Here is a 288,358-nt window from a genome sequence, read left to right as displayed (position 1 = left end):
AATAAATATAAAGTATATATTTTGCCGTATATCTATTTTTAATGCACCTACTTTTTTCTTTGTGTCCCTCTCTTTGTCACTTTTTGCTGATTTGTGAATAAAATCATCATTTAGCTACTATCCCCTAGCCATCAATCGTCCAATCATCGTTTCTTCTATTAATCATCAATTTTTTTTCAGTGCCTCGGGTGGAATTCAAAATAAGGAATCAAAACATCCATGCTAATCCATTGCGGATTTAATTTGGTAAGTGATTTGGGTATATTTCTCGGAGTTTGAGAGTTCCACCGATTACCCGATCGTCCCATATTCAGGAAAATTGCAATTTGGACTAAAAAAATGAATCTCCAAGTCTATGGCAGTCAGTAACTGTTATAAACAATGAAAAAACATCACCATTTTTTTTTCTCAGTGAAACAAACATGTAACAATAATTAGCTCCCCTTTTCAATCAAGCATGATTAGAATAAATTGTTTAATTGTACTCTGGCCTCCTTATAGGTGGTGTAACACCCCTATACTATCCAGCAGCCATAAAAATAAACTCATATCTCAGCCAACCATTTGTATTTTAGTTCTTGCTTTCTATTCTAAGAAATGGATATCAATGTAAACCTTCTAAAGACTTTATACATGCAAACAATTGTAGAAGAATTCTAGCTGCATGGATTTACGCTGATCTGTGTTCTGCAATGTACCAAATAAAATGATGAGTGTATTTTCCTCTCGAGTGTGAGTTAATGCAGTTCATGGGAACAATTATTATATCACTGAGGCATTGCTAGTTCCAATGGCATTGACTAGATTGTATCATATGGGGAAAAGCCGAAATACACTGCACGAATGTATTTATTTTTCTAAAGGATTCTCTGTATCATTTAAAATGGCTTAGAAGTTTCATTAAGGTCGGCAGAAAAGTCAGAGCAAAGCCTTTTTATTTCAAAAGTTTCTGTAAAGTCTGGTCGATTCAGCTTAAGAAAAAAAATGGTGCAGGGGCAGACATCCTGACTTTAGGTGTCTCTGAAGAAGGGGGAATTAAAGACAACCTGAAAGGGCAGCAACATCATGTGTTAAGAGCCCAGGTATGGATTTATTCCTGCCTCACTCTATCAAAGAGAGAATTTTCAACCTCTGTAGATATAATCAATCGGCTGAAATATACAGAAATGGTGCTGTTCAATAAAAAATATATAATGCATAGAAATGCAGGTTAAAAAAACAAAGTGTTATAAATTCGAGTAGCAGATTTTCAAGCCAAATGCTTAGGAGGTAAGGGCATTTGTTTGAAAAAAAAAACAATCAATTATGGACATATATGTTATTTATAAGCTTGCATTAAAATTATAATATAAGCTTTTAATTGAATATAAAGTAAAAAAAATATATTGGGTACTCAAACTCCATAACATAAATACTTGGATTATCTCCTAAATGCAATCTACAAATTGGGTGGGACACTGTAGGTCTCCAGCAAAATAAAGATGACTGTGACATGCTCACAAATGACGAAAGAAAAAAATATATATTTTTTTTTTTAAATTAAAAAAGAACACATTTTTTATGAAAATAGCCTGATCTAAAAACCCTCAACTAGTTTCCAGCTCAGCAGTTTTGAATTTAACAAAATAAAATTTAGTGAATGACACCGCGGTTTACACAATTTGCTATTTATTCTCAGTCAGATTGTCCAAAATGCACCCTGTGCCCTTCTCAATAAATAAATAATTATTCTGACCGTCTTTTAGCATCGTTAGACTGCAGGCCGGAAATTAAGAAAGCAACCCCCTTACTCTGGCATTACCTAATCTTCAATGGGATTTTTTTGTACTGCTAACAGATCTGCCTTGGGAAAGAATAACATGTTAGAAGTATCACGAATTCCATTAGTCTAAAGTTGTGATTGTTGAAGTAGGTGTAAGGAAGTGTTAATATTATTTTTATTATTATTATTATTATTATTATTATTATTTATATAGCGCCAAATAATTACAATATTATGAGAAAATTACACAGTGACACAGGAACAATAGGTAGATGAGGACCCTGCTCAAACGAGTCTACAGTCTAGATGAGGTGGGGTACAAATACACAACAGGGCATCAAGGGTGACAGCCACCAAACAAGGTGGAAACGTAGCAGTAGCAGAGCTGGAGGTGAGAGTGGGTTATGGCTCTTTAGTTAAGCAAGAGACAGAGTTGGGTAATTATAGATTACCTGTACTACCTCTGGGATAGATCTCTTGCTCTCCAAATAGGCAAAATATGTGGTTGAAAGATAACTCATTACAATTATGCTATTAGCAACCTTGGTGTGTATAATTAATGGGAAATATAGTTAACAAATGTCTGAGGTGTCAAAATTCACCATTAGCTTGTGGGTGGGGAACTATTTGAATTTATGAAATGGGTCAACCTTATTGTGGCCGCTATCTTTTTTTCCTGTAATGTTTTTTTTCTTCTGGTTTTCTTTTCTTTATACCCCATCTACGCTAATGCTTATACTTCCCTACTTGACACTTTTTTTTTAACTTAATTTATATTTATTATCCTTCAAATTATCTTAGCACGGCCATTTTGTTCTCCTCTGGCATCGTGGCTGCTGTTTGCTTTTCTGTAGGAATGATTTGATCAATTTGATTGGTAACTGAAACAGAACCTTGCTATACACAAGGACAAGTAGTCCCTACCATTCCTTATGTATTTTATGAAAGCTAGAGTGTTCCGAAAAAAATATAAAGAAATTCAGACACAGGGACAAGGCACCTCTCAAATTATTCAGGGTCCTGGTCAAGTAAGCAATCACAATACCCATTTGAATTGGGAATCCAAGCCCACCTGTCTTGGATAATATCCAGTTATCTGTTGCCTATAGTTTGCATCGTACCTCCAATCAAACATATGCTTATTAAATAGTATCCTACTGGACATGGGGTGTAGGAATAAGTAAAACCCCAGAAGAACTTCCTCCTTATTAATTGGAACCCAAAGGACACACTGAATTTTTTTTTTCAAATATATATATATTTTTTTTAATTCTTTATTTTTGTTGTGCTTGTTGTGTACAGGCAGCCTGCATTGCCACGACAGCGAGTGCAGGCGTTCCATCATACATAATATAACATTAACATGGCAAATACGTTACATGCACCTTTTGGTATTAATGTCAGTAAACTTTAGAAAAGTTGTATATTAGTTAGCAGTACAGTAAAACAGGTTAGCTCAAACAAGGCTAAGAATGGCTCACGGACCAGTTTGTGTGTACCAAAGGTTGTGCGTCCTTGGGATAATATGCGGAGCGGTTTCAGAGGCCTGCATAGTAGCAGTGTATGGCCAACCTGCCTATCATCTCATATGTACTCGCGTTGGACATGGTAGGTCTATAGGGTTTCTCTGTAAACGCTATATGAAACAGTAACCATTCAACTTAGCTAAACTATAACTATAACGAATGCCCATCTCAGAGGATTATCAGTGGGGTCTTATGTTATCTCGGGGCAGTGAATGCTATGAGCCTCCTGTGATCATCTATTGTGGGACAGCAGCGTGTGCGATTAAGGCACAGGAGGCGGAACACCCCTTTAAACTTATTACTAAGTGCTGAGGTCAAAGTTAGGGGTGGGGGGGTAGACAGAAAGGGGTACGTATACCCCTGAGCCAGCGGGTAGGGGTTTGGTGATACTTGTCTCCAGGGACAGCTATCTGCCTGCGCTTTGTGCATGCTTAAGTACTAAGTCAAGAGGGAAACAGTGCAGTACAATGAAACAGTACAGTATAAAAAACAGTGCTGCATGCGGTGCGTGGCTGTGTAGGACAGTCAGGTCGTCTCGATGGCGGCTGCTTTGTTCCATTGGGTAGCCGGTATAAAAGGGCAGATAGTGTCCAAGTCCTATGTTGGTGGCTTTGGCTTAGGTGCTGGTGGATGCGTCCCCGTCTCCACGGGGGGGGAGTCCCAGTTGTTGTGGAACGGAGCCCAATTCGGATATGTCGGCAACTCTAAGAGTCCCAGTCTCGTGAGGTATCATAAGGCTCCGTGGTGCTCCCCATCTGTAGGGTCTTTTATGGTGTATCAACACTGTGGTAAGTGGTCTCATGGATCTTCGCCATGTCATTTTCTGAGTAGAATAATAAAGAGTGTCCCTCAAATTGATAAGGAGTGGTGTTGCGGACCGCTGATAGGAAGGCCTGTTTGTCTGGGCCGTGCTGAAAATGCACTATTACATCCTTGCTGTGTTGCTGGGAGCTCGCCTGCGGTTGCGGTAATCTGTAGCATCCCTCCAGTAACATGGCTTTAGCTTGTTTTGGCGCGAATAGGCTGGATATTAGCCTTCTGAAGAGATGGGGGATTTCTGCATTTGTAACACTGTCAGCCAGGCCCCTTACTTAGGTCCTGGAATGTCCAATATGGTGATATCACTATCCAGCAGGTGGTAATCGGAGAAGGAGTTGTTTTTCAGCTCCAACTCCCAACCAGCCAAAACCAAATAAGCACAAGATGTGGAAACACTGAGAATGTTCCCCCAGCCCACGTGTTTCATAAGATGACCTGGATCAATATTCTTGGTGTGATTTAACCACAATACATCATGTGGATAGTGCTGTGACTGCAGTTTATTGAACGCCCCATATATCCCATATCTTCGTCACCCCGCTAAGCCATTTTCCTTCCGTTTGAGAGATAATTCAGAGTTTGTTTAGCTGTAGTCTGTTAATAGCTAGTTTTGAAAATGTATGGTACATGTCAGGTAGATGTGAGTCCAAATTCTTCAAATTATGTTGGATACATCTGATGTGCAAATTCATCCTAGAGAAAAAAAACTGCTGTTGTTTTAATAAAATTTATTTAATTTTGCTAAATATATATATATAAAGATTAGAATGTAATAGATATCAAGTGCTAGAGCTTTTGTTTAATAATATTATTTATCTGTCTGTCTGTCTGTCTATCTATCTATCTGTCTGTCTGTCTGTCTATCTATCTGTCTGTCTGTCTGTCTGTCTGTCTGTCTATCTATCTATCTGTCTGTCTATCTATCTATCTATCTATGTATCTATCTGTCTATCTATCTCAGTTTAATATCTGAGTGAAAACACACGTACATTTATCATAAGTGCCTTTGACTTTAAATTTTACTCCTATTAGACTTTGTCATATATTAAAGATGTCTCTTTTATATTTAACACATTACCTTAGAGGAAGAATAAAATGTATAATTGTTAGTACAGTGACTGCTATTTTAAATATTCAGTGTATCCCATGTGAGCAGCTGCAGGAGGTTTAATCCCATTAGCTACAGTTACAGAACCTTGCTGGTGTCATCTCTCTTTGTCAGACTGTCATTGCTCTGCAAGATAAATGTTACCAAGATGTATCAAAGTAAAGAGCATAGCATCACTTGGGCCCGATTTGGCAACGCAGCAACCTTTCTGTGTGATCGCATGAAGGGAAAAGGGAGGACCCATTTATATCAAGCAGATGACACATGACAGAAGATGACTTAATCAACAAAAACGAGGGATAATGACAGATTATTCCCATCATGAAAAGGAGCAATTTATTACTACCCCTATTACCACTATGTTAAATATAAAGACATGAATTTTAATGATACTGCATTCCAGCTTAGGTTTTTCCGCATACCTCTCGAATATCTTGAATTTCTCAGCACAGTCTTTATATTATGGCCCTGTACTCTGTGAGCTTTGAATCTAAATACATACCACATTTTTAGTTATATACATTTATTGTACTGTGGTCTGTCTCCATGTGATATGGGACAAGACGAATCATAAAAGAGCACTCTGCTCACTTTGAAAACATGGTGAAATGAAGACAAACACTCTGCAGACAGTGTAAGCTCTTTTGGACAGACTAAGAGCTATCTGCCCTTCACAGCTAGCAATAAGTTTAACCTTGTGACTAAGACTTGTGACCGAGTGTGCCAAAAAACCCAATCTGGTTTAGTGATATATCGGCATGTTATGGTATAAACGTGTTAGGTCAACCGATGGTATGCCTTATTTAGCATTAGTAGTTTTTATTTACAAAGGAAATGCATGATGTCCATAGAATTTTAAGAACCAAGATGTGAAGAAACTCATTATTTTTGGTCTTTTAAGGGTTAAGTAGACCAAGACAACACAAGCTTGCTTCCCACAAAAGATGCTAATGTACTAGATTATTCAATTTAATTCAGTGATTTCAGTATATTGGATTCTGGGCAGCTAGACATTTATAGTCTTAAAAATTGCCACTTAAATAATCAGTCACTAAAGTAATCATGATGCTTTCTGCATTATACAAATTCAAACATTGTGTGTATAGAAACATAGAAAATTATTACAAATCATATCAATACAGATATTTTGACTCACATTTGTCCACGTATGCCAATAAATATCAGATACTTGTCAGAGTCTAATGGAATTGATTCATGAAATCAGTGAATGTCATGTAAAGCTATCTTTGCATTACACTGAACGATTTCTGTAAAATGATGATTAATCAGTTATGAAAAAATCATTCACATTTGTATGACATAGCAGTGACTGGACTCTCTTATAAGCACTTGCAATAAATGATAATCTGAAATGAAAATTATTATATTAATTTACAGGCAAGTTCGAAAGGTATAGAAAATATGATAGCATTTCCCTTTAACAATAGTAGTATTTAACCCATAAAGAATCCACTATTAATTCAATTTCTGAATAGTGAACATTTTAGCGTCTTCTGAACTGATACAATTCTGAATTAAAAAATGTTGGTTTTAAAAAATTTTGGTCACATTTTTTATGTTTCGATTCAAAATTACAATTGGGTTAAACATTTTTTAGATCTATGGCAGAAATGCATCTGCCATATGTTCGTGGAGGGGCCTGCTGGCTAGCCTCCTGCCCAAAGACTATGGGCCCTGCAAAAATCCTGTTAAAAGACTGTGTTCGTGCCATTTCCCCATGCTGTTCAGGGACCGAGCAGACGCATGAACTATGGACCACCCGGGAGCTTGTTAAGCCCTATCCTCACCTCATAACGATTCTAACCGCAGTGTTCTAATTGTTATTCTGGGTGGCTGCAATTTGTATGAATGACCAGGAGGTCGCGGCCATCTTGTTCGCATGAACACAGGCAATGGTGTTTGGTCGTCGAGTTCATGGAACTAAAATCAGACACTGAAACTCCCGAACACCGCTGGATTTCCATCATTGCCTGCGTTCGGTTCTGTAGATCCTAGAAGAACACTATTCAGTGGAATCGTTCGTCTGGATGAGGGGAACAAGCTCCACGGTTCAAATATAGACTACGTTCGTTAATTTTTTCGTTTTTATATTACCGAAGTTAAATGACCGCTAGCACTGATTTCATGGAACTGTTTTTGGCATAGGACCTTGTGTGCAGTCGGTCAAATAATTGACTTCCATAAAAAAAACCAAACCCCTAAAACGATCTGGGGGATTTTTGGATATGTTGGTCCCCCAGATCAGGGCTATCAGGGGATGTGACTTTGGTGGGGTTTTTATGTGTTTTTGGGGTACTTTTGAGATGTTTGTAAATTGTATGTTTTTTGTACCGGAGAGATAATTTAATTATAGGTTTGCTTCTCAGATAATTATCTCTCAGCCACAAAGGGTCATGGGAGGGATTTCCCTGTATTCTTGTATTGGAAACCGAAGCAGTGTTTATGGTACTCGGTGAGCACTAGGAAGCATGATTGGCGGAGGTACCTAGTCAGTGTGCCAGGTGGTCCGCCACAAGATCTACCTATGAATTGCCAGGGAAAACTTAAATTAAGTGAAACAAGTGCTTATGCTATCCCTTTAAAACAAAAAAAAACAACTTTCAAACTGTTAATAGTGATTCAAAGTTGGTGTTTCTTGGTGGTGGCAAATAAACTTGTGCATGGCAGACATTGGTTAAAATTAGATTTCAAATTCTGAGATTCATAAGGACACTGCATTGGTTACAATTCTACTGAATTTCAATTCTGACCAATCCAAAACTCCAAATCAACTATTAATTGCCATTTTTTTTATTATTAAAGAGGCAATCTAAGTATCATGTAAAAAGATAAAAGGTAAAAGCGCACACACAAAAACCAGAAAAATGTTACCTGTAATATATACAATTGTGGTAACCAAAAGTAAATGTTCCTGGTATATACTTGAACAAGGCGTATACACTGATACGTGTTACCTATAAACATATAATGAAACAGCAAAACATAGTGTGATCTTGTCAGGGTATTTATATCGGCAGACATTTTGTGCTATGATAGAAATACAAAGTGTATGTTCTGAAGTCATTGCTAAACAGACCAGACTCCATTTTGTATCTTCACGTTAACAAAGAGACACAACATTTCTATCCTTTCTGTTACACTAACCTTAGCTTGAGCCTAAAACTTGCCAAGCTGAATGGAATGTGTATATAAACAAACCAAATAGATAAGACATTGAGAATGGGGGTAGACAGACTGTCTAATTGCAAATGGAATATAATAAATTCTATTCCCAGACTTAGGTGACAGAGGAGATTAAATAATTAAATTTTACTTTCGATATTGTACAACGTCCCATTATAGTTTAAGGTGAAACTTAGTTCACAAACTATCAATTTTAGGAATTACAGCAGAATTTGCAGACGCATAGTCTGGACAAAACTGAGAAAGACCCTGTGATCTGACAGATAAAATAAGTTATTGGCTACATAAAGATAACGTAAATGACGTCAAAAATAGCCACCAGGAAAAGTTAACTCTTTCCTGGATAGGTATGTGTAGTGGAACAAGGCTGCCATCTAGAGTCCAAATATTAAAATGATTACCTAGAAGGCAACCACACCCCACATTTGTGATTGGCTATCACTTAGAGGAATTTCCCCTTTAAAAAGTTAAGACAAAGGAGAGAGTCGAAAATTCAAAGATTGAAGAGAGAGACATTACAACACTCTCGGGAGATTCAGGGAGATTCAGAGAGATCCAGGCAGAATCGGGCGATCAGAGTAACCAAGAAAATCAAGACACTCCATGCAGAGAAAGAGACCCATGACACTTAGCTACCTGAGAACGTCTGATGAGAAAATATCTACTTAACTGGTAAATATACAGGCATTTAATTAATTAATTTAAATTAATTAAAATTAATAGCATGATATATGACTGGATAAATCATGTTTGATTTCATATTTAGAAATCTTAATTATTAAAGAATATATATATGGTTATAGCATCCCATCTGCAGCTGGGATCAATATAATCATTAATGTATTTATGTGATTAACACATTTATCCAGCTGTATTGATTGGCTCTAAAATAAGATAAAATATCTGTTTAGGCAAATTAATAAAATATCAGCTAATATAACATAGTAGATTTCTCTCATTGGATAAAATCAAGGAAATGGTTGATGACGGGTTAAATGTTATTTTAATTAAAATTACATAGGAGTAGATCTTAACTACTTAGGAGGTCTAGCCAGCACTGCAAGGGTTATTTCTAACTGCTAGCTCAGTTCTATTGCCCTACACTGTAGCTCTGTGTGTGAAACATCACATTCCTTCTGTAAAGAAAGTCGTAAATTGTCTTGACAGCGTGTAGATTCAATGCTGTATTAACCAGGAAGTAAATTGCCACTTTGTATTGCATACCATTTTTATACTGCATATTCATTGATTATTACCATATTGTATTGCATATTGTTATACTCGAATTCCATTGATTATTATCATGCATGTTACTCATCATTATTAATTTAAATTGTTAAAAATAAAATTATATTTTTATAACAATTTGTGATTTTAATTACCGGTATATGGTTTTACATTTCATTTAACACGATAACGATTAGGGATCTGAGAATTGAAATAGTGGGCAATTTCTCATCTGTTTACATTATTATCCCATAAATATCCCCACAATCTGTATACAATATAATAAAAGTGAATGTTGAAGAGCTGAAACCACTCACAATTTTTTGAGCCTGTTAAAAGTTGGCTCAGAACTTATACAGCATGGACATAGGTGAAATTTTCTTTTGGATAGACTCTCTGGGCTTTCAGGAATCAGGGGTTTGGAGTAGAAAAAGCAATTCTTCCCTTGGATAGATCCTCTGATAATTATTCAATCTCATATAGTGAGATATAGGGTCAGGAACCACTATATGAGATTGAGTAGCCACTTCCTGGGAACCTGGAATACTTCAATCCCAGTTGCAGAGGCTTGACTGGGATCTCCCTGGAGCTTTTACATCTTACCAGGCTGCAGTTCTCCTTTCAGGCCGGTATCGTCCCCTCTGCCTATTACTCTGCATCACTCCTTCCAGGCAATTATCATCCCTTCTGTAGCTTTCCATCCAGGCAGGTATGCACCTCTGCCTGCAATGTGATAGCTCTTATTTTTATAAGACATTTGCAGCTCTCAGGCCTAGCTCTCTTTTTGATTTGACCCTGGGCTACAGGAATTGTGCAGCCAGCAAACAGGGCTGAAGACACTGTTAATGGGATCCCTACAAATCCACACAGGACACACAGTTCTAAAAGGAACTAACATCCTCATCTTTATTTTTTTCTGGAGACTAGTTCATATGCTGATTCCATAGAACTTATGGTGACAACTCAATAACAAAAACAAATAATCAAACCATATTAGAAAACATACAGGAATGTATAATAACTTAATGACATATCTATAAAGAGCCCGGGAAGACCATAATTAACACAAAATATCTCTCCTGCCTGCAGAATACACAATATGCAAATCTACCTGAATATGCAAATTAACACATAGCTAAGATAGTGCATATATAGCTGTTGCTTCCAACAGATGGCTCTATACAGGCTCCATAGCCAAATACACCTAGTTGTGTGACTAAAATATAAGAACAAATCAGGAACCTATGTAAAGTATCCTTCTGCTCCCAGTGATGGTGACTAATGTCACAATATGTATTTAGTTAATGTCTACTGTCCTTTGATCATCCCATAAATTACTATAAAAGTAGACTAAATTATTTTTAAAGTTTAGTCGTTTTTGCACACCTGTCATTACCTTCCTTCATACCATTCTGTGAATTGAGTCCTGAAAATTTACTTTAAAGACAAACTGCATTCATAATGATGCTCAGTCAGTGTGAAGGTTGACTGAGTATCATGGGAAATGTAGTTTGGAAACCTCTGCAGTGGTCGGATCAGTCGTTATCTGGCCAGTTGATTTGTTTATTTATTTTAAATCTTGCATTACAGACTGCTCCTTTAAAAGCTTATGGGATGCTATGTACATCGATACTACATTATTCTGCAGTAATGAGATTTCAGAAGATTGATGTGTATAAAAACTGACGTACAGATTGTGTGCCCGGCTCAAATATGTATCCAATTCAGGCATGGAACCTAACTTTCAAATTGAGATTTCTGTTGGTGATTGCAAGAGTCATGGAAGAAGTATTACATTTTAATACCTCTAGTAGAATCTTCTTTCATACATACATCTTCTCTGATTGACACAAGAAAAAATAATCATTCTATGGGAAGAAATGTTGTTTTACATCCCCCAATGGCCTTTAGTTTATGAAAGTCATCCATTTTATTCTTCTTGGAGATATTAAAGATTTTGCAAACACAAGATAAAAGGAACAGAGGAAAAAAAGGATAAAGTGCCAAATAATACTTTTTTTAACTCAGCTGTCGCTGGGGAAACTGAAGCTTTGATTTAATTTTTTTTTAGTTAAACTTTTCAAAAATGTAATATTTTTGGATATGCTTTAAAAATGATTTTTTTATTCTCTCGAAATGTTAAAATATCCAAAAATATATAATCTATAAAAAATATGTCAATACAGAAAATAATATCAAAATATTAAAATATTTTTTTAAAATATGAAATAATTTGAGAAGCATATCCAAAAATATTAAGAGTTATTTAATAAAGTGAAAATTCACAGTGAATTTCAAATTTATGGACAGTGAAGCTGAGAGCTGACCTGACAGCAAAGCAGTCCGCCTATTTTGACCTTAAATGTAAAACTCGCTTTGAATATACTCTGAATTCTCACTTTATATTTAATAACCCTGTAAATCAAGGTCTAAGTTAGGCTTATGGGCATTCTGCTGACCGGGTGAGATAGATGGGAATTGCATGAAAAACAGTTACAGTCCAGAAAGGATCAACACAAATGAACAATTATGAGAATTGGCCTTTTATCCTTTTTATACACTTCAAGTTGGAGTTTATTAACACTCTTTAATGCGTTATATGGTGCATTAAAAAAGAGTTCTGCTACAGTCAGTGTGGACAGTACAATCTCAATCTCAGGATATACAGTGGTCAGCAATAGCAATATTTCTCTGGTTTTAGGACAAAATGTGAAAATATTACCGAGAAAATTCCACTGGTACAATTTGTAAAATAACATCTCCTCTTGCATAGTCACTGTTTATATAGGTGTTGTAATCAATTGTAAATAGTTCCTGACGTTGATTAAAGGTCTCCATTAGCTTCCTGTGATTAGTTCCTGGTAGTGACATCACACTGGTCAATAGGGGTCCGGTATTAACACACATCTGTGGCCATTATATAGTTTAATATCTCACTAGCTAGTGTTGCCCAGAAATTATGACATGCTATGATAGGTTCAGGCATCCTCTGGGCTTTCAAATTGAAAGAGATCCTATAGTACCAGACAGGGCCATCTTTAATAATGATAGGACCCTGGGCAAGCATTTCTTTGGGCCCCCTGGACCATGCCTCCCCCACCCCCCACTTCCTGGCATGCAAACACGGCGTCCACCCCAACACAGTGACAGAACTAAAGTAGAAAGAGCCCTGGTGCAATAATTTTATTGGGCCCCCCAATTGCAAGGTTGGACAAAAGGTAGAACCCTATTTGTCGTGCAACTCCTACAATGCTTTGACAGCTGGGGCTCTACCAATTTCCCATGTTTGCAGGGTTGTATTTAGCACTGAGCCGTGTTTGTGTGTTTGAATATAAGCATGTGTTTGTATGGAGTATGTTTGTGTGAATGCGTTTGTATGTGGTGTTGAAGTTTAAATGCAAATGTGCATTTATGTGTAGTGTTGGATTGTGAATGTAGGGGTTTGTTTATATATAATTTTGGTGTTTAACACAGAGGTGTTTTTGTATGTAGTGTTGACATTTCAATGCAGGAGTGTGTTTTGTATGTATGGAGGGGTGTATTTGTATTTAATGTTGGTGCTCAGATGCACAGGTACACACACTGACACATGCAGATACACAGATACAAACACTGACTACATACAGATAAACACACAGATACACACACTGACAACATAAAGGTACACAGACACATACAGATAAACAGGCACATACACTGACAGACATACTGACACACACAGGCACATACACTGGTAGACATGCTGATGCACACTGACAGACATACTGACACACACAGGCACATACACTGGTAGACATGCTGATGCACACTGACAGACATACTGACACACACACACACACACATACACACAGGCACATATACAGACATACTGACACACACACACAGGCACATACACTGACATATGGACACACATACATTGGCACATATACTGACAGACATACTGACACACAGACACATACACTGATCAACATACTGACACACCCACACACACGGATCATGAGCCATTCCAAGGGACATACACTGATAGACATATTGACACACACATACACTGACAGAAATACTGACACACACCCAGACATACTGGCACACACAAAGACATACTGACACATAGATACATACACTGTCAGACATACTGACACATACACAAATATACTGACACACACAGACATACTGACACACACACACACAGATATAGTGACAGACACACACATACAGACATACTGACACACAGACAGACATACTAACACACACACACACACACTTAGACATATTAACACACACACACAGAGACATACTAACACACACACAGAGAGACATGCTAACACACACACACAGGCATACTGACACACACACAGATATAGTGACAGACACACACACACACAGACATACTGACACACACACAGATATACTGACACACACAGACATACTGACACACACACAGATATAGTGACAGACACACACACACAGACATACAAACACACACACACACACACACACACACACACACACACACAGATATAGTGACAGACACACACACACAGACATACAAACACACACACACACACACACACACACACAGAGACATACTAACAAACACACACACAGACATACTAACACACACACACACACACACACACACACACACACACATAGACATACTAACACACACACAGAGACATACTAACACACACACACACAGACATACTGACACACACACAGATATAGTGACAGACACACACACAGACATACTGACACACACACAGATATACTGACACACACAGACATATTGACACACACACACACATATATAGTGACAGACACACACATACCGACATACTGACACACACACACACAGACATACTAACACACAAACACACAGAGACATACTAACACACACACACAGACATACTAACACACACACACAGAGAGAGACATACTAACACACACACACAGACATACTGACACACGCACACAGATATAGTGACAGACACACACACAGACATACTGACACACACACACAGATATAATGACACACACAGACATACTGACACACACACAGATATAGTGACAGACACACACATACAGACATACTGACACACACACATACATTCTAACACACACACACTTAGACATACTAACACACACAGAGACATACTAACACACACACACAGGCATACTGACACACACACAGATATAGTGACAGACGCACACACAGACATACTGACACACACACACAGATATACTGACACACACACACAGACATACTGACACAAACACAGACATACTGGAACACACACATGCACACAGACATACTGGTACACACACACACACACACACACACACACACACACAGGCATACTGACAGACACACACATACATGCTAGCACACACACACACACACACACACACACACACATACTAACAGACCTTTTTAAGCCCACCCTCTAGTTTTCTATCTTTTCCTTGAGGGTTGCTTCCCTGAGGTCCAGTGTGGTGCCTGAGGCTTATGGGAGTGAGAAGCCTCCATTCTCACTGCCACTGCTGCTGCCTTCTCCCTCCCATGCAACTCCTCCTGCCCCCTCCTATGCAGCTTCTGTCTTTATGGGAGAAGTGACTTGCAGATGTCACTTCCTCGCATACTGCCGAAAAGCAATGGGCCCGGTGGCGCTGTTAAAGGGCCACAGCGCCCCAACCGGGCCCCTGCTGATACAAGCCCACTGGGTAGCCCTAAGTGTTTAGAGGACGGGGAAAAATATTGTTGAGAGCAGCAGGAGTAACTGGGCCCGGTGCAGCTGCCCCATTTGCCCTGCGTTAAAGATGACATTGGTGCCAGGAAACCAAAGTCGTTTTCCTGGCACTATAGGTTTACCTCCCTTGCGCCCTGCCTCCTGCGGTGCTGAAGGAGTTAAAACCCCTTCAGTCACTTACCTGAATCCAATGCCGATGACCCTCGGCCCTCGGTCAGGCTCCTCTGTGGTAACTTGTCTTACTTGCATGGTAATTTGTCTTCCTTTCAGAATCTCCCTAAACAAAGAAACAGGTCTAGGTAGGAGGGCTAAGAATCTTTCCTTCCCTCCCACAATTGCTAAAGGAAGTGATGCATGATCAGGATGTGATGTAAAACACATCATCTCAACTAAGGGTACATAACATATTGCCAGGCAGGAAATCTGTCTTTTGCTTCCTTTTCTTCCTTGGTGGATGTGATGTTGAACTTGCAGCAGTGAGCCATTACTAGATCTGAAGGCCTAACTGTGGGTGAGATCAAATGTGTGGGGAAGGGGATTACTATATATATAAAAAGAGAGAGAGAAAAGGAGAGAGAGATTAATAAAGGTTGTTGCTTCGTTGGTCTGGGCTGTGTGTTTGTGATAAATTTATAGTATTGTGTTGTTGCCTTCTAATAAATACCTTTTAATGTAGAGGAACCTTGTTTAATATATATCTTAATTTGGTAATACACCATATCCTCCCCCGCCAAAGTTAGTCGCCAGGGTAGACCTAATGTGCATATTTGGCAATGGCTGTGCTGGCATTAGGATTTCCCCACAGGAAAGCATTAATCAATTCTTTCCTATGAGGAAAATCTCATGCTGGAGGTCCTCATGCAGAGCGTGAGGTTGTTCAGGGTCAGATTCCGGAAGCCATCTAGTGGCTGTCTGGTAGACAGCCACTGAGGGCAGACTTAGAGCTGCAATATAAACATTGGAGTTCTCTGGAACTGTAATGTTTTACATTGCAGCACTAGGTGCAAATGGGACACAGCACCCAGACCACTTCAATGAGCGGAAGCTGAAGTGGTCTGGGTGCCTACCGTGTCCCTTTAAAGCCAGATAAGTGGAACTGAAAGCATAGCTTACTTAAGAGAATTTTTCTAGTTCAGCTACTTTCTTCAATCACTCGGTCTCTGTGACTCTGTCCTCTCATGGTTTTCCTCCTATCTCTCCCAACGCTCATTCAGCGTCTCCTTTTCTAATGATACCTCCACCGTTCGTCCTGTCTCAGTTGGAGTCCCTCAAGGCTCTGTCCTTGGTCCCCTTCTATTTTCTCTTTACACTGCCTCTCTTGGCAAGCTTATTACCTCTTTTGGATTCAAACACGACCTGTACGCTGATGACACCCAGATATATCTCTCCTCCCCAGACCTCTCCCCTGATGTCCTGCAACGTGTCACCTCTTGCCTTTCTTCTATCTCTGATTGGATGTCCTCCCGCTTTCTGAAACTGAATCTTTCCAAAACAGAACTTCTTGTCTTTCCTCCTCCTAATATTAATCCTCCTCTCTCGCTCTCCCTTCAGATTGGTGGTACCCATATCAGCCCATCCTTACAAGCATGTTGTGTTGGTGTTACTTTTGACTCTGGCCTCACCTTTGAGCCTCACATCCGGTCTGTTGTCAAATCATGCCAAATCCACCTCAAAAACATCACCCGCATCCGCCATTTTTTTACACAAGATGCTACTAAAGAGCTTGTCCATGCTCTAGTAATCTCTCGCATGGACTATTGTAACTCTCTCCTAATTGGTCTTCCCAATAGCCGTATTGCCCCGCTACAGTCTGTAATGAATGCTGCCGCCAGACTGATTTTCCTCTCTAGTCGGTCCTCTCACACCTCACCCCTCTGTCAGTCCTTACATTGGCTTCCTGTATCCTATAGGAGTCAATTCAAAGTGCTAACGCATACCTATAAAGCATTGAATAATCTTAGCCCCTCTTATGTCTCCTCACAGATCCATAGGTATGCCCCTTCCCGATCTCTCCGCTTTGCCCATGACCTTCTTCTGTCCGCTGCTCGTATCCATATGGCCAACTCGCGCTTGCAGGACTTTTCGCGGGCGGCTCCCATCCTATGGAATAGCCTGCCTACCGCCATCATACTCTCGTCTTCAATCATTTAAGAAATGCCTTAAAACTCATTTCTTTAGGAAAGCTTATGGCCTCCCAGACTAACCTCTACCTCACATACCTGCCTCTTGCTCTCCCCTAAATGGCCGCACTCTACTCTCTCCTCCAGCTCTGCTCCACTCCCACCTAATTTGACTTCTATTCCCTGTCCTAATGTTTTATACCCCACCTCCTATAGACTGTAAGCTTGTTTGAGCAGGGCCCTCTTCAACCCTTCGTTTCTTTGGGTTTTCTTGTAATTGTCCTATTTATAGTCAAATCCCCCCTCTAATAATATTGTAATGTGCTACGGAATCTGTTGGCGCTATATAAATCGCAACAATAATAAGTATAATAATACTTTATCCTCAAATTTGAAACTCGCTTTGGATTCAATTCGAATTCTTTAAATCAAGGCCCAAGTTAGGCGCCAAGGTCTTTATTGCATTCTGCTGACCGTGTAAGATAGAGGAGAATTGGAATCTACAACAGCTAATTTTCAAAAAGGAAGAACACAATCTAGCAGAGTTTTAAAGTTACTCAAATTATCATTTCTGAGTATTGGCCTTTCATCATGTACACTTAAAGCTAGAGTTTATTCACACATTTTAAAGAGTATAATGCATTTTAAAAAGTATGCTGTTATGTCACTCACCGCCAGGGGAACGAAGCCGCCATTTAGTGAATAATCCCCTTTCTCCAGAAATGCAGTTTTAATCCAGCCGATGTAACGAGTATATACCCCTACATGCAGGATCCAGCCAAACAGAAGACAGCACAGAGGAGAGATACGTCTACCGGACCTTAGAGTGGCCGGACTCGACGTAATAGGAGAAGTACAGAGTCAGGAACGATCCGAGGTCAAGGGCACAAAGAGACAGCGTAAACGAGAACTAGCCGGGGTCTGGTACACAGGAATCAGCAAGCCGGCAAACAGTACAGACAAGGAGAGAGCGAAAACGAAGTCAGAATACAAAGCCAAGGTCAAATACGGAGAAACACAACTGAACACAACAAGCACTAAAGGGAACTGTAGCAGAAACCACGATAGGGCAACGAACTAAGGGAAAAGGTAAGTATAAGTAGCCTTAAAACTAATGTGATTGGCTCCTGTCACTTCCACACCCCCAAAAGGTAAGTGTATGGGTTGATTGGCATGACAGGAGCCAATGGGAGCCTTTTTGCAATTTAGGCTCCCACTGTCTCTTTAAGAGCGCGCCCGAGACTCGCGGCACGCTCTTAGATGCAGGCGGGACATGTGACCGCAACTCGCGGTCACTGCCCGTCTTCCTGTTAAGAGAGTCGGATGAGCCGCGCGCGGCTCGTGCAGCCGCAGGACCGCGCGCGGCTTGAAGAGAGGACCGCGGCCGGCCCCCGGATAAGGTAAGTAACGCTACAGTACCCCCCCCCGAGGACACGCCCTCCGGGCGGGCAGGACCAGGCCTGGCAGGAAAACGCGAATGGAAAGAGCGCACAAGGCGGGGAGCATGAACAGCCTCCGCAGAAATCCAACTGCGCTCCTCAGGCCCATAACCCTTCCAATGTACCAAGTACTGAAGCCGACCCCTAAGGAAACGAGAGTAAATAACAGCAGACACTTCGAACTCCTCATGACCCTCCACAGAGACAGGAGGGGGAGGGGGAGTAAGCCGGTTAAAGCGGTTGCGTACATAAGGCTTCAACAACGAGGTGTGAAAGACATTAGGTATACGCAGGTTCTTAGGCAGACCCAAGGCATAAGAAACGGGATTAACCTTATGTATAATGCTATAAGGACCAATAAAGCGGGGAGCCAATTTCATAGAAGGCATCCGGAGGCGAATATTCCATGTGGAAAGCAAAACCCTGTCCCCCACAACATAGGAAGGAGCCGCTCTGCGATGCTTGTCAGCCTGAGCCTTCTGGCGAGCAGCAGAGTCCACCAAAGAACGCTGAACCTGTTACCAAGTATTACGCAAACCAGCCAAATGCTCATCCAGAACAGGCATGCCCTGTGAGGAGAATGCAGCCAGAAGAACAACGGGATGCTGGCCATAGACAACGTAAAAAGGGCTTTTGCCGGAAGAATCATGAGTGGCGTTATTCCGAGCAAATTCAGCCCAAGGAAGCAGGTCAGACCAATTGTCCTGATGGTGAGACACAAAACAACTGAGGTACTGCTCCAGAGACTGGTTAGCACGTTCAGCAGCTCCATTAGACTGGGGATGGTAAGCGGAAGAAAATGAGAGAGAAATACCCATTTCCGAACAAAAGGCTTTCCAGAACCTGGAAATAAATTGGCTACCCCTATCGGATACAATAGATACGGGAATACCATGTAACCGAAATACTTCTCTAGCGAAGATAAGAGCCAGTTCCTTGGAAGTGGGCAACTTGCGAAGAGACACAAAGTGAGCCATTTTGGAAAACCGATCTACTATCATTAGGACGACTGTGTTACCATTCGAAGGGGGTAATTCAACAATAAAATCCATTGATAGATTAGACCAAGGTCTCTCGGGAACGGGTAACGGATGCAACAGCCCACAAGGAACTCTACGAGAGGATTTCATACAAGCACAAGTAGTACAAGCACTTTTATAGTCATTAACGTCCTTACGTAAGGTATCCCACCAGAAATACCGAGAAACGGCTGACACCGTTTTGGAAATACCAGGATGTCCAGCGGTCTTAGTATCATGATACAGTGACAGAATATCCCGTCTCTCGGGAACGTCAACGAACAATTTATCATTAGGCCTCTCGCTAGGTGCCATGCTTTGTTTCGCTTGTATGGCCTGCAAGAGGGACGAGGAAATAGACAATATAGTAGTTGCTATTATCCTGTCTGGGGGAATGACAGGAGTGACATCAATCTCCTGTTTGTCAATAGTCTCAAACTGTCTGGACAGAGCGTCCGCTTTAGTGTTCCGATCACCTGGCCTATAGGTGATTATATCATTAAAATGAGACAAGAACAGTGACCACCTAGCCTGCCTTGAAGACAATCTTTTAGCTTCGCTAAGGTAGGATAGGTTCTTATGATCCGTAAATATGAGGATAGGATCCTTAGTGCCCTCTAACAAATGTCTCCATTCTTTGAGTGCTAAAATGATAGCAAGGAGTTCGCGATTACCCACATCATAATTCCTTTCTGCTTTGGACATTTGTTTAGAAAAGAAGCCACAAGGATGCAATGGCTTGTCAGGAGACTCTCTTTGGGATAAGACAGCACCTACCCCTATATCGGAAGCATCAACCTCAAGTATATATGGCAATGAGGGGACAGGATGCTGTAAAATAGGTGCAGAGGCGAACGTAGTCTTAAGAAAGTCAAAAGCCTGAAGTGCCTCGGTAGACCAGGCACGTGTATTGCCATCCTTTTTAGTCATACGAGTAATAGGTGCTACTATAGACAAAAAACCTTTGATAAAACGTCTATAATAATTAGAGAAACCCAGAAAACGCTGGATGGCTTTCAGACCTTGCGGCAGAGGCCATTCTATGACCGCAGCGAGCTTCTGGGGATCCATCCGAAAACCTTTAGCGGAAATCAAATACCCTAAAAACTGGACCTCGGATTGGTCGAATAGACATTTTTCTAGTTTGCAATAAAGACCATTAGCAAGAAGGGTCTTCAGAACTGTCGTAACATGTCTGTGGTGAGTGTGTAAGTCTGTAGAATATATTAAAATGTCATCCAAGTACACAATAACAAATGAGTGAATAAAGTCCCTTAAGACATCATTAACAAATTCTTGGAATACTGCTGGGGCATTGCAAAGCCCAAATGGCATGACGGTATACTCATAATGACCTGACCTAGTGTTAAAGGCTGTCTTCCATTCGTGGTCCTTTTTTATACGTATCAAATTGTATGCTCCTCTAAGATCTAATTTGGTGAATACCGTAGCATGTTTGAGCCTGTCAAACAATTCTGTTATTAATGGTATAGGGTAAGCATTTTTGATGGTGATTTTATTAAGACCTCTATAATCAATGCAAGGTCTTAAATCACCTTCTTTCTTTGATACAAAGAAGAACCCCGCTCCAGCCGGAGAAGAGGATCTCCTAATAAATCCCTTATCTAATGATTCTTTAATGTACTCCTCCATGACACGGTTTTCTTGAACCGATAGAGGGTACACCCTGCCCTTGGGAGGTATGGTGCCAGGCAACAAGTCAATAGCACAATCGTAGGGTCTGTGAGGCGGTAATTTGTCAGCCTCTCTTTTATCAAAGACAGTCTTTAAAGATAAATATTGAGAGGGTATAGCCGTAGACAAAGGAGGAACAGTAGGAACGTTAATAGAATTCACAGGCGTGACTTCAATAGTACATGACTCATGGCAGGCTTCACTCCATGATTTTATCTGCCCTGTCTCCCAGTCAAAAATGGGATTGTGGGCACGTAACCATGGATACCCTAACACCAACTGTGAAGAGGGGGAGGTGATGACCTGGAACCGAATGGTTTCATAGTGTAGAACCCCTGTGTACATGTGTAGCGGTGCAGTCTCGTGAGTAACAACTGGAGATATCAATGGTCTACCATCTATGGCCTCAACGGCCAAGGGTATCTCCTTCTCCCTGATGGGAATATTGTTTTTCTTTACAAAACCAGAGTCTATAAAATTCTCAGCTGCCCCAGAGTCAACCAGGGCGTATATATTTTCAACTATACAACTCTCTCCCATATGTAAAGAAACAGGGAGAAGCAGTCTGTTAGGAGGCAATGTAGGAGACTTAGAAATCACACCCAAGGCCAGTCCCCTATAAGGTCTTAGGTGCGAGAGTTTTCCGGGAGCAAAGGACACTCCTTTACCATATGGTCTCTCCTACCACAATATAGGCAGAGTCCCTCCCTTCTCCTATGTAATTTTTCATTATCAGAGAGTTTGGCAACCCCTAATTGCATGGGTTCCTCTTCAGATACTTTTACACTCTCCGGTGTATTAACTCTGGGGTGAATAGGTGTAACAAAACGTCTATTCCTGTTCTTGGTATAGAGCCTGTCACGAATCCTATTATCTATATCGATGAGGTAGTCAATAAGGTCTTCTAAGGCAACAGGAAGCTCCTTAGCTGCTACCTCATCCAATACAGAGTCTGATAAGCCTTCCATGAAGGCGGTAGTTAACCCATTGTTGGTCCAATCTACCTGTGAGGCAAGGGTACGAAACTGTATAGCGTAATCAGCCACAGACCTAGAACCCTGTTTAACCCTCATTAATGCTCTCGCGGCATTTTTAGACCTTTTCATAGTGTCAAAAGTTCTGCGAAAAGCTGTAAGGAAACTGTGAAAGTCATGCACCATAGGTCCATTAGCCTCCCAAATAGGGTTTGCCCATTCAAGTGCTTTGTCGGTAAGTTGGTGCATAAAGAACCCAACTTTAGACCTCTCTGTGGGAAATGAACGTGGATACATCTCAAAATGAAACTCTATTTGGTTAATGAACCCTCTGCATGTCTTAGGATCCCCTCCATACCTAGGAGGAGGCGTTAAATGGGCCGTAGCATTAGGCACCGTCGATACTTCAGGAAGCAGGGGTGTAGGAGGGTTAGGTGCGGTTGCTGGAATGGTTCTAGCTAAGAGCGTCTGGAGAGCCTGAGCTATCTGATCCATACGGTGATCCTGCTCTACAAATCTAGCCTCATGGGACGCCATCTGTTGAGCTAAATCTGCGGGGTCCATGGCCCTATCGTAATGTAACGAGTATACACCCCTACACGCAGGATCCAGCCAAACAGAAGACAGCACAGAGGAGAGATACGTCTACCGGACCTTAGAGTGGCCGGACTCGACGTAATAGGAGAAGTACAGAGTCAGGAACGATCCGAGGTCAAGGGCACAAAGAGACAGCGTAAACGAGAACTAGCCGGGGTCTGGTACACAGGAATCAGCAAGCCGGCAAACAGTACAGACAAGGAGAGAGCGAAAACGAAGTCAGAATACAAAGCCAAGGTCAAATAAGGAGAAACACAACTGAACACAACAAGCACTAAAGGGAACTGTAGCAGAAACCACGATAGGGCAAAGAAACTAAGGGAAAAGGTAAGTATAAGTAGCCTTAAAACTAATGTGATTGGCTCCTGTCACTTCCACACCCCCAAAAGGTAAGTGTATGGGTTGATTGGCATGACAGGAGCCAATGGGAGCCTTTTTGCAATTTAGGCTCCCACTGTCTCTTTAAGAGCGCGCCCGAGACTCGCGGCACGCTCTTAGCTGCAGGCGGGACATGTGACCGCAACTCGCGGTCACTGCCCGTCTTCCTGTTAAGAGAGTCGGATGAGCCGCGTGCGGCTCGTGCAGCCGCAGGACCGCGCGCGGCTTGAAGAGAGGACCGCGGCCGTCCCCCGGATAAGGTAAGTAACGCTACAGCCGATCGTCAAACTCCCGAACGGAGCATACGAACGCGGCAACTCCCGATTAGCAATTCAGTCGAAATCCTTTCACCGCTAGAAATAACGAAAAGTACTGTCCCAATAATAAATCCCTCCACAAACGAGACCAAGCTCCGTCTTGAAGGTCAAACAGGAATGTGTTTAATTGGGGCTACCTGCCCGGTATTTATGCGGGTCTCCACAAGGTGGACACTCCCCTAGGGGACCTTGTGGAAGACTGTACAATATATTGGACAGTAGCCAATCGCAGTGGCTTCAACATAAGCCCTTCCCATCTTACCCATAAATCCTTCTTCTCTATCCCGGAGATAATTAGGAAGAAACCTAATTATCTCCCAGGATAGAGACAATCGCCATTTTAAAATACAGTGGGAAAAATACAATAAAATACATAACTTAAGAAATACCGAATGCATATGGTTCTTGTAACATATCCCCAGATAGCCTGGATCTGAGTGCATATTTCTACCGAATAGCGCTCAGATCCGATGTACCTAGTTCAATTGCCATGGAGTCAAAGTCTTTCACAAGTCCTTCGGTATACGAATGACTCCATGGGACGGCTACCTGGGTAAAGTCCATACGAATGATAGAAACTCCCGAACTGACCGGTGTTCGTACGCCTCGACGAAATAGAAAGCGGGCGGCAGCTTCCAGCGGTGTTCGGCAGATAAAGTATCCGTTTTTAGTTCCATAGGATTTGCACCAAACACCGCTGATTCTCCTCGTGTCCCAAAATGGCCGCCGCCTCATGGTCGGCATACGAATGACGACCACCCGTACGAATGGAATGGAGAGGTTTCTGCGGTTAACTGCAACGTTCTAATTGAGGCCAATAGGTTAACTAGCAGCACACTCCTCTCCTGGGTGGCCGTCCGTTTGGTAGTTTCAATCGGTACTTGGGGAAACACACGAACAGGGGCATACGGACAGGAAATCCAACGAAATGAAGGCAAACAGACGAACCAGCAATATAAGTCTATACAGATGGATCTGTCACATATGCAATTACAGAAGAAGCATTAAAAATGCCCCAGTCCTGTCTATGAACAATAGTCTCATATTCTCTTTTTCCTTTCGTTTCTTAAAAGAGAAATTCTGTCCCGCATTGTCTTATATATATATTTTTTATATATAAATCTTATTTATTTTATTATTTTACATATATCCTTTTACATTTAGTTTACAAATTCTTTGTATTTTAGTAACAATAATTATACAAACACTGTATCAATCCTTCATCTCGACAAGAAAATAAATAAATAACTTTAAAAAAAAAAAAAAATCACCGTACAATACATAATATACACCTTAGATGTCATCCAGGGGGTTTAACTGTCTAATTTGTGACTTAAATTCTCTTACCTGAAGAATGTAGTTTTATACTTGTTTAACTTCTAAGCAGCAAATGATTATATTACACAAATTCAGATGCCCGTATTGCAAACTGTAAACCAACTTGCCCATATTTTATCATACATCGTGTTCCTAAGTTTATCGCCTTTGATAAAATATATTTCGGACGCAGTTTGAAAGTGTATTTGTGTCTTTATTTCTGCCCATAATGGTATCTCTATTTTTTCCAGTATCTAGCAGTATTTTAATGCAAATATATTTAGTGTACTTATTCATTGCTGGGAAATCTATATGTAATAAGAATGTTTAAGGCCTCAACTCAAAGTTTTGATTTAGTATAAACACAAGTAATTTCGATATCTTATTTTTGATATAGACAAGTTTGTCACACTCCTATCATATATGAATTAACGTGCCTTCCTTTTGATGGCGTCTCCAGCATAGTCAATGTCCCACATTATCTTAATGGCAAGCTGGTGAAACCTGTAGCTGTTCTATGAGCCCCTCAAGCAAGATGAATGATGACAATGTCACTTCAGATTTCTTTTACGTCCAGAAAACTTTCAACTATTAAAAAAAACTGAAATAATTCATAAACCAGGTGCTGTCACACATTTTGAAGCTTAAACTATTTCTAAGCTGTCCCCATTTTACCCGAAAACTGATGACAGCTGCAAAACAAATCCAATTTGAGGTATTTCAGCACTGTACAAAATATAATGCTGACGTGTTTTAAAAGCATGTATGAAAAATTTAACAATAAGAGCTTAAAGTCAAGAATGCAGGCAACTATTTCAATGAAACCCATCTCAGCTTGCAGTTTGAACAAATGTGAGATATGGCACCATTGTTTGACGGGATACGCAGGCTGACCCTTAAGAGCCCATTACTTCTACAACACTTGCAAAATCCTATACTGGCAAAATTTCAGCTGCATGAACTTTAAAGGGACAATAAAACATATTCAGATAAGTGCTGATAACTGAAATGTAATGAAGGTGGTCCACAGGAATCCCGCAGTGGAAAAGCAAGACAAGGGGACATATTGCTTGCTCCCCCTTGCTTAAAATTGATCCAGGGAGCCCACAGTTAAATGATTAAAATAATGCATGCCTTACGTAGCTTTTTATTTTGTTTTTAATAATTCATTATTGATGCAATTCTGGGCCCATGTTTAGTATTTTCATTCCCAAGCAAATCGTTTATTGAGTTGATATCCTCCACAATTCTTCTCCGGAATTACTTAATAGTTCTCCAATTTTGAAAATTAAGGAACATTAACAACTTTGAATGAGATTATAAATGGTATGTAAATACATCATCAAATATATACTCATATAATTGCAGATTATATGTGATCTTCATCTTTTCGAAAACCATCAGTATTATTTTATACGCTCTTCTCTTTCATTTTATAACAATGAAAATCACTGCGTGAGTCACTACATGAACTCCGGAATTGTAGACAATATATCTCATATTTGTTTATCTACTTCATTCTCACAATATTTGTATCAGATGTATATGTTAGCTATTACATGATTTGCAAACTAAACAAACCTGGTCTGTTCTATTAACTGACATGAGTAGGTGTGTACCCTATTATGGCCTTGATTTAAGTTTTCCAAATGATTCAATACTGTTGAAAAAAAAATTCAAAGATTTATTTACAAAATTTCTCATAGACATTAAATTTGTCTTTTATAGATAAATCATTTGGAAAGTTTTCCAACAATATCGAATAATTTGGAAATTTTATTAAATTGTTTATTAACTCGAGGCCTGGGCCAGTGGTAGGCAACCATTGGCACTAGAGATGTCGCGAACATAAAATTTTCCGTTCGCGAATGGCGAACGAGAATTTCCGCAAATGTTCGCGAACGGGCGAACAGGGCGAGCCGCCATAGACTTCAATGGGCAGGCGAATTTTAAAACCCACAGGGACTCTTTCTGGCCACAATAGTGATGGAAAAGTAGTTTCAAGGGGACTAACACCTGGACTGTGGCATGCCAGAGGGTGATCCATGGCAAAACTCCCATGGAAAATTACATAGTTGATGCAGAGTCTGGTTTTAATCCATAAAGGGCATAAATCACCTAACATTCCTAAATTGTTTGGAATAACGTGCTTTAAAACATCAGGTATGATGTTGTATCGATCAGGTAGTGTAAGGGTTACGCCCGCTTCACAGTGACAGACCAAATTCCCCGTTTAACGCACCGCAAACACCGCAAACTGTTATCAGAGGCAGACACACCAAAAAAATTCCACACTGCTGAGCTCTGCAATGACAGCATTCTGCTGGTGGCAACAGCATGCGTTGATTGGCGTGCTGTCTGGCTGACCCCGGGTGCCGATGCATGCTGTCTGACTGTGCCACTAGCACCTTGCGACGACCTCCCCTTGCTTCCAACTCATCTCCTCCTCCTCTCTGTCTCCCCATCTGAACTTTCCTCCTGTTCTTTTTCTCTTCTAGCGGGCACCCACGTGACATCCACGGACGCATCGTCATCATCAACCGCTTCACTTGTATCTGACAACTCAGCAAAGGAAGCAGCAGCGGGTACAACATCATCATCATCACACCGTACGTCCATGTGTGTAATGCTGCCTGACTGAGACATATCCCTGTTATCTACATCCTCTGGCAATAATGGTTGCGCATCACTCATTTCTTCCAACTGATGTGTAAATAATTCCTCTGACAGATCAAGTGAAGTGGCTGTGGTGCTAGTGTTGGTGGTGGCGGCAGGCGGGCGAGTGGTAACTTGAGAGGTGCCCGAAGCTAAGCTGGAGGAGGATGGTGCGTCAAGTTTCCGAGCGGAAGCTGTAGAAGATTGGGTGTCCTGTGTTAGCCAGTCAACTATGTCCTCAGAACTTTTCGAGTTCAGGGTACGTGGCCTCTGAACACTGGGCATTATTCTAGGGCCAAAGGGAATCACAGCACCACGACCACGACGGCCCCTGTGGGGTGGCCTGCCTCTGCCTGTCATTTTTTTTTCGATTAGTGGTACTGTGCGTGCAAGCTTCTGTGACAACAGATATGAGTGGCACTGTGCACTGGCAGAAGTTGGCAGAGTAGACGCTGTAGGCCTGACACACACGCTTGCAGACAACTAACAGCTATTCAATCTATCACAGTCAAAATCTTATTTTTTGTTTTAAATGTACACTACTGTTACTCCGTATATGAGTTGCACTGGTGTGACACTGTGCCCTGGCAGGCCCTGAAACACACACGTGTGAAGGAAACTGACTGCTATTATTTCACAGTCAAATTTCTAGTTTTTTTTTTTTAATGTACACTACTGTTACACCAGATATGAGTTGCACTGGTGTGACACTGTGCCCTGGCAGGCCCTGAAACGCACACGTGTGAAGGAAACTGACTGCTATTATATTACAGTCAAAAAAGTTTTTGTTTTTTTTAAATGCAAGCTATTGTGACACCAGATATGAGTGTTGGCACTGGGCAAGTGGGCACAGTATACGCTGAGAGCCTGACACACACGCTGGCAGGCAGGCAACTGCAATTAGATTACACAGAAAAAAAAAAGCAGACTGATGTTCTAGCCCTAAAAAGGGCTTTTTGGGGTGCTGTCCTTACAGCAGAGATCAGATGAGTCCTTCAGGACTGTAGTGGACACTGAATACACTAGCCTAGCTATCGATTTCCCTATTAAATCAGCAGCAGCTACACTGTCCCTCCTCTCACTAAGAATGCAGCTTCCGGGGGGCGGGGCCTAGCTGTCATGGAGTAAAGACGCACTTCATGTGAGTTCCCTCAATATCTCACTTTAAGCAGCTATCAACAAGCGAATTTCACCCCAGAAGGGGATGACCCAGCAATGTTGCTCCTACCTGACCGACCCGACATGCTTAATAGTGGTCAGCAACTCAACAGAGTCTTACTTACCTCCGCGTGACAAGTGTGGCCTGGTGCTCACCGGGCGGGAGAGGCGGCCGATCTCGCAATCCTGGGATGCCCAGGAGCAGCTACTTCCCGGCAGGAGCTCCGTTCCCCCCCCCCCTTTGGACCGGTGGGGGTTATCCCGGTCGACCCCTGAGAGGCTGTCTGGAGCTAATGGACGCACAGAGCACAGCCACCCAGGCTGACATACTCATCTGCGGCTCTCCCAATATGGCGGCAGCTGTGTGTCCCCCTGGTACCAGCAAAGCATGACAGGATATTGAGTTGAAGCTGGACAGACTCTTTAATCAAAATCAATCAATTTAATCAATTTAATCAAAGAGCTCCACCACAGCCCCAACAAGCTCCACCACAGCTAAGCTAAGCAGTCCCCATTAAAATCCACCAACGCAAAAGGCGTCAAAGACGGGACCGGAGGCACAAACAGAAATGCAGAGCCTGTCCCATGTCAAGCACTCGCCTCCACCTTAAGCCACCACAATCCCGCACCGGACGTGAAGCACCACCGGGACAGATTCGACCACCCGACAAAACAAGTTTCCACCACCTCAAGCCGCGAACCCGGCACTCAGCCAGAGACTTGCCTTTGTTGTTCCAGGTATCAGGGACTCCAAGGGTCTGCACCTGGCGCCCAGAAGGGATCGGATGAGCACAAGCAGTAAACAGCAGCCTGCCAAGCATGTCCCACTATAGCCGATCCTCCACACCATGCCTTTGATCACATGAACTGCTCTCTGCACATTAACTAATCGTAAAGTAGCAAGCGTTTAAACATGTCATTATTTAACCTCCTAAAGAGTTTATTGTCGTAGTTCCTTACATGCCTTTACCTTAACCGTTCATGTATTATGTTATTCACTAGTCTCATCTCATGGGGCGACTCGCACTTGATTTATAACTAGTGGTGGAGCTGCTGACATAAATACACAGTTGATAATGTGCAAGCTACACCCTAAACATGACAGCCATCTTTCACAACAATGTACTGCTATATACTCATACCCTCAGTGCAACTAGCCATGATATACGCACGTTCAGGCTAGCATGCTCAAATATAACACACTTCTGTCTAAAAAAAAAAGGAGGTGGGAGGGTCTGGGAGGGAGGGTCTGCTGCTGATTGGCTGGAATGTGTCTGCTGACTGTGAGGTACAGGGTCAAAGTTTACTCAATGATGACGAATAGGGGGCGGACCGAACATTGCATATGTTCGCCGTCCGTGGCGAACGCGAACAAGCTGTGTTCGCCAGGAACTATTCGTCAGCGAACTATTTGGGACATCTCTAATTGGCACTCTAGATGTTGTGTACTACATGTCCCATAATGCTCTTGCTACATCACAGAAGATGTAGTCCACAACATCTGGAGTGTTGAAGGTTGCCTATTCCACCAATGGTCCATCAAAGCCTACATTCTCATTTCCCATATTATGCTTCAAAAGCTATTATGGGGAGTTTACAAATGCTGGAGGAAGTTAATGTATAAAATGGACCCAGAAGCTGTTTTTAACCGTAGTGATGATGATGTTCAAATACCTACCCACAAGTCTTTGCTGCAGCCTCCTGCTTGCATACAGAAGAGAAGATTGTAAGCTTGTTTGAGCAGGGTCCTCTTCAACCTATCGTTCCTGTAAGTTTTCTTGTATTTGTTCTATTTATAGTTAATTCCCCCCCCCCCCCCCTCCACCACCCTCACGCTATGGAATTTGTTGGAGCTATATAAATGGCAATAATAATGATAATAATAATAATAATAACTGTTGAGAAAACAGCTCAGCTCCCTGTTGTGTATATATAATAGAAATGTTCATCTGTCACTATTAGACCACAAGTTTACATTTAAAAAAAAACTATATGACACATGTAGTGCCCCAAGCAGTTAAAAAACAAAATATTGAAAAAAATATTAGAATTTCTGATTAGCAATGAATGCCTAGATACTTTTCTTGTGAAAAAATAATAATAAAAGCAATGATATATTGTACCCAATGAGAACATATCATGTTCGAAAAATGAAAAGAAATTGATGGCCGACTCATATCTCATCAGCAAAGTTTATAGCATCTTGTAAATCATGCAGAATACCTAATTCTGCATTGTACCTTTTGCATGATTAGTAAAGGATTTATATTCTACCTCCTATGGACATTTTTCAGAACTTGTTTAAATAACCACAGTCCATCATTAATTTAAAATCATTGGTAAATTTTATGGTGTGATGGACACACTAAGATAATAGTGATGGGATCGACAGGTATATATATACTTTATTTGTTTGAGATACAAATACAGTTAAATACATATGATAAAAACATAATTTAAGATAATGAGTATTTGTGCTTTACATTATTTACTATTCTTAAAAATTAAAAAGACAACAAAGCATAGGAATGAAAAACTGTTTAACACCCCCCACCCTCCAATAAATTAAAAAAAAAGATAAAACTTAACTCTGTTCCAGTGCCAAGGCCAAGTTCCCCCATCAGCTCATTCTTCCTTCCTGACATCACTCCAATTCATTCAAAGGTGACAGATGTCAGGCAGGTCAGGCTGAGGGGAGAACATGGGTGGCACAGGAAGGAACCATGCCACCATTGGACGCCCATCAACAGCCTGCTGTTCTTGCTGATGTCTGATTTCCAATCTGCACAGAATGCACATTTGCCACTCATTCTCTGGACTTGTTGATGACACCTGAATGCTGTGGTGAAGGTGAAGTTACACCACCGACGGCAGCGGGATTAAACTCTGTACGTATTGTTTTGCATAGTGAAATGCCGTACATACAGTCTCCACGCATGATAACAACTGGTCATGGTGCTTGGAGTAATGCTTTAAAGTGAACAACTGCAAAATAATTGTAAAGGTAAGTTAGAGGCAGATAGTCATGTCTAGTAGGCATTAACTATGTATAAGTTGTAAAGAGCTAAATGTTAAATCCATATGTAAAGACACATGTATAAAAGTTTTGCAACCAAATGTTAAGATTTGCATGGATATTTACTCTTCGAGACAAAATTCCATTCAAGCTTAATTCTGCAATGCAACGGGGAGTCCAGACCTCAACCCATTTGAAATGTGCTGGCGGGACCTTAAGAGAGTTGTGCATTAACTAATGACAGCAAACCTCAATGAACTGAAGCAATGCTGTAAAGAAGGGTGGGCCAAAATTCCTCCTCAATGATGTGAGAGACTGATAAAGTCATACATAAGATGATTACTTTAAGTAGGTGGATCTACACACTATTAAAACAAAGGATGCAGTTAGTTTTTCATACATGGCTTCTCTGTTTTGGCTTTATTTTTGTTAAGTAAATCAAGACACTGTGTAATAGGTCATATTGTTGATCTGAGGATGTATTTACCCAATTTTAAGACCAGCTAAGGAACAGATGATTGTCATCCTGATATGTAAAACCATATAATTCAAAGAGGGTGTGCTTTCTTTTTACCATGACTGTACACACTGAAACACACATACACAATGTGACGGACCCAACCTCGCCACTGTGAACTGGAGAAGCCTGGTTACTAGCTTCCTTCCCTGCGACTATGGCCCTGGGCTGTATTAACCCTGTAAGAAGTGTATTTGGGCACAATGGATGTTTGTATGCTGTTCCTGGCCCTTTAAATACTTGGAAGCAGTGTTCCAACTTTTAAACTGGCACTTCGAATGCAGTCGAAGTGCCGAAGTCGTCAAAATCGTCGAAGTGGCCGCCATTCGACAAACGAACACGTGGCGGCCATTTTAACTTATTCTAACGCGGTCAGCAGTGTGTGCAGCCAAATCTATGGAACTGTTTGTGGCTGCCCAAATGCACGAACACCACTGACTCGTACCTTCTTCGACACCGCGGCTGGAGACTAAGTCCCGTTCGAAGATTCAAATGCCCGTTCGAATGGGTCGTTTTCACGGTGTAAAATAGACCGACCGCACAGCCCAAATCTATGGAACTGTTTTGGGCATGAAAATGTGCTTGCGGTCGGTCAAAAGTGACTTATACTTATCTCCCGAACGGCTGAACGGATTCGAATATTTTTGGGTATGTTTGTATTTGGAATGTGCTGATTAATAATATGTAACTTTTTATTAATATTGGATGTATGGTTTTAGAGTTATGAAAGTTGGGTAAAATGTATGTTTAAATTGTGCGGATAATTGTGCTACCTCTCAGGCTAAGGGGAGGGAATCTGTGGGATGTAACCATTGTGTGATTGGGTAATGTATAATTGTATGTGGGCGTCTCCCTTGCAGGGGAGAATTGCATAAAAGCAGAGTGTGTGTAATTAAAGGAGAGTTCTACTTTACCCTCAATTTGGAGTGCCGTCTCTTATTGGGGGAATCTGCTACAAGGGATTGCTATGCTTGTCACATTCGCTTGCCAAATCACTGTAAGCTCTTGGAATAGCTGGTTCCTGTTTTGCTCTCTGGAGGAGTCCACAGTGGTTATGGTGTCTGCTGCAGTGCTTGGAGTCCTCAGGAAGCGCTAGGAGCATCCTTCAACGGAGGTATCCAGTCGGGAAGCCAGGTGATCCGTTACACACATGTATTCATATACCCTCAGATATACACACTGAGACACACATATACACAGTTATACAGCCTGAAACACACAGATACACAGATATATACGTACACACAACATACATATTTTATGCACCTTCCTACTTCCATACCTTAGACTTCCCTGGGGTGGAGCTGCCTGAAGTGGAGCTGCCTGAAGCTTTAAGCAGATTGCTGCTGAATTTGGAAGTGACTGGACTTAATAGGTGGCCTAGGGATGTCTCCTCTCTCTGTCTCCTCTCTGATGTGTGGCACCCTATCTGAAATGTGATCACTTCCTCCTAGCTCAGCATGGGCTCACAGGGGAAACAGCCAAACTGACAGAGGCTTACAGGGGAAACAGCCACACTGACAGTGGCCTATTCCTGTGCCTGACGAGGCATATCATGAGCGATGTCCATCAGACAGCCTATAGTAAGGGCTACCCACTAGGCCTCTTAAGATTGTGGGCCCCAGGGCAGTTGCACTGTCTGTTTACCACAGGGTAGGAAAGTCTCTTCACCACAGCTCTACTCTGCCTTCCAGACATCATTACTAAGGAGAATATCCAGGGCCAATCCAGTGCTTCTCAGAGCGACCCATTGGGTCCTACTGCACATGCATGGTATTTGCCATGCTTTGCTTGGAATCCATTGTTTCTCTATGAGCAAATCTCACTTTCGCTTTGATCAAGCCCTCAAATCGAGTAATGAAGAACGTCTAGCAACTGTCTGACATCTAGGAGGGTGCAAATTGTGACATTTATAAAAAGGCTTTCTCTTAAAATCTGCACGTTTTCTTAAATGACAAAGGGGACAGCTAGTTTACACATAAAGCTCTTCAACAGGCTTTAGCCTTAAAATTTTTTAAGGTTTTGTGACAGAAATATTACCCAGAGTATACTGATTTCTTCAATTTTCCTCCATGACACATGAAATTCTATTTTTGTATCTATATTTAATGAACATTTGGTTATTTTTATGTGTTGAAGATGAAGAATCTTTTAAGTAATGAATATTTTATCCTGCACAGACTTTTTTTCCGTTAATTTCAATGAGTTGTTAATCATCTTGAACAAATACCGCTTTTATCTAACCATGAAATGTAAGCAGAAAATGTTTTTTGCTTTTTTTTTTAGAAACGAGTAGTTACTCAAATCTGCCTATTATGCGTAATATGAATATTTAAGATGCGTTGTTGAATATTAATGTCTGTGTGCGCAATTTGTTATTATCATTGGTATGTTAACCGTTTATAGTCTCAGCCTATCGAGAATGCGTTCAACTGTATCTTATGCAAAGATTTGTCAGATTACAAGGAAAGATAGTCACACTATTCATTTAAGATTACATGCCTGAGACACTTTTGATCTTGTTCTTTGGCTCCAGCTGTTTTGTGCTTTGAAATAAATAATTTTTTTGGAAATCACTTTTTTAATTTACATAGAAACATAGAATGTGATGGCAGATAAGAACAATTCGGCCCATCTAGTCTGCCCAATTTTCTAAATACTCTCATTAGTTCCAGGCCTTATGTTATAGTTAGGATAGCCTGATGCCTATCCCACGCATGCTTAAACTCCTTTACTGTGTTAACCTCTACCACTTCAGATGGAAGGCTATTCCATGCTTCCACTACCCTCTCAGTAAAGCAATACTTCCTGATCTTATTTTTAAACCTTTGCTCCTCTAATTTAAGACTACGCCCTCTTGGTGTGGTAGTTTTTCTTCTTTTAACTAGTGTCTCCTCCTTTACTGTGTTGATTCCCTTTATGTATTTAAATGTTTCTATCATATCCCCCCCTGTCTCGTCTTTCCTCCAAGCTATACATGTTAAGTTCCTTTAACCTTTCCTTGTAAGTTTTATCCTGCAATCCATGAACCTGTTTAGTAGCCCTTCTCTGAACTCTCTCTAAGGTATCAATATCCTTCTGAAGATACGGTCTCCAGTTCTGCGTACAATACTCACCGTTGTTCTGTACAATGGCATGAGCACTTCCCTCTTGACATATGCATAGTTGCGGTATAAAAAACAAACAAAAACCAAGGATATTCAGACACCTTATATTTAGGAAAATTATCACAGCTTTATAATAAATAAAACATAAATGATTAAAGGTCATTGTCAACATATTTAACATAACATCTCAGGCCCAACTCTTTTAACAATTCAACCCTGACAATGACCCCCATATACAAACAATATTAACATATATTAACATATAAATAACATCTAACCACTTAAACCATTGCCACCGAGGGCATGATTTACTGTGTTCCCTCATGTAGGGGTATACAAAGATACACCCTACACATACCAGGTTTGGAGCTAACGACAAGTTCTAACCAACCAAAATCTATCCAAACCTAACAGTTCTTAGCGAACTAAACTATGTTACATCTGGACAAACAACCTACACACCAACTTGTTTATCCATCCCCCGCCGCCGTGACCAAATGGATCCAGAACCCACTTAAAAGGAGGGAGGGTGGGACAAAACAGATAAGTGAGGATTAATTAAGATGACTCTTGATCTAAAATGGCTGCTATATGTGCTCCCATAATCCAAAAATCCCACTCCCACTTTCTATAGCCAAACCTCCATATTAACACCTCATATGCCTGTCTCCTAGCCATGTCAAGGCCCATTCCACTTAGCTGCGCTGCTCCATGGGTTACATTCTACTGCTAATATCTCTTTCTATACAACCAAGCATTCTGCTAGCATTTCCTGCTGCTCTATTACATTGTCTGCCTACCTTTAAGTAATCAGAAATAATCACCCCTAAATCCCTTTCCTCAGATGTTGAGGTTAGGAGGACTCTATCAAATATTCTGTACTCTGCCCTTGAGTTTTTACGTCCAAGATGCATTAAGATGCATTTCCACAGCTCTGACCATTTTTCTAATTCACCTAAATCATTTGCCATATGGGTTATCCCTCCTGGAACATCAACCCTGTTACATATCTTAGTATCATCAGCAAAAAGACACACCTTACCATCAAGGCCTTCTGCAATATCACTAATAAAAATATTAAAGAGAATGGGTCCAAGTACAGATCCCTGAGGTACCCCGCTGGTGACAAGCCCATGCTCAAAATATAGTCCATTGACTACAACCCTCTGTTGCCTGTCACTCAGCCACTGCCTTACCCATTCAACAATATTGGAATCCGAACTTAAAGATTGCAGTTTATTGATAAGCCTTCTATGTGCAACAGTGTCAAAAGCCTTACTGAAATCTAGGTAAGCAATGTCTACTGCACCACTCTGATCTATTATTTTAGTTACCCAATCAAAAAAATCAATAACACACAGAAGGGATTCTATTTGCAATTTCATATTTATATATCTTTATAGCAATCATATGCTTATGTACAGAGGAGTAAGGGGGAATTGTCCACTCTCTCTAATTAAGGATTCTTCATGATCCTGACAACTGCTTTATACATCAAATCTATATATATATATATATATATATATATATATATATATATATATATATATATATTGCCCAACAGGTTTAGTCACTCTCAGAAGATTGTTTATTACTGGCAATGTAATGTGGGGGTTGGTAGATACATAGGGATTTTTTTTTTTTTATAAACCTAAAGGGAAACTATAGTGCTAGGAAAACAAAGTTATTTTCCAAGCACTATATTGACATTTAGTGTCCCTTCCCTCGTTGTCGTCCCCTCCATGGTGCTGAATGAGTTAACAATCTCCTCCATCAGCTGCGATCGCATTAGGACTTCAACCATAAGAAAGCATTGTATAATGCGTTCCTATGGGGTTTTGCGTGATGCTAGATGTCCACATGCTCCAAGTACCAAAACCACTACAGCCCACTCTAAGGTCTATGGTGCAAAGTGTACATTTGCACTGTTCCAGTGTAATGTGTCAAACTGTTTTAGAGCAATTTGAAAACATATTTTGGTCCTTTGGGCTCCCATTATGCCTCCGGTCTTTTATGGCACGAGAAGCTTGATTTCTCTGTGCAGCTATTTGTGAATCATGGTCTTGCTCAGTTTATGCTATGTGACCATGGTTGGTCAGGCTGTAGTGATTATGGTGCTGGCAATGTTCCTTTATTGTGTATTCTTTTCACAAGACATGATCTGATTTGAGTTATAGTCTTGTATGTTTGGAATACTTGTCATTTTTGAGCTACATAAATGTTAAATCATTGAACCTATTTTCCCTAATTAAAGACTCGGATCTCAGAACATTCTAGTCATTTAAAATATATATGCAGTGTCTTTATTTCAGAGACAATTAACATTTTCAAACCAATTCTCTCCTGTTGACATGTTTTCTTTAGAGAGAGACTTCCAACATTTTAACCGAATTCTGATTTGCTAAGTGAAGAAAACCATTGCAATTTAAATGAGAGATGGAACATGGAGAGGGGAAAAGGGCCATGCAAATTGCTGAAAAAATGACAAATATATTGGCCTAATAATTCTATATTTGTCCCCAATGCATAATTAAGTCAGATTCCTGGGATCTTTGGGGAGAATATACAATGGCATTAGCATTGCTAACATTGTATGTTGTTACATTGCATGAATTCCTGGCTGTCTATTCTAGCAACGAGGTTCATTGTAAAGGCACAAGCCAACCATTAGCTATATATTCTCATTATATGGAGACAAGATATTCCGAGCCCTGTTAACTCATTGCTGCCTTACTGATAATATTAATAGGGCAGAATTTCCTATTAGGCAGAGTAGGCACCCGCCTACAGGTGCTTGTCCACTGGGGGCGCCTGTTTACAGCACTAAATGTGTGTTTTTGAGCAGTGCTGTTCCAGCTCCTCCAGTGTTTGCGTGTGAGGCATAGGAAAACCTTTAATGATGTAAAATATTTGTGGAGGTTTTCTTCTTTAATACGCTGAAGTCTTTTTTTTTTGTACCATGGAGCAGCCGAGCAACAGAACATCATTTGGGAGCTGGGAGGGAGGAACACTTATACTGTGTTCCATGCATCCATCTTGTAAGTGCAAATAAGTAATTCCATACTTTATTTGTCAAAGCAGCATTGCACTATGTGTATACTTTATTTTATAGATATTGAGCTGTAACCCCATCCTTGTGCATTTTATTTTAAAGTGGAAATACTAAAGGGAACAGTGCCCGGGCTAACTGTAACAGTCCTCTATTGCAAATATTTAAGCTAATGTTTTTTAGAGGGGAGAAGATATATTAGCTGCCATGTTGTATTTTCATATAAAAGCAGTGTTATATCAACAACATCCTAATTATAACATAATGGTATCTGAATAATAGAAACACTTAAATACATAAAGTGAATCAACACAGTAAAGGTGGAGACTATATTTAAAAGAAGAAAAACTACCACAACAAGAGGACATAGTCTTAAATTAGAGGGGAAAAGATTTAAAAATAATACCAGGAGGTATTGCTTTACTGAGGGTAGTGGGTGCATGGAATAGCCTCCCAGCTGAAGTGGTAGAGGTTAACACAGAGAAAGAGTTTAAGCATGCGTGGGATAGGCATAAGGCTATCCTAACTATAAGATAAGGCCAGGGACTAATAAAAGTATTTAGAAAATTGGGCAGACTAGATGGGCTGAATGGTTCTTATCTGCCGTCACATTCTATGTTTCTATGAATGGCAATAGACTTTCCCTCCAGTAGGGGGCAAAAAAGACACCATTGTGAATATGGTTTTCATGGGGGATTTTGGTTAGGTTTATTGTTGTAGGGTAATCGTGGTTGGTATCATTAGGGTGACTTAAAGGAACACCATAACATTAGTAATACAAACCTATATTACAAACGCCATAGAGCCCTAGTTCCTATTCAGATTAGAAAGACCTCCAACTGCAATAAATATAGCTTTAAAAAAAAGCTTTTGCTTAACATTTTTACAGCATCGCAATTCCATCTGTGCCGCTGCCCATTCTGCCTCCCGCATCATCATCCTGCTTTCTAAGCGAAGGTCCAATCCAATGCTCCTAATAGAGGAGGGGGACGTAACATACAGTAGATGTGTGTTAAGTGCAGTGCACATCAAATCAAATGCTTCTAATAGTAAATTATTGAATTCCATTTTTTTTATTGTGAGCTGCATTTGGTCACATGACCGTGTTTCACTTAGTTGTTTTATAGGAAGCGCCTCTAGTGGCCGTCAGTATGACAGCCACCAGAAGTGTGTTTAGCCTTTCAAGGTAAACATTGCAGTTTCTACAAGACAGAAATCTCTCAGCTGTTTGTAAATGGTTAAATTAATAAACATAGAATTTTGGGCAATTTTAACAGCTAGCCAAACAGCAGTGATAAATAAGGAATTTGCCATTTTGAATTTCCTTAGCACAAACTGTCCATGGAAATCGCCAAATCTGCACTTTAAGAGACCTCACAGATTATTGATGCCCCCATTAGCTAATGATTGATATTCCTTACATTTACAGCATAGTTCTACAGCAGTCTTATACTCTAGGTGTATAAACAACACCTATATTTCTTAATGGTCTCTTATTAACAAATTACCTCCCACAGTTGTCTAAATAACTTTATTTATGTTTGTACAGAGAGAGTCTCATATTGGTGAACAGTCTGTCACTAAATATCACTTCATAATTGCTACAGAATTGGATAAAATGGCAGTAGAGACTATGCAAAAGGTCTCACAGAGGAAAGACATTTCTTCACTTATTTATTTATGCCAATTAAATTATTTAAATTTTTCAGAGTGGAAAACATTCAAAGCAAGTTCCTGATTTTTACTGTAAGCATATAATCTTCTAGGTTTCCGTATAATCTTCTAGGTTTATCCATTATACAGGTGTTGTGTGTTTATTGGGCAATGGATAGGGTTTGTGGGTCTGCAGTCATGTGTATACTAAACTAAAACTTTTAGGGTAAATGATAATATGGGGTGGATATTGTCGTACCTGACCTGTAGGATAAAACAAGGTGCCTCCACAAAGGTGGCATTTCACTAAAAATAATGGCTTTGGTTTAATATTTTTGGATATGTTTTTCATTTTTTTTAATTAATTCTTTATTTTTGCACAGTTTATCAACAGATGTTACATCATCATGTACGCATCATGTACGCATCATGTACGCATTTCCAAATAGGAAATGTCAACATAGGAGTATACTGGTATACTGGTAATTGTGCATTACATAGGAGAATAAAGGAAAGTCAACTGAGGTTTTTTCACTAGGTATTATAGCTTAAATCAACAGAGTGCCTCAATATCACTTGTGTGTTACGAAACAATATATCTATTAGAGAGACCAGTAAGGTGTAACAGACTATAAATTATACCTTGCAATAATCCTGACCAGTGAAATACAGACTGAATAACTGTAGGGGGGGGTATAAAGGAGACAGGTAGAATACTATTGTTTGGTGGTTAATTGGATTTAGAGATAGAAAAGGAAAATAAAAATGTCGGCAATAAAACAGAAAAACAAAAGCCATAAAGCTTCCTTCCAAGTGTTGGCGTCAGGTCATTGCAACAACATGTGGGTCGTCACTGGCTCTGCTTGGGATGAACGGTGGGACTGAGGATGGATCCTAGCGATGTGGAAGTGCTGTAGCTGGTGCTCTCCTCAGAGAATCCAATGGTAAGCCCAGGGATCTCAGCATGGCTTCTGCATGTGAGAGATGCTACATGAGTGGGAACCATGACAAAACCACTTTGACAAAAAATCTAAACTTTATTGTTATTATATGCCTGTCTGTTATGTTATCATGCACTTTGATGTTGATAACATCTTTTATGCCAACGCAAACTCTCTGAGTAAACATTCCACGTTCTATGCCTACACTACAAACTGCTATCTCAATTTGGATGTGAAATTGCTTACAACCATGTAAATATACTCCTTTGTAATTGTATCTCGTACTAGAAGCCAGCTTGATGTTACTGATAACATGCATTTGGAATAGAGTATTATCTCCATGCATGTTGCTAGAAATATATCACAAAGGTGTAATATTTTTAAAGGGGCTCCATACACCACCCTAAATGCATGTTAACAGTAATATGTATCAAAGATATAATATTTTAAGGGGTTCCATACACTGTAATAAATCAGTATAGCCTCCTACACAAACTATTTTGCATTTACATTCTCTCATTTCATAATCTGAAATGGTTTTATAGTTAGTGCACAAGCTACAATATTTCCTTAACCTGTTCACACCTCAGAGATGTGGTGTCAATTCAGCCGTTCACCATCTCACTTAAGTTTGACTGAATGTTGGGTTGGGTAATAATAACACATAAAGCCCAGTTCATTTTCGAAATCCAACAAAATTAATCTTTACTGGTGAAATCATTTCATGCTATTATTATACAATTTTAACTTTAAATTAATTAATTACATAGGCCCATCAAGGTATTTGCATTATCTGCCCTTTGCAGAAAAAATGCACTTTTATTTATATTTACAATAGTAAAATATAGTATATATACTGTAAATAATTATGCTTTACTAATTGTTTTCAAATATTTATTCAAATGTAATATTTTATAAACATCTCTTGGTTGTAGGTATAATGTTTCTATAGTCATTCTTTTTGGAAATGTTCTACCTTTGTCTTAAGTTTTTTCCATGCAATAGAAATATATAAAGTATTGGGTAACATCTGTAGGTGATCCGTATTCTTGGACAACACTGTCCGCACAAACAGTGAGAGCCTCATTAGGTTTATAGAATGGAATCCTGGAGAAACTTCTAAAAGTGGACCAATGAGTAGGAACATTCAGATGGTTCCATGACGACTACATTACTTTTCCACTTTCTACTCTGCAATCGGTATTCCTGCAATTTGTCCCTTGATGCATTTTTCACATTGTGATTGTTTATATTTGTCTTATAAAGTTATACAGAGCTCTTTTTTCCTTTTCTAGATTGTGCTAGCTTAATAGTTGAATTCATTGACTGTTTATGGCAGGACATAATGACACAAAGAAAGTGATTTATTGCCGCCTTATAAATGTGTACGGATTAAATGATATACGATCATAATCATTGACTTTATGTGTCCCTCTCTCTACCTAATATACAGTATTCTCATTAAAAGGAGTGCAACAATTAAAAAGACAATTTAAATAACCCTTTCTTTGGTAGAATATTTCCTGGAACCCTTAGAACCCTCAAAACTAAATTAAATAATACTCCGCAGTTTTTGATAATAGGAAGATTAGTTGTTTTTATTAAATCTCATCCAGTATTAAATGGAAAATATTGTGAAACATTGAATACATGATTCAATTTAAGTTCTTAAAAATGAAAACATTATTTTATTTTTCAAATACCCTTAAATAACCAAACACATTTTCTGCTGTATTTGTACTGGTAACCCATAAAACACAGTGGAATTTGCATTAAAGAAACACAATAGGGTGATTAAAACAAACATGTATTCCTAACCCTGTAGTGTTAAAAACACCATCTAGCCCCCTGATGCCCCTTACCGCCCTAAATATAGTTAAATCTTACCTTTATTTCAGTTTGCTGCTGCTGGCTCTTCCGCTGATCTGCCTGCTTGTTTGACATCATCAGAAGTGGAGATCTGAGCCAATCACAATGCTTTCCCATAGGGGTAAAAATGTTAACGAGGCAGATCAGGGGCAGAGCCAGCGCAAGCCAAACATAACCTTGGCCAATCAGCATCTCCTCATAGAAATGCATTGAATCAATGCATCTCTATGAGGAAAGTTCAACTTCTCCATGCAGAGGGTAGAGACACTGAATGTCAGTGCTGCCAGGAAGCACCTCTAGTAGCCATCTGAGGAGTGGCCAGTGAAGGTATCCCTGGGCTGTAATGCAAACACTGCCTTTTCTCTAAAAAAAACAGTGTTTTACTGCAAAATGCCTGAAGGGACTGATTATACTGACCAGAACAAATACAATAAGCTGTAGTTGTTCTGATGACTATAGTGTCCCTTTAAGTCCAATGCACTTATAAGGCTTTGGTACTCAAAAGCAGGGGCGTACCTAGAGCTCTTGGCACCCGGGCGGATCCTGTGTTTGGTAATTTAATCTGCATTCACTATCGAATATTGATCATTCCAAATAAACAAATGGCTGATTTGCATAGAAGAATTGCTTCCATCATGCAATTTGCGACTCATTTGAGTCAGTCATTTGGCAATTTGGTAGTCCATTATTCGGACCAACTTCCCGAATCGACCTAGATTTTGCCCCCCCAAAAAATAATAATTTGCAAGTCTAATTAACATTACTGTACCTACCTGTAAATGCTAATTGTTACCTTCCAGGAATTATAAACAGCTGGCTTCTGATCTTTGGCATTGACTTACCCCTATATTTAACAAATATGAATTTGTAAGTTGTGAAAAAAATTACAGTTAGAAATCTACATTTTTTACCACAAAACTGGGTGACATCTTAGCTCTCTGTCAATCATCCTTATATACTCTGTCCTCACCTTTACACTGACAGTGACTCCTGAATTAAGATGTAATTTGCTAAATCTTTAATATAAATTTAAAATAAACAGAACATCTTGTGAAAAAAGGTTAAAACAAATTATAAGTGATTTTCAATGTTCTATTTCATGCTGTAAATCTCCCTATAACTCTATAACCCTGAAAACTCGTCAGAACTTATGTATATATCATGCATATCTACTTAGCATAGAGTGTTTGCATTTTATCTTGGGATTCTGGGTAAGGATGTGCAAACGAGGATCACAGTCTCTCTGCATGATTAAAGTGATCCCGAAGCATTCAATAAAGTTAAGACAACTTTTTCTCAGTCACCTGGCAAAAACCCAGCCATCTTTTTTTGTTTATGTCAAGACAAGGATCTGAGAGGGTCAAAACTGTTACCAGGTCATTGTATAGTGACTGAATAAAAGGCACATCAAATTAATTGAATGCTTCAGAAACATTTACTGCAGTGCTGGAGGTGGAGATCATGAAGGATAAAACCATGGACTGTCATATAAGTTTTACATATGCAAAAAGGTCAATCCAGGTATAAAATAGATACTAGACTTTGAGAATCATTCCATTCTGAACTGCAAGTCATCCGAATTTGAGCGGATCGGTTGTTAGGCAGAATTTCAAATTTCCAAAACGAAATATACACGAATCAGAAATTAACCTAATATTACAATATGCATTCTGTTTTGGTTGATTTAAAATGCTGTTTGCTGCGCCTACTGCTAGTAGTCATTTCCACATAACACCAACTATGAATCACTTTATTAACAGTTTTTCTTTTAGTTAAAGGAACCGTATAAGCACCTTTTTTAACTTAAATTTTCGAGCAGCTAAAAATGTGATCAGAATTCCCAAAGATTTTTGCTCAAAACATTTTTTTTGTTTTGGTTGCAATTCTTCAGATCCAAAAACATTTACATTTTCAGCTGAATCGGGTTGGTCAAGCTAAAATGTGTCACTTTGCACAAATTTAATGGATACAGAGTCTAGCACTAAGTATTGCGAGTGTGGCATACCCTGCCCAGAAACCCTAAAAGAAGTTAAACAAATGCATATCCTGCCCAGAATCCTTAGCTGAAGTTAAATCAATGCATATCCTGTCCATAGTCCTTAGCTGAAGTTAAACTAATGCATATCCTGCCCAGAACCCTAGAAGAAGTTAAACCAATGCATACCCTGCCCATAATCCCTGGCTGAAGTTAAACCAATGCATATCCTGCCCAGAATCCTTAGCTAAAGTTAAACCAATGCATATCCAGCCCAGAATCCTTAGCTAAAGTTAAACCAATGCATATCCTGCCCAGAATCCTTAGCTGAAGTTAAACTAATGCATATCCTGCCCTGTTTTACTGGCTGAAGTTAAACCAATGCATATCCTGCCCAGAATCCCTAGCTGAAGTTAAACCAATGCATATCCTGCCCAGAATCCATAGCTGAAGTTAAACCAATGCATATCCTGCCCAGAATAGCTGAAGTTAAACCACTGCATATCCTGTTAAACTAATGCATATTCTGCCCAGAATCCTTAGCTGAAAATAAACCAATGCATATCCTGCCCAGAATCCTTAGCTAAAGTTAAACCAATCCATATCCTGCCCAGAATCACTAGCTGAAGTTAAACCAATCCATATCCTGCACAGAATCACTAGCTGAAGTTAAACCAATGCATATCCTGCCCAGAATCCCTAGCTGAAGTTAAACCAATGCATATCCTGCCCAGAATCCATAGCTGAAGTTAAACCAATGCATATCCTGCCCAGAATAGCTGAAGTTAAACCACTGCATATCCTGTTAAACTAATGCATATTCTGCCCAGAATCCTTAGCTGAAAATAAACCAATGCATATCCTGCCCAGAATCCTTAGCTGAAGTTAAACCAATCCATATCCTGCACAGAATCACTAGCTGAAGTTAAACCAATGCATATGCTGCCCAGAATCACTATCTGAAGTTAAACCAATCCATATCCTGCACAGAATCACTAGCTGAAGTTAAACCAATGCATACCATGCCCAGAATCCTTAGCTGAAAATAAACCAATGCATATCCTGCCCAGAATCTTTAGCTGAAGTTAAACCAATCCATATCCTGCCCAGAATCACTAGCTGAAGTTAAACCAATCCATATCCTGCCCAGAATCACTAGCTGAAGTTAAACCAATACATATCCTGCACAGAATCACTAGCTGAAGTTAAACCAATACATATCCTGCACAGAATCACTAGCTGAAGTTAAACCAATGCATATGCTGCCCAGAATCACTAGCTGAAGTTAAACCAATCCATATCCTGCACATAATCACTAGCTGAAGTTAAACCAATGCATATGCTGCCCAGAATCACTATCTGAAGTTAAACCAATCCATATCCTGCACAGAATCACTAGCTGAAGTTAAACCAATCCATATCCTGCACAGAATCACTAGCTGAAGTTAAACCAAACCATATCCTGCACAGAATCACTAGCTGAAGTTAAACCAATGCATATGCTGCCCAGACTCACTATCTGAAGTTAAACCAATCCATATCCTGCACAGAATCACTAGCTGAAGTTAAACCAATGCATACCCTGCCCAGAATCCTTAGCTGAAGTTAAACCAATGCATATCCTGCACATAATCACTAGCTGAAGTTAAACCAATCCATATCCTGCACAGAATCACTAGCTGAAGTTAAACCAATGCATACCCTGCCCAGAATCCTTAGCTAAAGTTAAACCAATGCATATCCTGCACATAATCACTAGCTGAAGTTAAACCAATCCATATCCTGCACAGAATCACTAGCTGAAGTTAAACCAATGCATACCCTGCCCAGAATCCTTACCTGAAGTTAAACCAATGCATATCCTGCACATAATCACTAGCTGAAGTTAAACCAATCCATATCCTGCACAGAATCACTAGCTGAAGTTAAACCAATGCATACCCTGCCCAGAATCCTTAGCTGAAGTTAAAGCAATGCATACCCTGCCCAGAATCCTTAGCTGAAGTTAAAGCAATGCATATCCTGCCCAGAATCCTTAGCTGAAGTTAAACCAATGCATACTGAGGAAATCTTTGGTAAATCATTAAATCTGACTATTCTACAATGTTTCTCAGTGCTCCACTGTTCATACTGTACTCTACCTCTTATTTTACATTTTTACTTTCTATGACTAAGATTGTAAATCACATGCCTAAATGTTGCTGGTTTTATCCCATAAATTCTGAAACAAATTGCTAAAAGCTCTGCCACCTTCCATAATAGTAAATTCCCCAGGCTCTAAATGTCTTCCATTTTGTCTTTTTAATTTCTGAATTGTCTAGCAATTAAAAGAAAACTATGAACTTTCCTTCACAGGCCGAAAAAGTAGAAAATGGAATCCCTATAGACATTCTTGTCTTTCTATCAGCTTTCTCAATATTCCTGTATCCAATAAACTCTACAATAGAAATTCAAGAGTGTGTCTCGGCTCTAAAACACTTATATGTTCTGAGTCTCTCAGGAATACATTAATGATTGTATTTTACAAGGTTCTTTAAAAACATGGATGTGCTGCAGCAAATCTCACCAGTGCTTATAAAATCAGGACAAAGTTTGTAATGCCTAAAAACATAATAAAATATTAAGGAAAAAAATACAACTAAAAGGGGAAAGTGTGGCAAGGCAGTTTAGTCAATGTGTTGTTTAAATAATGCCATTGATTCATTTTCTGGCACTTACAAAAATAAAATGAAGCATTTTAAAACAGAGCCGTAGACATGCACATAATATTTTGACAGAGGAGTGGCAGGTTTATGAAATGCTCTTCTCCCAACACCTAGGTTCTATCTGAGTAAGCTTTAGAAATTGGAGCTCTTGGTTGTAATGTTAAATCAACCACTTTCTGGTCTCAGTGGACATCCTTAGAGCAGATACACACACTCACACACAATCAAATGCACACATTGGCACATACATACACACCGATACAGACATACTGACATATACACACTCAGATACACATACTAGCACATACACACACACCTTGACACATGCACACACTCAGATACACACACCTTGACACACAGATACACACACTGTCACATACACACACTCAGATACACACAGTGACACATACACAAACCTTGACACACAGAGACACGCACTGAGATACATATACTGGCACATACACACACTCAGATGCACACAGTGACACATACGCACACCTTGACACACAAATACACACATACTCAGATACACACAGTGACACATACACATACACACACTTGCACCCACAGATGCACAAACTGGCACATACACACACACAGACACACACAATGACACATACACACAGCTACACACACTGTCATATACACAATGACACACACATATACACATTGGCACATGAAAACACACTGATACACAATGGCACATACACACACACACATGGGCATACACACAAAGTGACACATACACACTGGCACATACACACACACAATCTGACATACATCAGAGTCACCCTCCGGTTAGCTTACCATGTGGTCCTGGTGATGTTGACCGAGGCTGATGGGAGTTAGCTGCTGCATGCTCACTCCAGCCTCTCCTCTGCCATGCATGCTGCTCTCTTTCTGAGCTGCTGCCTCCATTCCCCTCCTCCTACAGAGGTACTGCACGGCAGCAAGTCTGTGAAGCTGGAAGGAAGTACTGTCACTTCCTCCCATGCGGCCAATACCACAGGGACCCGGTCGTGCTCATAAAGAGCTGCGGCACCCGACTGGGCCCCTGTTAAGCGATCAAATCACCTCGGCCATTTTGTTTGGCAAAATTACGGTGGAACCCCATTTGTGTTCACCAATTGGGATTGGGAAACCCTGCTGTAAATGATTGAGTCACAGTTGGTGCTAAGTGGCAATGGCTGCAAACAGCAGGCACTGAAACCCAAAATCTAAATTCCAAATCAACTGAAATGGCTCATTAACTGTGCTATTCAGTTTATTCAGAATTTTGGATACATTTATTTTGCAATTTGAAAACTCAGTATCCACTGAAATTCAGACAAATTTTGATTCAGACTGAACCTTATCTCCAAATATAGTGTCACATGTATGTTTTGCACTCACTCTGATTTTTGCTGGGTCAGTTCATAGAAAACACAGAGTTATTTCCTTGCTTCTTTTACTTTCTCTAAAGGGACACGCCAGACCCCTAAAGCAGATTAGCAGGCTGAAATACTTTACGTGTGAAGAGTGTGTCCTGTATTTGATTTTGCCAAAAGTGCAGATTTCAAGGGAAATTGGCCCTTTTATAAATAAACCTGGCCACACTCCCCTGGCTGGCTGTCAATCAGACAACAAGCCATGTTACTTCCTGGTTGTTTAGCTCAGTGGAACTAAACTCTAGAGGCAGCAATTACGCAGAACACCTGCCTTGCAAAGACTTCCCATTGTTAGAAGGGAGGCTTGCAAAGGTTTCAGACAAGAGATTTGCAAGTTGTTTTTAGATATACACCAAATTAAAAAAGAAAATAATAGTTAAATGCATGCATGATTTTCATTGGAGATATATGTATATTCTAAATATTTTTTTATTATTATTATTTCGGCAGTGGAGAGTCTTTGTAGTGATTTTTTTTGTCTATTCATGGAAATATCGTTTAGTATGCTCAAATATTTAAGATATTTTATACTCTTGTTTTTAATAATTGTAATATTTTCAGAAATAAAGAATTTGAAAAACATATATATATATATATATATATATATATATATATATATATATATATATATATATATATATATATATATATGGAAATATTAACAATTAAAATATTATATATTAATAGAATTCAAAGCACAAAAACAAAGAGTAAATTATCGACTGACGTCACATCACTGTGCCATTTCACAGAGCATAGGAAATTAGATTCTGAAATCTATTAAGATTTTTATTTAATTAATCTGTTTCTTTTTTGCATCTAATTATTCTGGAAGCAGGTGAGCTTCTGTAAATGAGATAGTCCTATTTGGCAGCTTATTATCAAATAAACGGAGAGATTTAACTAGCTCAACATCAATTAAACATTTTGCACAAGTTGGTTAATTTGGGGCACGACCAAGTAAAACAACAGTTAATTAATTAGCATTTTCAAACTGGGCAACAATTAACAGTTTGATAGTTAAAATTAATTAATATGTTAAATAAGCAGAACATTCATTTTAAAAGCACAATCATAATTATAAAGCAAGCAGAACACGGACAGAGATTTCTAATCTGTTTTTATCTTTGTCTGTCTGCCTGTGTCATTTATTATTTTTCTTTCAAAGGGGACTCAAATATGCCATATGTCATATTTTAATGGATCAAAAACCAAATTCCTAAATTTTGTGCCACATATCTGAAATGGCAAAAATCTCCCACTTAGCCTGTTACGTTGGTATTTTAATGTGAATTTTGCAATTGAGTTTTCTATTCACAGCTTAAAATATATTTTTCCTTTGAATGGAAAAAGTGATGGAAAAATAGCCAATCTGCTAAATTTCTCCAACTCAGCTTTTTTACTCTTTTTTTACCATATATTTTTTATTCAGTTTTCAAACAATCCGATTTTTTTAGTAAATAACCCCTATTAGTGCTTGGTGTATAAACCACAATCAATGGATTGCATGAAATCAGACGTAAAATTTCTTGCAGGGTTGAAAATGTATAGTGAATTTATTATTGAAGTCAAAACAACCAAATTCTAAAAAGTTTGTCATATGCACCATATTTTTCCTGGACTCTAATCATACTGCATGATGATGGGTAACAAGGATAATACTGTTTTGTAGCATGCAGCATTCATATGCTTCAGAATAATAAAAGTTACAAGACAGTTCCGTTTTAGAGCTATGCTTGATGTTTTCACTGATTTCTGTCATGCAGTGTCTGAATGCAGCAGGGGAGCACATTTCATGCCCTGACCAACAGGATGATCGATAATGCATACCAAGTAAAACATATTGGCGGTTAAGTATTAAAAATGTTGCCTTAAATTTTAGGCTGTTTTTGCAGCTTTTCCTGTTTGTGCCTATTTATTATCACCAATTTGCTCCGAAATATTCCTTATGGCATTTTACTCTTCTATTTTAGTTTTTTTTTTTTCAATTCACAAATGTGTCGCTCTCAATCTATAAAAAAAAAGAAAAGAAAAAAAGGTGCTAAAGCCTTCGTAAGCCCTTCATGCAAAGAGAGATCTCATGTTTAAACTTCCTTTATTGAACATTCTGTTTAATTCAGAATTTCTCAACTCCTGCTCTGTTAATAGACGTCTAGAGCCTGCAGGAACATCATATGTGTGATTAACATTCTATTTACAGAGCAAGAGATAAAAACTGCTAAAGCATCTTAACACCTGATTGAAAATAAACAATTTTTTCATGCAGGCTGGGTGGGGTGTTTCTAGTGCTACATAAACAGAAACAAATGTGATTGAACTCTTAAATGGCAGAGAATTGAGCAGTGAGACTGCAGGGGCATGATTATATACAAAAACTGCTTCATTAAGCTAAAGTTGTTTTGATGCTTATAGTATCCCTTTAACCCCTTCAGGACCGCTGACGGTTCAGGACCGTCAGCGGTAAAACGTGCGTTTGGACCGCTGACGGTCCTGAACCGTCATAACGGTCTGGGGCTACTTACCTGATCGCCATCGGTCCCACGGCGGTGATCAGCTCTCCTCCCGGTCCAGGGGGGTTGCCTGTCTGCCCGGGCAGTCTCCCCTCGGCAGATCAAGACCCCACGGCCACGTGATCACTCGATCACATGACCGCAATAGGGGTCCATGTGTCTGCCTGCAGGGGGACTGTCTGTGCTGACAGGCAGTCTCCCTGCAAGTGGAAAATCATAAGATAAAGTGAAATAAAATCAATCAGTGTAAAAAAAAATAATACTATGTGTATATATATATGATATATATACATGTATTATATCTATATATACCTATATATAATATATGTATATATATCATATATATATAATGTCATACTAAGTGTATTTTTATATTTATATATACGTATATTAATATAAAAATACACTTATATTTAAATTACACACGAATATATATAATAATGATATATATGGTATATATATATATATATTATTATAAAATACAAATAATATGTTAATAAAAATAAATAACGAAAAATAAAAATAATTTTTAATAATTAAAAAAAAAACTATATATATATATATGCAATTTTATTCTAACAGTATTTTGATATTGATATATATATATTTATATCAAAATACACTTAGAATGTAATGATATATATATCTATGTATAAATAAATAAATAAAAATAATACGAAATATACATATGTCCACATACATAATTACATAAATAATTTCATAAATATACACGTAGACGTCAAATATATAAATATGTATAAAATTCTATGTGCGTATTTATGTAATATTTTTACCTAATTAAGTAATTTTAATGATTGCAATTTTAGGGACCTGCCTGCCAACCCAGGCCGAAAGTCCAGATAATTTAATTTGCTAGCACTGTGTTTAACCCTGTAACTTTCTATGACACCCTAAATCTTGTACATGGGGGTACTGTTTTACTCGGGAGACTTCGCTGAACACAAATATTAGTGTTTCAAAACAGTAAAACATATCACAGCGATGATATTGTTAGTGAAAGTGAAGTTTTTTGCATTTTTCACACACAAACAGCTCTTTCACTGAGGATATTATTGCTGTGATATATTTTACTGTTCTGATACACTAATATTTGTGTTCAGCGAAGTCTCCTGAGTATAACAGTACCCCACATGTAGAGGTTTTATAGTGTTTGTGAAAGTTACAGGGTCAAATATAAGGCTTGATTTTACTTTTTTTTTTTTATTGAAATTTGTCAGATTGGTTAGGTTGCCTTTGAGAGCGTATGGTAGCCAAGGAATGAGAATTAGCCCCATGATGGTATACCATTTGCAAAAGAAGACAACCCAAGGTATTGCAAATGGGGTATGTTCAGCCTTTTTTAGTAGCCACTTAGTCACAAACACCGGCCAAAGTTAGCGTTTTTTGCATTTTTAACACACAAACAAATATAAATGCTAACTTTGGCCAGTGTTTGTGACTAGGTGGCTACTAAAAAAGACTGGACATACCCCATTTTGAATACCCTGGGTTGTCTAATTTAAAAAAATATGTACATGTTAGGTGTGTTTCGGGGATTTATGACAGATAACGGTGTTACAATGTCACTATTGATACATTTAAAATATATATATATTGAAACAGCAATTTCCTACTTGTATTTATAGGCCTATAACTTGCAAAAAAAAGCAATAAAGCATGTAAACACTGGGTGTTTTTAAACTCGGGACAACATTTTGAATCTATTTAGCAGTTTTTTTCATTAGCTTTTGTAGATAAGTAAGAGATTTTTCAAGTAAAAGTCCAATAACATGTTTTTTTTTTTATTTTTCACCATATTTTATTATTTTTTTAAAATACAATATATGACATAATACAAATAATGGTATGTAAAGAAAGCCCTTCTTGTCGTGAAAAAAAAATATATAACTTGTATGGGAACCGTAAATGAGAGAGCGGAAAATTACAGCTAAACACAAACACCACAAAAGTGTTAAAACTGCTCTGGTCCTTAACGTACAAACATCGCAAAAACAGGCTGGTCCTTAAAGGGGTTAAATATTTTTCTCACACGCATTTATAACACAGCCCACATGTTTGAAAACACAGATTTGCAATTTGCTAGCACGATCTACAATGATTGGTCTGTCCTTGACTATAATGTCAAATATAGTATAGATTGTATATGAAATTGAAGTGTAGTTCGCAAATGCATTGCTGACTGGTGCACACATATGCATTGATGCATGTAATCTTTCCATGCCCTGAATGACATGTTCTATGGAATTCTCCTTGAGGTGCTGAGATTCAGCAAATCGAAGCACATGCAGGATTGCTATGACTGAGGAGTGGAGGAAATGCAAAGTAAAGCAACTATATGTTTGTTTGTTTTTTATTTTGTTTTTGTACTGAAAAAAAAATAAAGCCACATATTAAAGAGATTGATAGGAGAGGGAATAATTCCAATTTATCTTTATATATATTTATATATATATATATATATATATATATATATATATATATATTTGACTAAATTTAGCAAAACAGATCGTGCAAAGAAAAACCTACTTTTATTATTATTGTTATTATTGTTATGTATTTTTTTTTTTATTTAGTCTTATACGTACCTCTATAGATAGCTGATCTGACGGCAGTAAGCATATTGAGGAAAATATACGTACATTTCCCAGTAGGGCAGTCTAGCAGTTGCAGCATGATGGGAGTAGATGGGAGAATGGAGAAGGTGGACTTGTCTGGGGTCGATCGTAATGAATATTCACATGTATTGCATTATGTATTAAATGTTCAGTAGCAGATGGTGAATCACTGTAAAAAATGTAATCATAAGCAGTTATGGGCCAATGACAGTCAAAACAAACTGCTCTGATCTCATTCCAAAATTGAATGTTCTATCTTTTTAACAAATGCTGGCAATGTCCTGGAGAAGGAAGTTCTGTAATGGCTTCAGTTTTGTGAATGGTTGACAAAGACCCTTTGCATCAATATTGACGGAGAATCTCGCCATTATCCGCACCAGCACTCACATGCCTGCTAACTCATGCCAGTTTACCGTCAGTTCGGACTCTACTTGCTCCAATCCCATGTCTCTTTATGAAACCGAGTTGTCCATGCAGACCCTCCTGTATCAGTCCTGCAAACCTTTCAGCATCTCAGGAATGAGGCAAGCTAATTACAACTCTTTTAGGACTTTTTTAAACCTCTCCATGCTTTCTTGCCTTTGCCCAGTAGTGGTTCACTTTGTGGTGATCCGAGAGTGTGTTTATTACTTTTTATTCTGATTTCCGATTTAATGACTTTGGCTCGTTTTGACTACTCTACCTTCTGTAATCCCTTTGACTTTGCTATTTTGCTTTATTGGAATATAACGTTAAGCCAGGCCACATCTAAGGATCAGTAATACAGATTTAACCGTCCTATCTATCCTATCTTGTTAGATTTGACTTAGCTCTGGGTGTTATGCAACATCCTATCTTGACAAGTTTAAAATCCCAGATTTGATTTTTTTTTTGCACAATATTTTAATAATGTCACTTTCTTCATCTCTATTTAGTAAATAGGTACCTACAAATCCTATTTTATGTCTAGCAAATTTCATGAACAAACCTCTGAGATAAGTCCCTACTGGTGGTACAAAATATAAGAAAATAAAAATATATTTTTTTATTTTACTAATTTAATTTTTTGTCTCCAGTAGATAAATGTTGTTGTTGATTGGTATTTGATAAAACTATAGAAAATATCCCAAAAAGTATTTTTAGGTGAACTGAAAATGTAAGTCCTGTTCAAGGTGAAGCTGACTTTTTCTCCTCTTGAGATTGGAGAAAAAAAAAAAAGATTTTTGAGCGAGAAAACTCAAAGCTGTGGACTTTATTTACAAATCCTTTCCTATTAGCATATAAAAGTGTTTATAGATTGATTCAACCTGTTGACAGGAATAGAAATTGCTTCACTCTAAGCAGGATTTATGGAATTTGAGAGCTCTGGATACATTTCTTCTTCCCACTCGGAAAGAGGAAAACGGACAGATATGATAATGGACTCGATAATCTGTCAGATAGAGGAGATCACACTAGGACCTTTCTCAAAGAAAATCTGTTCCCCCAGAGATTAGCTCAACTCTCCTAAATGTACTCAAAAGATTTGTCTCTTAAATAAATGCTTAAAAAAAAGAAACTGTTTTCCAATCTATTACAGAAAGACAGTTTAATGGTGATGAAATTGGAGATCTTTGTTTTGTTTTATAACGTTTGGTAAATAGGTTCACTTTTTTTTAACTTCTTTTTTTTTAAACTAACAATTATGTCTATTTAAAATATATATATATTCTGTGTATGTCCTGGTCTGTCCAACATTAGTTGGAGTTACACTCTTGAATAAAAGTTACTGTTTGTAGCAGATAAAATATAAATGACTTTACTGAGATGGTAGTGGGTGCATGGAATAGCATTCCAGCTGAAGTGGTAGAGGTTAACACAAGGAGGGAGTTTAAGCATGCGTGGGATAGGCATAAGGCTGTCCTAGCTATAAGATAAGGCCAGGGACTAATGAAAGTATTTAGAAAACTGGGCAGACTAGATGGGCCAAATGGTTCTTATCTGCCGTCACATTCTATGTTTCTATGTTTCTAAATGTTGCCCTCTTTTAATAATGACATGGAAAAAAAGTGCTTCGAAAACTAGTGTACATAATTGTAAACCGTATATTAAGGGTACAATAGTGCTATCTCAGGGTTCTGGAGAAATCCACCCCTTTCGCTTTTTTTTATCCAGTTCCAACTTGTAGTTGGCTGACAACTTGTCTAATGACAAGTAATGTCTTAGTTGTTCAAATTCTACACTTATTGAGATAAGAGCAAAAAAAACAGTAAAACAGGAACACTGCTGTCTGTAGAATACTAATTAAAAGGAACAACTCTGACCAGAGGGAGAAAAATTAACCAGTGGGGAAAAAAAACAAATTTATTATAAACTTAAAATCGGTGACAACTTTGCAATGGAGCATTTATTATCATATTCTAGAATGTGCACAAAGTCATTTTTTTTTTTAATGTAGGTCCTCCTTACGTATCTAGTTAGATTTGCAATCCCAAAAAAAAATGTTTACCTCGGATGGATAAAAAGGACTTGATATTCATCAACAAAACTGTTTACTGTTTATATTTCTTGTAGAAAAAAAATAAAAACCAACCGAAAAAGAATTTGGAACGGAAGTAGTCTTGTTCATAGACATTGTGTGACTTGCCAACCCAGTAGACAACACAAACGTAGTATTCATTTAGATGTAATGTCACAATAACTGCTGGGACCTTGAAATATAAACAGTATTACTCATCTTCACCTCCTGTAATCACAAATTCAATTGCCAGCTAATTAATTAGCAAACACTAAAACGCCAGAAGTCATTATGCTGCTCAAATTTAGTGCGTCGGCAGAGATATATTTTGCTGTCTGAGCCCTTGGGAAATAGAATGCACTGTATATCCCACTACTGTGAATTATTTGGCCAGATGAATATTAGGTATATGTCATATGCTAATATGGAACCCTGCAGTGAACATTTTTTTATTAATAATAAAAATAATATTTTTTTATTCTATTCTATGTTATTGTTTATTTTTAAGTAGGCAATGGATTTTTCATAAAGACTGAGAGGCAATTTGTTAAAAAAGCAAATGTTTAATTTATATCATGGGAATAAATTGGGTCTCTTATGCATATTGTGACTTGTAATGTGTTAATAATTGAATCTCTGCACTGTACTTGCCAAGTGGTAAGCAAAAGCGTAGATTAGCAGATATTATAAAAATAGTTATTACCTCTGGGTCCGGCTCCTGCCACAAGCTGTCTGCACAGATGTTCCTTGCCCACATGCATCTCGCATGCCCTCTTTTTCCCTTTGTCCCAGAATGCTCTGCTCTTCAACCACATGTTAGGAGCTCATGGACTGAGATGCACACATACATAGAATTTTCAAGTAGATAGCTCGCGAGTAGAGTCTAAACTAGAACATTATTATAGTTATAATATTTTCCAGTCTATAAATATGCTAGCCATTTGGTAAGTACAGGATGTCGATAACTGAGGCTCTGTCATAAGAATATATGAAAAAGCAAGGCAACAAGAAAGCACATTTAATGGCATTATAATTGCATTAGTTTAACATTCACTGCCAAAATGTAAATTCACCAACATAATGGTTTCATAATTTATAGTAGTGATTGCCCACGTCACGATCTTCTTTATTCTTAACACATATCAGACAAGGAAAAAGATCTAGATGTACAATTACGGTGTACCTAAAACCAGCAGACATATGTAATACAGCAAGTAAACAGAAAAAAAAATAATAACCCACTAATCCAAATTATTCAGATTTGAGAATCCATTAATCACCTCTCTCATTGTTAAAAGGACACTACACTGCTCAATACAAAAAAAAAAAAAAAAAATCACTGCATGCATTTAACTGTGCATTTTAACATTAGGGATATATTTAAAAACAGCTTGCAAACCTACAGTTCTCTTTTCTGCAACCTTTGCAAGCCCTCCTCTTCCAACCCCACCCAAACTTTATGTGGCTGTCCAATCACAGACATCCAAATGCAGCTCAATGAAATGTCTTTGCAAGGCAGATGCTCTGAGCAATTGCTGCCCTTTGAGTTTAGCTCAACAGAACTAATCAAACCCGGAAGTAACATTACCTGTTGTCTGCTTGAATGCCAAGGGGTGTAACCAGGTTAATTTATAAAAGTGCCAATTTCTACTGGATTCTGCACTGTTTATAAAATGAAAAAATAGGACACTCTCTTCATACATAGTGATGTCCCGGACGGTTCGCCGGCGAATAGTTCCTGGCAAACATAGCGTGTTCGCGTCCGCGGCGGCCTGCAAACATATGCGGTGTTCGGTCCGCCCCCTATTCGTCATCATTGAGTAAACTTTGACCCTGTACCTCCTGGACAGCATCCATTTAAGATTCATTCGGAAGCTGCATGCATTCATTTTTTTTTTTTCAATGTATTATTATTTTTTTTATTTTTTTTCAGTGCATATAAATGTTACAAGCAGATACTCCCCCCAGACACTCTGTGTTACTGCAGATACTCCATCCAGACACTATGTGTTACTGCAGATACTCCCTCCAGACACTATGTGTTACTGCAGATACTCCCTCCAGACACTCTGTGTTACTGCAGATACTCCCCCCAGACACTCTGTGTTACTGCAGATACTCCCCCCAGACACTCTGTGTTACTGCAGATACTCCCCCCAGACACTCTGTGTTACTGCAGATACTCCCTACAGACACCCTGTGTTACTGCAGATACTCCCTCCAGACACCCTGTGGTACTGCAGATACTCCCTCCAGACACTCTGTATTACTGCAGATACTCCCCCCAGACACTGACACAGAGCAGAATAGGGACTGTTCCTCCTACATAGGGTCACTTGGCAGATATGGATTGACACCTATCCTAAGGATCCCTGATACACACTGACACAGAGCCAAATAGGGACTGTTCCCCCTACATAGGGTCACTTGTCAGATATGGATTGACACCTATCCTAAGGTTCCCTTATACACACTGACACAGAGCAGAATAGGGACTGTTCCCCCTACATAGGGTCACTTGGCAGATATGGATTGACACCTATCCTAAGGATTCCTGATACACACTGACACAGAGCAGAATAGGGACTGTTCCCCCTACATAGGGTCACTTGGCAGATATGGATTGACAACTATCCTAAGGATCCCTGATACACACTGACACAGATCAGAATAGGGACTGTTCACCCTACATAGGGTCACTTGGCAGATATGGATTGACACCTGTCCTCAGGGACCCTGATACACACTGGGGGGGACCTACTGTCCTCCCCCCCACCCCCACCCCCACCCCTGCGAGGTGGGTGGGGGCCATAAAAATAATGAGGGGGGCCCTACTGTCCTCCCCCCTGGCCCCCACCCCTGCGCGGTGGGTGGGGGCCATGAAAATAATGAAGGGGGGGACCTACTGTCCTCCCCCCGGCCCCCACCCCTGCGCGATGGGTGGGGGCCATGAAAATAATGAGGGGGGGACCTACTGTCCTCCCCCTGGCCCCCACTCCTGCGCGGTGGGTGGGGGCCATAAAAATAATGAGGGGGGACCTACTGTCCCCCCTCAAAAATAATGAGGCTGGGGCCCTACGCGGTGGGGCCATAAATCACAATGGGGGGACCTACTGTCCTACCCCTCGCCCCCACCCCTGCGCGGTGGGTGGGGGCCATAAAAATAATGAGGGGGGGACCTACTGTCCTCCCCCCGGCCCCCACCCCTGCGCGATGGGTGGGGGCCATGAAAATAATGAGGGGGGGGACCTACTGTCCTCCCCCCGGCCCCCACTCCTGCGCGGTGGGTGGGGGCCATAAAAATAATGAGGGGGGACCTACTGTCCTCTCCCCCTGGCCCCCACCCCTGAGCGGTGGGTGGGGGCCTTAAAAAAAACAATAAGGGGGGAACCTACTGTCCCCCCCAGCCCCCACCCCTGAGTGGTGGGTGGGGGTCCTAAATAAAAATCACCCCCAATCAAAGGTGACTAGGGGTCCCCAAGCCCCTAGTCACCCACCCTCCACCCCAAAAGAAGTTACCCCCTACCTACCCCCCTACCTTGCCCACCAATCACAGTGCTCTGTGTCATTTTACACAGCGTGGAAAAGTTCTTTGGAATTTTCCCACGCTGTGTAAAATGACAAAGAGCACTCTGATTGGTTAGATTCCAAGCCCACCAATCAGAGTGCTCTTTGTCATTTTACACAGCATGGGAAAATTCCAAAGAACTTTCCCACGCTGTGTAAAATGACACAGAGCACTCTGATTGGTTAGATTCCAAGCCCACCAATCACAGTGCTCTGTGTCATTTTACACAGCATGGGAAATTTCTTTGGAATTTTCCCACGCTGTGTAAAATGACAAAGAGCACTCTGATTGGGGTGCTTGGAATCTAACCAATCAGAGTGCTCTGTGTCATTTTACACAGCGTCGGAAAGTTCTTTAAGTTGATGGGGGTGGCAGGCCACTTCACAAAGGGTTAATTTAACCAAAATTCATGTTTTAGGAAATCACTAGATTTTGGTTGGAGTAACCTTTCAACGAAATCAGAACTTTTTGTAAATTTTTCATGTAATCCAAAAACAAATGCACACATATATCGAGTGCATGATGAAATGTACAATTTAATAAATTATATCACAGGAGAAAAAAAAAATTATCTATCCTCTTACAATGTAGCAAACATTATCCAATGAATGATCAATAAGAAATATTGCAGATGTGCTTGTTAAAGGGAAACTATGGGATAGGAATACAAAATTGTATTTGTAGTGTATAGTGCCCCTTTTGCTTGCACCCGCCCCCTGTAGAGCAGAAAAAGTAAAAATCCCTTTTTTTACCTACCTGAAACCAACACCGATGGTCCCTCGGTGCTGGGTCAGGCTCCACTTTTTGGGACCTAATGCGCATGCGCAGTGAGTGCCGCGATCGCATTGGACATAGGAAACCATTGAGGCTTTAGCAGGCACTAGATGTGGCGTTAACCCTGCGATGTAATTATTGCAGTTTTTCAACAACTGCAATAATTACCATTGCAGGGTTAAACTGACAGGGACAGTGCACCCAGACCACTTCAATGAACTGAAGCTGTTTGGGTGCCTAAAGTGTCCCTTTAAATAAAAATGGGAGTTATTCACTAAAGTGAGAATTGAGGAGATAGAATAAAGAACTTGCAAACGTGCTGTTGAAATAAGTAAGTAGGGACATAAACTTTTCTATCAAGGAAAAACTAAACTGAGTCCTTTCTGTCCAGCACTTGTTTTTGCTATAATTAATAGCAGCATTAAGACTTTGTTCAAGTAAATTCGGGCACCCCCCTCCCCTTCCTGTCAAGGCCGCACTTCTTGCTTAAGATTAAGATTAATATGCACTTTCATTGACAGACATACATTGACACAGCCACTCACTGACATGCACACACTATCAGATACACATACAGTGAAATACATTCACTGACAGACACACACACATTCACTGACGGACACACTCACATAGACACGCATACTAACAGACACATTCACTGACAGACTTACACTGACAGACAAACACACATTTACTGACAGACACATACTGACAGACACACACACACATTCACTGACGGACACACTCCGACAGACACACACATTCACTGGCGGACACACTCTGACAGACATATGCATATTAACAGACACATTCACTGACAGACTTACACTGACAGACACACACACTCAGACAAACACATTCACTGATAGACACCTTGATACTGACACACTCACACACATTGTCTCACAAATTATATGTTATTTATTTTAATATAAATCCATCCAGCCTCCCTACCTTTAGGAGAGCTGGAGTGGATTCTTCCCTGGGGTCTAATGGGGCTGATGTCCTTGGGGTCCAATGGGACTGCTGCTGGCTGGGCTGGTTTCTGTGCTGCTAGGTGGGCTGGCTCCTGTGCTGCTGGGTGGGCTGGCTCCTGTGCTGCTGGGCAGACAGGCGGACGTTCAATGCAGGCGTCGAGGGAGCTGTAATACTCCTATTCAGCTCCCTCACGCGCCGCTTAGTGATGCCGGGAGCCGGAGTGACATCATATTCTGGCTCCCAGCATCACTGCTCAAGGGACAGTGCTTCCTCGCTGCCCGCCTCCATAGTAAGCAGCTGCCTGCCTCAGGGGGCCTAAAGTGGCCAGCTCTTGTACTCCCCATAAAATGAGGCTAACAGGGCATCTACCTAGGCATTTGGGGGGCAGCAGTTTTTGCCGCCCCCCTGAAAGTGCCGCCCAAGGCAAATGCCTTGTTAGCCTCAGGCTAGATATAGCACTAGAGCCACCATTGCCACTCAGTAGCCTCTGAACTGACATTCAAGGTCTGCTGATAATGTAACTATTAGTCCTGGATATTGAATCTGGAACTTCGTCCGAAAATAAACTAATTTTCAGGACGGCTGAATTTTGGCCAAATGATGGTTCAGCTCATCTGAAAAAATAAATACAGGAACAACAAAAAGGTACGAAAATGGGCCAATCAGTGTACTGCAAAATATACAAATATAGATTTTTTTTTTTTACTTCTCCTTCTGTTTATACTTCTATTGGTCACTTTTTACTTGATCTATGAATCAAATCAATATTTAGTGGTTGACCCTTGGCCATATATAATCTTTTTTTCCCATCAATCATCTCTTTTTTTGACTCCACGGGTGGACTTCTGAATTAATAATCAAAGTGAATATTCCTATGAATTTTCTGTTTTGTTTGGTTTGAGATTCGGTTGTTTTTTTGGCTCAGAGTTCGGGAAATGTACATGGTCATCCGATTGGCTTTAATTTGATCAATTTGCATTTATGAAAGAAACAAATCTACAAGTAAACTGGGAAGGGAATATGATTACATAAATAGCAAAGCAAAATGCATACGTTAGGCGCAATAAAAAAGTATAATATATATAAAAAACATATTATACGGTAGTTATTGAAAAGAGGATGAAATTGGGATTATATAGATGGTAGTGGTGAGACACAATTCATGTTACCACTGTGAAGTATTTAAGTAATACCTGATACGCTGGTTTAAAAAAAAAATTGGGCTTTTAAAGATTTTTAGCTTCCTGTGATGTGAGAAATATTCATAATCTGGTGATATTTTACGGATGAATAAGTATAGTGGAGGAGGAATGATAATGAGTTTTAGTTTTAGTGATGTTACATTATCTGTGAGTTATTAAGCAGAAGTAACACTATTGTGGTAGAGAATGCAGCCAAATGACTTGCACAGTAACATGAATTAGCGAACTCCATTATTACAGACTCTCTAGATAATTACAGTAAATTATCAAATCATTTTGGGTCACACTTAAAAATATTCACTAACAATAACTATATTATTTTTCAATTATATCATTATACAATTGGAATGTGTAAAAACTAAACTGTGTGCAGTAGAAATGCAAATATACACAAACATATACACGCATGCATATACATAAACACACAAGTATGGAATGGGGTACTTACAGAGTTTGTCTAAGTGGAATGGGTAAACAAAGTCTTGTTTGGTTGTCTGCATGTCTGTCTTTCTGATTGCCTCTGCAACCATGAGGCTGAAAGTCTTCGGGACCCTGAAATGGCATTTAGTCCCACATATATAATTCACCATTATGTATCTTTCATAGTGAATGATTTTTAGGATTAGAATTAGTGTTAGGATTAGGTGTACTAGATAGGCCGAATGGTTCTTACCTGCCGTCACATTCGTGTAGAATGTGTAGATATAGGGTGAGGGTTAATGTTAGCATTAGGATCAAATATAGGGTGATGGTTGTCACCCAATATCAGAAGAACAAAGAATCATGTAAAAGGGCTATTCAGTGTGTTGTAAAATATAATTTTAATAAAATATAATTATTGATTATGATAATACTATAAAAATATATATTTTTAAAATAGTAATAATAATATTATGTATATATTTTTCAGTACACTAATATGACATGTTTTCTACAATTTTGTTTGCAGATCAACAGGGAAAAATAACCAATATAATTTGGTTTGCAATAGAGTAAAAAAAAAAAAAAAACAGCAGAATTTTTTTTATTTTTTTATTAATGCACCTTTTTTTCCTCTACTGCTCACCTCTCACTTGATCTTTGAATAAAATCAAAATTTTCCCTAGTCATCAATCATTTTTTTTACCCACCAATCATCATTTTTGGTGCCACATGCAGACTGTAGAATAATGACCCTGGGCTGAACAAGCTCGGGTGAGCCATAATTCAGTAATTAAGCAGAACACCCAATTGCCCAATTGTCCAAATTGCAGTTCAGGGCAAAACAAATCTCCACATCTAGTGTTAGTGTCGGGCTCAAATATAGCATGAGTGTTAGTGTTAGCATTAGGGTAAGACATAGGTTACAAATTGTTAGTTTTTATATTAGGATTAGGTATAGGAAAGTTAGTGTTAGTGTAAGGGTTAGTGTTGGGATTTTTTTTAGTTAGTCCCTGGCATTATCTTATAGTTAGTTAGGATAGCCTTATGCCTATCCCACGCATGCTTAAACTCCTTTACTGTGTTAACCTCTACCACTTCAGCTGGAAGGCTATTCCATGCATCCACTACCCTATAGAAACATAGAATGTGACGGCAGATAAGAACCATTCGGCCCATCTAGTCTGCCCAGTTTTCTAAATACTTTAATTAGTCCCTGGCATTATCTTATAGTTAGGTGAGAGTTAATGAGAGTATTAGGATCATACAGGGTGAGAGGTAATGTTAGGATCACTTATAGGGTGATGGTTAGTGTTAGCATTGTAGGCATTAGGATTATATATAGGGTGTGAGTAAGTGTAAGTATAAGGATCAGATATGGGTTAAAATTAATGTTAGGATCAGAAATAGGGTGAGGGTTAGTGTAAGTATTTAGATCAGATATAGGGTGTGAGTAAGTGTAAGTATAAGGATCAGATATGGTTTAGAATTAATGTTAGGATCAGACATAGGGTGAGGGTTAGTGTTAGTATTTAGATCAGATATAGGGTGTGAGTAAGTGTAAGTATAAGGATCAGATATGGGTTAAAATTAATGTTAGGATCAGAAATAGGGTGAGGGTTAGTGTAAGTATTTAGATCAGATATAGGGTGTGAGTAAGTGTAAGTATAAGGATCAGATATGGTTTAGAATTAATGTTAGGATCAGACATAGGGTGAGGGTTAGTGTTAGTATTTAGATCAGATATAGGGTGTGAGTAAGTGTAAGTATAAGGATCAGATATGGTTTAGAATTAATGTTAGGATCAGACATAGGGTGAGGGTTAGTGTTAGTATTTAGATCAGATATAGGGTGTGAGTAAGTGTAAGTATAAGGATCAGATATGGTTTAGAATTAATGTTAGGATCAGACATAGGGTGAGGGTTATTGTTAGTATTTAGATCAGATATAGGGTATGAGTAAGTGTAAGTATAAGGATCAGATATGGGTTAAAATTAATGTTAGGATCAGAAATAGGGTGAGGGTTAGTGTTAGTATTTAGATCAGATATAGGGTATGAGTGTTAGTATTAGGGTTAGAAATAGGTTGAGAATGCATTTTAGGATGGGATCTGTGGTATTAGTTAGTGTTATGTTTAGCTTTAGTGTTAGAATTTTATATTATAAGTTCTTAAATCAGTCTTTGAAAGTAAGCGTTGTAGCTAGCACTTTGCATGCCCTCTGATAACGTACCTCTTCTAAACCATGAATGGGTTGTGCGGGTAGAGAACATTAGACATCAATACAATGTTTCTCCTTTACTTCCACCTGACCAGACCTTTGTTTTAATTTTTTTTTTACTTTGATATTCATTTTTAAGACCTCAATATACGGTAAACAACCTCAAAAGACAACCATCTCTCTCTATAATATATTTATTATTGACATGTTCATTTCGACTTATATAAACATACATTTATATTCACCTGTTCGATTGTAGTGCTAAATTTTCTTGTTATTATTATCATTGATACTGAAAAAATTATCAATAAAAATATTTGAAAATATTTTTGTATTAGGGATACTGCTAGGGTGCTCTCTGGGATTAGTGGCCTTTACATTCCTGGACAGGATCTTTACATTTGCAGCTACCGCTATTATGCATACACATAATGCTAGTGCAAAATATAGACACATCTTCATTACTTATGTATATACTTACTAAATCTTATATTGAGACCTTATCTGGTATATTATGGATTACATTCACTCTGTAAACCTGGTTAGGCGATTGAGCCCTTTTAAGGTCTTTATTGACTTAGTTAATTATTGAGTGGAGATTGATGGACAGATGTACAGACAGACAGCATTTTAACATCCAGTTGATTTTTCCTTACCTTATTCTTTCATTTTTATACTAATGTCTGACATGGTAATTTGTAGAACATTTATGGGTTGATTGGAATATATTGTGTAAAAAGCTGAAAAGTGGACTGAAAAACGCACTATTTACTGACAATCAATGAAGTTAACAAAAGGGAATAGTGAGCGAGAAATGAGACGGATATTGCAGGTTCCGACATTATTGTGACAGGCAGAGCCTCACTGCTTTCCTTAATCTGAGTAATATAGTGTGACCTGTGTTTTTAGTTCCTCAGAAGCACATTAAGAGGGCTTTCTGACAGCTCTCAGCTCACTAACCCATGCAAATTGGTATGCTCCCAAGAGCAGTATGATGGATAGGAAGTTAGACCTGCTGATTCAGTCGCATTTGTTTGAGTAGGAACCAGAGAGTTGGAACTGTCCTTTCAGCAATGCTAGATTCCCTCGAGGAAAAAGGGAAATGCTTTCTGTAGATCATATTTGTTGCTGTCGAGGTGTCAGGCTCTCCCAGACCCGTGAACACATCACTTAGCCTGGCATTGTGATTTGTGGAAGATATAAAACGTCTAGCTTGGCATAGCAAGTTCTGCAATCTGGGAGCTTTCTCAAGGATGGGAGAACCTTTATGTTCTATATTTAGCAAAAAAACTAGAGTCATCGAATTAAAATGCGAGGACTTTACATCAGCAGAAATAACGAGGATTCTGGAATAAAACAAATGCACACAAAGGCTCATAGGAGTAAAAACATATTGCATTCCTGTATGTCTCCTTTGTGTTTATTATGTAAAATGTTACATTTGTAATATGTATGTGTGGTTTGTAGATGGTTTGTTTCTCTTTTCTGCCCAGACATACACAGACATACATAACAGCTAAACAAGTAAAAGAACAAGAGTCAGATTTTTTCCTAAATTCCTTGGCTCATATGTTGCATCTCTACCGAACAGCTAGTGGGTGATGTTTTCAAAGGCTATGTAATAACTTTTCATGATGGTGTTATTAGGAGGAGCCACTAATGAAATACTAATTAAAAATAAATCCAATCTACACTCTCTCTCTATGTAAAACAGATAAATTGATATCTGTTTTTATATCTACATTACTGGACTAATACGGCTACAATCTGTACTTGAACTATATATATATATATATATATATATCATAGATGTAAAATATCAGATAAAATCTGTGTCTTGTAATACCTTTTTTATTGAACTAACAGAATTTTAGAATGACAAGTTTTTGGGAGAACCTCCCTTTTTTCATGCTTATAACATTTCTGAGCGAAGACGACACATAGAATTCAAAGTTGAGTTGTGATACAGTGGTTAAAGCGACATGAGTGCAGATAAGACACAGGTCAGATGGCAAATAGACATTCTTGCAGGGTTGTAAATATCTTGCGTAAAGATCTAAAGATCACAGAGTGAGAAGGGAGAGAGAGAGAAAAAAATAAGCAAACAGTGAAGAAGATGGTGCTAGAAGGGGGGAGTGTAAAACAATGTATTAAGAAGCTTAAGAATGCATGAATTCACATGAAAGAGTCTAAAATATGCATGAAGGACTATATACAACAAGCACATACATATATACATGCACACATATACGCACATATAATATATATAAATATATATATATATATATATATTTGTGTTCGGGGCATTCTCATATGATATAGAATAAGATGGTTGTAGCGATGTAGCTTTAGGAATAATCGGTTGAGGTGTGCCGAAACCGACGTATGCTGTAGGCCGGTAAAAAGTGGGCTTACATAGAGGAAATATAAACAATGGGAGTGGAGGGTGGGGCTATTCGTCTGACCCACAAAGGAAAGTAGGGAAAGGGGGGATATATTATATATTTATATTTGTGTTCGGGGCCATTTCAGTAATGGAACATAATAGCGATTAAGTCAACTACTTTAAGAAGCAAAGTCGGTTGAGGTGTGCCGATACCGACGTGTGTGATAGGTCTGTAAATAAGTGGGCCTACCTTAGATATAGTTGAATAGAGGGAGTGGAGGGTGGGCCAGCAGAACGTCTGGAACCAAATAGGTATTGTAGGGAAGAGGAGAAGTCCTTTTTAAAGGTACACAGTGGAAACTAGAGCTGTGAAGGTAACTGCATCTGTCTGTGGTTTTTCTGTAGGGTGTCTTATAGAGTGATGGTTAGTGTTAGCATTAGGATTATATATAGGGTGTGAGTAAGTGTAAGTATAAGGATCAGATATGGGTTAGAATTAATGTGAGGATCAGACATAGCGTGAGGGTTAGCGTTAGTATTTAGATCAGATATAGGGTGTGAGTTTTAAAATTAGGGTTAAAAATAGGTTGAGAATGAATTTTAGGATGGGATCTGTGGTATTACTTTTCTATAGTATTTGCCATCTCACAATTTCCTATTGCCCTCTTTTATGTAGTCCTGGGTGTTCGATATCACTACTGCTGGTTTGATGGTGATAGCCTGATTATTTTTCAAGTCACTTATAACAATGTGATCCTGTACTGAGAGATTATGAAAAAAAATGTATTTTGTTTTCATTTGATCGCCAAGGATGCAGTTCTTAGATGGAAACCCAATGTAGCTGTCTACTTTGGCATTTCATCCTGGTTCTGGAGTGAAATGGGCGTTCTTTTACCTGTTGTAATGCATTGTTGTTTCTGTGTTTTCTTTGTCATGGAAGTATTCCTTAACTCGCATCCTTCTAAAAAAATGCTTCCCAATCAGAGTAGAGCTTAATGTGAACAAATTTTGTGCTAGGAGCAAAATGATAATCCTTTGGAGAGAACCGATACTTCTGAGTCGGATAGTTTATAATCAGAAATATTAGCAATCTCTTATTTCTCTAGTCATTTCTCTTTCGCTGCCATGCCAATAATTTTATTTATGTATTAAATTTATTGTTTTTAAAAGACCAGGCCTCTTGTTCTTTTTACATTTATTCAAAACCAGTTAAACGTACCTTTACCTCATTGCAATCTGATTCTCCTCTGGTGAAGTCATCATTCCTGATTCCTTTTGTACAATCAGAATCATTGAGGAGGCATGGTGCTTCCACAACAATCATCATTATCCACAAATCTAATGTTTCTCATAGAGATGTATTGAAGACACACATCACATGGAGAGGAATTGAATAAACACAGTGTCTGGTGGCAGGATGTTTGTCATGCTGATACTGGATGTGAAATAACTTCAGTTAGTGAATAGTGTTTGTGTGAAGCCCCTAATGTCTGTCTGTTTGACAGTCAGTAGTAGCCATGTAAACTACAAAATTAAAACAGTGCCATTTGCAAGGCAGTAGGTAGATCATCTATGCCCAAAATATATTTATACACTTGCAGACACATATGGATACATGCTCGAAGATACAGATTCTCTGCTACACAAACAAAGATTGAGACACATTCACAGACACACAGACATGCACACAGATACACACTGCCAGTCATGAACAACACCACACACAGATATACACTGCTAGACACGCACATTCCCAGACATACACTAGATCATTCTCAAATATACATTGCCTTACACACTCAGATGCATGCTACTACACACACAGATACACAATGACACATACACACACACACACATTTCCATACACACACACATACAGTGCATACTTTTTGGGGATTTAGCACTCTTCATGTATAGCATAGGTACAGGCTTCCAAGGTTACTCTCCAAACACCTTCACAAAGTAAAAAAAAATGTAATAGAGCTACCTACATACAGTGACAGTGACACAGACACACTCAGAGACATACACAGTAGCACAAAAAACATACACACAAGGACATAAGGACACAAACAGAAATACATCAATATAAACATATTTGTAGCCACCCTCCCACTTTCTTCACTTTTGAGAGCTGGATCCTGGCTTCCCTGGGGTCTTCTCTGCTGGCTTCTGCATTTTTTTCATCCAAACCCAGTGGCTCTGTTTATGCCAAGAGGAAGTGACATGTAGCCACAACTTCCCAGTCCAATACTTCTGTGTAAGGAAGAGATCATGGACAAGTGTTTCTGGTTTGTTTACAAGCCTGGACCAGGGCACAGTTCAATGTGGTCCAGTTTAAAGATATATTTCTACCTCCCCAACTAGACTTCATTGTGTTAAAGTGTCCACAGTAATCATCATTGATCAGCCATGCCCATGAACATAGTGTGGGCTTTAATGGCCTGGTGGCAGTCATGTTTACACCTTCACACGTGTTGCCATTGGCTATAAAACAGACAATATCACCTAACACCATAAAAAGGGCACAATAAAAGTGGGATGTAACAATGTACATCCATTAACCTATGTCAGAACACTTAATGGAGAATGATCTTGAATAGAATGTCATGGTAATGGTCTTTTATTCTTTGCTGATATCTGCACCTAGCAATATAAGACTCAACATTATTGATCGTAAGCTGCTATGGTATATTGTTATGTGGCAATGAGAGAATTGACTCACTAAACAATATGCTAATGCCGTCACAAAGCCTTGTGCTAATGTGTTTGCAACCCACTAGAAAAAATGAAATCAGGAAGTTAAGGTCAGAGGCACAAAACAGCAATAATTCACACCATGAGTACTAAAGCCAAAATTATTTTGCGTAGTTTCATTTTAACATACTTTTTACATTATTTGAATTATTTCTGATTATTCTTTAGCGCTAGAAGGTTGTGGACTATGTTATTTAATAGCTGAATTGCAATAATGTCAAACAGTTACTGTTGCAAGTGGAACATATCAAGGTTACCTAACCTCAGTGCTATCTTAAAATACAAGGTTTCCATGTTTACCCTGATTAAGTTGATCAAAGTAAACAGGAGGGAGGTTTGGGTCAAAGAGTGCCCCGGCTGGGGATTGTTAACTGTAACTGAAAATGCTTGTGAACTATATTTCCCAAAGGGATAATAAAGAGGGAAGAGATGTCACCAAGGTTATGTTAGCAATTGTCACTTAGCAGTGAGCAAACTGTTTTGGGGTAGAGACCCTTAAACAGACAAAATTCTCAAAATTATTTTTCTTCACACTATTATCATGTTAGTTGATTGTCCTCAAATATCGCATTTCTTTCTTCATTACTACATTATATATAGGAAATCAATAAGCCTCCCCCAGTCACTATGGAATGAAGCTTCAGAACAAAATTGTATAGTTTATGCCATCGTACTACAAATTTTAATTGTATGGTCTATATCAGTGGTAGACAACCATCGGCACTCCCGATGTTCTGGACTACATCTCTCTTGATGCTTTGCCTGCATTATAGATGTAAGAGCATTATGGGAAATGTAGTCTAAAACATCTGGGGTGCCGAAGGTAGCGTACACCTGGTCTTTAAAGTTTGTTCATGAGATGTTCCATTAGGCTCATACATTAAATCAATAATATTTGTAGGGTGTTGAATCAAAGGATTACAGCATTCATTTTTTGACTAGGAATAACATCCAATCTTGTACTGCCCTACATAAAACGTTTTGTGATATTTTTGCCATATAAACAATAAATGAGAGGAGTGGGAAGCAGGAACGAATATCATACATATTAGTCACTTAACAGTCTGAAAAGGAATCGTGGATTCTTGATTAGATGGACATTGAAAAAGTTTGGCGCATGCATGCACACTTCTCATATCTGGTGTTGATTTTCATCTTTTTTTTTTTTTTTTTACGTGGACATTTTTGCATAATCTACTTTAAATGATTCCTCAAAAGCCATACCTGACCAATGTGCACTTTGTTTCTGTAATTCTAATAACAATCCTTGGGGCACATCTTTTAGCACATGAGAGTAAGATGAACGGCCGATGAAATGCCTTTGGACACACATAACATACAAACATTCAGAAATGGCAATACCTCAAAAGTGCACTTTCTGAATGTTTCTATGCATCTATCCTTTTATCACTAGCTTACGCATCACATGATGACAAAGGGATGGAAGCCTAACCACATATTTATTGATGCAGGTGAAGATGCTACAATCTAGGGTTTGATCATTTCCACGTGGCACATTCACAGTCAATAACTGACTCAACACATCAAGTAACACATATGCACTTATTATTATCACAGTATACATTTTTGGTCAGCTTTAGTCCATGGGAAAAATATGTTTCAGCTTCAGTCTAGCCATGGAGTACTGTGTTACTGACCCTGATCATTCATTCATATGCACCGGCTTGTTGACTAGGGAAGACATTTATGGAGATTCAGATATGAAATGATTATGCTCTTTATTGCATTGTTTTATAGCATAGAGGGAAGAACTAAAATGCAAACTGAGATTTGGAATGGAAAATTGAGATCTCACTAAGATTTAGTAGCTGTCTATTCTTTTGTCTTTTTTTTTTTTTTTTAACGAGGAATGAGAATAAACACAAAGAATTACAACATATTTCAATTGGAAAAGTTTTTAAAATGTTCTAATTTCCTTTCTCTGTGCAGGTACTGGAAGTGCCCATGGCACAATCTATCTGAACAGTCATTATTTAGGAATTAATCACAGCCTGTAAACCGAAATGGCTTTTCTTCTCCCAATGGGAATGACCTAAAAAAAGTTTGCCTTAAAATTTATATTGTAGACATGTTTACATTCAGGTTTAATAAAACTGTTTGTACATTCCTTGCATATGATAGCTTTCTACAGCAGTCTTAATAAAACACAGCCATAACTATAATTCTTTCTCATATATTATACAAAATAAAGAACGTTTGGATGCAGAATTTCCTAATTTCAAATTAATTGAATGTGAGTGTTAATTAACTTAAAGTCGCTCTGTTATCAGAAATTTTATTTGCCCTATCATTTCATACCTTTAAATTTGTGTTGATAATTTTCAAATCTGCCCAGCAGATTTTTTATTGAAATGTATTAAATAATATCTAACTAAATAGTAAATCTTATAATTTTCCATAAGCATAATTGGCATATTTCATCATCATTAATTTTTAGGATCTTTCATTCATCGTTAGAAATCCACTCCACTGTTATACATACAATTGCAATATACAAAGAGGCTTTCAATTTGGTTAATATTGGGCACCTGATATACAAGATAGGATAGGTGGTGTAATTAATGTAGAGAGTGTCATTTTGACATTCTCTAGTGTTTGTATGTAGTGTTGGTTTTTGATTGCAGAGTGTGTGTATGACATTTTGGCATTTCAATGCAGGGGTGGGTTTGTATGAAATGTTCGTGTTTGAATGCAGCGGTGTATTGATATGTAGTGTTGACATTTGAATTCTGGGATATAAGCAAATATACACATATGCTGGCACACACACATACTGACAAATGTACATGTATTGACACACACAGATACAGAAATACAATGACACATACTCAAGCACACATATTCACTCACTGACAAATACACATACAGATACTCACACAAGGACACAAAATATTTACAAATGTTTACTCACCCTTCTGTGTTCATACCTTTTGGGTGCAGGAGGGTTGCTTCTCTGGCGTGCAGTGGGATCTTGCTGCAAGAGGTGCTGGACGAGGCTGATGGGAGTTAGTAGATGGCTCTCCAGGCTCCCTTCACTTCTTCTTCTCTTTCCCTCTCCAAACAGGTCTCTGATAGCTGGGAATAAGTGACCTTTACTCACGTCATCCCATAACCACAGCAGAACTGCTAGTCTGACAGGGGCCTGCCCTGCTGTAAGGGGTCACTGTGCCTGATCAGGCCCCAGATCACATATACCAATCAGATGGCTCTAAGTGCTTAGCAAATTTCCCCACTAGTAACAGGGAGTTATGGGATGCTCATACTTAAAGTTAATGAATTTTATTATTCTCTATGTCAGTCACTTATCACTACTTTGCAATAGTTTCGACTGTCACTATTATTCAATGGATGCCGCTAACCTAAAAACTTAACACCAGACTCTGGCCAAGAGCAAAGAAACCCCCATACACCCTATTGGAAAAAATACACGTTAGCTATATAGCATTATGTGGTATCCATATAGTACATTTTAGAGTATATTAAACTATACTAAACAGCAAGGAAACTAAAGAAAAGGCCAGATACATGGTATAACACATGGAATTATACTTTGTATAAGTAAAGGATGCGTGTCATTTAAATTAACAATTAACATTGTAGAACAGACTCTCAAAAGTTGATTAGACATTTACCTGGCACGGTCCAGAATCCCATTTTAATACACTGTATACATTGTCTCTATTTCTTCCTAGAACCAATTGCAGGGTAAAGTGTGCATGCTCAGGGTGAGACATTTTTATTGGCGGGGTGTGGTTGCTATTGTTAAAGCTAACACAGCATGTATTTTAACACTCACTGAACTACAGTGGGTGAGGAAATAACATTTGATTCTCAAAGTAGAGCTAAATACAGACGCATGGATTTCTACATTTTATTATACTTTGTAAATCTTACTCACAGACATTGGTTAAAGAAGCTCTGTCACCGTTTGGCGTCTTTGCATAATTTACAAAGACCCCCAGATGGTGACATCATCACTTGCAGTGCAGTGGCCCTGAGGTGCAGGAGAAGATAAGCTTTACTTACCTGGCGATGTCCCTCATTCCCGCCACCATCTTCATCCAGTGTGGTCCTTTTAACCCCTTAAGGACCAAACTTCTGGAATAAAAGGGAATCATGACGTGTCAGACATGTCATGTGTCCTTAAGGGGTTAAGCTTCTGGCACTTCAGCTGCTGGGAGCTCATGTCAGCCGATCCTAGTGTCGCAGTCGCCTGGATGCAGAATTATTTTTTGTGCACCAGGAGGGCATGGTCGTCTTACTAACCTCTCCCCTTCACACCTTCACAAATGTTTAGTCCAGGCATGCACATTTCTATGGCAACAACTCCACCTCTCCATTAAAGGCTGTAGTTCGGGTTAGGGGCTGGTGCGGAGGATTGGGCAATATTGGGGAATTGGGACAGTAGTGGTTAGATCCTGTAGCGGGTGTTAAGTGCTGTAGTAAAGGATCAGGGCTGTAATGGGGGATATGGGCTGTAGTAGTGGGTAGGGGCTGTAGTTGGGGTTAAGGGCAGTGGTTTGGAACAGTAGTATGTTCCGCCCCCTCTCCACAGAGCCTCTGGAAAGAACTCTGAGGCTAGGCTGAGGGAAGGTACTGCTGCTTGGCCCCGCTACAGTAATGGGGGGTGAGGGGAGAAGAGCACAAGCAGCAGCATGCTGGGTTTATTACGGGGGGGGGGGGGGGAGGGGAGTGACAGAGTGCTTTTATATATAAGAGATTATGGAACATAATATTAAAAATCCTGAGAAGTGATGATTCCCCTTTAAATAAACAATAGAAAGAGTTATGACACAGGTTTAACAATACAGTCTCAATAACACTCGAACACTCAGAGACAAAGTTGAAGCATGATCAGACAAACGATTTAATGGTAATACGTATGTATACAAACCCAGGTGGTTCAAACCCACAACATGATATTTAAAAAAATGCAGCGTAAGTGGCTAACGATAAATGATAACAACTTCGTACATGAGCCTTCAGAAAGATTAAAACATGCTTACCTTGATGTTCTAGATGACGGTACATTTGTGACTTTAAGAAAATTGATAGCTTGTTTTTTTTTTTTTTTCATTTTTAATTTCTGCTAAGTAAACTCCCAACGGAATCTGAAATCCGAAAGCTTATTATATTTGCAGCAGAAAACACATTATTCTCATATTGCCGACTTTCCAAACACAGATATTTATTACACAAGGTGTAACATATTTCATTACAAATTTGCACAGCAGAAAAATAATTTGTTTTACAGCTGTTCTAACAATTTTTGCGGATTCCACATTGTACTCAAATGCGGGACATATCCTTTGTGACAGGCATTATGAAAATGTTGTTACATATCCTGTTGCCTCCGTCTCACTCAATTTCACAGCTGAATTCTGTTCTGCGCCTCGCTCCTTCCGATTCGCCTTCTGTTAGGTATGATAACTCTATATTTTATGTAATGAATACAGCAATATAAAAGCTATAATCAGGATATAATCTCTCATTCTTAAAACGGAGAGAATCTCTTTAGGTTTCATGCAGTCTATCAAAATGAAGTCTTCTATTAAAAAAATGATAAATGATATATTAAGGCATCTCATAAAACATTGTAGATATGTAAAATCTAATATCACATAAACAATGTATATGCTATTGAAAGACTATTCATTCAGTAACTAGAAGCAAAGTAAATGATATAAATTTGCAAATAAAAAAATAAAACAAATAGAATGTTATTGTTCGTTGCAGTATTTTTTCAGGATGTTATTTAAGGTTTTGCTGCATAAAGACTAACACAAAGTTATCTCTCTTTTTAAGATGTTTGTGATAACTCTAAAAGGACAGCATTGTCTTACGGTAGTTAATACGAATTAGCAGAGAGATTAGTTTACATACGCATGTAAAAGTTATAAAACATACCCATCTGCTTATCAACGAAAACTTACTTCGAGAACCTCTGCATTTTTAAACTGCAGGTTGCAGAGAGATACAGAAATAATGTAATCGGATTATCCCATTGAAACTATTTGTGCATAATTATTGGCTTCTGCAGAGTTATTCACCAAATTGTACATTTTTTGGAATTAAAAGTTAATTCTGAAGTTAACTTTGAATTTCAAGATAAAATAAATTAGAAATATGAAAATTTTTTAGCTATGTTGGCCTATAATTTGAATTTTCCCAACAAGTCATACAATAAATAACCCTGTAAGTGTTCAGAGCCAGTCACGGTCCAGCTAATTATGGTCTGTGTGACAAACCCCCCTCTCCAAGTGAGTTTGCCACGAGCTCCTGGAGGATCCTGCTTGCCAGCCTCCTGTCCACAGACTGTGGGCCCTGCAGGGAAACCTGTAAAAGACTACCAAACTTGACCGACTGTTAGCACTGATTTCCCTGGAACTGTTTTGGGCATAGTACCATGTGTACGGTCGGTCAAAACTATGACTTCCAGGAAATTCCTTAACCACTGCTCTGATCTGGGTGATTTTTGGACATGTTGGTCACCCAGATCAGGGCTATCAGGGGGTGTGACTGTATGTGATTTTATGGGGATATGTTGTTTTTTGGGGTACTTTTGCGACTTTTTAGAAATGCATGTTTTTTTTCTGCCTGGAGATAATTGAGTTGATATAGCAATTAACTCAATTATCTCCCAAGCAGAGGGGAGGGATTGTTTGCCTTGTGTGGGAGTGCCTTACATTGTATGTGTTGTTATTGACTTGGAAGTTTGTGTCCCTGTGCCCAACAAGGTCCACCTATGTGTCACCCTTGTTGGGAAACTTGCATAAAAGGCCGGCGTGCCTCCAATTAAATGCTATTCCAGCTTACACTCCAAAACTGTGTGTCTTCCTGTTATTGGAGGTAAAGACGATTTACTCCTGTGTCTGCTGTTCCAGCTTGCAGGGGATTAAACAAGGAAAGTCCTTGTAAGGACTAGAGCTAATTCCCCATTTGGCTCCAGGAAGGAGCAGAAGGAGCTCCCTGTTCCTGCTACGCTCTCTGGACTAGGAGAGGTATACCCACTGGAAGCTGGATCCTAGTCTTGGGTCCAGGGTGGGTGGAGGACGTCGAGACCCCAACCAAGCTGCGGCAGATTGTGGGGTCAACGGTTGTTATGGTGTTCCAGTGCAGTGATTATGGTACTCGCTAGATGGAGGTGCCCGTTACAGTCTGTAACCAGAAACAGTGCAGGGAAGCATAACAATGCAGTCAGGTATAAATGCAGAACTCTTTTCATTTTAATATGTATAGCAAGGTAACCACCCATGCAATGGTGGCCACCCCATAATAAAAAATAATAATAATATAACTGGGTTTTAAACCATTTATCCACATAATAAAGTGTACTAATACCGATGTGGCGCAAATAGGGCAATAACTATGCATATACATTATGCTAGTGTAAAATATAAGCAAATCATTATTATTTATTTACTGACCAATCTTATATTGTGACCCTATCTAATTTACTATGTACTACATTCACACAGACATATGGACAGACAGATAGACAGTTAGATAGATAAATAGATAGATAGATAGATAGATAGATAGATAGACAATTAGACAGATAATGCATAGACAGATAGATATACAATTAGACAGATAGTGGACAGACAGACAGATAGATAGATAGATAGATAGATCCCAGGGGATTAATAAGCTATCATCAGCTAATAAACTCTTTATTCAGTTGCATGATATTCCTCCTGGTTAGATCTTATTTTTTTTCCCATTGTTTGCAGATAATTTGTTCGGGCTGCCGTCTTCTCTGGCAGGTCCCATAAAGCAGTAACAGAGAGATGCACTACGCTGTCCCAAAGGTACACCACATCATGTGCCTCCCCGAGAAACCATCCTATTAGGCTTTGAAAGATATAAATGTAAGGACGTCGGCAGGTAAAATAGTACAGCGAGGGTTGGGAGTAATTTATAGAATCGAGAACCGGTGTTCAGGGACAGAACAACGGTGATTTGTACACCTCTTATTAATGTCCATATATAAAGATAAACCGTTCTTTGCTGAATTATGCCAGAAAATAAAGTGTCAGTAGAAGGATTATTTTACTCCTCCTTGCCCTTAAAGTGTTAAGGATGTAACATCTTCCTGCAATACCTCGGTCATTAAATCTAGTCTATACATGGTGAGACTGATAAAGGGATAACTTCATGAAAAATTGCACAAGGTTCCGACAGTATGGCTGTACTCTCATTCTTCTTTGTTACTCTTACAAGCAGTGCAGGGCCTCAAAGGAGACCAGGTCAGGTTTCTAAATAGGGAAATTGATGGTAAATTTTAGGAAATGGTAAATTTGGATGGGTGAACAGCGGAACTTGCATAAAGGGAGATGTATTCACGTGTATAGACATAGGTAAAAGTGCATACTAGTAATTTTTTTTATTTATTTAAAATTCTCTTGTATTCAAGTTTTCTTTCTGAATTTAAAACTTTTAATACAAATTATATAAAATAATACAATAATTAAAAGTTTTAAATTCAGAAAGAAAACTTGAATACAAGAGAATTTTAAATAAATAAAAAAATTATTAAATCATAAAAAAGCAGGTTTGTACAAATGACAAAATCAGCAGAAAAAGCCCATTGATTTTGTTCATGAGTCATCTATATAGGCAGATGGCAAGACTTGAACCCCAAAGAAGGAATTTAAAATATAAACATGGACTCTATACAATTGAAAAAGATAAATGAAGAGGGAGTTAGGGAAAGGAGTAGTACAAGTGGGTTAGGTACGAGAAGGACATATAAAGCCAAAGTAAGTAGATGGGGAGAAAAATCTAAAAGAAAAAAAGTAGGAACAAAAAATATTGTGGTAGATATATATTACGCTTAGTAATTCAGGAAGAAAGCTCATAAGAGTGGAAATGCCCATCTAGTTGACATGTGATCCATATTCTTTGGAGGAAGAACATAAAATCCAGTGAATTCACATTTGTGTATCTGTCCATGTGATTCAAAGAAATGGCCTTGAGTTCCTCCATGGACAGGTCATCAACGTATGACACCCATTCTCTGAATGAAGAAATGTGTGAATTCCCAGTGCACCATGATTAGAACAGCAGACCAATGTGTGGTAAAATCAAGAAGAAGAGACATGTACCTTTAAAGAAAGAAGGCATTTGGCCTTAAAGAGAAGAATAATGTTATGGACAGTCCTTCAATATGCATGGAGGCTGTAACAACCAGGAATACTTAAATCGGCAAACTTAAAAGTAAAAAAAAAAAAATAGAGTTTACTCACATTACTAATGGCGGAAATCTAAGGCATTGAGGTTATCTCCAACCGGTCTAAGTTGAGTTGGAGTACACTATAGTATGAAAATCATATTTGCAAATTTCAAGCCAAAACAGACAAGTAAGGGATATAGCCAAGACAGAGAATGTATTGAGCTGTGCTATTTTGATCCACATTTCACATGTATTCAGTTTCTTAAAACAGTTTAGTGAAGAAAAACAGAAATGGCTCAAACACCCAAAATAATCAAAATACGGCCTAAAAGCCTAATGACATTAAGGCTAAAAAGGCTGAAAATATTTTGTTCTAAACTTGTTTGTCAAGACTTTTATTCTCAAAGTTTAGCAAATAAACCCTAGCGTCTACAAGCGAACAAACCTCTAAATTACTATTCTTCAGACCAGCCAGCAAGTTAAAACCCATAGCAAATACTCTGCAAGATTGGATCTCTAGCGTGCATCCAAATGATACAGTATTTAATATTAATACACTCATTAATGCAAACTACTTCTTGTGATGTTCTTTACTCCATAACAATTTTGTTTTTTTGGAATTAATTGCTGAGATAAATGAAAATTTTCATCCATTTCCATTTTACCTGAAACTCATTTTCGTCTAATTTTCTCTGCGCACACAGTAAGCTGATGATGCAGTTATTTACTGCTTAGAAAACTAAACTTGGAGAATCTAATTTGCCATTTTTAATTCCGAGTTATGCAAACGAAATAAACGGTCCCAAGCATAATTAGCATCAGATCTAAAATCTCATTTTCACATACAAAATGATCTTGAAATTCATAAAAATAATTTAAGAAAAAAAATAAAATCATATTGTTGCATTAGAAGAATAATGCTTGTAAAGCTTTTACAATTTAGCCCTAACCTGAATGCTTATTCGATTGGTTTAGGATTGTCTGTCTGTCTGTTTTTAATCCCAGCCCCATCCCAATATTTTTTTCTATTCCTGTCTCATGCTTAACATAACTCTGTCCCACAATCCTCACTACTTGTTTGTGGGGACTCTGTGATGGTGACAATTGTGCAGTATAAGGGTGAGAGTTCCACCTTTGGACTTGTTTGTCGCGAGTATTTACTGACGAACTGGCAAATCGCTGAAATGAATGTCAATAAAGTTACCAATTACTGACTGTTTTCATGCTACACAAGTTAACATTTAAAGAATGGTAATTAGTGGCTGTTAACCGCTTTGACATCTCACGTAGAGATTAAATGGAGACACAAAATGCCAACACCTGATTTTCATGCTAGATAGTAAAAATCGCCACCTGTTGTTGTCTGTGTAAAAATACACCTGTTTTATTTATGTGTAAAGAGGAAAAGATAGGTTAACAACTGCAGACTTACACTACCTCCTATATTAAAACATGCATTTATTTTATATGTAAGTACAGTTAAGCACTAAAGCCCATCAATAAGCCTTGTGTGTGTCGTTTTCAAGAATTAGCTGTGAAATTTGGCAAGCTTGGTGTAAGGAAAACTCAGATAATCACAGCTAGTGTGTGTGCACTAAAGCTATAAAGTGACCCTATAGTGTTAAAACCACCATCTAGTTCCCAGGCCCCCCACCCCTCCTTACCTCCTAAACATAGTAGAATCTTACTTGTATTCAAGTCTGCAGCTTACATCTGACATCATCAGAAGTGCTTCTGTGAGCCAAGCACAATGATTTCCCATAGGATTGGCTGAGACTGTCAAGGAGGCAGATCAGGGGCAGAGCCAGCACAAATCAATGAAACTCTATGATGAAAGTTCAGTGTCTCCTTGCAGAGGGTGGAGACACTGAATGGCAGTCACTCTGTGCAGCACTGACCCAGGAAGCACCTCTAGTAGCCAACCGAGGAGTGGCCAGTGGAGGTAACCCTAGGCTATAATGTAAACACTGCATTTTCTCTGACAATACAGTGTTTACAGCAAAAAGCTTGAAGGGACTGATTGTACTCACCAGAACAAATACAATAAGCTGTAGTTGTTCTGGTGACTATAGTGTCTCTTTAAAAACAAGTATTGACCAAGGAAACCTGCCTGTATATTTTAGCTACAAACATAGACCTGCTATGCGTATTTACAATGCTTAACATCAATGCATAACAGACTGATTTTTATTGACAAGCATTGAAACAAGTACGTCAATGGTTTGTACGATAGGAATTGTGGTGGGGTTGTCTGGATATGATGCAGTTATGATTGTGGGTAATTAATAGTGTGATAGAAGTTGTGTAATTGTGTGGGGGTTATATATTATGTTGGGAATTGTGTGAATGAGTGTGTGGCAGCTGCCTGACAGAAAGCATGTGTGAAGTATGAGTATTATGGAAAATATATGAGAGTGTGCATGGCTGAACGTGTTTTTGATGGGGGTGTGTATGTATGACTGTATGTGTGTACTGAGAAGTGTGTCTGTGTGGTGGACTGGATATGTGACTAAAGATTGTCGATGGGGAGGCTAATTGTCTTGTGTTCATGTGTATGTGGAGGGAACCTCTTTGATTACTGTAAACCCGTGACTTAACCTTGCTGTCAAAATAGAACCACTTGCACAGATAGTGCTTAATATCCAGTACAAGTGTGGCACTGTTGCTACAATAATTCTGAACAACAAGTAAGCCATATAATAACTTATAAAATGTAGAAAAAACATTCTTCTAAGTGGTAAACATTGTGGTCTGGAGTTTTAATGTAATGTCCTTTAATATGGAGAAGAGTCTTCTTATAAAGTAAAAATGTCTCGAAATTCTAGGGGAGAGTGTTGTTGTTGTTTTGTTTTTTTAGAAAAAAAAAAGTAAAATGTTTTTACCCTCTCTATTGCTTGACTTTGGGCTGGTTTGAGGGTTTGATCTTTGTTGCTCTGTTGGAGGGAGCAAGTAATCTTCATGTCTGCAAGCTGCAGATCCTTTTCATTGCTTCTGCCAATCTTGCTCTCTTAAATAAATTAGTAGTGAACATATAACACAGCAACCACAAGAAGTACTGGCAGTAATCTATGCACATCACATGCTCCATCACAACAGCAAGGGATGATGGGATGCTCAGAAGAAGATCCCCTTTGGTTCATCAGTGTAATTTTGGGGGGAATAGACGGACCATATCACAGCCAGTCTGTGATCACTGTTCATATTAGTTGAACAGATATTCTGGGATCCAAGATGTATAACTTCACATGCTTTTATACTATCTTCTCTTGGTTTGAAATGAAGCCAATGTGTGTCCAGAGTTGTTTACATCAAGCAGTGAGTGATACCTGATATCAGTGCCCAGCATCTGAGAACTGACAGTGTAAGACATTTTCAATACGAGCCTACATTAAGTTCTTTGTCTTTTGTTTTTGTTTTGTGTCACGTTAATGTTTTTTGTGCTTCTTGTGAATTTCCACATAAAGCAAACTTTAAACACAGTTCTATTTTTGGTGGTACATTTCATCAGTTCTTTTTTTTTTTTTTTTTTTTTTTTCTTCATTCATTCATTCTTTTTGGAATCTATTATGTAATACTGAAAAATCTAACTGGATATACTTTTCCCAAAGGCAACCTTTAATGATGCTAACCTCTATAGCTTCACTTTTTTTTGCTATGTTAATTTTTTAAGGATGTTGCATGATTATGTGCTGCAGTTTGCAAATTATTATTATTGTATTGTTTTTTTTTACAGGCAATATGTTTCTACATATTTTTTTGTACAGACAGACATTACATAATTATTGGGAAACGAGAAATCAAAACCCACTCTATATTTGCTATATTTGATGGCAATTTCTTGAAGGACTTTGATTGTATTTGACAAACAGCCATTTGTTTGCTACATATCAGTTTGCTCTGGAATGCTATGTTAGGGTTAATACATACTTACTAAAGCTAATACTCTTCTTTCTCTATCAAAAGTGGAACAAAATAACCCATCAAAGCAGTTAAATCAGTTCTCAGCGTTAGTTGAGTGGAAATATCAGTTGCCTGTCCATTTGCGCGGATGTGTCTAAAATCAATGTTCATTCCCATCAGAGTTTCCAAACCATTTGAAAAGCATCCAAGGGCCTTTACAGCTGCAAGTCATTTTCTGGAAGGATGAAAGATATATGTCAGGAAGATAGGGAGGAAAAACATTGCAAAAAACAGATAGAAAGAGCGGAGGAGATTATTAAACTCTTAGACGAACAACAAAGAATAAGAAACCGGGGTTACGGTTATACGTCTCTTCGACACATCCTGTACTCTCTAACTTAAGTGTGTCAGATGGAAAGGGTCATTGAGTGGGACCTTTGTGACACATATCTACAGCAGCAATGGCGATCAATAGCTTTATTGATTATACAACTTGCATTTCATTACATTTAAATGTGATTTTAAAACCACTCACAGCATGTCACTCAGTTCAAAAATGTTCCTATATTTTCATGGTATGGACTGAAAAATAGAGGAACCATATGGAAAATAGCATGAGAAAATGTTTATTTGTTAACTTAAAAGTGATATAGATTCTTTTAAGCAAACAGATAAGTTTGAATGTCTATCTGTTCCTGTCCAAATTTGAGATGATTAAATTGCGTATACGCAGAAGTAAATTCACACTGACACACGGAGTTCAGGTTAAAAGAACTTCGAGAAAATTTAATGGCATCTGGTTAAAAAGCGGGCTCGCAGACCCTTATAAGAGCAATATTACATCATCATAGAATATCAAGATAACAACAAATAAACATCATTAATTGGGTTAGGTGTTAAGTGGCTATGTCAATACCCACCCGTCAATATTATTAATTGGCTTAAGTGTTAAGTGGCCGGCTACATGTCCTCCCACCGAGAGGTGGCGTCATCTTGGACACGGGAGTGGACACGATGGCTCAGGCGCCATCTTGCTAGCACGAGGCTTTACTCGATGGGAGGGGGGCTTTAGGCGCCATTTTGAGTAGTTAGTGATGTTAGATTCGAGGTCAGGTTCAAGGCTTTTTAGTGAATGGACATTTTATTAGTACAGTTCTCATGATCTAACTATGGCATACGATGTTTCATATTACAGGAACTTGACAATTCCGGTGTTACTCATATCCTTCTAGAAAATATATTCTCTTTCTAATATTCTAAATGCTGTTAGGAAAATCTGTCATATAATGAAGTTAATGGAGTTAATGGGGAAATTTAATAAAGGTTTTAATAATTCTATAACAAAAGGAAACTATGGTCAGCTTTTATATCCTGATAAAGTAATGCAATGAAGGCAATAAGTACTGTACCATTACTTTTATATATAACCTTTTTATTCTTCATAACTACCACAATAAGAATGTAACAGGGCTAAGTTGATCTTTAACACTTAGACTATTGGTTTGCTCAAGACGAGACACTGGTGGGCTTCCAAGGATTTGTGTAATCACTGTCGGAACTAATCATAGAGACTAGATGACTCAAATTATGCCACATAATGACTCTTACAGTGATCACTCTGCCCTGATGTTCTAGTTAGATATAAGGTCAGGGTTAGGATTTTCTTGATGGCATATTAACGTTAAAAACCTGTTCTGTGGGGGCAGGGCCTGACCACCAAGGGAGCAGGATATGGCCTGAGGGAGTTCCTCCAATTATTCTGAAATATAAGCTTGTAAACTGAGAAATAATAAACTTAAGCAACTGAATTCGACTCATGAGCTGTGGAGACAGCATTGACAACCTCCTAAGCCAACTTATCAAGTTTTGCTCGGCGTTTGGTGGGGCCCGAAGCTCACTTCAGCCTGCTATATACTCTGGGCGAGAGACACGGCCAATCTCCCACCTTATTTTCGACAGGACCATGCTCTGGGCCGTAGGGCCCTGCAAACACTACTACCACAAGGCATACCTGAGAGATCTGCAATACTCCTGATCCAAGGCCTGGCTACGCAAGATGGCTGACACACATGGTCCGGCTCTGCAGGGCCAACTACATTTCTAAACTACCTCTAAAATCCATGGCTACTCTGGATGCAATCTTCGAGCTCTTCTGGGCGAAACTGGAAGTCTGCTCAAGACTGGCAGTACCAGCTGTTCGGACAACCCTTCTGTCAGTCCCTACATTGGCTTCCTATAAAATATAGAGCTCAATTTAAAATGCTGGTTCTTGCTTTCAAATGTCTACATAATGCTGCTCCCACCTATCTATCCTCCCTTATACACAAGTATGTCCCTTCTAGGCCCTTACGATCTGCTGAAGACGTCTATCTTCTGTCCGTACTCCCACCTCTGATACTCGCCTTCAAAACTTCTCGAGGGCTGCACCGTTCCTGTGGAACTCGCTTCCCTCCTCCGTTAGATGCTCACCCAGTCTCCACTCCTTCAAAAAATCTTTAAAAACCCACTTCTTCATAAAAGCGTATCAATTAAACTCTTAATAGCTCCCAACTGATTCCTCTTCTGCAACTGTCACTAGTCTAATACTATCCTTACCTTTTGTGTCATTTTACCCCACTCCCTCTAGCATGTAAGCTCATTGAGCAGGGCCCTCAATCCCTCTGTTCCTGTGTGTCCAACTTGTCTGGTTACAACTACATGTCTGTTCGTCCATCCATTGTAAAGCGCTGCGGAATTTGACGGCGCTCTATAAATAATATTATAATAATAATAATAACACAAGTGGTTCAGAGGCCTAACAGAGAGGAGTGAAAGAGGCCCTTGCCGGGCAAGGGTGTTTACAACTCTGCAGCAATTGAACGTGCATACCCTCCTGGGCAGAGTCTTGTTGGGAATATGGCTCCAGCACAAAATCCCCATGGTCGGAAGGTCGCTAGACACCGCTGTCGGAGATTACACCCATGACACAAACAGAGAGCCCTACATCACTTCCGGCAGTGGAGGCAATTGGGTGTGTGGAAGCCACGGTCCTGTAAGGAAAATCACGGAGAATTGCACTGGCCTAAAACCACCTGCAGAGGACTGTAATGCTTTTTAAGTGCCCACGGGGCTGACCCACTGCACAACAGTATTCCTGCAGAACCTGCACCTCCACCTCCACCCTAGGCTGATATCTCAGGCCTCCAGGGTTTGCATCGGCTGAATGACGCAAACTGCCATGCGGACTTGCATTGCTCATTATTGATACAAAGCTCTGCCTGACCGCATAACCCGTGGTTAATGCCTCCAAGTTGTATTTTTATTTTATTGTTATTGGTTTGTGTTCTTGTGCCCTCAGATATGCTTTTACTCATATAGCCAGGTGTATCTCCCAAACCATACTAGTCAACCTAGCAGACATTCCTCCTGCCGATGTAGAAATATCCTAGCTAAGGATTATTATTTTTATTATTATTATTATTGCCATTTATATAGCGCCAACAGATTCCGTAGCGCTTTACAATATTGTGAGAGGGGGATTTAACTATAAATAGGACAATTACAAAAAATTTACGGGAACAATAGGTTGAAGAGGACCCTGCTCAATCGAGCTTACATTCTATAGGAGGTGGGGTGTAAAACACATTAGGACAGGGATTTGCAGTCAAATAAAGTGGGCTGCTCTTTAGGAGAGAGCACGAGAAAAGTATGTGAGGTAGAGGTTAGTCTTGGAGGCCATAAGCTTTCCTAAATAGATGGGTTTTAAGGCACTTCTTAAAAGATGCAAGATTAGGGGAGAGTCTGATGGCGGTAGGCAGGCTATTCCATAGGAAGGGAGCCGCCCGCGAGAAGTCCTGCAAGCGCGAGTTGGCGGTGTGGGTGCGGACAACGGACAGGAGGTGGTCACGGGCAGAGCGGAGAGACCGAGAAGGGACATACCTATGGATCTGTGAGGAGATATAAGAGGGGCTAGAGTTGTTCAGTGCTTTATAGGTGTGAATTAATACCTTGAATTGACTTGTATAGCATACAGGAAGCCAATGTAAGGACCGGCAGAGGGGTGAGGTGTGAGAGAACCGACTAGAGAGGAAAATCAGTCTGGCAGCAGTGTTCATTATGGACTGTAGCGGTGCAGTACGGCTTTTGGGAAGACCAATCAGGAGAGGATTACAATAATCCATGTGGGAAATTACTAGAGCATGGACAAGCTCCTTGGTAGTATCTGGTGCAAGAAAGGGGCGGATGTGGATACACTGAATGAGCGTTGGGAGAGATAATAGGAAAACCACGAGAGGACAGAGTCACAGAGACCAAGCAATTTGAAGAGTTTGAAGAAGGAGAGCATGATCAACGGTGTCAATGGCTGCAGAGAGGTCAAGAAGAATTAGTATGGAGTAGTGGCCTTTGGATTTAGCTGTGATTAGATCATTAGTAACTTTGATAAGCGCGGATAGGCATGTTAGTTCACCCAGTACAGTAAATCCTGCTCCTGTAACATACTCTGACTTAGGGAAAAGTCCCCAGCGGCTACTAAGCTACAGAATTAACCGTTGTTTAGCCCAGGCATAGGCAACTTTCGGCACTCCAGATGTTTTGGACTACACCTCCCATTACGCTTTGCCAGCATTATGGCTGTAAGAGCATTATGGGGTATGTAGTCCACAACATCTGGAGTACTGAAGGATGCCTATCCCTGGTTTAGCCTATCACCCTATTTTCCTTTCTTTGACTACATTAATGTCAACATCCAGAGTATGTATCAATTACTCTTATTGCTCTCTCAATATCTGACATTACCTGCATTACCCTGTTTCTTACTTAAAATGTGCATTTGTTTTATATGCCACAGTGTTATGCCTCGTGAAATGCCTGTATTTGCTGTCGTGGCATAACAGGCTTGTCTGTCAAACCTTTGCATAACAAAAATAAAGAATAAAAAAAAAACTTTCTGTCACTTACCTGGGTCCGGCACCGATGTCCCTCATGACTAGCTCATATCCACCTTCACTCCTTGCATTGACCGCACGCGCATTAGGATTTCCCCATAGGAAAGTGTTTTACAATGGTTTCCTATTGGACTTTGGTGAATACTGGATGTCCCCATGCATAGCGTGAGGATGTCTAGCGTCAGTTAGGTGACCAAAAGTAATCTACCATCCTGGAAATCTTTCTAGTGGCTATCTGGTAGACAGTCACTAGAGGTGGCATTAACCCTGCAATGCAATTCAAATTACCTTTGCAGGGTTAGGAGACCTGGGACATTGCTCCCTATAGTTCCATTAAACTTCTCCAGAGCGTGGAGACACTAAACATAGATCTTGCAGAGACTGCAAGACCTCATCTAGAAAGTCCCTCTGATGGCTGCCTGAGTGACCAGCCAAAAGAGGTGGACTGTAAGCACTACCCTTTCTCTGATATGAGGGGTTCTTTAGGTGTATAGGAGTTCTAATTAGTAAAACTTTGAAAATGGCTTTTCTCACATTTTAGTCATACTTATGGTTAGCTGTGTTGTGTTGTTTTATATGTATATATATATATATATATATATATATATACACACTGAACAAAATTATAAACACAACACTTGTTTTTGCCCCCATTTTTCATGAGCTGAACTCAAAGATCTAAGACTTTTTCTATGTACACAAAAGGCATATTTCTCTCAAATATTGTTCACAAATCTGTCTAAATCTGTGTTAGTGAGCACTTCTCATTTGCCGTGATAATCCATCCACCTCACAGGTGTGGTATATCAAGATGCTGATTAGACAGCATGATTATTATAAAGGTGTTCCTTGGGCTGGCCACAATAAAAGGCCACTCTAAAATGTGCAGTTTTATCACACAGCACAATGCCACAGATGTTGCAAGTTTTGAGGGAGCATGCAATTGGCATGCTGACTGCAGGAATGTCCACCAGAGCTGTTGCATGTGAATTGAATGTTAACTTCTCTACCATAAGCCACCTCCAAAGGCGTTTCTGAGAATTTGGCAGTACATCCAACCGGGCCTCACAACTGTAGACCAAGTGTAACCACACCAGCCAAGGACCTCCACATCCAGCATCTTCACCTCCAAGACCAGCCACCCGGACAGCTGTTGCAACAATCGGTTTGCATAACCAAAGAATTTCTGCACAAACTGTCAGAAACCATCTCTGGGAAGCTCATCTGCATGCTCGTCATCCTCATCGGGGTCTCGACCTGACTGCAGTTCATCGTCGTAACCAACTTGAGTGGCAAAAGCTCACATTCAATGGCGTTTGACACTTTGGAGAGGTGTTCTATTCATGGGTGAATCCCAGTTTTTACTGTACAAGGTAGATGGCAGACAGTGTGCATGGTGTTGTGTGGCTGAGCAGTGTGCTGATGTCAACGTTGTGGATCAAGTGGCCCATGGTGGCGGTGGAGTTATGGTATGGGCAGGCGTATGTTATGGACAATGAACACAGGTGCATTTTATTGATGGCATTTTAAAAGCACAGAAATACCGTGACGAGATCCTGAGGTCCATCTCAGTTCTTGCATGGCCAGCATACATGTCACCCATTGAGCATGTTTGGTATGCTCTGGATCGGCGTATACAACAGCGTGTTTCAGGTCCTGCCAATATCCAGCAACTTCGCACAGCCAGTTTTGCATTTAGTGAATATTCCCCTATATAACAATATTTTGCATTTAGTGAATATTCCCCTAAATAACAATGTTTTGCATTTAGTGAATATCCCCCCATATAACAATGTTTTGCATTTAGTGAATATCCCCCCATATAACAATGTTTGGTATTTAATCAATATTCCCCTGTATAACAATGTTTGGCATTTAGTAAATATTCCCCTATATAACAATGTTTTGCATTTATTGAATATTCCCCTGTATAACAATGTTTTGCATTTAGTGAATATTCCCCTATATAACAATGTTTTGCATTTAGTGACTATTCCCCCATATAACAATGTTTGGTATTTAATCAATATTCCCCTGTATAACAATGTTTGGCATTTAGTGAATATTCCCCTATATAACAATGTTTTGCATTTAGTGAATATTCCCCTAAATAACAATGTGTTGCATTTAGTGAATATCCCCCCATATAACAATGTTTGGTATTTAATCAATATTCCCCTGTATAACAATGTTTGGCATTTAGTGAATATTCCCCTATATAACAATGTTTTGCATTTATTGAATATTCCCCTGTATAACAATGTTTTGCATTTAGTGAATATTCCCCTATATAACAATGTTTTGCATTTAGTGAATATTCCCCTATATAACAATGTTTGGCATTTAGTGAATATTCCCCTTTATAACAATGTTTTGCATTTAGTGAATATTCCCCCATATAACAATGTTTGGTATTTAATCAATATTCCCCTGTATAACAATGTTTGGCATTTAGTGAATATTCCCCTATATAACAATGTTTTGCATTTAGTGAATATTCCCCTAAATAACAATGTTTTGCATTTAGTGAATATCCCCCCATATAACAATGTTTGGTATTTAATCAATATTCCCCTGTATAACAATGTTTGGCATTTAGTGAATATTCCCCTATATAACAATGTTTTGCATTTAGTGAATATTCCCCTATATAACAATGTTTTGCATTTAGTGAATATTCCCCTATATAACAATGTTTGGCATTTAGTGAATATTCCCCTTTATAACAATGTTTGGCATTTAGTGAATATTCCCCTTTATAACAATGTTTTGCATTTAGTGAATATTCCCCGGAAATTCGCGTTCGCTGTTCGCGAACCGAAAATTTTATGTTCGCGACATCACTACACAAGAGTTATTTTAGAAGTCTATCAGCTCAACTTTAATCTCTAGACTTTTTACCGACTTGCTATTTTTCACTAAAAAGTTGTAATAAAATAAGCCAAATATGTGAAAATTAACCCCATGACATGAGAATGGAGTCAAGCAAGCTAAGAAGGAAAATAAAATAATATATACATAAATGTTTAGTCTTTTCAAAAATAAAAATTTATATATGTTTTTTCTTATACTGTAGGAAACTTAATAAGATGCTAAGCTGGAACACTGTGTTTTTAGGACAACGTATTGGCAATTTCACTACCAGGTAAGTGAAAGACTGATAAGACGGTGTTCTGAACTGTATGAATTTCAAAGTAATACAAGGCAAATTATAAACAGGAAACAGAGACCTAGTTAATTAACCATTCCTAGCACCATATCACTACTTTAGTGGCTATGGTGTCCAAAGTACACTGGCATCCCAATTGTAAGAAGTCAAACCTTTTTTCAATGTTTGCATTCTTGCCTAGAGTCTGTTGGATGCCACACCCGGCCTCCACAACCAACACTGGAGAGCCAGTCTGTTTGCTCCCCTGAGGTAAGCCTTGCAATATAGGGCTTAGCACAATGACTGAGAGTATCAAATGATCACGTCCTGCACTGTAGGGCTTAGCTTAGGAAAGCTAGCAGACATTCCTACTTCGGAACGTTGGCTCTCCAGCTTAAGTTGTGTAGGTGGGGATTGGCACATGGCAGATGCCATGTAAGAATTCAAATAATTCAACAGTAGTTTAACTCCTGAGAATGGGGGGTACCAGGGCATTCCTGACATGATAATCATCCAAAGCACGCTGCAGTGGATATCGTGCTTGGAGTGTTCTTTAATTTGTGAGGTTGCATTACATGCTACCTAGAAAGAGACACACAGGATATTGACTGGACCTTGGGCAGGTATTTGCTTGGGACCCTTTGACCTAGCCCTTCCTAGCATGCAATCACGCCATCAACGCCCACACAAATATAAAAAAAACACACACACATAGCCCTCTCATTTTTCACTGAAACAAAATACACACACTAACAAACATACAGATGCAAACATTGACATACATAGAGATGCACACATACACAGGTACAGACATACATAGAGAGACACACAGGCACACAAGTGCATACACAGACACACATGCAGATATACACTGACACACCTACATACACTGATGCACAGATACACTCAATGACAAACATGCAGATAAACAGAAATACTAACACACAAACAAACACACTGACATACATGCAGATATACACAATAACATACATATACAAACATGGACCCACATGCAGATACACAGATACACATAGAAACAGATGCTGACACATATACAGATACACAGACACACATGCAGCTACACATACACACAGAATGATACACATTAAATGCACAGAATGACACTCACACAGATACAAACACTGACACACATGCAGATACACAGACACACATACAGATGCACACTGACACATATACAGATACAAAGACATGCAGATACACATACAAACATACACACATATACACATACGAACATATACACATATAGACATACACATATACAAACAGGCACAGATACACACAGATACAAACAGATACACACATGCATACATACATACAGACACATACATACATACAGATATACATACATACATTCAAACAGACACATACATACATACATACAGATACATACATACATACAGACAGACACATACATACATACAGATACATACAAACAGACACATACATACATACATACATACATACACATACATACAGACACATACATACAGATACATACATACAAACAGACACATACATAAAAACAGACACATACATAAAAACAGACACATACATACATGCACATTTTATTATGTGTTTCCTATCTTTGGAATGCAGGAGGCCGGCTCAGGCTGATGGGAGTTAGAGCTCCCACCCTGACTCCCTCCTTTTCTTCTACTCCTTACCGCGCGGCGCTCGGTAAATGCTGGGAGGAAGTGACCAGCATTCTGACATCATCACAGGAGGCCAAGTCGCACTCTCAAAGCCGGGCCGGGCCCCTGAAAATCAATCGCCATCAGGTGGCCCTTGGAGCACTGGCCACCCGATGAGCCCCCACATCGCGCACCATGGCGGCTGGAAGGCTAAAGGGGCAGCTGCTTTGGGCCCCCTAAGACTGAAGTGGGCCCGGGGCATCTGCCCCTTTTGCCCCGTGTTAAAGACGGCCCTGAACAGGAGATTACTACTTAGTTAGTTTTTGGTTCGTTTCTAAATGCCAAGACAACTAGGCAAGGTCTGAATTTGTAAGTAGTGTCTAATGTGTCTTTTTTTCTGTTTCTTTTCACATACACATTACACTGACAATGTCTTGCCCAAGTTGGTAGTATAGTCCACATGTGATCCACAAGCTTTAAGATAAAGTCATATTGTGAACGAGTACAGGTTTGAATTGCTGAACTGATATATTTATATTAGATGATATATTAGATATCGTTACATGATGTTCCCATCATGTCAATGTTATTCAGTACTAACATTAACATATTATGTAGAAATGCCGCATTACAAACAATAGCAAGAAATTAGCTTTTGCCCTGTACAAGTGTTTATTGCAAGCTCTTATGGATGAACATTCCTCCATTGGTGCCTGACTTTGAACAATCGCTTACTGATTGGGGTTAATTGGATAAAATGGTGTAAAATGTAACCTCGTAACAACAGAATATGCTAAACGAGGTGGAATATTAGAAGAAGTCATTGTGTGACCATAGGTAGATGGTGAGATTCTCTTATATAACCAAGTGACTCTTTGTTGAGAGACAGCTACGTGTGCTATATATCATGTAAATTGATTCATGTCACGGTACAGAATGTTTTTACCATAATGCCCCAAGCACTTTTATCTTCTTTGGATAGTATTGATTGGTCTTAGGTTTACCTTCTTTCTCTATTGTTCTACATTTTGAAAAACAAAAATCTGATCTAATAACATTATGCAATGAACACCCAGTTTGGGGTTTTAATCCAATTGTTAAAAATCAGTGTTTTAGTAAAATCTCCCATATAATTTCCCTAATGAGTGCATTATTAATAAAACTTTGAAACACACTCCACTAGAATACACTATTGGCATGTCAAATAGGATACTAGGCATACTTCAATATAAGTGGTTTATTCAGTCATCAAATTGAGATAGCTTTTCACTTTGATGGCTCCATAAACCACACATATATCTATACTGCTATGTGAGGAAGATTCTTTTGTACTGATTTGCCGATTCACAAGTTGTCCTTTCTTGCACTTCGTTTGGTAGGTATTACCACTGCATACTGGGAATACCCCACAAGGCTTATCACTTTGGAGATGCTCTGACCCAGTTATCTAACCATCACTTTTTGACTCTTGTCTAAGTGACTCGGATCTTTTCATGCTCATTGTTCCTGATTTAAACTCAAGACATTCCAGAACTGACTGTTCCCTTGCTGCTTCATATATCCCTGCCCTTGACTGTTGCAATGATATGATCAGTGCTATTTACTTTACCTTTTGGTGGTCTTCCTCCTCTAATCTTATCTGTGTAGTATTTGCTTTCTTTTGAAATAATTGTATTGTCCAAAAAGACTGCCCTCACTTCATCAGGGATAGGTACCCAACTATTTTGAACAGATTCCTTACCTTAGGTTCCACTTAAACCCACTAAAAGTGAACCTATCCCCTTTCCTCACTTTCATATATGTGTCATAAACAAACTTAATGGGGTAATCCTTATCAAGAAACCAGATGATTAAAATGAAATTCTCCCTTTCAAAATCTCACAGAAAAGCACAACTATATCTTAACTGTAAAAAATTGCCATAAGGGATATTATTAATCCACTAGGGTGGTGGTAACTGCAATAGTGAAGAAACCCGTTTCCATCGACAGGTCTTTTATTCATGGTCACTCTGCCACCATCCCCCCTCAGAAGCAAATCAAGAAATTACATTTTGTTATGATCTCCAACAGTATGTATAAAAGAAAGACCGAATTCATTATAATTAATCCAAGCAAAGAAATCCCTACCACCTCCCCCAGATAATTAAAATGTCATCAATGAAGTGGCAATAGGAGGACAGCCTGCACCTCCATGGGTTCCCATGCCATATTAGATGGTCTCGATTTAATAAGCTTTCCAAATTATTCAATATGGTTAGAAAAACTTTCCATAGATGTATCTGCCAAAATTCCAATAGACTTCAATGGTGACTTCTGAAGATTTTGATTTTTTTCTTACTGTATTGAATCATTTTGAACCATTGTGTCCGTTTCTCAGGCTGCAATGAAATGCGTGCCCTGGCTGTGCCTGGACAGAACAGGCTTGTAGTGTCAAATGCTGAATCTTTAATAAACATTTGGAATAAAACAGAACAGGACATGAAAAAAGATTAACATTAACTATATGTGATTTGCAATGTTTTATTATAAGTAATGTCATTTCCAGAGAAGTATCTGCTACCCATTATAAATCTATTTCACTGGGTTCACCCCATTATCAGCCCAATTCTCTACACTAGTCCACACAGGAAAAAAATAGGAATTGGGGGCACACCCAGAACACGCTTTTCTCAGTAGTGGTGCTGCTGTAAAAACCAAAATATAAACAAAATACAGCACAAAGGTCTACTTAAGACCGCAGGGCGTTCTATGCCGTCCTTATTTAGATGGCTCTAAAAGCCGCAGGGTGGCATAGAACGCCTTGCGATCTTATGTACTTACCCGGTCGCCCGTTGTCTACTTTTGCAAATGGTATGCCATCATGAGGGTAATTCTTATTCCTGGGCTACCATATGGTCTCAAAGGCAACGTAACCAATCTGGCGAATTTCAATGTGAAAAAAAAAAGGTAACAAGCTATATTTGACCCTGTAACTTCCAAAACACCATAAAACCTGTACATAGGGGGCACTGTTTTACACGTGAGACATCGCTGAATACAAATATGTGTATTTTATTGCAGTAAAAGCAAACAGTATTTTGACATTCAGTTAGAATGTCACGTATAACTAAGAACATTTTTAAAAATCTTATTTTCTCCCATTTTTTTTATATTTTATTCATTTAAATTATGTTTCATAGCTAAATATTTGATGTTAAATGAAAGCCATGTTTCCCCTGAATAAAATGATATATAATAAGTGTGGGTGCATTTAATATGAAAGAGGTGAATTATGGTTGGACAGACATATAGTGCAAATGCCAGGTTTTGTTTACGTTTTGTTTTGATCACAACTTGTACATTTGGCCGCGGTCTTAAGGGGTTAAAAATCACCTATCATAGCAAACAAATATGGGGATTCAGTGACATCATATGGCCATATCGTGTTAAGCCCATCACTACTTCACAGTGTCCCAAGATCAGTGGGCCCTACACTATGTTTAAAATGGGAGATTAACATGCTAACTGCAATACTTCTTGAACTGCTTCCAGAGACTCTCCTTATTTCCAAAAGGGGTACCTTAGTGTAGGGGTGGGGAATTCCACCCAAAAGGAATCTGGTCTGGATTCCAAATATACACAGAATAAAAGGGGAATTGCAGCATCCATTGCTCGTGGTGATGCTGCCCCAAAGACCAACATTTTTAAAAATTGTTTTACATTTTACAAGTCTATTTAAAACTCACCTTTCTTAAAGGACCACTATAGTGCCAGGAAAACATACTCGTTTTCCATGTTTTCCTGGCACCATAGTGCCCTGAGGGTGCCCCCACCCTCAGGGACCCCCACCCGCCGGGCTCTGGGGAGAGTAAAGGGTTAAAACTTACCTTTATTCCAGCGCCGGGCGGGGAGCTCTCCTCCTCCTCTCCGCCTCCGATCCTCCCTTTCAGCTGAATGCGCATGCATGGCAAGAGCTGCGCGCGCATTCAGCCGGTCTCATAGGAAAGCATTTACAAATGTATGCATTTACAATGCTTTCCTATGGACGCTTGCGTGCTCTCACTGTGATTTTCACAGTGAGAATCACGCAAGCGCCTCTAGCGGCTGTCAATGAGACAGCCACTAGAGGATTTGGAGGCTGGATTAACCCTATTATAAACATAGCAGTTTCTCTGAAACTGCTATGTTTATAAAAAAAAAAAGGGTTAATCCTAGAGGGACCTGGCACCCAGACAACTTCATTAAGCTGAAGTGGTCTGGGTGCCTAGAGTGGTCCTTTAACAAACAAATATAGGGATTAAGTTCCACCATATTACCACAGATAATCATACATTTGTGGAGTGTCTCTGGAAGTAGTTTAACCAGTAAGTATTGCAGTTAGGATGTTAATTTCCCATGTTAAAATCACTGATCCCCACAGATCATTCTTGTATAAAATGTAACTATTATATTACGTGTATTCTTATGGTACGATATTTATAATCTAAAAAAACAAATTCATTTTGACGACTTCTTCAGAAATAATCAGCCATAATTAGAATAATATGCCGGAAAGAAAATAAGCCACATAGAAATAGATGGAATTTAACTGACTCCTCTACACTCGGCCCTCTGAGAAATGTAACACTTGCATGATTTGCAGACTGAGCCTTCTGCTGTTGACCTATTGGATCAGTGTTATTCATGAAAACATGAAAGGATCAAGACCTTCTGACCAACCCTGACTACTTTCCCTTAAAAGGTATTTAATCAAAGAATTGATTACTTCAATTTGGAGCAGCCTGTCTATTAAAGTCAAGTATTGGCATTCTGTCACACAGCTCTTTGATAAGCTAAACACCAGTATTGCTGGCAGGCTAGGTGTTCCGTACTATTCCCTAAAGAACCAAAATAAGTTTGTTGGCTTTATAGTGGTTATAAATAAATTTTTAGCAATACTTTGTCATGTTACGGGTCAAACAAAACAGTTTATATCATTCCTGAATTTATTTAAATGATGCCCATCATATCTATATATCTGTCTATCTATCTTTCTGTCTATCTATCTATCTATCTATCTATCTATCTTTCTGTCTATCTATCTATCTATCTATCTATCTATCTTTCTGTCTATCTATCTATCTATCTTTCTGTCTATCTATCTATCTATCTATCTATCTATCTATCTTTCTGTCTATCTATCTATCTATCTATCTATCTATCTATCTATCTATCTTTCTGTCTATCTATCTATCTTTCTGTCTATCTATCTATCTATCTATCTATCTATCTTTCTGTCTATCTATGTGTGTGTCTGTCTGTCTGTGTATCAATCATCATGTCTATCTATCTATCTATCTATCTATCTTTCTGTCTATCTATGTGTGTGTCTGTCTGTCTGTGTATCAATCATCATGTCTGTCTAGTAATAAAGAAGGGAAGCGATATGCTGTGATTTGTTACCTCTTACTGTAAATTATTATAATTAAGTCCTTCATTAATTTGTGAATCAATATCTCCCGTTAATAAATGGTAGCTAAATGCCCTTCATCAATATAATCTAAAATGCTTTTGCATACTCTGTTTGCTAAAAAAAAGTATAGCTCTTAGAGTAATCCTCTATCTATACCCACCATCAGCAATTTCTTTAATGAATTCTATGAAGTTTCAGCTGCCTTAACTTTCTCTATCTCCCATACTCTACACACGTAAATAAAGTCCAAACCTTACCCTGGTTCCATTAACTCTTTTTTAATAAACTAGCCTTGCTACATTAATGTCCTCTGACCTCTACTCTGGTCATTATGGTCACATCAAACCATTATTCAAATATATTACCTGGCTCCAGTCCCCACGTTCCTGTGCTGTACTAATTATACCACTCCAACCCAAAGTAAGCTTTTGTAACCTTGTCAGATCCCAACCTTAGAAAGATTAATCTGCTTCAAATATTAACACCCTCCATCCATTATATTTGCCCTATAAGGATGTTCAATCTGGATTGAATGTATTATTATTATTATTATTATTATTATTATTTTAAATCCTTTACATTTATGATGCATTCAAATATATGCATAAAAAAACAATTCAACATGATTAAAAAAAACGATACGCATATTTGAAGGTCCTGTACATTCTGCAAAACTCCAAAACAAATGCATCCTTTGTAGAGACTCAAACCAATTATGAACGTCCCTTAGCTTTCTACAGCACTGCTGAGTTTATCCGATAAGCAGTGTTTAGTGGACACAGCAACAGTTTCATAGGAGTTGTAGCCCGAATGTTAGTAATCTCGGATTGTCGAATCTAACATTATTAATAGTGTTAGAATTTTTTGAGATACTGCAGGTTTGAGGGATATAAAGGATGGAATTACCAAGCACAAAACATTATTAATATTTATTTTATTATATAGAGGAGTAAAATGAAAATAGACCGTTTGGCTAACAGTAACCTAATTTAACGCATAGGAGCCTGGAGTGCCCGAGCCCTGCACTAGTCTTATAGACCTCTAATATACTAACCTTGTAAACTTTATTAACCCTCAGAATGACAATCCTCACTAACGCCTGTTTTATTTCCATACAAACTCTCAATCCACATAGCTATCTATGAGCTTCCCACAAGAACAGCTGTCTGTGATAGAAAACACACAGGAATTAATTTCTTAAATACTAATATCACATCATACAGGACCTCATATGGGACCCGCATGACAGAAGCTAGGTGGCAAAATGCAATTTTTAAACTTGTCCTTATAAATCCAATATTAGAAAGGTCCTGTATTGTAATTAAGTGTTCTTGCATAGCAATACCACTTAATGTTATCTCACATATATATTATTATTATTATTAAGTGTTCTTGCATAGCAAGACCACTTAATGTTATCTCACATATATATTATTATTATTATTATTAAGTGTTCTTGCATAGCAAGACCACTTAATGTTATCTCACATATATATTATTATTAAGTGTTCTTGCATAGCAAGACCACTTAATGTTATCTCACATATATATTATTAAGTGTTCTTGCATAGCAAGACCACTTAATGTTATCTCACATATATATTATTAAGTGTTCTTGCATAGCAAGACCACTTAATGTTATCTCACATATATATTATTAAGTGTTCTTGCATAGCAAGACCACTTAATGTTATCTCACATATATATTATTATTATTAAGTGTTCTTGCATAGCAAGACCACTTAATGTTATCTCACATATATATTATTATTATTATTCTTATTATTCTTATTATAGCCAAATTTGCCACCCTAACTCCTCCCACAGTTTTTACACTACATAGACAAAAATATACCAAAACGTGCAGATTGTTCCCGATCGGATTGCTATTACTTTGTGGAACGTTTCGCCGAATGGTTCACGGAATATCGTCGTTCTTGTGGCGAAATTTGTCCCATAGGAATGAATGGCAAAGCTAGAGTGGGAGCTGGCAAAAGCTGAAAAATCAGGACATGATTTCTAAACTGCCACCACTCCCTCATTTTCAGACCCACCTACACAAATCTTATATCAAAACGTTCAGCTATCCCTGCTGCCACTAGAAATGTCCACGGCTAAACCATAGTCCTTATAGTTTTCACAATATGACCATTTGTTTGCAACTCACGCCTTCCATTGACATTCATTGAAACTCCACTCTGCAAAGCTCACATTTGAAGGGCAATTTCTAAACTGCGACTGTGCCTTCATTGTTAATATCTCAGAGACATACTATACATCAAAATGTAGGTCTGGGTCTTGTGATTCTCACAATATAAAGCTCTTCACTGTAGGATTTATAGTTTTTAAAATACGACCGTTTGAAGATGGCAACCGCCAAAATACTCTGACCTGTGCAAGGCTGCAGCAGCAAGTGATGTCATAGACAAAGCCTTTTACACCTGCTAATTTTTTTATAACTGTATGTTTTAATGTAACTGTGAAGCACTTTGGGCAACAACATTGCAATTAAATGTGCTATATAAATAAATACTAACAGTTACTCCGCCCACTCTAGTTGTAGACTACTGATGGAGGCAAGAACACTTCACAATTTCCCCAGAAATTGTAGCTTTTCTAGTTCTTATTATTATTCTTATTATAGCCAAATTTGCCACCCTAACTCCTCCCACAGTTTTTACACTACATAGACAAAAATATACCAAAACGTGCAGATTGTTCCCGATCGGATTGCTATTACTTTGTGGAACGTTTCGCCGAATGGTTCACGGAATATCGTCGTTCTTGTGGCGAAATTTGTCCCATAGGAATGAATGGCAAAGCTAGAGTGGGAGCAGGCAAAAGCTGAAAAATCAGGACATGATTTCTAAACTGCCACCACTCCCTCATTTTCAGGCCCACCTACACAAATCTTATATCAAAACGTTCAGCTATCCCTGCTGCCACTAGAAATGTCCACGGCTAAGCCATAGTCCTTATAGTTTTCACAATATGACCATTTGTTTGCAACTCACGCCTTCCATTGACATTCATTGAAACTCCACTCTGCAAAGCTCACATTTGAAGGGCAATTTCTAAACTGCGACTGTGCCTTCATTGTTAATATCTCAGAGACATACTATACATCAAAATGTAGGTCTGGGTCTTGTGATTCTCACAATATAAAGCTCTTCACTGTAGGAATTATAGTTTTTAAAATACGACCGTTTGAAGATGGCAACCGCCAAAATACTCTGACCTGTGCAAGGCTGCAGCAGCAAGTGATGTCATAGACAAAGCCTTTTACACCTGCTAATTTTTTTATAACTGTATGTTTTAATGTAACTGTGAAGCACTTTGGGCAACAACATTGCAATTAAATGTGCTATATAAATAAATACTAACAGTTACTCCGCCCACTCTAGTTGTAGACTACTGATGGAGGCAAGAACACTTCACACAATTTCCCCAGAAATTGTAGCTTTTCTAGTTATTATTATTCTTATTATAGCCAAATTTGCCACCCTAACTCCTCCCACAGTTTTTACACTACATAGACAAAAATATACCAAAACGTGCAGATTGTTCCCGATCGGATTGCTATTACTTTGTGGAACGTTTCGCCGAATGGTTCACGGAATATCGTCGTTCTTGTGGCGAAATTTGTCCCATAGGAATGAATGGCAAAGCTAGAGTGGGAGCTGGCAAAAGCTGAAAAATCAGGACATGATTTCTAAACTGCCACCACTCCCTCATTTTAAGGCCCACCTACACAAATCTTATATCAAAATGTTCAGCTATCCCTGCTGCCACTAAAAATGTCCACGGCTAAGCCATAGTCCTGATTGTTTTCGCAATATGAGCATTTGTTTGCAACTCACGCAGTCCATTGACATTCATTGAAACTCCACTCTGCAAAGCTCACATTTGAAGGGCAATTTCTAAACTGCGACTGTGCCTTCATTGTTAATATCTCAGAGACATACGATACATCAAAATGTAGGTCTGGGTCTTGTGATTCTCACAATATAAAGCTCTTCACTGTAGGAATTATAGTTTTTAAAATACGACCGTTTGAAGATGGCAACCACCAAAATACTCTGACCTGTTCAAGGCTGCAGCAGCAAGTGATGTCATAGGCAAAGCCTTTTACACCTGCTAATTTTTTATAACTGTATGTTTTAATGTAACTGTGAAGCACTTTGGGCAACAACGTTGCAATTAAATGTGCTATATAAATAAATACTAACAGTTACTCCGCCCACTCTAGTTGTAGACTACTGATGGAGGCAAGAACACTTCACACAATTTCCCCAGAAATTGTAGCTTTTCTAGTTATTAAGTGTTCTTGCATAGCAAGACCACTTAATGTTATCTCACATATATATTATTATTATTATTCTTATTATTCTTATTATAGCCAAATTTGCCACCCTAACTCCTCCCACAGTTTTTACACTACATAGACAAAAATATACCAAAACGTGCAGATTGTTCCCGATTGGATTGCTATTACTTTGTGGAACGTTTCGCCGAATGGTTCACGGAATATCGTCGTTCTTGTGGCGAAATTTGTCCCATAGGAATGAATGGCAAAGCTAGAGTGGGAGCTGGCAAAAGCTGAAAAATCAGGTCATGATTTCTAAACTGCCACCACTCCCTCATTTTCAGGCCCACCTACACAAATCTTATATCAAAACGTTCAGCTATCCCTGCTGCCACTAGAAATGTCCACGGCTAAGCCATAGTCCTGATAGTTTTCACAATATGACCATTTGTTTGCAACTCACGCCTTCCATTGACATTCATTGAAACTCCACTCTGCAAAGCTCACATTTGAAGGGCAATTTCTAAACTGCGACTGTGCCTTTATTGTTAAAATCTCAGAGACATACTATACATCAAAATGTAGGTCTGGGTCTTGTGATTCTCACAATATAAAGCTCTTCACTGTAGGATTTATAGTTTTAAAAATATGACCGTTTGAAGATGGCAACCGCAAAAATACTCTGACCTGTGCCACGCTGCAGCAGCAAGTGATGTCATAGACAAAGCCTTTTACACCTGCTAATGTTTTTATAACTGTATGTTTTAATGTAAATGTAAAGCACTTTGGGCAACAACATTGCAATTAAATGTGCTATATAAATAAATAATAACAGTTACTCCGCCCACTCCAGTTGTAGACTACTGGTGGAGGCAAGAACACTTCACAATTTCCCCAGAAATTGTAGCTTTTCTAGTTATTATTATTCTTATTATAGCCAAATTTGCCACCCTAACTCCTCCCACAGTTTTTACACTACATAGACAAAAATTTACCAAAACGTGCAGATTGTTCCCGATCGCGTTGCTATTACTTTGTGGAACGTTTCGCTGAATGGTTCTCGGAATATCGTAGTTCTTGTGGCGAAATTTGTCCCATAGGAATGAATGGCAAAGCTAGAGTGGTAGCTGGCAAAAGCTGAAAAATCAGGACATGATTTCTAAACTGCCACTACTCCCTCATTTTCAAGCCCACCTACACAAATCTTATATCAAAACGTTCAGCTATCCCTGCTGCCACTAAAAATGTCCACGGCTAAGCCATAGTCCTGATTGTTTTCGCAATATGACCATTTGTTTGCAACTCACGCCTTCCATTGACATTCATTGAAACTCCACTCTGCAAAGCTCACATTTGAAGGGCAATTTCTAAACTGCGACTGTGCCTTCATTGTTAATATCTCAGAGACATACTATACATCAAAATGTAGGTCTGGGTCTTGTGATTCTCACAATATAAAGCTCTTCACTGTAGGAATTATAGTTTTTAAAATACGACCGTTTGAAGATGGCAACCGCCAAAATACTCTGACCTGTGCAAGGCTGCAGCAGCAAGTGATGTCATAGACAAAGCCTTTTACACCTGCTAATTTTTTTATAACTGTATGTTTTAATGTAACTGTGAAGCACTTTGGGCAACAACATTGCAATTAAATGTGCTATATAAATAAATACTAACAGTTACTCCGCCCACTCTAGTTGTAGACTACTGATGGAGGCAAGAACACTTCACACAATTTCCCCAGAAATTGTAGCTTTTCTAGTTATTATTATTCTTATTATAGCCAAATTTGCCACCCTAACTCCTCCCACAGTTTTTACACTACATAGACAAAAATATACCAAAACGTGCAGATTGTTCCCGATCGGATTGCTATTACTTTGTGGAACGTTTCGCCGAATGGTTCACGGAATATCGTCGTTCTTGTGGCGAAATTTGTCCCATAGGAATGAATGGCAAAGCTAGAGTGGGAGCTGGCAAAAGCTGAAAAATCAGGACATGATTTCTAAACTGCCACCACTCCCTCATTTTCAGGCCCACCTACACAAATCTTATATCAAAACGTTCAGCTATCCCTGCTGCCACTAAAAATGTCCACAGCTAAGCCATAGTCCTTATAGTTTTCACAATATGGCCATTTGTTTGCAACTCACGCCGTCCATTGACATTCATTGAAACGCCACTCTGCAAAGATCACATTTGAAGGGCAATTTCTAAACTGCGACTGTGCCTTCATTATTAATATCACAGAGACATACTATGCATCAAAATGTAGGTCTGGGTCTTGTGATTCTCACACTATAAAGCTCTTCGCTGTAGAATTTATAGTTTTTAAAATACAACCGTTTGAAGATGGCAACCGCGAAAAAACTCTGGCCTGTGCAAGGCTGCAGCAGCAAGTGATGTCATAGACAGGGCCTGCTAATGTTTTTATAAATGTATGTTTTAATGTAACTGTGAAGCACTTTGGGCAACAACATTGCAATTAAATGTGCTATATAAATAAATAATAACAGTTACTCCGCCCACTCCAGTTGTAGACTACTGATGGAGGCAAGAACACTTCACACAATTTCCCCAGAAATTTTAGCTTTTCTAGTTATTATTATTATTCTTATTATAGCCAAATTTGCCACCCTAACTCCTCCCACAGTTTTTACACTACATAGACAAAAATTTACCAAAACGTGCAGATTGTTCCCGATCGCGTTGCTATTACTTTGTGGAACGTTTCGCTGAATGGTTCTCGGAATATCGTCATTCTTGTGGCTAAATTTGTCCCATAGGAATGAATGGCAAAGCTAGAGTGGGAGCTGGCAAAAGCTGAAAAATCAGGACATGATTTCTAAACTGCCACTACTCCCTCATTTTCAAGCCCACCTACACAAATCTTATATCAAAACGTTCAGCTATCCCTGCTGCCACTAAAAATGTCCACGGCTAAGCCATAGTCCTGATTGTTTTCGCAATATGACCATTTGTTTGCAACTCACGCAGTCCATTGACATTCATTGAAACGCCACTCTGCAAAGCTCACATTTAAAGGGCAATTTCTAAACTGCGACTGTGCCTTCCTTGTTAATATCTCAGAGACATACTATACATCAAAATGTAGGTCTGGGTCTTGTGATTCTCACACTATAAAGCTCTTCGCTGTAGAATTTATAGTTTTTAAAATACAACCGTTTGAAGATGGCAACCGCGAAAAAACTCTGGCCTGTGCAAGGCTGCAGCAGCAAGTGATGTCATAGACAGGGCCTGCTAATGTTTTTATAAATGTATGTTTTAATGTAACTGTGAAGCACTTTGGGCAACAACATTGCAATTAAATGTGCTATATAAATAAATAATAACAGTTACTCCGCCCACTCCAGTTGTAGACTACTGATGGAGGCAAGAACACTTCACACAATTTCCCCAGAAATTGTAGCTTTTCTAGTTATTATTATTATTCTTATTATAGCCAAATTTGCCACCCTAACTCCTCCCACAGTTTTTACACTACATAGACAAAAATTTACCAAAACGTGCAGATTGTTCCCGATCGCGTTGCTATTACTTTGTGGAACGTTTCGCTGAATGGTTCTCGGAATATCGTCATTCTTGTGGCTAAATTTGTCCCATAGGAATGAATGGCAAAGCTAGAGTGGGAGCTGGCAAAAGCTGAAAAATCAGGACATGATTTCTAAACTGCCACTACTCCCTCATTTTCAAGCCCACCTACACAAATCTTATATCAAAACGTTCAGCTATCCCTGCTGCCACTAAAAATGTCCACGGCTAAGCCATAGTCCTGATTGTTTTCGCAATATGACCATTTGTTTGCAACTCACGCAGTCCATTGACATTCATTGAAACGCCACTCTGCAAAGCTCACATTTAAAGGGCAATTTCTAAACTGCGACTGTGCCTTCCTTGTTAATATCTCAGAGACATACTATACATCAAAATGTAGGTCTGGGTCTTGTGATTCTCACACTATAAAGCTCTTCGCTGTAGAATTTATAGTTTTTAAAATACAACCGTTTGAAGATGGCAACCGCGAAAAAACTCTGGCCTGTGCAAGGCTGCAGCAGCAAGTGATGTCATAGACAGGGCCTGCTAATGTTTTTATAAATGTATGTTTTAACCCCTTAACACCGCAGCCAAATGTACAAGTTGTGAACGAAACAAAACGTAAACAAAACCTGGCATTTGCGCTATATGTCTGTCCAACCGTAATTCACCTCTTTCATATTAAATGCACCCCCCCTTATTATATATCATTTTATTCAGGGGAAGCAGGGCTTTCATTTAATATCAAATATTTAGCTATGAAACATAATTTAATATGAAAAAAATGGGAGAAAATAAGATTTTTTTTTATTTTTTTCGTTCTACATGACATTTTAACTGTTAATGTCATAATACTGTTTGCTTTTACTGCAATAAAATACACATATTTGTATTCAGCAAAGTCTCACGTGTAAAACAGTACCCCCTATGTACAGGTTTTATGGTGTTTTGGGAAGTTACAGGGTCAAATATAGCGTGTTACATTTGAATTTGAAATTCGCCAGATTGGTTACGTTGCCTTTGAGACTGTATAGTAGCCCAGGAAATAAATTTACACCCATAATGGCATACCATTTGCAATAGTAGACGACCCAAGGTATTGCAAATAAGCGATGTCCAGTCTTTTTTAGTAGCCATTTGGTCACAAACACTGGCCAAAGTTAGCGTTCGTATTTGTTTGTGTGTGAAAAATGCAAAAAACGCCAATTTTGGCCAGTGTTTGTGACTAAGTGGCTACTAAAAAAGACTGGACATACCCCATTTGCAATACCTTTGGTTGTCTACTATTGCAAATGGTATGCCATCATAGGGGTAATTTTCATTCTTGGGCTACCATAGGGTCATAAAAGCAACGTAAGCAATCTGGCGAATTTTAATGTGAAAAAAATTAAACACAAGCATTATATTTGACGCTGTAATTTTTGAAAACACCATAAAACCTGTACATGAGGGGTACTGTTGTACTCAGGAGACTTCGCTGAACACAAATATTTGTGTTTCAAAACAGTAAAAAGTATTGCAGCAATAATATCGTCCCTGTAAGTGCTGTTTGTGCGTGAAAAATGCAAAAAACGTCACTTTTACTGGCGATATCATGGTTGTAATACATTTTACTGTTTTGAAACACTAATATTTGTGTTCAGCGAAGTCTCCCGAGTAAAACAGTACCCCCCATGTACAGGTTTTATGGTGTCTTGGAAAGTTATAGGGTTAAATATAGTGCTAGCAAATTAAATTCCCTATACTTTCGGCATGGGTGGTCAGGCAGGTCCCGCTAATTGTAATTAATTAGGATACCTAATTATGTAAAATTATTACATAAATATATGTGTAGAATTAATATATGTATATATATACATATGTGTATATATACGTATATATATATATATTTTTTTTTTTTTAATATTTTTATTTATATATAGGTATATATATAGTGATATATACGTATATATTTATGTATATAGATATATATATTATTTCGTTCTACGTGTATTTTGATATAAATATATATATATTAATATCACAATACAGTTAGAACGAAATAAAACACATCTATATATTTTTTAATATTTTATTTTTAATTATTTATTTTATTTTATTTTATTACGTATTTACATATTTATTTATTTTATATTATTTATAAATATATATATAACAATAATTATATATATATATTTAATCAGTATCAGTCTACGTGTAATTTGATATTAATATATATATATATATATATATATTAATATTTAAATACACGTCGTGTATGTGTAAATGTGTGTGTATGTGTATATATATATATATATATATATATACTTAGATCATATATATATAATATATATGATCTAAGTATATTTTATTTGTAACTGTCATTTTTTTTATTTCTTTTTTTAACTAATATTTTATTTTTTTTACAGGACAGGGGGCAGAGACAGTGTCAGCCAGTGATGTCACATCACTGGCTGACACACAGGATCAGTGATCACAGTGACTGCCTGTCACTGTGATCACCTCCTGCAGATTGGGTAATTGACCACAGGGGGGAGTGCCTGGGTGGTACAAGCACTCCCCCCTTCCAATCTGCAGGGGGATCACTGTGCCAGTTACATGTGTCAGCCAATAGGCTGACACATGTAACACTGATCGCAGTGACAGGCTGTCACTGCGATCAGAGCGCTCTGAGATCGCAGTGACAGCCTGTCACTGCGATCTCAGACCTAGCAGATCGCGGTCACTGACCCCAGGGGGACTGCCTGGGGGGCCAGGTAAGTCCCCCGACCGCGATCTGCAGAAGGGGAAAGCCGCCGGCCGCATGTGTCAGCCGATTTGAAATCGGCTGACACATGCTTAATACTGGTCGCAGTGACAGCCTGTCACTGCGATCAGAGACTGCAGATCGCGGTCACCGGCCACAGGGGGGGTTGCCTGGGGGGCCAGGCATCCCCCCCGACCGCGATCTGCAGCGGGCGATTAGCGCCGGCCACGTGGGCGGCCATTATGGCGAGGACGTACTATTACGCCCGCCGGCGTTTAGAGCCGGTTCCTGCAGGGCGTAATAGTACGTCCTCCGGATTTAAGGGGTTAATGTAACTGTGAAGCACTTTGGGCAACAACATTGCAATTAAATGTGCTATATAAATAAATAATAACAGTTACTCCGCCCACTCCAGTTGTAGACTACTGATGGAGGCAAGAACACTTCACACAATTTCCCCAGAAATTGTAGCTTTTCTAGTTATTAAGTGTTCTTGCATAGCAAGACCACTTAATGTTATCTCACATATATATTATTATTATTATTAAGTGTTCTTGCATAGCAAGACCACTTAATGTTATCTCACATATATATTATTATTATTATTCTTATTATTCTTATTATAGCCAAATTTGCCACCCTAACTCCTCCCACAGTTTTTACACTACATAGACAAAAATATACCAAAACGTGCAGATTGTTCCCGATCGGATTGCTATTACTTTGTGGAACGTTTCGCCGAATGGTTCACGGAATATCGTCGTTCTTGTGGCGAAATTTGTCCCATAGGAATGAATGGCAAAGCTAGAGTGGGAGCTGGCAAAAGCTGAAAAATCAGGACATGATTTCTAAACTGCCACCACTCCCTCATTTTCAGGCCCACCTACACAAATCTTATATCAAAACGTTCAGCTATCCCTGCTGCCACTAGAAATGTCCACGGCTAAGCCATAGTCCTTATAGTTTTCACAATATGACCATTTGTTTGCAACTCACGCCTTCCATTGACATTCATTGAAACTCCACTCTGCAAAGCTCACATTTGAAGGGCAATTTCGAAACTGCGACTGTGCCTTCATTGTTAATATCTCAGAGACATACTATACATCAAAATGTAGGTCTGGGTCTTGTGATTCTCACAATATAAAGCTCTTCACTGTAGGAATTATAGTTTTTAAAATACGACCGTTTGAAGATGGCAACCGCCAAAATACTCTGACCTGTGCAAGGCTGCAGCAGCAAGTGATGTCATAGACAAAGCCTTTTACACCTGCTAATTTTTTTATAACTGTATGTTTTAATGTAACTGTGAAGCACTTTGGGCAACAACATTGCAATTAAATGTGCTATATAAATAAATACTAACAGTTACTCCGCCCACTCTAGTTGTAGACTACTGATGGAGGCAAGAACACTTCACACAATTTCCCCAGAAATTGTAGCTTTTCTAGTTCTTCTTATTATTCTTATTATAGCCAAATTTGCCACCCTAACTCCTCCCACAGTTTTTACACTGCATAGACAAAAATATACCAAAACGTGCAGATTGTTCCCGATCGGATTGCTATTACTTTGTGGAACGTTTCGCCGAATGGTTCACGGAATATCGTCGTTCTTCTGGCAAAATTTGTCCCATAGGAATGAATGGCAAAGCTAGAGTGGGAGCTGTCAAAAGCTGAAAAATCAGGACATGATTTCTAAACTGCCACCACTCCCTCATTTTCAGGCCCACCTACACAAATCTTATATCAAAACGTTCAGCTATCCCTGCTGCCACTAGAAATGTCCACGGCTAAGCCATAGTCCTGATAGTTTTCACAATATGACCATTTGTTTGCAACTCACGCCTTCCATTGACATTCATTGAAACTCCACTCTGCAAAGCTCACATTTGAAGGGCAATTTCTAAACTGCGACTGTGCCTTCATTGTTAATATCTCAGAGACATACTATGCATCAAAATGTAGGTCTGGGTCTTGTGATTCTCACAATATAAAGCTCTTCACTGTAGGATTTATAGTTTTTAAAATACGACCGTTTGAAGATGGCAACCGCCAAAATACTCTGATCTGTGCAAGGCTGCAGCAGCAAGTGATGTCATAGACAAAGCCTTTTACACCTGCTAATTTTTTATAACTGTATGTTTTAATGTAACTGTGAAGCACTTTGGGCAACAACATTGCAATTAAATGTGCTATATAAATAAATACTAACAGTTACTCCGCCCACTCTAGTTGTAGACTACTGATGGAGGCAAGAACACTTCACACAATTTCCCCAGAAATTGTAGCTTTTCTAGTTCTTATTATTCTTATTATAGCCAAATTTGCCACCCTAACTCCTCCCACAGTTTTTACACTACATAGACAAAAATATACCAAAACGTGCAGATTGTTCCTGATCGGATTGCTATTACTTTGTGGAACGTTTCGCCGAATGGTTCACGGAATATCGTCGTTCTTCTGGCGAAATTTGTCCCATAGGAATGAATGGCAAAGCTAGAGTGGGAGCTGTCAAAAGCTGAAAAATCAGGACATGATTTCTAAACTGCCACCACTCCCTCATTTTCAGGCCCACCTACACAAATCTTATATCAAAACGTTCAGCTATCCCTGCTGCCACTAGAAATGTCCACGGCTAAGCCATAGTCCTGATAGTTTTCACAATATGACCATTTGTTTGCAACTCACGCCTTCCATTGACATTCATTGAAACTCCACTCTGCAAAGCTCACATTTGAAGGGCAATTTCTAAACTGCGACTGTGCCTTCATTGTTAATATCTCAGAGACATACTATGCATCAAAATGTAGGTCTGGGTCTTGTGATTCTCACAATATAAAGCTCTTCACTGTAGGATTTATAGTTTTTAAAATACGACCGTTTGAAGATGGCAACCGCAAAAATACTCTGACCTGTGCAAGGCTGCAGCAGCAAGTGATGTCATAGACAAAGCCTTTTACACCTGCTAATTTTTTATAACTGTATGTTTTAATGTAACTGTGAAGCACTTTGGGCAACAACATTGCAATTAAATGTGCTATATAAATAAATACTAACAGTTACTCCGCCCACTCTAGTTGTAGACTACTTATGGAGGCAAGAACACTTCACACAATTTCCCCAGAAATTGTAGCTTTTCTAGTTATTATTATTCTTATTATAGCCAAATTTGCCACCCTAACTCCTCCCACAGTTTTTACACTACATAGACAAAAATTTACCAAAACGTGCAGATTGTTCCCGATCGCGTTGCTATTACTTTGTGGAACGTTTCGCTGAATGGTTCTCGGAATATCGTCATTCTTGTGGCTAAATTTGTCCCATAGGAATGAATGGCAAAGCTAGAGTGGGAGCTGGCAAAAGCTGAAAAATCAGGACATGATTTCTAAACTGCCACTACTCCCTCATTTTCAAGCCCACCTACACAAATCTTATATCAAAACGTTCAGCTATCCCTGCTGACACTAAAAATGTCCACGGCTAAGCCATAGTCCTGATTGTTTTCGCAATATGACCATTTGTTTGCAACTCACGCAGTCCATTGACATTCATTGAAACGCCACTCTGCAAAGCTCACATTTAAAGGGCAATTTCTAAACTGCGACTGTGCCTTCCTTGTTAATATCTCAGAGACATACTATACATCACAATGTAGGTCTGGGTCTTGTGATTCTCACACTATAAAGCTCTTCGCTGTAGAATTTATAGTTTTTAAAATACAACCGTTTGAAGATGGCAACCGCGAAAAAACTCTGGCTTGTGCAAGGCTGCAGCAGCAAGTGATGTCATAGACAGGGCCTGCTAATGTTTTTATAAATGTATGTTTTAATGTAACTGTGAAGCACTTTGGGCAACAACATTGCAATTAAATGTGCTATATAAATAAATAATAACAGTTACTCCGCCCACTCCAGTTGTAGACTACTGATGGAGGCAAGAACACTTCACACAATTTCCCCAGAAATTGTAGCTTTTCTAGTTAAGTGTTTTTGCATAGCAAGACCACTTAATGTTATCTCACATATATATTATTATTATTAAGTGTTCTTGCATAGCAAGACCACTTAATGTTATCTCACATATATATTATTATTATTATTCTTATTATTCTTATTATAGCCAAATTTGCCACCCTAACTCCTCCCACAGTTTTTACACTACATAGACAAAAATATACCAAAACGTGCAGATTGTTCCCGATCGGATTGCTATTACTTTGTGGAACGTTTCGCCGAATGGTTCACGGAATATCGTCGTTCTTCTGGCGAAATTTGTCCCATAGGAATGAATGGCAAAGCTAGAGTGGGAGCTGTCAAAAGCTGAAAAATCAGGACATGATTTCTAAACTGCCACCACTCCCTCATTTTCAGGCCCACCTACACAAATCTTATATCAAAACGTTCAGCTATCCCTGCTGCCACTAGAAATGTCCACGGCTAAGCCATAGTCCTGATAGTTTTCACAATATGACCATTTGTTTGCAACTCACGCCTTCCTTTGACATTCATTGAAACGCCACTCTGCAAAGCTCACATTTGAAGGGCAATTTCTAAACTGCGACTGTGCCTTCCTTGTTAATATCTCAGAGACATACTATACATCAAAATGTAGGTCTGGGTCTTGTGATTCTCACAATATAAAGCTCTTCACTGTAGGATTTATAGTTTTTAAAATACGACCGTTTGAACATGGCAACCGCAAAAATACTCTGACCTGTGCAAGGCTGCAACAGCAAGTGATGTCATAGACAGGGCCATTTGCACCTGCTAATGTTTTTATAACTGTATGTTTTAATGTAACTGTGCAACAACGTTGCAATTAAATGTGCTATATAAATAAATAACAGTTACTCCGCCCACTCCAGTTGTATACTACTGGTGGAGGCAAGAACACTTCACACAATTTCCCCAGAAATTGTAGCTTTTCTAGTTATTCTTATTATTCTTATTATAGCCAAATTTGCCACCCTAACTCATCCCACAGTTTTTACACTACATAGACAAAAATATACCAAAACGTGCAGATTGTTCCCGATCGGATTGCTATTACTTTGTGGAACGTTTCGCCGAATGGTTCACGGAATATCGTCGTTCTTCTGGCAAAATTTGTCCCATAGGAATGAATGGCAAAGCTAGAGTGGGAGCTGTCAAAAGCTGAAAAATCAGGACATGATTTCTAAACTGCCACCACTCCCTCATTTTCAGGCCCACCTACACAAATCTTATATCAAAACGTTCAGCTATCCCTGCTGCCACTAGAAATGTCCACGGCTAAGCCATAGTCCTGATAGTTTTCACAATATGACCATTTGTTTGCAACTCACGCCTTCCATTGACATTCATTGAAACTCCACTCTGCAAAGCTCACATTTGAAGGGCAATTTCTAAACTGCGACTGTGCCTTCATTGTTAATATCTCAGAGACATACTATACATCAAAATGTAGGTCTGGGTCTTGTGATTCTCACAATATAAAGCTCTTCACTGTAGGAATTATAGTTTTTAAAATACGACCGTTTGAAGATGGCAACCGCCAAAATACTCTGACCTGTGCAAGGCTGCAGCAGCAAGTGATGTCATAGACAAAGCCTTTTACACCTGCTAATTTTTTATAACCGTATGTTTTAATGTAACTGTGAAGCACTTTGGGCAACAACATTGCAATTAAATGTGCTATATAAATAAATACTAACATTTACTCCGCCCACTCTAGTTGTAGACTACTGATGGAGGCAAGAACACTTCACACAATTTCCCCAGAAATTGTAGCTTTTCTAGTTATTATTATTATTCTTATTATAGCCAAATTTGCCACCCTAACTCCTCCCACAGTTTTTACACTACATAGACAAAAATTTACCAAAACGTGCAGATTGTTCCCGATCGCGTTGCTATTACTTTGTGGAACGTTTCGCTGAATGGTTCTCGGAATATCGTCATTCTTGTGGCTAAATTTGTCCCATAGGAATGAATGGCAAAGCTAGAGTGGGAGCTGGCAAAAGCTGAAAAATCAGGACATGATTTCTAAACTGCCACTACTCCCTCATTTTCAAGCCCACCTACACAAATCTTATATCAAAACGTTCAGCTATCCCTGCTGCCACTAAAAATGTCCACGGCTAAGCCATAGTCCTGATTGTTTTCGCAATATGACCATTTGTTTGCAACTCACGCAGTCCATTGACATTCATTGAAACGCCACTCTGCAAAGCTCACATTTGAAGGGCAATTTCTAAACTGCGACTGTGCCTTCCTTGTTAATATCTCAGAGACATACTATACATCAAAATGTAGGTCTGGGTCTTGTGATTCTCACAATATAAAGCTCTTCACTGTAGGAATTATAGTTTTTAAAATACGACCGTTTGAAGATGGCAACCGCCAAAATACTCTGACCTGTGCAAGGCTGCAGCAGCAAGTGATGTCATAGACAAAGCCTTTTACACCTGCTAATTTTTTATAACCGTATGTTTTAATGTAACTGTGCAACAACGTTGCAATTAAATGTGCTATATAAATAAATAATAACAGTTACTCCGCCCACTCCAGTTGTATACTACTGGTGGAGGCAAGAACACTTCACAATTTCCCCAGAAATTGTAACTTTTCTAGTTATTATTATTATTCTTATTATTGCCAAATTTGCCACCCTAACTCCTCCCACAGTTTTTACACTACATAGACAAAAATTTACCAAAACGTGCAGATTGTTCCCGATCGCGTTGCTATTACTTTGTGGAACATTTTGCTGAATGGTTCTCGGAATATCGTCGTTCTTGTTGCGAAATTTGTCCCATAGGAATGAATGGCAAAGCTAGAGTGGGAGCTGGCAAAAGCTGAAAAATCAGGACATGATTTCTAAACTGCCACTACTCCCTCATTTTCAGGCCCACCTACACAAATCTTATATCAAAACGTTCAGCTATCCCTGCTGCCACTAAAAATATCCACAGCTAAGTCGTATCCCTTATAGTTTTCACAATATGACCATTTGTTTGCAACTCACGCAGTCCATTGACATTCATTGAAACTCCACTCTGCAAAGCTCACATTTGAAGGGCAATTTCTAAACTGCGACTGTGCCTTCATTGTTAATATCTCAGAAACATACTATACATCAAAATGTAGGTCTGGGTCTTGTGATTCTCACAATATAAAGCTCTTCACTGTAGGATTTATAGTTTTTAAAATACGACCGTTTGAAGATGGGAACCGCAAAAATACTCTGACCTGTGCAAGGCTTCAGCAGCAAGTGATGTCATAGACAGGGCCTTTTGCACCTGCTAATGGTTTCTATAACTGTATGTTTTAATGTAACTGTGAAGCACTTTGGGCAACAACGTTGCAATTAAATGTGCTATATAAATAAATAATAACAGTTACTCCGCCCACTCCAGTTGTAGACTACTGGTGGAGGCAAGAACACTTCACAATTTCCCCAGAAATTGTAGCTTTTCTAGTTAAGTGTTCTTGCATAGCAAGACCACTTAATGTTATCTCACATATATATTATTATTATTAAGTGTTCTTGCATAGCAAGACCACTTAATGTTATCTCACATATATATTATTATTATTAAGTGTTCTTGCATAGCAAGACCACTTAATGTTATCTCACATATATATTATTATTATTATTCTTATTATTCTTATTATAGCCAAATTTGCCACCCTAACTCCTCCCACAGTTTTTACACTACATAGACAAAAATATACCAAAACGTGCAGATTGTTCCCGATCGGATTGCTATTACTTTGTGGAACGTTTCGCCGAATGGTTCACGGAATATCGTCGTTCTTGTGGCGAAATTTGTCCCATAGGAATGAATGGCAAAGCTAGAGTGGGAGCTGGCAAAAGCTGAAAAATCAGGACATGATTTCTAAACTGCCACCACTCCCTCATTTTCAGGCCCACCTACACAAATCTTATATCAAAACGTTCAGCTATCCCTGCTGCCACTAGAAATGTCCACGGCTAAGCCATAGTCCTGATAGTTTTCACAATATGACCATTTGTTTGCAACTCACGCCTTCCATTGACATTCATTGAAACTCCACTCTGCAAAGCTCACATTTGAAGGGCACTTTCTAAACTGCGACTGTGCCTTCATTGTTAATATTCCAGAGACATACTATACATCAAAATGTAGGTCTGGGTCTTGTGATTCTCACAATATAAAGCTCTTCACTGTAGGATTTATAGTTTTTTAAATACGACCGTTTGAAGATGGCAACCGCCAAAATACTCTGACCTGTGCAAGGCTGAAGCAGCAAGTGATGTCATAGACAAAGCCTTTTACACCTGCTAATTTTTTATAACTGTATGTTTTAATGTAACTGTGAAGCACTTTGGGCAACAACATTGCAATTAAATGTGCTATATAAATAAATACTAACAGTTACTCCGCCCACTTAGTTGTAGACTACTGATGGAGGCAAGAACACTTCACACAATTTCCCCAGAAATTGTAGCTTTTCTAGTTATTCTTATTATTCTTATTATAGCCAAATTTGCCACCCAAACTCCTCCCACAGTTTTTACACTACATAGACAAAAATATACCAAAACGTGCAGATTGTTCCCGATCGGATTGCTATTACTTTGTGGAACGTTTCGCCCAATGGTTCACGGAATATCGTCGTTCTTGTGGCGAAATTTGTCCCATAGGAATGAATGGCAAAGCTAGAGTGGGAGCTGGCAAAAGCTGAAAAATCAGGACATGATTTCTAAACTGCCACCACTCCCTCATTTTCAGGCCCACCTACACAAATCTTATATCAAAACGTTCAGCTATCCCTGCTGCCACTAGAAATGTCCACGGCTAAGCCATAGTCCTTATAGTTTTCACAATATGACCATTTGTTTGCAACTCACGCCTTCCATTGACATTCATTGAAACTCCACTCTGCAAAGCTCACATTTGAAGGGCAATTTCTAAACTGCGACTGTGCCTTCATTGTTAATATCTCAGAGACATACTATACATCAAATTGTAGGTCTGGGTCTTGTGATTCTCACAATATAAAGCTCTTCACTGTAGGAATTATAGTTTTTAAAATACGACCGTTTGAAGATGGCAATTGCCAAAATACTCTGACCTGTGCAAGGCTGCAGCAGCAAGTGATGTCATAGACAAAGCCTTTTACACCTGCTAATTTTTTTATAACTGTATGTTTTAATGTAACTGTGAAGCACTTTGGGCAACAACATTGCAATTAAATGTGCTATATAAATAAATACTAACAGTTACTCCGCCCACTCTAGTTGTAGACTACTGATGGAGGCAAGAACACTTCACACAATTTCCCCAGAAATTGTAGCTTTTCTAGTTATTCTTATTATTCTTATTATAGCCAAATTTGCCACCCTAACTCCTCCCACAGTTTTTACACTACATAGACAAAAATATACCAAAACGTGCAGATTGTTCCCGATCGGATTGCTATTACTTTGTGGAACGTTTCGCCGAATGGTTCATGGAATATCGTCGTTCTTGTGGCGAAATTTGTCCCATAGGAATGCATGGCAAAGCTAGAGTGGGAGCTGGCAAAAGCTGAAAAATCAGGACATGATTTCTAAACTGCCACCACTCCCTCATTTTCAGGCCCACCTACACAAATCTTATATCAAAACGTTCAGCTATCCCTGCTGCCACTAGAAATGTCCACGGCTAAGCCATAGTCCTTATAGTTTTCACAATATGACCATTTGTTTGCAACTCACGCCTTCCATTGACATTCATTGAAACTCCACTCTGCAAAGCTCACATTTGAAGGGCAATTTCGAAACTGCGACTGTGCCTTCATTGTTAATATCTCAGAGACATACTATACATCAAAATGTAGGTCTGGGTCTTGTGATTCTCACAATATAAAGCTCTTCACTGTAGGATTTATAGTTTTTAAAATACGACCGTTTGAATATGGCAACCGCCAAAATACTCTGACCTGTGCAAGGCTGCAGCAGCAAGTGATGTCATAGACAAAGCCTTTTACACCTGCTAATTTTTTATAACTGTATGTTTTAATGTAACTGTGAAGCACTTTGGGCAACAACATTGCAATTAAATGTGCTATATAAATAAATACTAACAGTTACTCCGCCCACTCTAGTTGTAGACTACTGATGGAGGCAAGAACACTTCACACAATTTCCCCAGAAATTGTAGCTTTTCTAGTTATTATTATTATTATTATAGCCAAATTTGCCACCCTAACTCCTCCCACAGTTTTTACACTACATAGACAAAAATTTACCAAAACATGCAGATTGTTCCCGATCGCGTTGCTATTACTTTGTGGAACATTTCGCTGAATGGTTCTCGGAATATCGTCGTTCTTGTGGCTAAATTTGTCCCATAGGAATGAATGGCAAAGCTAGAGTGGGAGCTGGCAAAAGCTGAAAAATCAGGACATGATTTCTAAACTGCCACTACTCCCTCATTTTCAAGCCCACCTACACAAATCTTATATCAAAACGTTCAGCTATCCCTGCTGCCACTAAAAATGTCCACGGCTAAGCCATAGTCCTGATTGTTTTCGTAATATGACCATTTGTTTGCAACTCACGCAGTCCATTGACATTCATTGAAACGCCACTCTGCAAAGCTCACATTTGAAGGGCAATTTCTAAACTGCAACTGTGCCTTCCTTGTTAATATCTCAGAGACATACTATACATCAAAATGTAGGTCTGGGTCTTGTGATTCTCACAATATAAAGCTCTTCACTGTAGGATTTATAGTTTTTAAAATACGACCGTTTGAAGATGGCAACCGCAAAAATACTCTGACCTGTGCAAGGCTGCAGCAGCAAGTGATGTCATAGACAGGGCCATTTGCACCTGCTAATGTTTTTATAACTGTATGTTTTAATGTAACTGTGCAACAACGTTGCAATTAAATGTGCTATATAAATAAATAATAACAGTTACTCCGCCCACTCCAGTTGTATACTACTGGTGGAGGCAAGAACACTTCACAATTTCCCCAGAAATTGTAGCTTTTCTAGTTTATTTATATTACCATGTCCGAGCTATGGCCATATTGCTCTGTTTCAGTTTAACAGTAAAAAAATTTCACAACTTTCACCCATCATATAACTGTGATGCTCTGTCAGCCCATTCTCTTTAACTGAGCTGGAAGGAATGTCAGTCATTAGAAATAGGTCACATCCATCCAAAAACAAAATCTATATACTCAATATAGGGCAAGCATGCCTAGAGACACAGTAATCACTACAATTTACAATAAATTAAGTGTATATGAAATGTAATTTTATTGCTTAACCATTCACTTCTGTTTAAAGGACCACTATAGGCACCCAGACCACTTCAGCTCAATGAAGTGGTCTGGGTGCCAGGTCCCCCTAGTTTTAACCCTGCAGCTCAAAACATAGCAGTTTCAGAGAAGCTGGTATGTTTACACTGCAGGGCTAATCCAGCTTCTAGAGGCGGTCTCCCTGACAGCCACTAGAGGCCGCTTCTGCGATTTACACTGAGTAAATCACACCTATTTGATGCTGGACGTCCTCATGGTGTCCATTGTCAAAAAAGATCCCCATAGGAAAGCATTGAGTAATGCTTTCCTACGGGCGGGTTTGAATTCACGCGCGCCTCTGGCCGCGCATGCGCATTCGGCTCCACTCGGAAGCTGATGTCGGTGGGGGAGGAGAGGTCACCGTGTCATGATCTGCTCTGCTCTGTTCTTATGTCTGGACTTGGCTTCTGGTATCCAGTACTCTTTTTGCTATTCTTGCTTAGTTTTCCTTGTTTTTTGGTTTTCTAGCCTATGTCTGGTTTTCTTTATGCTGGGAATTCTGGGTTCATTCCTATAGTTCGCCCCTGGATTTCCCAGTCTCCAGGTTTCATTTAAATGTTTGTTTTATGTTGCCACACCCATTTGTTTTCCATCATTCACTCTGTTTCAGTGTTCCTGCAGGCAGCTCCTCAAGGCTTCTGCCCTTTCTTGCAGGTAAGTGCTATATATGTCTTTTGGTTGTTTTAGCATACATTAGGCAGTGTAGGACCTGCCAGATATGGGGTACATTGGCGTTGTTGGCAGGCTTATGCAATGTATGATCATATAGTGTGACTAAATCCCCATGATTTCCATATGTAGTACTTAGTTATTTCTCCTCTTGTTTTGCCTATGTTATCTTGTTTTGTTTTAGTTTGTATACCCAGTCCATGTATAGTCCTGTCCAGTCATGCCCATGTTATGTTCATGTTTTCCTCATGTCTTGTGTATATGCTCTGGGTTTAGCTTCTCTGGTTCTGGGTTCTATTAGTTCTGTCTTGTTTTCATGTTGGGTGCCTATCTCTAGTCTTGCCTTGTTTCTAGTACTGGATACAATCTTGCTGCAGAGCCGCCCTATTCAGTTCCTGGGAGGTCTGCTTAATTTCCAAGCTCCTAGTTCCTGGTATCAGCATAAGTTGAATCAGGGTCTTGGTATGTGGCTGCACAAACGCTGGTGCTCAACACCAGGGGGCGTGCGGCTACCCTGCACCAGACCCTGCTAATCCTCCTCCACAGTGTGACTCCTACTTAACATCAGGCATAATGGGTCCCGGTCCACGCCCCGCCGCCTGGACACTGTGTCTGGGTTCCGGGCACCGGACTACCACCCTGACACACCAGCGCCGAGAGAGACCGAGAGAGAGGCACTGGATTAAGGTAAGTGACTGGCAGTGCCGAAAGAAAGGGGGCCCTGAAGGAGGGGGGTACTTCAAGAGCCTATAGTGCCACTGTGTTGCTTGGTGGTCCAAAGGCTGCATTGTGAGGTGTGTGTAACTCTCTGTGATGTTGTGAGACCCAGAATGCACTGTGTAAACTGCTACCGAATGAGTTCTAGAACTAATGGCAACCATGCCAACTTGCCTATCAGGGCTACACATATGCTAACGGCTACTGTAGAGTTTATGTTTGGAATGAAATGCTCTGCTATCCATCAAAAGAGCAGCATGAGAACCATTAAAGCACAATCAGTATGACCTGCTCAGCATGATTGAGCATTCAGAGAGATTGGCACATGACTCTGTTTCTGACCAATTCTATTGCTAATAATGACAAGTGACATGAGTTATAAATGTCATGATCACAGTCCAATCTCTCCCTGCATTCTATGGCAAACACCTCCAGGGACAGCATACATGTTATCTGTACTCCGGCAGCCAGGTCATCCTCAGATACCGAAATTCACCAGGAAATATCCTAGAGGACTAGTCCAGACGTGGAGAGAAATAAGAGTGCAAGCCATCAGCCAATGCACAATCATTTCTGATAGAGTGAAACGCGTCAGTGGTGGTCCTTTTGCTTCCCTCTGTGTGTCCTAGCCACATGTCCTTTTTATGGAATAAACAGAAGTCATCCCGATCTTTGGATTGAGGCATTTTCTGTCTTCTATATGGAGAACATCAGTCAATTCAGCATTTTTTATGCACAATCCCTGCCTGCTGCTTTACTACTTCAAGACTGTGCAAAAGACATAAAGACACACACTTTCTGTCATAAATTTCAGAAACACAACCCCTTGTCAGCACCCTCATGATAGTGTCCTGGGGGAAATTGCCTTTCTACCCCATTTACAAGTAATTTTTTGGTCTTACACCTAGGGATCAGGTCTGTTACGAAAGGCAGACTTATTGGAGGAATACAAGTGAAAAAGGGAAATTCAGTAACATTTACATAGATTTCAAAAACAGTTTTAAATGTGATCTTTCATAAAACTGAACTTAATCTTTAACATTACTTTCTCCTTGAAGCAATGTTACGCTGAGGATTCATGCTATAAGTGGTAGACAAAACAATAGCAAAAACAAGATTCCATTTAATGGAAGGCAGGCAAATAGAGCTTCAAATGTCAGATATCCAACAAGATGGGACGGAGGAGTGACAGGTACAATGACTAGTAGTTTTCTGCACCAATAATCTAATGAATATATTTCAGTTATTTTATGCTACTTAGTTTTTGGACCTCAAAACCTATCTTTATCTCTGGGAAAAAAAACAAAAACAAATACACAATCACAATCTGAAGGACAAAAAAGGAAAAATAAGCTAGAACACACTTTACTGAGTCAAAGTTATGTTTAACCCACAAACTGGCAGTTATGTGGCTATCTGAACATTTAAAGGGGTAATAATAGAACCACACTTATAAAATTTGCAAAAAGGTTAAAAGTAAAAGTATCTACTTTGCAGACTCTTGTCCTAGTTGCTGCTCACTTGACAGCAACAAGCTGGTGGTTAAATTATTTTCACCCGGTCGGGCCCTCACTGAAACATTTGAGAACAGTACAGTACAGTGCATGCTCAATGAGACACGCTGTGTTACCTTATTGGGGAACCATTATTTCTCTGCGTATTACACTACTGACTAAAACACTGAAAAATACAGTGTCAATATTTCCTCACGTGATACTCTTTCTTTTAAAGGGACACTATAGTCACCAGAACAACTACAGCGTATTGCATTTGTTCTGGTGAGCATATTCATTCCCTTCAAGTGTTTTGCTGTAAACACTGTATTTTCAGAGAAAATGCAGTGTTTACATTACAAGAAAAAAGTGGGGAGTAGGTTAGCGCTAATAATATATAAAAAAGGCAGCAACCTAACAGAGGGTCACCCTCTAACCCTCTGGGATAAGGATGTACAGGTAAAAGGAGGAAAAAGGCTGCGCCAAAAAATGACCTAAAAATACAGTGAAATAAGTCCCATAAAAAGTAAAAAAATAATAAAATAAAAAGTGCTTATTTTAAAACAAATTGTCAATGTTTGTTGCACTGGTTGTACTGGTAGAGTGTTCTACTGGTAGAGTGTTCTCTCTTCTTATGATGCTTTGGATCCTCCCGTGATATGTAAAATATAAAAGGGAAAAGGACCAATTGTGCAGGTTGTGGGGTACGTAGTAGATAAAAAATAAAATGTAAAGAACTCACATTTGCATGAGCTATAACCAGCTCAAGGGGAATAGACGTTCTGTAGTATAATCCCTGCTAGTAGGATATCACGGAATTCTGGTCCACTTTGGGTCTGGTGCTGTCCAATTCTCAGGAGAAGGGAGAGAAATATATAGACAAACGATAGTGCTCTCCGAAGATAAAATGTGGTATAGATGCAAAACAAAGTAAATATACTCACAGTATAAAGTGCAGATGACACTGCACTTGAGATATTGCGTGGGTGGTATAATCCCCACCTTAGGATGTATAAAATAGCCAGGAAAGGAAAAAATATAAAATAGAAGTGATAAAAATATATAATAAAAAATATGAATGGCACAAATATAAAGCCAAACGTAATTTATTATTAAAAGTATATAATAAAATCCATTAACGCGTTTCACCACTTGGGTTTTATCAAAATGGAATAACTTTAAAACCTGGCAAGAATAAAATATATATAGGTGCACTGTTACTTTAAAAACGGCGCCAAACATAACATCAATTAACATAAGCCAATCACAGTTAGGCATAAGACATATGAAAGATAAAACTTAAAATACTGTTAAGAATAGGTATATTTTTAAGTGGAGTGAGGTCTAGCATGTGTCAGACATAATAGGTGAAAGGAAAATTAAAAACGAAGCTTTATAGCTTGAGGAATCTTATGTTGTTTATATATATTGGCGTGTCACGTGACCCGCATGGGATTATGGGGAATGTAGTGCGCGGGCCACGTGATCGCACTCATCCCCATCCAATGAGCGTCCTGGGAGGGCGGTGCTCGTGCGCGTCACATGGTCCGCGTCACACAAGAGCAGTGTGACAGCGGACTCCTGTGATCGGCGCACAGGAGTTTGGGAAATGTAGTTTAAAGACCCGAAATGGGTTTAAAATAGAAATAGATCGCACCAACATATAAAATATCAGGGAAAGAATTAGTGTGCATATTAGAAATGCTTAATAGCAATAGGTAGCCATATATATAGTAAAATAACATATAAAAAAAATATAACATATAAAACTTAGCTTGTTATTAGCAGGCACAAGCATTATATATAGTGGTAGTCATATTTATGTGGAATGTGTACCAACATGGATAATATTCATCACATTTAGTGCAGGATAAATTAGCAGCATGATGTTTTTTAAAATTCTAAGAAATAAAATAAATATGAAATATCTTAAAGGGCAACACTTGCTCTATAAAACCATATGTGAAAACATATATATATACAGACACATATAAGAATATCAAGATAAAAGAATATCAAGATAAAAAATATATAAGGATAAGGATATCTGACTGGTAAGTGGTCATATTGGGGGTATCCTAGGACATAATGCCGTAGGTGACAACTATGGATAGGATAACTCCCAAATGATTTTTACATTACAGCCTAGTGATAACTCCACTGGCCACTACTCATATGGCTACTAGAGGTGCTTCCTGGGGCAGTGCTGCACAGAGTGACTGCCATTCAGTGTCTCCGCCCTCTGCACGCAGAGACTGAACTTTCCTTATAGAGATGCATTGATTCAATTCATATTTATGAAGAGATGCTAGTTGGCCAGGGCTGTGTTTGACTTGTGCTGGCTCTGCCCTGATCTGCCTCCTAGACAGTCTCAGCCAATCCTATGGGGAAGCATTGCAATTGGCTCAGACCATCACTTCTGATGATGTCAGCAAACAGCGGGCAGGTCAGAGGCAGACAGGGGCAGAAGCAGCATCTGCAGACTTGTATACAAGTAAGATGTTACTATATTTAGGGAGGCAAAAGGGTTTGAGGGGGGCTAGACTGTGGTTTTAACACTATAAGGTTTAGAATACGTGTTTGTGTTCCTGACCCTATAGCGCTCCTTTAACTGCATGTTTTATAACAATTGACATTATAACCCAGTTCCATCTTGGCACAACCATGGAAAACATGGTATTGGAAGAGGGAAAACAGTGTTTCCATTTCTCCTCCTCTCTTGACGCTGACCCACAATTTGAAACAATGCTACTTGAAAGATTAGCCAAGATGGAGACACTCAGTTCCAGGAGTGTGGTGTGGATTTTCTACATTTAATTTTATTTTTCAGACCTCACAAACATATATTAGGTAAATGTATGCTTACTTAAACATAGTATAAAAAATCCAGGAAAGTGATATGCTGCTTTAAACTGTATTCATTTTCCAGTAATCCAGGAGCTTAGTGTATCTCTTTAAGTCTATAGTTATTGATGTGATGCTACATTTATACATTCATGGCAAGATTGCAAATCCCTTGATAAAGGCAACCAGGAGGTGCCGAAACGTTGGGGGGTTACTTTTTGTGTCCTGTTTCTGCCCTGTTAGGCTTGTTAAAAAATTTGGGGGGTTACTTTTTGTGTCCTGTTTCTGCCCTGTTAGGCTTGTGAAAACTTTTGGTAATTATCATTGATATTTTTTTTGATTTATTTTTTGTGCCTAATTTTGTCACTTTAATTATAATTGTTTGTTTTTGCCTGTATCTGATATTGGCTCATTAAACCAGGTTAAGTGACTATTGTGGCTTTTTTGGTGTGCATTCTCTTTCTTGTTAGATTACTATTTATATGGGTATTTGAGGGAATACCAGTGAGGATTAGCACCCAGATGGTTATGCTTTTTGTTAATTAGTCTCTCCGTACTTTGTTTATTGTATGAAGATTGCAAATCCCATCACAATCTCAAATTTTTTAAGAGTCTCATTATTACAATCTAGTACTGAAATGAAAAGAGTCACCCAATGAATCTATAGAAATAAGCTTATCCAACATCTGCCAAACAGACACATAAATAAAACCAATACACTGGCAAAGGCAAAGGGATAAGCTTACATGGTTCATTCACCAAACTAAGGAGTCAAGTGAATTGAAAGTGAATTTCAAATGTAAGATCAAAACAGCTAAATTGGAAAAAAAAAAATAAAGTACATTAAATGTTAAATGTAGTTAGAATTTTCACATTAGTATATAACCCTGATATCCATGATAGTGTACAGCATGGGTGTCCAATAGGTATGTCCTGAGATGTTTTAAAACTACAACTTCCTTTTCAAATATTTTTTTATTGATTTTTTGTATAATTACATAACCCTATCATAACAATTAGTAGAATACAATATATCTATATAAAAAAAATAATAATAATATCAAATAAAATGTTAATATGATAAAGGAGAAGTATCAATTAAGCAATATACACAATATAAAATAACAAAAAATAAAATAGAGGGGAAAAAGGAAAGGAAGTGTATATATAAAATAATTGATCTTAATATTTGAGATAAGCATGTATAACATCTTATTCTAAAAATAAGCAATATATAACAGAAATATGTTAAACATCATAATAATAATGACAATGAGTTTGAATTAAAAAAAGTCATTCAAACATACTATCTTATAAGATTTCCAAATAGTGAGATTAATATTAAGGTAAAACTATAGCTTCCTTGATGCTTTGTCATTCTAAAGGCATTCTAAGAGCATGCGAAGCTCCAGGGGATTGTACCTTTACAACATCTTGGGATCTACATTTTGGGCACCCGTGGTGTAGAGTGTGGAATTTTTTATTTTTGTTACTGCATACTACATGAGTACAGTAAATTTTATTTTTTTTAACCAAAGCTGGAGGAAGAAAATGGAAGACTTGGTGACATCCTGATTGAAAGTTACATTTCATAACCACGACATGTTTTTATTGTAGAAATGTTCTTTAAGATTTTTTATTATATTTTTGTGATTTTTTTTTTCTCACACAACATATAAAGTAATAAAGTCAGTCTACAGACGACACAGGAAATATATAGAAACACATTTTAAACAATAGATTTAACAGTTTCTAGTGTCTGTCAATCTAAGTATATACTAAAGATGGGCTCCTGTCCCATACAATTTAACTCTTTGTAGTATTTGCAGCAGTATCTTTCAGTAACGTTCCCCTCCTCTTCTTCAGCTAAGTTATTTGCAATGCACAATCTGAAATCATCACAGTAGGATCAATAACCCTGTTAAATAAGCATGTGGATCCTTCCATACTATCACCCGCACCACAGGATGTTTAATTAAATATAGCCAGATTTAGATTGTTCAGCATCAAATTACAAGACAGCTTAAAATATCCAAAGGTTGGGCAAGTTAAATGGGGAACAGAAACATTTATCAGCTTCTTCCGTTCCTCGCGAGCTTAAATACAGTCTGCAGCTAAACAAATCCACCTTTAACCATGCAATTTCGTTTGGGTGACTACCTATCTTGGCAGCAATATGTCCCAATGACGATTCACATCATACTTTGAATTGCTAGATGTGATTCTTCATTATTATGTGTAATCAGCCTTATTGCTAGTGAGTGAATTTGGGTGGGAAGGCAAAAGACTGCTGTCATATTTACTCAAAATTGATGTGGTAGGGAATTTGGATTCCTGGGAAACATGCCATTAAATTAGATGAACTCAGCTCATTTGGGTGGCAGAGGGGAGGTCATGAATCATCAAGTTTGGGGTCCTTATAATGTCTATATTATCCAGTAGGATTCAAATTCATATGTGTTTTTCATATCCTCTTCTCCTCTAAATAGTTGAGGCAAAGCTCTATTTTTTTGTTCAACCAATTGTAGGTGATGAAGTGTATAGCCTACTGATCCCCAATATTGTTTTTTATTTCAAATTTCTTCAGCATACCCAGAACTTTTTTAAAGCTTTTCCCTGCGCATGGGAAGGTCCAGAGCTATAAGTCAGCAGAGATCATCTAAGAGATTTCGCAATCCTTAGGGTACACAGCAGTCCTTTTCGGTTCTGTGGAGTAGTGCATGGTAAGCCATGTGCAGGGGTTTTATCAACAGTTCTCTTGATGGCAAATTTGGATGGTGGTTTCTTTGTCACCAAGTATGCTTATCACTCAGCTATGCCCACCAATGTAAACAATAAACCTGGTCTGCTCAGTTTACTAGAAATCTAGGCATTACCAGCAGATTAGCTCAGAGGCACTAGAGCATATATTGGTCACAAACTTTCCGATTTCTCACACCAGTTGTTAGGCTACAACTACTGCAACGCAACAGTTAACCATAAATAATGTGTTTTCTGGAAGTCGTAATCCCCTGCATATCCACAAGGAAACAGGAGACAGACACAAATTTACATTCTCTTCTTCCTGTCCACAATAACCATAGACAGAAGGAACATTTTAAGTAAGACATCCCTTAAATAACATTCCATGATCTGCCATTGTAGCACCAATCTGCACTTTACCATCAGTGTTCTGTGTGATTACAGGAGTAATGCTCAAATATGCATGCACAGGTAGTTTTCTTTTCTTTGCTATACTGCAAATTAACACTTGTGTGTTTTAAAACCTCACCCTGGCATTCCTCCAGCTTTAGAGAGCATTCCCTGTGCCACGAGTTCCTGCCAGGTAACAGGCAGATGATTAAGGAGCTAAACTAAATTTAACAAACTAAATGAAGCAGCCTCTTGAATGTGAAACCGTATCTTGATAATGTGCATCCTGATCACAGATTGCTCTGTGCTGTAAATACATTATAAACAGTGCCAAGCTTGAGAGCAATGAAACAAGTGAAACATGTCTGAATGCAAGTACTGGGATTGTGTACTACCTTTAATGGAAATCCACAGGAATTTCTAAAAATGCACATTAGAACGTGGGAGCAATGATGGGGGGTATATATAAAGGGGTTCTATAAGACAAGTGGCACAATTGGATAAATCGATTTTATATTATTACGTTCAACATGATAATCGCTAAAAATATGTGCCACTGTGCCAACGGGAACAAAATATACATATTATGTTATTATAGAAGAATGGGGTGGGAAAACCACTCACTGAAAGTATGTGGAACCCACTTCACTCAAAGTTAACATTTCATGGTAGTGGTATAAACCTTTATTAAGCCGAAAGATAAACAATAAATACTAAATCAGTGCAAACCCAACTTTTGTGTAAAAGTAAATAAATGAAAAAACACAGCGAGACACCTTTAAAAACCTGGGTAGGTCTGTCCTAAATACCACACTTATGTATACGGGGCCCAGAATTACATACAGTAGTAATAGTCCTTAAAGGGATTAAATTGAAATGTAAAGCCCTCTACCGTTCAGGTCTGGAAATATACATAAAGTTACATAGTTACATAGTTACATAGCTAAAAAGAGACTTGCGTCCATCAAGTTCAGCCTTCCTCATATATGTTTTTGCTGTTGATCCAAAAGAAGGCAAAACAACACAGTCTGAAGTGCTTCCAATTTTGCAACAAACTAGGAAAAAATTCCTTCTTGACCCCAAAATAGTAGTCAGATGTCTCCTTGGATCAAGCAGCTATTACCCCACTAATTAGAAATTATATCCATGTATGTTATGTTTTTGCAAGTATTTATCCAATTGCAGTTTAAACATCTGTATAGACTTTGACAAAACCACATCTTCAGGCAAAGAATTCCATATCCTTATTGCTCTTACTGTAAAAAAAACCTTTTCTTTGCCTTAGATGAAATCTCCTTTCTTCCGGCCTAAATGTGTGACCTTGTGTCCTATGTATAGCCCAGATCGTGAGAAGTCTACAGATACCACAGTTATGTACTGGAGGATCAAAAATACACACAATAGTTCTCCTTAGGAGGATTAGTGAGAATGTAGATACCTCTGAAGTACCAGTATAGTGGTATATTCAAGTCTGACATATCTACAAGCTGTATAGGATGTGAGCGAGAGTAACAGGGTTGATAGTTGTGTCAAACTTTGTATCAAATTAACTCAAATACAATTTGTGAGGAATTGAACACAGTAACAGGACAGGAAAAGGCAAAGGAAAATGAAAAGATCCACATCCAAAGGCTCTGTTGCTACACCTAAATCGTACATAGGTGATCTGTTCACAGGTATATGCACAGGTATCGAGCCATTCTTTTGTTTTTTTCATATATTTGCCCATGGTTATGCCCCCGAATACCTCCTGTAACCTTCTATGAGGCACTAGTGCTGGTTAATCCCACACTATAACCTCTTTCTTTGCTTTATGTTATTATAGTTCACCAAATTTAGCTGCAAGCAATGAATAAAAATGAATAGTTCATTTTTAAATAAATGTCATGGTTATTCACAAAAGTGTATATTGTGGGGAATTTACATTCAATTTCAGAATGGCTGGACTGGCCCTTTTTCCAAGTCTGCTATGTTCCCATTTCAGTTATTTTGATCTTAAATTTTGAATGTAATTTGGATTCACTCTGAATTTCTGACTGGTTACATGTTAGTGAATGTGTAATGTAATACATTGTATTCTCCAGAGTATTCACATGAATGACACTTTATGTAATGTGCATCTGTCATGCAGAGCTGGTAGTACTTTAAAAGGAAACTGTCACTTTCCTGGAATTTTACCACTGTGTGCTCTTACTTATCCTTTTTATTTTTTATAAAAAAAAAAAATGTGTTTTTGAAGTCTGAAAAAAATAAATGGAAATGTAGACATTTCACATTGCCCTATCTTTCCCATCGGGACAAACCGTATTATGTTGAAACAGAAATACTCTACACTGATAAGTGAATGGATTTAGATTATTGAGTGAAGTATTTACTAATAAAAACAGAAGAGAAAATATGATCCCTCCTTGGCTACATAATTAGGTGAAAAGATGCGCTTCCAAGAACACTCACTTTTACATATACTTTACATATATAAGTGTAAATGAGCTCATACAACTAGACACTCTTTAAAAGAATATATATATATATAAGATAAAATTAGTAGGAAAATATCCTTTTGATTGTCCTTTAGTAACGGTGGAAGGTGTAAAAGGTTCGTACTTTCAGTAGAAATCAGAATACAAGTAGAATTTGGCTTCATAATTAGGTGAAACGATGATCTTCCAAGAACACTCACTTCTATGTTATACTTTACATATATAAGTGTGAATGACACTCTTTAAAATTAGTAGGAATATATCCTTTTGATTGTCCTCTAGTAACGGTGGAAGGTGTAAAAGATTCATACATCCAATAGAAATCAGAATACAAGTAGAATTGTACTTACAGTTGACTGAGATGGTTCTAGCTGATGAGGACCAAAGAAGGCTTAAATGATCATTCAGGGTTGCTGTATTGCTTGTACAGAGGTAACTTGCCAGTATTTCGGATCTTGACTCCCAATGTGGTTGTCATCAGTCTGATATGTAAATGGTATAGGTTCTCCCTGTAATGGCACAAGTGAGCAAAATAATTTTTGAGACCTGGCTGAGGACTTACCAAAGGTCAAACTGTTGAGGTTTCTCTGAGTTTTTGCCGATTTTTAGAGTTATCAGATCCTCTGTTTTGGTTTCGCTGGTTCTAGTATGTACTTGAAATGTGACATACAGGCGTGTTGGATGTTATGTTCAATGTAACTAAATCTAACTAAACTCTGCAGAACAGGCAATTCTACTGCTCATGTAACTCAATGGGGATTATATGTGGATAGCTAAAGCAATTATCGGCAACGTGTGTCGCTGAAACACTCAAATCCACTAATTAGAAGTGGAGTGTCTCCTTACTTGTGGCCATTTACTGTAGGTTTTACACATAGTGCATTGATATCTGAAATTGATCTGCTTTTTAATCAGTTATACATGGGTAGGTTCTAAAACCTCAAAGATTGTATATACATATCCGTAAATAATCTGATCTTGCAAAGCATCTGAGATAAAATACAACATGAAAGCAGGCACCTTTAGAACATCCCTAATGGAGCAGTTGAAATTCAATTAAATTATTCAGACTGCTTAAAAGTTTCAGGGTAATTGTAGAAATACTGTAGCTTTCAATCAGCTGGGAAGAGAATCATTTTGTACCTGTAACAGATAGAAAGATTTGTTAAAAACCTCTCCATCCATTCAGAATTCCCAAGACATCAAACATTTTATCTATGCAACATCTTGTCTGTGAATGAGCTCTGGTTTTTGCCTGACGTTCGAAAAAAGAAAAGTGTCCTGCCCGCTTATTCTGATAAGCCCCGTAATAGGTATGTTGAGGAATGGAGTGTACAATGTAACAAGAATGTTGTAATCCTAAGAGGCCAAGTCTTCGGTTAACATATGAGAAACTGATTAGGTTAAAGAGCAAACATAGTACGAGGGAGGCGCATACTAGACTACTCAGAATCCAAGAAATTCAATCCAGCACTGCTATCTATCTACAATATGAGCTCAGTGTCAGGGTTATCCACAACTGATCTTTTATTAGCTTGAAATGCAGGATTTAGCCTGGTTAATAAGATCAAGAATCGTATTTAAAACACTGCCTCCTGACTATTTTCTGGTGTTTCCTCTGATCCTGAGCACTCTTTTGTCTTTGAAGCTTCTTTGCTTCCGGATTTTAAGTCTGTCTTATTACTTAAGGGCCATTTGCTTCTGAAAGGTTGAAATTATAATCTACAGAGTTGATGTTTTGGGCTTATGTAAGGTACTTGTAGAGATGATCACAGAGGGGTCCTAAAGCTAATCTTGTTGCCCAACATCAGAGTCTTTCACAGCTACATTCAAGCTTTGTTATTAGACTTAAAATAGCAGTATGGTGTAGTGTTGGACTAGCTCTTTAGCCTCACATTCTTCCTTGAAGAATGTAATACTGATTATGGGCAAGATTAACATAGTCATTTGTCTTTAACCCCTTAAGGACACAACTTCTGGAATAAAAGGGAATCATGACGGAATATATCCATCATCTGTCCTTAAGGGGTTAATCAGTCTTGGGGGCAAAACAGACACCATAGATATAGCCAGTCAATAAGAGAGCTATACAGACAGCAAAGCTTTCTTGAGGTAAGATAATATTTGCAGTTATTATAGGTGTTAATATTATCTGCATTATCCAAGAACAGGAAGATTGTAGATTGTACTGGCTGCCTACAATTTTTCAATTCTCCTGTGTACTGGAATCTTCTTTCTCTGCATCAAATTTACAATTGGTGCCCTGATTTAAGACTATCATAGCATAAATTTTGACATTTAACTTGAACTGTATGTATTACTGCCTGTGGCAGATTACTTTTTTTGTAATATCACGCTCAAGCATACATGAAGCAAAGTATTACATATGAGATTCCTGTTCACAATCCCTACAACTTTCTGTCCATCCTTGTACAATATAATTTTTTTTATTCTTTTTTGCAATAATGCAGCATACATTTATATCATAAAATATCATGTTTATATTACAACTGTGAGCTGAACCTTTTTACTTTTTTTTTAACTTTTTTTAATAAAGCCAAATCTAGCCATAATTATCCATATACCACTGAGTGCCCTGAACGCAAGTAAACATTCTCAAAGGTTCTCACCGTGAGAAAACACTTTGCAGCCAGTTTTACTGAACATCACGCCGTGACAAAAGTGAAATGACCACGGTTTCTTAGTCTGCTGATATAATTCTCCACTCACTTGAGATCGACCAGTGCCAAAAATGATTTCATTTAAAAAAAAACAAAAAAAAAAAACAGCTGAACAGAAAAATTCTCATGAAAGTTAGAAAAAAAGTAAAGTTTGTCTATTTGTCATTTTATTTCTCTTATCTCTGCATGGCCTCTTGCTTGACATATCTGTCACACAAATTGTGTCATTGCTAGTACTATAAACTGTATATTCAACATTCACAAGTAGCGGCTCGTTGTGGTAGCCAGTAATTAATTGAATCTTGTTTCACACTCATTGAATTTGCCCCTTAAGCTAAAAATATGATAGCAGTTTGTTTGCTAGAATTAAGGGAAAAAAAGGAGAAAAAAATGAGGAGAAAATTGAAATGGCAGTTAACCGTAATTTTTTAAGTGAATAATTAAAGTCACAACCAATAAAAACTATTTTACGATTGTGAGGGGATTCTAAGTGGCGTGGTGTTAGTCTGAATAAACAGTTCACACCTTGTGGCAAACAGAAAATTGCCCTGAAGCCGTGTGTCTTGGGTTTTTCAGGTGTCAGTGTTTGTGTCACCCTTATATCCCTTGGCATGAATTTCGGAGCTTGTTTTAATGACATATGACAGCTACTCTTGAAATGTCCATCTTCAAAAAAAATTGAGGTCCAGCTTTATCTGCACAGAATTCCAGCTGGCTGCTGTGCTGGGTGATTTATAGAGACTTGTTATCATGCTAAAAGTTTAGATGTATGTCACAATAGATTCATCACTAAAACTGGGGTAAAGAATCAGCACATCCTGTCTCTCTAGAGGTTTGAAGTGTAAGATGTTGGCAAGCAAATAACTCAGTATTTTTTTGTCATTTTTTTTTTATTTCTTCATATATCACATGCTTATTCTCAAAATGTTGGACAAGACGCATTGTTTTACGATGACTGTTTTGTGTTAAGTCTTGCAATTTTTTTGTTTTTTTTTGTAGAAATGTATCAGTCTTTTTACATGTTATCTGGCAAAACATTTTATTGATTGATGTTATTTACAGTGTTATTTTTTTTATAGTAAACATTAGTGTTTGCTATATAGAAAAAATTATAGTTGCAACAAAAAAATAATTAAAACACTACCTTGTTCAGAGAACTCAGAATAACACGCAAAAAGAACGCTTATGAAGTGTGTACATAAAACTGGAAATCACTATGATTTGACATGGTAATTGTACATTTTAGGACAAAGTAGCTGAGTGGTTGTCCACTTTCCATTATTTTAGTCAGATGTTTTTTTTTTTAATTGCTCATGTGTGTAATGCCAGTTATGATAATGACGTAAAGCTACCTCGATGTCTTCCTGAATGCAGGATTATCATTAATTGATACTATGACTAGGATCAAGGCTGGTTAGAGGTGACATTTTAGATAATTTTACAATATCTCTGCAACTCCTAAATGTGATTAACTTATATTATACTGCCAGGGCTTTTGTATTCATTTACATATTTGTCCTTAATATATATATATATTTGTATATGTGGGTTGTGGTGGAGAAAAAGATTTACATTTGGATGTCTTATAAAAAAAAAACCATGAACTTTGCTAGTCTCACTTGTGTTATTGGGAATGGGTGCAAACGTACAGTTACCAACATGATATATTTCCTTGCATAAAGCCTTCAAAGAAGAATTGATGGATACGCTAGATCAGTCCGTGGTTCATCAATGGGAAAATGAAAAAATCCACCTTCACTACTTTAGTAAAAGCGATATTGCACGCGCATTATCAATTGATCACTTTGGAGGTCAGTATAAGTAGGGACATATTTTGAATCAGTCACTAAATTCTTCAAGTAGAGAATAATGGGAGCTTTTAGCAACTGGATTTTTAGTACCAGTTGCCAGTTGCTCCCTGTTGCTACTTTTCAAGTTAGCAGACATTAAACAGTCATTATTTACTAAATGTAGCAACACGTATTTTAGTAAATAGTAACTGACCAGTAAAGAATAGTGACTGTTATGGAGATTCGTCAACCCTATACGAGTTTTTCAATTTGCTCGAAGATATTTACTGCGCCAGCGTAATTAATTAGATAACAACACTAGAATATGCAATTTTCACATAAATTTTGCCTGCTAAAAATGTTGGGCTCAAAATAATTAAGGGTTTGAGTTAATAATATATATTCAATATAATACATTGATGTAGTGTAAGTAATTTCAGTTATTACTAACTATGAATTTATTTTATAAAATTACTTTCAGATAAATATAGTTTGTGGTGCGCGTTGATCAATTTTACTCAATAACCTTCGTGATTATATGAAGATGCATTAGAAATATTACAGATTTGTACACAATAGTATGTTTACAGGCGTTTTAATTGTATTTGCAAAAAAAATGCATATGTTTACATGAAGGCATTATGGAAGAATGAAGCGATGACGGGTAAAAATAAAACATTTAATTACTTACAAGTGCTTATTTCAAACCTACTAAAAATGCATCATGTATTATTGCAAAGAATAAAGCAAACAGGTGCATCACATTTAATATACCACCATCCTTTGTTTCCCGTCTATTTGCAGAGATAATGTAAGTGAATCAGACATCTGTGTCAAATCAAATACGGCTTTAGTTAGAGATACATCTGCAGGAATAATTACAAACTGATGTATAATGCTGGCCCCTTTTAAGTAAACTAAGTATCATTTCTTTAGGTCACTGATGGGCTGAGAATATTAGGGGTAACAGTAACTGACATAATTACTTCTGGGGTGCCTGCACACACAATTATATTATGTTTTTCTATGACATATTTGCAGTCAGTATGGGTTGGTGAGGATGTGCAAAATTGTGAATTGTATCTTGAATTGGAAAGTGATGCTCATTTTGCAAGTGTGCAAAAAATGTGCAACACTAGTACAGGATAACAACACTACTTCCAAAGAATGGTATTGAAATGTTATAGGTTACCGGTAGGAAAAATAAATGCAATACAAAAATAAATGCAATAAAGCATGGGTCCTCAAACTCCGGCCCCCCAGATGTTGCTGAACTACAACTCCCATGATTCTTTGAATTACATAGATAGCCAGAGAATCATGGGAGTTGTAGCTCAGCAACATCTGGGGGCCTTGAGTTTGAGGACCCATGCAATAAAGGGTGTATATGACTGCACAGATGAAATAGCTTAGGTGAGACCACAGAGTCAATAGTAACAAGATCCTCAATATAAAAAAATATATATATATAATGTATAGCGCTATGGAATTTGCTGACGCTATATAAATAATAAAATTATAATAATAATAATATCCAAAAATAAAATGTACAAAAAAAAATAGTAAAATCCAAGTTAAAGGGACACTCCAGTGACCAAAAACAAAAATAATAAAATGTATAGTTTAGTAGATTTACCCTCAATGAAAGTATGAGCATGCATGCATTTAATTAAAACTTGCAAAAGCTGTCGATCTCGTGTCTGCAGCCTTTGCAAGCCACCAGCTTTTAACCCTTCGCCCAGACTTTATGTGGCTGTTCAATCACAGATTTCCCAATGCAACTTAATGAGAAGTCTTTGCAAGGCAGATGCTCTGGGCAATTGCTGCTGATTGAGTTTGGCTTCACTGAGCTAAAAAAAATCAGGAAGTAACATGATCAGTTGTCTGATTGGCAACCAGGCGGTGTTACAAGTTTAATTTATGAAAGTGCCTATTTCTATTGAAATCTGCATTTTTTTGTCAAAAAGAAGAGGACACACTCTTCGCACATAAAGCATTTCAGCAAGCTAAAGTACTTTATTTAATGCATCTCTTGGGCATTTTTCATTATTTACACAAGGATGTTGTATAACCCATTCTAGACATGCACGTAAGACAATATTGTGAAGCTGTAAAAAGGGAAGGAGTGATGTGCCCAATACAAGACTAGTACACATCAGCCATGCACACATGCTATGAATGCCCTGTATCATTTCCACAAGGGTGTAGCAGTCTTATCCCACCTTGAAGCAGGACGACATCCATAGTTCGGAGAGGAAAACCAACTAATATATTGCACATATCATATCTTTACATGATATTTCCCTCTATAGGATAATAGTTCATCATGGACCCAGATATACATTTCTAAAGAGTTTTGCACAACTACATTTCCCAAAATTCAACAATAGCTGAAGTAAAGGGCAAGCATCCTTTTTATAACAGTAGAATAAACAAATGTATAAATAGTCCTTCCAAATATAATAAACTAGACCTTTTATCTGGCTAGTGTAAAAATGTGCAGTTAATCAGAATTTAATCAAAATATGGTCAATAATTTCTCAGATTCTAGATAAAAAAAAAATCTACTATATATTTCAATGAATGAAGACATTTGAAAGATTTATTGTGCCGATGTAATGATTTGCATGTAATTATATCCTTGCATTTGATCCATGGATGTCTTTAGTTAGTGAATACGGGTATTGAGCAACTCTGTCTAGTTTATCTCTGAAAACTAAGGCATAAACTCTGACAGCATCTGGTCTGAGAAAGGAGATTAAATTAACACAGAAAAGGTCATTCCTTGCTTGAGGGAGAAGAGATAGCTATTGTGTATGATTGTATGAGACTATGAAAAGACTTGAAGGTAAGTAGATGTTTAATACTCACATTTTGTACTTCATATCTGAAACTTTGTTCAAATTTTCAACTCTCTCCATTTCAGCCTTGAAATAGATTTAAAAAGTAAATAAAAAAAATCTATATTACCAATAAATTTAAAAAATATCCATCAAAACATATTATTTTAATATATGTCCCCTTACTATTTATTTTAATAGAATTGTTTTTTAAGTTACAGCTAAAGTACCCTGTTTTCCTTAAAATAAGACATGCCCCGAAAAATAAGTCCTAGTCGCAAGTTCGCTTATCTATGTTTTATGAATTTTCCCCAAACGTAGATTTGCAGGATACCATTTGCGAATAAGCTAAGCTATGTTCGGGAAAGCTTCCCCAAACATTGATGCACGGGATACCATGCCCTAGTTATCTGCTCTATGTTCAGGGGAATTTCCCTGAACGTAGACCTGCTTTCTAGCATTTTCTTCTACCTTTTTGCCCTGAAATAAGACATCCCCTGAAAATAGGCCCTAGTACATTTTCCCGGGTGGGGGGTGGGGCGGGGGAATTAATATAAGACCCAGTCTTACTTTCGGGGAAAGACATTATTTCCAAAAAAATTAAAATCCAAAAAGCATTTTCCCAAAGATCTACCAATTAAATAGGTGGATAAAGAATGATTAGATTCCCATATTCACTCTCAGCCAGTATAAACATTTAAATGAAATTCCAGACTTTTCAAGTCAATGCTGTGTACTCTCCGAAATGTTTTTCAATCTTTAGTTGAGTAATCTTGAGTAATGAGTTGAGTTCATTTATGACTGCAGCATTAATACCTGAATTTCTTTACTCAGTCAACAACATATATATCATGTGCGGTGTATGAAACCTGTTTTTGTCACCGTTTGATAGCTGGTACTGATCCATTTTACTTCAGAACATTAAGCATAGAAGAAAAAGATCAGCTATCATGATAAAAAGGAAGGGGGTGGGGGAGCATAATGCCACAATAAAAAGCAGGGAAGGAAAAAAAAACTTGATTGTGTAATAGATCAACCAATCTACACCTTACACTCTGCATACAAAACATAAAAGGGTAAAGATATATTATTAATAAAGTGGGAGCACTCATAAATAAAAATGTTTAAAGTAGGCCACTTTGTTGTTCTTCGTAAAATTCACCGTAGTTGTTTAGTTATGCAAAATAAAAATTAGAGACTACTTTTTCTCACGTGGAGCATGATCTTTGGCATATTGTGGCAATTAGCGTAGCTGAAACAGAGTTCCAGATTTCATTTGTTAAGCTGATTTACCAACACTCTATCAGTCAAAAGAATTCCACGGAAGGCAAACTACAGAATCCATGGACAGAGGAGAACAAATTGGAGGCAGGTATTAAGATCTGGTGAAAAGAAGAAATATAAATAAAGGCAGGTGGACAACTGATACCAAATAAACATGTTTAATATAATAATAATTTCATCATGTTTTGAAAGAAAATAGGGTTGCTTTAAAATGAAGTATATGTAAAAATAAAAATAGCCAAAGGTATATAGCAATAGTGGCTTATTGGGTTGTAGATATATATCAACAGGTGATGGTAATTATAACAACTAGTCTAACAAGCTGTCCAATGGAACTATGCTGTCTATAGCCAAAAGTTTGTTTGAAGCTATGGGTGTTCACTTTTTCACTGGGCACCTTATTTTTTGACTCCCTTTTGATTTAACATGTTTTACTTACTTTGACTTTTTTCCTCCCTTTTGTTTCCAAGTCTATCTAGCAAGATTACCAGGGAGAGAGGTTTTGCTACATTATAAATTCATGTCAGTATTTTACTGACATTAGAGCTTTCTTCCTATCCCTTCCTCTCCATTACTTGTTTTCTGTGATTATCTGAGCACAATTTTTGGCTATAGACAGCATAGTTCCATTTGACTGCTTGTTAGACTAGTTGTTATAATCACCATCACCTGTTGATATATATCTATACAACCCAATAAGCCACTATTGCTATATACCATTTTATTATTTTTGTTTTCTTTTTAGCTATACATCCTCTATATAATCTTCAATTTACTACTACCATTATCTCCAGGCATGGGAGGCATAGTCACCTTCGGTGTACTTGCATACCTCTTTTATTATTTTTATAATGTTAACTCCATATTCAGACTACAATTAGCTCTTCTATGTAATATCATATAACTCTCCAATCAGCACCACAACAAGCTCTTCTATATAATAGCATTTAACTTAACATCTCTGGCCCCTGTTACATTTCTTCACTGACTCATAGGTATGCCCCTTCTCGGGCTCTGTGCTCTGCTGGTGACCTTCTCCTGTCCGCTGTTTGCACCATGCTGCTTACCCGTACTTGCAGGACTTCTCGCTAACAGCCTGTCTACCACCATCAGACTTTCCCATAGATTTCAATCTTTTAAGAAGTCCCTCACAACCCATCTCTTCAAGAAAGCTTATGGGCTCTCAGAGTAACCTTTACCTCACATACCTGTCTCTTGCTCTCTCTTAAAGGGCCACACTCCACTCTCTACTCCAGTTTTGCATTAATGCCTGTCCTATTGTGTTTTATAACCCACTTTCTCTAGACTGTAACCTCACTTGAGCAGAGTCATCATCAACCTATTGTTCTTATAACATTTTGTGTTTGTCTCATTTATTTTTAAATTCCCCCTTTATTACATTGTAAAGTGCTGTGGAATATGTTGGCGCTATATAAATGCCAAAAATAATAAGAAGAATAACTCTCCAGTCAGACTATGGTAAGTTTTTATATATAATAACATATAGCTGCAATTCAGCACCATGGACAGTATATATATATATATATATATATATATATATATATATATATATAATAATAAAATACTATCCATTCAGGACCACAGACAGTTCCTATTTACAGTCTGGAATGGTCCCCGTTCAGCTTACTATTTTATATCAGATAGCAGGGATTCTCAATTATTTTTTTTCCATGGAACCCTTTGACATAATGCGCTAACAACGTGAAACCCCCAAAAAAATGTGGCACCTTAACGTAGATAGTAAACAGATAGTAGTACTAAGGAGCAGGTGTGCTTTTGTGTGTACAGTTGGTGTTTGTATATAATGTAAGCGTTTTGATACAGGGGTGTTTTTGTATGTAATTTTTTCATTTGCGTGCAGGGGTGTGCTTGGATGTAGTGTTAGCTTTTAAATGTGGATGTACATTTGTGTGTAGTATGGATGTACATCTGTGTGTAGTATTAGTGTTTAACCCCTTAACGCCGTTACGGCGTTCTATGCTGTCGCGGCTTTAAAGGGCTTTAAAGCCGTTGCGGCGGCATAGAACGCCGTAACGGCTTGTAGCCCAGGAGGTCCGGCGGTACTCACCTCCGCCGCGATCCTCTTCTGGGGGGCTGCCTCAGAGCCCAGGCAGCCCCCCCACGGCAAATCAGGCCCCCGGGGGCCATGTGATCGCTCTCAAAGAGCGATCACATGGCCCCCTATAGCTGGCTGTGGATCTGCCAGCAGGGGGGCTGTCTGAAATATCAGACAGTCCCCCTGCTGGTGGGAAGATTAAAAAAAAATAATTATACATGTGTAAAATTAAAATAAATGCATTTTTATATATATAATATATGTATATATATTATATATATATAATATATATACATATATAATATATGTATATATATTATATGTTAAAAGGCCTGAACTTGTGGAGGCCTGAATTTGTGGGAGGAGTAAGTCCCCTACTTAAACTCCCAGCCCCTACTCACCTCTGCCTTTCAGCTGATTGTTTTGTCCCCATAGCAACCAGCACTTCCTGTCCAGCTTCCCTCCAGAATTTTTTCCTGTTTCCAGCAGTCAGACGTCCTGACCAGTCCTCTGTCCGTTTGAGGCCTTCCACTCGGTTCCCGGTCAAGGTACCCAGTTTCCGGTCACGAGACCGGCACGTTCACGTAAGTTAGGCGTAGGAAATAGCGCCCCGCTATTTCCCGCCGTTCGGGCCTAAAAACTTAGGGGTAGGCTCCCTCTATCATATTCGTACAAATACACGCTTTTTTAACCGATTTCAGTGTTCACGCCAAAACAGACGAACGCTCGGCACTTTATCACGGCTTTTACATATTCGTACGGAAACTACCTAATCTATTATTATTTATATACACAGTAATATTATTACGGGCATTCTCTTATTTCCGTTTGGTCACCCTGGACCAATCTATTTCGTACGATTAAAACACAAACACCTTGCTCTAAATCCATATTCGGCTAGTTCTTATTCAAATAGGCTACAGTATGCACTAAGTTCTATTTCACAAATTCTACTTTTCTTTACGTATATTCCCTGTTCGGTCATATTGCTACTGATACCTTTTTTGTCAGTTTGGGGATATAATTAGCTTGTTTAAAAATCTGCCTTGTGATTTTCTTTCTATGTTAACCAGTTAATTTGTTTTACTACTTTTTAAAATATCCACGTCTATCATAAACGTACGGTTTCTATACACTGTGGCAGGATGGCCAGGCTCTTCAAAACTTCAAATGCAACAGTCAGGATAAAATAGTACTGCAGTTTATTGTCACTTTCCACAATATATACAAGGTTGTGCTCTCCCACAAAATAAAACAAAAAGAAAATAAATCCTACTCCAACTTGGAGACTTACTAAACAGTATTACTAACTATCCAACTGGCCAGCTAATCTAGTTCCCAGTTTTAAACAAAATGAAATACAGCACTTTAAGCAGGTTTCACACAGTACCTTTGTCTCAGGCTTAACTGCCTCCTCTCTCCCAGCTGTTAGATTCTCTGTCTTCAGAGGCTAACCTTTTAAAACCCTAGTGCTGGTTAATTACATTCACCTGGTATATAACATTCAAGGGGTGACTCCCACCATCATGCTGGGAATAGAGAGCACTCCAATCTATTACTAACATAGAAAGCCTCTCTTGCCACAACACATATTTACCTATTAAACACTTCATTTTGTCACATATACCGTATATACTCGAGTATAAGCCGACCCGAATATAAGCCGAGGCCCCTAATTTTTCCCCAAAAAACTGGGAAAACTTATTGACTCGAGTATAAGACTAGGGTGGGAAATGCAGCAGCTACTGGTAAATTTCTAAATAAAATTAGATCCTAAAAAAATTATATTAATTGAATATTTATTTACAGTGTGTGTATAATGAATGCAGTGTGTGCGTATGAGTGCAGCGTGTGTGTGTATGAGTGCAGCGTGTGTGTATGAGTGCAGCGTGTGTGTGTATGAGTGCAGCGTGTGTGTGTATGAGTGCAGCGTGTGTATGAGTGCAGTGTGTGTGTATGAGTGCAGTGTGTGTGTATGAATGCAGTGTGTGTGTGTGTATGTATGAATGCAGTGTGTGTGAGTGCAGTGTGTGTGTATGAGTGCAGTGTGTGTATGAATGCAGTGTATGAATGCAGTGTGTGCAGGGCCGGTGCAAGGATATTTGCCCCCCCCATATGTCCTGACCTCCCCTCCTCCTCCCTCAGTGGTCCTTACCTCCCCACCCCCGTGTTCCTTCACCCCCCTCCCCCAGTGGTCCTGACTCACCCCTCCCCTAGTGGTCCTTACCCTCCCCTCCCCTAGTGGTCCTTACTTCACCCTCCCCTCCCCTAGTGGTCCTTACTTCCCCCTCCCCTCCCCTAGTGGTCCTTATCCCCCCTCCCTCCCATAGTGGTCCTTATCCCCCCCTCCCTCCCATAGTGGTCCTTATCCCCCTCCCTCCCATAGTGGTCCTTATCTCCCCCCCTCCCTCCCTCCCTCCCTCCCATAGTGGTCCTTATCCCCCCCTCCCTCCCATAGTGTTCCTTTTCTCCCCCCCTCCCTCCCATAGTGGTCCTTATCCCACCCCCCTCCCTCCGATAGTGGTCCTTATCCCCCCCTCCCTTCCATAGTGGTCCTTATCCCCCCCCTCCCTCCCATAGTGGTCCTTATCCCCCCCCTCCCTCCCATAGCGGTCCTTATACCCCCCTCCCTCCCATAGTGGTCCTTATCCCACCCCCTCCCTCCCATAGTGGTCCTTATACCCCCCCCCCTCCCACAGTGGTCCTTATACCCCCTTTTTTTATTATTATTTTTTTATTATTATTATTATTTTTTTTTATTATTTCTTATTTTATTTATATTTTTATTTTTTTTTCGTCCCCCCTCCCTGCTTGATATATGGCAGGGAGGGGGGCTCTCCTTCCCTGGTGGTCCAGTGGCAGTTCAGTGGGGGGGAGAGGGGGGCTGGCAGAGCTGTAACTTACCTGTTCTGCAGCTCCTGTCAGCTCTCTCCTCCTCTGCGCCGTCCATGCAGCTCCTTCTATCAGCTCACACTGTAAGTCTCGCGAGAGACTTACACTGGGAGCTGACCGAGGTGCTGAACGGACGGCGCGGAGGAGGAGAGAGCTGACAGGAGCTGCAGGAGAGGTAAGTTACAGCTCTGCCAGCCCCCCTCTCCCCCAGTCTGTATTATGGCAATGTAAATTGCCATAATACAGACCTTGACTCGAGTATAAGCCGAGTTGGGGTTTTTCAGCCCAAAAAATGGGCTGAAAAACTCGGCTTATACTCGAGTATATACGGTACTAATAAATACTGTTTATAAACACAATATCCGGCACATAAACGTCTGTACTATTCATTTTCCATATAATCACGCTGTCACATATTTTTGGCTTTACAGACTGCATCGGTTTATCGCTTTTTCTGCGCTAAAGTTGTTTATTTCAAGGTCTTTTATTACAGGAACAGGTATTGTATTTTATCACTTTGCATTATAAAGCCATAGGCCTAAAATGTTTACATATTGGGTTTTATTACTTACCTCCACACCTGTCGTTAACTATGGAATTTTTCTTCGGTTAACCCTTAGCTCCAGTATTATTCTAGGCTTCCCCCGGTTCTACACAGTTAAACCGTTTCGCATAACGTAATTTCTTTATGTCAAACCAAGGTATAGTTCACAACTCGTTTGTTACTACACCTCATATAAAACCTATCACGGTCTCAAGTTCATTACTACTTTTCCACAGGCTTACGCCCACGGTACGTTAATTCTTTACTATTATTTCTACTCAGACATACGGTCATACAGCCATCAGGCTCCGGTAAACACCAAAACCTGACCCGGTACTCAGCCATACCTTCAGGTACTTACGTCTATACCCAAATACGTCCAATCGTCACCCCAAGGCATCATCCAGCCTTCTCACAAATATCTATTTCAGCCCAGTCACACACTTAAACCTTCCAGATCCCTCAATGCAGGATCTCACGTTGCGCCCCTAACAAACAACCTACTCCCAATTTAAATCATACGCCACCACGATACGCATAAATACGTCAACATCTGTCTTAAAGCCTCAGGACTCTTCCTCAAGGACAGCATAAGACGAGACTTACCACACTTATTACCACCAGAAGGTTCCAGATACCATTCGCAAGAAGTCAAGGTTAGTATCTACACAACATTCCAGTCCTCTCACCTTATCCTTAAATATACAATCGAACTGGCTACAGGGTCTAGGCTAATGCCTTAGCGCACCCTATCAGAAAACCCGTCCCAGCGAGGCCTTCCATCCCCCCCCACCTCAACACGGAGGTACGGCCCCACGCCCAAATCATAGTTACAAGCCTCGCATGCCCTACTACAGGGCGCTAGTCAGGGCCTCACCTGTCACGGCCACACGTTTTGATTTCTCTCTACTGTCACCGAGAGGCCAACATCCCGCCACCACGTCTGTGGCAACTACGTCATAAGCCAAATCATAGGTAGAGCCTCTCACCGCCACTTGGCATTAGCAGGGCCTCACCTATCCAAACATTCAACAGTTAAACTCTTCGCTTCGGCATCTAGCATTACAGTCCAGTTCTTCCATTTACTCCACCCCCACACACCCCGCCTACTTACCTTACGCCCCTTCTAATATATCTTTCACATAATCATTCCTTTTAGAATGTCCCAAGAACCTATTCCAACCAAAGAATTGACAGAAGAAACTCCATTCAGGCCTACCAGACCCGGGTCTCCAGGCGAATCACTCACTCTTTCAACCCCCACGTCCTTGAGAGCATGGACTATTCCCAAAATTACGGCCGAGCTTAGGCTCAGGGGAATCCCCTTTCCGGCCACAGCTAGGAAGGCTGAACTTTATAGGCTACTTACTCACCAAGCCCCCGAGCCCAGGCCAGGGACTAGCTCTCAAGGACAACCACCAAGCAACAGCACGGCCACCCAGGATACCCTGGCAGAGATCTTGGCCAATCTACAGACCCTCAATAGCAGGCTATCTAAGGTGGAAAGCGCCATCTCCTCCCCAGGTACTACCACGGTAGTCCCAGTCGCTTTCAAGGCTGTACCTACTATACCAACATGCCCTCCAATACTCCCCCCTCCAGCACCGGGCACAGCCATTACACCATTTGAGTCACCAGCACACTCCGTCCCTGACTCTATCAGGAAAGATATCCTAGACGGGAAGGATGTGTGTCTGGTGTCCTTGCTCATAGCCTCACAGGATGTACTTGAGAACAAGGCATTCAATTACGGTGATATCTCTGTGGTGCTCAAGACAAGGGATCCCAGGCTTAATCATCTGGTGGGTTATCTCACCACAGGGTTCACTAAAGGGTTTCTCACGGGTATTGTAGCCATTCCCCCAGGTACACTAGAATGCCCTAATCTCCAGTCAGCACGTTTAGACCCAGTCTCCATAGACACTCTCATTGCCTCTGAAATCACCAACGGTTTCATGATCGGCCCCTTCACCTCTTCACCATTCTCCTCCTGGCGCACTAACCCCATTGGTATTGCTATTCACAAATATTCCCCCCCCAAAAAAGGTCTAATTATTGATTTATCGGCACCGCACTCCTCTTTTGTTCCAAGCATAAACGCACTCATTCCAGCAGACGAATTCTCACTTCAGTACGTAACCATCGACGACGCCATACAGTCCATCATATCATCTGGTAATCGACCCTGGCTTAGCAAAACGGACATCACAAACGCGTTTAAATTACTACCCATGCACCCCTCACTCTGGCACTTACACGGTGTTAAATGGCGAGGGAAATATTACTTCTCTACACGACTCACTTTCGGTTCTCGAAGCAGCCCCAAACTGTTCGACATTTTCGCAGAGTCACTATGCTGGCTGCTTCTGAACGTCACCAGGTGTCACTCCGTTATCCACTACCTCGACGACCTTTTACTAATAGAGCCAGGGTCACCTTCACCCACAGCAATCAGAAGCACTACTGCACTATTTTCCACACTTGGAGTCCCTTTGTCCACAGCCAAAACTATAGGCCCCACAACTAAATTGACCTTTCTGGGGATAGAACTGGACTCGGTTAACCTCAGAGCTAGCCTCCCCCACGACAAACTGTCACGTTTGAGAGGGGAGATGACTTGTTCCTGCGGAATGATGTTTGCACTAGAAAATAACTTCAGTCCCTTCTCGGATCCCTGAACTTTGCGATGCGCATCATTCCGCAGGGAAGGTCTTTCATATCCAGACTCCTTTGCCTGCTGCACGGAGTTCCGGACTCTGGCACAGTTTCTTTGGACCCCCACGCCAAGGCTGACTTAGCTATGTGGGGGAAGTTTTTGAAGGACTGAAATGGAATCTCCATGTTTATTCCCCCTCTCTCCACCTCTTCACCCATCATCCACACAGACGCAGCAGCCAATACCGGTTTTGCAGCCATTTTTGGGAACCACTGGTTCAGGGGCCATTGGCCCACTGATTCGGATGCCTTGCCAGGATTCAGAGAGACCTCAGCACTATTTGAAATTTATCCCATTGTGGCGGCCGCACACACCTGGGGTCATCTCTGGTCTGGCAAGGCAGTCAAATGCTACTCTGATAACTCGGCAGCTTGCGAAATCGTGAACAAAGGGCGATCATCTTCCCTGACCATCATGCGGCTGATTCGCAAGCTGACCTGGTTGGCAGCATCCGCCCAGTTTCACTTAGTTTGTTTTCACATCCCGGGTATTCACAACACGGCCGCTGACGCTCTTTCTCGTTCTCAATTTCAGGCATTTTCTCAGGCACTCCCAACGGCTCACCTACAACCATCCAGGACACCACGGTTCCACGATCTAATTCTGGATTAAGCACACTCTTGAACCACGCTAGAGCACTCACTCACCAAGCATTATCACCAAACACAGCTATCACTTACAATAGGGCTCTTAATATATTTAATAAATTCACAGCAGAGTTCGGTTTACAAGGTGACTTCTCTATTCAAACCATGGTGGCTTTTGCCTCTTTTTTCCACCTACACCTTAAACTATCTCACAACACCATTAAACTATATCTCACGGGGGTCCAGCACCACAGCCTCACCTTTTTTTCCTAACAACACACCTTTCCTGTCTTCATACCCCGTCAAAAAGGTTTTGAAAGGAATATCAAAGGTTTCACCTCCACTCTCTACCATTAGATTACCTATAGATGGGCCTATCTTCAGGTCACTTAGCAATCTCCTTGACACAGCCCCATTCGACATCGGCACAAATACGGTGATCAAATCTGCTTTATATCTCGCTTTCTACGGTTTTCTCAGACCTAGAGAGTTCACCGTAATTTGTCAAGGAGATACGAAGCTAAGACTTAAAATATCACACCTCACTAAAATAGAGGATCACTACCAACTTTCAATCCCTACAACTAAAACCAACCGGTCACTACACCCTACTATAATTCCTCTCTTCCCTACTGATAATGCCTGGTGTCCGGTAAAAGTACTAGACCACCTACGGTCAACTCTGCACGGTCACCTACTGGACTCTCCGCTCTTAACACTACAAGGGCACCCGTTAACCACAGCAAAATTGATGGTTCATATCAGAATTCTGTTATCTAAGCTCGGACACAACCCGATTGCATTCTCTAGGCACTCCTTCCGTATAGGAGCAGCCTCTAGCACTAACACACCGGTCCATATCATCAAGAGACTGGGGCGGTGGAAATCCTCCATATATACTGCATATATTCCACAGCTGGAGAAAGAGCTTCGCCAAGCTTTCAGCAACTTGGTTTTGTAAAAAATGCAATAAAGTGTGTATTTCTCGAATTTATCTTTTTGCCCTCTTTTATTTACAGGCCCACTCGTACGTTGGTTTCGGCACACCACAACCAACTTTGCTCACAGTTACTATCCATTACGTATTTAAATTCCGAGCACAAGTTAAAAGGCCTGAACTTGTGGAGGCCTGAATTTGTGGGAGGAGTAAGTCCCCTACTTAAACTCCCAGCCCCTACTCACCTCTGCCTTTCAGCTGATTGTTCCCACCCACCTACACCCTGTTATAATTACATTCTCCTTGGTGGGCCCTCTTTTATTTACAGGCCCACTCGTACGTTGGTTTCGGCACACCACAACCAACTTTGCTCACAGTTACTATCCATTACGTATTTAAATTCCGAGCACAAATATAATATATATACATATTATATATATGTAACGTCATGTGTAATGTATTTTAATAGTAATATTAGTATATATATTAGTATTAAAATACACTTAGAATGACATTACATATATATATATAATATGTATATATATTATATATATAATAGATATATACACATATTATATATATATACATATAATTACAATAATAAATAAATAAAATTATTAAATAAATAAATAAAATATTGAAACAAAATTTAAAATAAATTATATATTCATATGTAATTTTATTCTAACTGCATTTTGTTATTAAAAAATATATATTGGTAACAAAATACACTTAGAATGACATTCTATATATATCTATCTATATATAAAATACAAATAACCGCAAATATATATAGAGAGATAAATACATATAATTACATAATAGATTACATTAGTATACACGTAGAATTTAAATACCTATAAATGCATATATATTAAAATTCTACGTGTATATTTAAGTAATCTTTTAACATAATTATGTCATTTGATTAATTAAAATTTGATTGACATGCCTGACAACACAGGGAGAAAGTGCAGAGAATTTAATTCGCAAGCACTATATTTGACCCTGTAACTCTCCAAGACATCATAAAACCTGTACATAGGGGGTACTGTTTTACTCAGGAGACTTCGCTAAACTCAAATATTACTGTTTAAAACTGGTAAATTATATTACATTTTATTATATTTTAAGTAAAAGTGAAGTTTTTTTGCATTTTTTACAAACAAACGGCACTTTTATGGACTATATTATTGTTGTAATATGTTTTACTGTTTTAAAACACTAATATTTGTGTTTAGTGAAGTCTCCCGAGAATAACAGTACCCCCCCATGTACAGGTTTTATGGTGTTTTGGAAAGTTAGAGAGTCACATATAAGGCTTGCATTTCATTTTTTTCACATTGAAATTTGCCAGATTAGTTATGTTGCCTTTGAGACCGTATGGTAGCCCAGGAATAAGAATTACCCCCATGATGGCATACCATTTGCAAAAGTAGACAACCCAAGGTATTGCAAATGGGGTATGTCCAGTCATTTTTAGTAGCCACTTAGTCACAAACACTGGCCAAATATTAGTTTTTTGCTTTTTTCACACAAAAGCAAATATGAACGCTAACTTTGGCCAGTGTTTGTGACTAAGTGGCTACTAACAAAGACTAAACATACCCCACGTTCAATACCTTGGGTTGTCTACTTTTTCAAATGGTATGCCATTATGGGGGTAATTCTCATTCCTTGGCTACCACAACGTCTCAAAGGTAACATTACTAATCTGGCAAATTTCAATTTGAAAATGGAATGTTCTATATTTGACCCTGTAACTTTCCAAAACACCATAAAACCTGTTAATGGGGGGTACTGTTGTACTCGTGAGACATCGCTGATTACAAATTAATCGCTGATTACAAATATGTGCATTTACAGCAGTATTATGACATTTACAGCTAAAATGTGAGGCGGAACTACAAATTTTTTTAAAAAAATTAACATTTCTCACAGTTTTTTTAATTTTATTCATAATAAATTAGGTTGCATATATAAATATTTGATATGGAATGAAAGCCCTGTTTCACCTGAACAAAATGATATATAATAAGCGTGGGTGCATTTAATATGAAAGATGGGAACTACGGGTGAACAGACATATAGCGCAAATATCAGTTTTTGTTTACGTTTTGTTTTGATCAGAACGTGCACTATTGACTCCGTCCTGAAGGGGTTAAGTGTTTGAGTGAAAGGTGTGTTTGAATTTTTGAGCATTTGTATATAAATTTGAAATTTGAATCCAGGGGTTTTTGTATGTAATGTTTGTGTTTGCAGGAGTGTTAATTGCTGGGATGTATGCACGTAGACACACATATAAAAACATTGACTTATACACACACATTCATATACACACTGACATATACAAACAGACACAAAGATACACACCTCGACACATGCACAGACCTTGACACACAGATACACACTGGCACACACACACCAATACACACATACTAACATACACACACACACACACTGGGCTGGGCTGGGCTGAGCAGCTGGCATGCTGTTCCTGTGGTCCAGTGGGGCTGCTGGGCTGAGCGGCTGGCGTGCAGTCCCTGGGGTTCAGTGGGGCTGCTGGTGTGCAGGCGTACAGTGGGGGTGGCAATGGAGCTGAGCAGAAAGATCACTGCATGCCTCTTAGTAATGCCAGGGCCAGAGTGATGTCATATTCCAGGCTCCGGCATCACTGAGGTGCGCGTGAGGGAGCTGAGAAGGTGGATAGTGCTACCTTGTCGCCTACCTCATTTATCAGCAGCACCCAACCAGGCCAGAGCACGGCGGCCATTTTGTTTGCTGAAATTAAAGCAGAACCCCATTTGTGTTCTTGCGGAACCCCAGGGTTCTGCGGAACACCAATTGGGAAACGCTGTATAGAGTTTTAGTATTAGCAATTTTATTTAACATGTGTGTCGGAATAGTTAAACTAAATCAGGCTGTGCTTAAAGATAACTAGAATAATGAAATCAAAATCATGCTAGTGCCCTTTTAATTGTTCCTGAATAATGCAAAGTTCAAAATTCACACTTTATGCTAAATGTCAAGTATCTGGCACATTTTTAAGCAATTGGCTTAAAATATCAAAGCCAAATCCTCTACTGGATACAATTCCAGGACTATCTAATCAGGATTTTATTTTTCATAATTTATATTTTATTAAGCAGAGTGGCTTGAATAATCTAAAATCCAACTAACAGAATATAAACCATGCTTTACTAATAATAATTCATCACAAAATGGTTAGTTAAAACAAAAGTTACTTTTAACAGAAAAAAATATGCAAAAAATGATAGAGTAATTCAAATTAAAAAGACTTGTGGAAAATGTAAACATATAAGTGACATCCAAGTTGACATGGAGGAAGCAGTGGAAAGTAACATGATTCTACTGCTTCGTATGGTAATTATACCTGAGCATTCCGTTTAATTCAAATTAAGATTCTGCCAAATTTGGGCTAATTGGTTATTGGTCAAATTATGTATATTCAAAGTGCCAAAGCAAATAACAAAGGGATGCTCAAATATCTTCTGATGCTTTGGGATGATGGGTTCCACCTGTTGTGCCAAACAAAGAGATGATTGATGGTAAAAGCTTTGGGATTATGGGTTCCCCTCTTGTGCCAAACAAATAGTTGATTGATGGTAAAAGCTGTGGGATTATGGGTTCCCCTGTTGTGCTAAACAGAGAGATGATGGATGGAAAAATAATTATTGATGGCTAGGGGACAGTCACTAAATATTGATTTTATTCACAAATCAAGTGAGAAGTAACCAGTAGAAAAATATAAAAATCTGTATTTATATATTATATATTCAATAAATATATACAGTGCCCACTGATTGGCCCATTTTTTTTACTCTTTTTGGTTTGTCAGAATATTTCTCCAAAAAGTTTTTCATGAATGACATTCGGTCGAATTGTCACACGAATGGGGAAAAAGAATTTGTCCGAACCCCAAAAATTCCACCACGCACACATTTAATACTAATAGATCAAGCTGGAGTTATGTTATACACACTACAAAAGTATACCAGGCTGACAGTCATATATTTATGTTGTTTATATTCTTTATAATAGTGTCATGTCTAGATAACTCCACTGTTTTTTGTTTATTTTATTACATGTATTATTAGCTTTATGGCAGCGAAAGAGTGAAGGCTAGGCGCCTTCTTGGTTTGTAATGAATTGTGATCCGGCCAGCTCAAATTAAAACTTCAACTGTAATTACAAGTTTTGTTTTGGAACAATAATAATCAGGATGCAGCACACAGCTCATTAACCTTTCAGTTAATGTTATAATATAAGCATTTTTTGCAAGTTATGAGTCTTCCATAATGCTAGACCCTTAAGGTCTCTGTAGAAAAATTTAATTTTCACATTATATGACCTCTTTGTCTTTCCCCCTCCTCTTCTTCCACCTTTGGACAAAATTAGCTTGTACTCGAATCCCAATAAACAAGCCTGTGTATTTACCAATTCTTGCAAATTCTCTGGGTGATATTTAGTCATCATTGTAGGCTAATAAACAGTAATTGTCTTTGCTTGCAGAAAAATGGTGATGCATAACTTGAATTCCAATGGAAAACAACTACAAGCAGGTAAAGATAAGAACAATCTTGAAATGAACTGCTGTCTTTAATCAATAGCACAGTAATTACGCCAACAATGTTCCAAAAAGCATTATTTTCTATCTGTTTTTCAAGTGAAAAATAGATTATGAACGGTTGAAGAATTGTAGGCATTAAAGAATATAATGTAGAGCACTGACTAGCAATATAAATAGTTCAAAAAGATTTTCAGTCATTTGTTGGTTCAGCTCAGCAGAATTTCAAAATCGGGATTCCAATTCAGGAAACAAATCAAAAAATAATAATATAATATCATATATATATATATATATATCTATATATTTTTTTTTCAGTACATTGATATGAATATTTTCCCACATCTGGCATGTGTGGTAATCCAGAATTATGAGCCGATCGGGACATGTTTGGCATTGCACAGTTCAGAAGGTCCATAATTTGGGTACATTTCAGGGCGGTGTTCTGGAATTTGGCCAGACTGGTTAGTCCTAAGTTTCATAGTAATTTTGGTTACCAGTATTTTTTTAATGTCAAGACCAGGTTGAAGTAAAATTAGATCATTTGATCTCCACCAACTCTCCCATAGAGCTACATAAAGTCCCATTATGTATAGTGCCTGCTTTCAAAAGTATATGCCTCATTCACCTTAAAATAATGAATGTTCTGGTCCTACCTGTTCCCTAGTCTAGGGGTAGACACCTCCGGCACTTCAGATGTTTTGGATTACGTTTCCCATAATGCTCGAACATCCATAATGTTGGCAAAGCATAGGGAATTATGCAGTCCATAACATCTGGAGTGCCAAAGGTTGTCTATCCCTGCCCTTATTAAAGCAAATTATCATTTGATAAGTATTGTAGGACGTGAAGGGTTAATTGGACATTTTAGAAGTGGAGTGCAATCCACCCAGAATAACTATTAGTGTCAGAAAGCAATTAAAGTTGCTAATTACCAAATAATTTATGCAAATGCTCTGAGATGGATACAGAGCTCTGCTGATTAGTCCTCTTGAAATACAATCCTACCAGACCTCCCCTGGGCTAATGCAAAACAGATGTGCCTTCAACCAAAAATCAACCCTGGCATTAACACTGGACTGACAATGTGACTGAAGCAGTATTTATTAGGCAGAGCTGCCATTAAAGCATTAAATGTGCCTGCTATATTTAGTGTGGGCATTTCTTTAACTCTTTTGGGGAGGGTGGGGAGTATTTACTAAACTGTGAATTGCAATTGGTTGAAAGCAAATTCTTCGGCTTTTCTCTTCTGGAAGACAGTTCTCTATTTGCAGCTCTTTACAGGGGGAAGCGGGTATATACTAGACCCCAAATTGATGTAAACTAAAAGCTGAATAGCAAAATTAAGGCTAAAACAACTTGGCTATTTTAGAATCATTTTTATAATTCAGATTGAATTCATCGAATGTCATTGTTTAGTAAATAAGCCTCCATTTGTAGTCATCTTTAGTAATATATTACTTAGAGCTGAGCCATTTAAAGCAATCAAATTAAAAGTTAAGTGGGTCTTCAACACTGTTGATTTTAAACTTCAAATTTTGTCAGGATGACGGGCTTTGATGTTGTTCAAAACTACAGTAAACGACCACAATGGCTTAAAGCAGTTCTGTGCTGCCTGCTTCCCATAGCAAACTTGATTTTAATATAATCAAATTTCCTCTGTTCGTAACAGGCGATCTCAACATCAAGTCTGATTCTCAAAACAATTCTGATTCTGGAGGGTCGGGGGTTGTCACAAGGAAATAAAGTGCGGGCTGAAAATAGTTTTCTAATCCAGATGAAATAAATAAATAGTGAATATTCACTGGATGCAGATAACGATGTGCAATTGGAAGATTGGCTTTTGCCTGGTTCCAATTTTTAGATCCAAACTCTGCCTCTGCACCAAGAGACACCAGCAATGAATGGGTTAATCATGCCAGACCGTGAGGCTTGCGCTATGCTTTCTCTCGTGGGATTCCAGGGGTTAATGCTATATAGGGAAGCCTCTGCGTGAATCGTCTGGCAGCATGATGGGTAATTATCTACCATGAGTCAGACTGCTAGCGCATGGTTGTCATGGTTACAGGCCATGCTGCAGGTGAGGAGTTTTGCCTTTCTGCGTTTTGCACCTATTTGCAGTAATAAAATGCTATGCGTGCTGAGTTTAGTCATACAGATAAGCCATGAATTATTCTTACATCGCACTGCAGAGGGAACATTGTTTCTGGTGGAAGCAAACAACACCATTTGGGCATGCCAGACCATGTACGATCAGTGCTCCCTCGGATGACATCTAGTGGATTAACACTACAGGCCATGTTTATCAAGGCACGGCAAGGGCTATTCTAGAGCAAAGTTCTATGTTCCCTACAATAGCCCCCATTGTTGCTTTGATAAATATGACGTGAATTGGTCACTCATCTGGATGTGTCAATTCTATGTCTCTCCTAATCCCTACAGAGACATTTACTAGGGTGAGCAGTGCTTGGAGGTAAGAAAACAGGACACTTTCTTCTGCAGCACGTCTGTTTTCGGGGAGAATTTGGCACTCATTTATCTTTGACTGCTGGGGCATCCCTACAATAGTTCCATAATACAACACGCAACCGTACGGGCTTAGTTTAATTTATGTAGCACCCCTTGGCTGTGATAGACAGCTTTGCATGCCACACAAGTCAAATAAATTAAAGCTAGTGTACAAAAAGCACAACCTGGAGCTAACGTTTAGGTTTGGTTCATGTAAAAATGGCAGTAATGATAACTCTGCTTTAATTGTGTTAACTTGTATTGGTTGCATTTAGTAGTATCTTAAGGAAGAGAACCAGTATGTTCCTTGAGAAACGGAAAGAATCTGTGTGGCATATCAAACAAAGTGGAAATATCACTATTAAAGGACGACTCCAGACTGATTTTCTTCTTCTTAAAAAACCCCCCAAAAATCTCAATAAAGTAGACATACCCCCCAAAAATACATTCTTTCATTTGTAATGCACATATCCATTGAGGGCACATCTTAAAGGAGCTTTCAAAAGCTGCAGTTCTTAGGTAGTGTATGTGCGGTGTTAGTGCAGTGTATGTGCAGTGTATGCCATTCTATACCATGTTAATGTGGTTTATGTCATTATGTGCAGTGTTAGTGCACAGTGATGTTAGTTTATACAGTTCTGGCTAATATTAAAGTAGTAAATGTTCCTCTATACCATGTTAGTGTAGTGCAGTGGTGCCCAAAAGGTAGATCCCCAGATGTTGAACTACAACTCCCATGATGATTTGCATACCTTGAAAATGACAAAGCATCATGGAATCTGTAGTTTTAAAACCTTTGGGGATCTAACTTTTGGGCCCCTCTGGTGCAGTGTATGCCATTATTAACAGTGTTAGTGCAGTGCATGTCATTATGTGCATTGTTAGTGCAGTGTATGTCATGGTATACCATGTTAGGGCAGTGTATGTCATTTTATACCATGGTAGTGCAGTGTATGTCATTATATGCATTGTTAGTGCAGTGTATGTCATTCTATACCATGGTAGTGCAGTGTATGTTATTATTAACAATGTTAGTGCAGTGCATGTTGTGGCAAACTGCCCTTGCCACGTGAATATTCCACGAACTCCTGGAGGAGCATGCTTGCCAGTCTCAAGCCCACAGACTGTGGTCTCTGCAGGGAAACCTGTAAAAGACTACAGAACTTGACCGACGGTTAGCACTTATTTCATGGAACTGTTTTGGGCATAGGACCATGTGCACAGTCAGTCAAAATTATGACTTCCAGGAAATTTCGGAACCCCTGAACCGATCTGGGTTATTTTTGGATATGTTGGTCACCCTGATCGGGGCTATCAGGGGATATAACAGTGTATCATACAGGCAAAGGAGACAACCAGTCTCTCTCCCTAGTGGCCGAGCGAGTTACAGGGAGAGAAGTTTGTCGTCCTTCCTCCCCAGTGGCAGAGTGCGTTATTGGGAGAGTAGACAGTCGGTCTCTCTCCCCAGCAGCAGTGTATCCTGCAGGAAGAGGTGACAACCGGTCCCTCTCCCCAGCGGCAGCCAGAGTTACAGGGGGAGAAGTGTGTCATCCTTCCTCCCTAGCGGCAGAGTGCATTATGGGGAGAGGAGACAGCCAGTCCCACTCCCCAGCGGAAGCAAGCATCCCTGGAAGTGGAGATAGTTGATCCCCATACCCAGCACAAGGCAGCATTACAGGGAGTGGGGACAACCGGTCCCACTCCCCAGCAGCTGGGCCTGTCATCCGGAGACAAACCCCCTGGTGTGGATGGTGCAGATGTTACCAAGGTCTCTGCACCAGCACTACAGAGATGTGGGGTGGCCGGCCCAGATCCCCAACAGCCAGATACAACCCAGGAGGAGGATACAGGTGGTTCTCCTCCACAACAGCATGGTGAAAGCCTAGGAGAGGAGGGTGTTGTCCCTCCCCAGCCACAGCAAGAATGCCAAGGAGAGGGGGTAGTTGATTCCTCTTTCCAGGAACCAATTCCCAACCATGTTCCGGGTGCAGTGGAGGGAACTGTGGCCTCTACTGACATCCTTCCAGCTGGCCTCTGCCCGACCAGCTAATTAGATCTGGGGCCTGACGACAAACAGTAAACGACTAATGGTATTTTGGGGGTTTTATAAAATTTATGTTTTCTGTGCGTGAAGATAATTGAGGTTAATACAGTGCTGACTCAATTATCTCCCAGGCACAGGGGAGGGATTGACCTATTTTGTATGGGAGTGTCCTGGACCAGAGAGCCAATGTAATTGCGTGTATGTTTTTACTGTAGTCTACTCTCTGGTCTGGGGGGAGTGGTTCTTGCATGTGGACCTGCATATAAGGCCAGTTGTGGCTGCCAATAAATGTATTCCAGCTTGTACTCCCATAACTATGTGTTGTCTGGTTACTGGGAGGGGAAAGGGCTATTCTTTAATGACTATTCCAGTGTGGAGGGTTTAACAGGGAAAATCCTTGTAAGGACTAGAGCTCCCAGGACTGAGTGTCATCCAGTGCCTGGGGGTGTCTAGAGCGAATTCCCCATTCGGCTCCAGGAGGGAGCGGTTCCATCACCCAAGTCAAGCCACAGTGAATGTGGGCAGAAGTGCTGCACTTTGTCCCCTGTTCCAGCTAGGAAGCGGTCCTTGGCAGAGGTACCCATCCAGGGGTACAGGGAGCTCCATTACTCATGTAATTATGTGCATTGTTAGTGCAGTGTATGTCATGGTATACCCTGTTAGGGCAGTGTATGTCATGCTATTCCATGTTAGGGCAGTGCATGTCATTCTATACTATGTTAGTACAGTGTTTGTAATTCCATACTATCTTAGTGCCGTGTGTGTCATTATTAACAGTGTTAGTGCAGTATATGTCATTCTATACCATATTAGTGCAGTGTATGTAATTATTAACAGTGTTAGTGCAGTGTATGTCATAATGTGCATTGTTGTGCAGTGTATGTCATGCTATACCATGTAAGTGGAGTGTATGTCATTATGTACATTGTTTGTGTGATATATGTTATTATTAACAGTGTTAGTGCAGTGTATGTCATTTTCTATCATGTTAGTGTAGTGTATGTCATTATTAACAGTGTTAGTGCAGTGTATGTAATGGGATATCATGTTAGTGCAGTGTATGTCATTATTAACAGTGTTAGTGCAGTGTGTGTGTGTCATTCGATACCATGTTAATGCAGTGTATGTCATTTTTAACAGTGTTGGTGCAGTGTATGTCATTCTATTCCAGGGTAGTTCAGTGTATGCCGTTTTATGCAGTGATAGCTTAGGGTATTTTATTCAATGCAGTGTTAGTGTATTTTATTGACAAAGATTTATTGAAAATGGACAAGGATAAAATGGTGGAAAAGCAGTGTCCACAAAGTAAAAATTGCTCTTTGCTTGCTGTTTGGTGAGGTGAGATGAGCCTTCACTCCAGGTAGCAGTGCTAAGAAGGTTTTACTTTTAATAACGCATATAAGCTAACCTCTGAGAGACTGGAAAAGTCATCTTTTTAACTTATCAAGTAACCTGATACATTCAGCCTTCAGTCTAAACGGTAAAATAGTTTTTCCAATAATTATACTTTTACGGTTAGAAGAAAACATGAGTCATGTCAGAAACTAAACAGAGAGAAGGAGGCAGATAGAAAGTGTGAGAGTGAGAGGAAGGAGAGAAAGAGAACGACAAAGAGGAGTTCCACAGGAAGAGGGAGGGAGGGAGGAGGGAGAGAGAGACAGCGAGAAGGAGTGTCACAGGAAGAGATTAGGAATTACAGAAAAGCAATGAAGGGGGCAAGAAAGGAAGGAGAGGCAAAGAAAGAAGGAAAGGGAAGGAAAGAATGAAAGAAGGAGAGGGAAGAAAGGAAGGGAGGACAGGGAAGGAAGGAGACAAAATGGAATAAAGGAGGGAAGATATGAGAGGGAAAGAAGGAAAGAAAGGGAAGAAAGGGAGGAAGGAGAGGGAAGGAATAAAAGACAGGGAAGGAATGAAGAAAGGAGAGAAAATGAGAGGAAAGGAAGGAAGGAAAGAAGGAAGGAGAGGGACAAAAGGAAGGAAAGGGAAGGAAATAATGAAGGAAGGAGAGGGAAGGAAGGAAGGAAAGAGAGGGAAGGAAGGGAGGACAGGGAAGGAAGGAGACGGAATGAACAAAGGAAGGAAGATATGAGAGGGAAAAAAGGAAGGAAAGGGAAGAAAGAGAGGATGGAGAGAGAAGGAAGAAAAGACAAGGAAGGAATGAAGGAAAGAGAGGGAAAGAGAGGAGAGGAAAGGAATGAAGGAGAGGGACAAAAGGAAGGAGAGGGATGAAAGGAAGGAAAGGGAAGGAAATAATGAAGGAAGGAGAGGGACAGAAGGAGAGGGAAGGAAGGAAGCCTCTCCACTGTAACAGAACAGATATTGACAAAGCTTCATGTTTGAGTGTCAGCTGGTCATGCAGATACTTAACCCCTTAAGGACCAAACTTCTGGAATAAAAGGGAATCATGACATGTCACACAATTCATGTTTTCCTATAAATACAGATATATTTTCTAATGATATAGCAGGAACTTGATGAAGGTATTAATGGATACTGATTACACATCTAACAGCCTATATTTTAATGAATTAAATTATTTTTAGGCTGACAAGATTAAAAAAACTCTTTGCACAAAAATATTCCATTGCAGAGGCTAAGTGTGTGAATCCCAATGTGTTTCAATGGAATTACATCTGTCTGTGTTGTAGCATAGCCCAGGATTGAATAATACTGCATGAAATGGAAGAACATGATTACTGGATCATGTTGTTATCTCTGTATTTTCTGTGTTAGTGTTCATTTTCCCATCCATACAAACAAAAGCAGGTTTATTGTCTCGAAACTGTCAATTTTACAAGAAAGAATAACAGGGAACCAGGGTGGTCATTTCTTTCCAATGACTGCGTTCATTCCATTTGATGTGACTCTCTTCGTTGTACATTTCCAGTTATTGTGACATCAATGTGCGACAAAGTGAAAGGTACAACTCAAGGGTTGCACATACAGCTTTAATCAAAGCGACGCAGAAAAAAAAAAAACAGGAAGTGTAGCACATCTTTCAAAAGATGCGATATTTCACCCCCAAGGCTGTTATAGAGAGAGAAATGTACTCAAACACAACAGCTTTCTTCCTCTTATTTGCGGCTTACGATATGTGCTTTAATCAGTGCTCCTTGTTCTCTAGAGTGACAGAACTAATTTTGTGACATTATAATGAAGAAGAATCAGATCGTAGAATGTGAAATGTCTTCAAAACTCAAAAGAATGTTTCAAAACTAAAAGATATGGGTGATTTATTTTTTGATGGAAAAGTTGTGCATTTAAATCACTGTGCAAACCTATCCCAAAGATCCACCAGCAGGTGGAAATGTCATGATATCATTGTTTTGGAACAGTTGAGTTTATCAGCGACATTTTCACCTCTAGGCACATCCTAAATTCCCTACCTGTGAGTCAGCCCTGATCTCTTTGACAGGTTTCAAAAAAAGCATTTTCTTCAAACCACTAGCTAGAATAAGTCAGTGAGGTTTCACAGCTTGATCAGTGGTTATAAAGTCTGAATTCAACTCTTCCCTTTTAGAAGTGAGGTTATTTTAATCATGATGTCAAATGGGGTTGGCAGTTCATGTGTCAAAAGGGACTGGATGAATTTCACTATCATGATTGCCCTTGCACATTATCCTCCGTGAAATTCTTAAAGGAACACTATAGTGTCAGGAATACAAATGTGTATTCCTAATGCTATAAGTCTAAATACCAGTTTAATAAAGACGGTCTAAATACCAGTTTAGTCCACAGCCCCCCCCCCCCCCCCCTTACCATGGTTTAAACAGGTAAGTTACTCACCTATTTCCAGCGCCACATGGTTCTGGCCTCGGCTGGTCCACCCTCCTGATTGAGATATTCAAACTTGATGAACTCAGCCAATCCCGTGCTTTCCCACAGGAAAGCAGTGGGAAGCTTTTGTGCATATGTGGCAAAATGCAGCTCTGCACCAATTAGCATCTTCTCATAGTGATCCATCAACTCAATGCATCTCTATGGTGAGAGTTCAGCGCCCCCATGCAGGGCATGGTGATGCTGAATGTCTCTTTAAGACTTGCAAAACTTACATACAAATTTTATAGTTAAGTTATTTAATTTGGTCCTTGATCAATGGCTCCCCATCACATGCTCTCGTTGTTGCCTCCGGTGTTTTTATTCTTTAATAACTGCCTCAGACTTAATTTACTCAATAGTTGCTTAACTTCCAAAACTTCAATTAAGCAAACACTTTCATGTTTCTTTTCATGGGATTGACTGGGGCAACAGGAATAGGTCATATCATATACAATGTGCTACCTGAAAAGTTAGTCAATGCATCCTGCAGCTCATTATTCAATCTATTAACTAACTAACCTATTACACCAGGTAGAAAAAGACAAGTTAATGACTGTAAAATTCCCATACATTAGAATACGTGTATTCTATTAATAAATGCATTTGAGCACTAAATCCTATTTATGAGCAATGGGCACGTAATTGTCAGTCGATACCAGTGAAATATGACAACCCCCGTGTATGGGCAATTTGCTCATATAATGAAGTGAGGTGAAGTGAGCTGGCAATGAGTGATCTTTTAAAGTGTCTTGGTTACGTTTTTTATGGCAATGAATTGTACAAACAAACCCTTTCGGTGATGTACAACCAATTTGCAAAACGGTAACTGCCTAGTGGTAACTGGTATCCGTGAAGGTGGAAGTGAGTGACGTGCACATATTAGAACCATAGTTGGTGTTTTCTACATGCAAACATCTACTGACTGCTGGAATTAACAATGCTTAAAGCAGTGGTTCCAAAACCAGTCCTTATGACCCAGCAAAAGCCCAGCAGGGAGATAGATGCCCTGTGAAAAATATCTCACAGGGCCCCCTCTCCCAGTGATACTGCTTCATTAATTTATATGTATGTGTATATGTGTATGTATGTGTATGTGGGTGTGTGTGTGTGTGTGTGTGTGTGTGTGTGTATATATATATATCATATATATATATAGAGAGAGAGAGGTAGCATGAGAGGTGAGAACGGACAACAATTCAAGTAGCCTGCCCTTTCGTGGGGCCCCGCTCAGATCTCAAGCTGGTTTTACTTCAACTTACAGAGAGAAAATATCTGAAGCATATTAGACTGGTCCCACCCGTACGGGCAGTCCAGATCCGAAATGCCAGCAAGTTCGTCTGGGGTTGCTGTATCTCTCGTGGAGAGGGAACTTGTGACAAAAGTACTCCTTTCCCTTGGTACCTTGTCCTGGGATTGGGGTGTTACACACAGTCTTTTCAGGCTTTAGAGACACTTCACACGCTGGATGAGGTAAATTGACTTGCTCTTTTATTGAGGTTCCCAAATAAATGCACAGTAAGGTATAAAGGTAACAAAAATATATCAAACAAAAGCCTTGCTCTTCTGAGCACTAACTAAACAAAATAATCAACTAACTGGGTTGGATGGCTTGTCCATTTCCCAACATAAACATAAACATAAACAACCTTACTGCTTCAGGTTTTCAGCTCTCTGTTTCCACTCACAGAAACCAAACACAATCTCCCTCCTTCCTTGGCAGGGGAGTACTTAATAGCACTGGTAATTGACAATCCTTTTCAGGTGAGTTAAATTAGGATTCAAACTCTGGAACTGGACTTCTCACCTGTAGGTTACAAGCAACTTCCAAAATGTGGAGTGGAGCACTGGCCCACCCTACTCTCCAAGTACTCCACCCCAGGGCCCAAATATACACATATTTAAAGTGCATTCATTATAACATAACACATTTCTCTGGGGCTAATTACACAAAGTAGGATCCTTGCAAAATCTGGGGAGGTATATAGATTCCCTCCAGCACAATTCCTTGCTTTCGGTCACACATCCTCCCCCCCAGCTCAGACCTAGTGGGTCGAGCAACCATGGACATTAGTGAGTGCATCCGCGAAAGACCATCTGCATTTCCCTGTTTACTCCCAGCCCTATGCTCTATGGAGAAATTATAGGGTTGCAAGCTAAGGAACCAGCGGGTTACTCTACTATTTTTCTCCCTGTTTTGGCTCATCCAAGTAAGGGGTGCATGGTCTGTCACTAGTCTGAATTTTCGTCCCAAGAGATAGTATTTAAGTGTGTCTACTGCCCACTTTATAGCCAGACACTCCTTCTCAACAATGGAATAGTTTCTTTATTGGGGATTAAGCTTCCTGCTTAAATGTAATAAGAGGTGCTCCTCACCCTGAATTTCCTGAGAGAGAACAGCACCTAGTCCTACATCAGAGGCATCTGTCTGTAAAATAAATTCTTTAGAAAAAACAGGTGTTACCAACACTGGTTGGGCACAAATGGCTTCTTTAAGCTTTCTGAATGCTTGTTCAGTCTCTGGGGACCATTTTACCACTACTGGAGCATTAGCTTTAGTAAGGTCAGTTAATGGGCTTCCAATTGTAGCAAAATTGGATATAAATCTCCTGTAATAGCCAATGAGGCCAAGAAATGTTCTCACCTGTTTCTTAGTCAGTGGTCTCGGCCAATTTCGTATGGCTTCAATTTTAGCAACTTGGGGTTTCACTAGTCCCCTACCAATAGAGTAGCCCAAATATTTTGCTTCCTCTAGGCCAATTGCACACTTATTGGGGTTAGCAGTTAAGCCAGCATTTTGTATTGAGTTAAGGACACTCTGTACTTTTGGAAGGTGAGATTCCCAATCCTCACTGTGTACTACAACATCATCCAAGTATGCAGCTGCATAGCGCACATGCGGCTTTAGTATTCTGTCCATCATTCTTTGGAATGTGGCAGGGGCACCATGCAAGCAGAAAGGCAAAACTCTGTACTGAAATAGGCCATCAGGAGTAGAAAATGCGGTATTTTCTTTTGCTCGCTCTGTGAGTGGTACTTGCCAATAACCTTTGGTTAAATCTAGTGTAGTGAGGTACCGAGCTCTCCCAAGTCGTTCTACTAGCTCATCAACTCTAGGCATGGGGTATGCATTAAACTTAGAAATAGCATTCAGTTTGCGATAATCATTACAAAACCGTACTGTATTATCAGGCTTTGGTACCAGCACAATTGGACTGCTCCAGTCACTTTGTGACTCCTCAATGACTCCAAGATCTAACATTTTCTTAACCTCTCCTCTGATAGCTTCTCTGCGAGCCTCGGGTATTCTGTATGGTTTGAGATTGACCCTTTTTCCTGGTTCTGTCAAAATGTCATGTTTAATCACACTAGTCCTTCCTGGTTACAAGCAACTTCCAAAATGTGGAGTGGAGCACTGGCCCACCCTACTCTCCAAGTACTCCACCCCAGGGCCCAAATATACACATATTTAAAGTGCAACATTCATTATAACATAACACATTTCCCTGGGGCTAATTACACAAAGTAGGATCCTTGCAAAATCTGGGGAGGTATATAGATTCTCTCCAGCACAATTCCTTGCTTTCGGTCACAATATATATAATCCTTATTTTTTTTAGGGAAAATTATCACAGCTTTAATAATGAAAAATAAATACATAATAAATGAAGGTAATTGTTAAACAAACGTAAACATTACATATCAACCCCAACTCCTTTAAATATTCCACCCCAGACAATGATCCACATCAACAATAATTGAAGAGTATGCTAGCTTTAGTGTACTAATAATCTTAATTTTAATGATGACAGGAGGTGAATATTTTGCATTAACTTCCTTTACTACTCCATAGCATCGAACATAGAAAAAACAAATGGCCAATAAGAGAAAAGCAGAGTGTATAACAAGCTCCGCCCACAGAGGCACTTCCTTTTGAAGATAGCGACATCACAAGTCACAAAGTCAATCATAGATCAAAACCAGGAAACATCCAACAAATTTCGAACAATTGTCAAGAATTTCGAACAATTGACAAGAATTGTCCATATAAAATCCATGCGACAGCCGGAAAATAGAGAAATCTTCTCGTGGGTCTGAATACGGCGTTGTGAAAAGTTGAGCTGAAATGACCAAGAGTGTTTTAGTGGTATATCAATACTTGTGAAAAACATGAGCAACCATAGTCTGGCTAACAAGCAATATTACTTTTAGAATGTAATAAATACTCGACCATAGTCTAACTGACTAACACCATCATTATCGTATATTAACATACCGGTAGTAGCACAAATACAAAGTATGTATATCATACATATGAGAACATTTAACAGTGAACTAAACTAAACAGGATTAGTGAGAAGAGAAATTATGAGCCATAGACTGAATCCCAAACCAAGGGAGGGAAAATAAACTATACGGGGGGGGGGGGGGGTGAAATACTCGCCTCCTGTCATTATTAAGATTATTAGTACACTAAAGCTGGCATAATATTACATTTTAATACATGACAGGAGGCTTCATATTTTGCAATGTTAACGCTACTGTAACAGGGAGAGTGCGGCATTCAGAGGCGGACGAAAATAGAAGGTCTGAAAGGTGGACTCTCGTGACCAATCCGCCACCGCTAAAATATCCGACAAGGAGGCCCCGCCGCGTAGGCGGACGATGCCACCGCACCCCTAACCGAATATATGCCAAACAATGTGTCAATACCGGATAAGGACAAGAGTCACCGAAACTGGACCATGCGGTTTAACATAGCAAATTAATAGTTGCTGAGAGGATGTAGGCCGAATTGCGGTTGTAGCCTCTAAGTAAGCATGTAGAGTAAGTACCACACAGAGTTGGGGTTCCGCTGGAAAAAAAACTGACTTTGTACATCTCGACCTTGGAATTTGACACCCTCCGTAGAAAAAGAGAAAGCATCCGCATCAAAAGCCTGCACATCGGAAACCCGACGGAAGGAGACTAAACAAAGGAGGAGACTAAATTTGGCTGACAATTGTCTGAGGGATAGGTCAAGGTTGGAAGGCCATTCCTTTAGGAATTGGAGAACCTGAGCTACATCCCAGAGAGTGGAGTATTTGGGGGTTGGTGATCTTTGTAGTCTGATGCCCCGAAGTAGGTGGCAGATCAGAGGATCCTGAACAATGAGTTTTCTTTGGATCGAAGTATGAGTCTCTGATATTGCTGAACGAACAACATTAATCGAGGGGTAAGACTTACACCGATGCCAGAAAATTCAACATGGAGTGGACAGAGGCCGTAAAGGGATCGATGTTCCATCCCACACCCCAATTTGACCATGAGAGCCAAGCTGAGAGGTAACATTTACTAGTTCCTGGAGCCCATGACTCCTCGGTGCACCATGAACCCCTGAAAGAGTCCAGACTACCAAGGCGTTCATCTTGGAGCATCAGATGTGGGTCCCCATGAGGTCTCTGAGCATTATTTAGTTGCATGATAGAGCTAGAAGGTCCAGGAACCATGGTTGACCCGGCCATAGAGGGGTCAACAGGAGAACCGTCACTCTATGAATCCTGATATGATGCAATACTCTTGCGATCATAGCAAAGAGCAGGAAGGCGTGTGAGTTTCTGGTCGGCCAGTTCTGTAGAAATGCATCCACTACTGAACTCTCTGGGTCTGGTAGCCAACTGTAGAATGTTGGTGTTGGTAGTTGGTGGTTGTTGGAAGACGCAAAAAGATCTACCTTGAATGGACCTCTCCATACGTTTAGTCCGGAAATATATGTGGATCCAGTTGCCAGTCCCTGCTGTTTCACCAGTGCTGGGAGAACCAGTCCGCAGTCGGATTGGTATCCCCTCATAGGCGTTCCACCATCAGTGTTATGTTATGCGGTAGACAATACTCGAAGATTTCCTTTCATCTTGGCTAAGGCCTTTTCAACCGAAGCAGCCACTGCAGGGCCTGCAGGTCTGATGGCATTTGGGACTCTTCCATAGTAATATGACACCCTTGGGTTTTACCCAAATTAACAGTGAACTGTGAGGTGGATAGGCACATTGCGGTAAATAGTCATCAGAGACCGCCAGGGGTATAATGGCTGATAATATATATGGCACACTTATAGGCAGACAAGTTCTGGGGCTCATCCAGAAATAAAGGCGTCTGTGTGAACAGCTCTATAAGTACAAAACAAGACTATGGTGCAGTACAGTAGATGTTTATAAAGGGAGTACATATGGGCAAAAGTGCACACTCACATTAGACGGGGATTATTCCATCCAGGCCTTCATGATAGAGGTGAGACAGCTCTAAAAAGTGTGAGTGTGCATTTTTGCCCATTTGTACTCCCTTCACAAACATCTATTGTACTGCACCATAATCTGTTTTTTGCTTTGTACTTATAGATTCATATACTAAGAATATCTTCTGTATCGTGTGTATATATATAATCTTAAGCACTGATCACCTCCTGTCTGCTATCTTTAATAAATGACTGCTATCTTTAATTGAATGACTGACCCCTCTTAACCTGTGCTAACCTGTAGCAGGTCCTTGAGATAGGCAGTAAATGATAGGCAGATAGCTGAAGAAATTCCAAATTTATCACAGCACTGGGTGAGTATGTCCACACAGTAGAAAACCCCTTTACACACTCAGTGTTTAAAATGGCCACTGGGATTCTCGCGATGCGAAATCCAAGATGGCCATTAAAATATCTGGGAATCTACAATAGGGTTCGCGAGAAAAACCCGTGAACGAAATAGACAGAAAAAAAACATGAACAGCGTAAAACTTGGACGCCGTTGTTTATGAACAATCGTTTGTGGCGAATATACAAAACTAATGGGAAATTATCAACCGAACGCGTATGACTATTCGCGTTTGGTAAGTAGAGTGTGGGTGATAAGCGAAAGCTGGTGCTCGCGAACGACCATGCTTTCGTGGGAAAAAACAGCAAATGCGAAGGAGGTAAATTCACTGAAAACATAACGTAATGTATGCGTTTGGCTGATGAAACTGCCCGAACAGAATGTTGCCATACGAACGCATGTGGCGCGCAAAATCCTAACGGGCAGGAAAGCCTCACAGATACTTTATGCTCACTGTTGTGGGCACGCTGTGTCATGAGGACTCTCCAAAGTGGCAAGCATAGCTACAGAGGGGTGGGAATATACCCAGTCGGATCAGTACCGTTGGTATAAGCCCGAAAAAAACAGCCTGTGGAGAAAACTAAAGGGGGGCAGAGGGGAGGGTAGGAAAAAGACAGCCTAGTCCCTCAGGCAGCCTAGAAGAAAAATGCAGGATATCCCCCAACCCCCACAAAAGTAATCTTAAAATCATATAACTGAAACACAGCAATAAAAAGCACAATAATACTAAGACAAGCCAGTGACAATGTGAGACACACAATATTCTGAAATGACTTGTGATGGAGCAGCAAAGAAAGAGGATGTGCCTCAGTGGGATGAGCTTGTTATACATTATGCTTGTCTCTTATTGTTCATTTGTGTTTTCTATGTTCTTTGCTGCTATGGAGTAGTTAAGGAAGTTAATGCAAAATATGAAGCCTCATGTCATGTGGTAAAATTGATACCACATTATAACATATAATTAACATATAAACATAAGCCATTGTCACTGAGGGCATGATCTTCCCGGTTTCACGATGTAGGGATATACCGAAATACACCCTTCATACACCAGGTTCGGAGCTACCAACGAGCTTGAACCTACCAATACCATTCTAAACCTAACTGGTTAGTGAACTTAAACTATCTTACATATGGACAAACAACCTACATCCCAATTTGTATATCTATCCCCTGCCGCCTTGACCAAACAGGAGCTAAAAACAATGGGAGGCAGGTGGGGATAATAGCAGGTAAGTGAGGATTAAATTAAGATAGCCCATGATCTAAAATGGCCCTATACATACGCCTATCGCCAAAACCACACCCCAAATTTCTCTAGCCAATCCCCCACACTACACACCTTCTATGCCTGTCTCCTAGCAATATCAAGGCCCATTCCCCTTAGCTGCTCCATGGGCTACATTCTCAGAAACAATTAGCTCAATGCCCTTATATTCATGAGGGTCTCTAGACATTTTAGACAGTATTCTTCAGGAAAAGATTGCACCAACTGCCCCCAGTATTGCCGGCAAATTAAAGAGAAAAAAACTAGGTAATGAGCAGAGATTGCAATTAGTGGTTTGCTTATTCTATTTACTAGTTGACAGTCTTTTTTTTAACATTCTTTATTTTTCATTTTGCAGAGATATTTTGCAACAATGGTATACACATTTATCGCATGACATGTTTGACATCAGTATATAACTATTCGTTATTGTGCAGCTGGTCTCCGTCTTAACTGTTGCATTGGTAGTTTGTTGATAGGTTGCAAAATAGTGAAACCATAAAATACAATGAAACAAATATAAACATAAATATACATATACAGTCAAGTATAAACAAAGTTATCTTTGGTCTCAGTGGTTGGGTGTTGTGTTCACGGGAGGCTTTAGTGGATCTGTTCTGGGGTTTTGGGTATCAGCTAGGGTCTGTTGTGGGCTTACCCTATTAGGTTGCGGGTGCGGGTCCCTGTAGGGTCAGTTGACAGTCTTTTAACTTACACTGATCTATAAAAAAGTGTATCTCTGCCTGAAGTAGTGAACACACGGTTTGTGCAATATTACTGTTTCTGAAAAACTCACTGTTTCTTCCATACATTTTTGGGTTCTTCTTAAAACTGTGTCCAGGTGCACTGTGTATCTTTATACCTACATTCCCCAAAAGACAGAAGAGCTGGCACCTACTGTTGAAACTACATAAAGGGGTTAGTCTTTCAACATGATTACACTTAAAACATTAAAATTAGATAAATGTTGCTTCTTAACAATTATTGAGATATCAGTCCTCAGTTGGGATTTTTCTCAAGTTATGTATATGATACACAATGACAAGGTTTGTATTTTGTAAAATTACAACATCAACTGGTTCTGGGGACATCATAAACCATAGTTCAAATTGGTACAATGGCAAATTTAGGACAACATAATTTCTAACCCTTAAAACTTCTCAAACTGAAACAATCACCAGAAAAAGCATTGGAATTTCTGCTGATTGTTCCCTATTTAGAACTCATGCACTATTATATTTTTTCTATATTAGATGGACAATTTTTCAAAAAGCTTAGTATTAGCTTAGTATTAATGTGCCATTACAGCAACTTAGACAACTGACCTACAAGAAAAGCCAATGAAAAGGTCATTGTTGTTTTCGATAGACGGGCAACCTCGTCAAATTATATCATAAAAGCTACTGACCCACTCCCATCAGGTCAATTGTGTGCATCCCAGTGAAAAATAATTTTTCTATAAATTTCTGTTTTGCAGTTTGCATGATTTTTGGGGGGATACAAAGTCAAGTTTCCAGTTTGAAATACATTAAGAACACAATGATATTTAATAGTGTGTGAGTAATATAGTGAATTATGACACTATTTAAATATGCTTTAATAGCACACATGAATATATTTTGCAAAGATAGTGATTGTACAAAATTTAAAAAGATTCTAATAAAAATAAGCATGTATAATAATCTATAAACAAGCATAAACCTCAAAGTGGTGATAAGAGAAAATATAAAAACTATAGTATAAAGTTCAGCAAAAATAAAATACTTGCATATCTATGGATATCTATGGTTATGTTAAATAATATAGAATATTCCTCACTAACTTTACATTGTTTTGGGTAACCTTGCCATGTACACTATAACAGTTTGAATCTTTCTCTTTACCTCTGTAACTGTCTTGCTAAAATCCATCTTAGAACTTAATAAATTACTTCACATGACCTTATATAAATCAGATTTTATGTATTTTGCAATGCTCATCTTAGCGCGGTAATCTGTAACATTTTCACTGTAAAGCACATTGTTCAATTCTATTTATAACTGATACTTTATGTCCTCCACCATAATTCTAATAAGGGAGCTATGTACTAACGAGCTATATTTGAAGAAAACTAATTTTGTGGCTATATTGACAGAAATAATTAATGTATTAATTCCGCTTTTGATTAATAAATCCCAATTAATGTGAAATGTAAGAAAAAAATTATTTGTTAATTAGTTTTGGGGGGGGGGATTTTTTTTTTTATACGCCCAATTTAAAACATTAAAATCAGATTCTGTAGCCCTCAATATCAGCTGGGTTTTTTTGAGATGGTGAAACCAATGTAGTTATGAGCAATAGTTTTTGTCACTGTTTGCTTAGAGGAGGGCAGCGACCAGCGCTCCCTGTGCGTTTTACAGTTGTGTCATCAAAAGAGATCAACATAAGAAGAAAGAAAACTAATATTGCTTAAACTACAAAATATGAAAAATGAATATTCCAATTAAGTTCTCCTTTAAGTATAATTCAATATGTTTATCTTCCATTTCCTGTGTGTCGAACCCCCTGACCTTCAGACCACTCCAGCCCTTTGTATCTCCCAACAGCTCTGAAAAATATTCTAATCATGCAGAATTAAATGACTAAAATGTCACTAATTACTTTTTAATTTCTATAGAGATGTTTACAAAGCACTGCACAACGAGTATTAATACAGTACTCGGCAAGACTGCTAATGTAACCATATTGTCTGACTTAATCTCAATTAGTATAAATCATATTGTCATCACAGCTAATTGCAGATTCTGTCTACTAAATACTAATGTTTCTTTATGATGCTACAACCGTCTTTTCTATGAATGGGTTCCACCCAGAAGGTGTGAGATGACTGGAAATCCAACCAAATATCTACTTTTATTTTTATATATATATATTTAAATTTGCTTAATAAATTATTCTGTAGCCAGTCTGTAAAAATTATTTTCAGATAAAAACACAGGTTCTTCTGAAGGTGGGATCTAAAAAACACTCGCAGATCTACATGTCAATATTTAAAGATGAACTGTCACACAGGGGTGGATCCAGAACTTCATTTCGGGAGGGTCATTGGCAGTGGGCTGTAGTGGGGTGTCAGGGGCTGTAATTGAGGAGTTAGGGGCTGTAGTGGGGATAGATACCTTACTGAGGGATACAAACTGCAGTTGGAGGTTACGAACTGTAGAAGGGGATAGGAGCTTCAGTGGGGGAGAGGGGCTGTAGTAGGGGGGATATATTTATGGGCCTGCCATACATTTGCTTGGATAAAGTATAACTATGTGATGTAATTACATGGTGTAAAAATGGGAGGATAGGGGTACTAGTATGGGAGATAGGAGCCGTAATTGGATGGTTAGGGGCTGTACTGGGGGAAAGGGGCTTTGTTGGGGTTATTTGGGCTTTAGTAGTGGAATAAGGGCTCTACTGGTAGTAAGAGATAGGGCTATGATCTGTTAAGGACAGGGCTAATATTGGAACCTGTAGGGGGGGGGGGGCTGGAAAAAAAGTGTATTTCCCCCTTCCTGATACTTACCTTGGGGCAGGGAGGAGGAAACCGTGTTCCCTGGTAGTCCAGTGGGAGATGTGAGTAAAGAAAGCTCCTTCTGTCCAGCACTAGGGAAAGTATCAACGCTGCCGTGGTAACCTGTGGCAATGTTCTGGTACTGTAGGAGGGAGGGGTCAGTTTTAGGGGAAGCTTCTGACAGTCTTGCCTTGATTTCTTGGGGGAAGAGGGAATTGCCCTGGTGCCCCCCTGCACCCCTGCTGTCACATTTCCTTTTATGGTGTTTATGTATGTGCATTTATCACAGTATGATTTAATAGCTAACTGATTTTTCTCTCCAGTCTCACACCTCACTCCTCCTTTAGTCCTTACATTGGCTTCCTGTATACTATAGGAGTCAATTCAAGGTACTAATCCACACCTATAAAGCACTGAACAATTCTAGCCCCTCCTATATTTCTTCACTGATCCATAAGTATGCCCCTTCTCGGTCTCTCCGCTCTGTTCATGAATTGCACCTGTACGTACAGCCAACTCACGCTTACAGGACTTCTCATAGGCGGTTCCCTTCCTTTGGAATAGCCTGCCTACCATCATCAGACTCTCCCCATTCAATCGTTTAAAATGTGCCTTAAAACCCATCTCTTCAGGAAAGCTTATGGCCTACCAGAGTAACCTCTACCTTACATACCTGCCCCTTGCTCTCTCCTAAAGGGCAGCACTCTACTCCAGCTCTACTTCACTCCCACCTTGTCTGATTACCATGTCCTGTCCTAATGTGTTTTATACCCCACCTCATCTAGACTGTAAGCTTGTTTGAGCAGGGTCCTCTTCATCCTATTGTTCCTGTACATTTTTGTAATTGTCTCACTTATTGCTACATCTCCCCCTCGAATATGTTGGCGCCAGGGCCGGCCTTAGGCATTTTGACGCCCTGTGCGAAAAATCTTCACAGCGCCCCCCCCCTCCCCCCCCGTCATCCATGTATGCTGTAATGTTTGTGTTGTCTGTGTATGTGATAGTAGGTGTGATGACTGTGTGGGATATGAATGCTATGTGTGATATTTGTAATGGATGTATTAACAGTGTGTGATATGCGTGTATTGGTTGTATGTGACACACACACACACACACACAGAGTCAGACGGCCATACACACACACAGGAAGACATCCACACACACACACAGGCAGACAGTCAGTCTCACACACACACACACAGGCAGTCAGTCATACACACAGACACAGACAGTAATACACACAGACACACACAGAGGCAGACAGTAATACACACAGACAAACACGCAGACAGTCATACACACAGACACACAGAGGCAGACAGCCATACACACAGAGGCAGACAGCCATACACACAGAGGCAGACAGCCATACACACAGAGGCAGACAGCCATACACACAGAGGCAGTCATACACACAATCACACACACAGAGGTAGACAGTCATACACACAGAGGCAGACAGTCATACACACAGACACACACACAGAGGCAGACAGTCATACACACAGACACACACACAGAGGCAGACAGTCATACACACAGACACACACACAGAGGCAGACAGACATACACACAGACACACACACAGAGGCAGACAGTAATACACACAGACACACACACAGAGGCAGACAGTAATACACACAGACACACACACAGAGGCAGACAGTAATACACACAGACACACAGTGGCAGACAGTCATATACACACACACACAGGCAGACAGTCTCACACACACAGACACACACAGGCAGACAGTCTCACACACACAGACACACACAGGCAGACAGTCAGTCATACACACAGACACAGACAGTAATACACACAGACACACACAGAGGCAGACAGTAATACACACAGACACACACAGAGGCAGACAGTAATACACACAGACACACACAGAGGCAGACAGTCATACACACAGACACACACAGAGGCAGACAGTCATACACACAGACACACACAGAGGCAGACAGTCATACACACAGACACACACAGAGGCAGACAGTCATACACACAGACACACACAGAGGCAGACAGTCATACACACAGAGGCAGACAGTCATACACAGACACACACACACATGCAGACAGTCATACACAGACACACACACACATGCAGACAGTCATACACACACAGACAGTAATAAACACAGGCAGAGAGTCACACTCACCTGACAATCCCACAGTTACCTGTGGAGTTCATTGTGGAGGCAGTGCAGCTCCTGGTGACTGTTTGGTGGGGAAGCAGGGACTCCTTCCTGCTTCCCCTGCAGCAGTTTTCCGGCGCTTTTAGCTCCGCCCCCGCCGCACGGTAAGCTCCGCCCCCGCTGCAAATTTTAAAAAAAAAAAAATATATTTTTTTTTTAAATCCACGGCGCCCCCTGCTCCATGGCGCCCTGTGCGGCCGCACAGCTCGCACACCCCTAAGGCCGGCCCTGGTTGGCGCTATATAAATGCTAGTAATAATAATAATAATAAATGTGTTCTTTTAAATAGTAGTTATAACTACTAACACCAGACATCAGAGTTATGTTATATTAATCTAACTATATGAAAACACAACTGAGTGTGTAGATAGATATCCATTAGATATCTATCTATTTGTCATCTAACCATCCATCCATTCATCTATCCGAAAATGTATGGGCCGTTGTCTGTAGGATATTATATTTTGTTTACTTTGTATTGTTCATTGTTTCCGTCTGATGTGAAATTTGACATAAATAGCTAAATTATATTAAAAACCTTAAACCTCATCACCAAGAGTATGGCATGCGCACTGATCACAGAGAGTTTCATGTTGGTGTTGTAATTGTCTCCAATGAAGAATGCTACAAGATATCTGTATAATCTTGTAAGCAGAACTTGAACGGTAGCCTCTTGATCTTCTAAAACACATCTTAAAATTTTAATTACTTCAACATGTCTGCAAAATCTAGTTAACCCACATGTGTTTTAAAAATAGACAAAACAAAGCTTGACTTCTGCTGCAGAAAGCTGCTTTCATCCATTTACATTAAAATGCCCTTATTCTTATTTGAGGGCATAGCTAAAATAACAACGGGATGCTCTGGATACTTTCTAACACATTTCTTGCCTTAAAGAGATACTGCTGGCATAAAAAAAACCTTCGGTTTGAAACAGTCTTGGTGTATAGATCATGCCTCTACAGTTTCACTGCTCAGTTCTCTGCCATTTAGGAATTATATCACATTTGTTTCTGTTTATGCAGCTCTAGCCAAACGTCTCCCCGGATGTGACTCGCACAGCATGCATGCAAAATGGTTTGATTTTCAATCAGATGTTAACTTGCTTTAGATGTTTTTATCTCCTGCTCTGTAAATTGAACTTTAGTGATACACAGGAGGCCCTTGCAAAGTCTAGAAGAATTGTATGTAAGTAGTGGGCATTGGATGAGATATCCTCCTTAAACCAACCATGAAATCCCCAAATAACATCAGACACTAAATGTTTGGATATAACAGGCCACAGCATTTATTGAAACATACAAATACTGTATAATGCTTTACCATAAGAGACAGGGGAGGATGAGACGCGGCAATTATGCCCTTACTCATCTACTATCAAACCACCTCCCACCCTATTTGTCAAGGACATGCCCCCCGCCACAAACCCCGCTGTTTTAAGCCTAAAATCAGTGGGAAGCCCCAACCAAACAACCCAAGACCTTTTCCACCGCCTCCGGGATCGCCAAACTAAAGAGGTCTGGACAAAATACATTTGCTGCCTCCTTTTCAAAGATATGATGGAGACCCCCAAGTCAACCTTTGACTAACCCCCACGTCAAACTTTGAAACCCACCTATTAAACTTTTTGCTGCAACGCTCCAGCATACTTTGGCTGTGGGCCTGCTGCCAATAGTTCCACAACTTCTGACCAGATTATACAAAAGTCGGGTAACAAGTTCAATATCTGGGACAAGTCCCTCTTGACCATGTCCACCAAACCTCCTACCGGGATGGTCCCCAGGTCATTGCCCCCCAGGTGTATGACCAAAACAGACGGTGCCCCAAGCAGGTAAAAGATCCTGACCAATTCAGGGAGGAGCCAGACCCACCTCATGTCCCTCGCTCCAAACCACCGAACCTTCCCAGTCAAAGGCATAAAACCGAGAAGCTCCCCTCCCGGCTGGACCGCTGCTCGCTGCAGTGCCCAGTGGATATAAGAGTGCCCGATCAACCAGACGCTGGGGGGAACTGAAACTGAGGAGAAAAACCTTACCTTAGCAGACCGGCAGGACACACGGAGGAAGCAAACCTACGTTTCCTCCCTATCCTCAGCACCTCATGATCTGGCATACCCAGCCGACAAGCCTCCATCATGGTGCAAATTTGAAAAGAGTGCCCACCAAACTCCGTACCCTCTAAGCCCAACACAGCCAACCCTAAACGAAACACGTGGATGGATTGAAAATGAGAGAGGAAGCTTCCATTCTCGTGCACCAGCAGAGGGCCACACAGTGCAGGACGCACCCCACAATAATTCCGAAAGGACAAGACCAGGGACCGCCACCAGCTGAACTCACTTACCCTTCCCGAACACATCAGTCTTGGAGCAGCGAATCTTAAAAGAAACCAAGTCCTGCCCTTCCCGAACATCAGAGAAAAGGATCCCCCAAACAGCTGACCTGCTTGGACACATCAACTCCCCAATCCTCATGGCCACAAACTATGCAAAAGAAAAGGCGAGGCAAAACAGCTGCACTTCAAAGTCCAAGGAGCACCTGGCATAACTGTGCCAGGAGGGCACCCGATACCGGCCTCTTAGAATTCACAGAAACCCGACCCATGCGCAGACCCTTAACCGCTTGCCACACCAGAAACTCTTTGGTCTCATCCCTCCAGTCATGAAATTTAAACAGAAAGCTCAACCCAGACCAGAGTGGAGGCAGAGAGCTGGTTAATTGCTTGCATGACCACCAGATTGTCGCAATGAAAAACGACCCGCCGGTCCCATAATTCCAAACTCCACAATTCTAACGCCACCATGATAGGGAAAAGCTAGAGGAAGGCAAAATTTCGAGTCAGACCTGAGGTGTACCACACCACCGGCCAAGTATCAGTGCACCAATGTGAGCCCAAGATTGCATCGAAACCGTTTTAACCCAAAGCGTTGGCAAAGAGGTGAAGATCCAAACTGGACACCTTGGGCACTTACCAATAGGACCCCCCATTATACACAGCCAATAAGGAATCCCAGACTGCTGGGTTATCCCGCAACTGGTGTGTGAACCAAATAAAATGCAGAGGTCTCGCCATCTCAGCGGTTGCTGCCGCCAGGCACCCGCTGAAAACCCGTCCCATGGGCATGATACGACAGGCGAAATTCAATTTCCCAAAAAGAGACTGCAGCTGTCACAGATGGATCTTCCACATCCTGGCGCAGCCCTTCCACCTTATCCTGTGGCAAACTAATCTATTTCAGTGCCGAATCTATTTCAGTGCCCAAGAAACTAAGGCACGTTACCGGCCCTACCGTCTTATCATGAGCTAGGGAAACCCCGAAGTAGCCAAATACCTTTTCCACCATGTCGATCAAGATTTGACACGCCAGAGAATTTGCCTAGCCCACACACAGGAAGTCATCAAGATAGTGCAGCAGCGAGTGGATCCCCGACTCCTACCGAACCACCCACTCCAGGAAAGATCACTGCCTTAGAACTGAGCAAGTAGTTAAGCGTTTACTCTTTTTTAAAATCTGACTCTTGTTAATGTATCACATAAACCAATTTTATTTGAGCCTTCTGCTTAAATCCTGAAATTGAAACCTGTCCCTGCACTCTGTATACACAATATATATATATATATATATATATATATATATATATATATATATATATATATATATATATATACTGTTTATGATTCTATGCAATCCACTGGAGAAATGAGAAATCTGTGCTCTAGTGGATAGCTTAATAGTCTCTAATGTATTCCATCACAGCGCCCTCTGCTGTACTCCAGCTACCATGACTGTATTGGTTATCTCTTTGCTCTCTCTTGCTTTATGTATATGGAACACAGGCTAATAGGGTGCAAGGACAGAACAGAAAGTGCCTTTTGCCTTTACTGGAATACTGGGAAAAGAGGAACTTGACAACTCTAAAACAACCTCTGTTCAAGTCCAACTTTTATTATGTTGCCCTTATGCCATTCAATGCAAACACCTGGCAATTGCACTGACCGTTATTCTTCATCATTATATCTCTATCCTATCCGAATATGTCTGCAATCCCCACATAGCAGAATGCGATTCCCACTGCACCCCGAGCTTGCGTATTGATTTTATCAGGCTGCTGTTCATTGTCAGGCAGGAGATAGGTCAGTCTGCAACTGAACTATAAAAGCAATAAAAGAGTAATATTTACTTAATAATCTCAGACTCCCAAGGACTCTTTGCAGATGATTGATTATGATGTCTTCTTCTACAAGCTCTTAAAAGCTTGTGTCCCACCAACTAAATCGGTTGTTTGGTTAAATTTAAAATGTAACACTTTCTAAGACGGATTCACATCCACAAAAATAGCGAGTGTCATCTACTCCTCCCCATATCTAGTAGTATGTAGTATTATTTATGCTTTTTCCTATTTCAATGTTTCTTCGGCTTAATATCAGAAAAATACTGTTGTTCGCGCAGTAAGTAGACTGGTCGATTTAACCACGGTTATTATGTTAATCATAAAATTAGCATTATTATTTATTCATACTGAGCCATGGCATTCTGTGACACCGCGCAATGAAAGGTGTTGAATAAATGCAGAATAACAAACTATAACATAAATAGGTAAGTAAGAGCACAGCATGGAGGTCACTCGGCTCATTCGCTCGCGGCTGTCCTTTTGTCCTCAGGAATTTCTCCTGGTTTATGTCATTTTTATAGCAAAGCATGAAGGTCGCGGGTTATCCCTCTGATGGTATGCTGTCTCGAAGTTATTTCATTTATATTGCACTTCTGTCATTGCACACGGGCCCTGATTTAGCTCTGAATCTCAAATACGTTCGGCAGCTTGCTAGATCATTATGGAAACTGTAGCACAGTTAGAACAGCAATTTTCCGAAATTCATTACTAGGTAGACACAATATCTCCCTTAAAAGGTTAATAGTGTATTAAACCCTTTAAAAACTGTTACCATTCATGAAATTTAAAGTCAGTAAGGCAGAACAAGCAGGAAATATCCTTTTAAGTGTGAAGCATTGCTTTATAATTTGAAATTCATTTGATATGTAATAACGCATAATGAGGCAGGAGAGGCTGGTGTAAAGCTGTTTAATATGTATCCATTTTATAGTAAGGACAGGCGCCTATTATGGGATAGGACGTGACTACCTACCACATCACGTTTCTCATAACCTCAAAATATCCAGACAACAAAGGAATCGAATGTTCCTCCAAAAGGTTAAACGTCTCTAATACTTTGTTATAATTTCAGAAGCAACATTTGTTGTGGTTCCGAGTATGTATCACAACAATTATAGAAATGGATGAAAAATCTTAAAAAACAATTATGAGCAAATTGGCACATTTTTCCAGCCTCATATTTTGTCTCTTGAAACCACTTAAAATTCGCTGATTTGTTTTTCTTTAAGTGCAAATTAAAAAACATTTTGTGATGAAGATTTTGGCAGCAGATAAAAGCCAACTGCCCCATCTAGTTTTCCTATTTCTTATCTAAAAGCAAAGCTTTTATCATCCTGCACCCCGTGAAACTATGGAGAAAAAGGCCAATTTAGCTGAATTTTGTTTTTTTATTAATTTTGTGGTCATACAATTCCTGCGAAGCAAAGACTGAAGATCTGCGGGCTATCTTCCTCAATCTCGCCAGTCCATTGAAAGGAATGTTTGCCAACATCGTCTGCAGAAAAAGGATTTAATAAATAGTTACAAATAATTTGAGTTGTACAGAAACAATAAAGACTGTATCACTAAAAAATACGAGATGAATGGAATGTATGTTGAAGGTTTTATTTTTTTACTGGGGCGAGTGTGAAAATAAAATTACTATGAAATTTAAATTCACCAGGTCCCCATTTCCATCTCAGCTAGAAAAACACTTGTAATTGCTATTATCAATTTTAATCAATGTCCAATTTAGTGAATAATTCCCAATAAATACTTGTCAGATCATATTTGCCAATTTAGTCTGCCCATTCCTTTTAGTAAATAAAAGGTTAAACTCTCCCACCTGCCTATCATATATCAGTCTTCCATGATGGAGAAAACATAATGGCTAGGGCAGTGGTTCCCAAACTTTTTAGGTTCAAGGCACCCTTAATATTTCAGTATTTTTCCAAGGCACCCCAAGTCAAAATGTCTAGGTTGCGTATCTGTACAGCGCTGCCGCATTTACTGGCGCCATAGTGTAATGCACAGTGTTGGTGTTTGAAGGGATGCTTGTATACATTTATTGTGTTTTAATACATGGGGTGTGTTTGTATGTAATGCTTGCGTTTGAGTGCAGGGGTGTGTCTGAATGTAATGTTCACTTTTAAATGTGTATGTACATTTGTGTGGAGTATTTGTGTTTGAGTGAAGGGGTGTGTTTGTATATATTTTGGTTTGTTTGAATGCATGGGTGTGTTTGTGTGTAATATTTGTGTTAGATTGCATGAGTGTGCTTGTATGTTGTGCTGGTGTTTGACTGTTTGGATGTATGCACATACATACATATATACATACATTCTTACACAGATATTCATGCACATTAACACACAGATGCATATAAATACACCGACACATACACACAAATTCATATAGATACCGAAACATACACACATACACACACACCGACACAAACACATACACACACATAGATACACACTAACATATACGGCCTTAGGGTTGTGCGAGCTGTGCGGCCGCACAGGGCGCCATGGAGCAGGCGGCGCCCTGCGGCTGCACAGCTCACACATGGCCGTCCGGGATAAAAAAAAAAGATTTGCGGCGGGGGCGGGGCTTACCGTGCGGCAGGGGCGGAGCTAAAATGCAGTCTAACTGCTGCAGGGGAAGCAGGAAGGAGTCCCTGCTTCCCCCAACAACCAGAATCCTGGAGCTGCACTGCCTGTCTGCCTTCACAAGGAACATAGGTAACTATGTGACTGTCTCTGTGTGTGTGTGACTGTCTGTATGTGTGTGTGACTGTCTGTGTGTGTGACTGTGTGTTTGTGTGTGTGTGACTATCTGCCTGTGTGTGTGTGACTGTCTGTATGTGTGTGTGACTGTCTGTCTGTGTGTGTGACTGTGTGTGTGTGTGTGTGTGTGTGTGTGTGTGACTATCTGTGTGTGTGACTGTATGTGTATGACTGTCTGTGTGTGTGGCTGTCTGCATGTGTGTGTGTGACTGTGTGTGACTGTCTGTGTGTGTGACTGTCTGTGTGTGTGACTGTCTGTGTGTGTGACTGTCTGTGTGTGACTGTGTGTGTGACTGTCTGTGTGTGTGACTGTGACTGTGTGTGTGACTGTGTGTGTGTGACTGTATGTCTGTGTGACTGTGTGTGTGACTGTATGTGTGACTGTGTGTGTGACTGTATGTGTGACTGTGTGTGTGACTGCCTGTGTGTGTGTGACTGCCTGTGTGTGTGTGACTGTCTGCCTGTGTGTGTGTGTGTGACTGTCTGCCTGTGTGTGTGACTGTCTGTGTGTGTGACTGCATGTGTGTGACTGTCTGTGTGTGACTGTGTGTGTGACTGTCTGCCTGTGTGTGACTGTCTGTGTGACTGTCTGCCTGTGTGTGTGTGTGTGTGTGTGTGTGTGTGTGACTGTCTGCCTGTGTGTGTGTGTGTGTGTGTGTTTGTGTGTGTGACTGTCTGCCTGTGTGTGTGACTGTCTGTGTGTGACTCTGTGTGGTTGTCTGCCAGTGTGTGTGTCACTGTCTGTGTGTGTGTGTGTGTGTGTGTGGCTGTCTGCCTCTGTGTGTTTGGCTGTCTGCCTCTCTGTGTTTGTGTGTGGATGTCTGTGTGTGACTGCCTGTGTGTGTGGCTGCTTGCCTGTGTGTGTGTTTGTGTGTGTGTGTGTGTGTGTGTGTGTGTGGCTGTCTGCCTGTGTGTGACTGACTGGGCAGACTAGATGGGCCAAATGGTTCTTATCTGCCATCACATTCTATGTCTGTGTGTGTTTGTGTGTGTGTTTGTGTGTGTGTGCGTGTGTATGGCTGTCTGTGTGTGTGTGTGTGTGTGACAGGGTGTGTGGGAAGGGGGAAGGAGAAAACATCTCAGGGGGGACGGAAAGGGGGGGGGCGCTGTGACAATTTTTCGCACAGGGCGCCCAAAGGCCTAAGGTCGGCCCCGACCCTGACACACACAAACATTGATACATGCCCACACCATGACACAGATATACACTGACATAAAAACACACACCCTGACACACAGATGCACATACACAGATGTGTGTGCGCACCCTGACATATATATATATATACACGCACACCCTGACACACACACACACACACACACACTCATGCACATACACACTCAAACACATTCAAAAACGCATACTCAAACACTCATAGTCACACACTCATACACTCACACACATACACACACTCATACTCATGCACTCAAACTCATATACACACTCATACACACACTCATACACACACACACACACACATACTCACACACACGTGATATTTTTTCATATCTCAAGCAACCCTCCTGTAAGCTTTCCTTATGTGCCAGGAGGATGACTTGGAGTCCTGTTGCTGCTGTAGGAGTGAGGAGTCTGGTGCTCTTCATGCTCCTCTCCCCTCACGCTGCGGCTGCCTGCTCTCCCTCCTATGCTGTATCCCTGCAGGATGCTGGGAGGAAGTGATAGGCTGTCACTTCCTCCCTCCTGGCCGGCATTACACGGGCCCAGTCATGGTCTTAAAGGACCGCGACACTCGACTGGGTCCCTGTTTAGCAGTAATGTTTACTGGTGCTATAATCATATGCGCTCCGGCACATAGTTTGGGAACAGCTGGGCTAGGGGGTTAAGCCAGACCGAATGTTGGTAGGACCAGATTACCAAGAGGCAAAGTAGTCAGCTGTCTAAAGACATCTGTCATCAGTGGTGAGAAAATAAAATAGCATTTTCCTTTTTTTTCCCAAAATAGAGTTTCACAAATGTTTTCATTTGACTACATTGTGACCACACTTTTATTATTTATGGAGAAGCAAGTGAGAGATGTACTTCTTCAATATCTGTACAGGACAAACAAAAATGAAATAGATTTTTTTGGAAAGATGTATGGGTGTCTGGGATTGTGTCCATGCAGGTACTTGTGTGATGTAAATCGAGCCCTTAAATATGTAGCTGCCGATTGCATAGCTGCTAAGTATATTTCAAGCAATATTTTGCAGCATCTTAATAGGACATCATAGACAAGACCTTTTGAATAGGCAAGAGCAACTTAAACTTAGAATAATTCAGCATGGGGAAATGTTCAGCTTTTTTTTGGAAAATAGCGTATGGCAATACTTTTGGGAACAAATAAAGGCGCTCTTTAAAGTATTTAAAGTCCTCTCAAACTATGAGATTTAATGCTCTTCTATACTGTTTATTTTATTACAGTTGTTATAGGTCTGGGCCCCCCAGTGCCTGCACCCGAGCCCCCCCCCCCGAGTCCGCCCACAGGGATGCAGTGTCTGCAGGGCCGGTGCAAGGATTTTTGCTGCCCTAGGCAAATATAAAGTTTGCCGCCCCCCATGTGACATCACAGTGCCCCACCCATATGATCTGCCATGTTAACTAACACAGTGCTGCAGTGCCACCATGTTTACAATAAAAGGCCTGCAGGGACAGGCTAAGTACACCAGAACCACTACATTAAGCTGCAGTGTTCTGGGGACTATAGTGTCCCTTTAATGTGAGGTAAATTAGAGATTAGTGCCACGAATAATATACTAGATTGCCTACTTACAACCAGATGAGGATGATGATGGGCTTCAGCTGCCGTCTGGCTCCACTGGTCTGGTGTAGAACAGGCTCTCTGGAGGCGGTTTGTAACTGTGGTCACAAAAATCAATGTTCTGGGAGAACGGGAAGCAGCTGCATTTTTTGAGGGCCCTTTACACAGCTCAAGGTCTGGGTCCCAGGGTCCACCTTCATGTTCCACCAATGAGTTTGTTCACAGGTGTGTGTGTGTGTGGGGGGGGGGGGGTGTCCTGATGTGTGTAAGGAATGCATTGTGTGAATCTGTGTTTGTATGTGTAAGGGCTGCAAGGTGAGTTTGTGTATGTATGGGATGCAGTGTGTGTGTCTGTAAGGGATGCACTGATTGTGTGGAAGGGGTGCATTGTGTGTTGCTGTGTGTAAGGGATGCATTGCTTGTGTATGTGTGTCTGTGTGTAATGCATTGTGTGTTTTTCTGTATGCAAGGGGTGCATTGTGTGTGTGTGATGGATGTCAATCTCTGCCCCTACCCCTGTCAATTTCCTTCTTCTCCCCCCCTCCAATTTCCTTCCTCCCCCTCCAATTTCCTTCCTCTCCCCCCCCTCCAATTTCCTTCCTCCCTCCCTCTCCCGCTCAAATTTCCTTCCTCCCTCCCCCTCAAATTTCCTTCCTCTCCCCCCTCAAATTTCCTCCCTTCCTCTCCCCCCTCCCTCAAATTTCCTCCCTTCCCTCAAATTTCCTTCCCCCCCAAATTTCCTCCCTTCCTCTCCCCCCTCAAATGTCCTCCCTTCCTCTCCCCCTCCCTCAAATTTCCTCCCTTCCTCTCCCCCTCCCTCAAATTTCCTCCCTTCCTCTCCCCCCCTCAAATTCCTACCTCTCCCTACCCTCCCTCAAATTTCCTTCCTCTCCCCCCCAAATTTCCTTCCTCTCCCACCCCCAAATTTCCTTCCTCTCCCCCCTTCAAATTTCCTCCCTTCCTCTCCCCCCCAAATTTCCTTCCTCTCCCCCCCACTCCCCCAAATTTCCTTCCTCTCCCCCCTTCAAATTTCCTCCCTTCCTCCCCCCAAATTTCCTCCCTCCCTCCCCCCCTCACTCCCTCAAATTACCTCCTTCCCTCTCCCCCCCTCACTCCCTCAAATTTCCTCCCTCCTTCTCCCCCTCAAATTTCCTCCCTTCCCTCCCTCTCCCCCCCCACTCATTCAAATTTCCTCGAGGGGGTACGATTGTGCCATGAATACAATTTTACAAAGATAATTGTAGGAACCACACTCAATCCCTTTAGCAGCCACCGGTGCTCTGGAGGAGGACCAGCAATCCCCAACACGTCAAGTATAAAAAATAAATCTCCAAGCACTCGTGTGAAAAACGCAGGCAGAATTTAATGGAGCGAAAAGAGCAGCAACGTTTCAACCTTCACAGCGGTGTTTGTCAAGCAATTCTGCCTGCGGCTTTCACACATGAATACAGCTTTGACATTATAGTATCCCTTTAAGTTGAAAAGGGCACTCAGAGAAATTCGCTCCATTAAATTCTGCCTGCGTTTTTCACACGAGTGCTTGGAGATTTATTTTTTGTACTTGACGTGTTGGGATTGCTGGTCCTCCTCCAGAGCACCGGTGGCTGCTAAAGGGATTGAGTGTGATTCCTACAATTATCTTTGTAAAATTGTATTCATGGCACAATCGTACCCCCTGCCTCCCTCCTCCATCGCGCACCCCCCCAGGTAAAAATCCCTTTATTTACTTAGCTTATCTCTCAGTGCTGGTTCAAAGCTCCTCCCCTCCAATGTCCATTGATGAGTGGGTGTTAATGTCATGCACGCCTTAGACCCACCCATAGGAAAGCATTGAATCGAGGCTTTCCTATGAGGAATAATCTAACGCTGGATGTCCTCATGCAGAGCGTGAGGATGTCCAGCATCAGATATCGAACCAAAGGTCTGTTTGAATCCAGGAAGCCCTCTAGTGGCTGTCTGGTAGACAGCCACTGGAGGCAGACTTAGAGCTGAGAATTCTGCAATGTTTAACATTGCATCACTAAGTGCAAAAGGGACAGTGCATCCAGACCGCTTCAATTAGCTGAAGTGGTCTGGGTGCCAATAGTGTCCCTTTAAGGGATTGGTTTCTTAATTTTCACCTGTGTGACTTTGTGTGCATAGTAGCTTGCTTAGTGAGCTGGCTTATTAAGAGCTTCTCTGGTAATCTACATTAAAGTAGGATTTCAAACAACACAGAAGAAAGCCATTTAGAACACCATTTTTTAATTTTGCACATGTTTTAGTTGGTCAAGTAAGGGCATACTGCTCACTAAATAGAGTTTAGTATGCTATGAGTTTAGTATGGATGGGATCCAGAATTAAGTACAGGCTAGAGAGAAGGGGATGGTGGGGGATTCTATTAATGTAAGAGTAGACAGGGTAATCTCATGCTCTGATTGCATCAACCGGACAGTTTGCCATCTCCCTGGTGCCGGGGGCATGTTACTGACAAAGTGGATGTAATACTGGGAGGGGCTGGGGATGACCTGCTGGTCATGGTCCATATTGGTACCAATGACAAAGTTATAGGAAGATTGAGGATCTTAAAGAATGAGTTCAGGGATATAGGTAGCAAACTTAAGAAGAGGACCAAGATGATTGATATTTCCTGAATATTAACTGTGCCGCACATTACAGCGGAAAGGCAGCAGAAGAATAGAGAGGTCAATGTGTGGCTTAAGTCTTGGTGCAGGAAGGAGGGTTTTGGGTTATTAGATCAATGGGCAAATTTTGTGCATGTGTACAATTTTTAAAGCAGTGATGTATTGCAATGGAATGGAAGTGTCACGTATTCATCCGCTTATAAAAATGTGGTTAATGGCATTTACTGTCCACACATGAAAAGTTGTGTCGAGCAGCAACCAAATCCACAAAAGGGTTAATGCTGAGCAGCAAATATGCAAATTGGAACCTGGTAACTGCCTGTGCGGTCAAAGGCCGGTTACAGCCTATCAGATCTAGAGAAGGGGTATTTAGGCCCAGTTCTAATCCTGCTCAGTACCCGTCGGGTTTCCCTTGTGGTTGTCCGAGAGCGCGTTATTGATTTTGGTTATTCTGGTTATTTGACTTTGGCATTGTTTTTGACTTCCCTGTTTTCTGGCATCCATGACTCCTGGCTTTTCCTTATCGTTGTGTCTCTTTCTGTATCCCTTGACCTCGGCTATTCCTGACTATTCTTTGGTACGTTAGTCCGGCCATTCTAAGGTCCGGTATACGTTACCTATCAGTCCTTTGTGTTACACAATTCTATGTTCTGGATCATTCTGTAATCCTGACAGGAAGATGGAGTTTTGTGCTAGGGTAGATGATGGCTTGATGTTGGAGGAGGCTTTAAACTAGGGGCAAAAGATCAAAGAAGGATAAATGTGGTAGATAATATAGAAAGGAGAGGTAATTCAGTGGAAGTCTAGGAGGGTGGAGTTGGGGTGGGTAGTAAGATTATCAGACAATGCAAAAATCTTGTGTAGGAATCATGGGGTAGCTTCGGGTATTGACATACAAGGAGAAATATGACATAATTGGGATCACTGAGACCTGGTTGGACAAAACTCTTGTTTGGGCTATTAATTTAGATAAATATACATTATTTAGTAAAGACAGAAAAAAAATAGAAAAGGGGGCAGGGCATGTGTGATGGGGCTTTTGTACTCAGATTTAGTACCTCCACCCAATCTGCTTCCTAGCCGTTTGGGAGGGAGCATGGAACGCTTCAACCCCAGTTGCTGAAGATTGATTGGGGTCTCTCCAAAACTCTTCCACCCAACCAGTCTCTTCTTCCAGACAGGTATTGTCCCCTCTGCCTTTTTTTCTCTGCAGCTTTCCTTTCAGGCAGGTGTGCACCTCTGCCTGCAATGCGATAGTTATTGCCTTTACAAAGGCACTTGTGGCTCTCAGGCCTAGCTTATTTTATGATATGCCCCTTGACTCGAGGGATTGTGTAGTCAGCCAACAGGTATGAAGACCCTGTTACTAGGATCCCTAAAAATCCAGACAGGACTCACAGTTCCAAAAGGAACTAACATATAAAATGTTATTTTTGGACAATAACTAGCCTTTGTGGACTAGTCATTAAACATGTGGTGACAAACTTTTAAAATACAAATACATAGAACATGAGCAAAGGAGCAATTAAAATTATTACATGAACTATATATTAGAAATAACATTGCCAAACACAATAAAAATATATAATAATATATATATATATATATATTGAACTACTACTTATTTTGTTGCCTTGATTTGCATACACGTCTTATGCAAATGTACACACTTCTAGTCAGTCAACAGAGGGTGTAGCAGAGTTGTCAAAGTAACAATGTATATGTTGTAAATTGTTTGCTGGTGTCACACACCTCTTTTAGGGACTCCTGTGACCAGGTCCATAGTCTGTGGGTAAGAGGCTCGCCTTCAATCCTCGCCAAAAGGCCATGGCATGGAAGCTTCTGTCACAGCATGTCTTTATATTAAACCTGATTTAAAGCCAAGTGTTAAAGAAATTGTATGTGATGATACAGGTGATGATGCAGAGGTCTTATGGGTAGAAATATGCAGGGATCAGGGGATATCCACTAATAGTATGATACAAGTCCCAAAACATTAATACTGATGGGGAAGAGCAACTGCTATCTAAAATTAATAAGGCTGCACAACTGGGTGATTTGTTAATCATGGGATATTTTAACCCCTTAAGACCGCAGCCAAATGTACAAGTTGTGAACCAAAAAAACTGTAAACAAACCACAGATTTTGACTATATGTCTGTTCAACAATAATTTACCTCTTTCATATTAAATGCACCCACACTTATTATATATCATTTTGTTCAGGGGAAACAGGGCTTTCATTTAACATCAAATATTTAGGTATGGAACATAACGTAATATGAATAAAATATAAAAAAAATGAGAGAAAATATGATTTTTTAAAATTTTCTTAGTTCTATGTGACATTCTAACTGTGAATGTCATAATACTGTTTGCTTTTACTGCAATAAAATACACATATTTGTATTCAGCGATGTCTCACGTGTAAAACAGTACCCCCTATGTACAGGTTTTATGGTGTTTTGGGAAGTTACAGGGTCAAATATAGCATGTTACACTTTTCAGTTTTTTCACATTGAAATTTGCCAGTTTGGTTACGTTGCCTTTGAGACTGTATGGTAGCCCAGGAATGAAAATTACCCCCATGATGGCATACCATTTGCAAAAGTAGACAACCCAAGGTATTGCAAATGGGGTATGTCCAGTCTTTTTTAGTAGCCACTTGGTCACAAACACTAGCCAAAGTTAACGTTAATATTTGTTTGTGTGTGAAAAATGCAAAAAACTAATTTGAAAGCCAATTTTGGCCAGTGTTTGTGACTAAGTGGCTACTAAAAAAGACTGAACATACCCCATTTGCAATACCTTGGGTTGTCTACTTTTGCAAATGGTATGCCATTATGGAGGTAATTCTTATTTCTGGGCTACTATACGGTCTCAAAGCCAACGTAACCAATCTGGCGAATTTCATTGTGAAAAAACTGAAACGCAAGCCTTATATTTGACTCTGTAACTTTTGAAAACACCATAAAACCTGTACATGAGGGGTACTGTTATACTCAGGAGACTTTGCTGAACACAAATATTTGTGTTTCAAAACAGTAAAAAGTATGACAGCAAAAATATCGTCAGTGTAAGTGCCGTTTGTGTGCGAAAAATGCAATAAATTTCACTTTCCCTGACGATATCATTGTTGTAATAAATTTTACGGTTTTGAAACACAAATATTTGTATTCAGCGATGTCTCCCGAGTAAAACAGTACCCCCCATGTACAGGTTTTATAGTGTCTTGGAAAGTTATAGGGTTAAATATAGTGCTAGCAAATTAAATTCCCTATACTTTCGGCCTGGGTTGTTAGGCAGGTCCTGCAAATTGTAATTAATAAAAGGACCTAATTATGTAAAATTATTACATAAATATATATGTAAAATTATTATATATACACGTGTGTATATGTATATATATGTATATAATTTTTTTACTATTATTTTTATTTATATATAGGTATACATATAGTGATGTATACGTATATACTTGGGTATATACATATATATATTATTTCGTTCTACGTGTATTTTGATATCTATATCTATATATACAGTTAGAACGAAATTACACACATATATATATATTTTTAATTATTTATTTTTTATTTTAATTTTTTTACGTATTTACATATTTTTTTATTATTATATATATATATATATATAATTATAATTATGTATATATTTAATCAATATCCTTCTACGTGTATTTTGATATTAATATATATACCGTATATATAATTATATATATATATAAATATTAAAATACACTTAGTGTATGTGTAAATGTGTGCGTATATATATATATATATATATATATGTATATATATATATATATATATAGATCATATATATAATATATATATATAAATGATGTAAGTATATTTTATTTTTAACTTTAATTTTTTTTTAACAGGGGTTAATAGGGGAGGAGAGGGGCAGAGACAGTGTCAGCCAGTGATTTTACATCACTGGCTGACACACAGGATCAGTGATCACAGTGACTGGCTGTCACTGTGATCACCTCCTGCAGATCGCGGTAATTGGCCACAGGGGGAGTGCCTGGGTGGCCAGGCATGCCCCCCACCGCGATCTGCAGGGGGATCCTGCCTGCAGTTACTATGGGTCAGCCAATAGGCTGACACATAGTAACTCTGATCGCAGTGACAGGCTGTCACTGCGATCAGATCGCAGGGAGAGGCTGTCTCTGCATTCAGATCGCAGAGACAGCCTCTCCCTGCGATCATAGCCTGCAGATCGCGGTCACTGACCGCAGGGGGACTGCCTGGGGGGCCAGGCATGTCCCCCGACCGCGATCTGCAGAGTGAAAATGCGGCCGGCTTTAAAATCGGCTGACACATGGTAAATACCGATCGCAGTGACAGCCTGTCACTGCGATCGGAAGCTGCAGACCGCGGTCCCCAGGCACAGGGGGGCTGCCTGGGGGGCCAGGCATGCCCCCCGACCGCGATCTTCAGCGGCCATGTGCCACCGGCCACGTGGGGGGTAAGACCGCCCAGGACGTACCATGCCGTCCTGCGGCGTTTAGAGCCGCCCAAATAAGGACGGCATGGTACGTCCTGCGGTCTTAAGGGGTTAATTATTCAGACTTTGAATAGGACAGAAGGACTAGTAGTACAGTTAGGGGAAATAGGTATTTGAACCTGATAAATGATAATTAGTAGAAGTGCCAACTAGAATAGATGCTTGTCTCGATCTTGTCATAACTAATAACGTTAACTTGTTTTCAAACATTCAAGTTAAGGAGCACTTGGGAAATAGTGCCCCTAATATAGTATAATTTAAGATTAACTAAAAAAAAAACAAAAACAAATGTATATGAGCTGTTCAGAACAATTAAAGAATGATGTATTTATTTTTTCCTTTTTGTGGCATAATTGGAAATTGTTGCAATTGGGTTTTTGGTCTTCTTTTGGATCAACAGCATGAAAGGTTAGCTTTCAGATTTTGACTTGATTGATTTACCGTATATACTCGAGTATAAGCCGACCCGAATATAAGCTGAGGCCCCTAATTTTACCCAAAAAAACTGGGAAAACCTATTGACTCAAGTATAAGACTAGGGTGGGAAATGCAGCAGCTACTGATACATTTCTAAATAAAATTAGATCCTAAAAAAATTATATTAATTGAATATTTATTTACAGTGTGTGTATATAATGAATGCAGTGTGTGTGTATGAATGCAGTGTGTGTGTATGAGTGCAGTGTGTGTATATAAGTGCAGTGTGTGTGTGAGTGCAGTGTGTGTGTGTATGAGTGCAGTGTGTGTATGAGTGCAGTGTGTGTGTATGAATGCAGTGTGTGTATGAGTGCAGTGTGTGTATGAATGCAGTGTGTGTATGTATGAATGCAGTGTGTGTATGTATGAGTGCAGTGTGTGTGTATGAGTGCAGTGTGTGTATGAGTGCAGTGTGTGTGTATGAGTGCAGTGTGTGTATGAATGCAGTGCGTGTATGAGTGCAGTGTGTGTATGTATGAGTGCAGTGTGTGTATGAGTGCAGTGTGTATATGAATGCAGTGTGTGTGTATGAATGCAGTGTGTGTATGAGTGATGTGTGTGTATGAATGCAGTGTGTATGAATGCAGTGTGTGTATGAGTGATGTGTGTGTATGAATGCAGTGTGTATGAATGCAGTGTGTGTATGTATGAGTGCAGTGTGTGTGTATGAGTGCAGTGTGTGTATGAGTGCAGTGTGTATATGAATGCAGTGTGTGAATGAGTGCAGTGTGTGTGTGTATATGAGTGCAATGTGTGTGTGTATGAGTGCAGTGTGTGTGTATGAGTGCAGTGTGTGTGTATGAGTACAGTGTGTGTGTGTATGAATGCAGGGTGAGTGTGTGTGATGCAGTGTGTGTTTGTGTATGTGTTGCAGAGCCTTGGTAGGGGGTGGGCATTTTTATTATTTTTTTTATTTTATTATTTTAATATTTTTTTTGTTAAATTATTATTGTTTTATTTTATTATTATGTATATATTATTTTTTTTTCGTCCCCCCTCCCTGCTTGATACATGTCAGGGAGGGGGCTCTCACTCCCTGGTGGTCCAGTGGCATTGGCAGTTCAGTGAAGGGGGGCTGGCAGAGAGCGCTTACCTCTCCTGCAGCTCCTGTCAGCTCCCTTCTCCTCCGCGCCGGTCCGGTCAGCTCCCTCTGCTAGTCCCAGTGTAAGTCTTGCGGCCGCTCTCTGACCCCGCGGCTCTCGCGAGACTTACACTGGGAGCTGACAGGGGAGCTGACCGGTCCGGCGCGGAGGAGAAGGGAGCTGACAGGAGCTGCAGGAGAGGTAAGTAAATGCTTCCTGCCAGCCCTTCTCCTACACAGCCCCCTGTCTGCATTCTGGCAATGTAAATTGCCATAATACAGACATTGACTCGAGTATAAGTCGAGTTGGGGTTTTTCAGCACAAAAAATGTGCCGAAAAACTCGACTTATACTCGAGTATATACGGTAGTCTTTTTTTCAACCTAGACAACTATGTAACTATGTAACATTTCACACCTAGAATAAACAACATATAGAGTTATTCACTAAAGTGTGAATCGTGGAGAATGCAAAATGAAATTCAATTGTTATGTCAAAATAAATGAACAGAAATACATAGCTATGAGAATGTTTGTTTGTTTAATTTTGGCTTTTATGGGCTAAAGTTTAATTCTCACTCTCAATTAACTTTGAGTTCCCAAAACTAATACCAAAACCTATACAATTCTATTTTATATATTTTATAATATTTTATTTCATACTATTAAGCGCCTGTTTTCTTACATGTTTTTGTTTTTTAAGTTTTTCAATTGGAATTAGTTTGAAATTGTCTAAATTATATTAGTCTTTGAATTTGCCATGTACATAAATTTTGAAGTTAATACTTTTTTTTAAAATTCTTTATTTTTGAGGTGCGTTGAAATTCACGTTGGTAACATGTGGCAGGGTTACAGTATATGTAGGTAAAGTATAAGCAAGAAATATTTGTTGTATGTAACACACCATTTTTGGTAGTATATAACATGGTTAAACATTGGACAGAGCAGAGGTTTTACATGACATGTGTATCTCTCTTTGTATAGTTTGTAGACCTGATCTGTCCTAGGTGTGTCAACGTATACATGTCTCTCTAGTGACAGGTTAAGTTCCTAGTGTGGCTAGTTGTTAGTCGACATGTTATTGTGATGTGGTCGTCAATCCATAGAGCTTATGGGCGAGATGTACAGGTGCCTCGTGTTGTGTGTCTGAGTGTAGTTCATGGGTGACAGAGCTGTGCCAAAGCTTGTTCCGAGGCCACTTTGTGAGTAGGCCCCTGACATCTGGGGTGGGTGCCCCTAACCAAGAGGGCCGCGGGGGTGGGTGTGTTGGGCTGGAGGATGCCAGCTGGTTGCGGTAGAAGTGTGAGTAGCTGTGCTTGCTTATTGTGGTGTTGGTGTCGTGTCTATCACTGAGCACTGTGGATAAGGTGAGTGTGTAATATAACTGTTAACATAAACTTTAAGAGCGACAAAGCATAACCAAATTATATAAGAAGTTGTAACGAAAATATACCCCAACATGCAGGATTCAACTCAACAGAAGACAACACAGAGGGGAGAAACGTCTACCGGACCTTAGAATGGCCGGACTCGACGTATATGAGAGGAGTACAGAGTCAGGAGCGATCCGAGGTCAAGGGCATAAAGAGACAGCGTAAACTAAGACTAGCCGGGGTCTGGTACACAGTAAACAGCAAGCCGGCAAAAAGAACAGATAAGGATAAAGAGATAACGTAGTCAGAAACAAAGCCAAGGTCAAGTACGAAGGAACACAACTGAACACAACAAGCGCTAAAGGGAACTGAAACAGAAACCACGATAGGGCAAGGAACTAAGGGAAAAAGGTGAGTTTATATACTTAAACATTTATTTTGATTGGTCCCTGTCACACCCACACCCCCAAAAGGTAAGTGTATGGGAGTGTGGCATGACAGGGACCAATGGGATGCCTTTTCCAATGTAGGCTCCCACTGTCCCTTTAAGAGCATGCCCGAGACCCGCGGCGCGCTCTTAGAGTTAGGCGGGACACGTGACCGCTTCTCGCGGTCACTGCCCACCTTTCTGTTACAGTCGTCGGATGAGCCGCGCGCGGCTCGTGCAGCAGCAAGACCGGGCGCGGCTCGAACAGAGGACCCCGGACGGCCCCTGGAAAGGGTAAGTACCGCTACAGTACCCCCCCTGAGGACACGCCCTCCGGGCGGGGAGGGCCAGGCCTGGCAGGGAAACGAGAATGGAAAGAGCGCACAAGACGAGGAGCGTGAACAGCGTCAGCGGAAATCCAACTGTGCTCCTCAGGCCCATAGCCCTTCCAATGCACCAGGTACTGAAGACGACCTCTAAGGAAACGAGAGTCAAGAACAGCAGAAACTTCAAACTCCTCATGACCCTCCATAGAGACAGGAGGGGGAGGTGGAGTGTGCCGGTTATAGCGGTTGCATACGTAAGGCTTCAACAACGAGGTGTGAAAGACATTAGGAATACGCAGATTCTTAGGAAGACCCAAGGCATACGAAACAGGATTAACCTTATGCAAAATACGATAAGGACCAATAAAGCGGGGAGCCAATTTCATAAAAGGCACCCGGAGGCGAATATTTTGCGTGGAAAGCAGAACCCTGTCCCCCACGACATAAGAAGGAGCCGCCCTGCGATGCTTGTCAGCCTGCACCTTCTGGCGAGCAGCGGAATCCACCAAAGAACACTGAACCTGCTCCCAAGTATTACACAAACCAGCCAAATGCTCATCCAGAACTGGCATGCCCTGTGAGGAGAAAGCAGCCGGAAGAACAACGGGATGTTAGACAACGTAAAAGGCCATAGACAACGTAAAAAGGACTCTTGCCGGAAGAATCATGAGTAGCATTATTCCGAGCAAACTCAGCCCAAGGAAGAAGGTCATACCAATTGTTCTGATGAGATACGAAACAACGAAGGTACTGCTCTAGAGATTGATTGGCACGTTCAGCAGCTCCATTAGACTGGGGGTGGTATGCGGAGGAAAATGAGAGAGTAATACCCATTTCCGAACAAAAGGCTTTCCAGAACCTGGAAATAAATTGGCTACCCCTATCGGACACAATAGAAACGGGAATGCCATGCAACCGAAACACCTCTCTAGCGAAGATAAGTGCCAGTTCCCTAGACGTGGGCTGCTTGCGAAGAGACACAAAGTGAGCCATCTTGGAAAACCGATCTACTATCATTAGGATAACAGTGTTACCATTTGAAGGGGGTAATTCAACAATAAAATCCATGGACAGGTTAGACCAAGGTCTCTCGGGAATGGGTAACGGATGCAACAGCCCACAAGGAACTCTACGAGAAGATTTCATACAGGCACAAGTAGTACAAGCACCAATATAGTCGGTGACATCCTTGCGTAAGTTATCCCACCAAAAATACCGAGAAATAGCTGACACCATTTTGGAAATACCAGGATGTCCAGCAGTCTTAGTGTCATGATACAACGACAGAATCTCCCGTCTCTCGGGAACATCAACGAACAGTTTATCAGTAGGTCTCTCGCTAGGTGCCATGCTTTGTTTCGCTTGAATGGCCTGCAAGAGGGACGAGGAAATAGACAAAATAGTAGTAGCTATTATCCTGTATGCGGGAATGACAGGAGTAACATCAATCTCCTGTTTGTCAGGAGTTTCGAACTGTCTGGACAGATCATATGCTTTAGCGTTGCGATCACCTAGCCTATAGGTGATAATGTAATTGAAATGAGACAAAAACAGTGACCACCTAGCCAGCCTAGAAGACAATTGTAATGGACCGTTTCGCTCACAAGGGGATAAAAACCGTTTAGGCGATAATCCCCTTCCAGATAGACCATCAGCTACTGCAATCACCCATCTCCCAAACTCCAAACTGTACGAATCCCCAACTCCCGAACAGGAAACACACGAACCCTGGAAAAGCCATACGAACAGCTTACACTCCTGGCAATCCGCATACAGTCAAATTCCACCCAAGAATGAGACGACACTTCACTTTGAGGGTTAAACAGGAACAACACTGATTTATTCACACACTGTCTTATAAAGGATTCTCCCATGCAAGGGAGGGATTTACAATACACCAATCACACAATGGTTACATCCCACAGATAAGTCCTTCCCTCTGCCTGTGATACAATTATCTTACACAATGGGAAATTTAATTATCACAGACAGAGAAATACAGTTTTTACAAATATGCTATAACTTTAAAACTATAAATCACATTCACATAAAAACTACATATTCACAATAAATCCATTCAGGGGAACAACATATTAAAAAATGACACGAATCAGACCAGGGGTTAAAAAGTTAAGGGACAGTCCTATTTGACCAAATGAAGCATTGCTTTTCTGGCCCAAGCCGGTTTACAGAGCCCTCTATCCTGGAGACAATGGGGAAAATTATATCCAGGGATAGAGGCAGACTCCATTGAGCACATGGTTGCAAAAGGACATAAAATTACACAATGTTACCATTACTACATAAAACATGCAACATATCCCCAGATAGCTTAGGTCTGAGCGCACATTATTGAATGGCGCTCAGACCACACACATCCAGTTCAATTGCCATGGAGCTAAAGTTTTTCCCATAGTCTTTCATAATACGAATGGGCTCCATGGCATAGCTATCTGGGGTATCACCGCTCAAACAGGACAAGCATACATGGGGCTATAGTCAGCAGGTAGGAGGCGGGCAACCAGGTTTCTCCAGTTCACAGTGGCGAGGTTGGTTTCGCCACAACAATCTTTTAGCCTCACTAAGGTAGGAAAGGTTCTTGTGATCCATAAATATGAGGATAGGATCCTTAGTTCCTTCTAACAAATGTCTCCATTCTTTAAGTGCTAAAATAATAGCAAGGAGTTCGCGATTACCCACATCATAATTCTTCTCTGCTTTGGAAAAGAAGCCACAAGGATGCAATGGCTTTTCAGGCGACTCTCTTTGGGATAAGACAGCACCTACCCCGATATCAGAAGCATCAACTTCAAGAATATAGGGCAGTGTGGGGACAGGATGCTGTAAAATAGGTGCAGAAGCGAACGTAGTTTTAAGAAATTCAAAAGCCTGAAGTGCCTCGGGAGACCAGACACGAGTATTGCCATCCTTTTTTGTCATACGGGTGATAGGCGCTACAATAGAGGAAAAACCTTTAATAAAGCGTCTATAATAGTTAGAGAAACCAAGAAAACGCTGAATGGCTTTCAAACCTTGTGGTAGAGGCCATTCCATGACAGCAGAAAGCTTCTGGGGATCCATACGAAAACCTTTAGCGGAAATCAAATACCCCAAAAACTGGACTTCGGATTGGTCAAATAGACATTTTTCCAATTTACAATAAAGACCATTAGCAAGAAGGGTCTTCAGAACTGTTGTAACATGCCTGTGATGAGTGTGTAAATCTGTAGAGTATATTAATATGTCGTCCAAGTACACAATTACAAATGTGTGAATAAAGTCTCTTAAGACGTCATTGAAATTCTTGAAATACCGCTGGGGCATTACATAGACCAAATGGCATAACAGTATACTCGTAATGGCCAGATCTAGTGTTGAATGCCGTCTTCCATTCGTGGTCTTTCTTAATACGTATTAAATTGTATGCACCTCTAAGATCCAATTTAGTGAATACAGTAGCATGTGTGAGCCTGTCAAATAATTCCGTGATTAAAGGTATAGGGTATGCATTTTTGATGGTGATTTTATTTAGACCTCTATAATCGATACATGGTCTTAAATCACCTTCTTTCTTTGATACAAAGAAGAACCCCGCTCCAGCCGGAGAAGAGGATCTCCTAATAAACCCCTTTTCTAATGATTCCTTAATATACTCCTCCATGACACGATTTTCTTGAACAGATAAAGGGTACACTCTGCCCTTTGGAGGTATAGTGCCAGGCAATAAATCGATAGCACAATCGTAGGGTCTGTGAGGCAGTACTTTGTCAGCTTCCCTTTTATCGAAGACAGTCTTGAGAAATAAGTACTTAGGGGGGTATAACAGTAGACAAAGGAGGAGTAGTAGGAACATTAATAGAATTCAAAGGGGTGACTTCAATAGTACAAGACTCATGGCAGGCTTTGCTTCATGATTTTATTTGCCCTGACTCCCAATCGAAAATGGGATTGTGAGTACGTAACCATGGTACCCTAACACGATGTGAGAAGAGGGAGATGTGATGACCTGGAACCGAATGGTTTCAAAGTGCAAAACCCCTGTGTACATGTGTAACGGTACAGTTTCATGAGTAACAACTGGAGAACTTAATGGTCTACCATCTATGGCCTCAACGGCCAAGGGTATCTCCTTCTCTCTGATGGGAATGTTGTTTTTCTTAACAAAATCCGAGTCCATGAAATTATCAGCTGCCCTGGAGTCAACCAGGGCTTGTATGTGCTCAGCTATGCAACTCTCTCACATATACAAAGAAACAGGGAGAAGCAAACGGTTAGGAGGTTTTTAGGAGACTTAGATATCTCACCCAAGGCCAGTCCCCTATAAGGTCTTAGGTGCGAGTTTTCCTGAAGCACGGGACATTCTTTTATCATATGGTCTCTCCTACCACAGTATAGACAGAGTCTGTCCCTTCTCCTATGCAATTTTTCAGTATTAGAGAGTTTGGAAACCCCTAATTGAATGGGTTCCTCCTCTGATACTTTGACACTCTCAGGTTTATCAACTCTGGGGTTAATAGGTGTAACCAAACGTCTATTCCTGTTTTTAGTATAGAGCCTGTCACGAATCCTGTTTTCTATATCAATGAGGTAGTCAATAAGGTCCTCTAATGCAATAGGAAGCTCCCTAGCTGCTACCTCATCCAATATAGTGTCAGATAAACCTCCCATGAATGCAGTAGTTAGCCCATTGTTGGTCCAATCTACCTGTGAAGCAAGGGTACGAAACTGAATGGCATAGTCAGCAACAGACCTAGAACCCTGTTTAATTCTCATTAATGTTCTAGCGGCATTCTTTGACCTTTTAGTTGTGTCAAAAGTTCTACGAAAAGCCGTAAGGAAACTATTGAAATTATGCACCATAGCTCCATTAGCCTCCCAAATAGGATTTGCCCACTCAAGTGCTTTATCGGTAAATTGGTGCATAAGGAACCCCACTTTAGACCTATCTGTGGGAAAGGAACGTGGATACCTCTCAAAGTGGAATTCTATTTGATTAATGAAACCTCTGCATGTCTTAGAGTCCCCTCCATACCTGGGAGGAGGTGTTAAATGGACCGAAGTATTAGGCAAAGTAGATACTTCCTGAAGGAGACGTGTAGGAGGGTTAGGTGTGGTTGCTGGAATAGTTCTAGATAAGAGCATCTGGAGAGCCTGGGCTATCTGATCCATATGGTGATCCTGCTCTACAAATCTAGCCTCATGAGAAGCCATCTGCTGAGCTAAATCTGCAGGGTCCATGGCACTATCGTAATGTAACGAAAATATACCCCAACACGCAGGATTCAACTCAATAGAAGACAACACAGAGGGGAGAAATGTCTACCGGACCTTAGAATGGCCAGACTCAACGTATATGAGAGGAGTACAGAGTCAGGAGTGATCTGAGGTCAAGGGCATAAAGAGACAGCGTAAACTAAGACTAGCCGGGGTCTGGTACACAGTAAACAGCAAGCTGGCAAACAGAACATATAAGGATAAAGAGATAACATAGTCAGAAACAAAGCCAAGGTCAAGTACGAAGGAACACAACTGAACACAACAAGCGCTAAAGGGAACTGAAACAGAAACCACGATAGGGCAAGGAACTAAGGGAAAAAGATGAGTTTATATACTTAAACATTTATTTTGATTGGTCCCTGTCACGTCCACGCCCCCAAAAGGTAAGTGTATGGGGAGTGTGGCATGACAGGGACCAATGGGATGCCTTTTCCAATTTAGGCTCCCACTGTCCCTTTAAGAGCGCGCCCGAGACCCGCGGCGTGCTCTTAGAGTTAGGCGGGACACGTGACCGCTTCTCGCGGTCACTGCCCGCCTTCCTGTTACAGCCGTCAGATGAGCCGCGCGCGGCTCGTGCAGCAGCAAGACCGCGCGCAGCTCGAACAGAGGACCCCGGCTGGCACCTGGAAAGGGTAAGTACCATTACAGAAGTAGAACGAGATAGAAAAATGCAAATATATTTTGCCCATTTAGCCTAAAAAAAGGTAAATTAAGTTAAATGCGGAGATCGCCCCAGAGGTGTCAGGGTTCTCACCTGTTAGACAGACAGACGTGGTCGCTCCTGGAGTTCCCAACAGGGGACTTGAACCGGGGAACTTATCAGTCCTAGTCCTGCTTTCTGCCTCTGAGCCACAGCAGCTTTACACAGAGACTACTGATTCCGGTCCTGTTCATCCTGGCATGGCTACTACACCGGGGGCTGCACCTTGACTTGGCTGTGTCTCACCTGACTCTGATCGGTCATCAGCAGGGTATTTAAACCCAGCCTCGCCCTGTGCTCAGGGTCAAGTCTTTGATCTTGTGATCCTGTTTCGTACCAGTGTTCCTGCTTCATCTACTTCGTGTTATTGACCCCGGCTTCTGACTCGTTTATTCTGACCTCTGGCATCCCTTGACTTCGGCTACTCCTCGTTGTTCCTGACCTCTGGCATCCTTTGACCTCGGCTATCCCTCGACTATCCTGCTGCTTCAGTCCTTGCCTGTCCTGCGTATTTGGTACTGCATCCTGCACAGCCCCCGTGCACAGACCCACAGGCCAGGTGAATTCTTACCTGACCACCTCGGCCTGTGGCTATCTGCAAGGGTGAGCAACATATCTGCGCTACAGACTCCCAACTCAGGTAAGACCCTGACAAGAGGTTAGCGAGTTCTTAGTTAGTTCGCCAGTTCCTGCCGACTCTCTTGTTGATCCATCTTTCAGGCTGCAGTGTGTCTCTGTCCCTAGAGTCATGGGGCCGCATTCTGCAGTCTGGATTCCCTTGGGACGAAGGGGACCCCCGTGGCTGGGTCCCAAAGTCCTGTTGTTGCAGTTCCAGTTGTCTCAGGGTTTGGAGTAGAGATCCCCAGGTTACGTAGGAATGTTGGTGCCTTACTCATTGTTGTTAGTGGATGAGTAGTCCCATCTCGGGTGAGTATGATTGTACAGTTTGCTCCCCACTTTTGGCCAGATTTGCTGCTCGGAGTTGTGCAGTGACAGTGCCAAAAGCTTTGCGTTGCAGAAGTGTTGCCTTTGTGAGGTCATGGTAGAATGTGAGAGAGGTGTTTTCAAACATTAGTGGCGTTTTACCTCTTAGGGCCGACATGATTTGGCTCTTATCTTGGATTGTAAGGCATCTGAGGATCACATCCCGGGGCTGAGTAGGTTTGAGCGGGGTGGTGCGGGCGAGACGATAGACTCCATCTATGGTAATTTTTTTTGAGGCTGTGTGAGGATTGTAAGTAAGAGTCTACGGATATAATGTGGGAGTTCCTCTGCCATGATTGCAGCTGGGATTCCCCTTATTTTAATATGGGATGAAGTTGATACTTTTTAGCTTACGTGACATACCTACACACAGTTAAAGAAAATCAGTTGGCTTCATTCATAGCAGTAACCAAAATAGAATATGAGAACCCTGAGAACAGGCAAAAGCTCAGAGAAACTCCAATATCTTGCCCTTTAGTTAGTCCCTGCTCAGGTCTCAAAATATTTATTGATCACGTGTTTTTCAAGAGGAACCCAAAAGGGCAGCCCCAATCCGAAATGCCTGCAAGTTCCCTCTGCACAAGAGAAACAATAAACCCAGATGATAGTTTGACCTTCGTTGGGTTTCATTAATGAGGTGTCGCTGATACCTGTATGGTGAGCACGGAGTCCATGTCCGGATTAAACTGAAGATTTGAGCATGGCAAAAAAAATTTTTTTTATCCAAAGCACTTTGCCTGAAAATAATAAAAATTTCAGGACAAATTTAATTAAAGGGAAGAGATTCAGGAAAGTGAATCAGATAAACAAAAAGCCATGGAAATTGGACAATCGGTGTACTACAAGAAATATACATAATATATAATGTATATATTTTGCTGTTCACTGATAGGCACATTTTCCTGTCATTTGGTTCACAGATAGAAACATAGAATGTGACGGCAAATAAGAACCGTTTGGCCCATCTAGTCTTCCCAAAAAGGAGAACCAATAGGGGGGGGGAGGGGAAAGACCAATAAAATAAATCTATATTTATATATTCTAAATATATATATTTGTTCCTTTTAACGTGTGCCAAATTTAGAATCACAAATCAAAACATACTTATCTATTGGGAATTTGACTGATCGAGCAAATTGCAGTTCATGAATAAATTCATCTTTAGCATTATTAGTGTGGATTAGTTTGAATACTCCACTTCATATACACTCATATTCACAGACACACTCACATTCATACACACACACTCACATACATATACACACATACATATGCTCTCATACACACATTTATGATTTACTTAGATCTTTAACACTGGTGTCTGTGAATGCACAGCTCCCTACAGCTCTGTACTGATATTAGTGCTGGGATGATGACCCTCTTCTTACCACCTTGTTGCTGATTTAGGTGCTGCTGACCTGAGCTGAGGCTGCTGCTACTAGGGCTCGGGGTCAAGGCACATCAATTTTGTGGTGTCTATTCCTTAGGGAGCTACAATCTTGGCCAGAAACCCCAGGAACAAAGAGAAGGAAAGGGCACCCTCCTGTATTCATGGAGGGACTGGCAGACTCATTCACTGCCGTGGTAGCAAGGAGGAAAAGGCATGACAGATGGAAGGAGTATTATGTGACTGTGGGAATAGAAACCTAGCCCATAACAGAGCAGAGATCTTAACATGCAAGTCTCAAACTGGAGGCCAGGGATTTTGGATTTTTAGACCCCACCTCGTAATAGTGCCCTAAAGCAGCTGCCAGTGCCCGAACATGGCTGCTCAGCTCTGCCACCTATAGGCAGGTGTGGCGAAAGTAACCTAGCCACCGGTTTTTGGAGGGGTCTGTTTGCCAGCCTCCTGCCCTGCGACTATGGCCCTGGGATGTATTGCCCTTTAACTGCATTTGGGCATAATGGATTTGTATAATGCTGTTCCTGGCCCTTTAAATACTTTGGAGCAGTATTACAACTTTAAACTGGCACTTCGAATGCAGTCAAAGTGCCGAAGTCGTCGAAGTGCCGAAGTTGTCGAAGTGGCCGCCATTCGACAAACGAACACGTGGCGGCGGCCATTTTAACTTAGTCGAACGCGGTCAGCGGTGTGTGCAGCCAAATCTATGGAACTGTTGGCGGCTACCCAATTGCACGAACACCGCTGACCCGCACCTACTTCGACACTGCGGCTGGAGACTAAGTCCCGTTCGAAGATTCGAAAGTAGACCGACAGCACAGCCCAAATCCATGGAACTGTTTTGGGCATGAAAATGTGCCTGCGGTCGGTCACAAAGGACTTCCGACTAACTTTTGAACTAATGGAAGGATTTGCATGATTTTTGAGTATGTTCATATTTCAAGTATGCTGATTATTAATATGTGATTGAATGTATAGTTTTGGAGTTATAAAAATGTATAGAAATGTATAAGTTTTAGCTTGGAGATAATTGAGTAGAAACAGTAAGAAACTCAATTATCTCCCAAGCAGAGGGGAGGGAATATGTGGGATGTAACCAATATTTGATTGGTTAATACCTAATTGTCTGTGGGCATCTCCCTTGCAGGGGAGCACTGCATAAAAGCAGAGTACCTGCCATTAAACATCAGAGTTCTTCTTTTACCCTCAATCTAGAGTCCTGTCTCTTATTGGGGGAATCGCTATATCACTACAAGGGATTGCTATGCTCTGCATGCTCCCTTGGATAATCACTTCTAAGCTCTTGTAAGAGCTTGTTCCTGCTTCACTCTCTTGGAGGAGAAGTTCACCCATTGGAACCTGGAGCCTGGTCGTAGGTCCAGGGTGGGTAGGAAAAGGCGAGACCCCAACCAAGCTGCGGCGGTTCGTGGGGTCTACAGTGGTTGTGGTGTCTGGCGGAGCGCTTGGAGCCCTCTGTAAGCGCTAGGAGCATCCGTCAACTGAGGTACCCAGTCGGGGTGCCGGATGATCCGTTACAGCAGGTGCTTGTTCTTGTGATGGGGGGATTGTGTGCAAACGCCTCCAGATCAACCACCACCCTCTTTGGTACACTACTAACCTTTGCTATTCTGCAATGAAGTACATTAAGGTCTAGCTACCTGATCTTTTTTTCTACTGAAATTGTGTTTAAACTTTAAAAAGTGTGACTGTGAATGTCAACATATCAGCTAGAGTTGCGTGATGTCATAAGATCACACAAGCTTGATCGATTATTTCACACTTTTATATGATGCAATTTTAACCCTCTTCAAAGGGTTTCATGGTTATTTAAAACCGGTTGGTGAATATGTAGTATGTTGCATTCAGTAGGATCTTTGACTTGTATTTCAAAAATACTCATAATCAGCATGAGAGGATTCTCAGGAGCCTGTGTCTAGCTCCAGATTCTAAGTGCTGTAATTCACCCACAGATGGATAACCACTGAAGGAAACATCTGTAAGACAAGACATAATTCTTGCCCAGGAAACATCTTGAAGTTTCTTTTTATCCCTACTGACCAGTTTCCTGCATTTCATTGTTAAAACTGCCAGGGTCCATCGTAGTCATAATAGGAGCCAGGAGAGGCCTTTTAGTATTCAAGAAAATTTGATTTTCTGTGGGACTTGGCAAATTTTCACTCTTTTGTACAACAGCACCATCTACAGATACTGATCAGGTTCATGAAAAAAGTCCCAAATTTGTACATATCTTTCACTGCTGCACAGTGTTCATTCTGATTTTGAATATTTTAATTCTTGAACTTTTGAAAGGGGCATCATTGTGAAAATGGCCTTCCATTTAGTCTTGAGAAACATGCAGAGAAAAGAAGAGCCTGCTTTGCGGTCTTTGCTATATGACAGCGACGTCTAACCTTTTCATTGAAGGTGATTCACATATATTGCATTTCCAATACTGCAGAGCCAGTGTTTAGGGTGATTGCAGTCATTGCATTAAAAGAGATGCAGTTCTCACATGCACTGCCATAGATAGCAATGCCTAGTATATTATAATGAGAGAATAGATGTCATAGAACCAAATCATTTTAGCTAATATTCTGTTATTACTAAAACGTAATTATTTAGAGATTAATTTCACATTCTCTATACAATATTTATATATTTACAGGTTTGTAAATTTCCCAAACTCAAATTTATTTATTTTTAAATATTAGCATAAATGCGAAAGCACAAAAATATGTCTACAGTAGGTGTGACAAATATTAGTACATAAAAATTGTCATATTTCTTATCATGGGTATTTTCCAGGAATACACAGCGTTATGAAATTACCAAAACGTAAAAATGTTGCCTGTATGATAACATCATGCCCATGTATATAAGATATAGTCATTTGGCTATTAGACTTGTGCATTCAGTTTTGGCTGAATTGCAATTTGTTCAAATTTAGGCCAATTTGTGGTCTGGACAAATTCCATGTCTCCAAAGCAACATGCAGATTTAAAACTGAACGAACGACTAGCATGATGGCAAAGCATGTTTCTTTTCCATGGTAATTGATCAATATTTAGATATTTTACCCTAAAGAGCACCTGTTTTTGTCTTGATTACTCTCCCCTAAAATTGTTATGAATATATTCATGGGGTTTCATTTCGTGTTCAACCAAGAGTACAAAGAATCATAGGAACATGAAGACCCATAATCAAAATGCGTATACGTACTATGACATTCATTCAGTAAATAAGTTCTATAATCATCTAACCAAGGTGGAAAGTCTTTGAAATAGGAATGTGAAAGCTCAAAAATATATTTGGATCGGAAAATATTCTGTTTGAGAAAGTAAGAGAAGACCAGAGATGATATTCGTATTTTACCCTAGAGACAAATGTAAGTTCTGAAAGACTATTCTCTACTGGAAACTAGGTTGTAGACCTGTGCATTTTCTTTCAAACTAACTGTGATGTGTTCAAATTTTGTCCGATCATCGGATCGTCTGAACTCTGGAAGTCCAAATCACCATATGACTGAATCATGGCACAAATGAAATGGACAATAGACGAGCCATTTAACGTGATTCTGAGTTCTCTCCTTAATTCCAAAAAAAGAGATGATTGATGCTTGTCCTCTTTTTTTCCCTTTATTAGATATGTTTTTCTCACTTAATCTGTGAAAAATATGACACAAAAATGCACTTACTAGGGTACTGTAAAAGATATACATAATATTGGCCCGCTTTCACACCATTCTGGTTAAACAGTTTTCCCGAAACTGAAACGCTAGATGGAAGAATTTTGGACCACCTGAACTCAATTTTTTTCACCATGCACAAGTCTCCTAAGTAGATGCCTAGAGAATGCATAAATGATGTGAATAGTATGGGAGTATCTTTTGTGGGGGGGGAGGGAGATTTTAAGGGGGGCAGGGGAGTTTCAGTAAAAATAAATGTCTACATATTTTTATTGAAGTTGAAGGAGTAGTCTGTTAGTTCAGTGATGCAGATGTAAAGTAGAGTATTGCAATATCTTGTAATATGGTTTTATTGGACTAACAGAATAAAATGACACATTCAATCCAACACTTACATAAATCACATTCTTCATATTAGAAAAATAAAAGACAGCAGACATCCAGAAACAGATTATACTTTGGACACCCATCCCAACTAGTAAATAGGCAGCTCATCACTAATCAGTTAGGTGGAGCACCAAGAGGAGCAATAGACGTTAGAATATTTGTGAATCCTTATGTTGTATTTTCATTCTCTTCTGAATCTAATGACAACAGTTCCAAAAATGTTAAACTATAGGGGCACTCATCCCTTTCCTCAAGGCTGGTTTGCAAAGAATGACTCAATGTTTAGTCCAACAGCTGACTGAGATCTAAGGTTGGAGACCTCAGCAGACAAATGTAAAGGTCCATTCTTCTTGTAACACTTCTATGCACTGACACCCATTTCTGTAAAACACAAACCTCTTTTTCAAAGAAAGTCAAGTGCATAAACACAAGATCTTGAAGTTTTCTCCTTTATGTGTTCCCATGACCGTACTTTCCTTACAGATGAAGAAGTGCATTTATTTATTTCCTTTTCCTGATAATATAGAATGCATTTAACCCAGACTGAGCATTTCACATGAATACATTTCTTGAAAACCTTATGTTTTGATGTCGCACAGTGTGTGGGCTGTCAAGTGGCAAACTAATGGAGCTATGTAATAAGACATCTCAGATGTCACAATAACACACATGAGTAATTTTCTTTGTGACTGATTATGCAGTTTATGCCAATGTAATACCAGGGGGGTTGCAATATTACCGGTGCATATTAATTGAGTGTGGGGGAAAAAAAATCATCATTAATCCTGTGGAATAAGCTTAAGGCAATTTCTCAGAAAATTTGACAATGTGGTTAGTAAATGTTACATTAGATTCTGAAACTGGAGTGATGTGTCTTGTGATGTATGCTTTAAATTAGTGTAGTTCATATTGTTTATATTATCACATACAATTAAAAAACATACTGTATGGGGCGGGGCGGGGACGCCGAGCAGAGCGGTCGCAGGACTGCTCAGCTCCTGCAAACGAGGACACTAACAAGCCCAAAAGACAGACTTAAAGCACTCAACTCACCCATGACTGCGACCCGCAATGGAGGAGGGCTACCGGAACCGGGGAGAGGCTTACTCCTTGAGTTCTAGTCCCCCGGAGGGGAGAACTCTGCAGCAACAAGCGGGAACTTCCCTGGCGGTGAGTGGAGTGGACGGCCGCCACTCCACTATCCTGCCTACCGGAGCCCAACAGCCCAGCTGCACACAAGCGGACCCGGCCCCGGTCCCCCCCCCTCTGGGCCGGGGGGGTGATCCCGGTCCACGCCCGGTGACCCTGATCGTGAGGCCACAACTGAAGACAAGATGCTCGACCGCTGCCTCCAAAATGGCGGACGCCACCTGCGCAGCCAGCACTGGGAGAACCCTATACCTCACAGTGCCTCCAACAACAGCAGCCCCTGCCTGCAGATCCCACCACAAAGGGCAGAGCTAACCCCCACAGCCACTCAACAGGGAGGCACGGACGACCTGAACAAGCAGGACTGCCGAGACAACTGAATCCCAGTGGGGGTAAGTGGCAGAACACCCCACGGGGGAAACAAGCACAGGTACAGGCACTTTCACCTGCAAACGGCAGACACCTAGGCGTTGCCTGAGAACAGCCCACACGCCCTGCAGGCCTTCATCTGAACAGGGCCTCAAGATGGCGCCGGAGAGGGAGACCTCTCTCCCCGGCCCGCAAACCGTCACGAAAGAACAGAGCAGCAGCTCAAAGGAGGCCACAGACACCCTCCAGCACCAGCAAGAAGCAGCAACCTGCTAAGTACCTGCAGAGAAGCAAACCACATTCCCAACATCAGACCCAGACAAATCCACGGAGATCTCGGGAACCACCAACGACGACACCACCTCCTAAAGGACTATCTGTACCTGCACACTAGCGGAAAGGTTTGCAGCCGCGGGGACTCTATCAGCAAGCACTTACCTACCAAGGGAGTCGGCTGCCACCGGACTGACTAATTGCAGCGAGCGGCTGCTGGCGGCAACAACTGCCGAGAGTCGTGCTACTTATACAGAACTGAGTGTGAATTACCTTGAGTGACTCTGCTGTTTTATGCAACACTAGCAACCTGCAATATGCCTCACATGCTTGAGCCTGCACTCTTTTAGACCCCCTGCTTAGACCCACGGCTCGGCCTGTTCTAATGTGCTGGTGCAAAGAACACTTTCCTAACACATCTCTGACAGACAAGATAATATTCAGGGAAAGTGCTGGGGAATAAGGGACCTCACAGTAGGGCTGACCAACCTAAGAAGCCATTCAATAAACTACCACTATCACACACTTAACTCACTCGACCAGTCAGATATGCGGCTCACCTACTTGTTACTCTACCTCTCACGTACACCAGGCATCATATTTACCCTAGTAAATACGCATACATAGTCAGTCAGTATAGCTTGTTCTCGCATCGCATGTTTTGTTGTCACACCACTGACTATTGTTCGTTTATTCTTTCTTGACTACCTAAAAAAAAAAAAATGTGCAACTTTATCCTGTGCCACAATTGTAAATTCTTGTTTAACTCGGTACATGCTACTGCTGTTGTGGCAAAGCATGAAAGCTTGTAATATTAACTCTTGCACGAAAAAATAAAGAATGAAAAAAAAAAAAAAAACATACTGTATGCGTGTGTGCCTGTTACTACTAACAGCCGTGGCGTTCCTACCATGGTCACAGGGGTCGTAGGCCAACTGCATACCTCCTGGGCCGTTGCACAATCGCACCGGCCAAGGTCTGCCGGTGTCTGGCAGGAGGGAAGAGCTATGCTGCTCCCCTCCTGCCTGTGTGTAGCGTGGCCGAGTGGTGTGTCAGGAAGTGCTCACTAAGAGAGCACTTCCTGCCAGACCGGAATGGGCACCCCATGTTCCTCCTGTCACACGGGGGCCCAAGAGGTGGCCTACTGGCACCCTAATGGACCCCCCCGGCGGGCGGCTGGGTTCCTGACAGACAGGGCGAGAGAGCTGTGTTCTACCTGCTCTGCTCCCTCGCACGCCGTTTGCTGATGCCAGGAGCCGGAATATGACATCATATTCCAGCTCCTGGCATCAGTAGACAACCCACACGGCGCGAGGGAGAAGAGTAGGGAGAACACAGCTCACTGAATCCCTACTGGACGCCAGGGTGGAAATTTTTAAATTTGAAAAATATGAATAATTTGTGTGTGCCTGTGAGTGTATGTATGTGCGTCTGAGTGTGTATGTGTGTGTGTGTGTGTGTCTGTGAGTGTTGCCCGACTCCTCCCTATTACCTTTCTTGTGAATGGGCACAACATTCGCCAACTTCCAATCTTCTGGGACTACTCCTGTTATCAATGATTGGTTAAATAAATCTGTTAATGGTTTTGCTAGTACACCACTAAGCTCTTTTAATAGCTTTGGGTGTATTCCATCAGGTCCCATTGACTTATTTGTCTTTACTTTTGACAGTTGAAATAGAACCTCTTGCCCTGTAAACTCACGTGTAATAAATTACTCATTTATCTTTTCTCTTAACTGAGGTCCCTTTCCTTCATTTTCATCTGTAAATACCAAACAAAAATATTAATTGAGGCAGTCAGCTAGACCTTTATCCTCTTCTACATACCTTCCTTCTTTTGTTTTTAATCTGTGTGTGCCTCTTTCTGCCTAATCTTATAGATCATTCTGTCTTCCTCACTCTGGTATTTTTTTTTTATAATTACTAAATGCATGAGTGCATGTGTGTGTCTGTTAGTGCATGTGTGTGTCTGTATAAATGTGTGTGTATGTCTGTGTGTCTGTATGTCTGCATGTGTTTGTGTCTCTACATGTCTGTGTGTGTATCTATGTGTGTCTGTATGTATGTATGGGTCTCTGTGTGTATGTGTGTGTCTGTATGTATGTGTGCGTCTACATGTATGTGTCTGTGTGTGCCTATGTGTATGTCTGCATGTGTATCTGTTAGTCTGCATGTGTGGGGCTGCAGGGACGCATGGGGGGGCAGCGACGTATGGAGTGGGAGGTAGATGTATGGAGGGGCCCCAGGGCAATTTTGGCCGCGAGCCCCATGGTTTCTAGTTACGCCTCTGACTAACAGAAAAATATGATCTAGTTAAAGCTATTGTCTAGATCTCTAGACAATAGGTGGAGGATGTGCAAATGTGCTTAATAATCACATCTAGACATGTGGGCAACAGTTCTTTATGAAAATAGTTTTTCTTTTAAAGCAAAACCATTTTTTTTTTAATTAAAGGGTCTTCCTAAGCACCATAACAACTTTGCTTCATTGCAAAGGCAGAGCGGGACTAACCATAAGGAGAACTTATGCAGTACAGAAAGCTTTAGGGTTAGACATGTAGGGTGACATTTTCTTCTTTTCAGGATGAGCCCTGTCACAGTAGCTTACACGTAATGTCAGCAGCTCTGCCAATCGGATCAGCAAGTTTAAAAATAAACCATGGTATGGATTCTATCAATTTATTAAGCAGTTAAAAAAATTCTATGTGATGATGGATCTGAGGGTGGCAGAAAAGCTACTTATCCCATAAACTTTGCAGAACAGAGGTTTATGGGATACGATCAGAACCCATAAAGAAGAACCAGAGATTGCTGATTGGTGAAGCCTTGTCCTGGTGCAACAGCCTTATGATTTTAAAAGATAATCATGTTTTATTAATTTTACCTTACAAGGGGGAGGACATTCTGGATAATTGTGTTTCTTTAACATCAATGTTGTCCTGGCATCATAAGATGTGCGTGACACTGTCATTTAGAGGTTTACTTCCTACAATGAGGTGAGTTCAAAGTGAATTTTAAATTCAAGGTCAAAATAGCTAAACTGTAAGCATTTTCGAAGTTGTTATGATTTTAATTTGGTTACCATGACCTTAAAGGAACACTATAGCGTTAGGAATTCAAGCATGTTTGAGATTGCATGCCCCTGCGGTCTCACTGCTCAATTTTCTGCCATTTAGGAGTTAAATCCCTGTTTCTGGAGTCCTAGTGACATCCTTCCCTGCATGTGACTCGCACATCCTTCAAAAACACTTCCTGTAAAGTGAGATCTAATGTTTACACTTTACACTTATTGTCCAGTTTGTTTAATTTAGAATTTCTCATCTCCTGCACTGTTAATCATGTGCTAGACCATGCAGGACCGTCTTATGTGTGATTAAAGTTCAAACTAAAGAGCAGGAGATAAAAACTTCAAACGTAAATGAAGGTGTATATTAACCTAGTTTATATTCTAAATTAAGATCTACCTGATTAAATTACAATAAGGTACAATATATACGATTAAGCTTTGGATGGCTCGTATGGGTGTGAGAGTGAATGTTTTGTTTGTCTTTGAACATGAATATATTACATGTATATGATTGTTACATATTTACTGTATATGTGTTCTATGTGTCAATTTGTCATATTTTTGTAAAAAAAAAATCTTAATAAAGATCAAATACAAAAAAGTTAATTTACATTGAAAATTAAACCATTTCTTTTTCATGTAGACTGTGTGTGTCAAAGCCAAGGGAAGTGTGGCTAGGGTTGCATGGACAATAAAAAACAGGGATTTAACTCATAAATGACAGAGAATTGAGTAGTTTGGCTGCAGAGGCATGATCTACACCCCAAAACTGCTTAATTTAGCCAAAGTTGTTTTGGTGAATATCATATCCCTTTAAGATGTAGTGGGTCAGTTACCTATAATGTCTCTTTAAATTTTAAATTCACTTTTAATTCCCAGATTTTACTAGTAACATGACGTAAAGTCATGATTTTATTAAAGACACAGAGGCGAGTATTATGCATAACTCTTTTTTTATTTCCTCAGCAGCAAAGATAGAGGAATATAAATATTATCAAATTGAAAGAAAAAAATGTATAGGTACACAGGCAACCAATAACATAACAGAGGAAGTGTCTCCCACAATCCCCCTCTTTCTTGCGAAAACCGAAGACCAGGTAAGACGAACGATATCCCACTTGGCCAGAACAGGAAACAGAAGCACTCCAATAACTTCAAGCTAAAAGAGAGAGAGAAATATGGTAATAACCAAACTCAAAACTGTGTGCTTACCAGTCAAAACTGTTGGTCATTCATAGAAACAGAACCGAAATCTGAAAATACAAAAAATATAATTAGTGTAAAAATAACATACACAGCATACGTAAGTAATCACCAAAAATGGACCAATATGCAACATACCTGAAGAGTCCAAAGCGCATCTCACTCGCAGACCCCACACCGGGAGGGTGAGAGGGAATAATACTCGCCTCCGTGTCTTTAATAAAATCATGACTTTACGTCATGTTACTAGTAAAATCGGGGAATTTTTTTAAAGACACGGAGGCTCATATTATGCAAGTTCAAAGCTTTGCCACCACTTGAGATGCGATGTGTTCAATTGGTTTGAAATAGAAGTCCCGGAAGGTCGACTCTCGAGACCAATCTGCTGTGCGCATGATGTCCTCTAGACGGCAACCTACTGTAGATGCCTTCGAGGCCATGGCACCTCGTACAGAATGAAGTGTAAAGATAGATGTGTCTATACCCGCCAGGGATAAAAGCCAACAAATCCAACGTGCCAGGGTCGGTGTCAAAACCGGCCGATGAGGTGCCCTAAAGGAGATGAAGAGAGGATGTCGATCAGACAAACGAAACGTCTGTGTAGCATCCAGGTAAGCCTTCAGACAATCCACTGGACAGAGTGCTGGGCACTCCGAGAATCTGGGATACACAAAGGATTTGGATGCCGACTTAGTCCTCCTAGATATGTTGAAAGCAACACCTTCAGGAGTAAACACAATGGCACCCCAGTCAAGGGCCCTGACATCGGAGAACCTCTTACAAGAGATCAAACAAAGTAGCATAACCAGCTTGGAGGACAACTGCTTGAGAGTCAATTCCTGGTTAGGGTACCAAGCCGACAGGAACTGCAACATAACGTTGATGTCCCAAAAGGCCGAAAAACGCGACCGAGGTGGACGGGCGAGGTGAATACCCTTACAAAGGCGACATACAAAAGGATGCCTGCCGACGGGTAAACCGTCCAAACCGCCGTGTCCGGCAGAGATAGCCGAGCGGAAAAGATTGATCGTTCTGTAGCCTTGCCCGAATCAAACAGGAACGTGAGGAACTCCAGGATCAAATGGAGCGGGGCAGATACGGGATCCATTGCCCGTTCCATGCACCAACCAGACCAAGACTTCCATGCAGCACGGTAAGCTGATCGCGTGCCCGGAGCCCAGGCGTTATTGAGGAGCAAGAGAGGTGTCTGTGTCCCCTGAAAGGAACCATGCTACCAGGGGCAACTGATGATGTAACACCAGTTTGTGCGAGTTTCCATCCGGATCCAGAAGGAGGTCCTGGAAGTTCGGTACCAGACGTGGGAAGTCTATCGACAACTTCATCAGTCGAGGGAACCATGGTCGGGATCTCCACAGAGGGGTGATCAGAGCCAGACAACAATCGTGACGAACCAATTTCAAAATTGTGCGAGCAATCATGTTGAATGGAGGAAAGGCATACAGGCGGCTCGGCTGCCATTCCTGAAGAAAAGCGTCCGTCGCCACTGCCGGGTCCGGCCTCCAACTGTAGAACTTCGGTAATTGAGTTTTCAGGTGAGAGGCGAACAGGTCTATCTTGAATCGTCCCCACAAACTGGCCAGGCTTCGGAAGACCGAAGTGCCAGTCTCCCGAGTCTCTTAAATGTCTGGAATTCCAATCCGCTCCCGAATTGTCCAGACCCGGAATATGTTCCGCCGTCACCGAAACGTTGTTGAAAAGGCAGAACTGCCAAAAATCTTTTGCCAAGATAGCCAACATCCTGGATTTGGTTCCTCCCAGGTGATTTATGTAGTGGACCGCCGATACGTTGTCCAACTTGAGGAGAACGCAACAGTTCGCCCGCCCAGGGGTAAGGCTGCGAATCGCAAAAGCCCCCGCCAGGAGTTCTAGGCAGTTGATGTGCAACGACTTCTCCGTGTCGGACCATCTGCCTCCTGTGGAAACGTCGCCACAATGAGCACCCCAGCCGTGCAAGCTGGCATCTGATTCTATGACCACGCCCGGAATGGAACCGAAAATTGCCCTTCCGTTCCAGGCTTCCATGTGCGCCAGCCACCACACCAGCTCGTCCCTGGATTCCTCGTCCAAACATATCCGTGACTCGTATGAGGGACCCGAACAGAGGTGCGACCCCTTGAGCCGCTGGAGGGCCCGGTAATGCAATGGGCCCGGGAATATCGCCTGAATGGAGGACGCCAGCAGTCCGATGATCCTCGCCAACTGCCGTACCGACAAATCTGAAGCTCGAAGAGCTCATCGAAGTTCCTTCTGGATGGCCTTCATCTTGGACTCTGGCAAGTACAGGAATTGCCGTATAGAATCCACCTGGAATCCACCACGCTATCTGCGACCACCAGAGGCATGTCAGTCATGGCAGGTAAAACCTGCATCGAGGAGTGGGAGCCGATATGTCGAGACTTCGCCGTCGCCTTACGGGCACCCGGCACAGTCTGGGCAGGGGAAGGGGACGCCACACCCAGGGGGGCAGGGGTAGCCATGGAAGGAAAAATCATAGAGTGTAGTGACTGGGAAGATGAAACAGCCCCCATTGCTGAGGCAATAGCCTTTTGTATGGAGGAAGCCATAGTGGCCTCTAATAAGGTTTGGAATTCCTGAGAGGCCATAGCACTCTCAGGGTTATCCACTTGAAAATCCCCAGAGGGGTCAGTAGGCCCATCTTCCCTATCCTGCATAATGGCAGCAATCACAATAGGAAAGCAGCACTAAGTGGCACTGAGAAAAATGAGCACTAAGCAAAAGGGTAGAGTAACCCACAGCAAAACAAACAGAAAAGGGGACCTGATCGTTGGTGTAGCAGGGGGAACCCAGAGGAACAGAGACCAACCGCACGGCAGGCTGATGGGCGATGCGAAATACTGCCCAAAATGTCCGCCGCACGTGGCAGAGTGTGCTCGCGGACAGGCTCCTGGCGGGGGAAGTGGCGCGTGCACCCACCAGCGCGGGCAGCCCGCGAGAGGGACACGAGCGCACCCAGCCGCAGCCGCAAGGCAGAAAAAGGACCACGCGGCAGAGGGTAGCGCCGGTAATACAGACAGGGTCGGGTGGGAGGGGAAAGAGAGAGCCCACGGTCGCAGGCAAAAACCCCAGAGAGCACCCCAGTACACCAACGATGTAGGGACAAAGTACAGTAAAGTACCAAGACAATTAAGTACAGTAATAGGTCAAAATAAGCAAAATAACAAGAATTACAATAAAATATCACAAGTAAAATGCAATGAGTGAGAGAGCATAAACAGGATACTTAGCTGTCTGAGGAAGCAGCAAAGAAAGAGGAGGATTGTGGGAGACACAGGCATTATATAGCCACTGCCTCTGTTATGTTATTGGTTGCCTGTGTACCTATACAGTTTTTTTCTTTCAATTTGATAATATTTATATTCCTCTATCTTTGCTGCTGAGGAAATAAAGAAAGAGTTATGCATAATATGAGCCTCTGTGTCTTTAATAAAATTAACTTGCCATACTGGAATCTCATTGGTTCAGCTCTGAGCATTCTGATTGGCTAAAACTATCCCAAACTATACATTTCCATGAAGATCAAGTTGTATTCAATTTCTAAGGCAACCAACACCACATTGCAAATTGTGAATTTATCAGCTAAATTTAATATAGACTTGATTAGATAAATATAATATAATTGTTTGTAAAATATAATTTTAAAAGTATTCAGTAAAAGTATTTTAGGTAATAGAACTACTTTAAAGTTCCCCAAAACTTAATATGATGAGTTAAAGCTGCTACACTTTTGGCAAGCTGTAGACTTGCATTACTTAAACATAACCTATTCATCCAGTAAATTGCTAATTGATTTGCCCTGCGAAAAGACAAAGCTTTGCTCTTCCTCCGTAGGGTCAATGGCATGATTTATTATTGGACGCTCCGTGTCCACTTCTGGTCATTCCACAGATGGAGGAATATATCACAATGAAATAACACAACTGCCTAATGCAGCCATTAAGTACAATCATAAGTGTTAGGATGACTTCTTTAATTTCTTGTATTTGTATTTTAATAAAATATTGACCCATTACGACTGCCTGACATAGAAAGAGCACACAATTAGATTCGATTGCAAGACCTTTTCAGAAACAGAATGTCTTCAAAGACAGAGATGATTGGTTTTGATACGATTGTTGCGTTTAACATTTTCTGCTATTGTGTGAAATGCATTTAAAAAAAGTCTTAGTTATGATTCAGAAATTCACAGAAAGAATGCTACATTATTTGCTAAAAAAAAAAACTTTTTAGAGTGAAATTGTGACGGGTTAGTTACACATGAACTTTTGAGCAATGCATTTAACAAATAGGTTCAAATAATCAATTAATAAAATGTTAACAACTACCGTTTAATAATAATCAATAGACCATTGTGTTAGACCATTGTGTCTGCACTTTAGTTTCAATGGTGAGAATTTTACAAATGAGTCATAACTAGAATAAGTTGTGTCTATTCAAAAGTACACTGTAAGTACACTGGGCTAATGAGGAAGCATTAGCCTAAGCAGCAATAGGTAGTGATGATTGGCTGACAGCGTCAGCTGACTGCCTTCAGCCTCCATTGTTGGTATGAATAGATACGGCTATAAGGAAATGTGTAATCTCTGACTTAGCCACACCTCCAGTGGGGGTGGTGCTGTGGGCAGCCAGGGACTCTTATTCAATGCTAAACTGCTCAACAATGATTTACCACTGAAAGACAGAACAGTGGCAGGGGACTCGAGGCGCCAAAACCAATTCAAAGAGGTGAAATAGTTACAGTGCAACAGTAATAGCTAGTTAATAATTGTAGATTATGCTAGCTTTAGTGTACCTATAATCTTAATTTTATTAATGACAGGAGGCGAGTATTTGCTTAAGTCTCTCTTTACTAGAACTCCACAGCAGCACAGAAAACAACCAATCAGAAAAAAGTTAGGTACTATAAAACTCCCCTCCCCATGCATCATTTCCTCTTTCAAGCTGCGACAAAACAGAATAAAAGGCAGAGAACATCATGGGGAAGAAACAAAGTCCTAGATACGATGAATATAACGATGTCCACCATCCAAGTGTAACCGTCAAACTAGATAGTGTAGATGGACTGTAAACTGAAACGAGAGAAAACAGAATCGAACAGGTTGATTATCCAATGAAATGTACTCTGAATAAACATGTAGGTACTCAACGTAGCAACCAAATTAACCTAATATGAAAATATCCCAACCCTACTTATGGAAAAAAACAGACATAAGGAACAAGAGACAGGTAGCAGAGACAACAAACAGAGTTGCATACTTACCTGATAATTTAAACTATAACATTAAACAAGGGAGGGACAAGAGTGGGTGGGAAATACTCGCCTCCTGTCATTAATAAAATTAAGATTATAGGTACACTAAAGCTAGCATAATCTACAATTTTATAACATGACAGGAGGCTTCGTATTTGCTGTTTCAACGCTCAGTTCACCAATCCAACGCTGTTTGTGTCGCTGGTAATTATTCCAGGAAATATCAGAGTAATCCTAATTGGACATTCCAAATACGATAAACGACAGCCGACGGGTCAAAGGAGATGCCAACCGACGAAGTATCTCAAATACGGAAAAAGGCACCCTCCGCCGGTAAATCCATTGCACCTGGTGTACTAACCTGTTTCCTAGAAGTCGGTCCATGAGCTGGCAAGCCGACCTATTAGCCACATTCCTGTAGTTGTATAGCTTCGAAATCCGAACTAGGACTTAGGGTCGTGAGAAGAAAACTGACACCAAGTCTCAACTCATGATCCGTAAGGCGGCTCCTCCGATCGTGCCAGGGCCATTCGGTGATGCGGCCTTGCAGGGAGATCTCCAATCTCAAGGAATGCCCCGAAGACCACCACCAAAATCGCAATGGAAACCGAGGAGGATCTTCGTACCTACCTGTCCCACCCGGTGGGATGTCTCATCCGAGCATAAATTCATAACGCACACAATGAGAGTGTGTCCAAACCAGCCGTATACTAAGTGATTCCAATAGTCCAAACGGACTGTGTAAAACCTCGGACGCCGTAGAGAAAGGGCTCCAAAAGACGTCCATTCAGGGTTCCGAACTGAACTTGAGTGGAGGAACGGAGGTCGACCATTCTGGGAATAGAGAATCCCAGAAATCTGCAAAGGGATGGGAAGAGCAAACAGGAACGCAGATTTCCATCCAGAAATGCCCTCGTCCAAGAGTGAAAGATGTCTGTGTAGAAGTCTGGGTATACCAGGTACCACCATAAGGTCCCGTAGGTCTCCTCGACGATAGTTGAAAAGTAGGATAGCGTGAATCCAACAAAATGGCTCCCGTGAGGAATAACTAGAGTATAGATGGAGGGTCCTCCATCTCCGAACCCTGAACACCAGGTATGCGATTCGAGGAGACGGGGCAGTCCTGCCATCTTATCCCAAGGTCTGATGACCGGGGAGGTCAAGACAAACCGGGTTTCCCAGTCTTACCATGTGAACCATATGTACGGTATGTACCTTCAGAGCGGGTAATAGGCCCTCCTTAATTGTGTTACCCGAGCAAGGCAGAGCCCGTTTGCTCCATGTAGGTGCCCGTATCTCCCGCCACCTAAAAATGGGAGAAAACTGTCTGAGCAGTTGTTACAATGGTCTGGATATCCAAAAACAGAAAGCAATCCTCTGCTTTCTATGGTGCCGAATATACCCAAACCTGCACTCACATAATACCTGATTTCCATCCGATAGCCGAACCATCTCCAGGAATGTGTATAGATAAGTGGGGGTCACCCTTCGTATACCTCTGTGAGAATATCCCTCCGTTGCAGGAGATAGACTAGAGGAATCCGGTCTAAATATGGATATCTTGCATGACCAGGCAGTCCTCTATATCGGAATCAGTAGCACGGACGTCAGATCCACTTGAATGCAGGAGGGACGCCCCTCCATGTAGTCATCGATGTCTAGCACAGGTACAAGCCTGTGTGATGAACAAATGGATGGCACCGTAGGGCGTCGAGTGTATGAGAGAGCCGCGCTCTCTACTAATGTGGTCAAATAACGTGCTAACGTCCGGCTGATAGTCTGAGCGGGCCGTACCCGTAAATAACCAAACAGTAGAGTCTGCATCCGTGACCGTTCCTCTCTCTGAGAATGTTTCCTCCAAACATGACCCCTGTATCCAGCTCAGTCTCTGGCCGAGGTTGAGGGAGGGGTGCGCCCTCAAAGAACAACTCAGTGTCCGGTTCCGTATCTGAGAGGGGTTCGCTCTCTGCTCCAGAAGATAAAACGTCCTCGGATCGAAGAGATGGAGGGCCGCACCCTCCTGTGATCCAAGCTAGAGTCCCTAGAGACTCAGGGTGACCAACTATAGGGTACACCAAATACGAGTATTAGCATAAGGCTGAGGGTAATCCATGGGAAAAACGATGGAAAAACTATCAACTGACCGTCCGGATCCCGTGCGCGCGCGCGGGTTCCAGGCGGACCGTTGGTAGTCTGAGGAAAGCAGGAGACGTTCTCCGCAATCCACGAGCACCCGGGAGGTCGGAGGAGGTCAAGTCAGGCCTCTCGACGACCCGAGCGAAAGGAAAAGGAAGCCACGAAAAACGAAAAAGACAACAATAACGTAGGTATGAGTAAAAAACGCAAATTCTATCTCAGCTAGAAGGCAAATAGCAGGCCGGAAGGCAAGACAAGTAAGCCCCACTGCACAGGGCCAGGAGCTAACCTACGGAGGAAAAACTACCGATAGCTATATGGATACCGGGAGGCAGATACGGAGGTGTTGATAAAGACAAGGAAAAACCGCGTTCTCCTGTAGGTGACTGAGTACCGGTCCTTGCCTGTGCAAAGTTCCCCTTGGAGATGTGCCCTCGCCGGACTGGCGTAAACCGCGGATGTGTGTCCGGGGTCTTCGTAATAAAACTTGCCCTTCAGGTCTGAGGTTTAGGGCCTTCACCCTACCTACCTTATCCAGATGGCCGTATATTGGTGTCCTCTTGGACAGTATGGCAATGGTGCTCGTCCGGACACCTGCCTATTTCCGTGTCACTGGTGGGCACTGGCTTCTCCTCAGTGATATTCCCCCAGGCCCGCGGCCAAAAGGGGGTTCGGCACCAATAGAGCGGGCCCAGCAGGCCAAACTAATGGACGCAGGATAGTTGGGCAAGCAAATAGGCACCGACATAGTAGGCCATACAAATAGGCACCGACATAGGAGGCCAATAAATGGGGCACCGACATAGCGGGCCGTGCTTATGGGCACAGACCCAGCAGGCCGTTCTTATGGGCACAGACATAGCAGGCCGTTCTTATGGGCACAGACATAGCAGGCCGTTCTTATGGGCACAGACATAGCAGGCCAATCTTATGGGCACAGACATAGCAGGCCAATCTTATGGGCACAGACATAGCAGGCCAATCTTATGGGCACAGACATAGCAGGCCAATCTTATGGGCACAGACATAGCAGGCCAATCTTATGGGCACAGATATAGCAGGCCAATCTTATGGGCACAGACATAGCAGGCCAATCTTATGGGCACAGACATAGCAGGCCAATCGATGGGGCACAGACATAGCAGGCCAATCAATGGGCACAGACATAGCAGGCCAATCCTGGGTCGTGTATTATTGTTATATATTATAACACGTATTTATATAGCGCCATCCAATTCCGTAGCGCTTACGAGGGGTACTGAGTGAGAGTGGGGACCTCTGAGTTGGATAGAGGCCCCTAAAATTAGTAGGTCCTCAGAGCATCCTGTGACGTAGGATCCCTAGACCCCAACCCTTTTAGACAGCGTAATGCCGTGTGAATAACCTGAACCGGAACTGGCGGTCCCCCAAGTGCCCAGCAGGGAAATAGTGGTATTCCAGCTGTATAGGGTATAGGCGGAAGTATTCCAGTGACCAGCATGGCCATGAGTGTAAGATGCACTGAGCGAAACTGTCCTTGAACTGTGAATAGGTAAGCATATGCTCTCACCGATCCGTAGGAATTCTAGCGTATATAGAATACCATCATCATACCACCTGCAGGGGATGTGAAACCACGGACACTGCGAGGAGAAGGGTTAAACCATAGCCAGATTAATTAACTCCCCGAGAACCTGACAAAATTGTCTCGCATCAGCGCAGACTGGTTTCCCATACCAGTTTGAGACAGAGCCAGGTCTGATAGCCATATACATGCCATGGACAGATAATTCATACCAGAGCAGTCCCATCTGAGACCTCATAGCTGGACCAGACAAATATATTATTGTCATATTGCTATTTATATAGCGCCAACATATTCCTACTCAGAAGCATATGAATCTGAGAGCTAACTAGCACTGTCTACCTTGAACAGAGCCTGTACAACTGAGTACATACACACTTGAAACTCACGGAAATCTGTGAAACGCGTAGAAAATAGCAATATGTACAGACTGCAAAACTCTCAGCTATCTGAGAAAGACACTGCCAGCAAAACGCACAGTGATCTGTGATTCGCACTGACAGCAAACACACAGCAACAGTGACATACACGGTCAGGAAAACGAAATCTAGAAATACATTGTCAGTGAAACGCACAGCCAACTGCGACATACACTGTCAGGAAAGACTAAATCCTGAAAAAACACTGTCAGAAAAACACAGCAGTCTGTGAAGTGCACTGTCGGCAAAGCTCAAAACATCCGTCATACACACTGTTAGTAAAACGAAATCTGTGATAAACAGCGTCAGTCAGACACACAGCAAAACTGCACATACATGGTAGAAAAACTAAATCTAGACATACGCTGTCAGAAAAACATACAGCGATCTGAGAAATACACTGTCAGCAAAAATACCCACAGAGCAAAATTACAGCAAACTGTGTATATATGCCAAACACCCATCAATCTCAGGTAGAATATGCCAAAAGGCCCATGTCACCTAAACGCAGTAATCTGAACATATACATAAAGGAGAGCTGGCAATCAGCGAAGATGAGAGAACTGGCATGACAGTGAGGAGAGGGGTCGGGGGGGTGAGCGGGAGCAATTGCCCTCCCCTCCCCCGGCGGACACATGCAGTCCGTGGATTGAGCCGGCCGAGGTAGGCAGCCACGTGCAGAGGCTCCGGTCGGCGGTATCCTAATACCGCGACCGGAGGTGAAGCAAACCACAGGAGGGGCAGCGAATTGCTCCCTCCTCCCCCGGCGGGCATGAGGTCCGCGGGAAAAGCCTCCGGTCGGCGGTATCATAATGCCGCGACCGGAGGAGAAGCAAACCACGGGAGGGGCAGCGAGATGCTCCCTCCTCCCCCGGCGGGCATGCGGTCCGCGGTAAGCGGGCGGCCACGTGTAAAGCCTCCGATCGGCGGTATCAGAAACACCGCGACCGGAGGAGAAGGAAACAGAAGTGGGGCAGCGTAATGCTCCCTCTTCCCCCTGCGGACATGCGGTCCGCGGGTAAAGCCGGCGGCAGGCGGCCACCTGTAAAGCCTCCGGTCGGCGGGTGTGGGAAAAAACAGAGCACCCCGCGACCGGAGGAATGAGGGACAGAGAAGGCAAAATTAAAGGGGACAGAGAAGGATAAACATCCCAGGAAGATGAGGATAGAACAAATAAAGACAAACTCCCCACAAACCCCAGAGCAAAAGGCAGGGGTGAATAAAGAAGTCCCCACACAAAGAAGTCCCCAAATGAAAATAAGTGAAACACTGAAAATATAATTAAAATCCCAAAGCCACCCACTAATGTTAGCAGGAGGCAGTGGTACTCTGACCTGTACTGATGCGGAGCAGCAAAGAAAGAGGAAATGATGCATGGGGAGGGGAGTTTTATAGTACCTAACTTTTTTCTGATTGGTTGTTTTCTGTGCTGCTGTGGAGTTCTAGTAAAGAGAGACTTAAGCAAATACGAAGCCTCCTGTCATGTTATAAAATTGAGATTACTGTGACAAACTATTTTTCTACCAATTATGGTGAAAAGACAGTTGCATGATCTACAGGGGACTTACATTTGTAAACATTCAAAGGTATAAGCTCCATTAAATAGCAGTTTAGTTACTTTTTTATCCTTTAATATATTTAGATTGCAGTTACCATATACATAGTGGATTAATTGCATTGTTATGTCTTACTTTCTATTCTACTTTTATGACTGTCTTTATTTTTGGTTTACTTTATCATGTTATTTATTATTTAGTATGAGGCTAAGTAACACAAGTCCTCTATATAGTCTATAGGACAAGCTGATGAGCATTTGATAAATTAGACATTAGAAGAGAGGCCAAAAGGTAATTGCCCTGCTTTTTTTTTATACTCCTATGGATTCCCGAAGTTTGGCAAAGCATCATGGATAGTGTAGTTTTATTACATCTGGGGTTTAATCTTTTAACCACCCCAGCCATAGGGTATAACATGTACTACAGCAACCAAGAACTGCAGTTCTTACAATGTCTGATTGTTTTCTAGAGCCTGTTGTTCTTTGACTTTCCCTGGCACTTATGTCCTACAAAAGGGTATCTCCCACAATTATTTGATATTTTTGTTTATATTGTATATTTTGTGGCATCCTAATTTTGTGTAATTTCTCATAATTGCCTTTCCAGACCATTGCAGACCCAGTCATGAAACCATTATTACACGCAGGGTCCTATTATCCACGTGCTCGATATGCATGAGGGGACATACTGATGCCTTCAGGAAGATTAGATCCTGATTTGTCTGAACTGGGAGGAATGAGTCAATCTGTAAACAAATTACAGTGACAGGAATAATGTTAATGTAACCAGACAAAAATCAGAGGGACCGACACAGTGACAGCTCCTGCTTCACACGCATAATGTCAGATGAGAAATATGTGCCCTCCAAGCCATTAGCTTGCTTTCAGACTTGGCAATTTTGGCAGCTGTGTGACATAGCCACCCTACGCACACCTCCCTTCTGCTTCAGCCCTCACCTCTTCCACAGCTCTGAAGCCTGCATGATCCTTAGCCTTTCACATTCACAAACAAACAGCGTTTATTATCACAGCTTAAATCTGTGTGATGCTAGCCTCGCCGGCCACGGAGTGTTCGCAAAGGCTGATATTTAAGGCAATCTTAAAAAGCGGGTTGGCGTTGCTTGCACGGCGAAGGGAGCCTAAGTTCTGCACAGCTGGGGGCGTTGATTAAACATCACATTGAACTGACAGTGGGGGATAATTGACAGCTTTTTATAATACAGAACAATGTGCTAAATGTTAACAAAGTTACATCATTCTTTTAAATGATATCTCTTTTTAAGGGGTTGCCAGTATGTTCTGATTTTTTTGATTATTTTTTTTGGGAGGGGGGCGTTTTTCATTTTTTTATTGTTATATAACTGTATTGAATAATTATAATATGCTCATTCGTTTATTTAATTTAATATGAACAAAAACTGCATTGGCATACTTATTTGTATTAGTCATGCAACTGAAGTGTTTTTGTCTTGCCTTGTTTTTTAGTGCATTTATTTATAGTGCAGCAACAATAAAGTAGAGATAATGCATGTTGCCCTAAGCAAAACACTTTTGTAGAGATTATTAAAAGGCTACTCTAAGTCCAAAAACAACTTTACTGGAATAAAGCAGTTGTGGTGCTCGTGCCCCTGTAGTCTATGCTCAATTCTCTTCCATTTAGGAGTTATATCACTTTTGTTTTCAGCAGCCCTAGCCACACCTCCCTTGGCTGTGACCCACACAGTCTCTATTAAAAAACTAGTATTATTTTCAATCAGATTTCAGTGTGTTTACACTCCAGTTCTGTTAATTGAACCGAGAAATTCTAAATTGAACACAGTGTGCAGTAAAGAAAGTTTAGACATTAGATCTCTCTTTATAGGAAGTGTTTAGAAAGGCTGTGTAAGTCACAGGCAGGGAGGTGTTACTAGGGCTGAATAGACAAAGTGAATTAGCTCCTAAATGCTAGAGAATTGGGCCGTCAAATTAAGCTGAAGGAGCTCAGAGTCTCACCTTAAGTGAATTGTTTTGGGCAAATAACAGCTTAACAGTTCGACAGGTGAATAACGGAAGAATGATCCCAGAAATGCATTAAGCAGGGATTGGGAAAATGCTACTACAAGTATCGACAGATTGAGCCGGAGAGCAATTCTGTCTAGTACAAGCAGTATATTGGCCAAGTCCAAAAGTTGCAATAAAGTTGCAAGGATTAAAATATGTTAAGAATGTGAGCATGAATATGTGTAGGGTCCAACAATGTACATAATAATCAGTGATTCTGCAAACTGCTAAGAATACTTGATTCAGTAGATTTTTGCTTGGTCTGAAGCAAGTGAAGGGGAAGATTTTTTCCCCAAGCAGCAAACATACAGTGTCTGTGCCCGAAGTCCCTATTCTGCTGATTTGGAATGTTGGCAAAGTAGTACAGGAGTCAGCCTGCAGGTTTTTCATAGCTAAGCACAATGTGGACTTGTTTGTGCGTTGATGGTCTATGATGTCAATACTCTTGAGGCCGGGACTGGCCCACTGTGATATTTCTAGTGAGACTGCAATGTCTGGGGAAACCAGGCAGCCTATAATATGCATGTATAAAGTTCTTGGAAAGCCTTGCAAGAGACTACAGAGAGAAATGAGACAGTCATCGTGACATTAATAACATGTACTGGTTGCCACCCGGGGAAAATGAAGCCATAATCAATAAAGCCTGTCTCTCTAAGGAATAGACAGATCTCTGTGAATTCTCTGTCGTACTGTTGATATATGATGGCACACCTCACTCCAGAAGTCACCATCTGTCAATCTAATATGCCTCATGCATTCAAGTGCATAGGGTAGGACCATAGACGAAGAGATCTATGAGGTTTGTTCACAAAAAAGAATATTGTGTGTTCACAAAAAAATAATATTTGTTTATACTTGTCCCCTATGCCAATCCTTGTCATCCCTTCCCAGATCTGCATGGTAGTGCTCCAAGCTACCAGTACAAGGTCATTTTTATCATCATAAGGAGGAATGAAGGGTCCATCATGCAGAACATCTTTAAAATAAAGTCATTTATTTTCTGTCTATTTTTATTCAGTTTTAAGGTAGAGTAATAGTTACATTAAAATAATAGTTTTAAAAGAAAATATTTGTAATTTTTGAAAAGTGCACAGGAACACAATATAGTTAAAAACAAATAATCAAAAATGATTTCAGGGGGGCGGAGCCTGACTCCTAAGCAGACTAGACGCACATGCCGAGAGCTCCTGAGTCTGGAGCCCAGATTCAGGGTTTATTGCCCGACCACCTGAACGTACCGACAGCTTATCGCAAGATTCGTACCGGGGAGACGGCACTGCACCAGGGGATACCTGATTCACGGTGTTCCGGTGCCGGACTGACCCAATCGAGTTTAATGGCCTACACGGGTGGGAGCCGAGGAGAGATGGCCGCTCTCCCGGTTCTCTGGGGGACAACTCCAAAATCCCCCCCCCCCCCATGGACCGGTGGGGGTCATCCCGGTCCCCGAAGACCTGAATTGCCACAGTCTCGGATGCATCTGGGGGCCTCATAAAACTCCCAAGCAGAGAGGGATGGAGACACCAAAGATGGCGGATATCCCCAGCTCAACACGCGGTCTGAAACTGCCACGGCTTGAACCAGCTGAACCAAGCACTGGACAGACCGTTACCCTGAGCGCCATAATAGGCAAAATATGGGCCATGCTGAGCTGCAATACAGGGCAAATAACAGGACGTCATTGGAGGGCGGACCCGGAAGCGATCACGTGACCGGACTGCAACCAGGAAGCGTTTTTCGGATATATTTGTCTTATGCTTTTATGTGGGTGACTCTGCGAGTTTATACCCACCACATCCCAAGTAAGGGTTTTTAACTTCTTTTGTACAAATAAACTGAATTGTGATATTATTCAATTGGAGGTCCTGCCCTTCTTTTTCCTACACACAGCAAAACGGAATCACCAGCTGATACATTCTGTGGAAGATCCTGCAGTGTGGGGATATCCCCTCTTCCAAAGAGCCTTACAAACCCAGAGCCAGGGGTGATAGGGCTCTGGGACATGTGAGTTTTTCTCCTATCACTCCTATTTCTTATATTATTATTACCAGATGGTCTGCACTATTATGTGTGTTTTTTATGTTTACAGATCGATTTAGCGCGTTTTTTTGGTAACTATTATTGTGCTTTTCACACATTTTGTTGTGCATTGTATTTTTAAACGCTGCCATATTGTCTGTATGGGACTCTAGCGCTCACTCTTTTGGTTATAGGGCAAATAACAGCCACGCAGAAGCCAAACATGAAACCACGTGTGGGCACTAAGAAGAGACCTAGGGGGCTCCCTGAGGAAAGACAGAGATCCAGCACTCACCTGATTGCAGCAAAGCGACGAAAACTCCGGAGGCAATGCTATGAGAGGAGGAGGAGAGCTGCGGACGGACGTCGGGCACAAAGCCGCCGAGGAGTGCAGTGCACCAACACACGAAAGCCAGTCCTATACCGCACGACTAAACCACTGCAGGGCCAACACCCGTGCCGCTTACAGCTGGACATCTCCTCACCAAGCGACGTTACCAGTCCGTGGCAAGTCACCACCATACTGGACAACTTTATATACCCGGTGGGCATCGGCTAAACGGGGCTAATCCGAGTGGCGTGAGGTGTTAGGGGCCTGTACCTACAACCTACCCATTGCAGGACATTGCAATCGAGGGCAGACACCCAAGGCTCCGATGATCACCCTCACCTATTAATACTAATATTCACATTTCTGCGTGGCCACACGCTCGCCTGGTTTAACTTGTTATACATAAGTTTGTACATAATATGATTCATCTTGTGACGACCCATAGATAACGCATCCCTACCTGCTTTATTTAAAATTGTATAAGCTGTCCCAAATGGTAAACCCCCTGCAAGCAACACGATTTTATTTAAATGCGACTGAGCCAGTTCCGGCTATTAGCAGCCCACTAAAAATGAATGGGGGCTTAGACCCACAAATCTACTTGAAGCAACAGGTTGTAGCCTGATACAGGGAAGGGGGAGTTTAACGCAGGGCCATAGGGTAATGACCTAACTTACAGAAACCCTTCCTGCAACAACTAAACGAACTTGCTATCATAGTTAACTGTACTTGTATGCAACCTAGCAAGCCTACCCCAATCTCATTATTGTCACTCTTAAAAATGTTTTCCAAGCCTGATGACCTAACCATGCCAAGCATACTCAATGTAATTTTGTTCATTTATAAATATAAAAATTGTGCATGTACTATCGCTAACCCCACTGTTATGTATTCTTTGACAATGCAAGAGGACTGCCGTCGGGGTACCTCTAGCAAGTATGTTACCTTGTTATGCACTACAAAAATAAAGAATTAAAAAAAAAAATGATTTCATATTTTGCAGATTTTTAATTTTAGCCCCGAATTAGGTAGTTTACTTCGTTGTGAAAGAAATACCATATTGCATTTTCTTTTATAGTTTTGGTGGTTCAGCTTTGTTTTTAACCTGGAGCTTGCTTCATGCCTTTGGCACTTGCTGTAGGTTGTAAAAGTTGGCCCGGAAAGCACAGAGTTCTGCAGTTTTCCAGGACTTTATTTGAAAAGCACAGGTGGCTCTTTCATTAAGACAGGTGCATCTGTCAAAATGATTGATCCGTCGATTGACCAACTGTGCTCACATGATGGGAACCTGGAAAACTTTGGCATTGTGGTGGGAGGGAAATAATCTGACTTTTAGAACTTATACCACTTTGTTACAATGTATGTGTATTACTTGTGTGTTTCCTCTGCACGATTCACCTTAGAATTCCTATGGTCAAGATAACAGTTACGAATGTGACAAACAATTCAGAATTTCTCATTGCATTAACGTTTAAATAAAATCTATGTTATGATGAAGTTTACATGACTAACCTGATTGTGGATTCTGAAGCCTTCTGTGATCTGATGGACAGTGAGTTGTAGTGCTCTCCAGAAATATGTGAAATACCTATCCTTCCATTATGAAATTAATATGGTAATCACGGTGGTTTCTATAAGATCCACTCCAAGATTAATTCATTTCTTTCACAATGGAAGCATATGACTTCTGCAAGCTGTTGCTGATCACCCCACAGGACCATTGTAACATGACAACCATACTCATCACATATAATTTCACCCATATGTATTGACACTCTTCCGATCAACATGTACACATTGTGTTATCTTTAGATTTCCATTGCATATAGATTTGCGTTTGTTGGTGATACATAAATAATAATAATGATGCAAAATAAAAATTAAATAAAAAAAAATAGTCCATAAAAATCCACTTACCTTTTCTCTAGCATTCACCCTGAAAACAACAAAAAAACATTCGTTTTTCACTATGGCTGTGTTCTATCCCATTTCTGTAACCAGCTGATCCATTCTGTCATCTTATGTGTTAGAGACACTTTGTAAATCTAAAGTCGTGGTTCCATTCCAATAGTCCTGGATACATTACAGAAGTCAAGGAGGGGGACAACAGTAGGAGAGCTCTGGGTTGTGACAGCAACAGTAATGTTCAGTATAATACAGATGTTTTTTATGACTGTACTTACTTTGTAAAGGCATTATAAGCATGTGCAAGTATTGTTTTTATATTCTGGCAGCATTAAAAAAAAAATCACTAATATATCCACTAGCAGGGTATATGACTACTTTTACTTTTTTATCATATCATCATGACAATTTTTTATTTTTTTCTTCAATGCAATTATTATTATTTCTCAGTTCTATTATGAAGGCCTGGATGGAATAATCCCTGTCTATGGATATAAGTGGAGGGTCTTTGGAGCATGTTTTCAGGATGTAGTAGATATATGTGAAAAAAAGACAAAATAGGAAATCCAATGGTATAGTATATACAAACAATTGGTATTGATGAAGGAAAATATCCTACTTACGTCACCCAGAGCAATGTCCTGCTCTGGTATGAAAAACTTGAGGTGGAACAATAGCTGGGGACCCCTGGGATCCTGAGGTATTAGTATTCCTCCGGCAAACACGGTAATCCTACAATCATACCAGAAGATGAGAGCCCTGCAGGTATGTGCATGTGTATAGGTGTCAAACTTTCCTCGGCAGGGACCAGGATGCCGACGCATGCGCATGGGAGAAAGAAACGAGTAGCCCGATCATGCAAGTAAATAATATGGCGTTTGAGGGCACTTGTAGCTATTCGCTCATCCGCAATTATTAAAGGCACCGTGCACCAAAAATATTTAAAGGTGAAAGTTCGGTATTTTACCGTGAAATTAAAGTGGCAGTAAGAAGATTACACAGCTCATATCCTGAGAATTGCTCTGGGATTCAAGCTCATTCACTCTGCAGGTACAAGTTTGTTTTCTGCTTCCCTTTTCAAATAAAATGTTAGAATTTCTTATTTTCTACAGATTAATTTTAGATTTCAAATGTATTTTAGCCTGTTTGTTTTTTTCATTTCCTTCCAATGATGGATCATTCTCCAACTTCAGCAAAATCTGCAACCATAGGCCATAGGTGAGCATCAATATTTTTTTTTTTATCTCATATTAAGCTTTTGTAGTAAAAAAGAGTGCACTAGAGGGTACAGTCTCTTGACTTCTGTAATTTTAGCCCTCAAGATCAAACAGGTCCTTGATCTCCTTCCAGGAGCAGGGATAAACCGTCAGTCTACGCTGGATGTGGCTCCAGACCTTTAGAAATCTGCAGGCTCTGTAAGAGATGCTTAACACAGGTTGCAGGAGAATCAACGTTACAACAACCTCCACAAGCTTCTACCTCAGCCCAGGATATAGCCTTGTGGATAAAATAGGCAGTGGCCGAAGGTATTGCAGAATCACACAGAGGCAAGAGTCCTCGATGTGAATATCCGCAAGTAGACAAACAGCTGTAGATGACCCTGCACTTTTGGTGAGCCCAGCTGTAGACGACCCTGCACTTTTGGTATCAGCAGTTTGATTCTTACATGCATTTGGCACTTTGAGAAATGTGCACTTTATTTCTGCAATTGGGAAAACTATCTACTAGTGACCTCTATTGTAATCACTTAGTAATTCCTCTATTCTCATTCCTACTTGGGTGATTTACATCTACTACTCAAATTGAATGTTGTGAATGGATAGTGTATGTTAGTGGCTATTTATAGTCATTTATCTTACTTCCCTTTACTTATTGTTTTGCAGTGTGCACTTTATATCATATTTTTAGCTGCTGACCAAAGGGTCTTGAGCCCATTGAGGCTGTTTTTTTTTTTGGATGGTATTTTGTTATATATATGTTTTGATGTTTGAATAAATTGTAAAACTTTTTACTACACTGATCTCTCATTCTAGCTATAATTTGTCTCCTTTTAAATCGATTGGAGACAAGCTGGTGAAGACAAGTAATCGTGGCGCCCTGTTATTTGGTATTATTTTCCGCAAGTAGATCCTGATTCCTCAGAGGAAGAATTCGGTCAAGATTCAGGTTTCCTGTAATTTGAGCATATGTCTTCTAGTGAAGATGAATATTCCTGTCTGCTAGACTCTAAGGCCATGGAATGTCTGATTTCTCTGGTAAGAAGAACACTGGAATTACCTGATGAAGTCCTAGAAACCTCAGCAGTGGACAGACATTTCGAGGATCTTAGTAGAAGGAAACCTTCATTTCCGGTGCATAAGTCCATTAAGGATCGTATAAGCAATAAATGGAAGAATCCAGAAAAAAAGATTTTCTCTGCAAAGCCGACTTCCTAAACTATACCCCATATGAGAAGAGGATTCCAAGCTGTGGACCTCTAACCCGAAGGTTAATGCCTCAGTTATCAAGGTGGCTAAACGCTCTATCCATTCTATTGATTGTAATGCTTCCCTGAGGGACCCAATGGAAAAAAGAATAGATGCAGACCTCTCAAAATGTTTCTAGGCAGCTGGTACAGGTAGTCACCCAGTTTCTATTTCTGCTATGTCCAGAGCCCTAAGACTATGGATCCTGGACATAGAAGAGGATTTGGATCAAGGTGTTAGAAGACAACATATTGCAGACTCATTAAGGGAGGTCAGATTAGCCAGCGAATGGCTTTTAAAAGCTTCTACAGACATGATCAAGGTCATGGTTAAGGTTATGGCCTTTTTGGTAGCAGCCAGACAAGCTCTATGGCTAAGATCATGGGGGGCTGATATGGCCTCAAAACATAACCTATGTTCCCTTCTATTCTCTGGAGAGGTGTTATTTGGGAAACCCCTTGAAGAAGCTATCAAGAAAGCACTAGATGTCAAGCAAGTTTTACTTCCTCAAGATAGACAACCAAGAAGACCACTATTAGAATGTCGCTCTTGTAGACAACACCCTACCTATAGAGAGAGTAAGGCATACAGACCGGGGCGAGAATACTACCTCTTGGAGAAGTGGTCAAACCAGCAAGTGCACTAGAGGAAAGTCTAACACCTCTTCCTTTCACCCTTCAAAACAGTTCTGAAGGTTACTACAAACCTGGCAAACATGTCTAGGTTTCTATTCCCCTCTCTGGTGAAGAAGCCAGGGGGAAAATGGAGACCAATTCTGGACCTGCATCAACTCAATATAGATCTGAGGATAAAGAAATTCTGAATGGAGTCTCTTCGCTCTATTATACCAGTAGTGCGTCAAGGAGACTGGCTGATCTCAGTGGATCTCAAAGACGCTTATTTCCATATTCCGATAGCTCTACATCACCAAAGATTCCTCAGATTCTGAGTAGACTAACAAGATTTCCAGTTTCAAGCTCTGCCATTTGGGATCAGCACAGTCCCAAGGACCTTATCAAATGTTCTGGTGATGGATATTATGTTACTCAGAAAGAAGGGAGTAGCAATATTCCATCATCTCAATGACATTCTGATAGTCACTCCAGAATACGAGATTCTACTGAGACATCGATTGTTAGTACTTCAGAGACTAGAACGGTTTGGCTGGTTGATCAATTTGAAATGGCCAAGCCGAAAGATCAACCACAGCAAGGAATTTTATGAAGATCATAGGCTCCCTTTCATCCACGATAGGCCTAGTCAGATGGGCTCAGTGGAACCTCTGCCCTCTACAGAAATACTTCCTAGAGAAGTTCTAAATCAGCTCTCAGGAATGGCAGAAGAAGATATTCATTCCAGAGTATATAAAGAAGTCCCTCAATTAGTGGCTTTCTTGGGAGAACCTTTCCAGGGGATTCCCTCTAACGGAGATAGACTAGATAATAATCACTATGGACGCCAGTCAAAATGGATGGGGAGCACATCTGGAAGGCCACTTTGTTCAAGCATTGTGGCCCTTCACACTCGTCATCTTCCTTCAAATATAAGAGAATTGAGAGCAACCTTTCTAGCTCTTCTACACTTCCAACCTCTTCTTCAGAAACGTTGGGTAAAGTTGAGGATAGACAACAAGGTGGCAGTAGCGCCCATCAACCATCAGGGAGGTACTAGGAGTTGTGCTCTGATGAAGGAGATCAAGCCAATCATGTATTGGCCACAGAAGAATACAGCTGGCCTTTCTGCTATATACCTACCGGGGAAGGAGAATACAATCGCTGACTTCTTGAGCAGACTTTAGATGAAGGAGACAGAATGGCAACTCTCCAAACAAGTATTCCCACAACTGGTCCCGAGGTGGGGGCTTCCACAAGTGGATTTAATGGCCATGGCTCAGAATTCTCATCTTCCACGCTTCATGTCAAGGAGATGTTACCCGCAGGCATTTTCACAAGACGACCTTTCGGGGAAGTGGCCATTTCAGCTGGCATATGTATTCCCTCTGATTTCACTCATACACGCACTTCTGAGGAGAATCTCCGAATAACAGTGCAAGATAATTGCGATCATCCCATTCTGGCCCCGTTGCCCATGGCTTCCCCTCTTAAAAAGCCTGATGATAAACAACTGGTCCACTGATCCAGGTCCTAAAGTGTCCCTGGGATTTGCCTTTGGTTTTACAGGCCTTGATGGAACAACCACACGAACCATTGTAAGAAATTACTATGTTGTCCCTGACATAAGACATTATGTCTGCCATACTTCTGGCTGAAACTAAGGCTAACAGAAGTAGACTTTCAGTAGAAGAACCTTATACCACATTTTATCATGACAAGGTTATTCTCCGTCCCAGACCAGAATTTCTCCCTAAGGTGGTCTCTCCATTTCACCTAAACCAAGAGATTGTTCTTCCAGTCTACTTTCAGAACCCATCTAATTGTGTGGAAGAATAGTTTCACAGGCTGGACCTTAGGTGGTGCCTTTTGGTCTATATCCAACAAACTAAGCCATGGAGAAAGTCTCCACAACTCTGTGTTATTCCTTGGGGTTCCCATAAAGTTGAAGCGGCCTCTGTGTCTACTCTCCGCTTCTGGACAGTCTCTACTATTTCAAGAGCTTACAAGATTCAAGTTATTCCGGTTCCAAAAGGTATACAAGCACACCCAACCAGATCTATTGCCACTTCAAGGGCTGCAGGGTCTGGAGTTTCACCAGAGAGCAATTGCAAAGTGGCTAATTGGTCTTCTCTGAAAACCTTTATTTGTCATTACCCACTGGATGTTTCTTCAGATTCTGATAAGCAATTTGGCCTTTCGGTCCTAAATTCTTGTAATCTTCAAAACAAATAAAGATTTCTGGGCATGTATTCCCTCCTTGTATTGTTTACTGCTTGAGTATTCCCCATATGTTAAATGCTGCCATGATTAGCCAGGAATAGGAAGAATTTATTCATACTTTCCATCATTTTCTTTTCCTGGCTATTATTCACGGCAGCATTTGGGTTTCCCACCCTTAAATTAAGTCGGATCAGCTTGCTAGTAGACTGGGGAACCATGGCTTCTGGGATCTCTTATGCCTTAAGGATAATTGACTATTGAATTCTTTAATTGATATTCCTGTCCTATTGACTTGAAAGAGGAGCTAACCCATATGTTAAATGCTGCCACGAATAATAGCCAGGAAAAGAAAATTATGGTAAGTATGAATACATTTTCCCTCTTATCACAAACAGAAGACATTTTTTAAAGGTATATTCCAAACCTATGGGGTATTACTAAAAGGTCTTCCCCTTAACAAATGTAAAAAAGGTTTAAAACTTACCTGCAATCCAGTGCTGGGCAAAGCTCCTGGAGCTGACATTTCTCCTTCAACTGATATCATGGCTGCCTTTGCGCTGTCCAATTACAGGTTTCTCATAGAAAAGTCTGTGATTGGACCATTTTGCTTGCTCGGAGCTCAGGCTCACTTTTAGCAGGCAAGCGAAGGAGAAGGGTAGTGAAATTTAAAACAAACAACACCTATTCAAGTGAGGGAGCGTACAGTGGGAAGGAAGGGAGGAGAGAAAAGAGAACTTCCCCTTGCAGGTTCCCTGACTGCAAGGGAGAAAAGTATTACATCTGTTGCCAGGATTCTGATGACAGATGTAAAATATGCACAGAATTGACTTTAAGCAGTTTGGAGTTACATAGTTACATAGTTACATAGGCTGAAAAGAGACTTGCGTCCATCAAGTTCAGCCTTCCTCACATATATTTTTGCTGTTCATCCAAAAGAGTTCTTAATGAGTTCAAGATGAAACACTGCACATTCAGGCTCCTACCACTATGACGACTTAAAATCACTGTAGTGGTCATGGGTGGTTGGAGTAACCCGTTAAATAGAAGCTTCCAAGCTGATCAGTGATTTGTGAGAAAATGGAACATGAGACATGCTGCAGCGTGGCCATCAAGAGTGATGTTAAGGATAAGGCAAGTGAGGTTACAAGAAAAAGTAAATTTACTTCATAGAAAATAGAAGCCTTGTATCTACTATTCTAAGAGAACCTTCTGTTATAAAGCAGAACTGCAACCAACAAAGGAATTGAAACACAGAGGAATATAAACTACAGTTCAGATCAGCTTTAAAGTTTGACAAAAATCAGTAGGAGTTTAATCGACACTCATTTGAAACCTTTCTCTACAGCTGAAACGTCTGTTTTCATAATTCTTATGGATAAATGTTCCTTTAATTCTCCTTCTACACTGCTCAGATATGAAGAACTACATCTGATCAAGGCTTTAAAATTTCTGATTTCGGAAAGCCTCCTCTAAGCCTCTCGTACTACTAGAGGTTCACGAAGGTTAGTCGAGGCATCTTACAAATGACAGAAAGCAGAATATGTTAACCTCAGTGTACAATCTGCAGCTCATGTTGAATTCAGCTATACATATTTAACACAGTAGGGGCAGGGGGGAAAATTTAATCATTTCCTATACTTCTGGAAGAAAACTATTTTTACAGCTTAGTATAGGTCAGAGGTGCTGAAGAAGCAATTTACATAAAACGCTCTGTAGTTCTCAATAGAGGGACAAAGGTAAAGACATAAAAAGCCATGGGTTAAAGGGTCTTATCATGCCAGTCAGCTTAAACTACGTCTTCAGAATGCAAAAGAATGTCCTTTTTGACTCAACGCAGGGTGGAAAACAAAATCGTGTCTGTCATCTCAAATGTTCCTCAAAAACAGTTTTAGAGACCAAGGGAGTTCCTGACACCTTAAGACCTGACTGCACTAAAATGTTTTGATATTATGACACATGTTATAATTATTTTTTGTTCAATATGCATTTATGCATAAGGCATGAGCATATTTAGCATTGCCACATGCAGCACACAAACAATTTGTGACTCTACATGATTATTTTAAGGGGAGGAACGGTACCCTGCTTGAAAGAATATACATAAGAAAACTTAAAGACATATGTGATGTATTTGTATGTTGTTGTTTTTTTTGTTGCCCTTGGCCTGGTCAAATGCGTTCATATTCCTAAACTTTAAATATACTTTGTATCTCGCACATCCTTTACAGATACATATGCAATATGTGTTATGTGTAGATTTAGTGCTTGACTTATATCTGCACTTCCCTGTCTTTAAGCTATCTTAAATACCCTTCTTTGGCTTTCAACCACCCCTTCATGCCATTCTCTACCTGGCTCTAAAATATATTTTCATGTCTGTCTCTTCCTGGCTGTCAACTATGCCCTAATGCCAGTCTCTTCCTTGCGCTCAACTATCCCTTCATGCCTCTCTCTACCTGGCTCTCAACTATCCTTATGTGTCTATCTCGTCCTGACCCTCAACTATCCTTATGTGTCTGTCTCAACCTGGCTCTCAACTATCCCTTAATGCCTCTTCCTACCTGGCTTTCAGCTATGTCTTCATGTCTGTCTCTACCTGGCCATTCACTTCAGAATTCCATTTCAACCAGCCTTTTCATGTATGTCTCACCTTGATTCTCAATCAACCCTTCATGGTCTGTGATTACAAGAGTCTAAAACTCTAATTTCATTTGTATCTCTCCCTGAATGTAATTTCATTTGTATCTCTCCCTGAATGTAAAGGCACATACATAACAAACTCCCAACATGCAAATAGTATAAGAAACATATTAGCAATACTTAAAATGGCCAGTCTTAACATTAAAGATAGTTTGAAAACAGACAAAGAATGGTCAAAGAATCAAGTCAATGTCAGGGAGGACATAAATCCGCAGACTCGAAGAACAAACCAAAGTCAAGTAGTATAGAACAACAATTCAAATTATTAAATGTATTCTTGGGTATCAGTTGGCTTTCACCAGTGTGCGTCACGTTTTGACACCAGAACGTGTGCGACCTACATCATAGAAATGATGCCTCCATCTGTGCCTCCCAACAAGGACAAAGGTCGGCCCAGGTATATAAATACACACAGTATCCTCAATACACACCCCAATATATATAAATATATATGTATTTATTTACATACACACACACACACACGCACACACAAAGTTTTGACTATTCAATTGCATGCATATATATGACTATTTGGGGTATGATTGGCATGCATATATATGACTATTTGGGGTATGATTGATGAATGTAACTAGGTGGCTGGTCGGATGATCAGTGGGTCAGAACTAGGAGAGTGTGTGTGTATGTGTGTGGAAACTGCTTGTGTGTTGTACATTTCTGGGAATGCTGCTTGTTGGGTTGTATGTCTGGGGTGGCAGCTTGTTGTGTTGCATTTGGGGCTGTAATGAGGGAATAAGTGGCTTTAGTAGGGGTACAGTTGAGTTATAGTTGATTTAGTGGAGAAATATTGGCTGTAGTGGGAGGATTCGGACTATAATGTGGGATAAGGGATGTAGTGGTGGGACAGTGGCTATGGTGAAGGCATAGGGGTCATAATGTGCTAATGTAGTAGGGGTAGTGGCTATAGTGGGGGGAGTCGGGGCTATAATGAGAGAGTGGAGAGATAAAGCCTATAGTTAAGTTGGGGCTTTAGTGGGAGATAAGGGACAATTATGTCCCTTCCATGAGGCTTAACTTGGGCCAGGGAAGGGGGCAATCCTGATCACTGGTGGTCCATTGGGAGATGCAGCATGTCTGTGTCAGAAATGCTATACTTCTCTTGTTGGTCTGCCGATTAAGAGTTTCTCTGACCAGGCGAACCGCCTCCTCTGATCATCCTGTCCAATGGGTTAGTCTCATGGATGCCGGCCGCAGTACGCCTGCCCGTTTTTATGATGCAGCTCACATGTGCCGATGACAGGTGATGAGTAATATAGTGGGCAGGATTTACAGACGTCTTCTCACATTTTGGGGGTGTTACTATGTCAGTAATGCCGCCAAACATATAAAAGCACATTTAGCCCATGTTAAGTGCCCTGTTGTGGTTCCTAGTTTACTAGTGTCCCAAGAGTACAATTGTTACTGATCTTGTGCTATTTTGATATTGACTCAGCTTTCCCTGACTACTCTGTTTTTTGGTTCCCATGACTCACTTCTGGCATTCGTTTTTGTGGTTTTCTGGTTCTCTTTGACTTAGGCTTCTTAGACTATTCTGTTCTTATTATACCTATTAATTAGCCCGGACATTCTAAGGACCGGTTTAGGTATTTTTCTATTACTTTTAGAAGGGTTATTATTCTGCGTGTTGTGTTACTTTTCATGAGAGTCTGCACCCTTTGTGTATTATTGATGAGGTTTACAGCCTGGAAAAAAAAGTTATTGGTTTGGTAAATCAGAGCTGCCCATGCAAGTGCTCCAGATGTTCTCTCTAAATGTGTTTGCAGATGTGTTTAAAGATTTAATTAATTGCATTCTCTGGGAACTTTCATATGATGTATCCAGATATACTCCAGAACACGAACCTAGATGAGCATGATGTTGACCTTATCAGGACTTATCAGTACTTTCCTGGCAGATTCTTAACAGCTGAGATGTATTAATTTAGGGAATAAATAAATTGAAGGGTATCAAATTTAAATCAATGACTTTACCCTGAGATTTTTTTTTTAGATGACAACCTACTTGAGAAATATGGTTAAAATAACTAATTTTATAAAGCTAATTTCAAACTAAACTGTGGGTTCGCTAAAAAGTGAATTGTGTGTTATTAAAATTTGTAAAAATAAAGTTAAGATAGTGGAACTGTACCATGCTCAAACTCAGCCATATTCCAAACTGATTATTTTTACCTAAATAGCCCCTGTATTGAAATGTTACAATATTCTAGCCATGACTTCTAACTCCCGAACTGCTTCTTCTGACAAACATATCTATTAGCAAACATCTTCCATTACCTCACTTGACCTCATTCTCAGAAATCACACTCAGCCCAATGCCTCTGAACACATTACATCCTTCCTTTATTCTCTACTCGTCACCCGGGTACCCAATGTCCTGACATGTAATTTTCTTTCCCAACTTGCAAATGTTTTTATTTATATTTGTTCAGCTTTTAAGATTTCCTCAATAAATCTCTTGGAAGTCATCTTTCCCTGATGAAATTTTTTTGGCATTTCGGATAATTCAAATGGGAATTGCAAATTTTAGACCAAAAGGGATAAACTGAAAAATGTATCTAATACAGCTAAATACATTTCCACCTCAGCTACGATCAAATAAATCTTCAATCCCTATGATAAATTGCCACAATTCTCAATTTTGTAAATAAACTCCCACATTGACCCCGATCTAATATTTTTGGATAAGCATTTTAAATGATTAAATATTTTTGGAAAAAGTTTTAAAATCATTTTATATTTTGATATTTTTTTATATATATTTTTATATTTATTTATTTATTTATCATAAAAAGAAAAGAGGTGTACAAGATATCTATACAATTGTCAATGGTACACCGGTAAAATTCATAAGAGGCCACAAGTTTTTTTTTCTCTTCTTTTTTCGTCACTTTTTTATTTTATTTTTGATTTATTTCCTTCTTCCTTTTCCTCTTTTCTCTTTTTCTTCTCTTTTTTTTTGGAATGTGATGTATCATTAATCACCAAGTAAGTTTAAATGTTAAAAATTATAAATAGAGAATATGTGATAAAGTTTATAGTTCCGAAGTATAAACAATATTAATAAAACATTTCTATGAGTTAATAGAATAAAAATGGCGAATCAACTCTAAAAATCAGAAGAGGTGAATAAAATAAATAGGAATAAAAAGAGTAATATTGAGTGGAGAAATGTATAATAAATATGATGACACATAAGAAAACAGTTCAGTATACAAACATGAAAATTGTGGATTATTACATATTGTGTGATAGAGTAATATTTTTAAAAAATAATTGGAAAGGTTTATCCAAAAATCTTAAATAATTTGAAGAGCTTATCCAAAAATCTTAAATAATTTGAAGAGGTTATCTAAAAATAATAAATCAAGGCCATTGTTCTGAATTCTGTTAACAGAGTAAATATAACTCTAGTAACCGAATAGCTGCTCTTGCGTTGAAGTCTATCGGAAACATGGTATTCAGAAGAGATAAGCTGATCTCTCATAGAATATTGCCCATGTGTACAATCAAAAACTGGCGCTAACACAGTGGCCAGCTTAGTAGATAAGGCCCACTATTGGAACCATACTTTTATTTAAAGAGCTTATAAAAGACAAATGTTTCTGGACCCCTGTCCCTTCCTCAGTGTACAAATGCCTTTAAAACCGCAGTGCACTTACCCCGTATATATTATATATAAACCAGACCCTTCAACAACCAAACAACAGTGTCTCCAACTCCGGAAATTTGGCGCAGTTGTTCCCAGGACAAGGTCACGTGAGATCAGATGGCCTCACCTGAGATTTTGATGGGGGTGGGTTTTGCTTTGCTGTTACAAAAAGACACAATAATGGAATAAATTAATTTAGAGCAAATAAACTAAGCAATTACACAGATGTCTGCCAATAATTTTTAACATTTAGATTTAGATGACAAAATACAAAATTTTCTATTTTAGACTAACTTTTCCAATTCAGATCTCAAGTCACTACAACTGACTAGTAAACAGAGCACATAACATGCTTTCTATTATTCTCTGTCATTAAAGTATTTTTTTTCTTCACATGAGCAGATTAAACGCTAGCTCTCTGGCAATCGCTGAGGTATAATACTGTTTGTGTGATGATTGAATATAGTTATGCAGTGAATTATAATGCAAAGCTTCATGTGACCTTCTAGCATAAAAAAAAATAGATTTTTACTAAACTGATTGAACCCTACTATTGTGGGACAGATTGCACCTGTATGACTTTCTGTGGAATGACACTGATACTTAGTAACGCTGACTAATGCCACATTTAGTCACACGCTAATGTCTCATTTACAGACAGAAAATGACATCTGGGAGATAGGAAGATTTCGTTGTACAATTTTCACCTTTCTAATAAAGTCCTAATGTTCAGAATTGATGCTTGCAGTTACCCAAAGTAACTCGCATTAAATAAGAACGCCAGTACAGATTGGTTATGGGATGTTCTGTACCAAAGATGCAATCTCAATAATGTTACAATATAAAGGAAAAAGTGCAAACATATAAATCGCTTTGGAGCTTGGCAGCAATACAGAGCATGGGGAGGTCAGAAATTCATCTGATGAGCTTTGTATTTTCTAAAATTGAATACAATGGATTGGTGTCTGATCATTTTGTTTCTCTAAGTGAGGAAATGTGAGGATGACAAAGTTCTCCTGATGTTATCTTGTGCCAGCAATGTGATTTATCTAACCATTTTTAAACTTTAGAGAGAATGGGATACACACAGTAAAGCAGGGGAAACATAGAGAACAGAATGAAAACCAGGTTGATGGAGAGAAGGAATAAACAACAAGAAAATAGGAGTGAAGAAGAATATGTATCGCAAAATGACCCACCCAGAGGGAAAAGAAAAGTAGTACTTGGAGCCTCCTTTGAAAAATTAAGTTAAACATACATTTTTGAAGAATTTTCGTTCTTTTTTTTATTCTGGAAACTTGTTCTATCCACGGTAGTGAATTAGAGGAAAGACACTGACTACATTTCAGGAGGAAAAAAAAAAGATACTCAAGCAAAACTCCAAGAGGATAAAGTTGTCAGGCATGCCTTTACTGTGTTTTTGCCTGCCCTCCCTTGTGTTCTAGTGACAGTATTTCTGTGCCTCTACTGGAACAGAACAGACCTCGTGTTAATGAACATCACAGGATACTGAGAAGAGAGTCAGAGTGTAAAAATCCAAAAGTAGCAAATTATAGATATATTGGTTGACCATGGTACGTAAATATCATTCTGTTAAAGGAACACTCCAAGAGCACTGTAGTGGTAACGGTGCCCTGGTACCATCCCATAGTAATTTGTCCTTACTTGGGACAAATTGGGCTCCGGTGGTCACACAGCCAGCTTCATGATTCTCCATCGAGGAGAATATAGTTAACTCCACTAAGCTAAACAGGGTCATGCAGGGACACACTCATTGACTGATTCAGTCTACTGCAGGAGAAGACCATGTGAGGTTCAGGCACCCAACAAGATCAGGTAATTTGTCAAGCCATTCTAAAACAGTTTGAGAGAAAACTCTGGGACACCACCAGGGCACTCTTGGAACTCTAACCACTACAGCAGCTGTAGTGATTATGGTGCTTGAAGTTTTTCTTTAAAAATGCATACAGTTATAAGATTTCCATCATGCATTTGTTGTCTTTTTTTTTTTTTTTTAAGCAAGGTCAAAGGATTGAGAAAGTAGAAAGGGAAATGTTGATCTAAAGGTATGGGTTGATAATAGGGCTAAGTTAGCTTGGGAGCTAAAAGGGATGGACACAGACTCTTCGAAGAGTGCAACAGTTAGCCATCATGAAGACTGTGAAATGCAACAGAGAATGAATGCAAACCTGAGATGGGGTCCTTGGTGTACTGTGTTCTCATCAACCTATATAAAAAAACAGAATACACAGTAGGAAATAGGTTTGCCTCAAACTGATTGGGTGGACTATCTGCAGTACCTGTCGTCATAAAAGTATCATAAGAGTCAAATTAAAGTTCTAGACGGTCCCAAAAGAATGAAAAAGAGAATATGTTTTCAGATTACTTTATAGTACTGTCCTGTAATAGTTAAAATATCCTTTCCCATTTCAACATATTTCTGCTAATTTTTATGGTATAACATCATGGAATTTTCAAAATCTTTATAACTCTCTATGAACACAGTTAATATTGCAGAGCTAATGCAGTTATAATTGTATATCTAAGCGGCTTCAGATAGATACAGAATTTCATTTGCAGTTTTAACCTTTCCCTTTTCTGCTCTTGTCTCGGCAAATTGGCTTCTGTATTCAGGTTCTGGAAGGTCAAGTGAAGGGTGAATATGCCGCCTGGTGCTGAACAGAAGTATGATCAGAGCTCTACTTGCTACAGAACTGTCAGATTGTATCGGAATAAATATAGTTAGGTTGACTAATCTGTGTTCATGCAGGAGGAAGTTTGGAACAAAAATAGTCTTCCTATCTAAAGCTGGCTTAAAGAAGACATGATAATCTAGTATTTTAGGTATCTGTGCAGAGATACTCTCAATCCTTTCAACTTTCGGAATTTCGAAATTCAACACATCTGAAGTGTTACTGGCAGCAATATGCACTAGTATGCAAAGCAGAGGTCACGCTAAGGATGTTTCAACAAGTGTTCCATTATCTCAGGCAGTTAAACATATTTGCAGATTATAGGAAGAAAATAATTAAGTTTATACCGAAACATAAAAAAAATACAGTAATATGGGAGGCAGGCTAGTATCTCCCTTGTGCGAGTATTTGTTGCCTTTCTGTGTTGTAATTTGGAGAATTTTAAGTAACTAATTTGTAATTATGCATAAGGCTGCATCAGTGACTGAACCAATGTTAAAATAACCTTTTTTACTTCTTGCTTTATATGTTGGTTTCAATTAGATGTTTAGCCTTTGTCTTCAACACCTACTCTAGATTGTAAAATCATTCTTGTAGGTTCCTCAATAACCTCTTATTCAATGTTAACACTCGTAATAATTTGCTTCTTAATTTTTCATGTTATATTTCGACATTAAAATTGTAAAGTGAGAAATTTTTGCCGCTATATAAATGCAAAAAAATTATAATTTAGGCTGAATTAAAGATGCACACATTTCTTAGGCACAAAACAAAAGTTTCATCCCAACTATTCTGCTAAGCCTAAAAATGACATTGTATGTAATTTTGAATCAACCCCTGCACCACCATTCACATTTACTGTATCTCCCAGTCTTTCTATGACAGATTTACGATCTACAAGAAATAAAACTAAGATCACAATGAAATAAGTCTGTCATTGTCCTTTACCACATGGGACCATACTCTGCGGGGTGATATATTAGCCAAAGCTGTACAGGGACGAAACATTTCATCTAATGGACATATATAAAGTATACACTCTCGGAACACAGCTGCCAAGGCTGCTGGTGGAGGCTTGAGCCCGTACTGCAATATTTTATAAAAATCATGTTTGCATTAGTTACAAATTAAATTTTTATTTTATTTTAATCTTATATTTATACTAAATTTTAGACTACTAAAATGTCCAAATTAGTGTGCTGGAAATGTTTTGAAACAAAGCTAAAAAAAAAAACTATAATGTCTTGAAAATTCTAAAATGACCGAGTGCTTTTTGAAGTTAGAATGCCAATATACACTACTAATCTGAATTGCGTACATGAGAAATGTGCGATTCGCAGCAGCACTCCTGGCAATAGGAAAGATCCATCGCAGTCTTCGCTTCCCTGGTCGAGATGTCAATAAAAAGTTATTACAACTATAATAGCCTAATGAACGGGTCTCCCTTCAGCCCCCTCTCATTTTATAACTCCTAAGATGGGTTTACTGGAAATGCTATACTAACCTAGCAATATATTATTCCTCTAATAAGATTCTGTTGATTAATTAACAAAGCATTCATATATTTAAATAGTAAGTGATCAGCATGGTCTAATGCTAAACACAATGCTATCAAAAGCACAGGCTTTAATTTTATTGTCACTGCTAGATGGTTTGAATAATCTTGAAAGGGGAACTCTTATTTTGGAATTGGTGACAATACCTCTTTCTGTTTCCCCTTTAAATGATGTTGAATTGTTACTGAGATGATGAGCAAAACAGAAAAAAATATAAGGTACATTTACCTGTCGGTAAGAGACACTAACCAACAAACACGTGTTTGTTTTTTTCAGGGGGAGCAGGGGAAAAGATTCTCTAATGTAGAAACTTTGAGGCTAGCATTTTATCATTTTATTTACATTTTTTTAAATTTTTTGTTGATTTATTTGTAATGCATTAAAAAGGAGGGAGTTAAAGAGACACTCCGCTGTTGAAATAAATAAATACATTTTAAAAATAACTATTTAGTAGATATACCCAAATGAAGCATGCATGCATTTAGTTGTGCATTTTTTTTCATTAGGGGTAGATCTAAAAACATCTTGCAAAAATTGCAGTTCTCTTGTCTACAGCTTTTGTAAGCCCCCCCCCCCTTTTTCTTCCCCAGCCCACACTTTGTGCGGCTGTTCAATCACAGCTGAAGTTCGATAAGTGGTGTGGATCTACCTTTCGCTCATTACTAATTTATACTATGATAGAACACTCAGTAAGCTCACAGTATTCTGTATGGTTTAACCCATTGTGTTCTCAAGACTCGAGTAACTGATATTAATCAAAACCTGCTTAAGCTTGCTCTGTGAATTTTACCACTTTTTAAGAAACAGACATTTGGCTCTTCTATGCCAGGCAAGCTTTAATTTGCATGCAGCTAAGAGGTTAACAGTCTTTCCAGTAGATGTCATTGCATCGGGCAGCGCGGACTGTTTTTACCATTTAGAACATCTGTAACTCAAGCCTTTGCCAGCTTATAATTAGCAGCCATCGCTGTCAGATCCAAGGACGTTTTCTCAGAAGAAGAAGCAGTTCGGTTTTTTTTCATATATTATAGGCAGAAACCTGCAGCATCCAACTGGAAGACTTTGTGCCATGAAGGGATAATCATAAAAGCTAGAAATTATTACAGTAACATAAACATTAAAAAAGGGGAAACGGCTGGGATCCATCTCAATGGGGCTGCTTCGTATTCATCAACATGGTATGTGAATACCTAATGACAGACCCACAGCAGGGAGTAGGAATTGGAGACAAGGCAAGCGTGAGAGGTTCACAGATATAGCATCATTTAGATCCATTAACACCCTCTATTCTAGATTAACGTAAAGATGAACTATGTTAAAACAGGAATATACGTTAGAACAAGGGAACCGTGAGGGCTTACTTTAGATGCTCATATGAAATTAAACTAGCCTTAAATATGTTTTAAATTTACTGTTTTAAAATGAGCAAAATTTTACATTGAAAAGGTAGCAACATAAAAATTAATATGTTTTCTCATTTTTCTGTTTTGCTGTGACCTCCATCTCCCATCTGATAAGGCTGGAACATACTCTGGAAAAAAATAAAAAAAATAAAATAAAAAACAAGATTTTAGGTTGACAGAGAAAGTTTAATTTCATGTCATTTAATTGCCTTTATAAGTGCATTCCCTTTTGTAAAGGGCTCTGTGTGGTTTCGGTTTGATTTTCATAGTGAATAAAGTAAATATCAGTCATATTGAAAAAGATTTCGCTGAATGAAAATTAAGCAATTAGATCCCATGTCTAGTTTTTGGTAGACAATACAGTGCACAGGGGAACGTTTCTAGCGCTTGTTTACAGTATGAGGTAGGCAACTTGACAACCCAAACCAGAGTCTCTTCTTTCTGGTCGTAGATGAATACTGGTACAACAAGGGGGAGGGAAGCAGCGCCTTAGGAGTGTCCTCCAATCCAAATTCAAATAGGTGAATATGTAAAAGAAAGGAGGACAAAGTGCAAAATATAGTGTAGTATGTTGAATTAAGAAGAATTAAATAAAAAGTAATGCACTCACAGTTTTCTGGAGCTGATAATTAGCTTGACATATATGCGGCTTAGTGGTACAATCCCAGCCTGTAGATATACTTGGTGTCTTGATCAAATGGGGGAACTCTGGATGGTATAGAACATAAACAGAAAGAACCGATAGAGTGTAGTATGTTCAATACACTAGAATAAAAAAAGTATGTATGTGTAGACTTACACTTTTCTGAGCCCATTACTGGCTTTGTAATGAGGTAGCCCACACACCTAGGTATACAGGGGTTCCTACTCTATTAGTTTACATAGCAGCAGATTCTCACCGGAGATATATAAATGAAACAAGAATAAAAATATAGTGCTCACTGTTTAAACAGGTAAAAGTAATAAAGATAGATGTACTCATAAATGGAGAGCAAAAGAGGTTTTGCTCAATCCATATGTTGTAGGTAGTATAATCCCCACCAAGGAAATTGACAATGTTCTGGTTGAAATCAGGAAGGTCCCAAATTAGGTATAAAAAACAAACAAACACATTTTATTGAAAATAAAAATGTAAAAGCATAAAAAAGTAACACACTAACACGTTTCACCATGTTTACAGGCTTTCTCAAAGGACACTGGGTTAGGCCTAAAATAAAGGAAAAAAGATGTACAAGTGTAACATCAACAAAAAAACAACTCTCAAACTGTAAATTAATGATTTAAAGATGGCAGCGTGGGAGAACATCTTTCAGTACTTCCGAATTGATATTGTTTGGAATTTCTTAACTTTTCAGTTATGAAGAATTTCAGATTAAGTTCGATTAGGAATTCTGAGATTTAAAATGACAACTTACGGTCCACATTCTGCTGAATTTTGTTCCTGACCGATACGAATATCCAACGCTACTCAAAGATATTTCTGTACTTTCCCTTCCTGGCGGACGTAGGTCTGGAGAAGGTTTTGAGAGCATCATGAAGTCTGGAGTCTATTCGCCACTTATATTGTCACCAGCCACCACTGTACTACCAATACTAACTGCTGCTGGCTGTGGGTTTTGCCAAGCTGATCAGTCAGACTGTATTGTTTTCATTTCAATTAAATTGAGATGACTACCCCAACTTGAAGAGTACAGTATGTATAGAACAATGACCAATAAGGACACTGACATGATACTGATTAACTTTTAGAACCAAAACTACAAATCATTTTTTCAATAATATTAATATGTTAAAAATGGAATAAAACAATGTAGAATCAAACATAATTATTCAGTGCAAAAATATAGGTAAAGCAGCACACTTACAAATGATCACTCGATAATAAAACACGTGGATTTAAAAATTCATATTAACAACTTAAAATATAAATATAAATAATAAGCAAACTGGCAGATCACCCAAACTATTATTTTTTAGAAAATAAAAGATAAACAAAAAAAAGGATTCAATTTAATTCCTGCTGCTATTCTTCTACTAAGTATAAATAGTTTTTTTTTTTTTTTGCATAAATCAATGAAAATGCTGACGAGACAAATCACGGGTTTCAAATAAGTATATTTGTCTGTAGTATTTAAATATATAAAAATTTAAGGCACAATTAAGCATTGTATATTTTTGTTCTAGTAAAATTCAAACACCTTATCAGTGCAATATTCAACTGTATTTTAATTAAAAAAAAAAGTTTCATCAAGATGTTTCCTTCAAGTGTTAAAACGTAAATGATACAAAGGTGTCGGTGCAAGAGAACTATCTGCCAAATTTCACTTCCTGTAGCATGTATCTCCCACTGTAGAGACTAGCATCCTAATGAACCAACCAATCTTTCTGCCAGGTTCAGGAACTAACAGATGCTCACACTAAGAGCTATTGTCTACTGGAGCGCTGTACCAAGAAGAAGAATGTAGCATTGTGCATGAGATGTACGTAGCTATTGATGTCTTAATATTGGTACAGTTTGTCTTTAGGTAAGCATCGCAGGCCAAGAAATGAACGTCTGCACTTCCATTGACAATCCAGCTGTACTTAACAACTTAACAAACTGTTATTGTTCAGTAGTCTCTGATAATTTACCTCTGACTCCCATGGCGGAGAAATTAGTTTATTTTAAGAACATGAAGGGGAACTGAGATGGATAGCAAATTCACGCTGTTGCAGTAATCCATTAAATGCCACCTTCATGTGTTAAGGCGCCGTACAGATGCTTAGTTTCCTTTCCATCTTAATACATTTAATGGTGGTACTTCATAATAGTTCCCTGTTAAATAAAAATTAACTTACAATTATAAAATTGTTAAATGATACTATTTTTAGAATTCATTATGATCGACCTTCAATAGGAATTGTTATCGATGGCCATCAATAGACTGCTTTATCAGCTGCCAATTCTATCCACAGGTGTTGTTGGTTCCCAATACCTTAATATTTTCAACTTCCGAACCGATAGCCATGTTCCTTTGTCGGATCTAATCATACCATGTTTGAAGTATTTCATACCTGGAGACTGTATTTATGGTCTAAATAAACATAACTCCATATGATATCACTGATGTAATATTTATTTATTTGTTTATTTATTTATTATTGGTATTTATAAAGCGCCAAACATATTCCGCAGCGCTGTACAATTGGGAAAAAGACAATCCAATAAGAACAGACCAGTACAACAGGTAGAGGGACCTGTCATCTAATGTAGGCGAGTGCGATCACGTGGTCCGCGCACTACATTTCCCACAATTCCGTGCGAGTCACGTGACACGCTACTTTACAATACCAATTCAACACTGTTTAAGCTAAAAGCTTTGTTTTCTATTTAATTCTTATCCATCATGTCTGGTACACACCAGACTTTCATTTCATCTATTGTCATACCTATTTTTAATATTATTGTACGTTTTATTTCTAACATGTATTATGCCTAACTTTGATTGGCTTATGCTAATTGATGCTACTTTGGCGCCATTTTTAAAGTAACAGTGCACCTATATATATTTTATTCTTGCCAGGTTTTAATGTTATACCATTTTGATAAAACCCCAGTGGTGAAACGCGTTAATGGATTTTATTGTGTATTTTAATATAATAAATTAAGTTTGGCTATACTTCTGTGCCATTCATATTATTATTATTATTTTTATTACAATAATTTTTTATCTCCTTTCCTGGCATTTTATATATCCTGAGGTGGGGATTATACCGCCCACGCTATATCTCAAGTGCAGTGTCATCTGCACTTTAATTTGTGAGTATATTTATTTTTCTTTTTATTTATACCACATTTTATTACCAGAGAGCACTATCTGTTGTCCCTATTTTTTCCCTTCTCCTGAGAATTGGACAGCACCAGACCCAAAGTGGACAAGAATACGTTATATCCTACAAGCAGGGATTATACTGCTGAACACCTGTTACCCTTAAGCTGGTTATAGCTCATGCAAATGTGAGTGTATTACATCTTATTAGTTTTCTGCCACGTATCCCATACACTCTGCACAATTGGTCCTTTTTCCTTTGTGTTTTCCATATCACGGGAGGATCCGAAGTATCATAAAAAGAGAGAACACCCTACCAGTGGAACGTGGGAAACAGACATTTTATTATTTATTTATTTTTCATTATATTTTATTACATTGGGACTAATTTTATTGTATTTTATTTAGTTTTATTTTGGCGCAGCCTTTGTCTCTTTTATCCAGGTAGAGGGACCTGCTCGTGAGCTTACAATCTAAAGGTTAAACTGAGGAGATGAGACAAGAGGTAGCAGAGGGATTTGTGTGAGATGGCATAGAGAGTTAATGGCATAACGGCAGCAGCTGATAGCATGTGAAGGTAATAAGGAGGTGGTTGGCTCTGGTTCCAAACAGCTGGAAGAGCATGCTATATAGGAACATGGAACCAGTATAATATTTTGTAGATGGAGACTATTCAAATTACACTTTGGGCTATATCTGGTCTATAAACCTGATGTTGGACTGTCCTGATTCTTTTCATCCCCAAACAAAATATTATTCCTGAATTAGCAACCTTATAACTAGTGATAATTCCTTTCATAGCCACAAGTTCTTCATTCACATTACAACCCCGACCATGACAGCTGCACTGTGATACAATCCCAAAACAAATAAAGAAGACATTATTAAGCCAGAAGCCATGTGAAACATTTAAATACATAAAGGGAATCAACACAGTAAAGGAGGAGACTATATTTAAAAGTAGAAAAACTACCACAACAAGAGGACATCGTTTTAAATTAGAGGGACAAAGGTTTAAAAATAATATCAGGAAGTATTACTTTACTGAGAGGGTAGTGGATGCATGGAATAGCTTTCTGGCTGAAGTGGTAGAGGTTAACACAGTAAAGGAGTTTAAGTATGTGTGGGATAGGCATAAGGCTATCCTAACTATAAGATAAGGCCAGGGACTAATGAAAGTATTTAGAAAATTGGGCAGACTAGATGGGCCGAATGGTTCTTATCTCCCATCACATTCTATGTTTCTATGTTTCTATGTGAAGCCATGGCCTTCATATAAGTGTGTGTTTCATAATTAAAAATGTTTAATTACTTTGCAGTGTTTGGCCTGAAACAATATACAGATAAAATGCGAAATTTACAATTATTCAAGTAGAGAGATAAACATTTGATGAAAAGTCCCTATAGATAATGCTTTTCTGCAGCATTTTGAAAGGATGTCTTAATGAAAATACTGCTTGTGTGAAATAACGAGAAGGATGCAATCATTCTAAATAAAAAATTGAACTGCTTATGTGTTACTCAAACATGAAATATAAGGGAATCCTTACTAAAGTGATGGAAATATGGGGAACTGCCTCAAGAGCAGGAATGGCCAACAGGTAGCTCTGCAGATGTTGAGGTGCTTTGCAAGGCTACTATCATGCCCAGAAGTGGGCAGGAAGTCCTTGTAGACTTGCTAAACATTATGGGAAATGAATTTCTGCAAAAACCATGGGACAGTGAGAAAACTGCCTGTTAGCTGTCACTGATTATATCACATTACACTTTTTAAAATGTATTTATTATAAGATTGTCCCGCTTAAGAATAATTCATTAAAGTGCATATGACAGTTATGGAGCTCCATTGCTCAAACCTATGTACCTATGTCAAAGTTCCCTCTCGCTGAACCAGAAACCAGGTTAAGGTGACTATGGTCCTGTCCCCAAACACCAGACGACACTTGGTAAAAAGGGTAAAGCAACAACACTTTGTTAGGACACAGGCACATATTTATAGGGACAATCACAACTGGGATTATCAATGACAATAGATTCCCTTCCGTCACAATAATAATTCAGTTTTTGGTAAAAAAAAAAAAAAAGCAAATATCTGGTTTGGAATTTCTTCTGTAACAGCAGCAGCTGTGCTTGGCAAACGGTAACTGGCTTCCCTCTATATTTATTGCAGAACCATAAGCCTTCCCTGTTCTGATTGCAAAGACCTTCTGCCAATCTATTATCAAAGGGTTGGCAGTCCTACTGGCATTAGCAAGATTAATTATCTAGTCTGTGTTTACTCTCATCATATCTGCTTGGAAGCCTTTCTATGAGTATTCGAACGGGTGTAGCAAGATACGAGACTTGAATATAGGTCTTCAAAAGTACAATATGCAACAAACGTCAAGCACTTAGTTCGATGGCAGTCATTTCATCTTATCACAAGTTTATGGAAACTATAAAACAAAGTTTAATTTTCACATTTAAGGTTTAGCAGAAAGGCGTTCTATACCATGCCTTGAATTGAACCTAGACTAAAACATTTATATACTTACTTCAGGGTCATACATTGGTTGTTTCCCGCCTTCAAGCATCTTTCTACAGACTCCCACCATGAGTACTCACTGGCAGCTTGTAACAATCTATTTAATCTTACTACAGACGGCACACCATAAATACCAACTGACAGTTTGCAACAGTGACTTGTCCTTAGTATCTTACTACAGATAGCTCACATGAGGAATCACTTCAAGTTGGTGAAAGTTATCTGATTTTAAAATCACTATAAGGAATCACTGGTTGTTTGGTGACTGTTGTCATCAACATCTTTTTTCAGAATCCAACCCAGAAGACTTACTGGCAATTCGGAATGCTACTGTCTACATTTACCATCTCACCCCAGGCAGTCAACCACATGGACTCCCTACCAGTTTGTGACTGTCCCCTGCACCCAACAGAAGTGTTTGCTACTACCTTTTATCTCCTACCCCATTATCTTCTTTAGTGTGTAAGCTCACTGGCCACCTTGTTCTGAACATGTTAAAATTGTTTGCACACTAGATTTTAGGTTCAAATTAATTGTAATTACGGTAAGTACAAATACAAAATGATAGCATAGCGAATACATAAATGTTGTTGGAATTCATACCATATCGAAATCTTCAATAAATCCTCATCAATCATCATCCTCCGCAATGAAGAGACATGCTGCTCTTGTTGAATGGGGGCACCGCACAGTCCACCTTTTTACTCCTCTCTTAAGCCTCCCTCCTTCTTCACTTTCTTCTTTATCAACTTCCTCCTCTCCTTTATCACTTTTCTTTTCCTTCTTTTATTTTTACAGCTCTCAAACTCTCCTTCTTCTCCTCACTTTCGAGCTAGCATCTCTTTTTAGCACTTTCCATTTGCTTCTTTTTTTTTTTTTTACAGCTCTCAAACTCGCTTCCTTTCTTCAGGCTCTTCAACCCTCTTCTTGCTCCTCAGTGACGCTGCCTGCACAATGGCAAACACACACACACCCCAAGACAGCACAGACAAATCTCAACAGTATACAGTACACAGACAAATCTCAACAGTATACAGTGCATTAATATTACAGGTATGCCCAGGAAAGTGCAGAAAGACTACAGTTCAGTCTAAACCTGTTTTTTAGACTTACCTTTAACTTCAGAAACTGCGTTCCTGCTCCTCTTCTCTCTTCTTGTCTACTCTTGGCCACAAATTAATCTATTATTTTCTGTGCTCCAAAGCAGACGAAATAGCGGCACATCCAAGCAAAATTCCATAAAGGTGGGAGTTCACAAGTGGGAGTTCATAAAGCGGAAAATGCCTATATATACATATCGAATTAGCATGCAGTGATGTTCCTATTTAAACCAGATTGTTAATTTCCTCTTTCTCTGGGACTAAATTCCCTGCAACACCCCCTCTATTCAGCCCTAGCGAGGAGGTACATCTGATTAAATTATAGGCATTGAATTATAATCTTTTGATTCGCTAGGAGGAGAGACCTGGCACGAAGGGCAGGAAGGGCCCCCAGTTCACACAAATACAGTAGTTGTGGACTGCGGTATTACATCACCTTTCCTCTGCTTATTAAATGTTGAATAAAGTGTTTTGGGCTATAAGCTGGCACAGTATTACAAGGGAGAGGGGGGCAGGAATTGTGCAGAGCAAAAATTGCCGGGTCACTATTGCACAGATTAATGTGCAACCCACATGTGCTCGGTTCAGTGGCAGCGATCTCAAAAATTAGAAAAAGTGGCGGAATAGAGTTGACCTGTAGGTTGATTTGGTCACAAAAATGATCATTTGTTTGTACTGGCCACACACGCCAAAAACATTACTTCACCCTAGCTTTGTGCTATAACACACTGTAACATTATATAACGTGACTGATTGTCTAAATAGAAGTAAAATAATCTCTGATCTACAAATCGCCATTTGTAGATCAGAGCACAAAGAAAAAAACATTAAAAATCCCGACAGTATTCCAAAATCAGATATAATGTCTACAGTGAACCTGCTGCTTTAAGTTTTGTACATGTAAACTCTGAGTAGATGGGGAGAACAAGTGAAATCTGCCCGAACATAGCTTCTTCTGTATCAATAACTAATTACTCTCTGGTTCCAGCTCAGTAACATAGATTGATAGCTCCATTATCACATTTAATTAGAAATGCTTTTAATTTATCAGTAAGAAACACGTTTAATTGGTGAATAAACAGATGCTGTGGCTCTCACATGAAAACAGCGATGGAAAGATGTAAAACAGGAAAGCTAGTCGGAAATCAAAATGCTCATTTAGATTTCTTTTTATGGCATTTCCTACATGTTTGACACCCAGCACGAAGACACGTTAATTTTCATCTCGGGGGAGTTCCAGGAAGCAGAGTGCTATCCATTGTCTGCATACTGCCAGTGCTTATAAATATTGCAAGATTAGAGGTGCAGGAGAAATAGGAGGCTCATTTGTTGTATTGATGAGTGATAATGTCGTTGATTAGTGCATCCATTAATAATAAGCGTAGGAGGACCAACACGGCTCTTACTAACATTCCAATACATTTAGAGGAAAAGAGAAGGAGTTGTTAATACTGTGAAAACCAGCTCTAGCTCCATCCAATGATTTTTGTAAGGTCGTTGCTCCAACATTCGTGCTTCCTTGCGGCAATGTCTTAGAAAAGTGTTGAGATCTAAAAACAATATTTACATAACGAGAGTGTGATATCTTGAAGTTACACAAACGTGCCCCCAATATGTTTCACCTAAGATGGAATTATTATTATTTATTTATTTTTTATAGTTAGTTTGCATGCATTAATTCTTTTTTTTTTTTTAGCCAGTGTAATAAGATATGCTTGTTCCGGGTTGCACGTCTCAATGGTTATAAGTCAGTAAGTTGAGCAGTGATAATGTTACTGGTCGGGATACCATGTGGAAGACAAGTTGCAATTAAGGAAGAAAGAAAATAAATGCAGAAATAATGGGAGAAGCACAGAAGTGGATATCCTTAAGAACTGGATATAAAGGTCACTTCCACTTAATTAGCTGGAAGAATAACAAATCTGGTATTTATAAATGGGAATATACTAGCAAATCAATAGTACTCCACTGTGTACTATTTGTTATGTTATACGTTTTAATGAGACATGTAGCTTATTTTAATGAGAAAGGCTGTGTTTCAATAGTCAACAGTCATACACCAATAAGCCTCTTACAGACAATTTGTTCAATTCTAGGCAGTGCATTTATCAGTAATTATAACATATAGACTCTAATAGTGCACTAATCAGTCATTCTAACACATAGACAACATTTCAATTCTAGGCAGTGCTCTAATCTGTAAATCTATCATACAGACAACGTTTCAAAAAAGAGCAGTGCATTCATCAGTAATTCTATCACACAGACAACATTCCAACGGTAGGCAATGCATTCATCACTAATATTATCCCCAAAACAAGGAATTGCATTTATCAGTTATTCTTGCCTTAAAGGCAATGCATTCATCTATCAGTAATCACAGACAACGTTGCAATGCAAGGCTGTGTACTCATCAGTAATTCTAGGATATAGACAAATATACTAATGACTAGGAGGGAGATTTGTTTAAAAGTTTTCAAAGTGAAGCAATCCCCAGTGGGACGAGCCTGCTGATTTTCCCATTACCCCACTATTAAAACATTGTACCACTTTTCATAGCATGACACTTTGATAAATTCCCCCCAGTGTCTCTGTGCTAAACAATGCATTCTTCAGGAATAAAATCATATAGATAATCTTTCAGTGCCAGATAGTTCGTTCATCAGGATATATACCATTGGAGTGGTTTTCAAGCAACCAGGAAAATTCCAGTAGCTGAAACTCCCTTGCAAGATGAGAATCATTAATAAGGTCCCTTTAGAATTTCTGCTGACTCTGTTATAGTTTTTGCATGATTTGTGTTTCCCGTCCGTGGTGTTCTTTGATTTTCGCATGAATCCTTCTTGTCACAGAACTCTAATATGATTATCTGTCTCATCATAACCATAATGCTCCAATGAGATGTGGTTTGAGTTCCCCCAAAAAATATTTCCTCGTATCTTTTTTTTTTTCTACTTTCATTTTTATTTCTCGTCTCGCTATAACATTATTTTATTTTTTTCCCATCTGTTATACGAAAAGCTCTTTTGGCTGCTAATTCTTCTCACTTCTGCACCCAAGTCCACCTTTCCTCTATCGTGACCATGAGGTGAATACAGTGTGTATATTTTTATGATGCGTAATTTGTATATGTGTATGACAAATTGTCTTAAAATTGTTTTTTTGTATACACTACGTATGTATGTATTTATACACAGTATGTGCGTGTATATATGTATATGTGTATGTGTATATAAGTATATATATATGCATTATTATATTTTTCGCATTAATTGTATTTTCGTTCATCCCAAGGCCATAACTTTGATAATAATTAACTAGTAGAAAGAGTATTAAGATAATGAGAAAATGAATTGTGAGCAGAATTTACAGCTTTGGCCTGGTTTGATTGGAGAAACATATTAGGAGAATGTCATTAGATAGTAATCAGTTCTGCCTTTATGGCTATATCAATAAGACTTTAATTACTAGACCACTTAGTTGGGGTAAGGATGAAGGGGGACATGTGGCTGGTTTTCTAATGACATTATCTAAATTTATACTAAACCGTTTCATGGAAACATTATTTAAGGGAAAACTATAACCTATCAAATCATGACTGTTTTATAACGCAAAGCTATAAAATGTATTTAATGTTGGAATTACTGGTGCAATATTTTTTTACATGTAATGCTACAGTAAGGTTTGAAGCCCGAGTGGAAAATAAAACAGGACAATAATTATTACCACATGTGGAGGAGAATAGAATATGTTTTCTTGTTTTCCATTTATCAATTACAATGTTCACTGTCAAAGATTTTGTGTCTGGTGACAATCGTTGAGTCGTGTTGAACCTCGTGTACTTTGCTGGTCTTTACTCCTTGGAATTATCAAGAAAAACAATACGCAGCTTACGATTCTGATTTTCCTGTTCCCACTGGCTCATTTATATGTTTTCTTTAAAGACACAGTAATTGCAATTAACAAATACTGGTATGTGGCAGAAGAGTCATAAAATAGAACCACTGCATGACAATAGTTGTTTATGCTTGCCACTATTTTGTGTGTCGGAGTAGGGGTCTTCAATAACCTTGCCATACTATTTTTTCTTTTATATTGTTTGTTTTTTTATGAATTCCTAAATGAGCATTGATGAATAATGAATCCTGCAAGTATTGAAAAATGTATTTTACAGGGAAAGGTAATATTTATTTATTTATAAAATATTTTACCAGGAGGGATACATTGAGATTTCTCTCATTTTCAAGTATGTCCTGGGTCCACAAAACATTGCCCTTAAACACAAGACTGGAAAGATGTAGGATGTGTCTCGGTTTCCAGCGACAGCCAGTTTAGTTCTTTTAGCATGTCACAATGGTGGGTCCTGTAATTACATTGTGGCAAAAAGCGGCAGAACAAGTTATACAATGTATTGAGTTTATTACTGTAAGTGCGTTTGCGATGTAGGTGCGTATACTACCTCCCCATAATCAGTTATTGGCATCAGCATTTGCTGTACAATCTTTTCCTTTACTGTAGGGCTTAGGCAGGATTTGTTTCTGTACAGGGCACCTAGTTTTGGATAAAGTTTAGATGCAAGTTTTTCTATTTGGAGGCCAAAAGATAAATTGGGGTCTAACAACATACCCAAGTATTTGAAATAGTGGACTGCGGTCAGTGTGCAATTTGAATTAGTTTTAATGGATAGGTGGGAATTGTGTAATTTGTGTAATTTAGGTATTGTTCCAAAGATCATTGTTACAGTTTTGTCAGGGTTTAGGAAGAGTTTGTTTTTTTGATCCACTTTTCTACCTCTGTCAACTGGTCTTGGAGCACAGCCAAAAGCTGTGGTAGATCGGATTTGCTTACATTGATTACTGTGTCATCTGCGTACATTTGTACAGTTGAGGATTTGCAGACATTAGGCAGATCATTTATAAATAATGTGAATAGTAGGGGGCCAAGCAGTGAACCTTGGGTAACACCACACGTGACTGGGAGAGGGAGTCGCTGTCAGAAATGGACACATATTGTGAGCGATCTGATACATATGATCGAAACCAGGTTAGCGGACAATCACCAATACCGGAGTTTTTGAGTTTGTGCAGTAGAATGTCGTCATCTACTGTGTCAAAGGCCTTTGCAAAATCAAGGAAAATAGCTCAAGTTAGGTCTCCTTGTTCCATGCCAGTTTGGATGTCATTGCAAACTTTTAAGAGGGCAGTTGTAGTGGAGTGATTCAGGGGTCAGATAGTTAGATTGCTGGGAATACTCATATAGTTGCGTATGGACACATTTTTCTAAGATTTTTGACAATACTGGGAGCAATGATATTGGGGGATACTTAGAAACCAAAGTACCGTCACCGCTTTTATGGATAGGCACTACTCGAGCAGTCTTCCAAAGTTTGGATATGAATCCAGACACCAAGGATTTTTTTAATTAGGGTTATGACAGGTTTAGCAATTGCTGGCGCATTGAGTTTCAGTAGCGTTGCTGGGATTTCATCAGATCCAGACTTTTTTTCATTTTTTAGATTATTAAGGTGTTTCTTAATGATACTAATAGGTACAGGTCTAAAATTGAACTTCTCTATATTGGGTCTTTGCAAATTTAGTGGGGCCTGATCCACATTTGTAGTTTCAGGATGTGTGTAATTTATTAGCTTGTCAATCAGGGTTGTGGCGCATCCAACAAAATAAATATACGGGAAGTTGCAGGGTTTGGGTGTCCACTTTGACAGTGGAGGGTTGGGAGTGGATTGGTACCCAGAAACACACAATCCAGCAGCAAACTATGTTTGTTTTTGCTTAAAGAGAACTCCACTGCCCAAATATTGAAATCCGCCCTTTTGTAAAATGAAAAAGATCACACACTCTTCACACAAAAAGCTCTACAGCAAGCTAAAAAAAAAATGGTTTTTTTTGTTTGTTTTTTTAAGATCTGCAAAAGTATAGCTTTAGTGAAAAATAAACCTACAGTTATTAAGCTGTAGATAAACACAATTGAGATATATTGAGATTTCATCATTAAATTGAAATATGTACTAAGGTACTGGCAGTTGCATCAATGTCCATATTGCCATAGCAAGGCATGATACCATATATAACCTTCTACAGGTTCTAATGCTTTGTTTTAATAGATTTAAACTTGAGTTCCATAGTAATGTTATGTCACTTGAGTGTTTCTTCTGATCATTCAAGCACCACTGATTGGTTTGCTGAATAGTTAACTCCTCTGTGCAGTCAGGTATCTTCTTCCACGATGACTTTAAGGGTACCATCCCACAGCAGAAAACCTAAATTCAACAGTCAAAATCTTGCAAATTCAAATTTACTTTCAATTTATCTTGACTGCATCTCAAGCACATTTGACATAATGTCAGTTTCATATTACAAAGTAATAAAATAACTGGAAGAATATATGAAAAAAGGCCCTAAATATATCATTATACATAAAGTTTTAGCTTGCTATTTAGCTTTCCTTAGTGGCACTGGCTACAAATGGCTAGTACAAAAAAGGAGAGAAAGTTTTGAAGAAATTGAAGGTGTGCTTTCCTATATTATTAGTTCATTTGGGAGAGTAGCCAGCTTTAACCTTAATTAAATACAAAACAGCAATTAACAAAAAGTGATCATTCTCAGGTCTACGGAACATCAAAGCAAACTTTATTGATATTCTTCTGTATATCTAAGATCTGATACATTTACACGCAAGTAAGCTAAAATATCAGATGATCAGAACACACTAGTAACCTCTGAAGGAGATTGAATTGTTTCATTATAAAGAAACATAAAAGTTTGCTCAACTTCTGTCTTTAGCTTTTGTTTTGTGCTGAGTTTGTATGCGTTACCCATCACTGGTTCTGAATTTTGCATTGAGTGGATTAGTCTTTTTTTTCTGGCATTAGGAATAAGTAAGCCATATGGTATTACAATATGTTTGCATGCTAAATTACCACCTTACAAATATTCCTGCAGCCTTAGAGCCTAGAGTGCTTTTGGAATGGTTATACCACTCAATGCATGCCACTTCCTAACTTCATTACCGGTTGTAAAACTCGATTTACAAAATACATATTTTATTTGGAAACTCTTGGTGTAACTAGTCCATTAAACTATTTTGTTTATAATTGGTGACATTGAAGTGAATGATGCTAATTGGCAATCTGAATCTGATATAGTAGGCTTAGCTGAAATTACAGTTCGAAAGTCTGTCAATCTCTCAGTGTGGAGGCAGCCGTCTTGCTATTGCATCGCACTCTGTAAACCCTCAGTTACTGATAATTTGGTACCAAGGCTGCAGAAAACATGTAATGTCAGCAATAGGATTTACACACGGAGCAATGTATGCAGGAAAAAGGGCATGATATTTAAAGGTGAATTGTCACCCGAACACTATCTTTTAATATACTGATCCTTTCATCGAGTTTTAAAAGGAAATTGATTCTTTGTTAAGCAAAGTACAAGTAAAATAAAATGAGAAAAACTCTACAATCAATTTAACACGGAATATATTACCTTTCAAAACTTGCTGAAAAGATAATTATATAAAAAAAAATGTGGACTTTTAAACTTTTTTTGTGTGCTCTGTTCCCAAAATGCCCCAGGTTAGTTGGTTATCATTTATTTTATTTTATTTAATTTTTAAATTGATGAATAGATTAAAAAATGGTCAATACAAGACGAAGACTGTTTTAAAAATTCCATATGATGGTGCAAAAGCAATTTCTGTTGACGGAGGAGCTTTAATGCAATTTTTTTATCGTTGGCTATTTTTACCTCTTCGAAGAGTTTCTCCAGAAAAGAGTAAATTGCCGTAAGTGGACAATTGACATTGCAGAATGTATACCAAAATAACCGAGTCAGAAAAAAATCCATAACTCGTGAAGGTGGAGATTTTTTAAGAACTTTGAACTTTTAACCTAAATGTTATGAGATCGACACAGCTCACTGGTTAGTGATTAACACTGAAAAGTTAATTGTAATCATTATAAATGTTAGAGTGTATTCACTCTATGGAAGAGAATTGACAGGGTGATTGGAATTTTTAGGACAAATTAGCAGAGTTTTAAAAACATGCTCAGCACTTTTATTTTTTCCAGTTCAGCTATTTTTAGCTCAAATGCTTTGCAAGTTCTCTTGAATTTGTGGTTTAGTAAATACAGAATGACAGGAGTATTTCCTAAAGTGATTTCAAAATTCAAGGTAACAGTTAAGGTAACAGTAGCCAAAAAAAAAACCATCGCTGACTTGGAGAATTTATTTCAGTTAATAACCCTGTTATATTGATATTATACCAATGTTTTTTAAAACATTTCCAGTTTTAAAAAAGTATCTGCCTTTGAGGGTTATTTATTAAACCCAAATTACAATCCAAATAGCAAATTAAATTAAACAAAGTCTCGGACTTAGACATAGTTACAGCTGGAACATTTTAGCCTTAATTGTGCCTTAAACTTTAGATTTTAATTTGCTAAAGTGCTCAATGAATATCCCTATTAATTCTTTATTCCAGTTGTATGTCAAAAGGAGAACAGTCTTTGTTGACTCCACGAAAATAATGATTACTCCTTGGATCAGCAAACTTATAATGATGTACATATTAACTATTACATCATAATGCATATACTCTCATATACTAAATGTCATTATAAAAAACATATTTAAGCAAAGAATCCAATTCTACAGTAGGTGAAATCTTATTTTTTCATGTCTACATAGATGACCTTTTGCCCTTTGTATTCTACTACTAATGAGTAGGTCACCAGAAAATAGACTGGATAATTTTGACAAACTGACAAGAGTATATGCTATCACTGTGTTTTTTTTTACTTTTTTAAGTTTATTTTGTTTTTCTTTAATCAGCAGTTTTGCAAACCAGTAAACATTTGAATAGTGGCTTATTAGAAAATAGCATATGCATAATTCTGTATCTGCAATGTGCATCAAGTATCGTATAATAAATTATGGATTAGCTGAAAAGTTTGAAAATGCAGTCTGGTATTTATGATTCAAAGGATACTCAATGATTTTAAAATACTGTCTCTGACATGAGAAGGGAAAAGCCTTTCCGCTTAAAAAAAGGAAAGATCAGCATTAAATGTTTTATTTTTTTATTTTTTACAATGTCACAGATCTATAAAACTATGTGTTCTGCATATGCAGATATTTTGCAGTGCAATTTACAACATCATGCAAATAAGGACAATAGAAGTTAAAAAAATCTATAAAAACTGTAGACAAGGAGGTAACTTAGTTGGTTTATACACTAAATGTATAAGTTAATTATTGAGTCTAGAAGTCTTTTAATAAATCTTTCAATCCAAATGACCATCGGAACTTCAATAACGTTCACTGAATTACTTCCTTCCCTTGAAGTCAGTAGGAGAACGTTGGCAATTTTTCTGTATGACCTGTTTAAACAAATAGAATTGATGAGAATAGAAGATTCAAGGATATAAATTTTAGAGATTATTTCTCCTTCTCTTTACTGTTACTATTATTATTATTATTATTATTATTATTATTATTATTATTTTATGAGGCTATGTATAAGAATTTAGGGAGAATAGATGACAGATTTAAATAATGTCAGTACTTTTTTTTGTAAACCTTTTTATGTAAACATCCCGTCCACTCAGTTTATGAAATACTCTGTCCTCTTCTCTAATTAGTGGTACAGAGGTATAGGTAGAAAATTATATTCATATTATACTTGATGAAATAGGACACAAATTCATGCTTTTATTATGTTGGTTTGTGGCAAATGGGCTCAAATGTCCACTATTAAAGAATACAAAACTATTGTGGAATTAGATGGTAATGAAGCAGAAGAGGTCACTTACTCCAAACATTAAGAAGAGGACAAGGCTGCAACTTGGGTCACGTCCTCTACTTCACGTACAGGGTACAGAAGTGTGGACCTAAAAGAATATTACACTATATGTGAACACCACCAGGGGCAGTGATATGTGCCCTTATAAAGGTAAAAGCACTAATAAGAGTGAGATTAGTGGAGGTTTTTACAAGGTGAGATTACACTATTGGAAGCCTATGTCTCCTTAAATTCTGCATTGAATATGTTTTAACCTATGGAGTGCTATATATATATTTTAAATATTTTTTTAAATATAGTGCGCTAACTCACATTTCATAATCAAAGATTCACTATGCCAGTAATATTTAATGGATAAAATGTGTTCAAGGAAATGTGATAAATTCATTTATATTTACGTAATGATGCCCTGTTGATGGACTAGAATTAGGACCCCCAGCCTATTGCTCCCTCTTTCAGAATAAGGGAAAAGTCATCTGTGGCATCTGGCTTATAGTGAAGATAAAACAGGATATGTGTGTACACAAACCAAAATTGTAATTAGTTCAAATGAGATGTTAGCAGACAGAAAGGTACGCGTACAAGGTGAAGCTTCCAAAGGTACCCCAAAGATGTCCTCCTGTCTTCCACTGGCTTAGACTATCTGGCTTATATCATGACTATAATGCTGGATTATATTACCAGATATATACGTATGCTCAAAAGTTTGCATAGCCTGGCAGAAATTGTGAAATTTGGGCATTGATTTTAAAAATATTAGATAATGCAAAAATTTTTTATTTTATTGCAGGATAGTGATCATATGAAATAATTTATTATCCATTTGGCTCCTTTTTAAATCATAAGGATAGCAGAAATCACCCAAATGGCCCTGATCAAAAGTTTACATAACCTTTAATGTTTGACCTTGCTACAGACACACAAGGTGACACACACAGGTTAAAATGGCAAGTAAGGTTTAATTTCCAACACCTGTGGCTTTTTAAATTGCAATTAGTGTCTGTGTATAGATAGTCAATGAGTTTTTTAGCTCTCACGTGGATGCACTGAGCAGGCTAGATACTGAGCCATAGGGAGCAGAAAAGAACTGTCAAAAGACCTGCATAACAAGGTAATGGAACTTTATAAAGATGGAAAATGATATAAAAAGATATCAAAAGCCTTGAAAAAAACAGTCAGTACTGTCACTTATTAAGAAGAGGAAAATGTTGGGATCTCTTGATGACAAGCCAAGGTCAGGTAGACCAAGAAATATTTCAGCCACATCTGCCAGAAGAATTGTTTGGGATACAAAGAAAAACCCACAGGTAACCTCAGGAGAAATACAGGCTGCTCTGGAAAAAGATGGTGTGGTTGTTTGAAGGAGTACAATATGACGATACTTGAACAAAAATTAGCTGCATGGTCGAGTTGCCAGAAAGAAGCCTTTAATGCGCCAATGCCGCAAAAAAGCCTGGATACAATATGCCCGACAACACCTTGGCTTGCCTCTCAACTTCTGTCACACTGCAATTTGGAGTGACAAGACCAAAATAGAGCTTAAGAAGCTTTAGAAGCATGGTGGTGGCTCACTGATGTTTTGGGAGTGTGTGAGCTCTAAAGGCACAGGGAATCTTGTGAAAATTGATGGCAAGATGAATGCAGCATGTTATCAGAAAATACTGCCAGACAATTTGCATTCTTCTGCACAAAGGCTGCGCTTGGGACGCTCTTGGACTTTCCAACATGACAATGACCCTAAGCACAAGGCCAAGTTGACCCTCCTGTGGTTACAGCAGAAAAAGGTAAAGGTTCTGGAGTGGCCATCACAGTACCCTGACCTTAATATCATTGAGCCACTCTGGGGAGATCTCAAATGTGTGGTTCATGCAAGATGACCAAAGACATTCCATGACCTGGAAGAATTTTGCCAAAATGAATGAACAGGTATACCTCCTGCAAGAATTAGAGGCCTCAAAACACAGCACACTGTCATTAATTCTAAAAGGGGCAATACAGAGTATTAAGGGACCGATATAACAGAAAGGTGAACAGCGCTAATAATCAGAAATATACATACGTATAATGAAATACTGGCCAACGAAGTAGCTTAAAAAAAAGGAACAGAAATACAATAATGGTACAGTATGTATGAACAATATAACTAGATGAAATAGAGGTGTTGAATTCACACTCACACTTTTTAGAGCTATATCAGCTCGGTTTTGTAAGCCTGGACGGAATAATCCCTGTCTGTGGATTTCTTGGAGTTCAAGATCGTTGATGAACTTATAGGTATAGATGTTCGTTATATGTGAAACAGAAATAGAATGCACCACATGGTATAGTATGTATATATAAAATAATTCAGTAAAATGGATAATCCTACTTACATATACTAGAGCAAGGACCTGCTCTAGTTTGGAGAGTTTCAGGTGGAACAATCCCCACCTTGGGATATACTGGACCCAGGTATAGCAGCAAAACAATGATGAATAAGAAGGAGGACAAGAAAGATGACTGGATATGTATAAACATATATATATACTTTATTACAAATTAATAAAAAAGTGAAGATTGCAAATTATAAAACCAGTCCTGTTAAAAAGTCCAAAATTCTTCCTCACTTGACGCGTTTCGCCAAAGCTTTTTCAAAAGTGAATGCATGCTGCTTGGGGTCCTCGAGTTTAAATACCTTCCCTGATGGTGAAAATCGATTCCGCTGTGTGCAATCCGTCATTTCCGGTTTCGTCAAAGTGGCATGGGTGGAAGTCCTCCGGATGCCATTTTAAGTGTGGGCAATTCGCGAAAAAATTCGAAATAGGGATCAGGGATATGAAGATTTAAAAATACATAATAGTAAGTCGAATTCGATAATAGTTTAAGTGGTTACAGTGCTGGACAGACATAAGATGTATGAATAACATAAAAAGTATAGTTTTTTTTTATTCCAACTTCTTAGTGATGGCATAAACGGAAATATTCCGGCCGCCATTTTTAGTAAGGGCTAATGTCAAAAATAGAAATCAGAGGTTAGAAAGTCAGAGGGGAGCATATTCCAAACGTAAAAGAAACATATATATACAGCTAGGGAGAGTATAAATAACATAAGGAATACAATAATATCTCCATAAACAGATATAGACACCCTTATTAAAAATTAATATTTATAAGAAATGAAACAGGTCGAATTCTATGTTGAGCCCATTTGGGTGGAGGGTGTCTAAACGATAAACCCACTCCATTTTTAATTTTCCTATATTTCTAATAATATCGCCCCCTCTCCAGTGTGGTTTATATTTGGCAATACCCAAAAATTTTAAGAGACCAGGATCTTTATTGTGCTGTAAGAAATGTGCGGATACAGAGTGGTTTTTGTAACCTTTTTCAATATTCCGACAATGTTCGCTGATTCTTACTTTCAAGGGTCTTATTGTTCTTCCAATGTATTGCTATTGCACGTTATGATCTCATTGATATTAAAATGTTATTGGTTTCTATTTGACTTGAACTCTGATATGCATTTTTCCATTTTATGTGTTTTTCTACATGATATACACGTATTACATCTAAAAAAACCTTTATTTATAGTTAAAAAAAAATGTTTTTGTGTATTTTGATTCCTAGTGAAGTTTTTTGTGAGTTGTAATTTTAGATTGGGTGCACCTCTATATATTATAGTAGGTTTATCTGGTAGGGCTTTACTTAATATTGGATCCTCTTTAAGTAAATGCCAGTTTTTGTTAATTATTTTTTTAATATGTTTATTTTTGTTAATATAATCGAATATAAGGGGGAGAGTGAATTTATTGGTTTGAGGATCCTTACTTGGTTTCTGAAGCAATAATGATTCTCTCTGTGTTTCATCTAGTGATATTATTGTTTTGTCTATTGTTTTGGGGTTATAACCTTTTTGTATAAACTTATGTTTCATATTTGTGGCTTGAGTGTGGAATACTGCTTTTGAGCAATTTCTTTTCAGTCTGAGAAATTGGCTTTTGGGTATTCCATTAAGCCATATGGGGTTATGGGAACTGTCATAACTAATAAAAGTGTTTGTATTAAGAACTAAGGGTATGCAGACTTTTGAACAGGGGTCATTTCATTTTTTTTATTTTTTTTTTGGCATGTTTTTGTTTTATGATTGTGCCATTCTGTTATAACCTACAGTTGAATATGAATCCCATAAGTAATAAAAGAAATGTGTTGTGCCTGCTTACTCATGTTTACTTTAAAAATGGTACATATATTACCAATTCTCCAAGGGTATGCTAACTTTTGAGCATAACTGTAAGTATTAGACATGTGCATTCGTTTTCGTACGAATATGATTTCCTCAGAAAATTAGTTTTTTTTTCATATTCGTTTACTAAAACTTAAAGGGAAACTCCAGTGCCAGAAAAATGATCCGTTTTTCTGGCACTGGAGGGTCCCTCTCCCTCCCACCCACCAATCCCTGGTTACTGAAGGGGTGTAAACCCCTTCAGTCACTTACCTGGGACAGCGGCGATGTCCCTCGCCGCTGTCTCCACCTCCGCGACGCTCCTCCCAGTGATTGCGTCGGCCGGTGGGCGAGACTGATCTCGCCCACCGGCCGAGGAGACGTAATGCGCATGCGCGGAAATGCCGCGCATGCGCATTACGTCTCCCCATAGGAAAGCATTGAAAAATCATTTCAATGCTTTCCTATGGGGTTTTGAGCGACGCTGGAGGTCCTCACACAGCGTGAGGACGTCCAGCGACGCTCTAGCACAGGTTTCCTGTGCTAGAACCCAGGAAGTGACCTCTAGTGGCTGTCTAGTAGACAGCCACTAGAGGTGGAGTTAACCCTGCAATGTAATTATTGCAGTTTATGAAAAACTGCAATAATTACACTTGCAGGGTTAAGGGTAGTGGGAGTTGGCACCCAGACCACTCCAATGAGCAGAAGTGGTCTGGGTGCCTAGAGTGTCCCTTTAAACGAAAATCCTAAATATGAAAAATAAAATAAGCAAAAGGGCAAATGCCGAATGCATTACCTTTTCATTTCATTTTCATTTAGGGTAATTAACCCCCACAGCACGGAGAAAATAACACTGTGCATGCACGGGAAAAAAAAGGGCTACCAGCTCTGTCCTTGTAATACTAATACCTACACACCCCCTGCAAAAATACCTATGGAGGTCACTTAAATCCTCCCACGACATGCCCACATGGTGGGGAACCCAAATAACTGAAACGGGGGGACATAGTACCCCCTCCACACACCCACTTGTGACCCATGGGTGGTGGCTATTAATATAAACGGGGTGACCTAGTATTCCCCCCAAGCCACCACCCATGACTGTCGGGTGGGGACTTTAATTAAATAAATAATGGGGGGACCTAATGTCCCCCCTGGTCCCCACCCATAAGCACCGGATAAGGACCCTAAAAAAAATAATAATATGGGGACCTAATGTCCCCCCAGGTCCCCACCCATGAGCTGCGGGTGGGGACCCTAATTAATTAAAGGGGGAACTAATGTCTCCCCTGGTACCCACGCATGAGCGGTGGGTGGGGACCCTAATTAAATAAATAATGGGGGGGACCTAATGTCCCCTGTGGTCCCCACCCATGAGCGCCGGATAAGGACCCTAAATAAATAAATCATATGGAGACCTAATGTCCGGCAGGTGGGGTCCACAAATAATAAGGTGACTATGGGTCCCCAAGCCCCTAGAAACCTCCCCCAATAAAAATACTCTACATACCCCCCTCACCATAATAATAGTGAGGGGGGCAATAAATGTCATGTAAAATAAAATGTCATACTTACCATTAGATATCTTCTTTCTTCAACCCCAAAAAAGGGCAGATACAAATCCATAATTGTCCCGTCGAACTTGTGTGTGCAAAAAAAAATATGCTGTGTCATTTGACTTACAACACTCTGAATGGTTGCTTTCAATAAACCAATCAGAGTGTTAAATTAACAGCATGGGGAAATTCCAAAGAACTTTCCCACGCTGTGTAAAATGACTCAGAGCATTTTGATTGTTTGTTTTCCAAGCCAACCAATCATAGTGCTGTGACAGGTAAATGTAGAGACTTACCTGTCAGAGCACTCTGATTGATTGGCTTGGAATTAACCAGAAATTGCAGGGTGTGGGTAGCCTTTATAAGTCTACCACTGTCCTACAAAGCTCATTATGCACGGAGCCCTCTCTGGGTGAACATGGATTATTTTTTCCTGGGCTGGAGAAAGAAAAGAAAAGAAGACATTGTCAGGATCCCGCGGGCGGCTGCGAGGGGAGGCTGCAGTCCGCTCGCGGCACTCACCCTCCAGCCGTCCGCAGGTCCTTTCCCGGCATACGCTCGCTGGGCGGCATCCTCCCAGCCTCAGATGCCGCCCGCGTTCTCCTCTCTGTCCCCCAGCGGCAGCATGCATGACGCTGAACGCTGGGGGACCGGCCACTCTTGTACACGCTGCGGTCAGCCACCTGACCCGGCGTTAAAGGCACAGTGCCTCAATCACAGTGGGAGGTATACTTATCTCCCACGTGTGATTACTAATTCTGATTGGAAATTATCCAATCAGAATTAATCTAATGGTTTAAATACCTACCTTTCCTGTTCCTCCCTGCCCTGTTGTGGTCTTTGCTTGCTAGTATTGCTACTGAACTTGTGTTTCTGGTTACGTACTCTCTGGCTTGTTATACTGACTTTGTGACTTTCTCCTACCCTTTGACCTCGGCTTGTTTCTCGTTATTCTGTCTTCTGGTTCCCCATACTCGGCTTGTCTCCTGACTATTCTTTGTGTGCTTAGCCCAGCCACTCTAAGGTCCGGTACAGCACCTTTTCTGTGTGTGTGTGTGTGTGTGTTAGCGTGTTGGGTTCCCCGAGACGTGACAGACATCTAATGGTAAGTATGACATTTTATTGTACAGGGTATTAGCTTATTGCCCCCTCACTATTATTAGGGTGAGGGGGTAGGTTGGTAATTTTTATTGGGGGGGGGGATTGACTAGGGGTTTGGGGACCCCTAGTCACGTTATTATTTGTGGTCCCCACCCGCTGTTTATGGGTGGGGTCCTGGTGGGGGATTTTAGGTCCCCCCATGATTTAATTATTTAAGGGGGACATTAGGCTCCCCAATTATTTAAGGTCCCCACCACACCTGTCATGGGTGGGTACCTTGGGGGAGATAAGTCCCCCACCATTATTTATTAAATTAAGGTTCCCACCTTACGGTCATTGGTGGGGGCCTAGGGGGTACACTAGTTCCCCTATTTATAATAATAGCCCCCACCCACAGGTCATGGGTGGGAATGCGGGGGGCACTATTTCCCCCCTTTTAGTTATTGGGTTCCCCACCATGGGGGAAAGGGGAATCTGTGCCACGTCCCCCCTTATTGCACTAGCAACTGGGCAGCAGTAGCTGCCCAGTCACTAGTAGTTTTAAATGACAAGTAGATTTAAATGACAGCGAGTGGCTGCTCGCTGTCATTTAAAACTGGATATAAATATATCTTATATAGAAGTGATAGAGAGCTATGGTAAGAGTACGTGTAAAAAGTAGCTATTTAAAACAGTAGCACAGCCTTATTGTGTTACTGATCTAAATAGCTATTTTTTCGTATTGCAACATTGTTATTGCTGTAACTATTGGTTACACGTACTCTTACCGTAGCTCTCTATCCCTTCTATATAAGATACTCATGTATTTATATCCAGTTTTAAATGACAGCGACCTGTGTCAGGTCCCCCCTTATTGCAATAGCGGCACAGTCACTGGTAGTTTTACATTTGTTGAGGCAACATGCCCCTACTCACGGCATGCCACGAGTAGGGGCATGCGGGAGGATTTAACCTGTGCCAGGTCCCCCATTATTGCACTAGCGACTGGACAGCAATAGCTGCCCAGTCACTAGTAGTTTTAAATGACAGCGAGCAGCCACTGGCTACTTGCCTTTTAGGTAACATGCCCCTACTCGCGGGAGGATTTAACCTCCCTTTTATTAATATGGGGAGTAGGAAAATTACTAAAAAACATTTTTAGACACAATTTTCGTATAAAACTATTTATATCTAAAATGATTCTAATGTATTTATATCACAACTATGAGCATATTTAAAATATTTGTATAACATTTGTGTATGTGAATCAGTTGAAAAAAATTCCGATAGATTAAAAATTCTAACTCTCTGCTCTTTGTATTTAAAGTTTATATCCTCCATAATCTTTCCTCCCTCCTCCCTTTTTCTGCTTTTTTGTTCTCTATTTCCACCTTTTCTAGTTCTCCGTGTCTTTTGATGGGGGTGTATGTTTTCCCCTTCCTCTCCGTCATTTGGGATAGATCCTGATCTAAAAAAGAATCCTCCTTTTCTAAATTTCTTAATTTTTCAAAACGATTAAAAAAGAGACATTTTAGGGGTCTGTTGGCTACTTTTCTTAAAGCCTACAGTTTTCTTTCCCCCATCAGAGTGTTTCCAAACCTTACTTCGGTCCATTTATAATTCTCTTTTTCATGGTTTTTAAAACTGTTTGGACTTATATTTTTAAAGGGATAAGAAACATGTTTTTGAATATTCTGTCTTTTTGTTTCCTTTTTTCTGGTTTGGGGTACATTTTACCTTTTTAGTGTTTGCTTCCTTTTTATGATCTCGATCTTTTTGAAAAGGTCTCTTAGGATTAGTGTTCTTAGATGGTCTGACATTCCCTTTTTTTCTAATCCTCCTGTCCCGTCTAGGCCCTTACGATCTGCTGAAGACTTACGTCTATCTTCTGTCCGTACTCCCACCTCTGATGCTCGCCTTCAAGATTTCTCGAGGGCTGCACCGTTCCTGTGGAACTCGCTTCCCTCCTCCGTTAGATGCTCACTCAGTCTCCACTCCTTCAAAAAATCGTTAAAAACCCACTTCTTCATAAAAGCGTATCAATTAAACTGTTTATAGCTCCCGACTGATTCCTCTTCTGCAACTGTCACTAGTCTAATACTATCCTTTCCTTTTTGTGTCATTTTACCCCACTCCCTCTAGCATGCTGATTGAGCAGGGCCCTCAACCCCTCTGTTCCTGTGTGTCCAACTTGTCTGGTTACAACTACATGTCTGTTCGTCCACCCATTGTAAAGCGCTGCGGAATTTGATGGCGCTCTATAAATATCATAATAATAATAATAATAATAATAATAATCTCTCTTCAATTTTCTCTTTTAACCCCTTCACGACGGGTGACGGACGAGGTCCGTCATCCTGGGGATGCCCTTAACGACGGGTGACGGACCTCGTCCGTCACGCGGTAAAATTAACCCCAGATCGCCGCAATCGCGGCGATCGTGGGGTTAATGGTGCTCCGGTCTGCCTCTGCATTAGAGGCAGACCGGGAGCACCGGATCGGGCTGTCAGAGTACATGTGCCCGCTCTGACAGCATGCCAGAGCGGGCACATGTGCTCTCTATACTCACCTCCGCCTCCCTGCACTTCCGGGTTCAGTGTGAAGTGCAGGGAGACGGATCTGCAGTGATCCTGCCCCCTGGTGTTAAAAAAAAAAGTTAAATTAAAATCCCACCCCCCCTTTACCCATATTAATAAAAAATTAACCCCTTCCCTGCCAATTGATCACTGACTACAGTGATCAATTGGCAGGGATTACATTTTAATATGATCTGATTTTTTTTTTAACCCCTGAGGGTTAATTCTTTTTTTTTTAACCCTCAGGGGTTAAATTTATTTTATTAATTAATTTAAATATTTTAAAATTATAAATTTAGCTAGCTGGGGAGGGTGGAAGTTAGTGGGGAATTGGGGGATTTAGTGTTAGGCTAACTAGGGGTTAACGTTAAAAAAAGTTTTAAAATAAGCTTTAAAAAGTTAAAAAATTAAGTAAAAAAAAAGTTTTAATAGCGTTTAAGTAAAAAATAAAAAAAATAAACCCTTTACCCAGTCCAAATAAAAATTAACCCCTTGCCTGCCAGTCTATCACTGCCTACAGTGATCAAAATACAGATCACAGTATTATACTGTGATCTAATTTTTTTTTAACCCCTGACGATTAACTTTTATTTATTTTTTAACCCTCAGGGGTTAAATTAATTTAATTAACTAATTTAAATATTGTATAATTAAATATTTTGCTAGCTGGGGTGGGTGGGAGTTATGGGAAAATGGGGAATTTACTGTTAGTGCTGCTTACTGCTAGTTAGGGGTTAACGGTAAAAGAAAAAGCTTAGAAAAATGTTAAATCTGTAAAAAAAAGTTTTACGAAAGTTTAGGAAACTTTAAAAAAATTAATAAGCAAAACAAAAGTTTAAAAAATAGTTTTAAAAAGTAAAAAAAGTTTTAAAAAGTAAAAAAATACATTTAATAACGCTCATTACCACTACACCTGGTACAAGCTAGCGGAAAAATGATCCCACGCTAAGGTTCAAAATATGCCTTTTGAAATACCCTGGGATGTCTTCTTTAAGAAATGGTATGGCTTTATGGGGTATTTGGATTATATAGCCTGGTAAAATACTCTAAAATGGGACATGGGCACAGCGTAAAAATTTAAAGTTTGAAAAAAATGGAATGGCTGTGTCCCAAATGTGCCCCTCCGATGTCCACATATACCTGGCAAAGGTACATACGGGGGTATTTTTGTACTCAGCCGACATAGCTGAGCAACATATAAAGTATTATAGAGTGGTGGTACACAAAATGTTTGCAAAATATACTGTGCAAACTCACTTTGTGTGTCAAAAAGGCAGAAAAAACGCTTATTACCACTACACCTGGTACAAGCTAGCGGAAAAATTATCCCACACTAATTTTCAAAATATGCCTTTTGAAATACCCTGGGATGTCTTCTTTAAGAAATGGTATGGCTTTATGGAGTATTTGGATTATATAGCCTGGTAAAATACTCTAAAATGGGACATGGGCACAGCGTAAAAATGTAAAGTTTGAAAAAAAATGGAATGGCTGTGTCCCAAATGTGCCCCTCCGATGTCCACATATACCTGGTAAAGGTACATACGGGGGTATTTTTGTACTCAGCCGACATAGCTGAGCAACATATAAAGTATTATAGAGTGGTGGTACACATAAGGTTTGCAAAATATACTGTGCAAACTCACTTTGTGTGTCAAAAAGGCAGAAAAAACGCTTATTACCACTACACCTGGTACAAGCTAGCGGAAAAATTATCCCACGCTAAGGTTCAAAATATGCCTTTTGAAATACCCTGGGGTGTCTACTTTAAGAAATGGTAGGCCTTTGTGGGGTAGTTTGAATTTAAAACTTACGAAGATGCTTGGAAATTGCACATAGGTCCAGCGTCAAAATTCAAAGTTCTGTAAAAACTGATATGGCTTGGTCTCCAATATGCCACTGTAGCTTCACAAAATAGTGCCAAAGACATTCATTGGGGATGTCTTTTTACTCAGAAGACTTAGCTGAGCATAATTTGAAGGTTTTGAACTTAGTGGCACATATGAAATATACAAAATGCCCAGCAAAAATGCAATCCGTATGTCAAAAAATGCACAAAATTATTTTTTACCACGTACTTTGGCATATATTGGTGAATAAATGGGGGCATGCTAAGGCACAATATGCACCTTATGATATACCCTGGAGTGTCTACTTTTACAAATGGTAGGCCTTTGTGGGTTTTTTTTTTGAACAGTCAAACTGTTATAATACCCCAAATGGAAGCATAGGCTCATTAAATCCGTCTCTCAAAATTCAACTGTGAATACTGAAAAGGACAGGTCTCCTGTATGGCACTGTAGCTTCACGAAATAGTGCCATAGACATACAATGGGGGTGTCCTTTTACTCAGAAGACTTAGCTGAGCATAATTTGGGGGTTTGAACTTAGTGGCACATATGAAATATACAAAATGCCCAGCAAAAATGCAATCCGTATGTAAAAAATGCACACAATTATTTTTTACCACATACTTTGGCATGTAATGGTAAAAAAATGGGGGCATGTTAAGGCATAATATGCACCTTATGAGATACCCTGGAGTGTCTACTTTTACAAATGGTAGGCCTTTGTGGGGGTTTTTGAACAGTCAAACTGTTATAATACCCCAAATGGAAGCATAGGCTCATTAAATCCGTCTTTCAAAATTCTACTGTGAATACTGAAAAGGACAGGTCTCCTATATGGCACTGTAGCTTCACAAAATAGTGCCAAAGACATACAATGGGGGTACCGTTGTACTCAGCAGAAGTAACTGAACACATAATAAAACTTTGTACAGGAATAGCACACAACAACTTTACAAAATACACATGAGAAGTTCTTTGTTATACGTTTGTGTGCGAAAACCCCCCAAAAACAGAATTTTACTCCAATATTTAGCAGAGGTTGGCGGTAAAATGGCTACGTAGAAAGTGTCAAAACAACCTTAGGTAAATAGCCTGTGATGTCTACTTTATATAAATATATACTTTTGTGTGGCAATGTTGTTTTATTTTATGGCTATAAGGCTTACAAGACAAACATACCAAATTCTAAAATCGCTCCATATTAAAATTTTATTTTACTCCTTGTGCTTTGTGACCTGTAACTACCAAAAAAAACTTAAAATCCCAGACACATTATATATTCTGTAAATCAGAACAAATAAATGAATTTATTTTTAATTACTTTCCTTAACCTGCACTAATTATGCACACATTATGATTGCAAAAACTGTAAAAAAAAACAATATTTTTCATTTTTTTTGCATTTTTCTGTATTTTTTTTATAATAAGTAAGCATTTATATATTTATATGTTATATCAAATTAAAGCCCTTTCTGTCCTTTAAAAAACAGTATATAATATGTGTCGGTGCAATAAATGAGAGAGATGCAAATTGCAGTTGAACGCAAACAGCAAGAAAATGCAAAAATTGCTTGTGTCATTAAGCGTAAGTCAAGCTTCTGAAGCTCTGTCCTTAAGGGGTTAAACTACAATTACCGATATTTCAATATCGTAATTTTTTTTGATCATTTGTTTAGTAGGGTTATCAAGTTCCTCCATACCAGAAAAAGGTTCAAGTAGGGTCTGGATTTTTGTAATACTCGCATCTAACTGATGGAGAGTCAAAGTTCTCTGTTCTATAATTATTCCCATCATGTGGGTTGTGAAAGATTCAAGTGCCCCATTCCAGATCCCCATAAAAATATAATTATCTTGGTCAAAAGTGGGAAGTTTAAAAAACCTTAGGCCTCTAGGTGGGATTTGAAGGCTAATACTTTTCTAAGGTAAATATTTCCCACCTTATTTTCATTTCCTTAATTAAAAGTTTTTCTAATTGTTGGCATATGTTGTCCAAATCATTGCTTAACAGAATATCCGTATTCTTATCATTCTTCTCAATCTCAAACTTTTATTAGTATTCCCATAGATAATCCAGGATGCAGGATATCAAGAAATGTCAGTCTTTAAATAGACCCAGAATTGGTTCTTTTTTTTCCCGGAGGTAAGCTTAATTAATGTTTTACCTTGTTCATATGGTATCACCCTATGTTTTTCCTGTATTTTTTAATTTACAGGAACATCTAATGTGCATGTGTGGTAATATTTATGGTCTTCAATTCTGAACTTGCATTATTTTCCTGCAATATACATTACATTATTATGTATCTTTTATATTACATGATACTTTTTGTTTATGGTTAGTGTAGTGCATTGGTTAACCCCTTAACACCATTATGATGTTCTAGTTAAATGGGCTTAAAAAACATTGCAGCGGCATAGAACGCTGTAATGGTTTTCAGCCCCTGCAACTATGAATACTCACCTACCCCAGAGATCCACTTTGGAAGGACTGCCTGACATCCCAGCAAATCCAGTCTTTCTGGGCCATGTGATCACGATAACATTGATGGAGGTAAGTCTCATTCCTGGGCTGCCATGCAGCCTCAAAGTCAACATAACCAATCTGGAAAATGTAATTGTGTAAAAACTGCAATAGGCAAGTATTATTTTTGGCCATGCAACTTTTGAAAACACCATAAAATCTGGACATGGGGGGTACTTTTGTACTAATATGACATCACTAAATACAAATATGAGTGTTTTAGAACAGTAAAATATAATATATAATATAATATAATGCGGATTATGTCATTATGAAAAATGCAAAAAACAAATATGAATGTAACCTTTGGCCAAGTGGCTGCTAACAAAAACTGGACACAACCCATTTTGAATACCCTGGGTTGTATACGTTTGAAAATGGTGTGCCACAATGTGGTAAATCCTCATTCCTGGGCTCCCATACAGTCTCAAAGGCAACATAGGCCCAGCAAATTTCAATGTGTAAAAACTGAAAAGAGGAAAGCCCTATATTTGATGCTGTAACTTTCCAAAACCCCATAAAACTTTTACATGGGGGTACTGTTGGACTCACGAGACATCACTCAACACAAATATGTGTATTTCATTGCAGTAAAAGTTAACAGCATTATGCCATTCACAGTTAAAATATTAAGAAAAGCTCCCAAATATCCTAATTTATCACACTTGCTTTTAGATATTATTCATATTAAATTATGTTTCATATGTAAATATTTGATGTGAAATTCAATCCCTATTTCTCTTGAACAAGATTATATATAATAAGTGTGGGTGCACGTAATATGAAAGAGGTAAATTATGGTTGAAGAGACATATAGTCATATTATAGGTTTTGTTTTGATCAGAACTTGTACAATTGCCTCCGTCCTTAAGAGATTAATGATTAGTGTAGTGTAGCAGTTAATGTTTACTAATAATATAGTGTATGGGTTAATATATATTGTAATGTAGTGTAGTAGAAGCACTGAAGGGAAAGCAAGTATTAGGACATTACACCACTGAGAGGCATGTGAGGTTTAGGAGTGTAACTCCCACTAATCTCAGTCTCAGACATGCATATTCAGATTCATCCTGACATTAGAGCCACCGGGCTGCACAGAATTGATCCATGTGTTATCACCCCTTTATTACAGGAAATAATGTCATTTATGTCATTGTTGAAACCGACGGCTCATGTAATGTGTGTGTTTAATATTAATATAAGTATTAAAGTAGTACTAACGTGTACATTGTTTATTGCATGTTATTTATTGAATAGGGTGTTCAATACTTGAAGTGGTTCTCCCTCTTTTTGTGCTCTCTCTCTCTCTCTCTGCTTTTTTTCCCTAGGTGTATTAATGCTTCTCCTCATAATGTCACATTAATAGAGGTTTCATCTTTCCTGACCTTTGCTTTAGGGACCCTCAGTCTCCTGACATGACTTGTTTTATCTCTGTCCCTTGACGACAAGCCATAGCACAATCTGCCCCTCGGCAAAGCATATTCCATTCTATTAAAGAACACAAACGGAATCCTAATGTGGAAAGTACTGTACCATGTTAACATGCTATGCGACTGGGGAGATTTTGCAGATTTTCAAGGGGCTTATAATACACATTTATTGTAACGGAAGCCACAGTCCACTTAGCAATATTCTTTCATTATGAGGAATGTCCTATTTCCCCTTCTTGACTGTTTTGCATAATGTCTAAAAGGAGACCAATGTCAGCCTCGGGGTGGACAAATTAATAACACAAAAATTATAAGAACTCTTCTCGTGAAGAACTGATTGCTTCAAATGCAAGACCCTTAGCTAAGTCCCACACTAATTCTGTCTCTGGAGTATAATGAGGGATAGAAGCTATTAAAAGAGATTGAGGTGAGTCTTGCATCCACGTTGAGTTACCTAAGCCCACTATGTACTAAGTTCAGGAATTGTCAGTCAAAACCTTCAAGGTTATTCACTGAACTGGGAAATAGAGCTTAGCTGGAGAATTTCTTTAGTTTGGCTGTTATGACCCACAATTTGCATTTCAGTTCCCAATTCTTAATACTACCAAGTCTAGTTCATAATCCTTATATATTTTTTATCAAATTATTGAAGAAGAATCTGTATGTTATTATAGAACCAAAAAAGAAGCAAAAAAAAAAAAGCAATAAAGGATGATTGACATATAAACCACCACTCTTGGTCTTCTTAAAAACCGGATTTGTGAAAAAGTGAATTGGGATACATTGTACTCTCTCAACATTCTCAACATTATAGTTTCAACTTTTCATCTGTTTAAGTGCAAGCTATATGTAACTTGTGGTGGACGTGCAATGGAGCTGGTACCAATGAAAATCAGAATGATAATAATGATGACTGGTAAAGGAGACAGTAAATTGGAGCAGAAGGCAATAATACCTTGAAACGTCAAATCAAGTCTACTTGCATCTGTAATTAGGGATAAAATGAGATTCTTCGTTAAATTCTCAGAATGTTTAATTGAAGTTTTAAACAGAAGGTTAAGTCTGCATGATTGATTCTGGTGCGTGCATGTGTAACAAAACCATGAAATGCATGTTTCAGAAGTAAATTAACAGCAACCTTTTGTCATTACGGGCCATGGCAACTTCGTGCTGGCCCCAAAGATTAAGAGTCCATGAAAATCTCCCTAATTAAGTGCATCATTTGTGGAACAAACTCTTTAAAGATCATCTATATTCTTATATTTTAATAATTATAGATAACAATATTATATATAAAACCCTTTTCTGTCCTTCCTAGAGGCAGATGATAGTGTAATGTGCGTACCTATTTCTTTTATGTAACCTAAGTCTCTGCAGAGTAAGACTAACAGGATGGAAATCAGGCTCAGGAGGGGATACCTGTATAATGTAGTGACTTCACCTATAGGAAACACACTAGACTAGTACGGTGTGGGATCCTATAAGACTCTAGTACAGAAAATGCAATTAACCACACATTTAAATCTTCAAATATAATGTTGCATTTATTATTAGAATTCTGCGATTTTCAACAGGACATCCGTGACCTTACAGAAGCAGCTGTGCTGCTAGAGACTCTGGGCCTGCCCCGGGACTCTCTGGTCCCCACTAGACAAGAAGTGGCAGAACGAACCTCCCATCAATGGAATCCTTCAACAGCAAAATCATTCACACCTAGGGTGCTACAGCCAGCCTCCAGCACAGTGGACTGTACCTGAACAACCGGATGGAATGGGGACCACACTGGAGCGTGAGATACGAATCATTGCCAAAATCCTCGTAGAGAAATTAACATGTTACACCCTGTTTATTGGCAAACGTTAGTTTTAAGTTTTAAGTTACCTTTAGACCATCAGTCTTTCCTACCTTAGCATACACACTAAGACAATATGCCACTGCAAATGTGATCACCGCCTGTAACACAAGCGCGGTGCGGAATAGCCTCGGAATACACAAATGACAAGGCACACTGCTCATATATGGGTTACTGACCACTACGATAGATGAAGCCTAACCACTACACCCCACAACACACTCCAGCACTGTATGTCAGCTGTACTAGTAAACGCTACATAAACACACACAAATATACTGACAGCTATAAGGGTAACAGGATGTTCCGCTATACCAAACAGCCCAATATGAGTACGCCAAACCGACACATCCTACAGCCACCTACACGAAACTATGTACAGTACTTTCCTAAGCCCCGCATTTTATGCATCGGGCAGATGGTCATCCCAGTTTTTGCCACTAGGGCACTGCATGAAAGCCGGCATAATCTCAGCACACGATATCACACCAATGATATCAATGATAAAGGGTCCTCCCCCACAACTTGGCCGCCCTTTGCGGGACCAACTCTCATGGCACACTTATCCTCTCAATCCAAGAGCAGCAAGCGGTGCATATTCCCACTAAAAATACAGCACCCGCAACCACAAAACAGCCTACATACGCTACACATGGAGATTAGGTCAATACAATAGCGACTACCCCCCCCACCCCGGGTTACAGGGTATCTTAATCTATCCAGCATGACACAAGCCACAGGCTCTCCCGATATTAATACTTACCACACACGTTCCCAATCTTGCTACCAGCATTGGGAACACAGACCATAAAATTCACCACGAGAAACCAGCAACAAAATACACTTGCGGCAAGATGAGCACGCATAGCATCCATGTTACGACAGTACCATCTAATACATGACCACTGCTCACACGTCAGGATATACACGCCATCACTACTTGCATGTATTTAGGATAAACCTTAACTAAATACATAAATCCAAAAATGTGCAGTATATACAAAAGCCATGTAAATTATCTTTGTTGAATGTTTCTATAATGCTATTGTGGCGTTCAGGCCTGTCTGTTAACTCCTGCACGTGAAAAATAAAGAATTACAAAAAAAAAAAGAATTTCCAAAATAACATGCAGGATTATTACATTATAATAAGGTAGCGTTATACAATGTATTTCCCCATATTTGGTAATCTCCCCTTTGCCACTTTGAGAACAAAGCTAGAGAACCCTGCTTGTGAATAATGCCATGCTCAACAGCTTCTCCTCCGAGATAAAGACTTACACTGTTTAAGCAGTCTCTCAAAGGCTAATGAATTTCAGCCATCCACTAGACTCATACAGTAAAGACAATCACTCTTTGTTAAAGTTTCTGGATGAGTCCATTCCTTTGGGCGGTGCCAGTAATGCAATTTGCATCACCGGCCCACCTCCTTTTACCCTGTCCACTGTCATCCTGCTTCACAGGATGCCGATATTGAGGGATATGGGTTTGGTTGAGATAAGAAAGCGATCGATTAGCATACGGTATGCGTATTTACAGAAATGCATCCTGTGAGTTTCCTACACCACCTCCACCAAATACATGACATTTGGGAGGTATGGCTGTTATAGTGTTTTCTTTTAATACAATTCTGTAAATAGGCCCATTGTAATTGTTAGTTCCAGGCCCAATGGGCGCTTAATCTGGTCTTGTTTGTACCCATTAAATATGATTAATCTAGTTTTTCTGTTACATTAGCTAGTATGGGTTGAGGGAGACCTTATAAAATGATGGACACATACTCACAGTAGACATAAAGTGCTTACTCTGCAGCCACATGTAGCAATGTACAAACTATCTCTGGTACTTATGCACTTAGTCTCCATAACTTTTTTCTGCTTGGAAACAGCCACATTTCTCTTCCATCTCCACACTTTCTTCTTAGCACTACTTAATTCTCCCCCAGGACCACTTCCCCCTCCTACCCTCTACCTTAATACGGTTAATCACAACAGCCATCTTTGCTAAGAGCAAAATCCTTACATATATATCTAGTTCAGTACAAGAATCATGTCTAATACTATTACTTGGGATTCAACTAATATCCTTCTTTGACTTCCTTGTCAGTATGGGCAGAGAGAGGCTAGAACTCAGTTCTGCAAGGCTTACTTCAATAAGGCCCAATCATTTAAGTGGTATTTTTATTTAAATCTCTGGTTTATTTTGGCAGTAAAAGTTCTAGTCTTTAACTCTCCCTAAATAAGTCCAAGTAACTTAGCTACCTTTAGTGCAGCCCACTTAGGATCTAAGATGAAGACAACACTATCGGGACTAAAAAAAAAAAAAAAAAAATCTTGTTGTAGGCCCATTAAGTAAAATGGGTTCAACATTGACTTGAAGACTTTCATTCTTCAGTCCAAGCTACAGTAAAATTATTTGTAGACAAGTACAAACATTTGTTTTGGATTGTTTGTCCGAATCAAATGCCAATTGATCCATATGGGTGTCAATTAAAAGGCATTTGAGTCGAACAAAACCTACAAAACTTATTTTTGCACAAGTCTAATTATTTGTATGCATGAGTATGTATCGCCGTCTAACCCATTAAACTGATCTTCGGCATATTGGTCTTTAGCAATTCTGTTCTAGTAGACTTTCTTGTTGGGTTGCAAAAAACTACTTACCTAATATCCAGCAACAAGTTTTTTTTTTCTGGCATCAATCCATTAGTTAAATGACAAGAAAAAGCTCTCTAAT

This window comes from Pelobates fuscus, chromosome 12 (assembly GCF_036172605.1).
Source record: "Pelobates fuscus isolate aPelFus1 chromosome 12, aPelFus1.pri, whole genome shotgun sequence".
Taxonomy (NCBI): domain Eukaryota; kingdom Metazoa; phylum Chordata; class Amphibia; order Anura; family Pelobatidae; genus Pelobates; species Pelobates fuscus.
The sequence above is the reverse complement of the archived record's forward strand: the minus strand, read 5'-3'. Positions refer to the sequence as shown.